The following is a 287,265-nucleotide window of genomic DNA, read 5'->3' on the forward strand; positions in this document are numbered from 1 at the left end:
AGAAGACTGAGATTCCACTCCTTGATTTATTAATCAGGAAACGGAGGTCCAGAGAGGAGCAAAGACTTATCCAAAGTCTCAACTAGATCATGATGGTGCCAGGCCCTCCTCAAAGGTCCACTGTAACTCCCTCCCAGCCATTGTCTTTCTACAGAGACAAACATACCAATCCCGGGCCTGACCAGAGTCAGAATAAAGTCGGTCAGCAGGGTCTTGGAAGGTGTTCAGTGGAAGAAATACATGGTCCTCTGAGCACCGCAGCCACCAAGCAACAAAAGTGGAAAGAACAGACAACTGAGTTTGGGTGTCTCTAGTCTTAAATCCAAGAGGGCTTTCATTTTTCACATTAAATTTCTTCTGCTGCCTCCAGTCCCTCTAGCAAAGTTTGACTCAGGTTTCCTCAGACATCAGTTAATTTATTCTGAAAGGAAATAATGCATCACTGGGGTCTCTTAGTCATTTGGCTCCCCCCACTGGTCCCATCTGCTTCCCCCAGGCCTGGAAATAAGGAGACAGAGGGGGATAAAAAGAAGCGGCAGATAGGCTGCTGATGACCTCAACACTGTTTATTGAATCTCCCCTTTAACGTGGCTTTGGGAGCTGGGGAGAAAGGTTGCAAAGGCTCTGATGAAATCCAAACAGCTGTGGGAAGTGGCTTTAGTCACACATGCTGAGTGGGAGTCAATAATCCAGCATTTCATCAGGCTGAGCCAGATGTTAGGCAGGGGGTGGAGGGCATGCTAGGGGAGCACGAATGATAGGAGATTAGAAACCTCTCTTCCAGGAGTGGGGAGCATAAGTGTCCGGGAACCATGAGAAGAGCCCAGGACAGGGTCAGGTGTGTGACCATGGGTGTCCCCTGGTCAAAGAGCTGCAGCTCTTCATTAGTGGTCTGCTCATCATTCATTCATCCACTGGCTGAACATTTGCTAAGCCCCTAACACCACTCGGTGTGAGAAAACAAGGTTAATGAGATACAGTGTTTGAAATTCGGGACTTTTAGAGTAGGAGGCAACAGACAGGTTGACTAACAAGTGAATGGATGTGTCATGCACAGTGGAACATGCAGAGGCAAAGCCTAATTGTACCATGGACTCTCTGAAAAGATTTGATGTAAGAGCGTGAGTCTAGAACCATGACCAGGGTTTGCTAGGAGAAGAGAGAGGAAAGGCAGTCCAAGCTCAAGAGTAGTAACGCTACAACAATGATTGGGTGCGTGAACATGACAGATGTGTGTTAGCTACTTTTCTCGTTGCTGAGACCAAATATCTGACATAACTTAAGGAGAGGAATTGTTTAGTTTTCAGAGGGTTCAGTTCATCATGGCTGGGAAGATGTGATGGGGTAGAGCAGTTTACATCATGGTGGCCAGGAAGCAGAGAAAAGGAATACAGGAAGGAGCTAGGGCAAGATACAGCCCCAAGGACAGCCTCCAGTGATGTACTTCCTCCAGCGAGGCCCCACCTCCTGCTTCTCCCCACCTCCCAATAACGTCATCATATTATGAATCCATCAAGGGATTGATCCATTGATTAGTCAGAGCCCTCAAGATTTCATGTCTCTGAAAATGCCATCACAGACATGCCCAGAGGTGTGCTTTACTACTCTCTTACATGTTTCTTAATCCAATCAAGTTTACAATCAAAATTAACCATCACAGATGTGGTTCTAATAGCTTTACACATGTATTCTTTCATTTCCTGCTCACAATGGCCTTATGTGGTAGGTTTTATTTATTTATTTAGTACTGGGGCTTGAACTCAGGGACTTGCACTTGCTAGGCAGGTGCTTGACCACTTGTGTCACATCCCCAGCACTAGTTTTGTTTTATAAATGAGGATCCGGGGCCTAGAGTTATTATTAAATGTGTCCAAGGTCAGTTGGGGGAACTGAAGTGATGTGGCAGGACCAGAATTCAGAGATGCGGAGGTGCCTAAATGGTGAGGTCAGAAAGCTAGGCATTACAGGCCTCAACAGCACTGCTGAGCAGCATGACGTTTATCTTGCGTGGCATGACCTGACTCCTTCCCAAGATCACTTTGACTGTAACACAGAAGTAGAATTGGAAGCAAGGAGGCAAGAAGGCCATTGGGAGAAAAGTTAATGGTCCAGAAGAGGGATAATGAACTTATGACTAAGTTTGGTGACATTAGCAATGGAGAAGACATCAACACCAGAAGAGAAAATGTGTGGGAATTTCTGGCCACCAAAAGAAAAAAAATATACTTTGGAGAGTCATGCAGATCTGCATTTGAGTCCTGATCGTGTCATTTGCCTAGCTTAGATGATGGGTTATCTATAAAATGAGAAACTAGTATGAGGAAATCCACTGAACTGTGTATGCTGGACTCCTTCATAACTCTCCCTCCTTGAGGGCAGGCACTGGGTTGAAACATGCCTTGTATTACAAGTACCCACAGTGTACTGGAACACGTAAGTGCTCCCTGCTGCTTCTTTGAACGAATGTGACATGCTTAAGGTTGAGGAAGGGGAAGAATCAGGGGTGACCTCAGGTTTCTGCCTTGGCTGGTTGATGAATTCTGGTGCCATTCACCAAGACTGAATGTATGGAAAGAGTTGGGTGCATATGCATGGACAAGATCAGCAGTTGTGTTTTAAGCAGAAATGTGAAGCTGTACTTAGTGGTTCATGCCTGTCATCCCAACACTTGGGAAAGTGGGGTAGAAGGATATTGAGCTCGTGGCCAGCTTGAGGTACATAGAGAGACTTGCCTAAAAAACAAAAACCAACTAACAAAATAAACAGGAAAAAATTACAGAGATAAGGAATAGTGTTCACTATGACATAGGGGTTCAGTGAGCAGTTAGGAAACCTAATGGCTAAGAACACTGGTTTGGATGCTGATATAAAAAAAAAAAAAGCCAAATGCATCCTAACCCATTGACTTTAACAGAACAATTCACAACAGAACAACTCCTAACATGCTGGTGGGGCTTGTTGACCCCAAAGCCCTGGAAAATGGAAAAGACCTGGTCTGACAATCTAAGGCTAAAGACTCCCTAGTCCAACATGTAGGAGAGGTTAATGACACATAGCCCAGTTTCCACAAAAATCCTTCCTTTTTCCCAGGAATGACCATCCCATGTCCTCAACCCCAATAAAACTAAGAACCTTTAAGATGCTTGGGGAAACTGCTCATTCCCTAGCCTGCCTCTCTCCCATCTCAAGAGTATATTTTCACTTTGCTTTGCATTAAACCTTCTTCCTCTAAGTCTCCTCTGTGTCAGTTTTTGAATTTTTTCTCTGATGAGATCAAGAACCTTCTGTCCCTGATGCAGTAACCCAGTCTGGTGACAACTGGATGAAAGAGTCCAGGGAATGGCAGTGAGTTACTGGGTGATGGAGGAGAAGGGGAAGTGCTGGGGAAGTTGACTACATGGATGTTGAACTTTCTTAAGCCAGACACTCACTATCTCTAACCTGGGCCTATGAAAGTTCTCCTTGACTTACTGCCTCCAACTCAGCCTCTATACTGCTGCTGGATACATCTTGGGAAGCAGAAACCAGGTCATGCCAGATCCTCAAAGTTTCTTTATGACAACAAAGAGCATAAGCAATATGCTCCTATGGTGTGTCAAAAAGGAAGGGGGTATTGTAGACTGACTGTGTTCTGCAAAAAAAAGATATGTTCAAGTCTTAACCCCCAACACCTATGAATATGGCCTACTTGGAAAAAGGGTCTTTATAGTTATGACTAATAAAGATGAGGTTATACTGGATCAGAAAAAGGGTCTTTGGAGTTATAATTAAATAAAGATGAGGTTATATTGAGCCCTAAATCCAATGACTCCTATCATCCCAGAAATTTAGACACAGAGACAGTAAAGAAAGCCATGTGATGACAGAGGCATAAATAGGAGAGATACAGCTACTGACCAAGAAACATTAAGGGTTGCAGCAACCACCAAAAGCTAGGAAGAGATGAGGGAGAAGGTTTCCCCACAGCCTTCAGAGAGAACATGGCCTTGTCGACACCTACAACTTGATTTTCCAGACTCCAGAACTGTGAAAGAATAAATTTCTGTTGTTTTAAGCCACCTGGTTTGTAATACATCATTATGGCAAACCTAGGGAAATAGTAGACAAGGAAATATGAATTTATACATATAATTGCCTATGATTTAAGTACCAAATATTGGAAAGACTAACTAGATGTGGGGTGGTCTAGGTTAGATATGCCAGAAATAACTAAGGGTGTCAGAGGAAGACTCAGATCTGCTCCACATGAACCTGTTCACTCAGGTGTGCTCTCCAGGACTTGACAGAGGTACTAGTGAATAAGTAGACCTAGCCACGGAACTCTCTGCCTGGGTGTGGCCCTGGCACATCATCACTTCTGCTTCATCCAATTTGCACAAGACCAGCCCAGATTCAAGAGGTCATAAAACAGAATCAACTTCTTCAAAGAGAGACTGGAAAAGACACATGGCAAAGGTGATAGATGCAGAAAGAAGTGAAGAATTAGAGCCGTGAATGCAGTCTACTACACTAATACACAGATTAGTGTAGATGTACATGAGTCATTATATTCATGTTTTAAAGATCTAAAATTTTCAGAATAAGAAACAAGAGATCCAAATCAAATAAAATGCAAATACTAAAACAAAAAAAATTAAGCATAAATTCGTTTCTTCTTTTTTTTGCAATGCTGGGGATTGAACCAGGATCTTGTGCACACTAGGCAAATGCCCTACCAGTGAGCTAAGAGCCAGTAGGCTCTGTCCCAGACCCTAAGCACAAATTCTGCCATACATATTTTCGAGTTGGAAATAATGATATGAACTCAGAATGTGCATTTTTCTAAGAAATATTTATTTCTAAGCTCTATTCATCAAAAAGATCTAGAACTAATGACAAGCTGGTAGCAAGGAACACTGCTACTATTTACATTGTATTCTCTGGGGGTGGTAAGTGGCTCAAGTGGCAGAGTGCCCGCCTAACAAGTATGAACCCTGAGTTCAAACCCCAGTACCACCACCACCAAAAAAACCAAAACAAATGCCCACATTGTGTTCTGAAACACTGTGTGTTTGGAGAAACAATTATTCCAACTGGAGCTGGAAATACGCAAGATAAGCTTGGGTCTTCTGTTGCCTGAAATCAAGGTATCTCTTTTTTGTTTTTTTCAGGGCATCTCTTGAAGACTTTTGGAGTAATGTGAAAAAGACACAGCAGTGAACTTGAATGGACTCCCACTAACCAAAGCTGGAAAAATCGGAGGATTAGAAACAATCGTGGAGTCAGTCATGGTGGCCCTTGGGAGGCAGAGGCAGGAGGATCTTGAGTTCAAGCCAGCCTGGACTACATAGTAAGAATCTGTATCAAAAATAAGTATTATAAAATGAAAATCGCTTTCCTGAAAAGATTTTTAAATCCAGTATTGACAGCAATGGACTGCAACATGTCAAACATATAAACTCTAAGAATTCCTAACGATTTCACTTTTGGAGGTTGCTGGGCTACCAAGTCACTTTTTCTAAAATTTGATAAATAAAAAGAAAAACAGCCAGGTGCCAGAGGCTCATATCTGTAATCCTAGCTACTCAGGAGGCAGAGATCAGGAGGATTGCGATTTGCAGTCAGGTTGGGCAGATAGTTGTGGAGACCCTAGCTTGAAAAAAAACCATCACAAAGAAACAAGGCTGGTGGAGTGGCTCAAGTGGTAGAGAACTTGCCTAGAATCATGAGGCTCTGAGTTCAAACCCCAGTACTGCCAAAAAAAGAAGAAAAGTTAATTTAGCATTTATCCTATTGTTTTGATGATATTCATTTCCTTGCCCTCCTGATTTACCCAGAGTAAATCACAACGAAAACAAAAGGAAGATGGCATCTTTTGGGAAAGGAACTTTTGTGGAAAGGAACACAAGAGGAGTATAAAAGCACACAATGTGTGCTACACAAATCTGTCCTCTAGACCTGACTAGCAGCAGTTGTGCAGAGCACATAGTAAGCAAACATGAGAAAACTATCAGGCAAATTCAGAATTTGAGACAAATAACCAAGTTTCTTTCACAGATTAATTGCTTTAGGAAAAAAGCAGGAAATGTTACAGATGAAAAGAGACTAAAAGGGCATATCAACCAAAGGCAATGTGTAAACTTTTTTTTTTTTTTGGTGGACTGGCATTTTAAACTTCGAATTTTGATTTAAATATAAGAGCCGTATTATTTTATATAATCAGAAAAAACTGAACATGGATTCATTAGTCAGATGAAGAAATTAATTTAGTTGATATTATGGCAATGATATTATGACAATTAAAAAAATCCTTACCCATTAGGGATTTAAAAAATAGGTGAAGAAAATAAGGCAAAATATTAACAGCAGTTAAATCAAAGTAAGGGGTGGTTGGGAATTCATTACACCACTCTGCCTATCTTTCTGTCTGTTTAAAACTTTATAGAAATGAGCCAGCGTGGTGATACCCACCTGTAATCCAATCAGTGGGGATACTGAGGCAGAAGAATATCAAGTTCCTGGCTAGCCTGGGTTACATAGTGAGAACCTGTCTCAAGCAAAACAAAACAAACTTCATGAAAGCAGAGAAGGGAAAAGAAAAGGAGGGGGCACACCAGATCACCTGGTTCGAATCCCGGCTCTATCCCTTTCTAGCTAAGTGAATTTAGCAGGGTAAGCGCTCTGTGCCTCCGTTTTCACCCGCAAATTAGACAAGCAGCAGGGTCTAATTCTTAAGATTGGGATAAAGCTTGAGTCAATGTCAGGAAAGTCTTAGGACAGTGCTCAGTAAATACCAGCTCTGATTATTCCATCCAGCGGGAATTCCGATTGACACCTCGCAGGGCGACCTCTGGACCAATCAGATTGGCTGGGGGCGTGGCTAGGTGAGGCTGCTTCTGCTGGGAGCCTAGGGTCAGCAAGCGTCAGCTTGGGAGATCAGCGTGCGGAGGATGGGGTCCGCTCGTTACTCCCTCTGCTCTCCTGCTACGGGGTACAGAAAGCACCAGAGACAATGCGTACCCATTAATTAGTTCCCATAAACGGGGCCCACACAGTGACTGGACGCAGCAAATGTGCATAAGTGCGGCTGGTCACGTACGTAATGGCTCTCCTTCTAGAAGATGAGTGGTGTGCAAATTTCAAAGTTAGGGCTTCCTGTCTAACGCAAACCTCCAAAACCAAAGGAAGCATTAACGCCCCACTCTGGAAAAGAGGTTTCTGCTCAGCCAAAGCCAGGATGAAGAATTCCTGTAGCGAGCACTCAGACTCTTCTCCCTCCCCCAGGCTCCTGGCGGGGTTCATCCTTCTGAGTCCTGGATGGGGTGTTAGGTTTGCTGGTTTGGGAGAGAGAACTTGGTTACACTCCCCAAACAGTCTGCTGGGCCCTTGAAGGGGAGAATCCTCGGGCCCAGGAAACCCCTGCTGCCCTCTTTTTTTTTTTTTTTTTTTTTTTTTGTCTTTCACCCCACACCCAAAGGGACTGTTTTTTGTTCTGGACTTGAGAGCTCTTAGGTTGAAGACCAGCGGCTGGTACGCATGCTCCCAGGGAATGAGGAGGGAGAGGGAGAGCAGCCATGTGCAAAAGAAAGAAGATTGAATTTCAAGTCCTAGCTCTGCTTTCTATTTGTTTGCTTGCTTTGTTTTTTGGTGGTATTGGGGTTTGAACTCAGGGCACTAGACTTTGAATTTCCAAAACAGTGAGCTAAAGAAAACTTTTCTCTTTATAAGTTAATTGCTTTGGGATTTCGTTAGTAACACCAAAGCTGACTAATACACCAGTCAACAGTAGCTATTATTATTTTGCTGTCAATAGTTACCTTGCAGAACAACTGACCCATAGAAGTGTACAAAATCATAAATGTTTCTTTTAAGCCACTAAGTTTGGGAGAAATTTGCTACACAGTAAAATGTAATACCAAATGTAATGTACATCTTCCATTCTTGCCTCCTTACTGTTACCAGATGGGTAGTGCCTGGATAACTCCATCAGAAGACTCCTGAGTACTTAGGTCCTGTGTGAAAAGAATCCAGGCAAGATGAGGAAATGTGAAGTCTTTTAAAAGTGAGAGGAAGCATTCGTAAAGAAAGCAGTGATAAGAGCTGGAAGAAAGGAAAGAAGGAAGGAAGAAGCAGTGATTGTCCCCTGCCACGTGGGACAGAAGCGTCTGCTGCTTCCCTCCAAGACTTCCACCCCTGCTTGTCTGGAGTCTCTGCAGAGAACCGAAGAATGTAGACTTGTTTTTTGTTGTTGTTGTTGTTGATGTTATTGTCTGTTTTTGTTTTTGGTGATACTGGGGTTTGAACTCAGAGCCTCACACTTGCTAGGCAGATGCTCTACCACTTGAGCCACTCCTCCAACCCTAGACTTGTTTCTTTGAGACAGAATCTCAGTGTGTTGCCCAGGCTGGTCTTGAACTCTTGGGCTAAATCGATCCTCCAGTCTCAGCCTCACCAGTAGCTGGGACTACAGGCTTGTACCAAGACACCCGGTTTGAGAATGTAAACTTCCTAACCCACAGACAGACCACAGCCCCACAGATCCTCAGAGCTCCATTTATACCCAGCCACATCCACACACGCACCCTCCCACACCAAGAATCTATCCTGCCCTCACACAGGTATATTCTGCTCCACACACTCATATATGGGTCTGTGCTCAGTCCACAAAGCAGAGAAACATGGCAACAACAGCTCTCTCTGTGTGCCTATAATAGAGGAACAAAATATGACTCCCGGCATCACGCTGTCAAGAAGGCAGCAAGGGTCCTCTCTTGCCCTTGGTCTCTTTTTCACCACTCTCTGTTCCCTGCACAGTACTTCCTCTGCCAGGGGAGTGGATCAGCCAAATAAGACAGCTGTCCTTTCCACCCTTAGTCTCCTCCCTGGCCACATTGACTGCTCAGGGGGAGGAGGCAGCTGGGATGTGAGACAGAGGCAGGCAAGGGTGTTGAGGGACACAGGCTATGGCTCAGACTGACCTGCTGGAGACTTGCAAGGAAGGACTTCAGCCGAGAAGGCCCTGGAGACACAGTCACATGTAAGTGGGACGCCTTGCCCTCCTTAGTCTGTGGAGGGGCCAAGTTCAAATCTGGCTCTCACAGGGCTCAGGTCTGCAGCTCTTCCCAAGGCCTTGCTGGCTGAGCACCAGACACTAAAAGCTCTGTAGTGGTGTGCAAGTTCTGCATCTGTGTCTGAAGAACAGAGTTATAATAACCTCAAGGAAAATTGCACACAGACACACATTCTGGCAAATCACTGCTTTCACCACTCTCTCCATCCTTTCTCCCAGGTCCGGCCCCTCTCCTCCCTGTTTCTAGTAGTCTGTCAGCTAAGTCTCAGTCAGAAGCTGTCCTTAACTTACCCAAGTACAAACGGCTTTGTCCACCTCCTCTAGTCCTCCCTCCCATTGTCTGTAGAGACTGCAGGACACAAAGTACATGCTTTGACGACGGCCAGGTGTTTTGTAAACGTTGAACACATACCCAGACCTGTGCAAAGCCTTTTCTACAAGGATTGTCAGGAGATTGTCAGGAGTCTGCTGGAGGCAGACTGGAGACCTCTCCAGAGAGGGCCCACCTGACCTGGGCTGCCCATGCACCAGCACTGACTCCAGGTTCTACCTGTCAACTGTTCAAAATGAAGTACTCCCCAGTCCACTTGGCCTGGGTGAGTGCATCACCTAAACCTCAGACCCAGTGTGGAATGGAGCACACAGACTTCTGCTTCTTCCACAAAGGATTAACTGCTGTGCAATTATAGTAATTCTAAAAATACCTAGAAAAACAGACAAAATAAATAAAAATAACTATTTTCAGACTCTTGGTAACAGTGCAGGACAGTTGCAAAAAGTTTGACTTCATTTTTTTCTTTGGCAGTACTGGGGTTTGAGTTGAGGGCTTTGCACTTGCTAGAAAGGTGCTCTACTGCTTGAGCCACGCCCCCCTCCTTTTGCTCTGGTTATTTTGGTGATAGGGACTTGCTTTTTCCCCAGGCCCACTAGACTGTAATCATACTATTTTTGGCTTCCCACTGGTGTGACAGGTGTGCACCACCACACCCATCTTTTTTTCCACTGAGGTGAAATCTCAGCCAACTTCTTTGCCAGGTTTTGGCTGCAACCCTGATCCTCCTGATCTCAGCCTCCCATGTAGCTTGCAATGATGGGTACATGCCACAACTCCCAGCTATTGGTTGAGATGGGGTCTCATGAACTATTTGCCCAGGGTTGGGCTTTAACTGCAATCCTCCCTATCTCAGTATCCCAAGTAGGATTATAGGTGTGAGCCACCAGCATCCAACTAGACTTCATTTTTTTTTTTGATATTTGACTGGTGGCAACCTTCAAACTTCATCCCTTCCTGTCTCCTTTTCTTTCTTTTTTTGGTAGGACTGGGGTTTGAACTCAGGGCTTCACATTTGCAAAATACTGGTCTACCACTTTGCTCTGGTTATTAAGAAGATAGGGTGTTGCAAACTATTTTCTCAGGCTGGCCTCAAACCTTGATCCTCCCAATCTCAGCCTCCTAAGTCGCTAAGATACAAGTGTGAGTCACCAGCACCTGGCCTGTCTCCTTTTCTGACTCATCTAAGGAAGCCCATAAGAAGGCCACATGCCTCCTCCCTTGGTAGCAGCAGGAAAAGTTAGAAACATGGCTTAGGCTAGGATATAGCAGAATGATAGGGCACTGTCTAGCATGTGTGAGGTCCTGGGTTCAATCCCCAGCACTTAATAATAATAATAATAATAGTAATAATATTTTATGTACAGAAACAACCACTCTGACTCCAACCACATTAAAGGCCAAAGCCACTTACTCATCCTTTTGCTCAAGTCGTTCCATATGACTGGCACCTTCTCTGCCCTCCCAGAGTGTCCAACTGTATGAGTGATAAATGTTTTGTACCCTCTTGGCATCATTAGTTTTAACAGCAAAACCAATTTTGGATGGGGACTGGATCTGCCCCACGAGGCAATTGCCAAATGACAGTGATCCCTGACAAATGGGTAAAAAATGAGGTGAGACCTCTGATCACACCAACTGACAGCATGAAGAGAGCTTCCAGGCACAACGCAGAAGGAGAAACCCAGAGAGATCTCAGCAATCTCATAAATTTAGGGCTCACAGATCAGAATGTGTGGATGCTGAGGCAGCTAGCAATTGCTGGGAAAACACCAGAGGAAAGGAGAGTGCACAGAGACTGAGTTCAGGTACAATCCCTTTACATTCTTGGCTAAACACCAGTCTGCATGTGTGTAGGATAAAATCCCAAGAGGCTGAGTCTGGGTGTGAACAGCTCCCCAGGAAGAACAAGTACCTACCCAGGAGTGGAACACTGACCTCATTTAACTTCTTTCCAGACAGACTGGAAAGACCACAGAAAGACCACATTTTTTTAAATGAAACTAAATAAGCTCTGAAATAAAGCTCTTCTAGAACCACAATAATAATCGCTTCCTGGCCTTTCTAAGATCAAGTGTTAAACCACAGTCAAACAAGCCTTCAATGGATGAAGCTAAAGAGCAAGTAACTTAACTACTTGCTAGTAAAAGGTTGCCAATATTCAAAGGCATACCACCAAATGTAGCAAGCCAGAAAAGTCCAATCATTTTAGAGCTTCAAAATATAGGAAATAAGCCAAGTGTGGTGGTGCACACCTGTAATCCCAGCACTCAGGAGACTTAAGAGTTGGAGACCTATCCTGGGCTACCTAACAAGTTCTAAGGCCAGTCAAGACTACATAGTGAGTTTGAGGTGAGCCTGGGAAGTGAGACACTGACAAAAAAAATGTGTGTGTCTGAAATATAACTTTATAGAGTGAAAATGAGAAATAGACAAACCTACAAGTATAGTTTAGAGATATCAACACCCCTTTCTTAGTAATAGATAAAATAAACAAACAAAAAAGTCAAGACATAAAAGACTTGAACAATCCTACAAACCAACTTGGTTTAATTGAATTTAGAATACTTTACACAACAGCAATAGAAAACATATGTTTTTTTTTTTCAAGCGAATACTAAATATTTACCCAGACAGATAGTATCCTGGGCCAAATAAATCACAATGTGAATAAGTATGAGAATCACAATGTGATTCTCAATGTGAATCACAATGAGAATAAGTATATTCTCTGACCACAATGTAATTAAACTCAATAACAGAAAGATATGTGGAAAATCTCTGAGTATTGCAAATTAAGCAACACACTTTTGAATGACCTATGGGTCAAAAAAGAAATCACAGAGGAAATTAGAAAATATTTTAATTGTCTAACAACAACAACAACAACAACTACAAAAGAAAAACCCCGCCATATACCAAAATCTGTGGAAAGCATTTAATCTTTGAAGGAAAATAAGAGCATTTAGTGTTTATAGTAGAAAAGAAGAAAAATCTCAAATCAGTAATCTAAGCTTCCACCTTAAGAAACAAGGAAAACAACAGCAAAATAAACCCAAAGGAGGAAAAGAAAAACAAAAACAAAGATAAACAAAATATGTTCATTAGAAAGGACAGACAATAGAGAAATAAATTACTCAGAAGCTGAATTTTTGAGAAGCTAGTATTGAAAAATGTCTAGCCAAACTGAATAAGAGAGAAAGAGAAAGAGAGAGATAGAAAGAGAAGATACACTCATGAACAAAAGGAATGGGAAAAAAGACATCACTACAGATCATACAGATACTAGGGAAATATTAAGGGTATATTCTGTATAAGTTTATGCCAATAAATTAAATTACTTGTATGAAATGGAAAACTTATTTTGAAATACTGATGCTTACTCAAGAAGAAATAACCTGAATATTCATTATAATTATTAAAGAATTTTAATTTGTGATTATGAATCTACTCCACACCGGATGGCTTCACTAGTGAATTCTACCAATAATTGAAGAAAGAAATAATACAAACTCTCCATAACTCTTCCACAATACAGCAAAGGCCACTTTATAGTCAATTCTGTTATTATTATTATTATTATTATGGTGGTTCTGGGGTTTGGGCTCAGGCCTGAGGCTTGCTAGGCAGGTTTTCTACCACTTAGGCCACTCCGCCAGTGGCTCAAGTTCTAACTAGTTCTATGAAGATAGCATTACCTTAGCTCCAAACCAAAGATGATATTATAAGGAAAGAAAACTTCAGAACAGTATCACTCATGAACATAAATTTTAAAAAATCTTCACAAAGTATTAGCAAATCAAATTCAGGAATATAACAAGGAAATAATAAGAGAAATATATCATGCCCAAGTGGGATCTAATGATAGAAGACTGGTTTCACATTCAAGATTCAAGAATGTTAATTTACCATATTTTTAACTGAAAAAAAGAAAACCATACAGTCACCTCAATAGATATAGAAAATCATTTGATAAGATCCGACATTCATTCATAATAAAATTTCTCATCAAACTATGATTTTGAAGGAATTTCATCAATATGATAAAGTATATATCTGAGAAAGCTATAATTAATATCATATATAATGATAAAGACTGAATGTTTCCCCTTAAGATCAGGAATAAGATATCAACTCTTGAAATATGGCAAGAAAAACAAATGCAAGACTTTCAAAAAGAAGTGAAATTATCTATACTCATAGACAGCATGATCATCTAATGTAGAAATTCAAAGGAATCTTTTTTCTTGTGGTACTGGAATTTCAGGGCCTCATGCTTGCTAGGCAGGTATTCTACCACTTGAGCCATTCCACCAGCCCTTTTTTGTGTTGAGTATTTTTGAGATAGGGTCTCTCAAACTATTTCCCTGGGCTAAATTTGAATTAGGAGCCTCGTGATCTCTCCTCTTGATTAGTTAGGATTAGAAGTGTGAGCCATCAGCACCTAGTTCAAAGAAATCTTTTTAAAAGTTACTAGAAATAAGAAAAGTGTTTACAAAGGTCACAGGATAAAAGGCCAATCTACAAATATCCATTTTATGTCTAGAAATAGAAATTAAAAGCACAGTGCCATGTATTGTGTCATCAAAAACAAGAAGTACTTAGGAATAAATTTCCCCCAAAACCTGAATACTCAAAACTACAAAATATTGCATAGAAATTTTAAAGAAAACTCACATCAATGCACAGGTATCCCATGATATATCAGAAGACTCAACGTTGTTAATGTATCATTTGCCCCAAACTAAAGCTGTGGGTTTAATGCAAACCCAATCAAAATCTGAATAAAAATTTTGTAGAAATTGAGCCAATTCTAAAACTAATATAGCAAGACAAATTACCTAGACTAGTCAAAACAATTTTTAAAGAAAACAAGCTTAGAAGTCTTACTATATTAGAAGATTTACTATAAAATATTATAAACAAGACAGTGTGGAATTGGTGTGAGAATAGACATAAATTCATACAACAGAATTAAGAGTCCAGAAATAAATAGTTTCTGTAGATTAGGAAATCAGATGCTGTTGAAATGTGTGGTTCTAGTTCAGGCTCTTGTAAAGTCACAGTCAAGATGTTTGTTGGAACACACACACACAGGAAATTAATGTGAGTCAACTTCCTGTATAGCTATCCTTATCTCAACCAGCAAAAACACTTTTCCTTCCTATTATTGCTTATACTCTCTCTTCAACAAAATTAGAAATAAGGGCAAAATAGTTTCTGCCGGATATGGAGGGGGTCGGGGGGAGAGGGAGGGGGCGGAATGGGTGGTAAGGGAGGGGGTGGGGGCAGGGGAGAGAAATGACCCAAACATTGTATGCACATATGAATAATAAATAAATAAATAAATAAATAAAAGATGTTTGTTGGACCAAAAAAAAAAAATTGGATTAAAAGGGCTGGAGGAGTGGCTCAAGTGGTAGAGTGCCTGCCTACCAAGTCTGAGGCCCTGAGTTCAAACCCCAGTTCCACCAAAAAAAAAAAAAGTTGAATTAAGATGTTTGTTGGTGGTACTCACATGAATGCTAGAGGATCTACCCCAGAATGGCTCATTTACCTGTCTGATAGGTAGATGCTGGCTCTTGATAGAAAGAAGGCTTTACTTCCCCATCACAAAAAATCTACAGTGTGGTTTGGGTACGCAAACCATCCCCCTGAGTGAATGAAGAAGAGAACAAGATGAAAGCCGATGTTTCTATGACTGGGCATTTCAGTTACACGCCTCATTTCTTTAAAAGTGTATAGCACTGGTTGTAAAGTAACCAATGCAGTGGAAGGAGACTACACAGGGGCCTGAATCAGCGGGTCTTCATTAGATGATTTTTAAAAGTCCAGCTAAGGATATTCAACAAATGGTCCTGGAACAATGGAACACCCATTCAGAAAAAATGGGCCTTAACCCTTACCTGACACCATCTATTAAATTTAGCTTAAAGTAGATCACAGACCTAAAACACACTCTATCTATCTATCTATCTATCTATCTACCTATCATCTACCTATCTACCAATCTAAATCTTGTAAGAAGAAAACAAAGGAGAAAATCTGTGCAACTTTGTGCAAAGCAAAGGATTTTTTAGCTACAACCTAAATATCACAAACTATGAGAGTAATAATGATCACTGGGCTTCATCAAAACTAAAACTTTAGGACCAGGCTCCGGTGGCTCATTCTTGTAATCCTAGCTACTTGGAAGGCTGAGATCAGGAGGATTGAAGTTCAAAGCCAGCTCAGGTAAAAAGTTAGTGAGACCCTATCTCAACCAACATGCCAGTGCATTGTTATGCTCTTGTGATCTCAGCTATAGGAGACATAGGTCCAAGACTGGCCCCAGAAAAACTGAGACCTTATTTGAAAAATAAAGTAAAAACTGGGCTGTGGGGCTGGCTCAAGTGGCAGGTGTGGTAGAGCATGTGCCTAGCAAGTGAGAGGCTCTGAGTTCAAATCCTAGTACCACCCCAAAATAATAATAAAACTTTACTCTTTAAAACACAGACTTATGAAAATGAAAAGGCAAACGATAGCCTGTAAGAAAGTGCATGAATAGAATGGGCTTGGTTGTTCACATCTATAATCCCAGTACTCAGAAGGCTGTAGAAGAAGGATCATGAGTTTGAGGCCAGCCTGGAGTACATAGTGAGTACCAAGCCAGTCTGTGCTACATAGCAAGACTTTGTCTCAAAAAACTCCAAACAAACAAGCAATAAGAAAATGCATAAAAAACATGTATCAGATAAAGGACTTATAATCTAAACATATAAAGAACTTTCGCCACTCAATAACACAAAGCAAGTAACCTGATTAAAAGCAAATGAATACTTGAACACACATTGCATGTAAAAGTACATGAATTGTAAAAATAAGAACATAAAAAGATGTTCAGCATAATTAGTTATTACAGAAATGAAAAATGTAAAGATAACAAGATGACTTGGAACATTCACTATAACTAAAATTCAAAAAGACTGATAATAACAAATGGTGAATATGGAGATGATTAGAGCTTTCAGATGCTACTGGTAAGTGTCTAAAATACTCCAAACACTTTCCAAAAACAGCCTAGTATTTACTTATAAAATTGAAAATGTATTTTCTGATATGATCCAGCAATTACATTTCTAGATATGTATCCAAGAAAGATGAAATTATATGTCCACACAGATGAATTCAAATATTCATAACAGCTTAATTTAAATAGGCAAAACCAAGAAGGGAGAAGTCCAATTGTCTGACAACAGGAAGCATAAACAAATTACTGTGCAACCAACACTTAGCACTCAGTTATGAAAAGGAGAAAACGAATGATCTTTGCAAGGACAGGTGTTATTCTCAACGACGGTATGTTAAGTGAAAGGAGTCAGGCACAGAATACAAATAGTTGATCTACAGTAGCAGAAAGCTGTCCCGTGGCTGCCTGGGACCGGTGTGGGGGCTGTGAGGGGACCGAGGGCATTCTAGGACAGGGCACAGTTAAATTTTTGAGGAAGTGTGATCTCAATTCTGCTAGTCGTATACAAATGTGCCAAAACTCACCTAAATATCCACTCCAAGTGGGTGCGTTTTATTGTATGCAAACTGTACGTCAATAAAGTTGATTTTTAAAATACAAGGAGGCTCAACTTTCCACTGAACTTCAACTTGGACAGACAACACCTGCACCTTTGTCCCTCTCCCTCTTTACACACAGGGCCCTGGGCTTCGTACCTGAAGCCTTTCCCCGGTGTCCCAGAGTCAGGCACTGGGAGGAGTCCAGCGCCAAAATCTTCGGCTGGCGGAGGTGGCGCGAGGCGGGTGGCACAGCAGGCAGGAGCCGGGATGGGATGCGCGGACCCCCGCCTGGTCCCCTCGCGGGTTCGGGCTGCGGGCGCGAGGCGCGTGCCGCCGCTAGGGGGCGCTGCGGTCCAGTGGCCAAGGCCCGGGCCACCAACAGGGACGCGTGCCTGTCACCTGCTCCCGCGACCATACGCAGGCAGTCGAGGAGCACCGCGCCAGCTCGGCTAGGATCCGCTCTTGGGTCCCCAGGCTTCGGCCTGGCACCCGCGCCTAGCACTCCACGCCTCGCTGCAGGGTCCCCCCAGGGCCGGGCGGGAGGACGCGGTCCCCTGTGGGCCATCGGGAGCAGGCGGCAGTCCAGGCCCGAACAGCCTAAGGGGCGGGGGAGTTGGGGAAGGAGGAGCCCCCAGGAGCCGGTGGCCCTCGGGGACCCATCGAGTCCCACGGTCGCCGCTGGAGCTCAGCAGTGCACCTGCCGCCCGCAGGAGGCGCGTCCACCCCGCGATCCCCACGCGGGACCCGACCCGCTGCTCCGCATCGCCACGAGCCTCCCGGGCCCGCCGCGCACTGCCGCCCACTGGGGCGCCTCCTGGGCACCGCCGCGACAGGGAGCGCGGCCTCTTGGTGACACAGCCGCCCCAGATTCCTGCGGGGCCCCCCAACCCATCCGACCCGACCCGGCCCGAGGGACCTGGGTAAGTGCCATGCCACTGATCGGCCAGAAGAGGGGACGGTGGCACCGCCCACATCTGAGTAAAGCAGAAGGAGAGGGAGACAATCCCGGGGAGTGAAGATCCAGCCTGGGCAGTCTCAGGCAGAACCTGTCGCCTGTTCCGCTTAGCCCAAGAGACAAATCTCCCTCCCCTAATCTTGCACATATCCCTCAACCTCCCCTGCCCCCAACACTGCATCCCTCCCAGGCCCCACTTCACCTCCCTCTCAGACATCTACTAATTGACGGATGTCTACCAATTGTTTCTATGTAAACTTAATTAAAAGATTTTTTTTTTCTGGAAAGATTACTGATGTGCAATCAGCTTACCTACCAGCAGTTTAATCTTTAACAATCACCAACTAAAAGCAGACAGCATTTGCAGTTCCCTCTGACTGATCCAAGGCCACCCAGCCAGCAGGAATGAGTGACAGAGGAGGGCAAGGAGACACCTCCCAGGAGAGAGCAGCCAGCAACAGCCTTCATCCTTCTCAGGGAGGAAAATTCAACTTTGCCATCCCTTGGCGATTGCTGTCTTTTGGCCCTGTCCTTGGTGGGTGCTTGGGAACTATGTAGGGTGGGAGTTGGAGATGCAGGAGGTACTCCTGTGTCTCACCTGTCAGCTCTAAGAGCTCTGAGGGTCTGAGAGAGGCTCTGAAAGTCTTAGTGGGCCACCTTTCCAACATCTGGCTCTGGACCCTGGAGGAAAACACCACAGAAGAGATTGCTCTACCCTATACCCTCTTCAGCTGTACCCAGATGTTTGAAGCACACCAAGCTTGCATTGGGAACCCATGTGCATGCAGAAAGAGAATTAAAAGAGAAAGCTAAGAGGTGGCTAGGTTGATACTATGTCACAGTGAAAGGGAAGATAAGGCTCCCCAGATTCCTGGAAGCCAAAGGGCAGACATGATTTTTGTTTAGGTGTAACAAGGGCTGAAAACCTGCTTTTGCTGAGAAGCATTGACTCCTTACTTGGGCCCACAAATTAACTCAAGGTTGGAAACAAGACTGTGACACCTCTTTTCCATAGAAATTAGCAGTGGGAAAAATATAACAGGAATTACCAAAGGGAAAAACTTTTGGTTGTAGCCAGCTTGAGTGCTGGCCAGTTTGTTCTGCTTGTTAAACTGACATCTTTTTCCTCTTTGTCTACATGCTGGAGAGTTCAAGGTTAACTCCTTTCACTCTTCAATTAAACCTTATCTCTCTCTGACCATCAGTGCAGTAAACCTGTCAGTCAAGACATACAGCTTCAGCTGGGTGCCAATGGCTCATGCCTGTAATTCTCGTTCACCTCAGGAGGCAGAGATGAAGAGGATCGTGGTTCAAAGCCAACATGGGCAAATAGTTTTGCACACCCTATCTCGAAAAAACCCATCACAAAAAAATGACTGGTGAAGTGGCTCAAGGTGTAGGCCCTGAGTTCAAGCCCCAGTACTGCAAAAATATAAAAAAAGAGAGAGAGAGACATACAGCTTCAGAGTTGTGGCATTGGACACCTGCAGAACCAAGGCCAGCAGCCATTGGGGCCATGCATTTTGTGATGTAGTCAAGCTGAGCCCTTGACTCCCCTTTAAAAGGCAGACATTTTCTCTCAGAAGGGGGACAACAGTGTTTTAAGAGGTTAACTCTTCCTGTCCTCCTTGTCATCTGATGAATAGTAAACATCCTTTTCTGAAAACCCTGCTCTCATTATTTGCAATTTGTGAATTGGCATTGAGGCTAGGGGGCCAGCTTTCTGGTAACACAGGGACCACCCTGCCCACCCCATCAGTCCATCCCTCCCTTAGCAGTATGCCCTCTGGAGTTGCCAGTCCATCAGCAAACTTATCTTCCAGTCTTTTCTCTCAGTGGGCTAAGATTTGAATGGTGGCCCCTAAAAATGTCATTAACCAAAGCACCTTTAACTACTCAGTGTTTGCTTCTGTATGAATACAGCTTTAAAATGGAAGGGTTACAGGCCCTGGAGAAAGCAGCAAGGTGGAATCCGAAGCCTTCAGTGACCTTTAACAGTGCATAGGTAGCCATTTGCCTACTTCATGTGTCAGCACTGCCTCTTAGACTTCTGTGACTGGGGAAGAGAACGAGTTGGGCACTAACTAGGAAACAGAAAGAGCCCTCCTCCTCCTCCCTACCCTCTCTGCACCCCGGCAACCACTCCTTTTGGTTCAAGGGCTCCTTCTTTTGTACCCAGATTGTGGTCACAACTTCTGATTTCCCACTCTGCTCACCCCTCCTCTGGCTTTACAGCCCTGTCACTGATGTGGCTGTTTGCCTTGTTTCTGTGTCCTTGTGAGGGTTTCCATTGTCTTCAGAATAAAACTCAAACTATTCAGCATCCAGCTTCTTCTCAGCTAATCCTTGGGCATCTTCCAACCTCATCCCTCCTTACCTTTGAATACTACTCACAGCTAACTACTTACATGAACTTGCCTCAAACTCTCTCTGCATATTCTTCTTCCCTCAGCCTTTGCTCCTTCCCTCTAACACACACACACACACACACACACACACACGCATACACATACACAAACACACACACACACACACACATGTCTACCCTACAATGCTCATGTTCCATTGTTCCATACGCCTTTTTCTGGGTCTGGACTCCAAGCCAGTGTGACATTGATCAAAGCCTATGGGCTCTTTTCCCCTGTGAGTGTCTGCATCTGTAAACTGGTGCAAATAACACTTACATCATAGGTTCTTGTGGGGATTAAATGACCCCAGATATGTGTAAGTTGCTCACCAAATTGCAATGACTTGCTAAGGCTCAAACAGGAAGCACTTCGACTCTTTATCACACTTTCGCCTTTAACCCCAACGAGTGCACTCATTTTTGTGGTTCTAGATGAAAATCTCAATACCTATATGAAACAGAACTAAAAAACCTCTTACAATTGCTTTAAGTGGGGTGGGGAGGGGGCTGAAGCTGAAAGACGATGAAGGCAATGTAAATAATGTACAATATAAGTCTAATTGGAATTGTCACTATGAATCATCCCCATATAATAAATATGTACTAATAAAAAATTATAATAAAAAAAGAAAATTTCAGACAGTTTCTGTATATTTTTTCAGGTTGCTTTCAGGTAATAAATGTCCTTAATCACTTTTAAGAATGGGAAAAGGGAAGAAAATACTTTTAAATATTTACATTAATATTTTCATGTTAATATAATGAAGTCTAACTACAAAGTTATAATCATGTATTATAACATAAAGTATTCATATTAATGTAAGGAAAGTATTTTAACTATTTCAGTCCTTATTTCTGTAACTGGACATGAGGTCATAACTGGTATTTTTAACTTCATTCTTTACTTTCATTCTTTCCATATTCCCTTTGCTTTCAGCAAACAAAATCCTAAAGTTTTGCTCTGTGATTCATTTTTAGAGGATGACACACTTGAAGCGCCACTGGATCTTGCACTTTATATGGCCTAAAGGGTGGATAAGTTTGCACAACTTCCTACAGCTATTCCGGAGAGTTCTTCTATTCTGGGTCCCACTCAGAACTGGAAGACATTTAAGTTTCCTGATAATGGCATAGCATGCCCAAACAAAGGAGGTGTTACTCTCAAAGTCCAAAGAGGCTCCCTAGGCATTACACTCTTCTCTCATTTGTAGGAGAAACCAGAGGTAGCAACTTGTCTTTCATCTGACAAGTGATATTTCAATGAGCCTCAGACCACAGACCCCAAGAAAAAATTTCAGGATGGCAAGTTTCTAAATGTGGGATTTATTTCTCACCATCTAGATGCATGTGTCTTACCAAATGATCTAGCGTAGTTGCTACTTCTTGTAGCATTCTACTGATTTCATCCCTGAGTAGACAAGGTCCTGAGGAAGGAGAATGAAGGTGTGTTCCTGGCCCAGCCAGTTGAAAGCCAGCTGGCTGATCTTTTCTGGTGATCTTTTTTAACAGGCACCAAGAATAAATGCCTGTGGGGACAGCAGTTGCATGTAAGATGCCACAAGACATCTTTCTCTGGAAGCTTGGAAGCACAAGAGTACAGTGCCAGCATCTTCTCAGCTTGCAGTGAGGGCCTCACACAGGGGCAGGTCAGCATGAACAGAAGAAGCAGCCTCAAGCCCACTCCGGTGAGAAAGGCACTAATTCCTCATGGTCACCTAGTCATCTCTTAAAAGTCCCACCTCCCAACACTGCCACGAATGACAAACTTCAACTTCAACCTGAGTTTTGAAGGAGACAAGCCATGCTACAATTTTTGGTAAAATAAGGGTCTTAGTAGAGAAGACAGAGGATCAGAAAACTTCTGCTAATCAAACATCTTGAACTCAGGCATGAGTTCAGAGCAGACTCCTAGAGGGAAGGAGCTGATGGAAGTCTGTTGCCTCTGCACCTGGAGGTTGGCATGGGTTTCAGAAGTAAAACTGGATGTGGAGTGACAGAGAATTACTACAGTCTGGGATCTGCTGACACTTCAAAGACAAACTTCTGGAAGGAATTACTGCTATAGCTGTACTTATCTGCCTTCCAGATCATTTACAAATCAATCTTTTGGCCAACTCTAGTCCAGAACTATGCCAGGAAGAGGATTCTGGGAAATGTAGTTCCAGTTTGCCCAAAACCAACACATGGCACTTCTTCACTACTTGATTTTGAGCAAATTATTTGGCATCTATACGTCTCTCTCTTTCCATCTCAGAGCTTGGGCTTCATCTCCTGGCACATTTTCCCAGGTTTCTAGAAGATGCTTTGTTGCTGGAGCTCTCCTACTTACACCTCTGATGTGGGCAATGCCTCCTGCTGCTGACCACTTATGACTCATAGTTTCTCCCTAGATGGGGTCACCACTAGGGAAAGGGGACAGCCCTCTACAGCAGTCCAAAGCTCACCCATGGAAAACATGCCAACATCTAAGTTTTGCTAAGCTTTGGGGGTACAGCACACTTTCAAGCAGTCTCCTGGACTTTGTGTGACTTTCTTCTACAGTCACTCACCTTCAGATGGCTTTTAAGGCCAAGTTTCCCGAACTCCAATGGATTCAAGTCAGGCTATTGCAGTTCTTCTCTGGAATCCCTCTCTTATGTGGGACAGGGGAGAAAGAAAGCTTCAACTCTCTCCAGATAGATCTTCATTACCACAGGCCCTTCAACCTCCACCCTTAGTCCTCTCTCACACTGTGCACAGGTGGCTAGCAAGCTAGTGGCCACCCTTTTTACAAGTTTGGAGAAGTAGTCTGGCATCCTGACTTAACACGTGGGGGCAGTTGAGAATGGTTAATACCTATCTTTCTTTACCTGACCTTTTAAGGCCTCTGTCCAAATTTTGAGATGGCAAGAGTTCCCTTTAACATACTGTCACCTACAAAAGGACACTGACATGGTGCTTGACATCTGGTGGACGTTCACCAAGAAGCATGTTGGTGTAGTGCCAATCACCCAGGATGAGTCAATCCAATTTCTGAAAATGAATGTTTTAACCCTCTTCCTCTAAGTCAGAGTGAAGGAGAGTTTGTACCCTTGGGGATGCTTTGAAAGGCAGTTAACAAGTCTTCTGTCTGCCAAATCTATATGTCAGTTCCCAAAACAACACTGAGGCCAGTAGCTGCTGTGTCCATGCCCATCCCAGATCCACACGCAGTGACAAATCACAAGGCCAAGAACATGGGAAGGGGGGAGAAATGACCCAAACATTGTATGCACATATGAACAAAAGAAATTAAAAAAAAAAGGCCAAGAACATCGACTTAGCTGATCATTCAGTGGGGCAAAGGAGGGAATTGAGCCCTTCCCTGTTCTGGGTGTACCCGTGGTGTACACGAATGCAACCATTATATCTTTACACAGGGTACACATGCAGTTATCTTCCTTAAGTTCAAAGTTAGAAGTTAGATGAACTTGGAAAATATGATTGGCCCAGTGTGGGTAACAACATAGTAGGGAAGCAAATTTTTTTCTTGGCCTCTGTTTTAGTCTTTGTGTCTTCTTTTCTTTGGGTGTTAGCTATCACAAGTGGCACTGGAAGGGATTAAAGGGGACACAGGCACAGGCTCAGAGCAAAAAAGTTCCCAGATGCAGGACTATATTGCAGTCATCATTTTCCAGGTTGAGAGAGTTCCAATAAAAAACACTATGGTAGGGACTGGCAAATTGTTTCCATATGGGATCATATAATTATTTAGGCTTTGTAGGCAATATGGTTTCTTCACAGTGACTTGACTCTGCTCTTATAGCACTATAGTAGCCATAGGCAAGTTGAGTGTGTAGCTCAAGAGGTAGAACACTTGCCTAGCAAGTTAGAGGCCCCGGGTTCAATCCCCAGTACCACCACTACCACCACCAAAAAAAAAAAAAAGAAAAAAAAAAGAATGATAGGCAATAATAAGCAAATAAGTATGGTTATGTTTCAATAAAATTTTATTTACAAAGAAAGGTGGTTCATCACTGGGCACCAGTGGCTCATGTCTGTAATCCTAGCTACTCAGGAGGCAGAGATCAGGAAGATCAAGGTTTGAAGCCAGCCTGGACAGATCGTGAGAGCTTATCTTGAAAAAACTCAACACAAAAAAGGGCTGGCAGAGTGGCTTAAAGTGTAGGCCCTGAGTTCAAGCCCCAGTACCGAAAAAAAAAAAGTTTCATGCACTTTACTTTACAGGCCCTTATATAGAGTATTAAAAAAAAACCAAAAACCAAAAAACCCTGGTAGCCAGCCAGGTTGGTGGCTCACACTTACAATCCTAGCTACTTGGGAAACTGAGATTGGGAGGATCGTGGTTCCGGCCAGCGTGGGTCATGAGACCCCATCTCAATGGAAAAAAGCTGGTTGAGGTATGGTGTGCCTGTCACCCTGGCTAGGACAGGAAGCAAGGTTGGACTGGTAAAAAAAACAAAACCCTATTTCCAAAATAACCAGGGCAAAAAGGGATGGAGGTGTTCCTCAAGTGGTAGAGTCAACTGCCTAGCACAAAGGCCTGAGGTCAAACCCCACATACAGCCAAAAGCAAAACAAAACGAACATCACCAGCAGCCATCAAGGTTGGCTTTGCAGATTGTCCAGGGTTTGGTTTTGGTTTGTTCATTTGTTTTTTTGGTGGTTCTGGAAGTTGAATTCAGTACATTGCTAGGCAGGTGCTCTACCACTTAGCCATGCTTTGCTTTGATTTTTTGAGACAGGGTCTTGCTATATAACCCAGAATGGTCTGAAACTCATAGTTCTCCTGCCTTAGCCTCCTAAGTGCTGGGATTACAGGCGTGTGTCACATGCCAGTTCTGTCAAGGGTTGATAGGGCTCCATTCTGCTTCTTCCAGAAAGGTTGAGAATCAATTATTTTTTATATGTGGCATCAGCTTTCCTCTATTTTGTTCTGTGCTTTGGTGTTTTGGTGTTCTGAATGAGTGATGTCAAACCTTCCTTTTTGTCCCCCTTTTCTCTCTCTCACTCTTTCTATATCTATATGTATCTATCTATCTATCTATCTATCTATACCCCATTCTACCTTCTGCTCCCTTGATCTTATGGTGATTCTAGAATGAAGTTTTTTTCTCATTCATCCTTGCTATAATTCTTCATCTACTAGGCACTTCATCTACTCTTCCTCTACTCTGGGGTAAGATGTGATCTCAGTAGTAGAACACTTGTCTGTGTTTCTGGGCTGCTGTGTGACTTCGGGCAAATTACCTAGCCTTTCTGAGCCACACTCCCCTCATCTGTCAAATGGAGCAGTTGACTAACTGGCCTCTAAAATCCCTTCTAGCTGTAAGTCTGTGGTTTTAAGAAGCTGCAGCCTTAACTCTATATAGCTATCCGGGGGCCATTAATCCAGACATCACTCACAGACTTTAATGAAACTTCCAGAAGACCATTAGGAATTGATACATATGATCTTGTAGCAGGCAGCTTCCCTAAGACCAGCAAACTTCAGAGAATCTGAGATCCCATTGCCAAGGGGAGAAGACAAGAAGTGACTCTTGGAACCCTGTGCTCCTGGGAAATTAGTTTTCTAGACTGCCATTGTGATAGCTAAAAAATGCACATGTACTTGACTCAGAATCAAAGCTCAAGGAGAAACTGTTGGGAGGTGAGACTCTTTCCCTTCTCCACCAGACCCTCTATGTGGGGGCTCTTCTGGCCGTAGGAAAGATAATCCTCCAAGGCCACCAAAGAAATATATGACCTGGTCAGGAGGAAATGGGGCTTTGAGGAGTTAAAGCAATGAGTGAGCATTGTGTCAGGCAAAGGCGTCTTCTGCAAGAGTTCAGGGAACGGGGGACCCAGAACGTTGGCTGAGGCAGGGCTGGCAGAGGCTGGCAGCTCAGGAGAGTTTTGTGACATTGTTCCCATGCTCTCAGGCTCATGTCATGATGCAGACCAAGTGAGCAGAAGGCTGGAGCCCTCTTCCTCTCTCCTGGACACGAGGGGTGGGGAGGGAAGGAAGAAGTCCATGTTCTAGCCTCTAGGAAAGCAGGCTTTTATTATCTAACTGCTAAAGCTGTCTCATTTGTAGCCTAAATAATTCACTCACCCATCTCTCAAGAAGCATTAGGAGAAAAACAAAACCAGCCCCAACCCTGGGCTCAGGTTTCTACAGCTTGGAGAGCAGGAGGCTGGCAGGCCATCCCAGGCCACCAAAAGTTCCCTGAAGTTGACCAGGGTCTGATTTTTTTTACAGGCCTGGGGCTAAGAATGGACTTTGCATTGCATTTCTGAAAGGTTTTGTTTTGTTTTAAGAAAACAAGTAACGAACAAGGAAAAATATGCAACATAGTCTGTAAAAAACATATTGACCAACTGGTTCGTTCCAGAAAAAAGTTGCCAACCCTTTAGTCTGTCCTCCAGCCTCCATTCTCCAGCAATGAAGGCGGCAATGACAGCCTTGGAGCCTTGACTTGGCCACCCGATCCCATGACCCCAACTATGTGCAGAGATTTTAGTAGTTAGAGGTCTGATATTTACAGTCCAGTGAACTGCTATCATTGTTCACTCCATTAACCTAAAATAAAAACAAAAAAGTACAGTAAGGTGGGGTGGGAGAGAGGGGAACATGTTTTCCTTCTACCCTGTGAGAAAGTACACAGAGCAGGAGGGACTGAGAGGCCCCAAACATTCCTTGATTTGCCTTCTCTGAACGTCAGAATTTGGCATCATCCGAGTTGCTCTCTAATGACTCCCAACTCCCTAAGGCCTTTGTAAATCACCATGGCATCCCTGAGTCATCTAGGGTACCAACCTGACTGTGTTGACCCACAGGGGGCTTTGAAGGGAGAGGACCCTGACCAGTCCTAACCACCCCAGTCTCTCTCCTGGAGCCAGAGAGTTACAGTCTAAAGACCCAGAAGAGAGAGGCCAGAATGGGGAGTGTAATGCCAGCTCAGTGCAGAGAGCCCCAGCTGCAACAAGGCTGAGCAACCTTCTGGCTTGTCATGGAGCCTGTGGGTGCTGAGGGCAGCTGGAGACAAAGTGTCCCCAGATCTGGTGTGTGGAGATTCTGGATTATTTCTAATAAAACAGTGACCTTGGTCAAAGTTCCAGTGCTAGCATCTTCTAAGAAGGTGCTCTCCAGCCAATATTTTGTAGGGTCCTGGATGTGAGACAATTAACACCAAAGGTTGGAATCCCAACATCCACACTAGTGAGAGGCAGCAGTCTTAAAGATTTGGGAGCCTAGGCTGTGAGAGCTTGGGAAATCACTTCATCATTCTGGGACTCAGTTTCCTCATCCGTTCAAACAAACAAAGAAACAAAAATCTGAGGAGCTGGGTAGGTGTGATTCTATATGGTGTCCATCCTACACCATGTAGCAGGTGATTCAAAAGTCATGGTACCACAGGCTTAAAGGTAAGTCACCTAAACTGTCTGTTGTCAACTTCCCAACTTGACTGGATATTCTCACAGGCAGGAATTGTGTCTCCAGGAGAGCACAGCTCCTTAAGGAGGTTGTACATCTGTCCATATTTGAGCAGCTTAACTGATATGGCCCTGGAAAGATGGGTGCTGCATTTGGCACAGGACACATGTCCAGGTAAGGGACTCCCCATATTACTGGTTGATGACTGGTTGCCACTCTTCAGTCCAGGGCTCCAGAAAGCCTGTCCTGTCCAAGTCATGACCCACGGTGCTATCGTGTGACCTAGAGAGCAAACAATAGCATAGCTGAAGTTCAAAGAAGGCCATGGGGAGCCATTCCAGCACGCAGAGTTTCCCCCAGGAGATACAGATCACTTCAAGGTCAGGTCATTGCTGCCCCATTCCCTTCTCCAAGCTGGAAAAGTGTGGTCTGGTGGCCTGTGCAAACAAAAATCATCAAGTCTCATCACTGATTGCTTCCAAGCATAGTGATCAGTCTTTCAGGCTGCTAACCTAAATCTGTAAGAGAGTGACAAATGTCCCAAGCTCTGTGTTGGGTCTCACGCTCTTCTAGCATGAATGGCTGTCTCCCTTCCCTGCTTATAATGGGATGCTCTACTTTACATCCAACCAAAATTCTTGCTGTAGCTTCTTTTGCTCTGAGCTCTAGGAAAATCATCACCCTTTTCACAATTCTGGGGCTTCCCTTCCTTTTTTTTTTTTTTTTTTTTTTTGCTTGTTTGCTGTGTGTGGTAGGGGGAGGGAAAGCAGAGGCCCTGTGTTGTCACTCATCTGTACTCATGGTGATTACAAAGCAATGCACCTAATTAACTGTGACACACATGGACTTGTTAAAGAGTTTGATAAAATTTTAATTACCCCTTGTTTTGTTGGGCAGGCAGCAAACCATGAAAATAATAATCATCTTGAGTGTTGTCACAGCAGAGAGAGCGAATGACTACATGAAGGTAGGTATGAACTGTAGGGAGTTAATAGTCCTGGGAGTAGGGTGGGTGTGGGGGAACAGTCCATGGCAGGGGTGGCTGACAGAGTGGCTATCGTACCTGGAATTCAGGAAAAAGATTCTTCCCTGAACTATCTAGATAATTTCCCCAATTCTCCATATTTTGTTGCTGTTGTTTGTTTTGTTTTTTGAGATAGGGTCTCACTATGTAGCCCAGGATGGCTTCACACTCACAGTCCTTCTGCTTCAGCTTCTCAATTGCTGGGATTATAGGCATGAATCACAATGCCCAGCTCCATTTTGTTTTTCTAGGCCTAACATTTTCTGGAGGCAAACTCACTGTATGCAAAGGGGGTGTTGGAGTGGCTTGAGTGGCAGAGCACCTGCCTAGCAAGCACAAGGCCCTGAGTTCAAACCCCAGTGAAGCCAAAAAAAAAGAAAAAAAGTTCTTCCAGAAGGACACCACAGTGGATTTCAGAGACTAAGCCCTCACTCCAGTCCCCAGTCAAGACAGACCCAGGAGAACTGTCAGGGGATGCATTCTCATGGCTCACAGATCCCAACTTGAGACACTTGCTGTCCCCCCACCACCTCCACCAGGCTCCTATGCCTCCTTTGCTGTACCCAGGCGAAGGGGAAAGGACAAAGTATCCACCTGATACCTTGGTGGTTTTGACTTTGTGTCCACTGCTGCAGCTCCATCCTGACAGGTCCGGGAGCACCTTACACTCCTCCCCTGGGAGACAGGGCTCCATCTGACACCACCATCTCTGCAGGACGATGGAGGCTGTGGGGCAGGAGGCAGGGTGCAGCGATAAGCTCTTTGCACAGCTGCTGTCACCAGGGTTATGCTTCTCACACCTCTAGCTTTGAACCCTGCATGTCCCTTCTATTCCCCCTACCCTGGACTGTATAGAGTGACAGCACCGTACTGGGGTGGAGGCTTGGGGACATACGGCTCTCCACATTAATCCCAGGAATCTCTGCATCTCCCACACAGTGTGTGAGCAAGTGCGAGCCATACCCAGGAGTGTGCAAGCTGACCTGCGTGTGGGTGCTGTGAGCATGGTTACACCGATGCCACGTGAGGAAGAGGACAGGTGTGGGCAGAGAGGTGGGTGAGGGGTGCGCGTGTCCAGAGAAAAAAGAGAATGAGCAGTGGAAGAGGCCCCCCCTCTGGAGGAGAGAGTGTGAGGCAGTGGGAGCAGGTGTGTTTTGGAATGTGTCTCTGTGTGCCAGACGGTGGGCACTATGAGAGGGCAGGTGTAACAAGAGCCTTCCTCCTCTGTGACTCAGGGATGTCCCATCTGCCCTCTTCTTTCCCACAGGGTGCCCCATCATTTGAGACTCTGATCATGAAAACCCTGAGATGGGTATGAAATTGGATCCCCAGCAGATGATGAAGCCTGAATAAACCTCCTTATCTCTGCTCAGGGCCTCTCTACCCACCCGCCCCAGGCCTGGCCTCTCACTCACCGTCCACACAGGAGGGTTTTGCCCGCGTGGTACCAGCCACCTGGCCAGAAAGACAGGAGCATTTGACAGTCTGGGAGCGCTCCTCAATTCGGTTCCGGTTGCAACAGCGGTGAGCAGCAATCACCTCGCACGTGCCCTGCTTTATGAGGACTGATGGGACCAGTCCCACAAAATCAGGTCTTCAGCCCAGGTCCCCAGCCCTGCCCCTCTCCCACCATCCCAGTGGTCCTCAAGCCCTTCCTCCCTGCTTAAGAGATTGTCAGGGCTGGTGCTACAGTGGTAAAGCGAGAGGCCCTGGGTTCCATCCCTAGAAGGTGGTGGGTAAGAAGGTATCTAATGGCAAGGAGGAAAGATGCAGACGGAAGGTTCCTGCTCTTCCCCAGCAAGAGGTGCTCATCACCAGGCTCTGACCTGGTCCATGGAAGAAAGCTGGAATCACACACCAGCCGCCACCTGCCAACTGTCTCAGGGTGAGGGCAAGGGCCCTGGGGCTTACAATACATGGAAAGGATCATCCGCTTACACAGGCTTTAGCCATCCCAGAAGGAAAACCTCTGAATTAGGCCAGGAGGCTAGACTTAAGCTCCCACCCAGGGCCTCTCTGGCTGCAAAATACCTTCCAGCCTGGAAGGGGCAATGAGCAAAGGGTCTGCCCAGACCTTCCCTGGTCTAGGACAGCAGAAGAGGGCAGAGTGTCCAGGGTGATGAACAGAGGGAAAGTCAGACTCTGAAATCTGTGGCTTTTACTCTGCCTTAGAGCCTGTTCTACAGAGTTGGGTGGGGTGCTGTCCAGCTCAGCAGCTGGAAAACCGAGTCCCATCACATCCCCCAAACCTGTGGCAGTAGAAGGCTGCAAGGAAGCCAAGGTCAGGCAGGTCCACACCCAGGCCAGAGACAGTGCCAGCAGCCAGCTGCTTGGGCTCCAGTTGCAAGCGACTCTCTCCCTCATCCTGTAGAGAAAAATGCACACCCTGCTTAGCTCCAGGCCAGAACCGGCCTGAACCCCTTCTCTGTGCCATACCTTCCAGGAGCCATAAGGGTGCCAGGATACATACTTTGTCCCCAGGCAGCTGGAAACCTGGCACCAAGTCACCGTAGGATGTGATGAGTGCTACTGGAGGACTGGAGAACAGGCAGGGAGAGCCTGTGGAGGGGACATTTAAGAAAGGCTTTGCAAAAGCAACTAGAAGATTGTAACACATGAGGAAAAATAATGCTGACTCTACTCTTTGAGCCCTTAACCCAGGCACTTCACACATGCACTTCAACCCTTTCCAAATAGTTGTTATTGTTTGTTTGATAGATGAGCAAACCAAAGCTCAAAAACCTGGGCACAACCCAAACAACCATCAGTAATGGACTGACTGAATACAGTGTAGAGACTGTACAAATGTGGTCCCTTCCTGACAGTTAAAAAAACTAATTGAGGAAATCGTTTATGTAGCGATGTGTGCAATGACCTTCCATGACAAACCACCATTAAGGGGAAAAAAGCAACAAGCAGGATGGTGTGTATAAAATGTGTAAAAGGGAGGGGTTAGTTATGTTGCTTGAGATGCATAAACTAGGTGTGGAACATGTATACAAAAACTAACAATATTGGTTGGCTGGGAGTTGGAGGTAGGAGGGAGACTTACTTTTCTTCCAATTTCTTTTCTTACTTTCTGAGTCTCAAACCTTGGTACTGTAGTAGCCATGCAATTCAATTTAAATTTAAAAAGGAAGAAATGGAACTAAGACTAACAGAAGTTAAAGGATTTGTCCAAGGATAGGTAGCATGCAGGTAGCAGAGATCAGAGCCCAAAGCCTCCCCTAATGCCACTGTGCCACCTTGCCTCTGCTCTTTTCCCCTCTTCTTCTCCTCCTCCATCTTGCATTGAACCAAATTGGGGGCAGGAACAACCAAAGGAGGTCTCTTGACTTTGAGCTCAGGGATTGGCCTGAGTCACTACTTTTGTTGCTCTGCTAGCCCCTTGGGGGACATTGCTGACTGCCCCCCTCCCAAATGAAGCACAGTTCTGGGAAGACCAGGAACCAAACCAAATATCAGGAGCCAGCTGCTCCCTTGGATGGAACCCTTGATCTCTCTCTTCACCCTTCCCTTCCCATCTTCTCTCCACTTACCTTTCTTGAGATCTTTCACCTTCTGTTCATCTACTGACCTCAGACTCACTCCACCTTGACAAGTAGGAAAGAGTTTTGAGGAGGTGGAGGTACAGAAGGAGCCTAAGCCCCTGCAGGGGCTGAAGGAAAACTCTACACTGAATGCACTGGAAAGATTCTGTATAATTGCAATCCCAGACAGCTGTAAAACAGCAACAACATACAGGGAAATGCTTTATGTAGCGATGTGTGCAAGAAGACAGGGGGTTACACTTGGCACTGAAGTAGCATCCAGTTCCGCAGCTGTTCCCAAGCCAATGGCAGAGTCTCTCCTTCAGCCCTGGAGATGTGCAGGCCCCTACAGACTCTGGGACCATGTAGGGCTGTGAGCCTGAGTCAAGCAGCCAGGACTTTCTGTCCCAGGAATGAAGCAGAGGTGAGAGGAGCCTAAGAATCACTGCTGTCATCTCTCTGGTCTCAGAACAAAGCTGAGGGTCAGAATCTGCTGGGGATTCCCAAGGCCCTGAATCCTCTTTGTCTCCATCCTCCCACCCCCACCCCTGCCCCATGCACTTGCTTCCTTGATCCCCACGGAGTTGGCTTAATTCTGCCACTGTCACTCCCATTCCCACTCCAGAGGGCTAGAATGGGGGTGCAACAGGTCTCTGAGCCTCAAAGACCGCTGTGCCCAACAGCCTCTCCATTCTCCCTAAGAGCCTCTTCCCTTTTAGCCTCTAAAGGAAGGCAGAAATGAAACACAGGATGTGAGGCCAAGGAAAAGACAGAGAACCCTGTGTCCTAGTTCTCAGGAGTGAGAGGGCCTCCAGAGGCAAGGATAGAAAAAGTGGTGCCAGTATCCTGGGGGAGATGTGCTCCATGGGCAGACACTCCCACCCTTCTAAAGGTGCCCCTTTTCTGAGTGGCTTTCTCTTCTCCCTGCCGGTCAGGAACATTCATTTTGACGGTTAGAAAAGTCTTCTCTCAGGTGATCCTTTTCTTTCTGAGGCATCACGCTCCAATCCATCTCACCCATCTCTCCTGTGTACCCCAAACCCCAAAGGACCTGGTGTGTGTTTGTGTGGGAGAGGGGGGATTGGAGCCCAGAAACTCTGACATTCTATTTTCTCCCTCAGAGGGAGCTCAGAAAGAAGCTTCTGGGATTTGTTCTTTAGCTTTCATGCTCTGCCTCAATTTCCAGCTGGTTTTCCCCAAGTCCCAATACTTGAGTGAGCAACCTGCATCCCACAAAGGAGTTGAGAATAGGAACCACAGAACCTTCGACCTTGCCCCATCTGCTCCCGCCCCCCTCCAGCCAGCGCCCACTCAGTCCACCAAATTCTGAGTCCCCATTCTTGGGACCTACCTGCCCCACAGCGGTGGCCACTGGTCCAACCTGCTCACCGGAGGTCCTTCCTCCCTGCCTTTCAGCATAGGACCAAGACTCCGACAGGCGGGCTCCAGACGCGAGCGGTCAGCGTGGGTGCTGTCTAATCCGGAGCTCTGTCCCCGTCCGTCACCAAGTTGCTGCACCCCGGGGACAACGGGGGCTCTGCCTAAGCTGGCATCACCGGGCCGGCTGGCCCAGCTCTGTGCATCTGGGACCTCTGGATGGGGCTCCACCAGCCAGGGACTGTAGGGCTCGGTCGGGTCCTCTCCGAACCTTCAGCGGGCAGGCCGGGGAGCGCGCAGCCGTCACCGCCACCGCGCTCGGTGTCGCCTGGCTCCTCCAGTCCCGCGCGGGCGCCGCCGCTTCCTTCGCGACAGCTCGGGGCGCTCGGCGGGACCGGCGGGCACAGCCAGCACGCAGCGGCCCCTGGCGGCGCAGGGCAAGAAGAGCAAGAGTGGCCCTCGGGTCCCCGCAGGTTCTGTAGGATTGGACAGCTCCCTGGTGCGGGCCAGGGCAATTCCGAGGGGGTCCCTTTATGCACCTGCCCCCCGATCTCGTGGTCCCTAGTCCTGTGGCTCGGGGGATGTATATAGGTGAGGGGGTGAGGAAAGCTGGAGTACCAAGTCTTTGCCCAGACCACTGGGGTTTTTGAGCTTTGAAAATATTGCCCAATTCGGTGGTCACTAGATACATGTTATTTAAATCTAAACTCATCATTAGATCAAGGGCAAACACAACAAGGGGATTGGACTATGAGCACATGATAAAAGCGAGAGCACACAAGGGAGGGGTGAGGATAGGTAAGACACCTAAAAAACTAGCTAGCATTTGTTGCCCTTAACCCAGAGAAACTAAAGCAGATACCTTAAAGCAACTGAGGCCAATAGCAAAAGGGGAACAGGTACTAGAGAAAAGGTTAGATCAAAAAGAATTAACCTAGAAGGTAACACCCACGCACAGGAAATCAATGTGAGTCAATGCCCTGTATAGCTATCCTTATCTCAACCAGCAAAAACCCTTGTTCCTTCCTATTATTGCTTATACTCTCTCTACAACAAAATTAGAAATAAGGGCAAAATAGTTTCTGCTGGGTATTGAGGGGGGGAGAGGGAGGGGGCGGAGTGGGTGGTAAGGGAGGGGGTGGGGGCAGGGGGGAGAAATGAACCAAGCCTTGTATGCACATATGAATAATAAAAGAAAAATGAAAAAAAAATCTAAACTCATTAAATAAACTTAAGATTCAGGTCTTCTTTAGCACTCAAGTGCTATTTTAAAATGCTCAGTAGCCAGAGGAAGCTAGGGATGACTGGACTGGCCAGAACAGATAGAGAACAAACCCCCGGGGTTGCACAAAATTCTTGTCAACAGTGCTCTCCTCTATTGACATTCAGGAAGGAATAGTAACTATTTCTACCCAGCAGTGCTGCCCTCAGGGTGGACAGGACCAGGCGAGGTAGAAAGGCTGGGTGCCGGGCAGGGATGTAGTAGGCTGGTGAATGTCCCTCTGGATGATGGCTGTGAATCTTAACATGAGAACCACACTGAGACCTTAGTTTCTTCATTAGAAAAAAAAACCTGTCATTTAAAAACTGCAATTATATAATCCTTTACAGGGTTGTATTTTGGATATGGAAGTATCAGACAAATGAGTACCGAGGGGCTCTGTAAATTTGTCTCTTCACAGCAGGGACATGTCTCTTCGTACTACTGGGCTTTGGGGTCGGGATAATGTAGGGGGACAAGGGTGGGAGAAGCCCAGCTCTGGGACCTGAGACACTACAGATGGTCTGGGAAAAAGGGGTCAGTTTTAAAGCGGTCCTGACCCACTCCTTGTGCCCCTGTGTCTGGGCCACTCAGCAGAGTCTCAGCTCTCAGTCAAGAGAAATACCCCACAAGTCTGCTTATAGTCACCCTGTCCCCTTTTCCCTCTCACCCTTTACTGTCTCAGGATAAACAGAGGTGATGACCTCTCTCCAGAAGTGGGACAGTCTGAGGATGGAGGAGGTGTGAAGGTGTAAGGAATAGGTGAGAGGCTCAAAGAGATGAGAGCCCTAGGGTTTGGGTACTGCTGATGGTGGTGGTGGTGAGGGGGAGGCAGGGAGGCTGGAGCCCAAGGTAACTGCCTACTTCCCTGCAAACCGACTGGTGCTGGAGCCAGCGGTCCCCAGGCTCTAGATGTGTGGCCCATTTTTATAGCCACACCATGGGTGTTGGAAAGAGCAGGGAATAGGAAGCTGGGTGACACAGAAGTGGTAACTAAATTGTCCCAGAAACACTGAATAATAAAAACAGCCAGCGGTTATATTTTTTCTTCGGTCTTTGACTTCCCACTGATGTGATGCCATTTATCAGAGAGCTGGCTTGTTTTTCTCAAACAAGAGGGAAACACCCAGAACAGCAGTGTGTTCTTTGTCCCCAACTGCCTTTGCTGCTCTGTGTCTTTGGGTCTGAATTTTTTTTTCCTCTGTGACTTCATTTTCTCTGCCTCTTTCTGCCCAAAATTCAGGTATAATTACAGCAAGTCTACAAATCTGAATGGCCACTGTGGGATTTTTATTTAGAAGCTGCCAAGAAAGTCATCTTTCTGAGGGAGTGGGTGCTTAGCTTGGGGAAGAAAGTAGAGTATGGTCAGGAAGCACGCTGTGGACAGAACCCAGAGGTGGAGTCCCAACCATAAACAGGGTCCCAGTGGTGCCTGATTGCCTCCCCAACTTGTATTAGGATCACAGGGGCCTTGACCTCCTTTAAACTGCGTTGGAGGGCAGGTCTCTCTGGGGTTCTAGTGATAAACTGCCTGATACCAGGTTTAGGGACAGGGCTCTTCCAGCGTCAGGTCAGTACCACCCTCCCCCAGAAGGAAGAAGGCAAAACAGATAGCCCACTGGGCTGTCCCACTGGACTGTCCCAGTGTTGAGCGAGTGAGCTTTTTCATCTTTTAGGCAAGCGCTGAGCCTGACCTCTGTCGCCCCCTGGCGGCAACCTAAGAACTTGCTCAGCATCCTGAGACCGCTCTTTGCCTCGACCCCCGGAGGGTGGGAGCCAGGAAACCCTACTCCTCATCTCTTTCCTATCACTTCCTCCCCGATGCAGAGACATCACTTGGTCCCTAAGTCAGAACTGGGTTTGGGTCCCATGCGGTTGATACAGGCATGAATCTCTAAGTGGCTGTATGACTTCTTGGGACAACTCCCGTAAAATGATAGAAAGTGTCATCCTGCCTTATCCGTAAAATGGATATAATAAAACCCACCTTGAAGAGTGAGTTAAGCGGTATAAATGGCCTAATGTATGGAGCGTGCTTTGTAGAGGGCATAGTCCTCAATGAATCGTCGTTATGTTGTTATCCTTACTCACTGGCCTGGGAGGTCTAAATGTGGGGAAAACGGTTCCGAGAAAATGGGGTGGAAGTGGCAACCCTTCTGACGGATGTGAGGGAGGTCTTCTGAAGGAACGGTGCTGTCAGGAGTCCAGGAATTTATCACAGCTCCTCGATCCAGGGTGGTGGGCTGCGCCTGGAGGGATTAGCATCACTCCAGCCGGCACCATCCTGCTTCTCTCGTCGCTGTAACTCCAGCAGCCTCAGCCGGAGGTGCTGTCACACCAGGTGCTTCACACCCAGTGGCCCTGAAGCAGCTGTTTTGCTATGAGGTCATCAGCTCCAAGGCCCTCCAAGCAGGCTGGCCACCCCGAATCCAGAGCAAGGAGCCTGCCTCCCTGACCCCCCGTCACAATGGGGACGTTCTAGCTGATGTCTAACCCACAGCACGACTGAAACAATGTTTCCTTCTCTCCGCTCCCTTCCCCCAACAGACCCTCGAGACAGTGGGGCGAGACAAAGACGGGATGGGGCGGGGCAGAGGCTGGGAGCTGGTGGGGCGGTTCCCGGGGTGGCCCAGAGCCAGGGGAAGTTTTGCGCCGATCGGGAGCGAGCACCGCCCACCCCGAGCCCTAGGGGCGGGGCCGGGCCGGGGGCGGGGCCACGCCGAGGGCGGGGCAGGGAGGCAGCATGCTAAACCGGGTGCGCTCGGCAGTGGCGCACCTGGTGAGCTCGGGAGGCGCTTCGTCTCCGCGCCCCAAATCCCCGGACCTGCCCAACGCCACCTCGGTGCCGCCCGCCACTCCAGAAGAGCCCAAAAGCCCTTCGGCCAGGCGTGGGATCGGGAGCGGGGCGCCTGCGAAGACCGTAGAGGCGCGAGCGAGCTTCTCCAGACCGACCTTTCTGCAGCTGAGCCCCGGGGGGCTGCGACGCGCGGACGACCACGCGGGCCGGCTTGTGCAAAGCCCCCCGGACACCGGCCGCCGCCTGCCCTGGAGCACCGGCTACGCCGAGTAAGCGCCCCCCCGGGGCTCCCAAACCAGGATGGGACTCCCACCTCTCCCTAGCTTGCATCCCCGGCGCTAGGATGCGTCCTCGGAGCGGCGCTCTGGGCCAAGGACCCCCTTTCCCCAAGATCTTCCCAGGGGTCCGTACCCGAGCCCAGCCCACTCTCCAGTCCAGGCAGCCTGAATCACCTTCTTCAGGACTTGCAGATCGTTGACCACCTTCGCTGCCTCTGGACCCCGTTTCCCTCCCAAAGTCCGGAGGACTGAGGGCCCCCCCCCCAGGGATGAGTTAGCCGGTTCTCAGTCGCAGCCCGCAGTTTCAAGGCTAAGAGGGGGGAAGGTTCAAGGAGGAACCGGGTTCTTTCTGATAGGGAGATCGTGGCTAGAAAGACTCGTTCACCGACTTCCCAGCGCCCCAGTTCCCTGTCCCTCTTACGGTTCCCCTCCCCCTCCACACCCAGAAATAGCCCGCGACACCAGAAGGCCGCCGGCTCCCTGGGGCGGGGGAGGGGGCCGCCACCGTGAGGGAGGTCGCCCCTGTGCGAACGACTCACGCCGGTGGGGCAAGGAACTAGACCCCTGGCCCGAGTTCTCCTAGGCTGCGTGTATTTTTAATTACATATGCCGGGAAAGCCGAGCCCTGAGCGAGATCCGGGCACTGAGGTCGCTGAGAGAGGCGACTGGTGAGCCCGTGCCCCTCTCCCCTTTACCTTCCCACGTGGGAGGAGTTTGTAATTACGCATCTCTGACCCAGACCAGGTGGGCCTACACCTCTATTTCAATTCCTCTTTTCCCATCTGGGCTGGAGCGCTTCCTCACTGCTGATGGGGCAGAAATTTTGTCTGGGTGGTTTTAGGGTGAGGGTGGGTGTGCCCATGAGTGTGGCATGCTGGGGACAAAGTACTGAAAGAAGTGATTGAGACTGGGGATGGGATATAGGGTCTTGGCTAGCAGGGAAGTAAGATGTCCTGCCTTTATCTGGTTCCCCTCTCTGTCCCTCCTCCCTGCCCTGCAGCACCAATCAGGAAGCCTCCTTTGCTAAGGATGGGGGAACTGAGGCAGGTGCAGGTGCCGGCCTTTCTATGAGGTGGTAGGGCCTGCCACCCAGACAATACTCCTTGCTGGCCCTCCCTTCTTCCCATCTGGCCTGGATCCCGGACAGCTGTGACCTTTCTCAGCTTGGCCACTAGGCAGAAGAGGATGTGTGTGTCTTAGGTGGGGGTTATTCCAGGACCTGTTGTGGTGTCCAACCTGATGTGTTCACTTCTGGCCCTGCAGGGTCATAAATGCTGGTAAGAGCCGGCACAATGAGGACCAGGCTTGCTGTGAAGTGGTGTATGTGGAAGGCCGGAGGAGTATCGCTGGGGCTCCTAAGGAGCCTAGCCGAGGCCAGGTAAGCCCTCACCCTCTTTCCTAGCCTCCAGAGACATGGTGACACCTCTCCCTAGGGATTCCAGGCATCTGGTTTTAAATCTGAGACACGTGGAAAGCTGCCTCCGATAATTCACTCGCTTTCTGCCTCTGCCACAGAACCCTTATGTGGCTTTGATTCGTGAGATTCTACCCTGTCAGTATGAGTGTTTACTTTCCACTTAAAAATGTAGATCCTCGTGTATTTATGGATGATTTCACAAATGCTGATTTTTTTTCGCACCCCTTTGCATCTCTGAATTTGGCCTTTTGTTTGCTTTGGTCTTTGAATTTGGCTTTTTCGAGGTTCTCCTTTCTCTTGACACATAATAGGCCATACACAAATAAGTGAATAAATGTAATTTACCTTAGCTCCACTCTTCTCTCTGATGTTTATATGGATGGATGCCTACAGCCTTGTTCTTCTTCCTGTATCTCTCTCTCTCTCTCTCTCTCTCTCTCTCTCACACACACACACACACACACACACACACACACACACACTAGCTGACTCACCTCCAACTTTTCCTCCATCAGGGACTGTGCTTCTACTACTGGGGCCTATTTGATGGGCATGCTGGGGGTGGAGCTGCTGAAATGGCCTCCCGGCTTCTGCATCGCCATATCCGAGAGCAGCTAAGGGACCTAGTAGAAATACTTCAGGATCCCTCGCCACCTCCCCTGTGCCTCCCATCCACCCCAGGGACCCCAGGTTCCTGTGACCCCTCTCTCCTGGTTGGCCCTCAGTCCTGCTGGTCTTCGCAGAAGGATGTGACCCATGAGAGCCTGATAATAGGGGCCATTGAGAATGCCTTCCAGCTCATGGTGAGTGGATGGCCTGCTAGGCAATCTGGTCAATTCTGGGGTGGGCGGGGTGCGGGGGGAGCTTGAGAACCTGGAACACCTTTGAGAGTCTGAGCAGAAGCTTGATTTTTTGAGTGGAAGAAGGGAAGTAACCCCCATTTGTTCCTCCTCTCCTCCAGTGTGGTCTGGCTGGGCCAGGTGATTTCTGCAGATGGAGGTGGGGAGGGTGACTATGTGCTTGGAAGCTCTTCTTCCACCCCCACCTTTGACCTTTCCTCATTTGACAGGATGAACAGATGGCTCGGGAGCGTCGTGGCCACCAAGTGGAGGGAGGCTGCTGTGCCCTGGTTGTGGTGTACCTGCTAGGCAAGGTGTACGTGGCCAATGCAGGTGACAGCAGGTATGGGGGAGAAGGGCTTTGAAAGTGACCCTGAGGGGCCATAGTCTATAGGATGGGGGGAGTAAAAGATAGTGAGGCAGTGGGGGTTAAAAATAAATGGTTGGAAGGGGTCAGTGAGATGATAGTTGTAAGAAAAGCCCTGAAATATCCATGAGGGGAGGAGAGATGGGGCCTGGGTGGAGAATTCTAAAGTCATTATGGGAACAGCCTGGTCTTTCTGGAACTTTCCATGAAGGGGGCTGAGGAGAGCCAGGCCCAGAGCCTTTTCTTTGTCTGGGCAGGGCCATCATTGTCCGGAATGGTGAAATCATTCCAATGTCACGGGAGTTCACCCCCGAGACTGAGCGCCAGCGTCTTCAGCTGCTTGTAAGTAGGAAGGGAACTCCTCACCTCCATTCTTTATTGAGGCTTGTGCCTATCTGCACCCTGTCCCTCAGGACCCTCACACTTCCACCGTGCACACAGAAAGTTCCTTGCTGGAGGCTGTGTGGACTGTGGAGAGCAGGGCCGAGCTGGATGATGCAGCAGGAAGGAGCCAGGGCTGGCCTGGTGGCTCCCACTGTGGCCTCAGCTGAGGAAGGAAGTAGAGTCAGAGATGGGGGAAGAAACAACAAAGGCCCCTGAAAGGCAGTCTGGCTTAAACACATGGGCTCTGGAACTGGACTGCCTGGGATTGAAGCCTGGTTTGTGTACTTTGCTAGTCGTGTGAGGACTGACATCTTAACCTCTGTGTATCCATAGTTCCTGCCTCACAGTTGGCGTGAGGAGTGAATAAGTTAACTTATGTTAATATTAGAATACCATGTGGCAGGTGATAAGCTTTATTTAAGGGTCTGCTAACCCCTAACATATAGAATAACATCATCTAAGTGTTGTGTCGAGGTGCGCTGTGGGGTAATGCTCAGGTTCCTCTGCTCTATCTGGCCCTTCCCAGGGCTTCCTGAAACCAGAGCTGCTGGGTGGTGAATTCACCCACCTCGAATTCCCCCGCAGAGTTCAGCCCAAGGAGTTGGGGCAGAGGATACTGTACCGGGACCAGAACATGACTGGCTGGTAATACTTCCCTTAGAGCTGGGGCTGTTCCCATGGCAACACAACCAGTCCCCCACCAGCAGCAAGGTGGAATCTGGAGGCTGGGTCAGGCTGGAGTTGGGTTTGTGATCCTTTTCAGGTGGGGTTTGTGTGAGGGGTGTGGCTCCAAGGGGAGAGGGACTTTGCTACACCGTGATGCCTCCTCTACTTCCCCCTCCCCAGGGCCTACAAAAAGATCGAGCTGGAGGATCTCAGGTTTCCTCTGGTCTGTGGGGAGGGAAAAAAGGTAAACTCCATGCAGGGGTGGGAGAGGGCAGGAGGACCCAGAGCTTGCCTAGGGAGGTGAAGGTTCTACCGGAGGGCAGGGGTGGAGGGCTCTATGGTTTTAGAGCATCTAGGATAGGACTAAACAGCAGTACACCCTACCCTCATTTCCCTCAGGCCCGGGTGATGGCCACCATCGGGGTGACCCGGGGTTTGGGAGACCACAACCTTAAGGTCTGTAGTTCTACTCTACCCATCAAGCCCTTTCTCTCCTGCTTCCCTGAGGTGAGCACACTTTCCCTCTTCTGGGGATCTCAGGCTGGCTTTCATCCAGGGTCCCTTTCTCCCCAAGTCTCCTACCAAGCCAACCCCGCAACTCAGTTCTCACTACCCTCTTTCCCTACCAGGTACGAGTGTACGATCTAACACAGTACGAGCACTGCCCTGATGATGTGCTAGTCCTGGGAACAGATGGCCTCTGGGATGTCACCAATGACTATGAGGTAGCTGCCACTGTGGACAGGGTGCTGTCAACCTATGAGCCCAATGACTCCAGCAGGTAGGGGCTGCATGGCATGGTGATGACATGGCACATGGGATGGTACTAGCGAAGGGACAGTGGGAAGCAATGCTTGGAGACCCATATATGGGTCTATGTATTTGTTTTCCCATATACATGTTGGTACATGAATGTACACATGTGCTCCTGGCAGGTATACAGCTCTGGCCCAAGCTCTGGTCCTGGGGTCCCGGGGCATCCCCCGGGACCGTGGTTGGCGTCTCCCAAACAACAAGCTGGGTTCCGGGGATGACATCTCAGTCTTCGTCATCCCCCTGGGAGGGCCAGGCAGTTACTCCTGAGGGACTTGGCCCCATCCCTTTGCCTACCACCATCCCAGCCTCTCCATACTTACCCCTCCTCCCAGCCCAAAATCTGACGTTGTTTCCCTGACCCTTTTTTCGTGGCAATTTAACTAACAAAGGATGCTTGCTAGATCCAGAGTTACAGCTACTGGCAAATAAACCATGCGGATAAAGTGTGTGTCTTTGTTTTGCTTTGACTAGAAACTGAAAAGTACATAAAAGCTCTTTGGGGTGGTAGAGAAAACCTCAGAACAGTCCTAAAAATGTAGTTTCCCTAGGGTCTTTCTTCTGTCGTCCCCTCTTCCCACCTCATCCACTTGCCAGGAGCGTTCTCAGCCACCTCTCGATGTCTTCACCCATCTGCTGATTTCTATGTACCCAGCCAAACCTGTCCTAAGCTTTAGACTTTTACATCCCAGTTATCTCCCAAACGTGTGTTAGACAGCCCACTGGCACCCCAACTCAACCCGCCTCAAACTGAGCTCACCATTTCCCCAATAAACATGATCCTTCTGCCTCATCCTCTCACGGGACACCAGCTTGGTTGCTCAAATTAAAAGTTTTGGAGTACTGCCAGGCACCTGTGACTCATGCCTGTAATCTTAGCTACTCAGGAGGCAGAGATCAGGAGGATCGCTGTTCGAAGCCAGCCCAGGCAAATAGTTCACTAGACCCTATCTTGAAAAAAACCCTTCACATAAAAGGGCTGGTGGAGTGGCTCAAGGTGTAGGTCCTGAGGTCAAACCCCAGTACCACACACACAAAAAAATCTCAGAGTGAGTCACCCTTAGTTTTTGTTTCTTGCTCATCACGTTAATTAGTCGCTAAGTCAGTCATGTGCCCCGTAATGTTTCGGTAAACTAGCTGCATGTACCATACAGCCTAAGTGTGTAGCAGGCTGCATATCAGCTTGTATAAGTATGTCTTATGATCACAGAACAATGAAATCACCTAACAATACCTTTCTCATACCATCCCTATCATTAAGGGATGCATGACTACATTGTTCATTATATAGTTTTTAAAATATTTCATATTTTTCCACCTATCTTGACATTCTTTATCACCACTCTTTTTGCTTGCAAGGCAGGCGCTCTACCACTCAAGCCATGACTCTAGCTCTTTTTGCTCTTGTTAGTTTGGAGACAGGGTCTTGCTTTTTGCCCAGGCTGGCTTGGATCACAATCCTCCTATTTATGCTTCTTGCTGTTACTGAGATGGCAGGTGCAACCATCATGCCCAGCTGTTGGTTGAGATGGGGTCTCTAGAACTTTTTGTCTGGGCTGGCCTTGAACCACAATCCTCCCCATTTTAGCCTCCCAAGTAGCTAGGATTACAGTGTGAGCCACAGGCACCTGGTTTGCTTTAGATCTTTATCAAATCAGCTTCCTAACTTCAATGACTCTTTATTATTGCACCTAGAACATATAAGGCATATAAGGACCTTCATGATCTGGCTACTGTTTTCTTCTCCAGCTTCTTCCATCACCACTACCATCAGTACCCTCCTGGAGTTCCCATAACTCTGTGGACCTGTAGTAGCTCCAACTTACTATTTTAAATTTAAAAGCCAAGTGTGGTGGTTCACATCTGTAATCCCAGACACTGGGAGGCATAGGTAGGAGGATCTCAGTCTGAGGCTGGTCCCAGGCAAAAAATGCAAGTGCAAGACCTTATCCTAAAAGTAAACCAAAAAATGGCTGGGGGTGTGGATCAAGTGGTAGAGCACCTGCCTAGTAAACCTGAGACCTTCAGGTCATACCCCAGTACTGCAAAACAAACAAAAAAATCAAACATGGCAAAACCTCATACATCACCTTTTCTTGAACACTTTACCTGTCCGGGGCTGGGCACATGCATGCCCCTACAGCAATGACCCCTGGATTATACCTGTCTATCAAGGAGTCCAGAGGGAGTTGTAAAGAACAGGGCTCTAGACTCCAGCTGTTTGGATTTGAGACCCAGCACTGCTCTGTAACTTCTCTGAGCCTCCATTTCTCAGCAAAATGGAGTTAACAGTACTACCTCATAAGGTCGCTTGTAAGGACTAAAGTAGTTGGTGTATGTAGACCAAGTCCATGTAATAAAGTTCAGTAAATGCTAACTATCTTGGAATTTTGTCCATATTCCTTATTCAGGTAGTTATTTGACATCTTTGACACATTGTTCTCAGTTCACAGTAAGTGCTTACTGAGTAAAGTGAGGCCAGGCGCCGTTGGCTCACACCTGTAATCCTAGCTTATGAGAAGGCAGAGATCAGGAGACTTGAGGTTCAAGGCCATACCAGGCAAATAGTTCAGGAGACCCTATCTTGAAAAAAACCCAACACAAAACAGGGGTGGTGGAATGACTCAAGTGGTAGCATGCCTAGCAAGGGTGAGGCCCTGAGTTCAACCCCAGTCAGTGCTGCCAAAAAAAAAAAAAAGCCTGGGGACCAAACTGGTCTGGGCATCAGTTTCTCAAATGTATGAGTTGTACTTCAGATCTTTAAGGTCTGTGTATTTCTAGCATGCATTCATTAAATATTTGTTGAAAACCTGTAAAGTGCCACACACACTGGCTAGACTCTAGTGGAGAGGGGCAGGTTGGAGGAGCTTGGGAGGCAGCAGTGAGACAGCACCCACCTTGGAGCCACACAGGCTTGACTGTACAAATTCTTGCTGTCACAGATTGCAAACATTTGCTAAACAAATCTGAACCCCAGTTCTAACCATCTTCTTTTTTGAGGCAGGGTTTTTTTTTTGTGGCAGTACTGGGGTTTGAACTCAGGTCCTCATGCTTGCTAGGCAGGAACTCTACCACTTGAGCCTCTCCACCAACTCTATTTTTGTGATGGGTTTTTTCCAGCTAGGGTCTGGCAGAACTATTTCTCCTGGCTAGCTAGATCCTTCTGATCTCTGCCTCCCTGAGTAGTAGGATTATAGGTGTGAGCCACGGGTGCCTGGCTTGAGGCAGGGTCTTGCTGTATATAGGCCAAGCTGTTCTCAAATTTGCTCTGCAGCCCAGACTGGCCTTAAACTCAGGATGCTCCTACTTCAGCCTCTCCACTGCTGAGATTTTAGGTGAGCACCACCACCCTGGTCTCCCCACTGCCCGGTTCTGGGCATGTGTGCTTGCCAGGAAACACTCCATCCTGAGCTACATCCCCTGCCCCAGTTTCTTTACAAGCGATGAGTATACTTACCTGAAAGATCTAGAATGAGTATTTAAAGGGTCAAGCTTTTTCAACACAAAGCTAATAAAATGTTGGCAGACTTCCTCCTCCTACATCCACCTCCTCAGCGCTCTACAGGAAAGAAGGTACACGTGTAAGTAAATACACTATGCGACACATCAGTCAGTGTCCCTAACGGTACAATAACACAATAGGAGTGGGAGCTGAGTTCCCAGCTGGGAATCCGGAAGTATATCCAGGAGTGCGCTTTAAGGAGTAAGTAGGAATTGGACTCAGAAATTCCAGGCAAGGAAAGGGATTTGTGAGTCGGGTGGTGGCCTGGGTCTGCAGGTCCTGCAAGGCCTTCGAGGTTAAGGATGGGGTCAGCCTGTCCTTGCTCTGCAGTGATTCCAGGAGCAGAGGGTGAACGTCTCCTGCACCCTCGCCCCCTCGGGCGCCCAGGTTTTCCGTCTCTTGCGAGGGCCCAGGTGGGGCAGGCGCGGACGGCTGCACGGCCACCGGAGGGCAGCAGCGGCCCTTCTTGACCCCACCCCAAAGGCCTCTCAACTTTCCCGACATGGGTCCGCCCCTAGGGGCTGGAAGGCGGGGCAGAGGCTGAGTCCTGGCGGGGTTCCGCCCGCGCCCACTCCTTCGCAGTCGGGCATCGCCCTGCCACCCTCCTCCCCTCCAGCCTGGACACCCAAGTCCCCGATCCCCTGCCCACAGCGGGGCGATCTGAGGGAGCCTGGAGCTGGGGCTGGTGCTGAGGCCGAGGCCGGGGGCGGACGGAGCCAAGGGCCGCCCCCTGGCCGCCCCTCCCCCTGCCGGGCCGCCCCTCCCACCGAGCCACCGAAGGAGGGCGGGGCGGGGTCCCTCCGGTCAGTCTCAGCCTCCGGCGCCGGCCGCGCAGCTGGAGGCGGCGAAGCACCAGGTACCCGGGGCCTGGCTAGGGGTGGTGGGGTGTCCTGGGGACTCGTCCGGGGAGAGCACTTTCCTCCTCCTCCGCTTGCCCACAGATCAGGCCGCGGCCTGGGAAGGGGGCTTTGGTCCAAGCATGGGCGCGTCTCCCCTCCTCCCCCAACAGCAGCTAGAGGCCCCCAGAACTTCCAGGCGGAGGGGAGGTGGGGAAGTCTCCTGCTGAGCTGGGGTCCTGACCCGATCCTCTTCCCTTCCCCTCCCGGCTTCCCGGATCTCCTCGAGGGGAGAGGGACGGACTTGGATCTTCGCGAGGGAGCTCAGCATAGGCGCTCGAGAGCCCTGGCGGGCGGCCCGACGTGGACCTGGAGGGGTACAAGTTGGGCCCAAGTCTGGCTGGGATGGTGGAATGGCAGGAATAGGAGCGGGGTGTGACTATTGGGGGCTGCCACTGCTCGGTGGAGTCTGGGCTCCGCCTTCTACGGTTTTTGGAGCAGCCTGGGGTTGGGGATAGGGGTGCGGTGAAGGATCCAGATCCTGTCTCTGTGTTGTGTGTGTGTGTGTGTGTGTGTGAGAGAGTGTGAAAAAAAATCTCGCCCCTCCTTCACACTTCCAAACCAAGCTAAAGATTATCCTGGGCGATTCTGGGCTGGGGAAACTGAGGCTGAGGTCTTCCCTCACTTGTGGCTTTAAAGGTGAGGAAGAGAGACGTCTACAAGGCTGATTCCTTCCCTAAACTTTAAGAATAGTGAGTAGGGTCCCGGGTCCCACTGGATCATGTGGAAAATCTAGAGAATGACTGAGAATAGGACTTGTCTCAGGGAGGCCCCAGAAGTTCCAGCTGTGTTCTAGGCTCCACTCCAGGCCCTGTGTGGGGTTTGGTGGCCCCTCTTAAGGTCAGTGGGACAGTTCCTCTGGGGCTGCAGCTCACAGGGAGTTGTCCATGCCATCTTGGCTTTGGGCCTACTGGCCTGGCCTGGCCTGAGCACCAGCTCTTCTGACCTAACCAGAGCCAAAAGGGAAAGTCTTCTAATTGAGCTAGAGGCTCAAAACCACTTAATGCAAGTACCTATCCTGAAGTTCTGGCCTCTTCCTCTCCCCACGTGGTGCTGGGGCCATCAGTAACATAACTCACGCCTAAGTGACTCCTAGTCAGTGTATTCAGCACAGTAGTGATTGTCCCCCAACACTGCCCACTCCAGGTTGTGGCTACCCCAGCCCATCTGTACACAGCTGGACCAGTTGAACTCATGGAGTGGGTGGAGGAATTGGAAGAAATCCTGTCAGTTACCTGGGTAGACTTCCCAAGGAACCTCCCTTGTTGGAGGGGCTGCGCTGGCAGCGTGGATGCCTTTTTGCCTGTCCTTTGGGGTTTCAGAGAGAGCCTCTTTGGGGCGAGTGTGGCTGTGTACTCTCAACTCCTATAAATTCTCCGTGACTCATGTCCTTCTCCCCATGATGACACAGTTTTGTGAATGTGCATGTGGAGTGGAGGGAGGGGGGGCACCCAAAATTCCCTAGTTGAAGAGAACCAGCATGGGACCCCAGTGTTCCAGTCAGCCAAGGCCTGGGTGTGAGGTGGTTGATGGTATGCGGGAGTGCATGAGTTCATTCTGGCCTGACAGGATATGGGACTAAGAGAAAAAGCCAGGTTTGGGGCTGAGATCAGGTTACTCTTCCCTGCTTAACCGCTCCCTGCCTGGTTTGTGCTCATTTGTCTCTTCTTTTGGGGCTCCTCCCAGCCCAGACTCCAGCCCCCTGCCCTTCTCAACTGCTTTGACTGCATCTCTGCTCCAGAGCCCGCCCTCTTCCTCCCAGGCTATAGGCCTGGGAACCTCAGCCGGCTAGAGATCAGCTCCCCTCCCCAGGGAAGAAGGAAGTGAGGGAAGCTAGAGGTATGATGACCTGTTAGTTCATGTGTGTTAGGGACAAGGACACATGCAAATCCTGGGAAGCTGACTTCCTACCCTGAGTCACAAGGAGGGATGGGTGAGAGCTAAGAGTGAGCTGGACAGAGGAAGGGACTGTTCCAGAGTGGGTGGAGGTGATTCCCTAGTGGATTGTTCTGTCACTGCTGTGGTCGATGTGTGTCTCCCTACAGTGTGGTCATTGTCCCCTGCTGCGACTGAGTGACCCAGTGTTGCTGCCAGGCCCAGGAGGAAGGGGGGAAGAGGGCAAGCTGCCCGAATGCGAGCTGTGGGCATCGCAGGGACTGAGCCTCCTTTGTGTGTCTTTGTGTGGGCTTTGGGGAGTGGGTGGGGTGGGCCAAGGAAGCTGGCTGGCTGCTGCCACTATCTTCTGTCTGGGTTTCACTGCTGCTGCTGTCCTTCCCCCTCTGGGGGTGACATGTAGGAAAGGCACAGGCTGGAGTCACACAGCCCTGCTTTGAGTGCTGCTTATGTGTCAGACTCTGAACACGTCCTAACCATGAGCTTCAGTTTCCTAGTGTGTCAAAGTAGGACGTGCAGCTGGGGACTGAGGGAGATCATTTTTGTGCAAATGCCCAATGTAGCTTGGAGCACCTAGGGGCTCTACAAATATTCTTTGCCTTACCCACCCATCACCTGTAGGTGCTTCTTGTAGTCTTTGAAGAGGAACTCCGCTGTGACTAAGCAGGCATGACTACCGAGGGACAATCTGTTCTAGATTGTACCTTAGCTATTATTAACCTTTAGTCAAAATTCTAGTAACAGTTGAAGTCTGACTTTAAACTCCCATATACAAAGCAGAGAAAATCTGGCTCTTTTGGAGCTACGCAGGAGCACCTCTCTAGGTATCCAAGGTCCCCCAGTTGAATGAATGGTTTAAACATGTTTTCTGGCTCTCAGGTGATGACTTCCTCTACCTCCCTTCTATTCTAACTCATGGGGAGTTAGAATCTCTACTCAGTTCTGTCCCTGAGCAGAGATCAGAAATTTCAAGGTCTGCTGCCTGCAGGATTGTTCTGGGAAAGAACACACCAGGAGCAAGCCCCCTTTCCTTCCTTCCCTTCCTTTGCTGGATACCTGAGTTTCCAGGGACATTTGGGGGGCCCTAGAGAAGTGGTTTTGGACTTACTAGATTTTCCCTAAATCCCCTGTGCCTCCTGACCACCAACTCCAGCCATGGCTGCAATCCGGAAGAAGCTGGTAATTGTGGGGGATGGTGCATGTGGGAAGACTTGTCTGCTCATCGTCTTCAGCAAGGACCAGTTTCCAGAGGTCTACGTCCCTACTGTCTTTGAGAACTATATTGCAGACATTGAGGTGGATGGCAAGCAGGTGAGGGCCCAGAACCTCTTCCTATCCTGGAAACCTGCCCTGGATCACACAGGGACCTACAATGTCCTTCCTTTCCACTCACACATACCCTTGCTTCATTGTCCCTACTGGAATCAATAACAGTTGGGAAGTGAAACTGTGGCCTTCGAAAACCTGGATGTACTGTCTGGTTCTACCACATACTGACGTTGTAATCTGGGCCACATCTCTTTGCCGCTGGGTATAAACTCTCTCCACCCCACTGCTAAATGGGCATAATGGCAAGACCTCCCCCCGAAGGTTGAGAATTAAACAAAATGGTGCTCACAGTGGCAACTCATACTACACTGTGAGTAAACATGTCTTAGATTTAAAAAAACTCACCTAGTGTATTATGTGACAGTGCTCAGATGTTCAACAAGCTTTAAAGATCAGTGGTTTCAAGAGAGGTCCTCTGGGTGGCAGGGTTGGGGCCCTGGGGCCAGTTACTCACTGGCCCTGTGTGTCAGGTGGAGCTGGCTCTGTGGGACACAGCAGGGCAAGAAGACTATGATCGCTTGAGGCCTCTCTCCTACCCAGACACTGACGTCATCCTCATGTGCTTCTCCATTGACAGTCCCGACAGCCTGGGTGAGGCTTTGGTGGGGAAGTGGGGATTGAGACCCCCTGGAATGAGCCATTTTTGGAGGCTGAGGCTGTGGGGTGAGAGTTCCTGGGGGCATTCTAGCCTGGTCGCTGTCCTTTGCAGTGGCAGCTATGGTCTTTGGGGAGGGCTGGGGAGGATGAGCTGTGGAAGAGGTTTCTGAGATTGCTGTGGGAAGACAAGGCCCCTCTTGCTAAACGGAAACACTGATACTTCTTGGGACATGTCTGTGCAGAAAACATTCCTGAGAAGTGGACCCCGGAGGTGAAACACTTCTGCCCGAACGTGCCTATCATCCTGGTGGGGAATAAGAAGGACCTGAGGCAGGATGAGCATACCAGAAGAGAACTGGCCAAGATGAAGCAGGTGGGTGGGGTTGCCCACTAGGAGCCCTTAGGGCAGGAAGGACCCTTTGGAGGGGTGGCAGACCAGGACAGAATCCCTAGTTGATTGTCCCATGTTAAAGGTGACTGCAATGTTTACCATCCCCTCCTGCGACCCTGGTAAGAACCAAAAGGACCCTTGGTAGCTGATGAAATGTCAGGGAAGTGACTTGTTCAAGGCCACTTGGTTTTTTCCACTTACTCTAGTTTACTGTTTTTGGAGTTGGGTGCTGGTGGCTCATGTCTGTAATCCTTGCTACTCAGGAGGCAGGGATCAGGAGGATTGTAGTTTGAAGCCAGCCGGGGCAAAACAGTTCACAAGACCCTATCTCAAAAATCCCATTACAAAAAAGGGCTGGTGGAGTGGCTCAAGGTGTAGGTCCTGAGTTCAAACCTCAGTACCACAAAAGAAAAAAAAAAATCCTGTCCTCAGGGGACAGCTTGTTTCAATTAGGGTATGTAGGCTGTGCTATTAGCGCACACCTGGAGAGAGAAGGCCCAGAGGGCAAGGGCTAAATGGCTCTGTAGCCAGAGGACTACTTTATCTGTCGTTGGAAGATGCCAAGATAAGGGAGGTGAACTGTCTTGGGAGGATAATTATGGTAAGATTTTAAACTAGGGACAGATGTCGAATATGCAAGCTAGAAAAAAATATGGTAGCTACAGAGGATGGACAGGAGGAAAGAGAGAATGGAGGCCAGTTCAAGATAGTGAGCACCCTAGGGTGTAGGGCTCAGTGGGGGACAGGGAACAGACTGGAGAGGACTTTCAACGTGACTCTTAGATCCTTTGCTTAGAAGCTATGCAGGGTAGCTGGGGCCTGAGTGCTTTGGGGGTTAGGCTGCAAAAACTACTCTAGTTTTCTACTTATTTATGGGTGATATGGCAAGAGGTACACTTAGTACCAGCTTCCTTCCCCTTATCTTCTGTCTTTTTAGGAGCCTGTTCGATCTGAGGAAGGCCGGGACATGGCCAACAGGATCAGTGCCTTTGGCTACCTGGAGTGTTCAGCCAAGACCAAGGAAGGGGTGCGGGAGGTCTTTGAGATGGCCACTCGGGCTGGCCTCCAGGTCCGCAAAAATAAGCGTCGGAGGGGCTGTCCCATTCTCTGAAATCCCCAAGGCCTTCCTTCCCTTCACACAGGTACAAAATACCTGTCCACTCCCAAATTCTACCCTCATAGGACTCCATGCTGAAGGCTCCCATTTTCAGTTCCCACCTGCCCAGGACTGCACCGGTTTCCCCAGCCCCAAGTGGTGGTCAGTCCTCCCTTCTTCTCTCCAGTCCTCTGCGAAGCAGGCCTGTGCAGGGTCCCTCCTTTGCCTTGGTCCAGGGGTGGGGCTCTTGCTCCCTGTGGCCTTCCCCAGAGGACAGTCACACACCAGCACTTTATATACTTCTGGCTCACAGGAGCTTGCTAGGGTGGGGATTTGGGGTTTCTGCTTTGGGCAGTGGCCTTGTCCCAGACTATACTTGGTTGGGGGGGGGCATGAATAAAGGCCACCGGTTCTAGCATGTGTTGTGACAGCATCCTGTCTTTCTTGGTCTCTAGCCTGGCTTTCAGCTTCAGTCCCATCTCTTCAGTTCCAAGTTGCTGGCCAGGCAGGACTTGGGGGCAGGGTGGAATCTAGAATGAAGAATGAGGTCATGCCTGGCTGTGGGCCTAGGAGGTGGGTGAGGGGAGTGGTCTGTAACAGGCTAAACTTAGAAGCCCATGGGTGGCTTCCCTGCCCAGTGTTTCCTCCCCTGCACATGGGAGCTGCTGGGGGTGTGGCCCCGGGCAGGGTTTGACAGTCTTACCCTCATTCAGGGTCAGCTTGGGGGCGCAGGAAACGGGCCAGGCTGAGGAGACAAGCAAGAGGCTTTTGCATAGAACAAGATTTTGTTTTCAGAATTTTTCTTCCTTCTCCATCCCCCCAATTGTTAGCAGCTCAGTGTGTTATTCTCCCCAGCAGGGATAGGGGAGAAATGGCTTGGGTTGTAAACTCCCTTCCCGGCTGGCCTTCCTGTCCCTCACAGGGGCAGCTGGGCTGGGTTCTGGCACAGGGATGAGCAGCGGTTAAGGCTTGGCTGGCTTGAGGATGCAGGCAGCTGTGTCTTCACAACTCATTCCTCCACTCTGGTTCCACTTGCAGGCACACGTTCCCTTCACCCTCTCTCTCCTGGGGGAGGTAGTCACGACCCTGGGGTCCTAGGAAGAATGGAGGTGTGCTTTCTCTTCTTTATCTCCCCCTCCTCACCTGCCCCAACTCTGCCATGGTTCCACCATACCTGAGGTAGAGGGGCTGAGCTTGCTCAGACCTAGGAGGGAGTTCTGTTCCTGCTGGAGGTCCAGTTTGGCAGGAAAGGGGCACCCGGTGTACCCCCCGTTTTCTTTACAGAACTCCAGGAATCTGTGGGCACAGAATGTTGGCACATGGAGCTGTGCGGGCCTGGCTGCAGAGGCTAGAGCCAAGCCTAGGTCAGCACGGAAGAGTTGCTCAGCCTCTGAAGGTAAGCTCTCTTACAGTGACAACGACAGTGGAATATCCATTATGAAGACGAATAGATCTGAGGCCTAGTGGAGCCACAAGCAGTTGCTTAATAGAGACACACCTGCCCTAGGCTGGGCTTGAGGCCACCAAGAGGGATTACAGGGTGGGAATGCTCACGTTTTCCAGTCAGGGTCCTGGCCCAGGAGAAGGGGGTTGCCCACTACGATGAGCAGAGCCTTGGCCCGGGTCACTGCTACGTTGAACCTCTGAAAGAACAGGTGCTGGGTCATAGGAGAGAAGGGCTCTGAAGAAGGAAGAATTCCTGCCACCCACCAACCAGCCCTCAAACCTTGGGGTTCTTAAGAAAACCCAGGTTAAAGTCCAGATCCAGCTGTACAAAGCCCTGGCTGCTTCTCACGGTGGAGATGAGGACGACGCTTCGTTCTTGCCCTTGGAATTCTTCCACGGAGCCCACCTAGATCAGAGAGAGGCAGGGCCTAAGACCAGGTGGAGCCAAGGGGAAGCATAGGAGCCATAAGGAGGGTAGAGAGTAGTCACTAGGCAACTGTAGATAGTGTGGGGACCAGGGGACCAGGAAAAGAGGACAAGATTGTGCTGTGGAATTGTGCTGACCTAGGAAGGATGAAGCCAGTTCTGGGGTGAGGTCTGGAAGAGGTATGAAGCAGTGTTTCTGGAATTCTCCTGAAAATAATCACCCGGTACTTGCCCGGGTCCTAACCCAGACCACCTGAGCAGAATTTCCAAGGGGAGCCCTCAAAATTGTAAAGCAGAGGCTTTCAACCCTGGCTGCACCCCAGATCACCTGAGGCGCTGTAAAAAACACCGGTGCCCTGGCTCTGCCCTGGGAGAGCTGTGTTAATTGCCCGGGTGGGGCGCTGGCAGATTGAAAGCTCTCCAGGTGATTTTTATCCACAGCTAGTGTTACGAACCACAAAGCTACTGAGGGTGGGGGGGTGGGGTGGCAGTGTCACATGACAGGCCAGGGTCAGCTGTGGAGTTTGGACTTCATCCTTAGGGCACGGGCCTCCAACCTGCCTTATGGTAAGAATGACGTGAGCGTTTGTTAAACACAGGCTCCCTGACCCCATCCCTCCCCTCCCTGCTTGGGGATAGTCCCAGTTTCATCTCAAACCAGTGGGGTGGGGCAGGGAGGGACACAGATCTGTGGAAGGAAGGAGAACACAGAAGGCAGGGGGTGAATGTGGACCGGAGTGTCACCTTCAAGTCTTTGATATCATCCAGTCCTCGCAGCTCCCTGTCAAGTTTGGTAATACAGTGGCGGATTTTTTCCACCTGGAGGGAGAGGAAAGGTGCCTTTCTGTCTCCTGCCCTCACCCCAAATGAGGAGGCCCAGGAGGTTGGCCAGCTGACCTCTGTGGGGAGGCCCCCCCAAGGCTGGGAACGGAGGGCCTGACCTGCTTCCGGTATGGGGAGATGACACCCACACTTCGAGGGCTCAGGCGGGCTTTGCCCTTCTTGGAGGAAGGGGCCAGGAGCAGTTTCAGGTAGGAAGTCACCGTGGCAGCCTCTTCGGGGTTGAAGAAAGATGGGCTGTTGCCCTCACGTTCATCTTTGCCCATTACGCCATGAAAGATGATGGGAAAGCCCTGGATGTGGGTCAGGGGAAGCCCTCAGGCAGACTGGACCTCCCTGCCTCCCCTCCTGCACCCCCAAACCCCTCCAGGGAAGAAGGTGATAAAGGAAGGGCCCATGGTGTCCACTCCGAGCCTCCTCCTGCCTTGTGCCTTCAGGAGGCAAGTCACGACCAGGGCTGGGAAACTGAGCCTGCCCTGCTCAGCCTCACCTGGCAAGGCAGACCCTCCCAGCGGCAGAAGCGCTCTCGATCCACCACGTCTGCACAGGCCTGCAGCTCCCTGTCGTAGTACAGCTTGTTAGGAATGTCCAGGATGGTGGGATGAGACCTAGGAGGCAGGAGGAGGAAGGAGGAGCAAGATCAAGGGCTGGGTCACTTTTGTCCCACTGGAGGATCCCTGCTCCACCAGCCCTGGGTCTCTCCACATACATCCTGCCTCCCTCCCGCTCCTGGCACACGATACTTTCATTCCCAGTGTCTACTGCCAGGCACTGCAAACCAGAGAGCAGACCCCAAGCTGGTTCCACCTGGCATCTAGTCTGGGAATTTTGCTGAGCAAATTACTTTCAAAATCCAAGAAATTAGGACCCATTTTTAGGTTTCTATTTGCCAAGCAAAGACAGTACAAACATGATTATCTTTTTATCTTTCATCACCATTGGATGAGATGTGTTAGAAACTCCCAAGTAGGAGTAATGGCAGAATAACATTTATTGAACTCAGCGACAGTCTAAGCACTTTATTTATTTTTTTGGGTAGTGCTGGGGTTTTAACTTGGGACCCCAAGCTTGCTAGACAGGCCACTCTCCCACTTAATTCATGACCCCAGCCCTTTTTTGCTTTTTAGGTATTCTTCAGGTAGAGTCTTGGGTTTTTGCCCAGGGCTGGCCTCTGACCTCCTACCACACCACAGGTGTGCACCACTGTGTTATTAAGATGGGGCCTCCCTAACTTTTTGTCTGGGCTGGCCTTGAATTACAATCCTCCCCATTTCTGCCTCCTGAGTAGTGGGGATTATAGGTGTGAGCCATCTCTCTGGGTTCATCTAAGCAGTTCTTTTTTGCGGGGGGTGGATACTGGGATTTGAACTCAGGGCCTCATTATTGCTAAGGCAGATGCTCTACCACTTGAGCCATTCTGCCAGCCCTTACTTGTGTTCAGTATTTTTGAGATAGGATCTTTTGAACTATTTGCCCGGGCTTGGCTTTGAATTGTGATCCTCCTAATCTCTGCCTCCTGAGTAGCTAGGATTACAGGTGTGAGCCACCCATGCCCAGCTTCATCTAATTTTTTTGATGTCTGAACTCCTTTGTTAAGAAGTATACAAAAAATAAAAAAGAATACAAAAAAAGAAAAAAGTATACAAGATGGGTGTAGTGGCATACACCCATATTTCCAGCTACTTAGGAGGCTGAGGAAGGAGGATTTCTTGAGCCCAGCCTGCTATTTAAAAGAGACCCTGTCTCAAAAAAAAAAAGAAAGGGGGAGGGGATACTTAGGGATACAGCTCAATGGAAGAGCTTGCTTAGCATGAGCAAGGCTCTAAGCTTGATCCCCAGCACGGCAAAAAAAAGAAGTATATTGTTCACAGTTGGATACTTGATTTATGAATTTATGAAAAACTGTATGGCCCAGGATGAAACCTTGCTGGGTCGCATTGATGACAGGTAGCTATCTATGATTGGACCAGAAAGGAGGCCTCTTACCTTCCAGTACACAGTCTTTGTGAACCACACAGCCTGAGCCCCCAACTGGGCTGCTGGGAGGGTGTGAGGGCACGGGACAGTGGCAGGGGAGGGGCAGGCATACCTGTAGTTGCGTAGCAGTTTGGTAATGAACTGGGGGTCATAGCCGTTGGGGCCCTTCTTGTACAGGGTGTTATAGGTAAGCAGTCGCTCCAGCAGTGAGTACCCCAAGCCATGCTTCTGTGCCAATGGGGACCGCAGCACAGGCCCCAGCTGCCGAGGGTCTCCTGCCAGCACCAGCTGCCCTCCTGGGTTGCCTGTTTCCTTGACTTCCATCAATCCTGGGGGGCAGAGGTGACGTGGGGAGAGAGGTTAAGTGGTAAGATGGAATCTCCCTGACCCCACACAGGGTGGCACACTTGCAACCCATCCTGAGCCCTTACCTGCTATGGCCACCAAACTCTCAGGCTCCATGCAGTGGCCAGCTTCATCGATGAAGATGTGTGTGAAGTGATCGATAGGAAACTGGGCAGACACCAGCCTGGGAGGTGTCAGACCAGGCAGAGGTTGTTCCCAGGCTGAATGCTCACCCACGCTGGCTCTTCCCTTCAGCCCCCAACAACCTTTCTCCATCTCCCTAGCCCCGCACCCCTTTACTTATACACAGACACACACACTCTCCCCACCTGCTGGCAGTGATGAGGGTGGTAATTAAGACCCGATATCCCTGCAGCTGCTTCTTGGCGGGAAACACATATTCTCCCTTCTTAGCATCCCAGTTACAGCAGGGCTGTGGATGATGGAGGTTCACAGGAATCAGCTTGGCTCTACCCAGTCTCACCCCCACAATTGATTTACTCACTTTACACACAAAGAAACTAAGGCCCAGAGTAGGGTCCTGACCCACCAACATAACACGGCAAGTGTCCAGGTCTCTTGAGTTTCCCAGCCCCAGTGTCTGTCCTGAGCTGCCTCCCAGGCATCTGTCAATCCTTGGCCCAATGCCCTTCCCTAAGTACCTTAATGTCCTCGGGCACCATGCGGATATCCCTGCTGGGGGCCAGGAGGCGGTAGATGGAGCTGGGCAGGTGGACACGGAGTCGCTGGCAGAGGAGGTCAGCCCCAGAGTTGGATGGAGCGCAGGCCAGGATGTGCGCTTTAGGCAAGTGCTTCACCACCTGAAGTGCAGATAAGCACATATGGGAAGCAGTTTCTTGAGACTCTGTGGGGGACTTAGGCTGGGGAGTGCAGCACTTGTCTCCCATAGCTGAGGGAGGCACTGACATAAAAGGCAAGTTGTCATTCCTAGGCCCCTGCTAGTCCAAATAGCATTGAATGCTGGATGACTGTTGCAGGAAATATACAGGTCTGTGATGACTGATTTGTGAATGGTGACTCCATGAGTGACGCAGTGCACAGCCTGCACAACGGAACTCAGTGGCGACGGAGGGTGAGGCAGGAACATTCAGGGAGCTGGAGGGAATCAAAACCTGGGAACAAGTGCTTGAGGCCTGGAAAGCAGGCCCTAGGTTTGTGTTCAAGCCTCACCTGCTTAATGGCCTCCACTAATGTGACAGTCTTGCCGGTACCTGGAGGCCCAAAGATAATGTAGGGGGCTGGCCGGGTGGTGCCCAAAACAATGTGCTTCATGGCCTGTAGCTGCTCTGGGTTCGATTCCAGACTCCGATCGTACAGCCTGGCAGAGGGGCCATTAACTTCAAGTCATCCAGCATCACAGGCCTCTGTGACTCCATTCCCTTCACCCACACTCCAAGGAGCCCTGGAGCCCCTGCCCCATCTCACTTGAGCTTCACATCAGGGGGCAGCAGCGGGACCCCACGGGAGGCCACAGGAAAAAGCATGGGCCACAGTGGCCAACGCCCTGTCAGCTCCAGGGCCCGGTGCTGGACCCGCAGAGGCTGGCGGTTGAATGTGAAGTTCACTTTGAAGGTCAGCCCATCCACAAAGCGGCTCAGGAGGCTTTGGGCGGGAAGAAAGGCAAAGAATTCCAATTAGATGGGATGCGCAGTAAAAACCAGAACGCTCTCCACCTCCCACTCCTCCACCCCTCTTCTCAAGACCACCATGCAAAGCTTTCTAGGAGAGACAGCTGCCAGGCAGCTCAGGTGCCCTGAAGAAAAGACTCCTGTCCTGTGCCCAGGTCCCCCATCTAGAGAAGGAACACCAATCCCCTAGCTTTTGAGAGAAGCTGGAAGACTTCCCAGAACCCACCTATTAGAAAAACTCAGCTTGACACGGTCCAGTTCCACCTTGTGCACAAAGCCCTTGTAGGTGACAGAGTCTTCCTGGTGTGTCTCAGAGGACAAAAGGGCAAACAGGTGGTCACCCCGCAGTACTGAGGGGCGGCTCTCAGTCACCCCAGGAACCTGCAGGTGTGAAAAGAAGGAAGCTTCTATACCAGGGATGGCCACAGGTTCTCCAGACCTGAGGGATGAGGACGAGGCTCTGGGCCAAGATTCGCAGAACTATACTGTTTCCGGACTCCTTCCTCTTCTACTGAACAGGGCAAGAGTTGGGGAAGAGGAAGTTGGCCAATCTTTCCGGGCTGCTCACAGGTGCCCAGCCCAGGAACCCAGACCCTCTAGGGAGGCCTCCAGGGCCTGGCAGCCAGCTTCTCAGTCCATCCAGCTGTCGCCCTCCTGGCCAGCTCAGTTCTCACTCTGCCTTTGCAATTTCACTAAAAACTCACTTCCTGCAGTAACCTTTCCTTGATCAGCCTTGCTCTCTCCCTTCCTACCTACACTCGTGTGCAGAAATCCACTCCTATGATTTCCACTCTTATGAGTAATTCTGTGTGTATACTCCAAATGTGCGCATCAGAAAGGGCTCTAGGAATTCTCCACTCCAGCTCTGTGCTTCTCACGTAAAGGATGGAAGGCTCAGAGAAAGCAAGGTCTCACCCGAGGTCTCACAGCTGGAGATAGCGATGTTTGCCTAAAATACCATTGCCCTCCCCTTCGGCCTCTTAGGCACAGAAACCACTCATCCTTGTTTTAGGTTCACCCTGCTGTCAGGAATCACATCCTGCTGCAGCCTAACGTTGGCTGACTTGGGCCCACCCTTGCCACACCAGATCCCACCCCTGACCTCCAGTGTGAGCAGCCTAGGGTTCTGGTCCACGGGATCCCAAGTCATGGGCACCGACTCCAGGTCATAGTGCCTGATGTCACGCTCCATCTGCAGCTCCTCCAGGTGCAGCAGCAGCTGGAGCTTCACTTCATAGTTCTTCCACTTCAGGGCTGTCTCCAGCTGGGCCCTGGCAGTGATGGTTGGGGAGTGGGGTGGGGGCAGGAACAGGGCGGGTCAGGCAACCCCCATGCCCAGAGCTCCACCCTCTCCCATCTGAGGCTCTGGAAGCCTCAGGGAGCAGGGAAGACTAGATGGGCAGAGAAGCAGATAGGAGCCAGAAGCTTCTGTCTCACTTCCCAAGCTGCCCCCGCCCCCACCTCAGACCCAACTAGACATGTGCACTGTGGTTCTTCCCCAGATCCTCCTATGACGCACACCCTTACCTCATTTGAATGTCATTTCCTCCTCAAAGAGGCCAGGACTAATTGCCTGCTGTAAAACATGCCCTTATCCTGCTTTGATTTTAGTTTCATGTTAGTTTAGCTCTTCATAGCACTCATCGCTCAGTGAAATTACAAGATAAAAATGTTTCTAGGAAATTATAAGTGCTCACTGTTCTCCACTAGAATGGGTAAGGCCCTGTGGATTGGCTCACCTTGAACAGGGCTCACACACAGAGCATGCTCAGTGAGGGATGAAGGATCAGAGCCTGGGAGGCTGAGGAGCTAAGGGGCAGTAAGGAGGAGAGAGAGGGGAGGGGGGACTGTGGGTGTCAAGGGGTGGCACTTACTTGATCTCAGCAACCTCCTTAGGTGCAGTGAAGACATTTGCTCCCTGAAGGATGGAGAGCAGTTGCCTGAGGCGGGGTGATGGATAGTAGGCTCCTAGTGCCAAACTTAGCTCCAGGTCATAGCCCTTAGCACTGTGGGCGAGGGGGAGGAAAGCTGTCACAAACATGGAAATCCCTCATCTTCAGAGACTCTGAGAATGCCCTCCATGAGCGTGCACAAGGCCCTTCTATGATGTGATCACTGAAGGGCAGGCAGTCAGCTGTCTCTACCCAAGGATGCAGAGCTCTCTAGCTCATGGGGCTGCTAAATACCAGTTTGGTCCATTTTCATTTTTGCAAAGACCGATACTTGGAACATTATAAAAAAAAAAAATCTGAGCTTGGCATCAGTGGCTCACGCCTATCTTTCTAGGTACTTGGGAGGCTGAGGTGGGAGGATCAAGGTTAAAGGCCAACCAGGACGATAGTTCAAGAGATCCAGTCTCCAAAACAACCAGAGCAAAGTGGACTGGAGATGTGGCTCAAGTGATAGAGTGCCTGGTTTGCAAGTGCAAAGCCCTGAGTTCAAGCCCCAGTCCCACCAATATACATTTACATAGATAGATATATTCAGGAACCATCCAAGGACAACCAACACTAACTTTTTGGTATATACACTTTCTTCTTTGTAATTTTGGCTTTGTTTTTGGTTGTTGTTGTTGATGCTGATGATCGAACCCAGGACCTCATGCATGCTGTAAATATATATTGTTATATATGTATATATAAATATAATATATATTGTTAACAAAAGGAGCAGGATGCTCTAACTGTGAAAGTCTTATTTACACAGTTTCAATTTATAACTAAGTATTTTTGCAAACATCTAGCTATATTGAAAAGATGTCTACATGAAGCCAGGTTCTGGTGTTTCACACCTGTAATCCTAGTTACTTGGGAGGCTGAGGTGGGAGGATCGTGGTTTGGTTTGAGGCCTGCCGGGGAAACAAAGCTGGAGAATCCCCCATCTCCAAAACTAATCAAAGCAAAATGGACTGGAGGTGTGGTTCAAGTGGTAGCCTGAGTTCAAACCCCAATCCTCCCACCAATGTCTACATATATTATGAGAAGGTAGGGTGATAAAAGGGTGTTAGCTAAGATGTTTAAGGTAATGAAATGTTCTAAAATTGACAGTAATGATGGTTGCACATGTCTGTGAATATTCAAAAAAAAAATCTATGAATAATCTAAATAAAGCTGTTTTTCAAAAGGGCTGGGGGTCACGGTTCGAGTGGTATGGCACCTGCCTAGCATGTATCAAACGCTGGCTTCAATTCTCAGCACCTGTTGAGCATGTATAAGACCCTGGGTTCAATTACCAGTACTGCAAACAAACAAACAAAAAAATTAAAAATAAAATCAACCATAATTCTTACAAAGCATGGCATGGTGCATGCCTGTAATCCCAGCTACTTGGAAGGCTGAGACAGGAAGATCTCAAGTTCGATGCTCGCCTGGGCAAAGTTAGTGAAACCTTGTTCCAAAAAAGAAATAAAACCAAAAAGGCTGGGTGGCATGTCTCAAGTGTTAGAAGTGCTTGCTTAACAGGAGAGAGAGAGAGAGAGAGAGAGAGAGAGAGAGAGAGAAAGGAAGGAAGGCGATGGGGGAAAGGAAGGAAGGAAGAAACAGCAGGCTGAAGAGTGTGAGGGCCCACCCTTGTGGTCAGGATGTGCCCAGCCCAGACAGTGTTGGGGGGAGTAATACCGGTCGGGTCTCTCTCCTTCCTCTATGCGGTTGGACATTACAGGGTTTCTAGTGATCCGGACACGCTTGTAGGGAGTTGTGGGCTTCAGCTGTGCAGCCAGGGGGCTGTGGGCAACGGCAGCCAAGAAGCGGGCAATGTAGAAAGTTCCAGCTTCTTCTGGTCCCGACTCCCCAGGTCCCAGCAGCTCCCAGAGCACAGTGGCTGGGAAGTAGCCCACAAAGCTGGTCTTACAGTGGACATGGAGCTCATAGCATTCACCTGGCAGAGGATGGCTGAGTGAACGGCGTGAGGTAGGGATCTGCTTCAGGATCCCTCCCATCCCAAGGCCCACTGAACAGTGACAACATGCTTTCCAAGGCCCCAGCCTGCCCGGTGCAAGCCCTTGTCCTCAGAGGCTCTTCACTAACCTGGACCCAGTGGACAGGGCAGCTCCTGGTCACCATTGTAGAAGGCAAACTGGGGTGTCCAGCAGAGTGGGAAGAGGTGAGTGAGAGTAACAGGCTTGGTCCCTCCATTCCGGAGCTTCAGGGTCAGCACCTCCTTTCGGTTCAAATCCAGGCGGATAAGGAGCTGCCCATCTCGGGCTTCATGGGGCCCCTGGACTTCCACGTCCACCCCATGCTTCCCATGAAGATACTCAGCCCTGGGGAGAGTGGGAATCAAGCGGGGGATGGGGCTGGAGGGGCCTGGACTGGGGGTTGCCCCGGGGAAAGTTTTAGCATTAGGAGACTGACAAGGTGCCAGAGCTGTGCTCAAGTGACCTTCCCCCACCCCACCAATTTCCTGCCACTCCCTGAGGGAGCAGGGTTTACCACAACCTGAGGCAGCCCACTGTTTCCTCTGCCACCAGCCCCCCCCATGCTATCCCACCTACACACACACACACACACACACACACATACACACACACCCGTGCGTGCACACACCTGTCATAAAAGATCTTGGCTAGCAGTGACTTGTGCTGTTTGCTGATATCTGATCCCAGTTTCATTGGTCTCTTCTTTTCTGGGAGCTGCACACTGACCCAGGGGTCCAGACTGAAGAACCTGACCCGAGTCTTGGTGACGTAAGCCAGATTTGCAATCTTCATTCCATACAGCATGGAGGAGAAGCCAGGGGCAGGAGTTCCAAAGCTGCCAGAAGCAGAGGAGACTGGGAAGTGAGGGAGGCAGGGTAGCGTAGGGGGAGTGTGTAGGGTAGGGATAGGGCGGGGAGAGCCTCTGAGAGTCACTCTGTGCTGGACACATCACAGCCCTGGGCTCAGAGACAGAGACTCAGGGTGGGGATGGCCGGAATTTCTTCTGTCTTAAGGCAAGGCAGTGGGACCTTCCAGGGCAAAATGTCAGTGGCTTAATCACCAGGTTGTGGATTGCATACTTCTGGGCTGTTGGTTGGGAAGAATAAGGGAAGAGACAGAAAGAAACAAGTATTTTTAAGGGGGGGGAGGAGCTATTGGGGATACAAAAAAGACAACAACAACAAAAAAAAACCCAATCCACTCAATGGAAAGAGCTGAGGCCAAGGGGAAGCTGAATGAGTTGACTTAGCAACGGACAGGGGCCAGTCTGAGCGGTGGAGTGGGAAGGGGTCAGAGACAGTAGAGATGTCCAGAGTGTGGGCTAGGTGGCTGATCAGACAGCAGTTTCCACTGGAAGTCAAAGGGTGCAGGTGGAACCCAAGCAGGAAGGGAAAGGATCCTTCTCCAGAGATCAAATAGCCTGGCTTTGTCCCTAGAGAGGTGAAGACAGGGAAAACTGGTCAGCAGGACAATAACCTCAAGGTCCAGTGCCTGGAATTTGGTTTAGTCAACTCAACAAACACTTACAGAGGCCTGTTAGGTGCCAGACAGTGCACTAGAGTCTTGGGGGTGGGGGTGGGGGAAGGGGTCCAAGAAGCGAGACCCAGACCCTGCTTGAGGAGGACTTGCATTGAACACATAAATTCCAGTGTGGGGACTGCAGTGCAGCCATTGAAGCTCTTCTGGGCAGCTCTTTAGGCCAGGCTGGATCACTGAGTCCAGCAGAGCAGGACTGGCCTTCAGAGGATCAAGGACACTACCATGCCAGAGAGAATACAGGGTGAACAAAGGTGAGATGTACACACCAAATGGGCTCCACCACTTCAGCTTCGGGTCACTGGTCACTATGCCCCTCTGAGGGTTACTTTCCTCCTCTACAGGAAGGGACAGGCTGGACCTGGGGAAGGATGGCGCTCAGTGGTAGAGCACTTACTTAGCATTTTTGAGGTCCAGGATTGAACTGAAGCCTCAGCACCACAAAAATAAACAAATAAATAAGTAAAATGGTGACAAGGAGACTTGCCTTAAAGGGTTCCTGTGAAGCTTACATGAGACACTGGGATTGTAACCCACTAAGCCCAGGCCTGACACATAGGAGACCTCGGTAAGGGTGAGCGATGATTAGTGTATCACGTACAGTTTGGCTGGATTAGAGTGAAAGGTACAAAGAAAGGAGTGGCAGGAGGTGGCAGAGGTGGGCAGGGACCAAATTCGACATGGTTTTGTATGCCTTGAACTCACCCTTGGCCACTGGCACCAAGTTCTTCACTTCCCTTTCCTGGTACCCAGGAGCCTAAGGACACACCCACATGACATACATGATGGGCATGTTCAGGACCTTGGAGAAGTGACATCTTACCCTGATGTTTTGTAGGGAGTTACAGCAAATCTGTGTTCCTAAGAACTATAGCAATCCCTGTTAATTCTTAGGATTAAATCCTCATGGTCACTCACTAGGGACCATGATGAGGTCACTTCCCTGGTGTCCCACCTGAACTCTGCCCCTCTCTTTCACCCCAAGCAAAGGAAAGCAGCACCATTCAGAAAACTTTGAATGGCTATGATTTGTTAAAAAAAAAAATCATAAATCATTTGAAAGCCTAATAGAAAATGTTCAATCAATGTTAGCTCGTATTATTAGTTACTGGTGTTAGTAACAGTGGTACTAATCGTGACGGTAGAAGGAGTAGTATCAACTTACTTTCAGCCCCCGCCAGAGGATACCCTGTGGTTACAGTACCACTGTAGTTGGTGGGTTTTAAGCAGGGGAGTGCCAAGATCATATGTGCATGTCAGATCACTCTGGCATCAGGATTGGAGGATGGATTTGCTGGAGGCAGGACTGTAGGCAGGGAGACCAGTTAGAAGAAGGCCATTGCAACTGTCTGGTTAAAAGATACCAAAGGCCTGGATAAGACAGTGATAGAAAAAGAAGTACCAGATCTGAACACACTCAGAACATAAACAGCAGAACTTGGTGACTGACAGGAAGGAGAACGGAGGATGGGAAGAGGGAGGACTCTAGGATACCCTAGAAATCAATGGCTTGACTTCTGGGAGTATCCCTGAGATAAGAGGTAAAGACAGGAGGTGGGGAAGGTGGATGGAAGGACTGGGACAGGTGGATTTGTGTATGCTGGGTTTGAGATTCCTGTGGTCCAAAGGCAGCTCTGGCTCTTTGAGTCACAAGCTGAGAACTCAGGCCAAAGTTGAGGTGCAAGTCTAATGTTAGGGAGTCCTTAGGCGGGAGTTATAACCCAGGGAGTGTTTGAGATCTCACCAATAGTCTGAGAACAGTTGAGGCCAGGACAACCCAGGAAGGAAGGGAAAATAGAGAACCCCTCAAGAGAGGGAGCAGAATCAGGATCAAATGCTGCCAAGGGCTCTAGGACAAAGGGACTGACATCCAGAAGTTGGCACTGACTTTCACCAGGACTCCGTCAGTCTTTCGGGCACGGAGTCCCATGGCCTGAAGCACAGGCTCATATGCCTACAAAGCCAGGTTGCCCAGCTATCTTTATATGCCTCTCTCTCAGACAGCTGTTCAGTCCCCTTGTGGAGTTGTTGGTATAAGAATGACGGGTTCCGTTCCTCATAATTAGGCCCTAACAAAAGAAAAGTGCAGGAACCTTAAAAAGTTGTTATAGCAAGGTGCTGGTGGCTCATGTCTATAATCCTAGCTACTTAGGAGGCTGAGATAGAGAGGATCAATGTTTGAGGCCAGCCGGGGCAGTAAGTTCATGAGATGACATCTCCAAATAACCAAGGCAAAATGGACTAGAGGCGTGGCTCAAGCAGTATAGTGCCAGCTTTGCAAGTGTTCAAATCCCACTCCCCCTACCCACCCACCTGAAAAAAAAGTGACTGTAGGCACAATTCTTCATCCCCAGTCAGATGAGAACCCAGGCCCAAGACCACCAGAGCTTCTGGTTTTTAAGAAAAGCCAAAAATCAATTTTTTTTTATTTTTGGAAAATTTCTATTGTTTGGAAACTCCTGCACATCACATGGGTGGACAAAACTCATCTCTGCAAATATTGAAACTTCTGTGGATGCTACCCCCCCTAAATATTTCTCAAATGCTTGTCTTTCATTGCTACCCAGACTCATCTACCTCTAGTCTAAGGTGACAGTCATAAAAAATTTTTTAAATCTCAAACTTAATACATTATCTTTAAGAAAAAAAAAAGCTCCAATAGTTGTGTTATATACATCTAGTCACCTAGATTTCTAGGGAAAATTTCTATCAATGTCTGAAAATTTGGAGTTACAAAAGGCAAAAACAAACTAAAATGGTTTTCTGTTGTCAATGTTTTGTTTTATGGGTTTTTTGGTGGTACTGAGGTTTGAACTCAACCCAGTGCTTGCTAGGCAGGTGCTCTACCACTTGAGTCACACCCCTACCCTAAAAAAAATGTTGACATTTTTATTATTAAAAAAAAATTTGTATGGAAAAAGCTAATATAAACAAATTCAACAGATAAACACCAAAAAAATACTTAAAATGCAGGTGACAGATAAGGATTAATTTTTAATATACAAATGTTCTCATAATTTGTAAAGATGTGCTGGGTGAGGTGGCTCATGCCTGCAAACTTAGCTATTCAGGAGGCAGAGATCTGGAGGATAGAGATGTAAGCATTAACAGGGGAACAGAGGACAGGGCAGGCCTGGGCATAAGTGGGAGATCATACTTGAATAAAAACTAAAGTAAAAACTGTTGAGGAGGGGCTGTGTGTAAGGGCTGACAGAGTGGCTCAAGTGGTTAAAGGGCCTACCTAGCAAGCAGGAGGAGTTCAAACCCGTCTGCAAAAAAAAAAAAAAAAAAAAAAAAGAATTTGAGGAAAAAAATCCAAATGACCAAACGAGAATGAAAAACTGTCCCAAGCTGGGCGTGGTGGTGCAGGCCTCTAATCCCATCACATGGGAGGCTGAGGCAGGGAGATTGTGAATTCCAAGCTAGCCTGGGTTCTAACAGTGAGACCCTGTCTCAAAAAAGCAAGAACGGGTAGTATAGCTCAGCAGTAGAGTGCTTTCTTTGCCTAGCATGCACAAGGCCTTGTGTTCAGTCCCCAGCACTGAAAAAAAAACCAAACCAACCAACCAAACAAACAAAAAACTATCCCAATGTAGAGAAATGCAAATTTAAAAAGTGAGATATCATTTTATTCCTGTGAGACTGCCAAAAATGAAAACTAGTTCTACCGTGTATTGCTATTATGAATATTTGGAAAAATGAACTCTCATAAATTGCTGTCAGAAAGGTGAACTATTACAACTTTTGTGGAAGACAATTTGGCAACATCTGCAGACCCTGAAAATACAGGTATCCTCAAGTGTGTGTCTACACTCCCAGCTTCTCCACAGGCTAAGGCTGGAAGATTGCTTGAGTGGAGTTTGAGTTCAGCTTTGGCTACACAACGAGACCCTATAAATAAAATAAAATATAGGTATCCTAATATAAAACTAAATGAAAGACAGGAAAAAAAAATCAAAATAGAGGCATTCTTTAAAAACTAGGACTCCCATTCTGGACATGAAGTCTATGGAAAGAAAAGTGTAATGTGTAAGGACCAAGTGCAAGGAGGCTTACTGCAGCATTTACAATTATTTTTAAAACGGGAAGTAAAACGGATCAGCTGGGTGCCCGTGGCCCATGCCTGTAATTGTAGCTACTTAGGAGGCTGAGATCTGGAGGATTGCAGTTTGAGGTCAACCTGAGCAAATAGTTCTTGAGATTCCATCTCTAAAGTAACCAAAGCAAAATGGACTGGAGGTGAGACTCAAGCAATAAAGCTCCTGCTTTGCAAGCAGAAAGTCCTGAGTTCAAAACCCAGTTCCACCAAAACAAAAAAACAAAACAAATGCCTATCGATGCAGTGCTGGCACACTTAATTTTAAATGTTCATTTCAGGTTATGTATGAATGTATGTCTATATATAAAAAAAAAAAAAATATATATATATATATATATATATATATATGGTCATTAAAAGAATGTACCACACCTACTCGAATGGCTAACACTTAAAAGCTGACAGAGCAATCAGAACTCTCATACATTGTTGGCTGGTATGTCACCTAACTGATGTTTTACTTCTTGGTCTATCTCCAAAAGAAATGAAAATGAAAACGTATGTTTGCAAAATAATTTACCTGTACACGATGTCCTTAGCAGCTTTATTTAAAATAGTCTCAACCTGAAAACAATGTTTAGAAACAAAGGATACTCAAATTGTGTTGTTCGTGTAACAAAATACTACTGAGTGATGAAAAGGAACTATTGATACACACAAGGGATGAATCTCAAAAACATTACACTGAGCGAAAGATGCCTTACACCTGAGAGCATACTATGGGATTGCCTTAAGTGAAATTCAGGCACTAATGAAAAAATCAGAGCAGGGACTGCCTGTGGGTGGGGAGGGGTGAGGACTTACTAGGAGGGAGATGAGGGGGCTTTCTGGGGTGAAATGATACTCTGTGTCTTCATAAGGTGTCACTGTAGATGCATTTGTTAAGACTCATGGGATAAGGCAACACACCCGTAATTCTAGGGGAGCCAGAGATCAGAAGGATCAAGGTTCAATGTCAGCCCCAGCCAGCCCTGAGCAAATAGTTCAACAGACCCTGTCTAGAAAATACCCAACACAAAACAGGGCTGGTGAAGTGGCTCAAGTGGTAGAGCACTTGCCTAGCACGCATGAGACCGAGTTCTAAACCTCAGTGCCACCAAAAAAAAAAAAAAAAAAAAAAAAAGACTCATAGAATAGTAGACTTAAGCCCTATTTTTCACTATATATATAGTTTTTAAAAATTAATTATAATAAAAACTAAACTAAAAATTGACTAAGATATGTTGTACACTTTTTTAAATGTCATAATGTACCCCCAGTACAATAAAGATAATAAAAATAGTAAGTAAAATTAAAATTGTCATGCTGTAAGGAATGTTTGTTGCTTTGTCTGTACTCCATGTCTTTTTTTCATTATTATTAGCACATATTCACTGTACAGGGGGGTTCATTTTGCCAATTCTGAATAGCCTTACATTGTACATTGGTCAGATTGCCCCACCATCTCCCCTCCCTACCTGACTTAAAGCCATTGCAAGAGATTTCATCGTTCTATTTTGTGTGTGTATATGAAGTCCATCAACCATAGTCCTCACCTTCATCTCCTCCATTCATCCTCCCACTCTACATAGATTTTACTTAATAGAGGGGTTTCTTCAGGCTCTGGGTTTGATACTCTGGCATGGCAAAAGATAATTTTGTTACAATTTTAGTTAATGATAATCATGTTGGAGTGTTAAGAGGTAAAGTGTAGTGACTTGCTAGGACTGGGCACTGGTGGCTCACTCCTGTAATCCTAGCTACTCAGGAGGCAGAGATCAGGAGAACTGTGGTTCAAAGCCAGCCCAGGCAAGTAGTTCCCAAGACCCTATCTTGAAAACAACCCATCACAAAAAAGGTTTGGTGGAGTAGCTCAAGGTGTAGGCCCTGAATTCAAGCCCTAGTACCACACACACACATACACACACACACACAAAGATGACTTGTTAGATAGCCTGTTGGATTGCAGGGCATATGTGTAAAAAGCTAATTACGAAAAGTGGGCTGGCAGAATGGCTCAAGTAGTAGAGTGCCTGCCTAGCAAGTGTGAGGCCCTGAGTTCAAACCCAAGTACTGCCAAAGGAAAAAACAAAGTTATAAGGAAAGTGATGATGGGTATTATGGGTCATGTCTGTAATTCAAGCTATCTGGGACTGATCTGGAGGATCCCAGTTCAAAGCCAGCCCAGGCAAAAAGTTAATGAAACCTCTTTCAACCAATAAAGGTGGGTGTGGTGGCACACAAGTGTCACCCCAGCCATATGGGAGGAATAAATAGGAGGATCCCAGTCCTATAACTAAATCAAAAGAACTGAAGGCACTATATCAAGTAGATATAGTGCTTGCTTAGCATGGTGCGAGGCCCTGACTTCAATATTCAGAACTTTGAAAAAAAAAAAAAAAAGTGAGCTGGAAGTAATGGTACATGCCTATAATATCAGCACTTGAGGGCTAAGGCAGTCAGCTTGGGCTACAGAGACTCTGACTCAAAAAAAAAAAAAAAAACAAAAACAAAAGTGGGGATGGAGGCATGGCTCAAGCAGTAGTGTCTGCCTAGCAAGCAGGAATCCCTGAGTTCAAACCCCAGTACTGCAAAAAAAAAAAAAGGTTGTATGTGGAAAATGTGTATACAAAAACAAACAATAATGACCAAAAATACGATGGTTGCTATCACGAGTTACCTGAGCATAGGTGGAATGTGGAGAAGGAAGAGAGATGCTGATACAGGGAGGGGCCCACACGTATGCAAACTTACACAGGTGCAAGGTAAGTAGGCCTGCATAAGGAGGAAAACAAAAGGGAGACAAGACAGTTACGAAAGACAAGTATTTAGCTGGGGGCGCCAGTGGCTCACGCCTATAATCCTAGCTACTCAGGAGGCAGAGATCAGGAGGGTTGCAGTTCAAAGCCAGCCCAGGCAAATAGTTAGTGAGATCCTATCTTGAAAAAACTGATCACAAAAAAGAGCTGATGGAGTGGCTGGGGGTGTAGGCCCTGAGTTCAAACTTCAGTACCAAAAAACCATAAAAAAACAAAACTCCACTTGCTAAATGAATAAGTGGGAGAGGCAAGAGTTGAGCACAGAGTATTTCATAACGACATAACATCAGCTAGTTGGAAGGGACCTGTCCCTCCCAGTGTAGAAATGTCACTAGAATTCCTGACAAGGGTGACCCAATACAGTCCATTCTTGCTACAACCCATTTTCTTGTTTGACAACCCTAATTCAGTTGGATTCTGCAAGCATTCCCTGGCTATCTACTTCATGCACATTCCATTTGAGGATGTGACAGTCTGGCAGGGAAGACAGCTTGGTAGCAGCTGTAGTGAGAAGCAGCGTGTACCCCAGTGATATCTAGACTTGACCCAATGTATGAAGAACTAGGTATGCGAGCTCAGAGGAAGCCATGAATTCCCACTGAGAGGCTGAGGGTTGCCTTCATAGCACTCCAGCTTGCCTTTAAAGCACAGGAAACTTCTCTCTAATCCAAACAGAACTCTCCCCCACCAGCTGGGGAGGAGAGGCCATGTTGACAAAATCTACTTCTGCCCTTTGGAGTGTCTCGGGAGTATAACACTGTCCACTTAAGACAGTTGCTAAAATCTTCAAAGATAACTATCTTGTTCTCTCTGATTTTTCTTTTTAAGGAAAATACTTCTGTTTCTTTGACTAGGCTGCATGATAGAATATGAGACCACAAAGAGGCCTTTTCTCCTGTGTACTAAAATTGTATCCGTCCTTCAAGGCCAAGGTCAACTTCTTGTCTTATTTGCATAAAAAACAAGTACATACAATACAAATTACTTTGGGCTAGGTGCTTATTTGCATAGCATGCACAGGCCCTGGGTTAGATCTCCAGCACTACTAAATAAATAAATATAAATAAATAGTAGCCAGGCATGGTGTTTGAAGCTGAGACAGGAGAACTGCTTGAACACAGAGAGCCTGAGTGGAGAGAGATCTATCTTAATAAATAAATAATTAAATAATAAATAAAAGCCCAAAAACCAAAGAAAAAAAAATTATGTTGAAAATCCCTATATTTGGACTGCAGGTGTGGCTCAAGTGGTAGAGTATCTGCCTTGCAAGCATGCATAAGGTCTTGAGTTCAAACCCCAGTACTGCCAAAAAAAAAAGCCCTAAATTTACTCAGAATGTAGACATATATGGTTTTTTGTATGCAATCCAACAAAGCTGGTCCCTCCCCCCATACTGAAACACAGTATTTATCTTTGGCTTAGAGCTGACAGACTCTACTCCATCAAACTATAGTCAGGCTCCTCTGAGCCCTCTCCCAGGTAGGAGGCATTGACTTTGGCTCCCTAGGCCTTTCGTCCTAGGCCTGCCTAGCTCTGTTTTAGAAAGAAGGCTGCTAAGTCATTTGTTACCAGAATATAAGATCTGTCAACATCTGATCAAGTTCCTTCCTCCGCCACACTTTGATGTGTCTTTGGTCTGTCTTTAACAAGAATCCTTCTTTGGGTCAGTTTAGCAAGAGTCCCCTCAGTCTTCCTGTTTCCTTTTAGCAAATTCTTCACCCTGACCCCCTCCCCAGCTATTTTTTCTGTATTGGGATTGCCCTTCAGCCCCTCCTCCCCTACAGGCAAGGTGAATTCATGTACATGGCAAGTGTTGATAGGATGTGTTCCAAGGGTAACTGCTTTTTACTGTCCTCCTTATTATCTATATTATCATCCTCTTTTAATTTTATCCTGTTGCACAGTATATTGTATACATGTATATTGTATGTATTTAGTAGCATTTATCGTTCCCCGGGGACTGGACATTTTTCATCCTTGTGTTCCCACAGTGCCTAGCTCCGTGTGGGACTCAAAGCAAATGTTCATCATTACCTCTTCTGCAGATGCTGCTCAAGCCTATTACTGTTCCATTAAAAATGTGATACCCATTAGTGAAAAGAATATTCCAGAAACAATATTCTGGTCACTATGGAGAATCCTTATCTCCTCCAACCCCAAGCCACACAGTTAATTCAATCTAAGATTCCCACAAAACTAGCAGCCATGTCACTCCTGGACTTTCGGTTCGCTACAACCCAAAGTCTTTTACATGCGATCTGTTACTATTATTAAGCCCCAGTCCCCAAATTTACTTGCACAATTCTTCATATTGCTCCCTGTTACTGTTTTTTGTTTTCTTTCTTTCTTTCTTTTTTTGGTTTTCTGCCCAAGGCAGCAGCCTGTTGATAGAGGCGTTTCTGAAGCACACGTCTACGGTTTGACAGAAGTCTCTTTGATTTTCACTTGGTTGGCAACAGGAAAAGGAGACCAAACATCTTCAGCCACAGGGTGAGAGGGGCCTCCCGGAGGCCGTCCTGGGCCCCGGGTCTCCATGGAGAAGCCACAGGTGTTAATGGAGGTTTGGTGCGTAGGTAGTTTATGCCTTTTCCCCCAACCCTGACTGATCTCCCCGAGATTTCTCCCTCCTGCACTGGGCCTCTGCAGCTTTCACAGATAGGGGATCCCCGAGGCTGCAGCCCCTCAACCAGGGGGGGGAGATCCCCGTGAAGCCCGCGCCAGCAGGCAGCGCCCGCAAAGCCTGTCCCCCCCGCCCCGCGACTCCCCTCCCCCACGCGCGCGAGCGCTGTCCCCAGCCCCGCGGACCCCGCGCGCGCGCGCGCGCGCAGCCCGGACCCTGGGCGGCTGTCCCCGGGCACCGGGCCGTGCAGCACCGGCGGGCGGGGCGTGGGCTGGCGCGGGAGCCAGTGGACCCGCCAGATCCTCTAGGGACTAGGGATTGGGGAGTGGGAGTGACCACGTCCCTCCCTCCCGCGCCCCGGGGCCCCCGCGCGCTTCGGGGCCGGGGGTGGGCCGGCCCGTACCTGGTCTTGAAGTCGCGGTTATAAATGGTCCGCAGCCGCTCGCGATCCGTCTCCTTCTCCAGTCCCCGGTCGGCCAGGAAACTCTCGAAGCCCTGGCCCGTCTCCCGGAGCTGCCGGTAGCTGAACTTGCTGGGCATCGCGGCGGCGGCTGCGGCCCAGGCAGGAGGGTCGGTGGAAATGAAACTGAAAGTCGCCGCCGCGGCTGTTAAGTTTGCGGCCCAGGGATGAGGGTGCACAAGGGGAAAAGCTCCCGCCTCCACCCCCTGATCCTGCAGGCCCCTTCTTCCCCGCAAACCTCCGGTCCTCCGTCCTTCTCCTACCTGAGCCTTCCCTCCGGACTCCCGGTCCTATCCCCTCCCCCTCTTCGCATTAACTCTTTGCTAAGGAGTCTGACCCCTCCCTCAGGGCCCTCCCCTTACCCCAAGCTTCCTCCCCTGGCTTACAGCCAGTAGCCGAGCCTGGCGATTGCCTGGGGCCCCCTAAACTGTAGGGCGGATCTCTAAGTCTCAGTAGGGCTGCTCCCACGCCCACCCTCCTGAGCCTTATTGAAAAGCCCGAGAGCAAAGGGCAGGGACCTGGACATGGGTCGGCTGCAGCTGGACTGGGGCTGCTCATCCAGCACCTCCCCCCCCAGCCTGCCAGGGACAAAAACCAGTACGGAAGCAGGCGGCACGCCCCCTCCCCCAAGTTGACCTTTTTCAGGCTTTCGGACGTGGGGAGGAGGGCTAGAGTCAAAGCTGCGGCGTTGGGGGGGTCGCAAGGCTGGGGGGGCGGGGGGGAACCAAGCGTCTCTGAGATAAAGGTGTGTACGTGTGGGAGATAGGGACAAGAGGTTCTGCCAAGAAGAGGTTCTCCCGTACACAGGCTTCATTATGTTGATAGGCTGGTGATTCTTAGCCTTGAACCATATAGTTGGACACTCTTTAATTGCATTAAGTCAGAGCTGCCCCAGTCACCAATATATAATTAGTTCCGTGGGAGCAAGGTACTGTTGTGTTAAGGCAATAAATAGTTAACACAGCATCAGTACCAGGAAAAGAAGTAAGACCAATGAGTTGAAGAGACTGTCAGACAAACTAAAGGGGGTGGGGCAACCACGGGGAAACAAATAGAACAAGTCTTGTCTATTTATCTTCCAGAACAAAATAACAAAAACACCCACTAGGATGGGATAAAGACAAGTTACATATAAAAGAAATATATCAAAGCTAGTGTTGTTCTACAACTTAAGTCCCCACCGCAGGCCGCACACTACTTTAACCTAGTGTGAGGAACCTCCAGACCCCAAGGTCATGCTCCAGCTGGGCTAACCTTGTAACTTCTCCCAGGCCAACAACCAAAGAAAGCCAGGAACAAGCTTTAAGAACAGGAAATGCAATGTTAGCATCAAAGCTACAGGGATGGAAAAATAAGAGCAGGGGAAATTTTTATGTCCTAGGAATTGATTATGCAAAGTACAGGAAAAAACTAGGAAGGTAGCCAAAGGTTTTACCTTCCCCCCTCAATTATTTGGTGAGGCCCCAGAGGAGTAAAGAGGGTATCCTCAAAATTGCTGCCACTCAAAATCTGGGTATGGTTGTCCCACCTGTAATCCAAGCACTCAGGATGCTGGGGCTGGGCTACATAGTAAGACCTCTCCAAAACAAATTGCTGTTGCTTACCATCTCAAAAGCCTACCATCCACCACACCCAAACCAAATGCTTGGCTTATTTCTCATCAAGCAAATCTAAGTTCTCATTTATTCCTGGACACATAACCTTACCACTCTTTGGTCAAACCTGTCTCCTGGATATTCTCAAAACACACAAACAGCTTTATTATGTAAAAACATGATGCTTTATGGCTATGGTTACAGTGAACATCTCTAAGTCAGTTTTGTCTGGGAAAGTCCTCTTTACATGTGTTGTGGGCCCGTGTGGAGAGTTCTTGCCTTCACCAGCCAATTTGGGCCAAAGAACTGGCTCGTGAGGCAGTGGACTGACTTGTTAGCACACAAAGTAGGATTTATTAGAGAGGAAGAGCTGCTTGTAGAGACAGACAGGGAGCCCTGAAAATCGGTATCTCCCTGTTGTTTACATTGGTGGTGATGGGGGGGCAGTTATTTGGTCCTTTTTTGTTGGAGAGGGGAGGTGCAGGAGTCAGGGATGGAGTGGTCTTTTAACGTATATCTGCAGGAACACGTGCACAGTCCTGTGAAAGCCTCCTCGTTATCTACCTTGTGGCTTTTTGAGGCATCCCCATGGGCCCCTTTACAGGACATAGGGCTCGCAGTGCTCTCATGGGGGTTGGGGGCACTGGCTCATTTTGTCTTCTGATCCCCAGACCCAACACATGGAATTGTTATTTTCACAGTGCAGTTCAAGATGTGTACAATGAATGGTCTTCCTCCCTTTCACATCCAGCTCAGTCTGTTTCTTTGAAGCCTTCCTTAAATCTATCTGCACTTACAAGAATCCAGCTTCACAGTAAGGTTGATTTTAGCATGAGTCCAAACAACCCTAGAGATAGTCTGAAAGTGAACAAAAGCATCACTGGAATAAACCTGTAGCCTTCCAAGATGGAAGCTTATTCTCTACTTACAGGGGTTCTGTAAGTCATCATTTGAATGCTCTCAGACCTTATGTATTCAAACTAGGCTATGTCGCTTAAGGCAACTAGAAACAGCTCTTAAACTGAAATACTGAAATTGGTTAGCCTACCACAGAACAAACAAAAGATTTGGCAGACACAGTTGATCCTCCTTGTTTGAAGATCCTGTATTTGCAAATTCACATGCTAATATTTATTAGTAACTTGTAGTGCTTTTACGGTTGTTCAAGGAAAATGCAGAGCAATGGAAGATAGATGTTTTCCAGCTGAGGCAGAACACTGATGCTTTGCCTTCTTTGGGGCATGCCTATTGAACTATTGAAGTGTATGTCCTCAGTAGGTTTTTGTTTGTTTTTTTTAAGTTTCCAGTGCTGGGAATGGAACCCACGGCCTTGTACATGCTAGGCATGCACTCTATCACCAAGCTACATCCCCAGATCTCTGCTTTCTTGTCCTTTTCCTAATTGATTTAATGCCATTCCCCCCACCCCTTACGCATCTGAGTCATTTTGCTGCTTAAAGTGGCGCCCAAGGATAGTGCTGAAGTGTTGTCTAGTATTCCTAAGCACAAGAAGGCTTTACTGAGAAAATTCCTGTTAAAAAAAGCTTCATTCAAAAGTTAACAGTACTCATTAGTTCAGTGTTAGGCAGGAAAGGTAGAGAAAGTAGGTTGCTGTCACCCTTTCAAGTCATCCTACTGAGACCAGGTGGTCTAGGTCCACCCAGAACCACGCCCCCCACAGAGTCCCTTTTGCTGCTAAAAGCTATGGCAACAACTAATCACAGGATCTTAAGTGAGATGACTGACACAAGGAACTTACCCTAACCTGAGCATGTGCACAAGGGAAAAATCATGCTTCAAAGTAACATTTTTTACCCAGCTAGTCCCTAACTATAGTCTTATGAATATGGATTGCATCTGATGCATATACTTGTAAGTGCTGAGTAGCCATGCACTTTTCATAGCTACGCAACTAGTTGTCAGTCAAATCTGTCAATCAGATCGCCCATTTTATTTTTTTTGGCATACTAAGGTTTGAACTCAGGGCCTCAGGCTTGCTAGGCAGGCACTCTACCACTTGAGCTACTCTGCCAGTCCATGCTTAGCTCTTATAGTATATAAATTCTCTTCTGCAGCAAGGCATTGGGGCTCTTGAGCATTGGTGCTGCTCTTTGAGCTACCTCACTGGAGCCCGTGCTCACCTCTTGTGTACTTTCTCCTTTCACTAAAACATTGTTGCTTCTCTACAATCCCTGTGTTTCAGTCCAATTCTTTCTTCAGGATGCTAAGGACTTGAGATCTTCAGGATCAGGGTCTTCTCAGACCACCCACCAGTATCATTAGCAGTGACTTTACAAAATCTAACTATGCCTGAACAATGAGAATTGTGTCTGCACATAACAGAATGCTTTTAGAGAACTTGGATTTGAAGAAGTGTTATATTGGGTTCTACCCTCAGAGGGTATGTATCTTTATTCCATGTTTATAAATCCTGTCTGTTCGAAGGAGAACACATGCTATATGACCATCCAGTTTTGTTCTAAATTTACCATCCTTCTTTAATTTTTCACAGACGGCATCTAGAAGGTGGTCATTAGTATCTGGTTCACCTGGTAGTCTATGTAGAACTGTAAAACAGGGTTGGGCATAGCAAAGCACACACTCAGGAGACTGAGACAGCAGGATCTTGAGTTTGAGGCCAGCCTAGGCCACATAACAAGATCCAGTCTCAAACAAATAGACCAAACAAACCCAAAACCACACAAAAGACTGAAAAACAAAATCTTAAATAACCTGTAAATGAGCTGGCACTTAGATATATAGTCATATTTGATTATGGAGAGAATGTGCCAATGTCTGCCAAGTAGCTCATGCACCTAGATTAGTCCAGCATCAAAGTTCTCTATGAAACAGAGAACAGGTACTGGAACTAGGCAACCAATAGCAAGAAAATTGCTGAAGTAAGATGAAACACAACTTTCAGCAGTGTCATTTCAAACCTAAATATAAGAGTGAGGTCTCACCAAAACCCCTTTCCCATCTGGCTGAGAAACCTATGTCCTAGGATATTGATTTCAGCAGTTGTGTGATGAAATAATACAACTCAAGCAAAAATCTGCTAAGGAAGAAGTCAGGAGGTTTCTGTAGTAGCTAAGGACTTAGCCCTGAGTTTAAGAGGTTTATTTTAATTTTTTAAGTCTTTCTGGGGCTGGAGGTGTGGCTCAAGTGGTGGAGTGCCTGCCTAGCAAGCATGAAGCCATGAGTTCAAACCCCAAAACCACGACAAAAAAAAAAAAAAGCAGGTATTAAGTTTTTCTGGAAGAAATTAATGAGACAGCGTGGAGGCAGGCTGATGGAGTTAACAAGTTAAAGGCAAGAACATTTGAATCTGGTGACATTACCAGAATGGAGTATAGTTAAATGTCCTCAAAAAGGAGGGAATTTAGCTGGGATTGGTGGCCCACCCTGTAATCCCAGTACTGGGAGAGTAAGGGAGGAAAGTTCAAGGCCAGCCTGAACTACATGGCAAGACCCTGTGTCAAAAACAAAAAAGCAAAACAAAACAAAAAAAGGAATCTGAACTGACCTTGGATGGTGGGTGAAACATAAACTCCCTCTGGTTCTCTCCTGGGAACCAGGATAAAAGTCTTTCCCACAGGTCATCAGTAGCTAACCCAGAGGTGGAAGAGAGGAGAGCAGCATTTAGAGTTAAGTCAATGTGAAATATTACCCAAGTTCAAGCTGCAGGGATTTTCTTTTCTTTTTTACTTCTTGCTAGCAACCACAATCATACTTAGTCCTTACTTTCTAAAAATGGGTAAAGAAGATAACTAGACTTTTTCTTTTGACATTAATGAACATCTCAAAACAAAACCTATGAATCACTAATAGCTTCTGGGTGGAGAGTGGTTATGATCCACAGACTTTGCTCACACTGGAAAAAAAAAAGTCGCTGCTCATCACCTGTACTTGGATATTTTAGTAGTTCAAAGTTGGAACCTATTTCAGAAATCCTACACATTCTCAACAAGTAAGACCAATTATAGTTGAATTATCTTTCCTTGAGAACAAAGTCTGAAGAGATGGGTCAGAAAGGAAACACACAGACAATTTTAGAACAAAACAGGTATATTTCTATTAGACTACCTGATACAGAAGGTATGTGGTATGGATGGATAGTATGAATGACAAATAATACAAATATATTTTATTTGAAATAAAAATGCTTACACAGCTTTTACTTGGAAACAAACTTTGCTTGACTGTATTACTGAGCAAAAACAGCTGAAGCATAAACACCCTTCTTTTTTGACATGTATTTGGAAACAGGAAGGAAGACACTACTTGTTTTTTTTTTTTTTTTTTTAAAAACTGACCTTCCCTTAAGGCCTGGTCATAGAAGTGTAAACAATGTAAATGAATCCACCATTACCATATCATATCTATGTTCCCTGCATATTCTGAGATCACACGTACCTGCCAATATACCTGGGAAGGGTTGCTATATCACAGTTACATGAGTTCTTGGCAGGCTGGACTGAGGAAGAATAATTTGGAACAAGTTTTACATCTATTTAGAAGAAAGCACTAAGTATTCCCTTAAATAACAGGTTACAATACAAAGATACTGCCTGGAAGTTATCCTTTTCACTTTGGTTCATTTTTAGTTTTTGTGATTTACATAGTTGTTTGATTCATTTGCTTATAGTACAATCTGCCACAAAGTATTAAAGCACAAGATACCTATTATTCCTTCAACGTCTGCATTTTTCAAGTTTTATACTCCACCAGATCTACAGTAAGTCAGCAGTTCTTGGATATTAGAACAAAAACATAAATAGGCAGAACTCCCCTAAAAATGCAGATGCTTATAATTACTTAAGAAGGAGACAATGAGGAGATGAAAAAAAGCAAGCATATTCATGTGCAGGGAATGTGGTTCAAGTCTTTGGATTTAAAAACAAGGTCCTCAGAAAAGCTGGCTATCATGGAACTTTCAGAAAACTTCCTTTGCCCCCAAAATGGACCCGAAAAGCCCCAATCCAACTTTTGCAAACTACAGTTATGAGATGCTGCTGTAAGTGATGATCAAAGCAGTCAGAGGGAGCAGGATGAATGTGTCTTCCACTTAGCTACAGTTCGTAGAGTCTCTTTAGCTGTTGGTGGATCAGTAAAAACCACTGAAGTACCAGAAGTGCTTAGAAGCAGGGGGTGAAAAAAAGGTACTGAACATATTATCTGCTTAAATCAGTAACAGGACATCATGGCTAGGAAAATTTTCTAAGCAGTAAAATAACTCCAGGATAGATCTCTCCAACATTAAATGTAGCAGAATTAACAAACAAAAAATTTACAAGTAGATATAGTGATAACAGAAAATTACAAGTCAGAGAACACACACACACACACACACACACACACACACACACACACACACACACACAAACCAAGACAATGCTATAGGTTCAACAGTATTTCATGAGGCTAGAAAATCTGTTAACTTTGAAAGCCCTAGCAAAATATCACTCTTGTTTATAAATCACTTATTTATCATATGACCATGTGTTGAATCCTTTTCTTTCCACATACTGAAGAATCCTACAGTCAGCCTTTAAGCATTCTGCATTTCTTTGCCAATCTTGTAGCTGAGTATCTTGTTCCAGTCGATTTTGGTGCGGGTAACTGGAAGTTGCCGGCGCAAGGCCTTGAAAGTGGTGTCTGACATTGTTTGATAGTTTTCACTAATTGCTGTCTGCAACAGATAATTGAAGATGAGTTGCTTCAACAGAAATGGGGTAACCCTACAGTCAAAGGACATGCTACAAAGGACAGAGGACATACCATTTTTACTTCTCTGAAGCAAACCAAGAGGCTCACCTATATGTTACTAAAACTCAAGCTACAATCTCAAAACCTTAATTATAAACACAATGCCAAATTGTAAGGTCTATAAAGTGCTGGGAAGTCTTTAGCACTGAACAAACAGCTTATGCATTTTATGTTAAAGGACACAGATCTAACAATATATGTTAACAGTGAGATAATAAGGGTCTGGATATAGAAAAATTAAGAGCCTAATCTTCTTACCTGATACTCATTTTCTGCACCCTCTATGATTTTAATGAACTCCTTGGCAGTTTGGACTTCATTCTAATGGAGGAAGAGCAGAAAGAAATAATTTTTAAAAATGTATAAGCAGTGAATAAAAAGATACTGAAAGTCAATCCATACTGACACGGTACGAATGTATGAAGCACATATGAGAATCTAGCTAAGAATTTACACATTGACAACTTGTGAGGTATAAATGTTATTCTTCTATTTTCTTTGTTTTGGATTTCTTTTTCCCTCATGAAAATGTTTCTTACGTTGGGTTGATCAAGTTTTTGGGTTTTTTTTCCCCCTCTTTTTGGAGGAGGTTATGTTGCCCAGGCTGGTCTCAAACTCCTGGGCTCAAGCAATCCTTTAGCCCAGCTTGGGGACCTCATGGTGCACAGCTATGTAGTCCATGTTGGCCTCAAATGTTTTTTAATTAAAAAAAATTATTAAGTGTTAATTAATTGCACAATTTGTGTGGTTCATTATTGGCTTCAAACTCCTGATCCTCCTGCCTCAGCTTCTTGAGTGCTGGGATTACAGGCATGCATGTATATGTGGTTGGCAGTTTTAATTTTTAATAATGGAAATATCAATAAATACAACACACATAAGCAAATGCTCTCTGGGAGTACTCAATTACTTCTACGAATATGACAAAGTAATAGCACTATGAAAGAAAAAATTCAAGAACGAAATTCTTCTTCTTTCAATCCTTCAGATTGAACACTCCTAAAAATGTTCCTCTGATAGGATTGCAACTTTATGAGATTTAGTTTGGCAAACTTTCCATGTCCCTGGTATTTATTGACCTTGCAAACCTTACAATTCAGAAAGAGCGAGAGAGAGAGCAAGACAACGATCAGGGGGATCATAGAAGAAAGGGAGGAAATAAAAAACTTCCTGGAAGTTAATGAAAATGAAAACACAACCTATCAGAACCTATGGGACACAGCAAAGGCAATCCTAAGAGGAAAGTTTATAGCCATGAATGCATATGTTAAAAACATGGAAAGACCTCAAATAAATGACCTACTGCTACATCTAAAACTCCTAGAAAAAAAAGAACAAGCTAAATCCAAAAGAAGCAGAAGGAGAAATAATAAAAATAAGGGCTGAAATCAATGAAAGGCAGACAAAAAAAAAAAAATACAAAGAATCAATGAAACGAAAAGCAGGTTCTTTGAAAAAATACACAAGATTGACAAACCCTGGCAAATCTGACTAAAATGAGGAGGGAAAAGACCCAAACTAGTAAAATCAGAAATGAAAAAGGGGCGATAACACCACCAAGGAAATCCAGGGAATCATCAGGGACTACTTTGAGAACCTATATTCAAATAAACTGGAAAATCTAGATAAACAAATTTCTAGACACGTATGGTCATCCAAAACTAAACCAAGAGGATATTAATCACCTAAACAGATCTGCGATATGCAATGAAACTGAAACAGCAATAAAGAGTCTCCCAAAAAAGAAAAGTCCAGGAACTGACAGATTCTCTGCTGAATTTGACTAGACCTTTAAGAACTAATACCCACACTCCTTAAACTCTTCCACAAAATAGAAAGGGAAGAAACACTGCCTAACTCTTTTATGGAGCCAGTATTACATTCATCCCAAAACTGGACAAGGACACATCCAAAAAGGAGAACTACAGGCCAATCTTCTCAATGAACATTGATGCAAAAATCCTCAATAAAACAATGGCAAACCAAATCCAACAACATATAGGAAAGATCACACACCATGACCAAGTCAGCTTCATCCCAGGAATGCAGGGATGGTTCAACATATGCAAATCATTAAATGTAATACAGCACATTAACAGAAACAAAGACAAAAACCACTTCATCATCTCAATAGATGCAGAAAAAGCCTTCGATAAGATTCAACACCATTTCATGATGAAGGCTCTGATGAAACTAGGAATAGAAGTAATGTACCTCAACATAATAAAGGCTATGGATGACAAACCTATAATCACCATCATATTTAATGGGAAAAAACTGAAACTATTTCCCCTAAAGTCAGGAACAAGACAAGGGTGCCCACTCTCCCCACTTCTATTCAATATAGTCTTAGAATTCCTAACCAGAGCAATAAGACAGGAAGAAGAAATAAAAGGAATACAAATAGGTAAAGAGGTAGTCAAACTATCTCTACTCGCAGATGATGTGATCTTATACCCAAAAGACCTGAAAAACTCCACCCCAAAACTCCTAGATACCATAAACAGCTTCAGCAACGTAGCAGTATACAAAATCAATTTACAAAAATCAGTAGTCTTTCTATATACTAACAATGAGCAGATTGAGAAAGAATATAGGAAAACAATTCCATTTACAATAGTCTCAAAAAAAAAAATCAAATACCTAGGAATAAACTTAACAAAGGATGTAAATGACCTCTATAAGAAGAACTATAAACCACTGAAGAAAGTAATCGAAGAACACTACAGAAGGTGGAAAGATCTCCCGTGCTCAAGGATTGGCAGAATCAGAGTAGTAAAAATGGCTATTCTACCAAAAGCAATCTATATGTTCAATGCAATTGCCATCAAAATCCCAATGACATTCATCACAGAGAGTGAACAATATCCCAAAGTTCCTTTGGAGACACAAAAGACCACAAATAGCTAAGCAAAAAGAGCTTAGCTCTTTAGGTTTCACAATATGCAACTTCAAACTATACTACAGAGCCATAGCAATAAAAACAGCAAGGTACAGGAACAAAAACAGATATGAAGACTAGTGGAACAGAACAGAGGACCCAGATATGAATCCATACAGCTACACCCACCTAATTTTTGACAAAGGTGCCAAAAACATACGATGGAAAAAAAAGACAGCTTCTTCAACAAATGTTTCTGGGAAAACTGTATATCTGCCTGCAGAAAACTGAAACTAGATCCATGCCTGTCACCCTGTACAAGTATCAACTCAAAGTGGATTAAGGACCTTAATATCAGATCTGAAACCTTGAAGTTAGTGCAGGAAAAGAGCAGGGAATACACTGGAAGCCAACAGGCTTAGGCAAGGACTTCCTCAGTAGAACTCAAGCAGCTCAGCAACTAAGAGGAAGGATTGATAAATGGGACTACATGAAATTAAAAAGCTTCTGCACAACAAAAGAAATGGTTTCTAATTTGAAGAGGCAACCCACAGAATGGGAGAAAATCTTTGATAGCTATACATCAGATAAAGGACAGATAACCAGAATACACATGGAACTCAAACAACTAAAGTTCCAAAAAATCAATGACCCAATAAAGAAACAGGCAAAGAATTGAACAGAACTTTTTTAAAGAAAGAAATCCAAATAGCTAAAAAAACACATGAAAAAATGTTCCCCATCCCTGGCCCTAAAGGAAATGCAAATCAAAACCACTTAAGATTCCATTTTACTCCTGTCAGAATAGCTATTACCATCAAGAACACCTCCAATAACAAATGTTGGCGAGGATATGGGAAAAAGGAATCCTCATACACTGCTGGTGGGAATCTAAGCTAGTACAACCACTATGAGAAAGAGTATGAAGCAATACCACTCCTAGGGATATACCCAAAGGAAATGTGACTCAGGTTACTACAAATGTACCTGCACACCCATGTTTATTGCAGCACTATTCACAATAGCTAAGCTTTGGAAACAGCCAAGATGCCCTACTGCTGATGAATGGATTAAGAAAATGTGGTATTTATATACAATGGAATTTTACTCAGCCACAAAGAAGAATGACATTTTGTCATTCGGAGGTAAATGGACGGAATTGGAGAACATCATCTTAAGTGAAGTTAGTCAGGCTCAGAAGGCCAAAAGTCTACTTTGACAGGGGTCACACATACTAAGGAGAGGCCAAGCGCACAGGTGGAATAGGGCAAGGGAAGGAAACCAAAAATTTGAATGTGGCTAATGTGCTCACGTATAGGAATGAATACAGTAATCTTAAACTGGCCTAGGTCACTATGGGAAGGAGACTACGGAGTAGTGAAGAAGATTGGTAGAAATGAACCAATTGGGGTTGAAATACATGTATGCATGGAAACAACACAAGAAATCTCCCTATATAGCTATCTTTATCTCAAACTAGCAAAAATGCCACATTTCTCTTTTATGTTTCTTCTTCTACAAAATCAGAGAACAGGAGGAGAGAGAGAGAGAGAGAGAGAGAGAGAGAGAGAGAGAGAGAGAGAGAGAGAGAGAGAGTACTGGTGGGAGGCGGGAGGTGGTGGGGAAAGGGGTAGGAGGATGAATATGGCACAAATAATGTAAACAGATGTATGTAAATGCAAAAATAATACCTGTTGAAACTGTTTCAGGAATTGGGAGAAGGAGATGAAAGAGCAGTGGAGGGGGTGAATTCAAGTATAATATATCTGATACACTGTAAGAACCTTTATAAATGCTACAATGTACCCCCACCCAGCACAACAGAAAAAAAAAAAAAAAACAACAAAAAAGAGAGAGCAAGAAAGATAAAGAAGTTTCTCTTAAGCCCTTAAAATCAGAGTATCAGCACTGAGGTGTAAAACTCATTTTTTTAAAAGAAAAATAATACACAAGTGAAACAGACATTAAATATCGCATACTCACAGAAACAGGTATTAAATCTTGCACATCTTTATGACTAACCAACTGGACATTGCCATCTTCATAATAGTGAACCTGTATGAGACAGTAATTGAGCAAATTTATGTATTGTTCATATAGAAACCTATTGCTGAGGGTGCAAAATCCACGCTTTAAGCTATTCTTAAATTGATAAGCCATCTTTTTTCTTTTTAGACAGGCTCTCATTATATAGCCCAGGTTAACTTTGAGCTCTTGGATCTTCTGCTTTAGCCTCCCAAGGGCTGGGATTACAAGTGTGCACCAACATAACTGGCAAAAGTGTATATATAATATGTATATATATATACTTTTTTTCTCAATGCTGGGGATTCAATGCAGGGTTTGACGGAGCCAGGTAAAGTACTCTATTACTGAAGCTATATCCCCAGCGCTGGTAAGCCATTTTCAATAAATAATTAATATAACCAATGGCAATTTGCAGTGGTATTAAAATTTACAGATTAAGAATTCTCTTACCAAAAAACCAACAAAACAAAACAAAACAAAACAAAACCAGAAAGAGAATTCTCTTTCAGGGTTGGAGGTGCGACTGAAGCTGTAGAGCACCTGCCTAGCAAGCATGAAGTTCTGAGTTCAATTCCTAGTACCACCTCCGCCACCACCAAAATATAAAAGGTAAAGAATTCTCTTTCAGGATGGGGACATGACTCAAGTGGTAGAGCACCTGTCTGGCAAGTGTGAGACCTTGTGTTCAAACTCCAGTACTGTGAAAACAATTTAAATAAATAAGTAATTGGTTCAAGAGGTACAGTACATGCCTAGCATGTATAAGGTCTTGGGTTCAATCCCTAGCAACGCAGAAACAAAACAGACAAAACAAAACAAAAAACAGAACAAAATTCCTTAGCAGGGAATACTGAGTATTAAGTTCAACAAACACTTATCATACCCTTACTACACTTCAGGCACTGTGCTAGACATTGTGAATACAAAGATAAATAAAATTCCACTCTTAACAGTATTAAAATAATTAACTCAAGGCCTTGTATTTGCTAGGCAAGCACTCTACCACTTAAGCCATGCCTCCAAAGGTCTTTTGGCTTTACTTTTTCAGCTAAGAGCCTGGTGTTTTGCTGTGGCCAAGATCCTTGAACCTGTATCTCCCTCATAGTTGGGATTACAGGTATGAGCCACTGTGCCTGGGCCCTGAACTTAAGTTTTTCTTTGTGAAAACCAAGAACTTTCATTGGATCCTAATATGCATTACTATTACTGGTAAGTGAATCTAACTAGGTGCAGGAGGAAGAACTTAAGTGAGGGTTAGATAGGACTGAAAACTAAACATTGATAAAGTAGACTATAAAAGTAAGTGTGATAAAAGCAGTTTTGAGGGTTGGGGATGTAGCTCAGTGGTAGAGCATCTGTCTAGCATGCATGAGACCCTGGGTTCAATCCCCAAGATGTAAGGTAAAATAAGATAGTACAACTATGAAAGCATTTATCAAGGAGCACAATGTAAGACACAAACTAGCAAGCTAATGCCATGTGAAGTTCAGAAATTTTGGTGGAGTGGGGGAAGTGGCCCAAACAATGTATATACATGTGAGTAAATGTAAAAACGATAAAATAAAATAATAATAATAAAAAAAAGTTTTGACAGCTTATAAGATAGGTTTAGCCATCTTAATATGACTACAAGCTGGCCATACAGAATCGGATGATGGTATTTTTTTCTTAAGTGCATTTGAACAAGATCTTGAACATAAGAGCTGTCACCTAAGTGCAAGGTAGAGAAGGGTGTCCACCAATGGAATAAGAGTATGAGAATGGAGTGCAACTGGCTTAGCTGAGGGAAGAACAAAGACCTCACTGCAACGAATATATGTAACAAGGAATGTGTGGACACTGCTATGAAGCTGAAGAGAGACTGTGAAGAACAAAGCACCTTATAAATTCAATTCAGAATTCAAACTTTACCCTATCATGGAGGATGACAGTAGCAATCCAGGTAATGACATTTCCTTCATACACTGTGATGGTCTGAATGTCGGTGTCCTCTCAAAATTCTTATGTTGGAACCTAATCACCCACAGTGGACCTCTGGGAAGTGATTAAGTCAGGAAGGCTCCACCCTCATAGAAGAGGCTTTATTGAGCACCCTTGCTCTGCTTCTGCCTTCTGAGGACACTGTGCTCACCCCTCACACTGAGTGAGGATGCAGCAAGGAGGCATCATCTATGAAGATCAGGGCCTCACCAGTTACTAAATTTGCAATCAGTAAATCCTGGACTTCTCAGTCTCCAGAAGTGGGAGCAATAAATTTCTGTTTATAAATTACATAGCCTAAGGTATTTTATTATAGCAGCCTGAGCAGACTCAAGAAATCTAGTCTATACTACCAGGAGGTATTTGAACAAAAGAATTCTCTTTTTCAGGCACATTACGGCTGCCTCCACTTCAGTCTGCCTGTCAGCTGAAGGCTGCCCATATATTTACATATATATATATATATTTTTTTGTTTTGTGTTTCTGTTTTTTGGTTCAGAACTGGGGATGTAACCCGGGGCTTCATGCATGTCAGCCAAGTATTCTACCACTGAGCTATCTCACCAGCTCAAGATGTGTTTTTAGAGCTAAGGCAGAAAAGTTGAGGAGAGGAGCAGTACCCCTATTATGTGTTAGGAACAATGCAAAGTATTTTACTTATTACTTATATTAGCTCACTGAATCTTTATAAAACACGCTATGAGATAGGGACTGCTATCAATTTATGTTGCAGCTGAGACTTGAGGTAGTTTAATAACTTTCCCATGTTCACATACTAGCAAGCAGAGGAGCTAGAATTTGAAATAGGTCAAATTCCAGGGGTAAAACTTTATCCGTGGACTACTTCCCAATGCTATCCTCTGTCAAAAAGTTACAAATCCCTGATCCAGAAAAGCCAAAATATCTTATCAGAAGTTGCTCTTCTTGGGATATTTCAACAGGGATAACTAAGCAGCCAAGATTTAGGTAGAAACCACGATCTTATTTAAAATAAACGGATTTCCCTGGGCAATAAGAACCCAATACATATCCCTGTTTAAGGGATAAAAATAAATAAATAAACAACAGATGTCTTCTTTAATGGGAACAAATAAGCTCTGCCCAGGTGGACAAGAGAAGCTAGACATTCTTTTTGTGTGTGTTTTTTTTTCTCTTGCAGTACTTAGAATTGAATTCAGGGTGGTTGTGCATGCTAGGCAAGTGCTGTACCACTGAGCTACATCTCCAGCCCCTCTTTTTCTCTGGCAGCACTAGGGTTTGAACTCAGGGCCTTTAATCTGCTAGGCAGGCCCTCTTACTGTCTGAGCCATTCCACCAGCCATTTTTTTTTGTGATGGGTTTTTCAAGATAGGTCTCACAAACTATTTGACTGGGCTGGCTCTGAACTGAGATCTTCCTGATCTCTGCCTTCTGTGTAGCTAGGATTAAAGGTATGAGCCACTGGTGCCTGGCTTCAAATTGAGAGAGGGTCTTGCTTGCGAGGTAGCCCAGGATGGTTTCAAACTTGCAAGACTCCTGCCTCAGACACCTGAGTATTTGGGATTAAAGTATGTACCACTACACCTGCCTAGATTTTCTATATCTTCCCCCAAACTCTGAAATTTTACTTCTTGGCTTTCTAAAAGAGGCTAAAGAGGAAAAGCCAATTAAAAAATTTACTGGAAAAGTTGGGAAATGAAAGTCCTGTAATACTTGAGAAATTATGATAGCAAAGATATGGGGGAAAAAAAAAGACTAGATTAAATAAAAACATGTAACAGCTAAAATCCCAACAGATGAGGTTAAGGATATTTAAAATACAGGTGGGCCATACCCTTTTTTTAAAAAAAGACAGCATTTTACTATGTAGCCCAGGCTGGCCCTGACCTTGTGAATCTGCCTGCTTCAACTTCCAAGTACTGAGATTATATGCATGTGTCTCCACACCTGGCCATTTGATTATTTTTCAACTAAGATATCAGAAGGTGCAGGTTTAACTAACACTGGTAAGAGGAGTGATGAGCACAGACCTGACGGGGTATACTAAAGAAATAGAGATTAGGTGTGGCAATGTCTAAAAAAGAAAAACTTTTTTGTATGGCAGTACTGGAGTTTGAACTCAGGATCTCTTACTTGCTAGGCAAATGCTCTACCACTTGAGCCATTCTCTGAATCTTTTTTCTCTTCCTTTTCACTTCTTTTTCTTTTTCTTTCTTGCTTTTGTAGTGCTGGAGATTGAACCCAGGGACTTGTGCATGTTAAGCAAGTGCTCTACTTGTCCTTATTTCTAATACCAGAACATACTTATTAATTTATTCACTCATTTATTGGTACTGGAGTTTGAATTCAGGGCCTCACATTTGCAAGACAGGTGCTCTACTCCTTGAGCCATTCTGCCACCCTATTCATCTTTATTTTTTAAAATGTGAAGTTTTAACCATGATCTGTAAGTACATTGGAATCTCACCTGAATCTTGAGCACTCCAACTACCTGGGCTGTAGGTGGAGAGATCGTGAATTTCCACTCTGATCTCCAACGGCCATTCCTATTAAAATATACACATGAAATGTGGCAGAATTAGTAACAGGCATAGAAAGAAGTGATCTGCTATTGAGGCAGAGATGTTCCAACTTTTCATTTGACAAACCTAAGGCTATGTCTATTCAAATAAGTTTGGATTCAAGTGGCCTAACCTAAGTCTTTTCTAAGTTATTTGAACTTCCACCTTTCATTCATTCCTCCTTGAAATAGATGCATGCCCACTCTTCTAAAAGCAGACGGACAGGTTGCTTAGGTTGCTGAGTTATGTAATTAGCTCCAAATAACATTAACCCTAACACAAGCAGAACTCAGACTTTCAACTGGGCACATTATTCATCAGCTGTCACTCATTATAGAAGTCTTTTTTTCTTGGGTGGTAGTGGGGTTTGGATTCAGGGCTTTGCACTTGCTAGGCAGTCACTCTACCACAGAGTCACACCTCTAGCCTTGGTTAGATAGGGCTAGAGAGAGATAGGGTCTTACTTTTGGCTTAGGCCAGCCTGGACCACCATCCTCCTATATTATGTTCCCACCATCACTGGGATGACAGTTGTGTGCCACCAAACCAAGCTGGGATCTTGCAAACTTTTTTTGTTCTGGACTGGCCTGGAACTGCGCAATCTTTCCTATCCTGGCTTCTCAAGTAGCTAGAATTACAGGTGTAAGCCATCAGCACCCGGCTATAGCAATAAACTAATCTAAACAATGTCTAAATCCCTCATTTTATAGATGGAGAACTGAAGTGTCTACATCAAATACTCTATCCCAACATAGATTAAAGACCAAACCTTGACTGCTGGTTTCTTTCCAATATAAATTAGGTTAGATACAAATAGAAGAGAACATTTGTTTCTTACCAGAAGTTTTTAGGCTGAAACTGGTGGCTTTCAATACAGGCAATTATAGTCTGTTGCCCATCTATAGTTTTAGCATAAACCTAGTGTTGGGGAAAAAAAGTTAGACTTGAAACATATTTAATCTAAACAACAAACTACAAAAGCAGTGTGCTAAATCACTGAGGGAGACAAAGAATGATTCAACTGCATTCTTGGAATATGAACACAAAGTAGAATATGTTCTGTATTAGCAGAGACAGTAGTACAGTGAACAGAGAGAGAAATGCAGTTTCTGGCATAGACTATAAGGCAGATGCCATTTAGGTGAGGGGATCACAAGTTGAGCAATATGTTGCACCTGAAGGGCAAAGGAAAGGAGAAATCAAAGTATTTGCTTACTCAGATGTCTTGGAAAGATGGTGGTATCATTAACAAATTGGGAAATCCAGATGGAAATGTCTGGCTAGTATTCAGAAGCACCAATTCACAGAGTGGGAGAAGTGAATGGAAATTATATCAGCAAGGGAAATCAAAGAAAACAAATAGCACATTATAGCCCATAAAATGTCCTTTTGCTCTTATAAATCTGGTTTTACAAAAAAGTTATTAAGCTGAGCGATAATGGCTCACATCTGTAATCCTAGCTACTTAGGAGGCAAATAGTTCAGGAGACCCTATATCCAAAATACCCAACACAAAAAAGGGCCGGCAGAGTGGCTCAAGTGGTAGAGTGCCTGATTAGCAAGTGTGAGGCCCTGAGTTCAATCCCCAGTACCGCCAGAATTAAAAAAAAAAGTTACCAGATGATAGAGTTGAAGTTTACAGAGCCTCTTGCCCAAGGTTGCTCAGAATAAACAGTAAAATAAAACACAAGCCCACTGTTAGGCATAGATACTTTCCGTTTATTAAATGGACTGGAGCTTTCAAGAGAGAAATACAGCTTTGGGGAATGCCTAAATTCACAAAGGTACAGGAGAAGAAAAGAAATAGAATTAAGAACTGGTGGGTGTTGATATAGCAGTCTAAGGAAAAGATCATTTCTAGAAGCAGGTGGTTGGGCTCAGTGTAAAATGCCATACAGAAGTAAAGGACTAAGAAAGGGGTTGGGGGCATTGCTCAAGTGGTAGAATGCTTGCCTACCACACATGAGGTGGGAAGTTCAAACTCCAGTACCACCAAGAGAAAACAAACCAAACGAAGTAAACAGACAGAAAAAGACACCAGATCAAGTGATTCAGGAACCATTAGTAACCCCAAAGAGTATTTTCTTTACAATGGGGAAGAAAGTGAAAAGTCAAAGGTTCAGAAATGGATGGAAAAATAATGAAGAAATGTCACTAGTGGGGGAAGAAGGCTCCCTGGTTTCATGGTGGAGCAGTGAGAGTGGGGACAGGATAGAAGAGACAGAAAGATATGAGGGTAGGGAGAAGCAGCAGGTGGAAAAAGGAGAGGAAAAAAAGAAGTAACTTACAGGAATTACTACGTTTTGTTTTTTTGTGGCGCTGGCAAGAACTCTACCACTAAGCTACATCCCAGCCCAAGGAATTACTATGCTTGAGGAAGTTTTACACCTCCCTTAAGGAGAGGTGAATTAAAACTATTTCTAGGCAATGGGAAACACATTAGAAAACGAAGACACAAGAAGCCACCCTGAAGTACATACGACCATATGAAATCAGGAATAAGGACCCTTCCTCTTCAGATTTAAGTACAATCTAAGAAAGTGAAGATTTCTGAGTGTGGAAAGATGAAAAATAAAAAGAATTCATGTCAGTCTCAACCCTAATGTGGGGGATTAAAATGCCCATCTGACAACAGAAAATGTCTGGAACACACTATATAGAAAATGTGATAGGGAATGAAAAGAAAATGGGGATAAGACATTAGTGTACAGTAGACAAGATTAGACAATTCTATCATTTTCTGTTGTTCATTTGATAGCTAAGAGAAGTAAAAAAAAGGATCCAGTAGGGTTATTTGGTAGTAAGAACTCTCCAAATTAAGAATGAGTAGTGACAAGCTTTGACAGGATAACGAAGTATATGTACGACTGAATACTCTTTTTTTTTTTTTGTAGTATGGGGGCTTGAACACAGGGCCTACACCTTTATACTGTGAACCACTCCACCAGCCCTTTGTTGTGATTTTTTTTTTTTTTGAGCTAGCGAACTGTTTCCTCAGGGCTGGCTTCGAATCGAGATCCTCCTGATCTCTGCTTCCTGAGTAGCTAGTATTACAGGCATGAGCCACAGGTGCCTGGTTGAATACTCCATTTTTAAAAGAGGCTTATCCTATCTCCCTCTGCAATATTGGTTTCCAAAAAGGAATTCTGTACTTAGCCACTGTGATATGTTTTCTTAATGACACCTACTGTTTATGCAGAGCTTCCTTTGCGCTAGACACTGTTCTGAGAACCTTATATTAATTCATTTAACCCTTACAACAACATTATGTGGTAAGACCTATAATTTTCATTTTACAAATGAGGACATTGAGGCAGAGATGTTAAGTCATTTACCTAAGGTCACACAACTAGTTAAATGGGAGGGCCAGAATTCACACCAGTTAGTAAGGTTCCATCCTTTTTTCCTTTTTTTGGTGGGACTGAGGTTTGAAATCTGGGCATTGTGTTTGCAAAGCAGGTATTCTGTTTGAGCCATCCCTGCAGTACATTCAGCCTATTTTGCTCGCTATTTTGGAGATAGTGTCTCTTGAATTATTTGTCCAGGTTGGCCTCAAACTGTGATCCGCTGGACCTCAGCCTCTTCAGTAGCTAGGATTATAGGCCCGAGCCACTAGTGCCTGGCTGGTTCCAAAGTACTCTTAAGTAACATTCTATATTGCCTTTTTTTGCCCTTGTATTTTGGTAATTTTCTGAATAGGGTCATGTGTTTTTGTTTGGGGCTGGCCTTGGACTGCAATTCTCCCCATGCCTCCCCTGCAGTTGGGACAAGTAGGTACTATCACACCTGGCTTGTTTGTTGAGGTGGGGTCTTCCTAACTTTTTGTCTAGGTTGGCCTCAAACCACCATCCTTTAGATATCCACCTTTTGTATAGCTAGGATTGCAGACATGAAGCACTGAGACCAGCTATATTGCCACTTAACTCATCCTCACTACACATTTAAAACAGTCTAGTTAATAATAGTGCACTGTACATTTGAGAGATGCTAGCTGGGTATGGTGGCTAATGCCCTATAATTCCAGCACTCCAAAGGTTAATATCAAAAGAAAACTGCTGAGATTCTCAGAGTTATCACTCAAAAAATTTAGAAGTATGAGAAGTCATACATATTAATTAGATCAATTTAGCCATTCTACCATGTATATGTATTTCAGAACATCAAGCTGTACACAAAATACGTGTGTCTATGTATACATATACATAACTTTACTTATCAGCTAAAAAAATAATTAAAAATGTATTAACAAAGCTGGGTATGATGGTGCATGCCTACAATGCCAACACTCTGGCAAGCTGAAGTAGGAAGATAGAGAATTTGAAGCTGCCTTGGGTTTAAATAGCAGACCCTGTCTCAAAACAAAGCCATAAACACTGGCAATAGCTCTCCCAACATTTTTCATTTATCACCATCTTCCCCAACTCTAAGCTAAAGACCTTCTTTCCTTTTTTTGAGGCAGTTTTGCTGTTGTCCGGGCTGGTCTCAAACTCCTGAGCTCAAGTTATCCTCTCACCTCAGCCTCCTTCAGTAGCTTCAACGATAGGCAGGTGCCACATGCACAGCTCATAAGCTAAACACCTTTAAAAACTTTTTTGAATGGGAATAAGGCAATTTCTCAGGATTAAATAAGCAAAATGTAAATAGAATATACTGAGATTTAAAATTATCATGTACTGGGATTATAAAAGGGAATTTTCCGTATAGGTATACTCCTCTTAAAAATGATTTGGGGAATAAAACACAGAGAAGAGTATAAATAAGAAGGAAGAATTGATACCTGGAGGGCTAAAGGCTTAAAGGAATAAGGTAAGCATAAGACAAAACACTGTCTGATAAGGCAGATACTTACAGTGCAGAAGCCATTGGAATAATGTTCTTTCACATAGGTTCTTAAAGCAGTGTCACAGGATTCTCGCCAAGATTTCAAACCACCATCTATGTCCTCTGGCTGGGCATCGCTTGCTTCTTTTCGTAAGTGATCAAACTTAAAGGAAATTTTGTTTCTTGGATCTAAAAATCTGCTATTACCCAGGTCACCGTGCTCTGTAATTAAGACCTTCCAAAGAAGAATCACAAATATGAATAAAAGACAGTTATCACATTTTGCAAAACAAGTAAATCCATGGGAAAACAGTTAACTTTTCATTTAGTCAGATTTCTCTTGCGTATTACTTTTTAACCAAGTTTCATTTCTATTAATATAAAAATATTACATTTATGAGTAAGTCAACTTTATACGGTGAATTTTCTCCTCTCTTAACAGTATCATTGGTTTCTTGGCTTCTGTCTAATGTATTATCTGTGATATATTTACATATATATATATATATATATATATATATATATATATATATATATATATATACACGTTTTTTGGTAATACTGGGGATTGAACTCACAGCCTCCCACTTGCTAGGCAGGCATTTACCACTTGACCCATGTCCCCAGACCTTCTTTTGCTTTAGTTATTTTTCAGGTAGGGTGTCGCATTGTTGTCTGGGGTCCAGTCTCAGACAGCAATCCTCCTACCCATGAACCTGGGACCACAAGCATGCACCACCACTCCCACTTATTGGCTGAGATGAGATTCTCGAACTTCTTTCCCATGCTGGCCTTGAACTGTGATCTTCCCAATCTTCATGCATGGGATTACATGCATGAGCTACCATGCTCAGCTGTGTACATACTTTATTGCTAACTATGATAACATTGATGTATGCTTTTATGTATTCTTTTTTTCACATATTTTTATGAAACATTTCCAGAGTCAGAGTCACTATACTCAGCATGTAAGATAGTTAATACATACACATGGTTAAAAAATAAAAATGTATATATTAGGGTAAGTCTTTTTCTTACCTCTATTTCCCAACTAGCAAATTTCTTTTTTTTTTTTTTCATTGTTTTATTATTTATATGTGCATACAAGGCTTGGGTCATCTCTCCCCCCTGCCCCTACCCCCTCCCTTACCACCCACTCTGCCCCCTCCCTCTCCCCTCCACCCCCTCAATACCCAGCAGAAACTATTTTGCCCTTATCTCTAATTTTGTTGTAGAGAGAGTATAAGCAATAACAGAAAGGGACAAGGGTTTTTGCTGGTTGAGATAAGGATAGCTATACAGGGAGTTGACTCAAATTAATTTCCTGTGCGTGGGTGTTACCTTCTAGGTTAATTCTTTTTGATCTAACCTTTTCTCTAGTTCCTGGTCGCCTTTTCCTATTGGCCTCAGTTGCTTTAAGGTATCTGCTTTAGTTTCTCTGTGTTAAGGGCAACAAATGCTAGCTAGTTTTTTAGGTGTCTTACCTATCCTCACCCCTCCCTTGTGTGCTCTCGCTTTTATCATGTGCTCAAAGTCCAATCCCCTTGTTGTGTTTGCCCTTGATCTAATGTCTGCATATGAGGGAGAACATACGATTTTTGGTCTTTTGGGCCAGGCTAACCTCACTCAGAATGATGTTCTCCAATTCCATCCATTTACCAGCGAATGATAATATTTTGTTCTTCTTCATGGCTGCATAAAATTCCATTGTGTATAGATACCACATTTTCTTAATCCATTCGTTAGTGGTGGGGCATCTTGGCTGTTTCCATAACTTGGCTATTGTGAATAGTGCCTCAATAAACATGGGTGTGCAGGTGCCTCTGGAGTAACCTGTGTCACAGTCTTTTGGGTATATCCCCAAGAGTGGTATTGCTGGATCAAATGGTAGATCGATGTCTAGCTTTTTAAGTAGCCTCCAAATTTTTTTCCAGAGTGGTTGTACTAGTTTACATTCCCACCAACAGTGTAAGAGGGTTCCTTTTTCCCCGCATCCTCACCAACACCTGTTGTTGCTGGTGTTGCTAATGATGGCTATTCTAACAGGGGTGAGGTGGAATCTTAGTGTGGTTTTAATTTGCATTTCCTTTATTGCTAGAGATGGTGAGCATTTTTTCATGTGTTTTTTGGCCATTTGAATTTCTTCTTTTGAGAAAGTTCTGTTTAGTTCACTTGCCCATTTCTTTATTGGTTCATTAGTTTTGGGAGAATTTAGTTTTTTAAGTTCCCTATATATTCTGGTTATCAGTCCTTTGTCTGACGTGTAGCTGGCAAATATTTTCTCCCACTCTGTGGGTCTTCTCTTCAGTTTAGAGACCATTTCTTTTGATGAACAGAAGCTTTTCAGTTTTATGAGGTCCCATTTATCTATGCTATCTCTTAGTTGCTGTGCTGCTAGGGTTTCCCAACTAGCAAATTTCTAAAGTAACTTAAAGTAGCTTAAATTTCAGCAGGAATGCCTTTGTTTTCCCATTAAATGTAATGTCTTCTATTATTCTTACCAAGCAAAATTAAGAGATAGTAGGAAAACCTATAAAACTCAACTTCTTTTATTTTCGCTCTTCTTGTTTTCTCTTTCTCTCTCTACAAAGAAAAACTACTACCACCATTGGAAAGAGGAAGAATTTCCTAATATACAAAATATTGACATAAACTATGAAAACTAAGACTGGATTCACACATCTGCTTTGTTTCTACATGTGTACTACTTTGCAGAAACGGACCATCTTACAGGCAGTTATTACCTGATCTTCATATCCTTCTATCTTCACAGGTGTGAACTGATCCATGTTATACTGGGCAAATGCGCTGTTTTAAAAAAATTTAAAAAATGAATAGTTATCTCCATTTTACCAGCTGCTCAAGCCAAATACGTAAAGTCATCCTTGACTTTTCTCTTTCTTTCACATTTTACATTCAATCCACCAGTAAATTTTGTAGGTTCTAAAATTTGACTTGGAATTAGATTCTGCAAACTTAGGATTTCTAAACCAACACATGTAGTTATCATCATGAATGATACTCTAGTAAATTATTCAGGAAAGTAAACTCTGACTCTTTCCCCTACTCCCACTGTATCCACTCTAGTCCAAACCGCTACCATCTATCCCTGAAGTACTCAACAGTCTTGCAGGTATCCATCTCACTTCAGTCTCTGTCCCCTACATAATGATTAGAATAGTGATTATTCTAAAATTTAAATCTCATCATGTCATTCTCTTCTTAACACTCTTTGATTGCTTTTGTTTTTTCTTTTTTTGATGGTACAGGGTTTTGAATTCAGAGCTCTGCACTTGACTTGAGCCACACTCCCAGCCCTATTTAACACTCTTAATGTCTCATCTCACTCAGAATAAAATTCATTCAATATGACCAACACCACCTACTGCTATTAGAATTGCTGGGAATTATCACAGAATAGTTTTGGTGGTTAGAAGCATAGATGAACATACATGACAGAGGGTAAATCAGGTCTTATCAGGCCTCCTTCAATTTATACAGAAGGCAAAATGATGGCAGAATTATGAAACATTTACTGAGCACTAACTATGAACACCATGACCAAGAGATTGAAGCATTTTATTATAGAAATAAAACTGTTCCATCCCTATGGAGAAATCAAATATTTGAACTCAGGAAAATTCTCCTTTAATAAGAATGTTCTCCAGAAACCCAGAGTCTGTAAGAACCAAAAATATTTAAACATATGAAGCTTTTAGTGTTAGTGCAATGAAACATCTGAGCTATAATACCAGCTTCTAGTCAGTCCTAATTGGAAATGGGACAATACATTTGAATTGCAATCAGTCTTGAGTGGCATTCCACCCTCAAGGTACTTCAACAGTAGCGTGTCAAATGAAATACAGAGTAGATTTATTTTGGGTAGCTCTCAAGGATAAAGCTATGGCCAACATGCCAGAAAAGTGAAGAACTTGTTTTATTTTTTGGTGGTACTGGGGATTGAATTCAGGGTGTCTCACTTGGTAGGCAGGCACTCTACCATACCACTTGAGCAACTCTGCCAGCCCTTTTCTGTGTTGGGTATTTTCAAGAAAGAATCTCACAAACTATTCTCCCAGGTTGGCTTTGAACTACAATTCCAATGATCTCTGCCTCCTTAGTAGTGAGGATTACTCTGGCACCTAGTAAGAACTTGCCTTTTGAGGTTGGAAATTCTTTATTAGTAGAAGCATTCGGATTGCATAACCATCTGTTGTCAGATATAGATGAGGTTCAGTAAAAACAGGAGAGGGTTGAACTAGCATATCATGAATATCCTTTTTTATGGCAGATTTTATGCATCTAAGAGAAAATAGCAATCGAGTATATCTTTACTGTGTGGCTAATTTCTTAAATAAATTATAACTAGGGCATCATTCATGATAACTATTACAGTGATGGTTGGTACATCCTAGGTTTGCAGAATCTAGTCCTGAAATGAACTTCAGGGTAGTGCAGTGGTAGAGAACTTGGCTAGCATAAGAAGAACTTAGCTAGTATGTTCAACTCCCAGCACCACAAAAAAAAAAAACCAAAAACCAAAAACCAAACAACAAGAGTAACAACAGCAACAATAAAAGAAAAATAAAACAGAAAAAAATTTCTTGTCCAACATGAGCTCCAAAAAAGCATCTGGACAGAGCAGGAGATTATTGTTTCCTAGGCTCTTAAATTAGTTTTCTTTAGTCAAAATCTAAACCACATACGTATCATACCAAAATGCCTTTATAATTATTTGCTGCTTTGCATCAAAATGTCCTTGTCCTCTCCCCAGCCATTTTCCAATGAGCTGATTTCCTTATTACAAAGAAAGTTCGGGCCAGATGGGTAGACAGTAACTGAAATGGGACTTTCAGTTGAAGAGTAGAGCAGAGTAATAATAAAGCCAGATAAGGGGACTTTGAATGCTAAATTGCTGTTAGATTTGACTATAGAAGACAAACAAACAATCAAAAAAACCACCACTACAATATTTTCCAGGACAAAGACAAGGAATATACTGTTATTTGGCAGTTTGAGAAACTATCAATTATCATTAGCAGACTAATTATTTATAACTAATAGCTAAAAGAAATTCAATATGAACTAGAAAGACCATGAAAAATACTGGGGACATGGCTCAAGTGTTAGAGTACCTGCCTAGCAAGTATGTGGCACTGAGTTCAAACCCTAGTACCATCAAAAAACAACAAAGAGAAAACAAAAACCCAACAACCGCCCCCCCCGCCCAGAAAACCTAACAGTTAATATTCTGCTTTAATGGGGAAAATGTGGACAAAACCAAAACTAAGCAAGTTCACATAATAAGCTTTGAAGAAGTAAACACTGGGTGGGGGGAGGGTGGAACGACGACATATTTTCTCTAAGAAAAAAAAATTCAAAAATGAAACTGTTATGGCTTGCACATGAAGTCCCCCTACCCCATAGGCTGATACATTAAAAGAAGCCTTAGTCCTGAGCTGTTGGTGCTATTTTGGGAGATTCTGGAAACTTCAGGAGGTGGGGCCTTGAGGGGGGGCAGTCATGTCTTTGGGGACTGTCTCTGGCCCTTCTCAGGCTCTCTTCTTCTGTTTACCATGAGGACAGTGGCCTCTGGAACACGGTCCCACTGTCATGATGTTCACGCATCATCATGGGCCAGAATTACTGGAGCCAAGCAGTATGAACTGAAGCCTCTGAAATGGTTAGCCAAATTAATTCCTTCCTTTAAGTTGTTTTCTCAGATATTTTGATCACAGCTACAGAAAACTAATACAAAGACCAACTTTAGCTTAAACTTAAATTTTCAGGGTGACATTTTACTGTTACCATAGTTCATCCAATGTTAGAATAACACTGTAAGTGAATTTATTAAAGATACTTACTGTGCTGCCCCTTCCCTGAGGAGATTGTCGTTATTGAGTAGTAGCCGGACATCTGAGGAAAATATATTGAAATGTTGAGTTCAGAATAAATTTGAAAAATTATAGCAGACTACTAGAATAGATTTTAAAAACGGATCTCCAAAAAAATCTTATTTCAAGATTAGTCTTCATGGGCTGGGGGTGTGGCTCAAGTGGTAGACTGCCTACTTGGCTAGCACAAGGCCCTAGTTCAAACTCCAGTACCACCCAAAAAAAAAAAAAAGAAAAATAAAGATTACTTTTCACATATAGTGTTTGTGTGGAAATTCTAAGGATGCCAAAGAATAACAGATGCTAATGTTCATAGATTTGCATAATTACTTACGCTCTAATGATTCAACAATAAATTCTCAAGGAATTTCACAGCAAAAGAGAAACTTTGCAGAATGCTGCAGAGTGATGCGCATCTGTAATTCTAGCACTTGGGAAGCTGAGTTAGGAGGATCTCAAATTCAAGGCCAGCATGGACTATGTATTAAGACACTGTTCTTCACCCACAGAGTGGGAGAAAATATTTGCCAACTATACATCAGACAAAGGACTGATAACCAGAATATATAGGGAACTTAAAAAACTAAATTCTCCCAAAACTAATGAACCAATAAAGAAATGGGCATGTGAACTAAACAGAACTTTCTCAAAAGAAGAAATTCAAATGGCCAGAAAACACATGAAAAAATGCTCACCATCTCTAGCAATAAAGGAAATGCAAATTAAAACCATGCTAAGATTCCACCTCACCCCTGTTAGAATAGCCATCATCAACACCACCACCAACAACAGGTGTTGGTGAGGATGCGGGGAAAAAGGAACCCTCTTACACTGTTGGTGGGAATGTAGACTAGTACAACCACTCTGGAAAAAAATTTGGAGGCTACTTAAAAAGCTGGACATCGATCTACCATTTGATCCAGCAATACCACTCTTGGGGATATACCCAAAAGACTGTTACTCCAGAGGCACCTGCACATCCATGTTTATTGCGGCACTATTCACAATAGCCAAGTTATGGAAACAGCCAAGATGCCCCACCACTGACGAATGGATTAAGAAAATGTGGTATCTATACACAATGGAATTTTATGCAGCCATGAAGAAGAACAAAATGTTATCATTCGCTGGTAAATGGATGGAATTGGAGAACATCATTCTGAGTGAGGTTAGCCTGGCCCAAAAGACCAAAAATCGTATGTTCTCCCTCATATGCGGACATTAGATCAAGGGCAAACACAACAAGGGGATTGGACTTTGAGCACATGATAAAAGCGAGAGCACACAAGGGAGGGGTGAGGATAGGTAAGACACCTAAAAAACTAGCTAGCATTTGTTGCCCTTAATGCAGAGAAACTAAAGCAGATACCTTAAAGCAACTGAGGCCAATAGGAAAAGGGGAACAGGTACTAGAGAAAAGGTTAGATCAAAAAGAATTAACCTAGAAGGTAACACCCACGCACAGGAAATCAATGTGAGTCAATGCCCTGTATAGCTATCCTTATCTCAACCAGCAAAAACCCTTGTCCCTTTCTGTTATTGCTTATACTCTCTCTACAACAAAATTAGAAATAAGGGCAAAATAGTTTCTGCTGGGTATTGGGGGGGGGGGAGGGAGGGGGCGGAGTGGGTGGTAAGGGAGGGGGTGGGGGCAGGGGGGAGAAATGAACCAAGCCTTGTATGCACATATGAATAATAAAAGAAAAATGACAAAAAAAAAAAAAAAGACCCTGTTCTTCTAGCTTTTCAAAAACAAGAACAGCAAATAGCATGGAAGGTAATAAATGTGCTGGAATTGTGGTTTCCAAATTGGCTGTGATTTGGAATTACCCAGAAAAGAACTAAATAAATAAACATAGGTTACCAAATTCTACCATAGATATAATAAATGAGAATTGTGAGGGGATGATAAAGCTGAATTTGTAAATTTAGTAAGTTTCGCAGCTGCAGTCAGTTCAGCCACACTGGTCCTAGAAAGCGTTCCATAGTATGGGACTTCTCTGGTGAAAGCACCAAGGAAATGAAGTTGCTATTTATAAAATTAAAATTGTAAAAAGCAATTTAATAATAATAATTATATGTATATATAATTTTTTTTTCAGCACTGGAGTTTGAACACAGGGCCTCACGTTGGCTAGGCAGGTGCTCTACCACTTGAGTCACTCTACCAGCCTTGTTTTGTGTTGGGTATTTCCAAGATAGGAGAACTATTTGTTGGGACTGGTTTCGAACTTTCTCCTAATCTCTGACTCCTGAGTAGCTAGGATTACAGGCATGAGCCATAGGCACCTGGCAATAGTTTCTAAAATTTTTGATATTAAACTATCTGAAATCTTTTCTTAGCTAAGATAGGTTTTCTGATTTAGGGGTAGAGAACTTGCTTTTGACTCAGACCTCAAATTGAATCTTTTGAGGATTAGGTGGGTGACCTTGGACAAGTTATTTCGGTCTCTTTGAATGTTGATTTCTTTAGTTATAGCTGTAACACATCATATGGCTTAAGAGACAGCAAGTACTCAGAGCCAGGTTTGGTGATGCATGCTTGTAATCCCAGCACTTGGGAGGCTGAGGCAAGAGGGCCTCAAGTTTGAGGCTAGCCTGGGCTATACAGTTAGACCCTGTCTCAAAACAAGCCAAATCAAAGAGAGGAAGAAAGATGAAGAGGGAGAGGGAACGCAAGTACTCAATAATGACAGTAAGCAGGACTTAAAATGAGTCAGTATTAATCTTTACTCACCATTGAATACTTCATTAAACTCCCCTGGGGGTGCATGGGTGATGAATTTAGCAGCTATGCGTACCTAAAAAAAAAAAAAATTTACAGTAAGTGCAATGTGAAAAGGAAAAACTGAACCAAAGAGAAAAATATAAAACAAGGAATTAACAGATAACAAAAATTATATATCTTGAAACAAAGTTTCCTGCTTAAACCTTTACTACTTCAAAGCCTTCAGATTTTCTTTCCACAAACATTCCAAAGCTGTTCCTATCAATATAGGTGTATTCTGATTTTAGAAAATATGTGCTATTCTAATCATTTTGACAATCAGCTTTTGGTCAGAATGTAATATATTAAAAAGGAGAGAAAGCTATAATCTTATTCCATTTATGAATATTTAAGCAAAGCTAAATAAAATACTAGCAAATTAAGTAAATACCAATACCAAAATTGTTTATCCTAATGAAAGGATGATTCAATATTAATAAATTAATGTGATTTACAAGTCAAAGGAGCAAAACCATGTGATCATTCCAACTCTTCCTGGAAAAAAATGACAACATTCGACACTTATCTCAGTATCATAAAAACAACAAAACTACTAGTTTTTGGTAGTAACAGAATAAACTTCCTTGACTTGGTAAGGGGTCCGAATTCTATAGCAACCTTCACAATGAGAAAATATAAAACAATGTCACTCATTTTAAAAAGCTGACTCCTCTCACTTCTACTATTCAACATTGTATCTGGAGATCCCAAAAAATGCTGTGGAAAATACTGTTATTCATCTGGACCTCCTTCTGCCCCTTATAGCTATTCTCCCTCCCTGAATCAACTATTACAACCTGCCTATCTAATTTTTTTTCTCCTACATTTTATCTTTTTTGTCATTTTATGCTTTGGGGAGAATTCTTTGGCTCCATTTTTCAGTTTAGTAATATGCTCTTCAGCTGTGTCCATTTTGCTGTTCAGATACTTATTTTGGCTGTTCTATACTTAATTTCCAAGATTTTTGATAATTTCCTTTGGGATATACAATAATTTCTATGAGGATATTAACTATACTTGTTTAGTGCTTTTCTTAGCTTTCCTGTTCAGTTAACCTGTAGTTTGACTCTAGTCATTGTAGGGAGGGGAGCAGTAGATTTGCTGCTGATTAAGGTGTGTGAACAGTTTGTCTTCTGAGCGATCCCTAGAGGCATGCTACCTGGAACACGGCATGGCCTCTTGGTCCCAGGGCTCATTCTCAGTGGTATACTGAGAACAAATGCTGCTTATTCTGCAGTTTAGTCCAACTGGGAGACAGGGTCTCTAATAAAGTGGTCCAGCAGGTAGACAAAAATTTCCCAATTAATTTACTCTAAGATTGTTCTGGGTCTTGTCCTCCCTGCTCTTTTAAATTGATGTGAGGGCTGAGGTTGTGGCTCAAGTGGTAGAGTGGTTGTGTGATATTCTCAAGGCCCTGGATTCAATCCCCAGTACCACCAATAAAAAATACAAAAACAAAAACAACAAAACAAACAAAAAAACAACTTGATGTGAGTTCCTCCAGAAGGGCTTATATGTATTTGGCATTTGGCAATATCTACATATAGGTACTTGACATCTATATATAATAATGATGTTAGTAGTAATTTTTCTTTTCTTTTTTTTCTTTTTTGGTGGGACTGGGATTTGAACTCTGGGTTTCACACTTGCAAAGAAGGTACTTTACCACTTGAGCTAATTCTCCCAGTCTATTTTGCTCTGGTAATTTTAGCGATTGGGGGTCTCAAGAACTATTTGTTCAGGCTGGCCTCAAACCGTGATCCTCCCTATCTCAGCCTCCCAAGTAGCTAGGATTATAGCATGAGCCACCAGTGTCTGGATGATGCTAGTTTGGTTTTTTTTTGGTGGTACTGAAGTTTGAACTCAGGGCCTCATGCAGGTGCTCCACTACTTGAGCCACTCCACCCGCATGACATTAGTACTTATAATTGGTCTCTCAGGACAGTTCTAAGAGAAAAAGAATAATAATAAAAAACAGACATTGAAAACTCCCTAATATTTGATGTGATAGCAAGTATGAAGATGTTAAACTCACTAATGTAGAGGAAAGAAGTATACCTAACAGATAAGGTAAGCCCCACTTGCACATAGGCATCCTCTGCTTACTTCTTTATTTCCTCCATTCAATTTTAGGGGAGAGGTTTTTTTTTTTTTGTCTTTTCTTTTTTGGTGCTGGGATCGAGCCTAGGGCCTCACACATGCTAGGCAAGCGCTGTACCACTGAGCTACATCCCAGCCCTCAATTTTAAATTCTTGACAACGACCACATCAAATTCAAACCATTCTTAAACAGGGGAAAAAAATTTAAAAAGAAAGAAAAAAAAATTTCAAGAGTCTTGAAAATAAAGTCGGAAGCTGGTCACAGTGGAAACATGCCTATAAACTCAACACTCAGGAGGCCCAGGCAAGAGTTCAAAGCCAGTCTAGGTTATTTCTATAGTGAATTTGAGGCCAGCCAAGGTTACATACAATACACTGCCTCAGAAATAAATAAATAAAAATAAAAATAAAGATAAAGCTGGACAGAGAAGAGAATTAGAAAAGGTAGCTGTGTTTTACAACTTTAATAACCCTAGGTTTATACAACTGATCTGTGACATCATTCTTACTCTAAAAAGAATAAGCGATACAGAGAGTACTTGCCTGGCACATGCAAGTCTTATGCTCAATCCCCTAACAGCATTAAAACAAAACAAAATAAGTTGCCCCATAGCAATCAAGAAAGGTCTATGACTGATAGGGCAAAGTAGAATGATTCTTACAGGTTCTAAGAGTCTCTGTAGGTCTATTAGCTAACTAATTTGTGATTCTGGAAACATAACTTTTTGGCTTTAAGTTTCCACACTGTAACCCAGTTCCTGAAAGCATTTGAATAGAAGATGTGCAAAATTTCTTTTAGCTTTAAAATCCTACAGAATTTTTTAAGAGTTGGAAGACAAGGCTAGGGATATAGCTCAGTGGTAGAGTGCTTGCCTAGCATGCAAGAGGCCCTAGGTTCAATCTCAGCACTGCAAAAAACCACACCAAAACAAAACAAAAATAAAAATCTTGGAAGACAAATTTTGTTATGTGACAGGTGCCAGGCATCCGCATCACAAACATACACCTTAAAAATTCTCATGTAGCCAGGGGCCCGATGGCTCACACTTGGGAGGCAGAGATGAGGAGGACCACGGTTTGAAGCCAGCTGGAGCAAGTAGTTCTTGAAACCTTATCTCAAAAATACCCAACTCAAAAAAGGACTGGCAGAGTGGCTCAAGTGGTACAGCGCCTGGCTAGCAAGCACGAGGCCCTGAATTCAGGCCCCAGTAATATCAAAAAAAAAGAGAGAGAAAATCTCACGTACATAAAGTTTGAAAATTTTGTCATGGCAGGGTAATTACAGATAGTTCCTTATTTTTCTGGGATGAAAACTGGCAGAGATTAAGAGGGGAAAATTGTGCTAGGCACTGGATGTTTATACCTGTAATCTTAGCTACTTGGGAGGCTGAGACCGGAAGGATCACAGTTCCAGACCAGCCAGGGCAAATAGTTCTCATGACCTCCATATCCAAAATATGGAGAAAAATGGACAGGGAAGTGTGGCTCAAGGGGAAGAAGGTTCTTGCCTTCTTTGCAAATGTGAAGTTGAGTTCAACTTCAACTCTCTGTCTGTCTCTCTCTCCCTGTCTCTCTCACACACACACACACAGGGAATATTCTATAAGGCTATTATATTTGCTCAACAAAATCAATAAAAACAGGGGTTTAATCAGGAAGGAATACTCAACTCATGATTAACTTAAGACTAACTACTGCAATATGGCTTTCCAACTGTGTTTATTCTCCTTGGCATACAACCTTAACCTGCTGATGTCAATCACTTATTTAAGAAATTAGTAAACAATTTTGAGTAACAATCCTATTTTTTTAGTTTATTTCTGGCAAATTTGTTGAGTGGGTTAGTTTAATCCACTGTCAAGCTGCATTTCCCATAATCCTTACATAATTGCAAAACTTCCCTCAAACAGTCCAAAAATAAGTATATGAATATGTATGTTCAAACAAAAAAGCATCTTCCATAAAAGGGATAAAGCTACAGCCACAGATGGATGTGGTGGCACACACACCCGCAATCTAAAAAAAAAAGTAGTAATAAAATAAAATTTAAGATACTAATATTTCTGAAGTCCCCTCCAAATTTCTGAAAGTTATGAAATATTTGATGGAATTGGGACAATATAAAGAACAGCAATTTGGAGAATGGATGAACTGATACTAAATGTAAAAATATAATAGTTGACCCATTCAGCACACCAGGAAGAGAAAGTTACCAGTAAGTAAATATTTCAGACTGAGTAAGACATAGTCGCTAATTCCATGGAGCCGACACACAGACAGTAACATAACAAAAGGTATTAAAGGTAAAGCTGGACACAGTGGAAGGCGCAATAAGCTCTACCTATGTGCACAAGAAGGTGGTGGTCTTCCAAGGCAATGATGTTTAAGCTGGATTGGAAACCCAGTAGTAGACCAGGGAGGACATTCCAGACCTCTGTCTGGAAACAACATGTGTAAAACAACCGTCATATGAGGCAGAAAAATCTTATCTTAAAACCAAAAACAAGGGCTGGGGGCATGGCTCAAGTGGCAGAGTGCTTGTTTAGCAGTTTGAGGCCCTGAGTACTGCCAAAAAAGCAAACAAAAAAATTCAATGAAGATAATAGAAAGACTCAACAAAATGTAAAATGCAATGGTACTATTAATAGTAATTTTTTCTCTAAAGTAAGGTTTAAAGAAAATATTGGGCTGGGGGGTGGATCAAGTGTTAAACACATGCCTAGCAAATGCAAGGCCCTGAGTTTAAATCCTAGTATTGCCCCCCAAAACAAACAAAAGAATCATTTATACTAATATGTAATAAATTTATTATTTAAAAACAAGTCAATGTTTTAAAAGTCTCCTGGTTTTAATAACACAATAGATTTAAGTTACATAACTAAAAATTCAGTTTTTGAGTGTGTAAGGAAGTCCTTATAGCAAAAAACTCTGAGAAGTTCTCTATTTCCTGATATGGACAGATGTTAAAGATATGCTGTTGAATGAAAAGGATTTATAAAATGACATGTTGCTGATCTTATTAAAATCATATATATTCGCTGGTCATGGTGGTATATGCCTGTAATCCTAGTATTAAGGAAGAGCCGACAAGAAGACTGCTAGTTCAAGGCCAGTCTGGGCAAAAAGGTAGCAAGACTCCAAAAAGTTAATCAAAGATACATTAACAACAACAAAAAAAAAAAATCAGAGAAGAGTCAAACTCTTGGGCAAATGCTTTTTCATGAGAGAAGAACTATAAATTAGTGCTGAAAAATTAAGGTTAAAAAAATTACAATATGTAAGTGAGATGGCACCACAATGATTATATTAAAAGACTGGCAATGGCTACAGTATGAATACACCAAAATGTTATCTGTCTAAATGTTTGTGTCCACGCATGGTCAAAAGAACTAGAAAATAAAAATAAGTCTTCAGTAAACTGACATTTAATTGCATCAACATTTTAATGACAGCTTGGTTGTTTGAATGCTGTTTAAGCAGCTGGCATTTGTGAAGTGAGAGTGCATTAAATTCCGTAGCATTGGATTTAACTTTCAGAATTCACTTATATTTAGTTATTGATGGCAAGAAATAGTTCAAAATACATGATTTTCACTGCACATAGGTGATAGTTTTTATGTCATATGCAATGGGAGATTAATTGCATAAATTTTATATACAAATATTCCAACAAATATGTTATCTTTCAGGAAAAAGGGTTGGCAGAATGGCTCAAGTGGTAGAGCACCTTTCTAGCAAGTGGGAGGCCCTGAATCCAATTCCCAGTGCCACAAAAAAAACCAAAAAACCAAAAAACCCAAAAAACAAACCAAAAAAAACAACCAACCAACTAAAACCAGGTGAAGGAAGCTAAAGGACTGAATGAGGTAAGGTTGTCAAAATGCTAAAGGCAGCAAGGAAGGCTTTTTAAAGTTACTCCTTAATCAAGAGATCAAGAGTTTGCCTTATTTAGTTCATGTCTGCACAGTTCCTTATACCTGATTATAGTCAAAGAAAAAAGTAAACTAAAAGGTCAGTTCTACTTTGCAAAGAAAAAACCCTTAAATTATATAAAATCAGTGAAAGAGGAAGAGGAACATCAGGTAGTAGTATTTTAATTCAGATTCAAGTGCTGAAAAAAGGTAATTCCAGTGCATGTGAGAATATCAAGAACATGAGAGCCAGACGCCTGTGGCTCATGCCCATAATCCTAGCTACTTGGGAGGCTGAGACTGGGAAGATTAAGGTTTGAGGTCAGCCCGGGCAAATAGGTCAAGGAACCCCATCTCCAAAATAACCACAGCAAAATGGACTGGAGGTGTGGCTCAAGTGGTAGATTGCCTACTTTGTAAGCATGAAACCCTGAGTTCAAACACCAGTCCCACCAAAAACATAAAAAAGAAAAATGTACAATTCTATGAAAACAAAGTATCTCCTAACTTTTAAATGAAAGTGGGGCAATCCGAAGATACATGTAATAACCAGATAAGTGGTTAAAAAGAATGTAGTCAAATTCTAAAACATACTATCATAGTAAGGAATCCCATGTTACTTCCTGAGAGAGCTACTAAAATGGTGAATTATTTGGTAAACATTTGACAATCTTTCAAGTGTTAAGGTGATATACCAATGTTTGAACACAACACCATAAAAACTGCTTTTAGAAGTAACAGACATGATGATGATACGTTTATATACTCACTATAAAATCTACAGTTGGTTCCATGGCTTGCAAGGTCCTTTACAATTTGGCACCTCCTTCTTATTCTACTTTGCTACTACTTCGCTCCTTCAACTCTACAGTTCTAGTTCTACCCCAGGGCTATTACATTTTTTGACCCTTCTTGTCAGAAATGCTCTTGCATTATCTGATTTGCCGCATACTCACTAACTTTTCTGCTTTAAGGTCGCCCACAGAACAAAGCATCCTTCCCTGACTTTCACGCAGCAGTTACATGCTGTGTCCTCCCCACCAGTACAATGTTCACCCATACCGCCTTTCTATTTTAGTGGGACTGGGGTTTCAACTCAGGGCTTCACACTTGCGAAGCAGGCACGCTACCACTTGAGCTACACCTCCAGTCCATTTTGCTCGGGTCATTTTGGAGATGGGGTCTCAAACCTCAATCCTCCTGATCTCAGTCTTCCAAGTAGCCAGGATTACAGGCTGACCACTAACGCTCAGCTTACTAGCCCCTTTATCAGCTTTATTTTTCTTCAAGGAACTTGCTACCTCTAAACATGTAATTATATGTTTACTGTCCAGTACCTCCACAAGAATTCCAAGAGCACAGAGCAGGACTCAGCAAACTATGCCCTAATGTAAAGGGCAGCAGTAAATATTTTAGGGCATTGTGGGTCACATGTTTTCTGTCCCAAATATAAATAAATGAACATGATTGTGTTGCAGTAACACTTTATTATGGATACTAAAATTTCTATTTCATGTACTTTTCACATCATCAAAATTCTTGATATTACTTCTAACCATTCAAAAACCATTAGCTCACAGGCTCTATAAAAGTAGGTTTGGACTAGGTTTGGCCCCTTAGGTCATAGTTTGCCAAATGCTGGCGGAGAACATAAGAACTCGTTATGTTTGTTTAATGCCATATGCCCAAGACTAAGACCTGGTACATGCCCTATAGGAATGTAAGTGAATGAGTAGTATTTTATTGTTTATAGATCTCTTTTATAACCCAGTTGTCTTTTGAGTCTTAAGATAACTTGTTAATATAAGCAGGAAACTTATCCCTATTTATAAATGAAGGAGAATAGGTTCAGAGATTGAAGGGGTGGAGCTAGAACAAGAACTTACATTCAACTATACCATGCATTATTAACAGGAAGTAAAATTTCAGAGAATTATCTGGATTGTGTCACATGAATTTGGCTTTGTCCTTTTATAATTTTTTTAAACCAGGAATTGAGTTAAAGTTGTGCTTTTGAAAGCTGCAGTAGGCGGAATAGGTAAAACAATGAGTAAACTTAAGCCAAAACATTTTATCACCCAGCTTCAGAAGTGGGTCAAAACTAAGATGAAATTTAATAAGGCAAGAGAGGAAAGAAAAATGGCTAAGGAGTTAGTGATTGCAAAAATATTTTTGTTGCAATACAAATGAAGGATGATACTTTCAGCAAAAATGACTTCCTCGATCATTCTCAAGGTTGAGATGAGGCAAAAAAAGGAGAAAGCATGTATCTCCTACACAGGGGAGGTATGCCAGTGCTACTTCTTGAGAATCACTGATATGGAGGTTTTAGTAAAACGAAAACCAAACTGCTGATTACAAAAAAAAAAAAAAAAGCTTTAAAAAACTGTCCCCATCTAGGTCTCACTAATTTTTTGCCCAGGCTGGCCACAAATCAAGATCCTCCAGATCTCAGCCTCCTGAGTACCTGATATTCCAGATGTGAACCACTGTACTCAGCCTCTATTAGAAATTTCTAATTTATTTATTTATGCTTTCATCTTTATTCATTTATTTCTTTTGCTTTATTTGGACATATTTTTCAATATCTTGTAGAGAATTATTTTTATTCTCTTTTCCCAAGGTTTTTATATGTAGTTCTTAATGCTACTTTCAAAATATTTTATAATTTTAGCTTTTACTTTCCGTTTGGCCCAAGAGTTGGGTAAAGTTACCAGTTTATTTGGTTTTTCTTTTGCTAGACATACCTAGTTTTACTAAATTATATTATGAGATTATTTTCTACGCATAATTTATTGAGACTTTCTTTGGGGATACACAGGGACTTGAAAAAGATGGAATCATTATGGTCTTTAAATTTTTATAGCAATTCTACTAATTTTATATTTATATATGTACACACACACACATACACACATTAAAGACTTTACATCTTTATTGAATTTGGGGTTTCTCTATCTGTCAAGGATGAAAGAAGTATTAAAAATCATGATATATGATTTTTCTTTTGGTTTCTTATTTTCCAGAGATTTATACAGTTAGATACTATGCTGTTCACTGTTATCAATAATGAAAATGAGGACCCTAGGTTCTGAAGTAACTGCCTGCATTATATTCCCCCCCACTAATTACTAGCTCTGGACATTTGGTCCTAATTTTTTTTAGCCTCTAATATGCCTCAGTTAATTCAACTTTAAAATGAGAACAATATAAGTATTAATCTTTTGGGGGAGGGGCAGTACTGAGGTTTGGAATTAGGGCCTCGTGCTTGCTATGCAGGTGCTCTATACTTCAGCCATGACCCCAGCCCTTTTTTGTTATAGTATTTTTCAGGTAGGGTCTCATATTTTTTTTTATCTGGAACAGCAATACTCATACATATGGCCTACCACATGACTGGGATGACAGGCACAAGTGTCCCAACTTGTTGGTTGAAATGGGCTAACTTTTTAGCCAGGCTGACCTTGATCCTCTCAATCTCAACCTCACAAGTAGCTGTGATTACAATGAGCCACAGTGCCGGGTTCATAAGTAATTCATAGCATGGGGATTTTTTGGTTTTTTTGATAGGGTCTCACTATGTAGCCAGGCTAGCCTAGAACTCATGATCTTCCTCTCTCAGTCTTTCAAGTGCTGGGGCTACAGGCATGTACCACTGGGCCAGGCAAAAAATGTATGTCTTGAGATTATTGCATGTTAATATATAAAATGCCTAAAACATAACAGGCACTTAAAATGTTTCCTGGATGCAAGCCAAGATTCACAAGGTAAAGTTCTCTCATGTTTAAAAAACCTACCACCTTTCTCTGGTGAAGTCTGGTATTATGGTGTCTTCTTGCTTATGTGCTATACTATGACTGACACTGCATCACACGATCCACTGAACATTCCATCTCACAGATACTGCCTTAAAGCATGTGTACCTGTATTAAAGATAAACTTTACATACTAATCAAAATTTAGTAATATAGCTGTGAAGAATTTATAGTGAATCAGTTAGAACAAGGAAAGGAAGGAGAGGCTGAAGGCAGAGAGAATTAAGAATATTGTTAAAAAATAATTCATGCATATGAAAAGGTCCTAGATGAAGACAATGGTAAAGGAATGTAGACTGGTTAGAGAACTGGTTAGAGATATTGTTAAATGAAAAGGGTGTCTTTCTGTTTATACATATATATGCATGTATGTATGTAGAGTTTTCAGGACATACAAGATTGAAAAGGAACTGGTAACACTGGCTGAATTTCAGGATAACCAGGTGGCTATAGAAAAAGGGTAGGAAAGGAGTTTTTACTAATGCTCTTTTCTATGATTTTAATTTTAAGCACGTGATTATATATAATGATAGAAGAATTTACAGGACTTAAATACTGAATGGACATGAGAGGAGATGCTAAAAGTGAAAAAGGTAACATGAATGTTCTGCATCTTTCTCCAAGGAGAGAATGCTGGGATGAATAGAAATGCAGAGGTCTGCAGGAGGTTCTGAGGAGGAAAAAAATAATAGTAAATGAATATGGAAAATATCATGTAGTTCAAAAATACCAAGTAGTCATTTGTCTTCAGTATCACGACTAATTTTTCCCTATACAGTGTTTTTAATTTCATGGTCCACATAAGGACTTTATTTCTAGCAAGGAGATGGGAGAAATTTGTACAATGGATAAACACAAAAGCAAAAAAAGGCTGGAGCTATAGTGTATGTTTTTCTGAACACTAAAGGAGAGGACTTACAGCAGACAAATAAAATACTTTCATTAGGAGTTTTATAACACTCGTAAGTCCATATATATATAGGCACTTTGGTATCTGAAAGTTTCTACAGCTTTATAAGATCTGTTAGGACAATGCCCACGAGGGGAGCACTGAGTGTTTGCAAAAGTGGCATGGAAGAATACAGTGATAGCAGCAGGTGCTCAGAAAAAGCACCCAAAGAATAGAACCACTCCTAAATACAATACTTACAAACTATTGAAATACTAGGGAAAGGGCGTTTCGTACAGGAGGGAGTATGAACTAGAGAAATATGGGACTTAAGCTGTGATCTCTTTCATGTCCATAAATCTTTGCCTACATTTTGTACTCCGTGCTGTGCTGAACACTAGATCGTTCCAATTACCAAGGAACTCAGTCTTGTTACCAGGGCAAATATAGGAAAGCAGACAATGTAAGAACCCCCCGGACTATTTTAATGTTTCAATTTTTCTTTTTAATGTTTCAATTTTTAAAACAGAGATTTCCTTATTAGACTTTGAAAAAGTTCATTAGACGTTGTTGGGGCAGTTTGAACCAATTCCCCCTATTTTAGAAGGAAACTATGGCCCGATTATAATTAAGTGATTTTTCCCAAAAATCACACAGATGGCTAGACATACAACAGGGAAAACTCAACCTTCTAATATTCAGAATCATTCTTTTCTACTAAATTACGGTACCTCATTTATACTTCCTTAAATGGATGCCTCTATTTTGGAATCGTAGTACATGCTCAACACAGTATAATAAAAAAAAAATGGTTTCGAATCAGATAAATATAGGTCCCGGATTTTGTGACTCATTATACTACTCTGTTTAGCATTAAGACTTTTTGTTTTTGGTGGTACTGGGGTTTGAACTCAGGGCCTCACGCTTGCTAGGCAAATGCTCTACCACTTGAGCCACTCGCCAGCCAAGACTGGTTTTAATAAATTTAATGTACTCTTTTTTTTTTGATGGGACTGGGGTTTGAACTCAGGGCTTCAAAAATGAGTCACAACTCTAGTAAATTTTGCTCTAGTTATTTTGGAGATGGGGTTTCGCAAACTATTTGCCTAGGCTGGCCTCGAACCACCAAGTCTCTTAATCTCAGCCTCCCAAGTAGCTAGGATTACAGGCACAAACCAAAGGTGCCCAAACAAACCTGTACTCTTAATAAAAGACCGGACAGCTGGCCCCAGAAAGGAGTTATTGCCACTGCAAATGAACAAACTGGCCATCTCATTTAAGACTAAACCCATTTTGATTTAATAAGTGTTCCTTAAAAAATAAATAAATAAATAAATAAATAAAAGACCGGACAGCTGAGTCTGTACCTGTTTCGGCATTGTGCTTCCATCCAGGATTTTGTAACAGATTATTTGAATACTACTCAGAAAAGTAAACTAAAAAGAAGTATAGATAAAGAATGAAGGTATTAGTGCTGACACTTGTTAGCAAATTAAGTAGTTATATACATAACCAAAGAAATCCAGTCTACAAGTATAAGTATTTTCATAAGCTCTAACACAGCCCTCAAATTACAACAGCTTTTTATACTTTCTACATCTCTAACTAGATAATTTTGATAAACCTGTTTCTCAAAAAAAAAAAAAAAAAGCCTTACAAATGATACCACTGTCTAAACTAAAAGCATATAGATCTACTTCTCGGTTATGGTGTTTTCTGAAGTTGTATACATATATTCTGTCACTTAGGTTGAAGGGAAAAAACATACAAACCACATCTTTTTCCCCCAGCCCCAGAACTCTCTGTACATTTGTTCAAAAACTGCTGAATCATGAAATAAAGGAAACAGATAATGTGAAGAATCTAAACAACTAGCTCACCTTACTTTTCAAACTTCCTAATTAGGATATTTTGGTCTTGCTAGCATTTAGAACCAAGTTAAACTGAAGAGTGTAAGCACCTAGAAGAACAGAGGTCATTCTCAGATACTCAAGGATATAAGAAAAAGCTCTTAGTTCTTCATGTTATCACACTTTTTACTTCCTGTTTTATTTAGACAGTTCATTATGACCATTTCAGGTAATAATGCAGAAGTGAAAAACCCACTTCCTCTTTATAAAGTGATTAAAAAAAAAAAAACTTTAGCAGTTATGAGAATGGATGTTTTTACTTGCTTTTATAGAAATGCCTGAAAGGAAATCAGAGACAGTAACCATCAAATTTATCTCAGGGTTTATTGCTTTCAGAAGATGTAACAAAGATAAAAAGCAATGCTGAAATATATTGGTATCATGACATACATGTCTTTAAAGAAATACCCAATACAGTTGAAGCCAGGTACCAGTAGCTCATGTCTATAATTCTAACTACTTGGAAAACTGAGATTGGGAGAATCAAGGTTGGAGACCATCGTCTCTAAAATAACCTTGGCAAAATGGACTGGAGGTATGGCTCAAGAGGTATAGTGTGCCTGCTTTGCAAGTACAAAGCCCTGAGTTCAAACCTGTCTAGGCTAGAACTGGTAAGATTTTTTTTTGGCAGTACTAGGGTTTAAACTCAGAGCCTCAAGCTTGCTACACAGGCACTCTACTACTTTAAGTTATGGCCCCAATTTGCAAATCTTGAAAAAATACTTTCTCAATTTTTGGTTGAGTTAAAAGGAATTCAAAGGCCAGAGAAAAAGGGGGCACGATAGGTATGAAGCTAAAGAACTCAAATCTTACAAATCAAAGCCTTTCTTTTTACTAACAGTTCCAGAGAGAAATATGAATAGGTTTCATCTCCAGGAATGGAATGGAACAAAATTTCAGTAATCTCAAATCATACAGATTGTTATGGTATCACCTATACCACTAATACAAGAAATAAAGACAATATGGTTATTCTAAAACCTCCTTACTAAATATGAATGAAATTCATCACTGCTTTTTGGCAGATTCTCTTGTTATATCATTATTAAAATGGAGCAACAAAGTCAGATGTGGTGGAAAACATCTATAATCTCAGCACCAAAGAGGCTGGGGCAGGAGGGTCACAAGTCTGAGGCCAGCCTGGGCTGTACAACCAGTTCCAGACTGGCCAGGGATACATGTCCACCCTGCCTCAAAAATAAATAATTAAATAATGAAATTAAGCAACAAAAGTATGCTAGAAGCTAAGAGGAAAGTGATCACAGATGTGTTACAAAATCAAGGCTATTAAGGTTAATTAAAATAACTTCAATATTAAAAAAAAACTTAATTTGCACTTTTTTTAGTTAAAAAAGGCACTATAACCCAGTGTCAAAAGACAAAAATGCAACTCAGGTAAATGTCTATCACTTGGCCACAAAAAATTTCTAAGTTTATTTTCTCCTAAACTGTAAAATTTTATTGTTACATTAATTTTGCTTAAAATAAGTGGACCTCATGTATGCAACCCCAGCACTTGAGAAGGCTGAGGCAGGAGGATTAAGACACTGTCGCAAAAAAAAAAAAAGAAAAATGGAACAGTTGAGCTAACAAATGTTTTATTGCAGTAATTTTGTTATAATTTAATATGGATCAAAATTATTTGTCTTAAAATAAACATTATAGTTTTGTTTCCAGCATAAATAAATATACATCCCTTAGTTTTTCCTTTAAATCTTTAGTATTCATGAAAATTTTCAAATAAGAGAAAACTTCATGCTGGAGGTTTTTGTGTGTGTGTGTGGTGCTGAGGTTTGAACACAGGACTTTGCACATATTAGGCAAGCCCTGCCACTGAGCTACAGCCCCAGCCCTGTTCAGTGGCTTTTAAGTGTGGAGCATCACCTTCAGTATTTCAAAATGGCATGTCATTTGTAGGTATATGTTGAATTATTCTGTACAGAGGACGCCTAGATCACAAATGGTCCTCTTTCCCATCCTAATCTCTTTCTAGACAGACAGACAGAGAGAGAGAGAGAGAGAGAGAGAGAGAGAGAGAGAGAGAGAGAGAAAGGAAGGACGGAAGGAAGGAAGGAAGAGAAAGAACTGGGTGCCAGTGACTCAAAAGAAAAAAAGAAACAAAGAAACAAAGAGAAAGAACTGGGTGCCACTGACTCACTCCTGTAATTCTAGTTACTTGGGAGGCTGAGATCAGGGGGATCTCAGTTGGAGGCCAGCCTGGACAAATAGTTCAGGAGAACCTATCTCCAAAAAACCACAGAGCCTGCCGGGCACCAGTGACTGAAGGCCTCTAATCCTAGCTATGCAGGAGGCAGACATCACAAGGATCTGGGTTTCAAGCCTGGGCAAACAGTTCCAGAGACCCTATCTCAAAAATACTCAACACAAAACAGGGCTGGTGGAGTAGCTCAAGTGTGAGGCCCTGAGTTCAAACTCCAGTACTGTCTAAACGGAAAAAAAAAAAAAAAAAAAAAACCTTTACACAATACTCAAGAGTGCAGTTAGGAACCCTGGGAAACAAGACATTTTTTTTTTGAGCGAAAGCAGAGGTTTATTAAGCAGAAAGGAGGAAAAGAGAAGAAAAACCCCCACACAAGAGGATCTCAGGCTGAGCCCCAAAACATAAGGAGTTTGGAATATTTAATTCTTACAGGCCCTAAAAAGTTATATTTATTGAAAAGCCCAATGAACTGTTTTAAAAAGGTATGCAGTTGTTCAGAAAAGTTACTCCGCCTAATTTAGCATATGCTATTCTATTTAGGACACTTTTTTTTTCCCCCGGTACTGGGGCTTGAACTCAGGGCCCACAGCTTGAGCCACTCCACCAGCCCTTTTTTTGTGATGGGTTTTTCCGAGACAGGGTCTCACGTAACTATTTGCTAGGGCTGGCTCCGAACCGCGATCCTCATGATCCTGCGTAGCTAGGATTACAGGTGTGAGCCCACGGCGCCGGGCTATTTAGGACACGTTTAAGGAAATTAGTCTACAAATGCCATGCTGACAAACCCAACTATAACCAGACACAGCGGCGGGGCATCCTATGGAGGGCAGGATGCTTTGTCCAGACTTGAATGGGTTAACGTGAGGCTTACACACTCTACAAAACCTTTCTAGGGTTTAAAAACAAACAAACAAACAAAAAAATCCAGTGGCGATTTTCTTGATTTGTTAACAGGAAGCCAAAAAATTATTTTCAAAAAAAAAATTACCGTTAAGCCGATCAAGAAGCAAAGACAGAGTCACCTACAATCAAGGGAGCATCTGCAGAGGAAAGAGTGGTGGTCCGATTCTGATGCTTACACATTTTATTACTAGGAATTCGTTCAATTACAAAAGCGAGGTGACCACACTTGGGGACCTCTCCCTGCGGAGGAGTCATGACAGCGAAATCACTTCCTGAGGAAGGAGGAGCAAAAGGGAAGTTAAGAGGCCACCCTGACCAGGAAGTGACTCGCACTAAACTAGCCCCAATCACATCTAAAAATGGGGGTGGGGTGAGCCCCAACAGCCTAAGGCGGTAAAATAACTATTGCATGATACGTCGCGACCTCCCCACTGCTCCCTCTTATAATTCAGTCACGATTCAATCAGGGGAAAGTCTCTCTTCTCTTGCAGGAAGGCCCCTGAGCTGTGCTTCAGGTCCGGGAGGGGAAAAAAAAAAAAGTACTGAGGAATGGGGAACTGGGGCCACCGTGAGGCAGAGAAAAGCCCCGTAAGAGGCAAGCGTCCCGACTTCAGGCAGCGTATGGAAGCACGGGCAAACAGCCTTCTCTTTTTTTCCTGGGGACACGGCCAGGGTTCCCTATTGCAGGGTCGGACCCCAGTTCCCTGTGGGGGGAGGAGGTAAGAAAGAGAGGCGGACCCCTTACCTTCTCCTCATCCGACACCCGATCCTCGAAGTCGGCCATCTTGGGCTGCTCTGGCCGAGCCCGGCCGCCGGCGCAAGGCATGCCGGGAAGGGAGCTGAGTGTTGGAATCACCGCGGGGGCCGTCGGAAGGACCCGGCCGGAAACGCCGACCGCGCGGGCGCCATGGCAGTTACGTGCTGGACTGACGGCCAGGCGCGCCCGCGCCCTCCCGGAAGTCGGCTTTGTCTGGAGAGGCTTGAAAGCGCGGTTATCTCTCTCACTGAGTTAGTCATTTCCGCATTGGTCAATGGGACGTTAGCAGCGTGTTTGGACTGTCGTTGGCATCTGGGTTCCATCTGAGCAAATAGCAGTTGCTACTCTTATAAGTGGCAGCAGTGACCAGTGCGCTAAGAGCTGCTTGGTCCCTGGGACGACCGGTGTAGCTCTTCCAACCTGGAGAAGAGAGTGAAAGGCGTCGCTCATCTAGTATGGCAGCAAAGCCACTTCACTCCAGAGTCACATCTTAGTCCGTTTCCTCCAGAACAGGTGCCGCCATCGGCCCTTTCTCCGCCCTCCAGCCCCTGAAGGACTAAGTACCCGTTGTCTTGTGACGCGCTCCGCCACCTTCCAGATCTTCTCGGTCTGGTTCCCTAGGACTCAACTTTTACAGAGTCCAACCTCAGGTCCGCCACTATCCCAGGATTCCCGACTCCCTGTTTCCTGCCCTTCTCCCCTCCCAGCTCCCGACGCCCGCGGGAACGGCAAGATGGCGGACGGTGACGGCTTGGGCGAAGCCGCGAGTGCCGCGACGTCTCCTCCGGCACCGGCTACGGGCTTGAGCCCGCCGCTGGGCTGGAGAGAGCGGCTGCGGGCCGGGCTGGCGGGGTCTGGGGCCTCGTTGTGGTTCGTGGCGGGGCTGGGGCTGCTTTACGCCCTGAGGGTCCCGCTGAGGCTGTGTGAGAACTTGGCAGCGGGTGAGAGGCGAGGCCCAGACCTCCCGGGGCCGGGCGAGGTGTTGGGGCGAGCGCTTTGCAAAGGGCCGGGAGTCGCCGAGGCCGGGGGTGGGTGGGGGCGCCAACCACAGCAACCCCGCAGCTGATTGTCAAAGGCGAGCTGCAGTTCTCCAGCCCTGCCCTGGGAGGGCCGCCCTCTCCTGTCCTCTCCACCCGCCCTCAGCTGCAAGCTGCACTCTCAGGCTTGCACCCCTGGGCGTATATAAATGGCGAACCTCACCATTTGTAGGGTCCTTTGGAAGTCATGTCTCGGAGTCTCCTGCCTTCCCAGCTTGGAGAACCCACACCCGCCCAGACAACAAAGATAAGCACTGCTAAGATCCCGAAAGAAAAGAGAGTGCTATTGTGATCTTGAGTCGACCATCCTCTTGTTTTAAATTAGTCCTCCTAAGAAATCGTTTTCGCGATATTTTTGTCTGTCCTTTTAGGTTTTTACCTTGAGTAGTAAAATAGATCAGAGGGAAGAAGGGAGCGAGAACACAGAACAGCAGTGGGTTTTTTAATTTCAGCATCTGTAGAGCACTTGTTAAAGGGTCTGGGCTAAAGCCTTCCGTAAGAAGTATTGATCCCAGTGGATTCTGCAGAGTGTTGTTCGGCTGTAGATAGGATGAAGTAGATGGGGCCCCTGGCCGTGTGATGACAGTATTTTCACGCATGCTCTGAGCAGAAACCACGGAGCAAAACTGAGGTACTTCTGTTAAGTGGTGACTATTAGTACAGTGGTTAATAATGCTTTGTAGCAAGAGAAGGCAATCGTGCCTTGTCTATTCCATGAGATAATGTGAAAGACTGTGAGATAATGTCTGAGATATCTTGGATTTTTTTTTTTTTGAAGATAGGTATAATGTAAATTCAGGTATAAATACACTAAAAGTCTAAAACGCTAGTTTAGTGTCTAACAGGTGAATGAGGTGCTTAATGGTATAATCACTTAAATATCATTCATTGAGTTCATTTATTTTTCTTTTTGCTTATGTGTTCAAGTTATTTTGAGAAAGAGTCTTCCTTATGTAGCTATGTAGACCTGGAACTTTGAGATCTTCCTTCTTCATCGTCCCAAGTGCTGGGATTAAGAGACATGTACCACCAGATCTGACTACTTTATTATTTATTTTCCTGTACGTTTACTAGATACACCATTTAGATGAGAATGTTGACTAAGTCAACTATATTGTCAATTTTGGCAGTACTGAGATTTGAACTCAGGGCCTCGCTCTTTCTAGACAGACATTCTACCACGTGAGCCACACCCCAACCCTTTTTTGCTTTAGTTATTTTTCAGATAGGGTCTACCTTTTTTTTTTTTTTGCTCAGGGTAGGCCTGGGACAAAGATCCTTCTACCTAGCCTCCCTGTAACTCGGATTAAAAATGCACTACCACACCTGGCTTGTTTGTTAAGATGGGGTCTAACCAACTTTTTGCACAGGCTGAATACAATCCTGATCTTCAACTCCTAAGTAGCTTGGATTATAGATGTGAACCACCATGCTGGACCTGATTTTTTCTTTTTTTTTTGGTGAACATTAGGGGCCTGGCACTTATTTTTACTTGTATTATCTCATTATTCCTTACTATTACTCTGAGAAATGTCCTGCTCTTGCTCTCCTCTTATACATCAGGAAATTGTGAGGTTATTTATGAGACAATTATTTGAAGTGAAGAATTTGATCCAAATTTCAGTAACTTCAGGAACAAGAACTCTGTTCCTTTTCTTTTTGAGCTATTTTGCTTCTTTAGCTGATTTGTCTAATGCTTGTTTCCTTCCCTCTAATTTGAAACACTGGTTTATATCTCATCAAAGTAATTAAGGGGCAGTTTTAGACTGCCTCTGTAAAAGTATGTTTGTTTAGCTTCTTATCTTTTGATTCACAGTGCTTTAGTTTTATGCTCAGAGCAAGCTAAATTATTTCATTTCGTATTGCTTTTGCTTTTCTTGATTTTGGAGGCTGGAGATCAAACCTTGGTCCTTGCACATGCTAAGCCTCATTTTGATTTGCTTATTTACCTAATCAGCAGTATAAAATCCTACTTTTACATATATGAATGCAGGTTTAAGATATGATCAGTGGAAATTTAAAGTAACCTTTAGCCAGGAGCTGGTGGAGCCACCACCAGCTGTAATCCTAGCTTCTCAGAGGCAGAGATCAGGAAGATCTTAGTTGGAAGCCAGCCTAGGCAAATAGTTGGAGAGACTCTTGAAAAAACTCAACACAAAAGAAGGGCTGGCAGAGTATCTCAAGTGGTAGAGCACCTGCCTAGCAAGCATGAAGCCCTGACTTCAAACCCCAGTCCCACCCCCAAAAAAAGTATCCTTTAAAAAAAATTACAGCTTTTTTGCCAGGTGTTTGTGGCTCACTCCTGTAATCCTAGCTATTTGGGAGGCTGAGGTTTGGAGGATCATAGTTCAAGGCCAGCCTGGGCAAATAACTTGAGAGACCCCATCTCTAAAATAACCAGAGCAAAAAAAATGGACTGGCACTGTGGCTCAGCAGTGGAGTGCCTGCTTTGCAAGTACATGTACAAATCCCTGTCCCACAAAAAATAAATAAGTAAAAATTACAACTTCAAATGAATGTCATGCTAGAAATTGATACTAGATATTAATATAGATCATTTCTGACTTAGGAAAGTCAACTTATGATTTTAGAACTTTAAAATGATGTGAAAGCCATATACATTCAGGACAGATTTTGAATTTTGATGTTTTTCTGTGCTAGCACGTGATCTCTCCCATGCTGGGCAGCAATGTAAGCTGTTCTCTCCCATACACTTACACAATCTGCAGGGCAAACACCCAGTACTCTACAGGGTGCTATGTTGCTAAGCTATGATGTTTGCAAGACTAGAGTTATCACAAATATATATTTATTTGGTGGCACTGGGGTTTGAACTTGGTGCCTTGCACTTGCTAAGCAGATGTTCTACCACTTGAGCCCTCTGCCAGCCCTCACATGCATTTTTGACTTACAGTATTTTCAGGTAATGATGGGTTTATCTGGGCATAACCTCATCATATGGTTGAGTAGCTGTACTGCTTATGTCCTTCTACTCAAAGACACCTCATAAGTGTAACTTAAGTACTTTAAGTTTGTGGGTTTTTTTTTTTAACTTTGCTGTTTTCTCTTTTAACAGTAACAGGATTTTTTAACTCATTGACACCAAAATTCTATGTGGCACTTACAGGAACATCTTCTTTGATATCAGGACTGATATTTGTAAGTAGTTTTCCATTTTCTTTTTTTTTTTTTTTTTCCTTTTTTTTCCGGTGCTGGGGACCGAACTCAGGGCCTTACACTTGCCAGGCAAGCGCTCTTCCACTGAGCTAAATCTCCAACCCCTCCATTTTCTTCATTCATGTTTTGATACGGATCTAAAGATCCTTTATAGATTTGCAATAATTATAAATACTGATGTATCAGCATTTCAGACACGTATTTTACATTTTAAAAAGTTACTTAGTCAAACAATCTTGGGGAACACTGCATCTTCCTCTCTACTTTTAGAGATTTGCAGTATCAGTTTTATATACATGTGTGTGTGTATATGTATATATATATATGTATAATATACGTGATATATAATACATATATAGTATGTGAATGATACTTAATAGTTTATAATGTATAACATTATATATAAGTAATAAAGGCTTGTTACTGTAGTCATAGAGCATCAGAATGGGTTAGAAATTTAATGTCCGAAGAACCCATGTTAATAACAAAAAGTGAATGAAATAGGCAGAGTGTAAAAGTTAGAAGTCCTTGTTCACTTTGAGGACTGTCATCTGGAAAGATCAGGTTCCTTCTGAAAGTGACTAAAGTTAATTGCTGCCCTGCATACCTGTAACTAGAATTACTAGCTCTTCCAATTTTGCAGATAGTTTCAAGGGAACCTAGATATGTAGATTTTATATAAAATCTACAGATATTGTAATGTTGGAAACATTGGACAGACTCAAAATTTGTGTGTGTGGAATCCAGCCTGTAGTTTTTCCAGGTCTCAGTTTCTCATTTGTAAATGGGGAAATAATAACATCCATGTCACAGGATTGTGAGAACCAAATGAGGTGTGAAAATCTTACGACATGATAGCTGGCTTGGAGAACACTTAGTGAATTTCAGCAGTTATTCTCAGAAGTCCCACAATAAGGAGACTTGTTTAACTTTGCTTCAACTTTTCCTTCAGCAAGATATTATTTTTAACTTTAAAATATTAAAAATTTTAAATAATCCTATTAGCATCCTTAGGATCTCTTGTTTCCTAGTGTGCACTTTGGAAAAGTACTGCTAACAGGTAAAAATCTTAAGATGTATTATGCCATGTGTGGTCAGTGGATTTTTCGATTTTTCTGTTCTTTTTTCTCATCTGTAGGTGGTGCTCTGCAGCTTTAGTAGAAATAATATTTGTGTTGGACTTTTTTTTTTTTTTTTCTCTTGTCTCTGCCCGGAGTACTGTGATTTACAGGCGTGAGCCTCCATGCCAGGCCCTGACATTTTTTAAAAAATAGAGACTGATTCTGACCATTTGGTTAACGTGAAGTATTAGAGGAAAAAAAGAGATTTTTCTCTTGACTTCAAAACTATTTAAAAAATATCAAGAAATTCAGGATAAATGTGTGAATATAAGCCTTACAATTTATTAATTTATAATACTTAAGCTTTAATATAAGCTTTAAATAAGCATACTTAGCATATTTAGTCAATAGTATATATATAAAGCTAAATACAGGAAATAAAATATCTTTAACAGTTGATAGAGGGGAAAAGCATTGGTTTTGGAAACAAATGATATGATTTTGAGTCTTTGCTACTTACTAGTTGATAGCTTCAGGCAAGTCACATAAACTGTTGAAATCCTAATTTCTTCATTTATGAGGGGAGATAACAATCTTTGTATATATCCATAGATAAGATATCTAAAACCATTTAAAATTTTTGTTATTCTTATTACAACAGGATTTACATATACAAAAATTAGGAAATGAAAATAAGGTTAAACTATGTCATTACCCTTGCAGTGTTGATGGGTTTTAATTAGCAAAAGTTGTGCTCATAATTTCTTTTCTACCTATACTTATTGATCATGTACTTATGTATAGATATAGAGTGTACATAGATATACACTGATGTATATTCAGTAAGCAACCTAATATAAAGGTTAGAAGTTCTGAAGTCAGACAAAAATGTATAAGAAACCCAACTTTATCAGCCCTTGAGGGATGGAGATAAGAGAATCATGAGCTGAAGTCCATATAAGCAGACTCTGTCCTAAAAGAGAAAAAGAAAAGGAGCCCAACTCTGCAACTGAACGTAATTTGAACCAGAGCTAGTCATTTAAACTTGGAATATGTGTCTGTAAAATTAGGTGTAAGGATTAAATGCATGTAAAGGCCTTGGCATAATGTTTGGCTCCTAGAAGGCATTTGGTAAATATTAGCAATTTGTTGTTATCATTTGTGTTAGAAAGTTGACTTCAAAGTCCAAAAAGCAGCCAACTCATGCTCAGTCACAGACACACCTGTACTTCATATAGTGAAGAGCAGTTTTTTGTTGCCCTTGTGATTATAAGCCTTGACAGTATTTGTCCAATTTTTTTATCCAGGATTTACACATTTTAAATCTTGTCTTTCTGTCACATGAACAATTTGTATTTGTGTATTTTCTTCTGGTTGTTTTTAAAAAAGCTTCATCACTCTTAGTAAGACATATGGCAGAAGCCAAACCATGACCATGTTTTGGGGGATTAACAGCTTGTTAACTCAGCAAGACTGAGCATAAAGGGAAGGCAATTTAGATTGACATCAATGGCAAAATAGAAAGAAAGCAGCACCTGATTTTCTGTTGCTTTCCTCTAAGGATTGTATCGTTTACTCAGTGAGGCCCAATGTCATACAAAACTATGGTTTTGACACCTAAGTAGTAGTTTTGTTCGATTATTTAAACTGAAGCAAAAATAACATTCCTAAAGATTTGAAAACTGATTTGTGTGTGTGTGATAGTCTCTGCAGTCACAGCAAAATAATTTTTTAAAATATTAGAATCTCTTAGGTGTTTATTGATGTGTTTATGTAACACATCTGTGTACTATATTTAGTAGAATAGTCCGTCATTTGGAATATTGGGAAATAATGGGGCTCAAAAGGGAGGCAGATGAGTCCTCATTGGCAGCTCATTGACTCACTGTTTCTTACACTTCTTGTTAGGCATATTACTAAATGAGAGCATTGAGGTGCTGAGAGGTTAAAGATTAAGTGACTTGCCCGGAGCACACCGCTAATAAATGGTTGATTTTGGAGTCAAATCTGGGGATTCATTATAACTTTTTTTTTTTTTTTTTTGTGGAGGCATGGGATTTGAACTCAGGGCTTCGTACTTTCTAAGCAGGTTCTCTACCACTTGAGCCACACCTCAGGTCCCCTAGTACTTAATTCATTATGCTAATTGCTTTAAAATGGTTTTAAAATTAGGCTGTAGATAGAATAAAATAGCAGTAAAACATAGTTTATATTTGAACTATATATATTTTATATTTGAACTCATTGTGTTTGAATGTTTTATTACAAATGTAAAATTTGTCTAATCTTGTCTAAATTTCATGACAAAACTATAAGAAAGGTATTTAACTTTTACATGGCATATATTATTGGAGGATCTTGGCTTTCATTTGTTTATTTTTTTTGGTGGGAGGAAAGAGACTACATTTAAAGTGCCGAGTTGAACAGGAACATCTTGAGAGAATGTTTTAATTGAGATCTGTAATGTATCTGCTGATCAGTTCTGTTTTCAGTGGCAGATGTTTTGTCTTTATCATAGATATTTGAATGGTGGTACTTCCATAAGCATGGCACATCTTTTATTGAGCAAGTGTCCATAAGCCATTTGCGAACACTGATGGGAGGAACAGAAAACAGCATTTCAGAGCCAGGTTCTCCTTCCAGCAACAGAGAGAATGAAACCAGCAGACATAATTTATCAGGTAACTGCTTTTTCAGAACTGTGTAGTTAAGATTGAGCTTGGTTATCAAAGATAGAAAACTCAAAACAACAGAGTGCTGTGGTGTGTGTGTGTGTGTGTGTGTGTGTGTGTGCATCAATCTGATGCTGTCAGGAGGTGGGGCCTTGGGAGGTGATCAGATTATGAGGCTGGAACCATCGTGAATGGGATAAAAGAGACCCAAGGAGGACATAGCAAGAAGGTGCCATCTACAATGAGAAAGTGAGTCCTCACCAGACATTCAATCTGCCAGCACCTTGATCATGGATTTCCCAGCCTCCACTGCAAGAGATAAATTTCTATTGTTTATAAGTCACCCAATTTATGGTATTTTGGTACAGCAGTTCAAGTAGACTAAAAACAGAACAACATAATTGTATTCTTCATGGCTGAATAAAACTTCATTGTGTAGATATACCACATTTTCTTAACATATTCATCAGTTGTAGGTCAACTGGGCTGTTTCCAAAGCTTTGCTATTGTGAATAATGCTGTAATAAATATGAGTGTGCAAGTATCATTATTGTATCCTGGCTTAGATTTCCTTGGGTATATGCCCAGGAGTGGTCTGGATCGTATGGAAGGTCTATTTTAGTTTATTGAGGAATCTCCATACTATATCCACAGTGGGTTGCACTGATTTGCATCCCACCAGCCGTGGATAAGATTCCTTCTGTTTCTCCCCCATCCTCACCAGCATTTGTTGTTGTTTGTGTTACTGATAATACAGCCATTCTAATTGGGGCGAGGTGAAATCTCAGTGTGGTTTTGATTTGCATTTTCTGTGTGGCCAAGGATGTTACACATGTAACATCCTTCATGTATTTATTGGCCCTTTGTACTTCTTTTGGGAACTGTGTGTTCAGTTCATTTGCCGTTTATTCAGTGTGTTGTTGATTCTTCGAGAGGTTAGTTTTTTGAGCTTCCTATATATTCTAGTTATTAATCCCTTGTTTTATATACAGTTGGCAATGATTTTCTCCCATTCTGTAGGCTGCCTCTTCAGTCTGGTGACTGTTTCCTTTGCTGTAAAGAAGCTTTTTAGTTTGACACAGTCCCATTTATCAATTTAATGCTGAGCTATTAAAGTTCTATTTAGGAAGTTACTGCTTATGTCTATGTGTTCCAGTGTTTTCCCAGTCCAGTCTTTCTTTTGAGTCCCAGACTAATCTATAATTCTCTTTGCTAAAACTCTCTACCTTGCATGGCCCCTAAGTACCCTGAATTCATTCTGTCAAAAGTGAAGCTAATTTTTTTTCCAATAGTCCTCTTTCTATAATCACACATACAATCTGTTAAGAGTACACACTTACCTTATTAGAAACCTTTATGTTGTTTCAGTTCATAGCTCTTTTAAAATTTCATTCCCTTCTCCAAACAATTGGCCCCAAATTATGTTGATTTACCCTCAAAAATTATCTTGGTAATTATCATCTTACCTTCTTTTATTTCAATACTCACTATATCCCTTTACCAGACTATTGCTATAGTATCATAACTGGTTTCCTTTCCTCTAATACTACTACTTTTTCTAGAATTTCCCTTTCTAGGTGAATAACTGATTCTCAAACATTTTGGATTCAGAATTCTTTACACAAATTATTGAAGATTTAACTAGCTTTTGTTTTTATATGAACTATATCTTTTATCATACTGGAAATTGAACAGAAAATTTTTAAATAATTTATTAATTTTTAAAAAATAATAGTGCAAGGTCTGGTGGTACACATTTGTAGTCTCAAGTACTCAGGAGGTAGAGATAGGAGGATAGTGGTTTGAGGCCAGCTTGCGCAAAAGTTAGTGAGATCCTATCTCAAAAACAAGCCCAGTATGGGGGCACATTTAATTCTAGCTACTTGGGAGGTGGAGGTAGAAGGATTGCAGACTGAGGCTGGCCCAGGAAAAAGCAGGAGACCCTATTTGAAAAACAAATTAATAGATAAAAGAACTGGGGGCATGACTCAAATGGTAGAGCACCTGCCTAGCAAGTGTGTGGCCCTGATTTCAAACCCCAGTACCACCACCATCACCATAAAAAAAAAAAAAAATAGCCCTGAGGAGGTCACTCTCTCCACCATGCAAGGACACAGGAAAAAGCTGTGTCTGCAAAGCTGTCTGGAGGTTACAAGGGTTTTTGAGGTACATGCTAGAAGTGTGGACACTCAGGATGATTCTAGTGAAGCCTCAGATGGAAATGAACATGTTACTGGAAACTGAAAGGAAGATGATCCTTGTTATAGAATGAAAAAGAACTTGGCTGAACTGTGTTCTAGCATTTGGTGGGATGTAGAAGGTGGCACAATAAAATTATTTAGCTGAGGATATTTCTTTTCTATCTCCCTTTTCCTTTTTGGATTGTTTTGAGATAGGGTCTCTCTATGGAGCTAAGGCTGACTTCAAACTCATGATCCTCCTACCTCAGCTTTTTAGTGCTGGGACTACAGGAGTGTACCACCATGCCCAGCTTAGCAGAGGGTATTTCTAAACAAAGTGTTGAAGGAGCAGCTTGTTTCCTTCTGACTATTTATAGTGAGAAGTAGAAGAGGAGAGATGAATTAAAGAAATAATTGTTAAGCAAAAAGGAACCAGAACCAGAACTTGAAGATTTTGGAGAATTCTGAGCCTATCCATATTGTAAAAAATGAGAAAACTTGTTCTGAATGGAGCACTAAGGGTGTAACTGAACAGCAACTCATGGACTTAATCAGCTATCTCAGCAGAAGTCAGGAGCAAAGATACCAACAAAGACATTGCCAGATTGAACTAAAAGGGACAGAGAAAGTGAGACAAAAAGTAAGGCAGTTGGGCTGCTTGGATTCTATAGGACTGCACTGCAGAGCTATTTAGCTGCAAATGCGTACTGCCTTCAAAAGCCGTATGTCTATGGTATTGTGTTATGGCACTCCAAACTAATACACATGTTATGAAAAATGATATTTCCCCAAACAAGATAAAAGTTTGGTCAAGAGACTGGCACTGTTGTACATTCTTTTAAATCCTTTAATATCTAGCTTAATAAAAAACAGCTTATTTTCATATGCACTTCTGCACTGTCTCTAGTGCTGTTTTGTTTTAGTTGACGTATATGAAGAAAATCTGGTCTCACACAGATATGTAGTTGGAAATGGAAGGAGTATTTTAATTGCCTCTTCTTTAGAAGATTGTGGATATTCTTTTTTGGTTCTATATTAAACTTGCTCTGAGGGGTATTTTCTGAAAGCTTACTTTCAGTGTGGAATCTGAACTTTACATTCTCTATTAAAATATATTGATGTATGTTCACTTTTTTTTGCTTTTGGCGGTGCTGGGGTTTGAACTCAGGGCCTTGTACTTGCTAGGCAGATGCTCTACACTTGAATACCAGCCCCCCGTGTTACCTTTTAATTTTTTTTTTTTGCAAAATTTTATTACATCACACACTGGTTATTTGGAAAATACTTGTTCACTGAGTCTTAAACGTTAATACAAGAACATTAAATGTTAATATAAGAAAAATCACATTTGTGAAAATCATCACCAAATTTCCCTGAGAAGTCTTTAACCATTGTGAAATTGCCAACCTCACAGTAGCAAATGCAGAATTTTCAAATTTTTAATATTTGCTTAGAAATTCAAATGTTATCACTGACAAAAAACACTATTAGTTTTCTTCCTTATGGTGGACAGGCTCACTTTGTTCATTCAAATGAAGTTGTTTTCTAGGTACTCATCTGAATAATCATAAATTTGTCTCTTTTTCAAGTAGAAGTGGTGTTTCTTAACAAAAGTTCGGTTCGGTTCAGCTCACAAAGCAATTGCTCTTACCAGAGATGAATATCATACCTGGTATAATGTTTAAAAATTTGCTTCAGATCACCAGCACCGAAAAAAAAAAAAAGATTTAAAATTTGCCTTTGGACTGGGGATATAGCTCAGATGTAGAGTGCTTGCCTAGTATGCATGAGTGCATGAGACTCTGCGTCTGGTCCCTAGCACAAGAAACATTTTCGTTTATTTTTTGTGAAACAGGGCTGATTATATAGTCTGGCTGGCCTTGAACTCACAATGTGCCCCAGTTTGGCCTCAAATTCTCAATCCTTCTATCTCAGCCTTCTGAGTGCTGGAGTTAAATACATGTGCTATTAGGTCTGACTTCTTTTTGTTGTTTTTTGTTTGTTTTTTGACTTGTTTTTACTGAAAGCATGTGGGGAGTGACAAATCTAACGACTAGTAGTATAATTTGGTGTCACTGCCTTGATTTATGCTAAATAGTAGTGAATTAACCTACTGTTGATTTTACAACCATTAGTTCAACTTTGCGGGAATAGGATAAGACAAGTGAGGTGCCTGGGGTACAAAAATTAAGGAAGCCCTCACTCTCGGGTCAACACAATTAAAAAGGCAAATCATGTCTTAGAATTTACTGTAAGAAAAGTTTTTACTTTGCAGTTCCATCAATCATACTTTGAACATTGCTGACCTAAAAAGATCTGATATTTAGCATATAGGTATCAATTTTTGTATTGATTTTATCATGCTTATAGACCCTTGGATGGATTTGCTTTCCCTCCTACACTGTACCCTAGCCTAAACATGCTATGCAGTTTTGTGATATTTCCTGCTTCTTAGGGCTACTCATCTTTTACAGTAATTCAGTGTCAGTTCAGATCTTCTCTAAAGCCTTCCCTGATTTCCTGAGAAAAAAATTGATCACTTCCTTTTTTTTTGTCTCAGAATAAAGCATTTCTCTACTATAGGACTTGTCACACAATTTAGGTTGTTACTTATATGACTGACTCTCGTATATTTAATTCAACTGAACAAGTCAGCTCCAGATGACATGGTAGGCTCCAGGAATAGAAGAATGAATGAAGCTTTAGGAGATCATATTTTAGAGGAGCAACTGAAAACCAAATAGACAATCACATTGTAATGTAGTAAGTTCTGTAGCTGAATTATGAACAAAATGCTATAGAGACAAAAATAAAGGAATGACTAGATTTTACTGCATGCATCTGGAGAGCAAGGATGATTTATGCTTTATTCATCTTTGTACAATTTGTGGCTAGCACTGTGCTTAGTATACAGCAGGTTGACAATAAATGTTGGTTAAATGGAGATTACCTGCATTTGATTAAACTCTCATTTCCATTCCCCTTCCCCCTTATTTTTCAGAATGCAAGGTATGGAGAAACCCTCTCAACCTTTTCAGAGGAGCAGAATATAGGAGGTACAACATTTTGCTTTCAGTGTAAATAAGGCATTGGTCTTAGAGTCAAAGTACTGTGGAACGTTTGTTTTCTTTTGTGGTTTTATTGTTTTTTGAGATAGGGTCTTCTCTGAAGCCCAGACTGGCCTCAAACTTTTGACTCTACTTCCTCAGCCTCCTGAGTGCTGGGATGACAGGCATAAGCCACCACACTTGTCAATTTTTAAAAATAAATATATAACAGTCTCTGCTTTGTTATCATACTCTAGGTAATTTATGTAGCTTATTTCTTTTAATTTATTGGGTATAATAAACTTTAAGAACATTTTGAAATACAAGTTGTGGTCATATATGTTTGGAATTTAAATAGTGTCTGTTGTAACAGATTCTCTCTCATGTCCAATTATTTTTTTGTGTGTTTTGGTAAAGATACACTTGGGTGACTGGTAAAGAGCCACTTACTTACTATGACATGAACTTGTCAGCACAGGACCATCAGACGTTTTTCACTTGTGACACTGACTTTTTACGTCCTTCAGACACAGGTGTGTATTATATTTGTTCATGGTATACACAGTGACTGTTGAAATGGTTTTTAAAGTTCTTTAGAGTTATTATAATATACAACTATGTAGCTTGGATTTATTTACATTGTTGTCATTATTATTTACAGTACTGGTGTTTGAACTCAGGACCTTGTACTTGCTATGCAGGAATTCTACCACTTGAGCCACACTCTCAGCTCTTTTTGCTTTAGGTGTTTTTCAGATGCGGTCATGTGTTTTTTCCCCAGCTGACCTCAGACCATGATCCTCCTACCTATGCCTCCTGAGTTGCTGGAATTGCAGAATGTACCACCAGGCCCAGCTTATTAGTTGAGATAGCACATTGCTTGGCAAACTATAAATATTATCATTTATTCTTGGTTGAAAGTATGTATGAACTAATAGCCTAGGTGTTACAGATGTCCTAAGCAATTTCACTGTTGATAGCTAACACTTGGATAGCACTGTGTACCAGGCACTGCTCTAAGAACTTTGTAGGAATGTATTAATTTGATCTTCCCAATCACTTTATGAAGTAGATTCTATTGTCACCCCCATTTAAAAAATAAAGAAACCAAGGCAAAGGAACTTGAAGTAACATGCCCTAAGTCCCATAGCTAATAAATGGTGGGGCTGGGCTTCAAACTGGAGTATATCTCTTAACCACTATACTACTACTGTTTCTACCAACCACATTGATAAGTGGAAGAAAATTACCAATAAGGATTAAAAAGCCCATTTCTTAACATTGAAATAAGTTAAGTATGATACATCTTTGTTGGATTAAAAATATTAAGGTTGAATGGTAGCAGGAAACCCAGGGATCTTTGATATGGTTACATAAAGTGGCATAATTGCAAATAGAGGAGAAAAAAGAATTGTTGTATGTTTTTATGCTTAACGTTTGTGTTGATAGCAAAAGTGTATATGGAGCTGGGGATGTGGCTCAGATGGTAGAGCTCCTGCTTAGTAAACACAAGGCCCCAAGTTGAAATCCCAGTGTCACACACACACACACACACACACACACACACACACACACACAGCATACGGAAATTGTAGTGTAGTGGAGTATCAGTAGTATCAGAGTCACTGAGGTGACTCTGGAAATAACTCCTCATCTCCTTCTCATAAGCAGAAGTGCAAATAGCAGCATCCTTTTCCTTTCTCCTAAAAGAGTTTTGAAAATCTATACGTCTTTTCACACATTTTAAGTTGATATCATAAGGTTAAATGATTGCAAAGATTGTAATTTGACATATTGCAAAATATAGACATTTAAAATACAAAACTAGCATACCTTGTGGAATCAAATGATTTTGTATGAGTGTGAGAGTGTGAGTGTGAAGGTGTGTGTGTGTATGAGTATCGTGGGATTGAAATCAGGGTCTCTGCATGCTAAGCACACACTCCACCACTGAGCCACGCCCTAGTCACTTATCTATTGAAAACTACACAAACAAATACTCTCTAACAGTAGTAAACTTTATACAAGTCCTTTTTTGTTTGTTTCGAGATAAGGTATTGCTGTGTAGTCCAGACTAGCCTCAAATTTAAGAACTTCCTGCCTTACTTCTCTCACTTCTCTAGTGCCTCTAGTGCCTCATTTCTCTCACTTCTCACTTCTCTAGTGCTGGGATTATAGAGCTGTACCACCATGATTGACCTATAGCTGCTTTTTCTTCTTGAATGTGTATCTGTTCTACACCCCTATATAATTTTTTAATAATGTAATAATTTTTACATGAGAATCTTTTATCACACTTGGAAACTTTTCCACAGTAACCATTTTTATGTAAAATTTTTAAATTTAAGCTTCATTTGATCATAAGGTTCTAAATGTTATCATGTATTTATTTTGTCAAGTCCTTATAGCCATATACTTAACTTTTTGAACTTTGGAATATGTCCTTCATATAACCTAATCAGGTAATTGTCTTGATTGTCAATCCTATCACCGAATAATACTGTTCTCTGACAGAGAAATCTGATTTTGTTTTTCAATTCAAGTATACATATTAACATGCATAACAACCATCTCTCTTCCTCCTCTTTTTTTTTTTTTTTTTTTTGTAGTGTGGGGGTGTGAACTCAGGCCCCTTGCTTGCTAGGCAGGCACTCCAACACTTGAGAATCACCCTCAACCCAGTCATCTCTCTTCTAAATTCACATTCTAAAATCGAGAGGTAAATCTTGGAGCTTTGCCTAGAGCTTATCACTTGACCAAAGTAAGGCCCCACTGGTTTTCTTATTCCTTACTAACACACCCTTGCCTTGCTATAAGGGTACTTTCCCTTAGGAGTAACTATTTTTCGATGGTAATTGGGGCGGGATGCTAATGGAACTAATAAAACTTGTTATCACTCCCTAATTCAAAGTATCCAGGGGCCAGAATATTCTCTTTTTTAATGGCAAGGTCCACTGTTCAAAGAAATAAATAAAAGGCAGAAATCCCTATTATAGAGAGCCTTGATTTAAAATGGCTACCCCCCAGCTGGGCTTGGTGGCCTGTCATCCCATCCCTTGGGAGGCTGATACAGGAAGACCTGCAAATCCAGGCCCGTTGGGGCTGCACTGTGAGACCCTATCTCAAGGAATAAAGACTACCCCTAAACCCAAACTGCATTTTTTGTTTGGCAGCTGGAGATTTTTATACTCTAGGGCAATGGAACATTCAAAATGAGTAGGAAGCCAGTCTTTCTTTTGTAAAATAGAAGGGAACATATCTCTAAGGGGAAGAGTGTAGGGATTATAGTTAGGTAGGAAAGGAAAACAACTTGATGATAGATTAATCAGAGGAAGATTCTTCAGGTAAATCACTTGTAGGAAATAATCATATGAAGTTGAGACTTTAGAAATTGATTTTCTTAAATCCAAGTATATAATTTTGCTCCTTAAAAAGTTTCATGTACTTCTAGAGGTATGCATAACCCAATGACAGACTGAACTTAAGGACAGAATTTATCTCGATTGATAATTCAGAAAGGGACTTTTTTTCCATCTGATTCTTTCAAATACTCACCTAAAGGCAGTGATTTATATCAGCAGTTTTCTACTAAAAAAGACAGATGTGTATATATGTGTGATGTGACTTACTGTCATCAGTGAGCATTAAATTAGAAGATTTTGTTCTCATCTTTTGACTTCTTCATCTAAGTCAGAGAATAAACGTATCCTCAAAGTCCAGTCAGCATTATTGTTTGGATTATTTGCTTTCATATTTAACATTTAAAAATCAAGATGCTGGCAGAAATGGTGCACACCTGTGGTCCCAGTTACTAGGAAGGCTGAGGTGGGAGATTCACTTGAGTCTAGGAGTTTGGGAACAGCCCAGGCAACATATAGTGAGATGACCTCATTTCAAAAACAACCAAAAAAAAAAAAATACCTAAGAGATTTCACTTTAAAATCCAGCTTTACACTTTTTTGAAAATATAGGACAACTGGACCTGCATTTCTTTTTTGGAGGTGGGGTAATACTGGGATTTAAACTCATGGCCTTGTGCTTGCTGGGCAGGCACTCTACCACATGAGCCACTCCACTTGCCCTGGACCTGCTTTTCTAGTTGGCAGTCATCAGCTAGAGCTGAGTTGTAGCTCTCCTTGGGCATGTGTGTTTTGTACTTATGTTTCCTACCTAGATTTTACAGGTATTTACATTTGTGATCCCTGACCTGAGGATAATTACTGCTCATGTTTATGCTTGTTAGAATATTAGAATATTATTTAACTTGAAAAACAAATTTAAGCAAATTGCTAATTTCTTGTGTGAATTGTTTTTTAAACTATTAAATGCTAAATCAGCATTTTGCTTTAAATTACTCTTAGGCCTTATTTTAGAAAAAATATGTGCATTTTTTTCTTCCCTTATTTTATTCCTTCTTTTTCCTTTAGGCTTAGAGCTGCCTTGGTTGTGAAGAATAATCTTGGAAGGCTAGGTAGAGCATTTGAAAATGTAAGAATAAGAAAAAGTTCCTAAAAGTAGGTTAGATAACCTCACTAGAAATTTTTTTAAAAATACAAATGAAAATGAAATTGTTTTCATGTATTGAATTAGTGCAGATTGATAATACAGATTTGAGTATCCCTTGTCTGATGTGCTTGGGGCCAGAAGTTTTTGGATTTCAGATTTTTTTTTACTTTTAGATATTTAGATATGCATAATGAGATGTCTTGGGGATGGGACTCAAGTCTAAACACAAAATTCATGTTTGTTTCACAAATACCTTATACAAATAGCTGAAAGTGATTTCATATAATATTTTTGGTGTGCCTGTATTTTCACTGCAACTCATCACATGAAGTCAGGTGAGGAATTTTCTACTTGTGGTTTCATGTTCTAGATTTTGGAGCATTTCAGATTTTGGATTTTTGAATAAGGGATGTTCAACCTGTAATATGTTGGTTAGAAAGTAGGGACACAGTCACTGTCCTAAACCTCCTGAGAGTATAAATTAACACAATCATATTGAGAAGTGTTTGGGGGTATATATCCAAAATCTTTTAAAAAGATGCATATATTTTAGCCAGCTTTTCTTCTAAACCTCTTTAGAAGAAATAGCTGACTATTTGGTCAGCTATACTAAGACACTGAAAGATTGTTATCACAATGCTTTTATAGTAGGAAAGCATTGTGTATAACTTAATTTTCCATCAAAAGGGAATTGGTGAAATAAATATATACTAAATATACTAAATATCCAATAACCATTTAAAATCTTGTTAAGGATCAGCATTAAAATTTCACTTGTAAATACCGTATCTCTTATACAAGAGAGCCCCATTCATCAAAAATTGCAAGTCTAATATAATCATACTCTTCCTTTATGTAATACTTTAGTGTTTTAGCAGAATGATGTTCTCTACCTGGTCATTATCAGATGGGTGCTGACTTGTATCAATTTATCAGGTTCAGGAAGCATTTGCTGTCAGCCAACTGGTGACGTTTGATATGAGAAATGCATTTTTGTTATACAAGTAGAATATATTGTCTCCCTTTCTAATCCAACTCATATTTTGCTTCTAAAGGAAAACGCAAACATTTTCCACATTATTCTTTCTGGACAGTTGTAGGTTTTGTTCCAAAATCAACAGTCATAGGTTCTCAGTTTTTCTTACCAAATTTAAAATAAGCCAGCTATTTCATGAGTCTACTTTATTTGTTTGTTTAATTTTTTTTTTTTTTTGGTGCCAGGGACCGAACTCAGGGCCTTGCACTTGCCAGGCAAGCGTTCTTCCACTGAGCTAAATCCCCAACCCCTATTGTTTGTTTAATTTTTAAGAAACATTCCTTAATGCAGTATCTTCATTTTGGTACAGCAAATGGTAGCAACACTAATACTATTATTCCAGAGAAATTGTAACTCAGGCTTTTGTTGATTCCTGATGAAATTGATATTTTCCAGAGATGTACATATCCTAAATTAATTTATTCTCCCTTTCTACTTTTCATACAAAATGCAAATCCACAGTTGTTCATAGAGTGAATCATTGAGTAGATAAAGATGTTAAGTTTTTATATGTTTTTAGTGGTTCCATAAAATCTTTTCAGAATGATAGAATGTAGGAGAATATTTCATATTGATTTTAAAATGCATTTAGATATATAAATGTTAATGTATAATAATGATATAATTAACTTATTTTGTATAGTTATTCAAATAATATTTTAAGTATATATAAAGTTTCTGAAGAATTGGATGTAAATTTCTCGTAAGGGTAATGTGAGCTGGTAACCAGTTTCTTGTTTCATATGTTTAAGATCATATTATTTAAAACTTTATTTACTCCTGTAGCTCATTCTTCATACATTTTGCCTAAGACTATTTATGTTTACCATCTCATCCACTTTTGAAATATCTTTTCTACAGTTATGCAGAAGGCATGGAGGGAAAGAAATCCTCCAGCTCGAATCAAAGCAGCCTATCAAGCTTTAGAATTAAACAATGAGTAAGTTTGAAATACATGGAAAATAAGTTTGTTTTAAAGAAAACCCAGGGAAGTGATAATTTCTTTTGTCTTTCCTAAAACACTTGGAATCATCATCATCTCTTTTCCTTTTCTCATACTGGAGAGAAAATTTGCTTCTGAAATTATAAACTTTTATATGCTTTTGAATGGAATTATGTAGTAATTCTTTCTTCTTTTTTCTTTTTTTGTTTTGATGGGACTGGGGTTTGTACTCAGGGCTTTGTGCTTACAAAGCAGGTGCTCTAAAGCTTAAGCCATACCTGCAGTCCTAGAAATTCTTTTTAAAATGGAGAATACTAATGGAGAATGGTGATAATACTTAATAGTTAAAAGTGTACTAAAATACTTGTGCCATTGTTTTAGTTTGTTTTTCATTAAAGTCATTCATTTAAAGCATTCATTCAGTCCTGGGAACTTTAATTGCTAATGGGCTTGAAGGCATAGGAAGAGGATTCAAAATAAGTAAAATAATACTCTGTCAGCTTAATTTTTTCATGCTAGCAGCATTTATTTTTATAGCTCTTTGTATCATCTTCATATTTTGAGAAAACAAAATGTACAGTCTTGAGTCATTATTTAAATCGGACAGATCAATAAATGTTAATCTGTTACATACTAAATGCCAAGGGTAAAGATGTAGACCCATTTGGGATCACTTAAGAAATGTGAATTTAGTTTCCCCTGGAAGTCCCCTTGTCCTTATTTAGAAGACTGTACCAAGGTAGAACAAAAATGATAAAGTAGTAAACCTCAAAACCAGTGGTTAAACTGACAAGAACTATCATAATCAACTTCATTAAACTCTAAAAGAAAAGTTTACAGTAATCTTCTGACTGCTTAATCAAGGGAGAAAGAACACCTACATTTCTGTAAGAGAGCTTTGTGTTACCCTGGCCCAGTTCCCCACTCTCTACTTAGCAGTAGCCTTGAATACAATAGTCCACATTCCAAGTATAGCTTCCTAGTGCCAGAGGAAGCAGAATAGCTGCTTATTTTTGCTTGGATGGTGGCTTCCTGAAGAACAAGCTCAAAAGGCTTGCCTTTATTTTAGCTAACTGGAAGTTGTCTCAGGACTGAATCAACATTTGGTGAAAAGGAAATGTATTATTAGCCAGTGCTGTCTAAGGCAAGGGGATAATGGTTGGGGCAAAAAGTAGACAAACCAGAAAGTTTACAAGGAAGGCTAGGGAATGAGACATTTTGGGGAATAAGAGTTTTGAAAAGCTCCCACATATTCCTGGGACTCTCAAAGGCCCCACACTTGGCCAGAATTGGGCACATGCTCAGAAAAAGATTTGAAAATGCCTTAAACTTTCATGTCTGGCGAATCTTCATATTGTGTACAAGCCTTCATTTCCTAATGAAGGCTAAGGCAGAGCAAATGGGCTAAATGTTGAAGGTGTGCTCCAGCACGCGCGCGCGCGCGCGCACACACACACACACACCCATTTGGAAAGATTTATTCAGATTTATAAAGTTGGTTGAGGAAAGTCACAAAATAAAAAACTACAACAAGCAGAAACCACAAAGGGAATAGAAAAAAAATCCTATTATTAAAGTTGCCAGAATATAGTATTCAAATTTTCTAGTTTTCAAAAAAATTTAAAAATCATGCAAAGAATCAAAAAAAAAATTCATACAGAGGAAAGAAAAGAAATTAGTCATAACTTCCCCTGAGGAATTGTAGATTATTTTTGTCAGTGCCAGAGTTTGAAGTCAGGGCCTCTTACTTGCTCAGCAGGCACTCTTCCACTTGAGCATGCCTCCAACCCCTTAGAGTTTGAACTTTATAGACTTTTTTTTTTTTTTTTTGGTGGTATTAGGGATTGACCTCTGGGCCTCGTGAAAATGCTCTACCACTTGAGCCATGTCTTTAGTCCTTTTGTATTTAGTTTGTTTTTTAAGATTAGAGTCTCATACTTTTACCCAGGCTGACCTTGAATCATAATCTTCCTATTTTCACCTCCCAAGTAGCTGGGATTATAGGTGTGCTCCACCACATCTAGCCTTAATAGACTTTAAATCAGCTATTTTAAATATGTTCAAAAAGGTCAGAAAACCTTAGAAAAAGAACCATGGTGATGTCTCATCATTAAAGAATGCCAATAAAGAGAAAGAAATAATTTTTAAAAAGAAACTAAGTAGAAATTCTAGAATTGAAAAGTGTAATTCTAGGAGTTCAGTAACAGATTTGAGCAGGTAGAAGAATCAGCAAACATGATTGGTCAACTGAGATTACCTAGTCTAAGGAGCAAGAAAAAATAAAGGAATAAAGAGATAGAAATGACTAAGAGACCTGTGGGACACCATCAAAACCTGTACATAATGGGAGTCCCAGAAGAGAGAGAGAGAGAGAGAGGTGCAGGAATAATATTTAATGAAATAATGGCCCAAACCGAAATTCTAGCACACCAAATCTGGCAGCATTTGAAAGTAGTATATATATATATATATATATATATATATATATGTATACATGTATACATATGGTTCAACATACAAAAGTTGATCAGTGTAATATACCACATTGACAGAAGGAAGGACAGAAACCGCATGATTATCTTAACTTGATGTAGAAACAGAATCTGACAAAATTCAATACCCTTTCATGATAAAAATATTTGAAAATCAGTTAATGTAAAATATCACTTTAATAGAACAAAGGAAAAACCCCACAGGATTATCTCAACTAGTTCAGAAAAGGTACTAGACAAAATCTAACATCATTTTATGATAAAAAAACTAAAAAAATCAAGATTGTAAGAAACCTTTCTCAACCTGATAGAGAGCATCTAATTACGTGCATAATGATGAAAGACTGAAAGCTTTCCATCTAAAATCAAGAATAAGGGAAGGATGTCTGCTTGTACCATTTCTACCGGACATTGTACTAGAGGTGTTCTAGCCAGGAAAGTTGGTCAGGAAAAAGAAAAAAAAATGGCATCCAAATTGGAAAGGAAGAAGTAAAGCTATCTCTATACACAGATAGCATGATTTTGTGTGTGTGTGTGTGACAGTACTAGAATTTGAATTCAGGGTCTTGTGCTTGCCAGGTAGGTGTTCTACCACTAAAGCTACATCCCAGCCCAAGATGACATGATCTTATATGTAGAAAACCTCAAAGAAGATACGCATGCAAAGCCTATTAGAGCTAAAGACTTAGTTCAATAATGTTGCAAGAGACAAGCTGAGCACATAAACACTAGCTGTATGTCTGTGTACTTGGAATAAGCAAGTTGAAAAGGAGATTAAGAAAACAATTCCATTTATAATAGCATCACAAGTATTAAAATACTTTGGGATACATTTAACCAAAGGGTTGCAAGACTTGTATACTATAAAACGTTGTTCAGATAAAGCCCTAAATAAGTGGAACAATAACCTCTGTTTCTGGATCAGACAACATAGATTTCATTAAGATGTCAGTGCTGTCCTATGTTGATCATGATTGCTATCAAAACTGTAATTTGCTATTTTTGCAGAAATGGACAAACAGATCCTAAAATTCATGTGAATTTGCAAGAGACTCTAATAGCCAAAAACAATCCTGAAAAAAAAAGACAAAGTTGTAGGACTCACACTTCCCAATTTTAAAACTTATAAGAAAGCTACTAGTAATTAAATCAAACATAGACATCCAGATCCATGGATTCCAGTTGAGAATTAGTAAATAAGCCCCTACATCTATGGTCAGTTTTCTTTTGAGACAGGATCTCTTTATGTAACTAAGACTGGCCTTGAATACTTGAGCCTTCTGCCTTAACCTCCCAAGTGCTGGAATTACAGATGTGCACCACCATGCCTGGCTGGTCAGTTGATTTTTGGCAAAGGTGCCAAGACCATTCAATGGAAGAATGAAAGGAATATATATATATAAATGTTTCAGGAAAATCTTATATAATGTATTGGAGAAATCTTTGTTAAGTAGTAAATAATTATATACTTTTATTTACAGTATTATTGGAAGGATGTCTAAATGGTGTGATTTACACTTCTGTATCTGAAAAAAAACCTTCTTGATTGTAATTGATGGTAGCTATTTTTTTCTTTTTTTCTTTTTTTTTTTTGAGGCAGATTCTTGCCATATATCCCAGCTCAGGCTGGCCTTGATCCTCCTACCTCAGCCTCCAGAGTGCTGGGATTGCAGGTGAGAAGGATAGCCATTTTACTATCACTTTTGTTTCATACCTGCCCTTATACTTTTATCAATAATTTCTTCCTTCTTGATTAGAGAAATAAGCACTATTTAATTGAATTATATGTGAACCATATATGTAATTTAAATTTTCTAGTAGCCACATTTAAAAAGTATAAAAAAATTTGAATGTTTTATTGTATTAAAAGTGTTAAGATTATATTTTAACATACAATCAGTATTTTTAAAGAAAAACTATTAATGGAGTATCTTACGTTTTCCTAGTCTTCAAAATTTGATGTGCATTTGCATCACATCTCAATTCATCCTACCCACAGTTCAAATGCTCAGTAACTTCATGTGGCTACTCGTTAGAACGCTGGAAAATGCAGGCTAGATAAACAGAGCTAAGACACTGACTCAGAACAAATGCACTTGTTTTTTCTGGAAATGGAAGGAAAACTTTTGTTTCTCTTTTCCCCCCAAACCAAGAATTAGTTTATTAGCCAACTGTTTGTCTTAAAATATACAAAGAAAAATCTCTGTATTTTAGTAGGGAAAAGAAAAGAAAATTTGAAGTAAACATGGCTGCAAGGTGTGAATATAGGCATATGAGAGGAAGGACTGGAATTCAGACTAAGGAAAGTCACACTTCACACTACTATGGATAAGCCCAAGGGTCATATTGAGAGGCAATACTCAGGTCTAGGGAAGAGATCTAGTGCTGGAATGTTTCTGATTTCTGATCAGGTGTGAAAGATGTCTAGTTTTCCTAGTCTTCACTCTCATAGCTGCCTACATGCCATACAGTTACAAAACATTAGTAACAAAGAGCAGGAATGACCACGGGAGTGCATGGTCCCTGGAACTACTTTCAGACAATTTTTTACATGTCTTTTTTTTCTCTCCTCTTCTACAAAAAGAAAACACAGACAGAAAGTGGAGATAGAAATTTAAAAGACAGAAAATAAAGATTGGAAGAGAAAGATGAGAGGGGGGAAACTTGTAGGATTAGACCTAATGAACGTAAGTTAAAATATTAATTGAAGTAATTTTTTACTTGTAAGATAGAAAGTGTAGGTGAGGTTGAGGGAAACATGGTGTGAGCAGAGGGACACCCAAAAGAAACTCTTGCTTTATTTACCATTGTACTTGAAATTGCCTTCCTTCCTTTCTTTGTAGCTGTGCCACTGCATATGTTCTACTGGCAGAGGAGGAAGCAACAACTATTGTAGATGCTGAAAGGTTATTTAAACAGGCGCTCAGAGCAGGAGAAGCCATTTATAGACGGTCACAGCAATGCCAGCACCAAAGTCCTCAGCATGAAGCTCAACTGAGTAAGCAGATTTGAACTGGTTTTTACTGTCTTTTAGCTTCTGTAATTGGCTGTTTTATTTTTAAACAACAAAATAGTAGTTAAAATACTAGATTAGCTAACTTAATACTTAGAGGTTAGCTAATTTTTATAAGAGATGATTGATTGATTAGTTATCTTTTGTCTATTACTACCTACAAGCCAGCAAGGCAGAAATATGTACTAGCCAGAAGGCTTGTGGCAGGGAATAGATCTGCTCTGATTATTGAGAAGAAATTATGCTCTTCTAATACTGAGCAGTTTATTTCATGCAAGAATTGGACTGGTAGCCAGGTACCAGTGGCTCACACCTGTAATCTTAGCTACTTGGGAGGCTGAGATTGGGAGGATGGAGGTTCAAGGCCAGGGCAATAGTTCATGAGACCCCATCCCAAAATAACCAGAGCAAACTGGACTGAAGATGTGGCTCAAGCAGTAGAGTAGCTGCTTTGCAAGCTTAATACAAGTGTGAAGCCCTGAGTTCAAGCCCCAGTTGCATAAAAAAAAAGAATTGGGCTGGTCCTTAGAGAAACAATTAAAAAATGTTTAGGATTCCCAGGTGCCCTCTAATGATGATAATTAGTACTGAGAAGCTCCTTCCATTTGTAGTAAGTACTACCTTTACTGTTGTCCTCATCCTACTCAAAAGAATAGTAGAGGCACTTTTTTTTTTCACTGCTGAGGATTGAACCCAGGGCCTCTCACATACTAGGCAAGCATTCTACTCCTGAGCTACTGCCCCAGCTCAGGCACATCACTTTTTTTTTTTTTTTTTGCTGTCCAGACTGTGATATAGTATCTGTATCTGTATATAGTGCCAACAGGTGGTTCTTTCCTCCACCCGCCCTCCTCTCTTCCTTTCTTTTTTTTTTTTCTTGGAGACAGGGTCTTGCTATGTACCCCAGGATGGCCTCATGATCCTCTTGGGAGTGTTTTCTTTTACACCATCTGATTCTTAGCACAAAATCCAAGCTCATATGTGGCCCTGGTTCTTTCTTTGGTTGATTTTTGTCCTATGTGTTTGGAATCAGATGAGTCATAGCGACTGACACTTCCCCCATTTCTAGAGATGCTCTTGTGGTTATGATTGAGACACTTTTACCAGAGATGTTAGAATCCGCAATGCTGGTGTTTCTTGGTATTTTTTATGACCAGATAGTAGGGAATAAATTGAAATATGTTAACATAATGCATTATCTGTTGGGGTTAAACTCTTAGTCTTGTTTCTAGAAACTAAAATTTGATAATATTGTCTCTCTGAGTTAAGTACTATGCAGTATACTTTATTAATGCATGCTGCAAACTACTGTGGGAATGGTTAATTTTGCAGCCTGGAACTAATGAAATTATACCTGTAAAAAGTCATGCTGTTTGTCCTTATATAATATCAAATATGGTTATGTTGCAGAATTTTATTAGAAGCAATTTTGTAGTTTGTTAGTTACTAGCTGTTAAGAAAAGTTCATACTAGTCATGGAAATTTTGTTTTGGAAATTTAAAGTCTTTCAATTAAAATAATAGAGAAAAATAGAGATTATTAAAATTTTAGATTATTTATGCAGAAAATTAAAATAATAGACTAATGTTATATCTTCCTATTAACATAAGCATTTATATTCTGTTAATATTAAAATGAACTAATCATTTACACACAAATTGCTTATGTATAATATATTCAGATTACTATTAGAGGCAAAAATAAATTCAACATATATTTTAAGATTTTTTTGGTAGTACTGGGGTTTGAACTCAGGGCTTTGTGCTTGAACTCAGGGTAGGTACTCTACCATTTGAGCCATGCCTCCAGTCCTCTATTTTAAGCTTTTCATATAGAAAGCATACATAAAATTGAGGGCACTCCCATTCAATATTCATCAACTAACTTTAGCAGTCATTAATATTCTTCCATTCTGACACAATTTAACTTTAATTCAATCTTCCAGGGTAAGCAAATTAAATAAATAAATAACATATTAATGAAAGAGCAGGCCATAATATAAAATTGATAATTGAGTCTTTTTTTGTTTTTCTAAATAGGGAGAGATACCAATGTACTGGTATATATTAAAAGAAGATTGGCAATGTGTGCAAGAAAATTAGGAAGAATAAGAGAAGCAGTGAAAATAATGAGAGAGGTAAGTACATTTGATAACTGAACTATTATAGTTATTATTCCCCAAACTAAAAATGTGGTTTAGGTTGCCAGTTATTTTAATGCAGAATAATTATTTTTAATCATTTAAAATTTTTTAGTTTAATTTTTATAATAGGATATATGTATATGTATGTAAAGATTTGGGAGGGTCTCTACAGTTTTGTAAAGAAGAAAAAGAATTTATTCTTTGGTCAATCTTGTTCAGCTCTGTTGAGTTCCTGTTATGATTTCAGTTATTTTTTCCTTTTAATATACAGTTGATGAAAGAATTTCCTCCTCTTACCATGTTGAACATCCATGAAAATCTCTTAGAATCACTTTTAGAATTACAGGCCTATGCTGATGTTCAAGCAGTCCTAGCAAAATATGATGGTGAGTTGTATTCATCTTAGTTGATAGCATGGTTTTTCTCTTTTCAATTATGTATTCATAAATATGATCCTGTTCTAATGTTTCTCTAATTTTCTTTCTATTCTTACCAGTCAGTATTTAATATATGCAGCTACAAGTTGCTATTAAATGTCTTCTTTATCTGGACTTTTGGTAGCAAAGGCTGCAAGGAGGAGCTTTTCTTCTATAAAGATTTATTTCTTAGGCTGGAGGGATTGCTCAACTAGTAGAGCGCCTGCCTTGAAAGCACAAAGCCCTGAGTTCAAACCCCAGTAACACAAAAAAAAAAAAAAAAAAAAATCTTGCCGGTCATGGTGGCAACTACTGGAGAACCCAGGAAGATTATGGTTCAAGGCCAGCCCCAGGCAAAAATACAAGACACCCATCTGAAAAACAACTAAAACAAAAGGGCTGGAGGCATGTCTCAAATGTAGAGCACCTGCCTAGCAAACTTAAGGACCTGATTTAAGCAGTACTGCCAATTTTTTTTATTTCTTTGTTAATTGAATATCTAATATGAATGAGGCACTTGGAATACAATGGTGAATTAGAAGATGTGGATTTAGACCTACAGGAGTTCCAATTTAGTGGAATGTATAGAGAATTGAACAGTAGATACATTGAAGATAGCTTTTTAGGTGAGATAACTGGAAAAGTGTACGTGCTGTACATTTATTTATTTATCACTTATTATTTTATTTATAATTTAGGCACCTCATTTATTCTGAAGTGTCAATGAAGGGTAACAGAAGTTGCTTAACAGTAATTATTCAAAATAACATTTTCACATTGGCTTTTAGTTACAGAGTTACTTATAATCTTATCTGATCCTTATAATGAACATGCAAGGTCGTAGAACAAGTATTTTCACTCTTTTCAGTTACTAAATTATGAAAGGGGTTTAAGAAGGTTAAATATTGGATAACATTTTCCAGCCAGTAAGTGGCAAGTCTGAACTTAAACCCAGGTATCCCATTTTCTTTGTTCACTGGTCCTTCCATGACGATAATTCAATATATTTTAGCTACATTATAACAATGCAGCTTACTGTAAATGGAGTTGGGAAAAATTTAAAGACACATAGACTTTCTCCTCATTCAGAGTAAGACATCAGCTTTTAACCCTAAGCTGAAAACTTCCTAACAACGTAATGTTTCCGATGCTATCTTTCACCAACAATGGAAGAAATCACTTACTCACAGTTGTCCTGCTCTGGGTTCCAACCTATTAGCTGAGAATCCTCATGACTTGGAAAGTTTGAAATGTGTTATACTTGGAAAGAGAAGTTTGTTTCTTTTAAACATCTGGATCTCTTAGGTAGTCCTTCAGAATTATGTATGCTCATGGAGAAGTTTGTAAGAAATTCTTTCCATATGTGACTTACTGGGTGCATGGTCTGCTTATGATATTTGTGCCAAATAAGTTTAGGGAATGAATATAAAAAAATCAGAATAGGATCTGATTCACTAAAAATAAAACTAGCTAAAACTAATAAAGCCTATCTAACTTGATATACTTCTGTGTTTTCAGTTTTCACGAGTCTCAGTTTTTATCTCCTAGAGTCCCGAAGTCATCAAAAGCAAATTTAATTTCTTAGTTCTCCATTGACTGCAGAATTGAAAACATTAGTTCTTTGGGTTTACTCTCTTGATAGCACTATTTTAGCCATTCTTTTAAAATAATTATTTTGTTTATAGTCCCAGATTAATTTTTTTAATAAAAAGTAATCTTTTAAGAAAATGTAGAAAATGTAAAAATTTATAGAAAAAAAATCATCCTTGTTTGGATCATCTGTATTTAACAGTAGTTAAATATTATAATTTTTTTCTAATCTTAGTGTTTCTTTATGAATAGTTAGAGTTTTTACATGGTTCTAGCTGTACTGTGGCCTTTCCCCTGAGTAGTCTTACTGTAAGCAGATTATTATAAACATTTGTGGAGCACTTGTCACCATTGTGCAGAGGGCTTTCACAGACATAATTTAATCTCTGCCAGAAAATACCATTCTCTATTTTGAGAAGAGGAAACTGAGATCAAAGAAGTTGTTACTAGCTCAAGGATGCATAACCAGCAAACAGAGGAATCAAGATTCAAACTCAGGTCTTCCAGTTATGTGTCCAGGAGTGTCTATTTACTGTATTGCATCTGTTGAATTTGTACTATGAATTATTCTTATGAAAAATTATCTTAAGACATTTTTTATAATTCTTACCTGAATTGAAAATTATTATTACAGATATAAGCCTTCCAAAGTCAGCAGCAATCTGTTATACAGCAGCACTGTTGAAAACAAGGACTGTTTCAGATAAGTAAGTAGTTATGAAACCACAAATAATTTGGAAAGACTGGTAAATTCAATACTGTGTTTTTCCTTCATCATTTATTTATTTATTTATTTGGAGACAGATCTCGCTGTGTAGCCCAGGCTGGCCTCAAACTTGTGATCCTTTTGCCTCAGCTTCCCAAATTCTGGGATTACAGGTCTGCACCATCATGCCTGGCTCCTCCACTGACTTTAAACAATGTTCTTTCCTCTTTCTTCCTTATGAGTGACCCTTGAACTTTTGTGGCTTTGAGGCTTCTCACTGTGTGAAGTGGAAAGAGAAGAGGTTTGTAGAGATAAGTAAGCTGGGATTTAATTTCACACTCTTACTATGTACTAGCCATAGGACTGTAGACTTTGGAGTCCCTCATCTATGAAATGAGAATACTACTGTAGGGTGGTTGTGTGAGGATTATATATGTTAAGTATCTAAAGCAATGTATAGAAAGAAAATATACGCAATAAATAGTAACTAGTATGATAATGATAAAGTATGTGGTAGGGAAGTAGGTGTCATTGTTGTCTATTCTTAGATTATAATTGAGTATTCTGCTTTGCTTATGCTTTTGACTGTCCCTCATGAATTTTTTTTATTCAGCAGAAGATACTCAGAAACTGTCTAGGTGCAATGGTGAGATCCGTCTCAAAAAAAAAAAAATCAGAAACCAACCCAATGGTGCCCATTTAACCTTAGAATAGTGTGCCTTAATATAAGTTAGAGTGAATATTCATAGTATGTTTCCTCTTGGCTAAAAACTCAATAACAATAGGCTTCTGCTTCATGAAATTCTCTGGTTGTTCCTGTGTAGCATTTCTTGCTCTGTCACTTTCCCAAGGTGTGCCTTCAATGGACTCTTTCCAAAGGCTTTCTTTACCTTGTTGAAAATTCCCATTCCTTTTGCTTCCTTATTTTATTTGTTGAATAGAGGCTTTACTTTTATTTTTAGTAGTTAGTAATTAGTAGAAACCTCTTTGATTCAGGGAACTCTACTGTATCATTTTTTTCTTTTTTTTTTTTTTTTTTTTTTGGTATGTTCATTTCTTCATTTTGTGATTTTTCTTACAGATTCTCTCCAGAAACAGCCTCCAGAAGAGGATTAAGCACAGCAGAAATTAATGCTGTGGAAGCAATCCATAGAGCTGTGGAATTTAATCCTCATGTTCCAAAAGTGAGAAATTTTATGATGAAAATACTATTTTATAAAAGTTTATCAAATTGATGACAGAGTGTAGACAAAAGTTCTAGCTGCCATAATTTGGGTCAGAATGGAATTGGTTTGCTACATTCTAACACTCACTGTTCACCTGAAAGGGGATATTAAAAGGTATTTAGAAAGGTGAGTTGGAGCAGTAGTTCACTAAGACTTGTAACTGCTGACAAAAGAAAATTTGAACTGTGTTCACTTAGTGATTTTTGTTTTTAAACAATGATATGGGGATTAAACCCAGTATCATATATATGCTGGGCAATCACTCTACCACTGAAAGACATCACAGTCCAATTTACCTGTTTTTTATTATAGTTTTAGAGAACAGTCAATCAAAAGACTTGATCTCAATAGAAGGTAATTTATGTTTCAGATCACTAAGTCAAATATCTTGTTACTGTAAAAGCTTTATCTAGAGAGATGCCTGCATCTTGAACTAGGGCAAGTTCACCGAAGACAAATAGATTAAAATAATCAATGATAGAAAAACTGCTGATCTGATGCTTATTTAGTCCCAGATGAAATTATCTGTTTTGTTTGTCTTTATATTGCTAATCTTTGTGTTTATCACCCAAATATCTAAACAACCAAACCCAATTTTAAAATTTGGGTTCTGTAAACGATGTTCCATGTTAAGAAATATAGAGTAGTCAAGAACAGATACCCTTACTACAAAATATAATTATAGCAATTGATACTACTATGTATGTTAATGGAACTTGGAAGCTAGTAGACAGTAAGGAGATTTATCTATAAGAGAAAAATCTTCAAGAAGGGGAAGTTGTAAGCTGTTCAAGTCAGTGAAGATATGACTTAGTAAGTTACTGAAACTGGGCATGAGAGTCCATGCTTGTAATCCCAGCACTGGGGAGACTGAGGGAGGAGGATCACAAGTTTGAGGCCAGCCTGGGCTGCATAGCGAGACCCCATCTCAAGAAAAAGAAAATTACTGAACTCTAGGGCTGAGTAGCAGTAGAGTGCTTGCTAGTGTATGTAAGTCCCTGGGTTTGATCCCCAGCACTGCAAAAATAAAAAAAAAAAAATTACTGAAATCCTAGAATGAGAGTCAACAAATATTTATGGCATTCTCTTACTGAATGATACTGCTTCTACAAATTTAAATTCTTAAATTAGATTATAATACACATGCAGCAAAGTGTACAAAAGAGAAATGTGCATTTTAATGATTTAATATAAAGCATATGTTGGGGAACTACCTCTGAGGTAGAAAACAGAATATTGCCAACCTCAGAAGCCCAGCTGCCTACCCTTTCCCAGTTACATCCTCTTCTCTCCTACCTAGAAGTAACCACTATTTGAGCATTAATTATGTTCATTTTTTTTCTTTATATTTTTGTTCTATACTTGCTGGTTTTATAAATGAGTTAAAAAGAGTGGTCTCTCTCTTTTTATTCACTGGAATAATTTATATAAAATTAGATTTATTTCTACCTCATGATTATTAGAGTTTGCTGGTTGGTAAAGCCATCTGATTCTGGAGTTTTCTTCTTGAGAAGCTGTGACCTACGAATTTCTTTCCTTTAATAATTTCATTACAATACAATTTTTAAAAAATCATTTCATAACTCAAAATTTTTTGTTCTTGTTTTGGTTTTTCATAATTTATATATTTCTAATAATTAGTTTGTAGGACATTTCAAATTTATTGCCATAATGACATAAAATCTTTTTATTTTTGGCAGTACTTGGGTTTGAACTCAGGGTCTTGTGCTTGCTAGGCAAGTGCTCTTATCACTTGAGCCACACCTCCAGCACCTTTTTTTTTTTTTTTTTTTTCAGGTTTCAAAGGTGTTTTTTTTATTCACTATTTTGATAACTATAAATAAGTGTTTCCACTATGGAAAAGAAAGTTATCACAGTACATTTTCATGACTGGAGAATGGATTTTCCGAAGTTATCTTCAGTGTAGTAAAAACATAGAAAACAAACCCCTCAATTTTAAAATTTGTAACATTGGCTACATTTTTTTCCTTGATTAGATTCCCCAGGGATATTGCTATCTTACTAATCTTTGCAAAGACCAAGCTCTGACTTTGTGAGTCCTTTTATTATTTGTTCTCTCGTTCATTCATTTCTGTTTTTTATTGCCTTCCTTTAACCTGGTTTGGGTTTATTTCATTATTTTTTATTTCCTGTGTCTTTTCACATAGGTACTTAAGTCCTTAATTTTCAGACTGCTTCCTTTCTACTATATTGAGTTAAGTCTAGAAATCTCTGAAAGCATGATTTTAACAACAGCAATATTTTTATATAATTTAGCTCAAAATATTTTCTAATTTCCATTATGACTTCTTTGATTGAGAGTTATATTTATTCCATCTAGAGATTTCTTTGGGGTGTGTGTGTGTGTGTGTGTGTGTGTGCTGGTTCTTGAACCAGGGTGTCTCTCATGCTAAGCATGTGTCCTGCCATTGAGCTACATCCCAAGCTCACAGCTTCTTAATTTCCAAATATACAAAGATAATATGTTTTGGGTTTTTTTTTTTTTTTTTTGATTGTGTGACTTTAGGCAAGTTCTACCACTTGACCTTTCACTCAAGCCCAAAGATGATGTTTTTATTAATAATTTTAGCATACTTATACTGTGGTAAGAGCATACATTCTCTATGATTTTACCCCTTTCAGACATTTTTAGTCTTGAAATTTTTGCTTATTTTTCATATCTCTGTGTCATTTGTAATTTCTAGTTCTCTGCCAAAATTTTAAATATGCTCTTTTATCTCTGAAAATAGTTTAAGATAGTTATCTTATAAGTATTTTCTCTGACAATTCCAATACCTGGCAGTTCTGTGTATCTGTTTCTATTACGTGGTTTTTCTTTTGCATCATGTTTGTCTTGCTTTCTTTTGTGCCTAGTTTTGACTGTATGCCAAATATTTGTTTAAAAAATTGTAATTATTATCTTCCTCCAGATAGGTTTTTCTTTGCTCTTAGATGCCTGGGAGAAGTACAGGACCCTTTAATCACTTTAAGCTCAAGAGATTAATGTTTTCTGGACCAACCAGAAGTCTTGAAACTGAGTTCCAGTCAGTGAAGTTATAGTTTATCTCTGACTCATGCTTTTCACTAGGGTGGAACCTTTCATGGTCTCAGTTCCATCTTTGGAGTGTTGCTAGAGTTGTCACTAATGACAAGCCTTGTCACCCTTCCCCAGTTTTATGAAACTTCCAAAAAGTCTCAACAGCCTCTTAACTTACCTTATGAAGGGTTGACAGATCCTACAGTAAAATAAACCCCAGCTGTGGCTTACTTCTCTGGGTTTCTGTCTTTGAACTATGGCCTTTATGATAATTCTTTATGCTTTCTTAATTCTTATGTATTCAATTAGATTTAAAAAATAACTGTTCAGCTTTTCTGTTTGTCTGGGATGGTTGATCTGAATTACCCAGTCTTTCATTAGTGGAAGCAGAAGTCTGTAAATACTTTTAAATGAAGTCTTCTGCTCTCTTATGCTGCAGAGTAGTTAAGAGAATGGATTCTGCAACCAAACTACTGGCGCTCCACTAGCTCCTAGCTGATGGACTTTGGCCAAATCATTTAACTTCTCTGGACCTATGTTTCCTCTTGTGTAAAATGAAGATGATATTCTCTACTTCATAGAATTATGATGAAGTTAAAGGAATCCCTGTCTTCAAAGTGCTGTAACAGAAAATGTTATAGAAGTATTTGTTGTTACTGTAATTATCCATGGTATGTTGAGAAGATCACCAGCAGTCATTAATTGCAACTATTTAAACACACCACTAAGATGTCCACATTTTTTTGTTTAATTTCCACTCAAAATAAGAAATATAGTTTATCTGCTCCCTGTAGTTGTGGACTTGTTTTCTGCTTCTAAACCCATCTCATGCAAAGTGTTTTCTCAGTAGAAACAATGATAATGATATGTATTTATTTATTTTATTTTTAATCATACTATTATTGTACTGAGGGTACATTTTATAAAAGTTCTTACGATATAGCCTAGTTAAATTCACCCCTCCATCATAAAACTGTTGGGGGCTTATGTGTAGAGGCAGTGCCAAGCATTTCCCTAATTATAAAGTTAAATTGCTTGATAGGAGCAATCTGGGTATAGTAATACCCAGATTGAATCTGCTGTAGAAAATCTGTAATACTGGATACCTTTTTTTAGCTTATACACACACACACACACACACACACACACACACACACACGAGAGAGAAAGAGAGAGGCAGGGAGGCTGCAAAAACAATTCTGAGCGAAAACTACAGAAGACCCAAATAAATAGAGATATACATGGTATTTATGGATTGGAAGACTCAATATTATTAAGATACAGTTCTTATCAAAATCCACTCAAGTTTGTTTATAAAATTGACAAGATTATCCTAAAATTTGTGTGGAAATGCAAAGAACCTAGAATTCATAAAACAATTTTGAGAAAGAAAAAGAAGACTGGAGAACTTACCCTACTGGAGTTCAGTACATTTTAAAGCTATAGTAATTAAGATAGTATAATATTAACATAAAGATAGAAATATAGGTCAGTGGAAGAAAATATAGAGTCCTAAAATGAACTCCCATATTTAAAATCGATCAGCAAGGTTTCTAAGGCAATTCAATGGAAAAAGGATAGTCTTTCTAACAAATAGTGTTGGAACAATTGAGAATCTATATGCCAAAACAAACAAATAAAACATCTAGATCCTTCCCTCATACCATATCTAAAAATGAACTCAAAGCAGGTTATATAAGATATGAAATTATAAAATTTTTGAAGTAAACAGAAGAAAATCTTTGTGACCTTGGGTTAGGCAAAGATTTTTTCAAAAGCATGATCCATAGAAGAAAAATTGATAAGTCAGACTTCTTCAAAATTAAAAACTTTTTGCTCCTGAAAAGGCATCATAGGAAAATGAAAAGACAGAGAAAATACTTGTGAGTCACGTGGTTGTTAAAGGACTTGTATCCAGAATGTATAAAAGATCTTTTGTTTTTCGCTATGTAGCCTAAGCTACATAGTCTTCTGCCTCATCTTCCAAGTGCTAGCATTACAGGTGTGCACCACCATGCCTGGCAAAGAATATATAAAGAACTCTTGCAGTAAGAGGGTAAACAACTCTGTTAATACATGAACAAGATATTTGAATAGTAATTTTACCAAAGACATATGAGTGGTAACAAGCACTTGACAAGATACTCAGCAACATTAGTCACTAGATAAATACAAATTTAAACCATAATATGATACTATTTCATATCTGCTAGACTGGCTATACTCACTAATTCTGACAATATCAAGTATTAGCTTGAGGAAACTACATGTAAAATAGAATTGCTACTTTGGGAAACAGTTTTGCAGTTAAATATATACTTACATGTGACCCATCAATTCCATTCCTAGTTATTTACCTAAGAACAATGAAAATATATTTCACTTGATCTCAACCAACAATTTTGTATGCAAATGATCATAGCAGTATCATTCACAATAGCCAAAAACAACTGAGATAATTGAATGAATAAGTAAACTATGGTGTACCTTTATAACAGAACACTACTCAGCACCAAAAAAGCACAAGCTATTAGTGCATGCAACAGCATGATGATACTTCAAAAGTTTTATGTCCAGTGAAAAAAACTAGTGACCACAGACTATATGTTGTAGATTCTATGTGAAATTCCTTTAAAAAAATTAAAAGCTAAAACTGTAGATACAAAAAGCAGGTCAGTGGTTCCTCAAGCTGGAGGAGAGTGGGAGTTGACTGTCAAAAGGCATGAGAGAACTTTTTTTATGGTGATGGTGATGGTTGCACAACTGTGTAAGTTTACTAAAAAACCATCAATCTGGGCAGGGTGTGGTGGCACACACCTGTTATCCCAGCATTTGGGAGGTGAAGGCAGGAGGACTGAGAGTTCAAGACCAGCCTAAGCTACAGAGTGAGACCCTGTCTCAAAAGGCCAAAACCAAACCAAACCAAACCCAAACAAGCCATCAACTTACATACTTACAATAGTGAATTTTGTCATATGTAAAATTCACCTTTAATAAAATTGTTCACATACCTTAACATTTTAATATCATTTTTACTTACAGGTAGAAATTATTTCCTTTCAACTAAATATCAAAGATAATTCAACTCTCAGAATATTCAGCTAAGTAAAGTGGTGCTATAAGCTTCAATTCTTGTTTGTGGATAGACACTGTAAGCTGAGTACTACCAAACAAGATAATTATTGAGGCTTTTTGGAGAAATTTTCAGTTCCAACAACTTGAATGATATCCCACTTAATTATTTAAGAGGGCTTAAATAATAATAATGCTCTGAGAGAGCTCTGGAATGTGTGGCTGTTTTTGCTAATGCTTTACAAGTGGTAATGTATGTACAGTTCTCTCTGTCTGTCTCTTTTACACTCTCTCTCTCTCTCTCTCTCTCTCTCTCTCTCTCTCTCACTTTGTTGTTATGAGCTCTATTCCTGACTCTCACCTGGAGGCAAGCAAACATAAAGGCTTTAGGGATTTCTTCCTTAAATTTCAACTGTGTGTTGTGATAAACATATATTTTAGTATTTTGTACTGACTTACTATGCAAATTTGTGAAGTGGTCATGTGAATCTTGGCAGTAAAATGACAAAGGATAAAGTTGTTTTTGCATGGATTTTCTTGGCACCTTTCCACATACCTACAGAAGGAATGGCTGTCGTCAGTCTTGTGCTGTGCAATTTATTAAAGCTGGAAACTATTAGAAGTGCAATAGAGAAAGGTCACATAAATCTCTTTAGGCTCTGAATTTGCTTTTAGGTATTTCATTTATATTGTCTGTTTTTGTTCTACTGAATGAATTTCAGTGAAACCAGGATAGCACTACAGTAAAAAAAGAATTAGAACATCATGTTTTTGTGAGTTTTAACTTGTTCTTCATTACCTACCTACGGTTTTACTTCAACAGACTTTTTGCAAGTCACTAAGCAAGAAAAAGATCTTCATTTAGCTACTTCAGGAATAGTCAGATGTTTGATTTTTAGTAAAAAAACATTTTGTGTATTCAAAATATTTTAACTATCATGTTTAATTCATTTTAGTGTCATACTCTTTATTTTCCATCTACCATCAAGTAGTTTATTTTTTAAGAGAATTCATGGACTATAAAACTCACTCTTCTGAAGTATACAATTCAGTGGACTTAAAAAAATTTTATTAGCATACGTTAATTGTACACAGGGGTTTCATTGTGATAATTCCATACATACACATATTGTACTTTGATCAGAATCACTGCCTCTATTACTGTTTGTAATATATTCATAAGGTTGTAAAATCATTACCACCATCTAATTCCATAATGAATTGGTTATCCCAGAAAGAAACCCTGTGCTGTTAGTAGCCACTTCCCATTTTTCCTGTGTCTGGTCCTGACAACCATTCATTTACTGTCTGTCTTCATGAACTTATTTCGGATCGTTCATGTTAAGGAGCTCATATAGTTGTGGCCTTTTGTATCTGACTTCTTTAACTTAGCATAATAGCATAATGTATTCACACTTCATTTCTTTTTATGGCTGAATACTATTCCATTGTATGGGAGTGTCACAGTTTGTTTATTCATCAGTTGAGTTGATGAGCATTTGGGTTGGTTCCATTTTTTGACTGTTATTTATAATGCTGCTATGGATCTTCATATGTATGAGCATACATTTTCACTTTTCTTGCATATACCCAGGGGTGGAATTGACAGATTATGTAGTAATTCCATGTTTAATTTTGTTTAGAGGTTGAAAAACTGCTTTTTGATATTCCCATCAGCAGTGTTTGAGGGTTTCGAGTTCTCTATGTGTTTCCCAGCACTTGTCACTGTCTTTTTGCTTATAGTTATCCTAGTGGGCGTGAAGTGGTATCTCATGGTTTTGTTTTGTTCTTCCCTAGTGACCAGTTATATTTGACGTTATGTGAAGTTTACATTAAGTGTGTTACTGGCCAATTGCGTATCTTCTTTAGGAAAATATCCTTTGTACATTTTTAGGTTTTTTTTGGCGGGGGGCAGTTCTGACAAAGTGTTGTACTATTGAACTGTATCTCCAGCCCCATATTTTTTTTGTTATAGAAGTTAATTCCATCTGTCTTTTTGTTATATCATATTCTTTTTTCTTTTTGAGATGCTGGGGTTTGAACTCAGGGCCTTGCACTTGCTAGGCAGGCATTCTGCCACTTGAGCCACACCTCCAGCATATTCTTTAAGATTATAGTCAAAGGTGGCAGTGCGTGTTTATGATCCCAGGACTTGGGGAGCTAAAGCAGGAGAATCTCTAGCTCAGGGCCAGCCTGAGCTACAAAGCAAGACCTTGTCTCAAAAACAGACAGACAAGTAAATTATTGTTAAAGTAAGCCATTGATAGTTTTTTTTCTTCCCCTTTAATGGTACTAGGGTTTGAACTCAGGGCTTTATGCTTGCTAGGTTTGAGCCATGCCTCCAGTCCTTTTTGCTCTGGTTATTTTTGGAGATGGGGGGGGGTGTCTCACTTTTTTTTGTTTGTTTTTGTGGCACTGAGATTTGAACTCAGGGCCTACCCCTTGAACCACTCCACCAGCTCTTTTTTGTGATAGGTTTTTTCAAGATAGGGGCTCTTGAACTATATGTCTGGGCTGGCTTCGAACCATGATCCTCCTGGTCTCTGCCTCCTGAGTAGCTAGGATTATAGGCATGAGCGACCAGAGCCCATCTAGGGTCTTTTTTTTTTTGCCCAGGCTGGTCTGGACTGCAATCCTCCTATTTATGCTTCCTGCCATTGCTGGGATGACAGGCGCAGACCATCCCACCCAGCTTTTTCCTGTTGATATGGGGGTCTCACAAACTTTCTTTTTCACCTTGGGCTGGCCTAGAACTGCCACCTTCCCCACCTCCGCCTTCCAAATAGGTAGGATTGCAGTCATGAGCAATTGGCGCCCTGTTTGCCATGATGTTCTTGATTAGCATGCCCAGCATGGTTGTGAACCTCCACATTTTTTAAAAATTATTCATTTATTCACATGTGCGTACACTGTTTGGGTCATTTCTCCACACACACCCCCCACCCCCGCCCCAAACCACCACATTTTAAACTACCATTGTCACATGTAATTTCACCGAGGAAATCTAAACCTGAAAATGAGCCATAAGCCTTGCTGACACATAGCATTGAAGAGTCTGCCAGGCTTATTCACTAGGTAAGTTACATGTGTGTATAAGCCTCAGAGTATTTCAGAACCCCAGAAAGTTCTCCTTTCCTGTCTATACCCACCCCAATCACATGAGGCAAACACTGTGTGAATTTCTACCACCATAGATCACTTTTCGCCTTTTCTGGAACTTCATATTGCTGGAATTATTCAGTTTGTACTGTTTCTGCATTTTAATTTTGAGTTTCGTTAGGTAAATTACTCACATGTATGCACAAGCCACAGAACACTGTCCTAATTTGTGCCTTGGCAAAATGATGTCTGTTATAAGTCATGAATGTTTAGCACTCCCATAGATAACTGCAATTGTAAATGTTAAATCCATGAATGTCAGTGATTATAGATGCCATTGTTCTTACTATGACAATTTACACATCATTCGCAACAGTAAAGTCCAACTTTAATGTAGATTTTTAGCCCCCTCTTAAATTTTGACCTTGAACCTATTTCTCTCTCCCTTTCTTCCTCTCCCCCCTGTCCCTTTTCCTCTCTCTCCCCCTCTCTCTCCCTTCCCCCTCTCCCTCTCTCCCTCTTTAGCTCTCTCCTCCCTCCCTCTCCCTCTCTCCCTCTCACCCTTCCTCTCTCCTCCTCTCTCTCTCCCCCTCTCCCTCTCTTCCCCCTTCCCATCTCTTCCCCCCTCTCTGCCTCCCTCTCTCTCTCTCCCCCTCTCCCCCCCACCCCCCCATCTCCCTCTCTCTCTCCCCCTCTCCCCCGACTCCCCCTCTCTTCCTCTCTCTCTCTCTCTCTCTCTCTTTTAGAAAGGATCTTGCCCAAGATTTTCCTGCCTTCCAAGTGCTGGGATCAGGCATGCACCATTGTGCTCATGTCCACAAAAAGACCTGGCCTTGATGTTCATAGAGGCTTTATCCATATGGCCCCAAGTGGAAACAACCCAAATGCCCATCTATTGACTGGATAAGCAAATTATAATAGAGTGGGGTGTGTTCAGAAATTGAAAAGAGGACTGGTGATACAAGCAAAACATGGATGAAACTCAGAAATACAATGCAGAAACTAGTGCACACTGAATGTGATTCCATTGATGAGAGGTTCAAGGAAAGGAGACAGTGAACTGTGGTGATAGAAATTAGAGCAGCACTTGCCTCAGTGGGTAATTAGCAGGAAGGGGAACTTTGTGGTGATGGAGATGCTCTGAGGTTTGCTTTATCCATTACTGGTCTACCTTTCTTAAAACTCATTGAACTGCATAAGGTCTGTGCATTTTAAATTACACAGAATTTAATAAAGAAGAATCTGACTTGTCATGGAAAGCACTGTAAAAGTATTGTGCCTTCTGATTACCATGTTGGTCATCTCTTTATTTTTGTAACTGTTGTCTTATTCTAAATGAGCTGTTTCAGTGTGTACTCTTTTTCTTTTGACTATTAGTTTAGTACTTACAGCCTTAGAATGTGTAAGGTTTGGGAATTCTTTTGTTCAGATGGTGTGAAGATGAACATATTGAGATAGTTAGCAATTAACTAACTAACACTCCAAGGACAATTTATTTGTGCCTTATAGAAGAAAGCCTTGGGGCAAGAGAAAAATAGAACATAGCCTGGGTATGGGTGGCTCACACCTGTAATCCTAGTTACTTGAGAAGCGGAGATCAGGAGGACTGCAGTTCAAGGCCAGCCTGGGCAAATAATTTGTGAGCCCCATCTCCAGAATAACCAGAGCAAAATTGGACTGGAGGTGTGCTCAATTGGTAGAGTTTCTGCTTGGCAAGTGGGAAGCCCTAAGTTCAAACCCCAGCCCTACGAAAATATATAAATAAATAAGCAAAAAGAGCACAAAAAACAAAATAATAACAAAAGTTAAATCTCTGTATGTTGAGTACATATTTCAGAATGTGACACCTGTAGCCTTTTAAAGTTGTTATTTCTTATTTTAGAGTAAAAATGTTTTTAGTGTTGTGTTGCCAAGAAAGCAGACCACACCTGGAAACTTTTATAAGTGCAAGGGAAGTTTTAAAAACAAACTCATACATAGAAGATATTTCTGATTGATCAGAAATTGAACCTATAGGATATTGTGAGTTTTATCTGCTATAGGAGATAGTACCTCTTTAGCTGCAAGCTTACATTTCATTAGCTAAACTTCCTATATTGGTGGCATATATTAAAACATAAGAGGGAAACAGGCACTGAATTGAGATTCTCAGTGGCTTCACAGAAGTAAAGGAGAAACAGGAAATGGTGTTGAATCTATGATCCAAACTTACAACACAATGAGACCTTTGCCTTTCCATTATGTTGTAGTGTGCCCTAGGAAGATAGTTGAAATATAAAGTGCTTATCTCTTGAGGTGTGGCTCTGTCCATGATGTGGAAAGGAGTTTTCTAATGGCAAATACATTTCTAGCCTCCCTTCCTTTCCTCTTTTGTATAAGGTCTCTTTTCCCTTACTCTGGAGCCTGTTAGATAGTGTTTCCTTGCTTTATTCACATAGCAATTCTGTTTGCTTTCTGTCTGGGAATCATCGTTAGTCTTCCCCCAATACAAATCCACACAGACTCTTTGCTTTCAGCCTGCCTGTCCAATCTCATAGAATGTGCACTGAGAACACTAATTGCAGAGATAAATTGGTTCTTTGTGTGCATGACTGATCAAGAGCAAAGTACCTTAATTTCAGATGTCTTCAGAGAGGTTTTTCTTTTAACTTCTGCTTTTAAGAGGAAGATTATAAGGCATTATCATTACTTCAGGTCAGAATTATATTGCTTTTGGTCAAAAGCTGTCATAAGATTTACAAAGTAATAGAAAAAAGTAATCTAAAGATAAATTATAAAGATCAAAGCAGTTCAAAATTAAAGTGATTTTGAGTGAGCATAGGTATGATTTTAGATTCATAAAAGAAACCATCCATGCATGAGACCCCAGGTTTGATACCAAGCACCAAAAAAAAAAAGAAACCATCTGACCATACATAATTATGTATTTTTAATAAAAACTTCCAGAGTAGCTTTAATTTTTGTTAGTAAGGGACTAAAGTAGCTATTAGTCCTTTGCTTATTAGTTGAAAACTAATTTTGTCCTAAGCAACTTCTCATTTATTATAGATATAACAGTAGGGTTATTCAGAGGTAATATGCAGGGTCCTGCAGCACATACTAGATAAACCAACTTTGGTTTATGTCTTCAACTGTATTTTATTTGCTGATAACTTCCAAATCTCTGGCTTCACTACCTGTATTTCCAAAAATATATTATTGTTGTAAAAGTAATGGGTACTTTTTAAAAAATTCAGGTACTTCCAAAGTTTATAAAGTAAACCATACCCCCTTTTCTTCCTTCCCAACTCTAGTTCTCTGAAACAACCACAATTTCTGTTTAGTGTATGTATTGCCAGACATTTCTTTTCTTTTCTTCTTTTTTTTTTTTTTGTTAGACAAGGTTACTGTGTAGTTCAGCTTGGCCATGAACTCCAGATTCTCCTGCCTCGGCCTCCCAGAGTGCTGAAATTACAGGTATGCATTATAAATGCCAGACATTTTCTATGCATTTCTAAACATATAGATAACAGAAATCATCTCATATTCCACACATTTCTTGTATGGACTACTAAAACAGATTCCTCACTGGTGTCCCTGCCATCAGCCACCTCCACTCTGGTTGTTGCCAGAGTTCCTTACCTAACTAGTTAATCTTAACTTGCTTAAAGACCTCGACTTACTCTGTTGCCCATAGGGTAAGGACCAACTCCTTAGTTATACATATAGGAGCTCTTCACAGTCTGGGCCCAGTATCTACTTCCAGCCTTACTCCTTGCCACTTCTGCTCTGCTTTTCATCTCCAGTGTCACTGTTCTCTGGATTGGTCATATCTCATCACCATTGTACATATGCTCAGTCTCTTCTCCACCTGACAAGAGCCTAGTCATTTTCCAATCCCTGATCTCTCCCTCTCCCTCTCCTTTTCCCTGCTGTCTGTCTCTCTGTCTGCTCTCTTTGTCTTGCTACTGTACCCAGGCTCACCCTTCAGTTTTTAACCTTTCATATTCTTCTTAGAAAGTAAAATCTGGGTAGCAGGGTTTTTTGTTTGTTTGTTTGTTATTGTTGTTGCTTGTTTTTGTTTAGTTTTAGTTTGCCCAGAGAGCTAGAAAATATCTTTTAAGTAGCCAGCTTGGTGACTCATAGCTATAATCCTAGCTACTCAGAAGGCAGAGATCTGGAGGATCTCAGTTCAAGGCCAGCCCTGGCAAAAAGTTAGCAAGACCCTATCTGAAAAAAATAACCAAAGCAAAAAAGGGTTAAGGGTGTGACTCAAGTGGTAGAGTGTTTGCCTAGCAAACATGAGGCCCTGAGTTCAAACCCTAGTACAGCCAAAAAGATATATATATTTGTAAGTACTAAAAAATAAGTTTGAAGACATTTTAGCTGTGTTTATCAGATTAACTCAGTGAATAACTATTTTAGTGCCTGTTTTGGGTAGTGTAATTTTTTTTAGCTTCTGCCGTAGAATATGAAAAATAGGGTTTCTGTTGTACAGTAACTTACTACCTATGCTGGATAGCAGAAATTCCTACACAGCAGTTTCTGAAGGAGATAAAATAAATAATAAACCTATAACTTATTTTAAATACTTTTGCTTTGTTCTGGGATTGGAGCCAGGGCTTTGTGTATGTGGAATACACACTCTACCACTGAGCTACACCTTGAGCTCATTAAATGCATTTTTCTTAAGCTGAAATTCTTATATTTTAGGGGCCAAGTTTTATTTCAGTGTCAAAGTAGAAACTGAAAACTCACTTTGCTTAAAATCCAACTTGAAAAGGACATTTTCTGGTAAGTAGGACATGATAATAAAAGATAAAGTAATATAAGGAACATTTTTAAAAATAATGAAATAGAGACAGGCATGGTGGCACACACCTGTAATCTCATCATTCAGGAGGCTGAGGCAGGAGAATTGTGAGTTCAAGGCCAGTCTGGGCTACATAGCAAGACCTTGTCTCAAAAAACAAAAGATAAAAATTTTTAAAAAGCAAACATTTTTAGGATATAAAATCCTGAATTAAAATTTCTTAATAAGCATGCCATATGTGTTTACCACCTGCATTGACACTTAGATTATTAAATAGTGAAAATGTTGGTATATTGTTGCTGTTCAAAAAAATATTTTCTTGCCATACCAAATTGATATTTTCTTTTAGTTTACTGAGTAGTGGTAAACGGAATATCATTGTTTACATTTGCTATAGAGTTACCAAAATACTAAATACCATGTTGTGGTTTCATTTAAAACTCTGCATTCTAACACTCATTGAAAATGATATTTGATATATCTTTTCTGTCTGTAAAATAAAGCAGAGTTCTAATAGAAAAGAGCTGGTTTAAGAATTAAACAGTTTTCTTCAGGAAACAAGATACTCTTTATGATGGTGGTTCCACTGCGATTGCCCCATTTTCTTTGCTTCCTACTGAAGAAGCTCTTCGTACACTTTCAAGGAGCATAAGGAGTCATGTCAGAGGTCAGCTATTTGAGTTCATTTTCCCACAGATGCCTGGTGCGAGTGATCTTTTACTGTGTTTCAAAAAAAAAAAATGGGCAAGGATTAGAGAGGATTAGAAAGAATATTACCCTCCTGAATATAGGCCTAAGATACTAAGGGGAGAGAACCCAACCAGGCAGCAAATGGGCTTTGCTTGGCCAGGACACAACCTCTGCTGCATTCCTTTAAGAAACTGAATGGGAAATGTTAAGTCCCCAACTGGATTAGTAAATAATCTCATGGTTTGTGACATCTGCTAAAATAAATCGATGACCAGACTGCATTCTTATACTTTGAGGACAGAGGCAGAAACACCAAGAGTAAGAACAATTAAAGATGGGCATTAAAGATGGTTGGAGAGAAAAATTTCATAAACAAAAAAATTATTTTAGATGTATTAACATAATGACTACCTAGAGCTTAAAATTGAAACCACTACAGCTTTTTTTTTTTTTAATGATTCTCGCTGGAATCATATTGTTTGTAGCAAGCAGTTTTACAAAGTATTTCACAAATTCGAGTCTTCAATTTATGTTATTTCAGTTTGTATAACAATGTGAGGTACCAGAAGTTGAAATGTGAGAATATATCTCTTGAGGCACTTCTGGTACGTTTCTCTTTTCATAATTTATAATAGAGGTAGGGTTTGGGCCTTATGACACATAATTTAATAGCAAATTGCTTCAACCCAAAGAGGTTATTTCAAACCTATTCTAGAAGTGAAGTATTTTTTTGGCCTTAGTCTTTGGAGGAAGAATTTAGCTAATTAAATTTTTAGGCAACGTTTTATTTTAAGTTGATCACCTAATATAAAGATGATGTGATGGACAAATGGCTGATTTTGTGTCTTTCTTAATGTAATTAGTAAACTTGATTAGAGTGATAACTGTGATTATACTGCTTTTGTTATGGTTTAGAATATTAAGACCAATATTTTCTTTAAAAGTTTTAGATAAGGCAGACATACTTGTCTGGTACGTACTTGTAATCCCAGCACTCTGGAGGCTGAAGCAGGAAGATCATGAATTCTAGGCCAGCCTGGACTATATAGAAAGGGTTAGGGCTTAGCTCATGTGGTAGAGTGCTTGCCTAGCAAGCATGAGGCCCCGAGTTCAAACCCCAGTACCACCAAAAAAAGAAATAAAAAAATTTTGTGACAGAATTTAATTTCACATGTAAGGAAGATTTTCTAGACTATAACAAGCACATTTGCTCATCCCTTAAATGCAGTTTGCCCTGTGCTGTCCTGGTTCCATGTCTGTTCAAGATGGGCCTGGTGCTTTGAATATGCTGTTCTTGCCACTCACACCCCTAGCCTGCTCATCCACATTCTACCTATCTTTAAATATCAGCTCAGATCTATCAATTGGTGTATTTCTAGCCTCTAAATCATAATACCTTTTAAATATAGTTATCATATGATTCACCAATCCTAACTTAAGGTATTTACTCAAGAGAAATGAAAATATATATTCACATGAAAACTGGTACACAATTGTTTATAACAGTATTATTCATAACAACCAAATTCTGTCAACTGATGAATGGATAAACAAAATATGGTATTTGACCACAAAAAGGAGTCTGTACTATGACCTGGGTAAACCTTGGAAACATTATGCTGAGTAGGGGGAAAGAAGTCACCAAAGACTATATAATATTTCATTTGTGTGAAATGTCCAGAATAGGCAAATTTATAGAGACAGAAAATAGGTTATTGCTTGCTTAGGGGCATTGGGGAAATGAGTCGAGACGATACTGAGATGATGAAAATGCTCTAAACTTGACTGTGGGTACTGTGAATATAATAAAATCATTGAATTGTATACCATACGTGGGCAAATTCTAAAGGTATGTGAATTGTATATATCAATAAAGCTGTTTAAAAACAAAAAAAAAAGTTAACCTGTTTTCCAGGTACATTGGTTATTCTTCTAACCAATTGATGTCTGGTTATAATTATTTACTTAAGAAATCTGTTGTTCCTGTTGCATTATGGATCTTCAGAGAGCAGAGAGTTTTTTGGTATCTCTAACACCAAATGTTTGAGAGATATGTTTTTCATCCATAAAATGGGAATAAAAGAAAAATGAATGTTGCCACAAAAGTGTTCCAAATTGTATTTTACAATTTTACATTTAATTATTTTTGGAAAATAAATATTTGTTCTTATATGATTTCCTCAGCTTCAGTTTCCATTTTATATTTAGCAAGGTCACACAAGGTATTTATCACCTTATTTTTACCTATAGGGATATCTAATTTGGGGGATTTGCATATGTAAGCATTTTATATACAAGTTTTCAGTAGAATCTTCATGTCATTTCAATTTTTTTTTTTTTTTTTTTAGGTGGGACTGGGGTTTGAACTCAGGGCTTCGTGATTGCAAATCAGGCACTTTATCTCTTGAGGCACATCTCTAGTCCATTCTGTTCTGTTTATTATTCCTGGACTGGCCTTGAACCAAGATCCTCTGGATCCCAACCTCCCAAGTAGCTAGTGTTTATACGTGTGAGCTAATGCCAGGCACCAGGGGCTTTAAAAATCAATTTGACTTTATAGCATTTAAATATGTTTTTGTGAATGCTTGAATTTAACACAATTTAATCTTTTTCTGTTGTGTATGTGTTATTTCTGCAGTATTTACTAGAGATGAAAAGTTTAATTTTACCTCCAGAACACATTCTGAAGCGAGGTGATAGTGAGGCAATTGCCTACGCTTTCTTTCATCTTCAGCACTGGAAGCGAATAGAAGGTGCTCTTAATCTGTTGCAGTGCACGTGGGAAGGCAGTAAGTATTCTTTCCCAAGAGTAACACTAAGCTGTCTGACTAGTCATTGCATTCACAGAATCAGCCTTTTAAAAAGAAACTGAGTATCTATAAGAGCTTGTTTAGATTGGTTTCAAAGTGGACTCAGTGGCATCATATTGGCTTATTAGTAGAAGAGATGGCTGATGTATTTGTATTAATGCCTCATTTAGGAAAAGCAGAATGAGACACTGGTATGATGTGCTCGTGTAAGTTAAATATTTGTAATGAAAATTTGTGTCCTTTGGCTTATTAGTTTACAGACGTGGTTGAGCTATTGTTCTCATTTGTGTATGTGTGATGCTGGGGGCTGAATGCAAGACCTTGTATAGGCTAAGCACATGCTGTACCATTGAGCCACACCCCGTTATAACATTTTAGAAACTTGTCTGGTTTTGTTTGAGATGTCCATAATGTGAAACTAGTTTTTTCATGACTGATAACAATTATCTCATTTTTAAGTTGTGGTAAATATGCATGACATAAAATTTACCATTTTATCCATTTTTGTGGTCAGTTCCACCAAATTTACATATGTTCACATTATTGTGCAATTATCATCACCATCCATCTGCAGAAGTTTTTCATCTTCCCAATCTGAAATTCTGTACATATTGAATAATAACTCCCTATTCTCACCTCCTGCAGCTCCTGACAACCACCCTTCTACTTCCTGTCTCTATGAGTTTGATTACCCTAGGTGCTTCATATAGTGGAATCATAAAACATTGGCCCTTTTGTATCTGGCTTATTTCACTTAGCATAATATTGTCAGGGTTCATCCATGTTGTGGTATGTGTTAGAATTTCATTCCTTTTTAAGGTTGCAAAATATTCCATTGTATGTATGTATATAACATTTGTTGTGTATCAGTTCATCTGTCAATATACATTTGGGTTGTTTGTACTTTTTGACTATTGGGAATAATGTTGGTGTACAAATATCTGTTTGAATTCCTATTTTCCAATTCTTTTGGGTATATAAGTAGAATTACTGGGCCATAGAATTCTGTTTAATTTTTCAAAGACTCATCATACTGTCTTCTATAGTAGCTACAACATTTGACATCCTCACCGGCAATGGACTAGAGTTCCAGTTTCTTTGCATACTTGTCAACATTTGTTGTTTTCTGTTTTTCACACCCATCTGAATGAGTGTGAAATGGAATCTCATTGTCATTTTGATTCACATTTTCTTAATGACTAGTGATTTGGAACATCGTTTCAAGTGTTTATTGGTCATCTGTATATCTTCTTTAGAGAATAAATTGGACTGTTTTAAAATTATTGAGTCTTTGTAGCTTTTTAACCATCAAGAAAATGAAGAAACTTAATCAAAATATTTTATTAATTGGACTCATTGTAAAGTATACCTCAACTGTCAATAAAAGTCTGAAACTAAATTCAGTGTTCATTCACTAAAGTTGGTTAACCTCCTTAGTTCCCAAACTTTGCACTAAGATACCCTAGAACATTGCAGCAATTCCTACAAGTGCCATAGAGTATTTCAAAATTTTAATGGAAACACATAGTTCTCAACATCTGTCAGACTGCTCAAACTGTTAGCTCCATATAGTACACAGTTTCAACATTGTGTCATTCCACTTCTTTCAGTGTCTTCATAAGTTTGCTAGTTGTTACGATTAAAAGAAGTAGCTTACAACCATGAGGTACTTTCCATAGGAAATGAGGGTGGTTCCGAGGTTTGAGAAGTGTTCAACAGACTCATAAATACAGCCTAGTGATCCTTTCAACACAGGCTGAGTAGTTGCGACTACAGGTGCCCAACACCGTGCCCTGTTGAAACAGTGATTATTTAAAAACGAAATAAAAATTTTTCAGTTTATGTGTATTTTTTCAAATTGTTAAGTTGTTGGAACAACTTTTAAAGTTGTTTGAACCTACTAATTAATAAGTGGGCTTGTTAGGTGTTTCTTTTAGCCTATGGTAGCATAAAAGGCTAGAGGTATAGCTCAGTGATAGAGGGAGAATTTAGCAAGCTTGAGGTCCTGGCTCAATCCCCATACCAAAATATAATAATAATAATTAGTAGTAGTAGTAGTGGTAGTGGTATTATTGAGACATGAAGGCCAACTAGGTGTCTTTGAATCACAAAAATTTGAGAACTTCTGCATTAACAGAATTTACTAACAGTTATACACTGTGGTTGACACTGATAATAAAAAGATTAATACAACTGAGATTATGTATTTAATAGCTGACTGTCTTCAGGTAGGTAAGGCTCTCTCTAGTAGTCTATAAGCCCCTCAAAACCAGGTACTCTATCATTCATCTTGTATATCTCTTCAGTGCTTGGCACATAGGGGGTTTTCAACATGTACATTATTTATACTGTATTTCATGCATCCTAAAAAACCACGTTATCACTGATTTGGTGAATGACTTTTGGCAGGTAACTACATTTTGTGGTAGAACAAAGTCTATACTTTGACAAAAGTTTATACAACTAACCATTAAAAGAAAAACCTTGTCACAGTTTTGATGAGTGCTTAGGTAGTGGTATAGATCTGTAAGGATTTCTTTTTTTGATAAGTGCAAGAGCTGGTGGTGATCTGGATCAGGGATAGGAAACTTTTTCTGTAAAGGACCAAGTAGTAAATATTTCAGGCTTTTCATACAGTCTTTGTGACAGCTGCTTAATTCTTACACCATGAAAGCAAACTTAGACAAAATGTAAGTGAAAGCATGAATGGGTTCCAATAAAATTTTATACAAAAACAGGGCCAGATGTGGCTAAAGCTCTGGCCATACTTTGGTGGTCCCTAAGCTAGATTAAGCTCTCTGCTTATAGAAAACTTGGGTAAACCTCACATATGAAGTTTGTAGCCATCTAGAACTCTTTCATGTAGGTTGAGTTGGTAGAGTGGCTCAAGTGGTAGAGCCACTCTACCACTAGGTAGGTGCTAGAGCACCTGCCTAGGTACTGAGTTCAAACCCCAGTACCACCATAAATAAATAAATACAATAGAACTCTTTTAGGTTACCAACTTCATAGAGCTGCAACAATTTTACACATTTCAGTTTTATGAAAGTTCCTGTAAGAAGCAAAATCTATACTTGTGGAGTTAAGTTCATGATTGTAATGAGACTGAGATAAAGAAAGACCTGGCCAATCTTATCATCCGCTGCTTCTTTTAGTTTTTCTCTAGTCAGACTAGATCATTCACTGGTCTCTAAGTAAAACTTATTCTTTCCTCTGTTCATTCTTTTGCTTACTTTGTTTCTTTCCTCTAAAATGTTTCTCCAGAGAAGAAAATAAGAAACTGTATGTGAAAATTATAAAAGTGTCTCCAAAATGGTTTTGATTTATGGGTTGGGTAGTAAATAAGACAGAATTGAATGTTAACATGTGTATTTTTTTTCTCAGCCTTTAGAATGATTCCATACCCATTAGAGAAAGGACATCTATTTTACCCTTATCCCAGCTGTACAGAGACTGCCGATAGAGAGCTATTACCTGGTAAGTAAATATTTCAGTTTTCTTAAACTTACAAGTAATTGTTTAGATTAGTTATACATCGCTTTCTGTATTCATCACCTTTTTTGTCATTTTAATGAAATACCTGACAGAGGCTACTATGAAGAAGAGATTTATTTTAACTTTGGAGGTTCAAAGTCCAAACGGCATAGCACAGACTCTGTGGTTAGGCATGCATGACCTCATGAAGCAGAGAGCAATGGCAGGAGCGAGCAAGTGACTTATATTTTGAACAGAAGCAGAGAGAAACTGGCATCCCCAACTCCCTTCCAAAGGTGCAGCTCCCAGTGACCCAACGCCCTCCCATTATGCCCCAGCTCTTAAAGGTCCAGTTCCCGGTACTGCTATCCAGAGGACCAAGTTCCTAACACATAAACCTTTGAGGGGACACATACCATATGCAAACCACAGCATTTTCCATACTGTTTTCCCTTTCCCTATACTGGGGCTTGAATTCAGAGCCTTCAACTTGAGCCATCTGTCAGCCCTGTTTTTTCCGTGTTAGGTAATTTTGAGATAGGGTTTCACGAATTACTTCCCCCGGATGGCTTCAAACCATGATCCTCCTGATCTCTGCCTCTACCATTATGATTACAGGCATGAGCCACCAGCACCTGGCAGTATTCTCTATTTTAAAAGTCCTTTCATTTAATATTTGAGATGGTTTAAATACTTTTAGCCATTTCTAGGATATAGTTGCATAATTCAATTCATTTCCAAATATTTAGTGAGTAAAAACCCAGTGCTAGATGCAATGAAGAATACCACAGACTAATAAGAGTAGTCGTCTTACAAATCTTTTTTTTTTTTGGCAGTGCTGGAGATTGAACCAGAGCCTCACACATGCTAGTGCTCAACCACCGAGCCACATCCGTAATCTCCCTGCATCTCCTTACACTTTTTCTTGAAACAGGGTCTCATTATGTTGCCTAGGCTGAGCTCGAATTCACAGTCCTCTTGCCTCAGCCTCCTGAGTAGTGGAGATGACCAGTGTGTGTCACCATAGCCCACGTCGCAAACATTTAAAAAAAAAAAATGTGGTATGCCACAAGGAAACTCCTTTGTACCATTAACTTATGCTAATGAAAAAGGGAGAAAAAATTAAAAAGAAAAATAGCAATACTTCACAAACTCAGAAAATACAGTACTGCCAAAAAAAAAAAAATCAATATTCAGAAATCAGGGTTGTCACTATAGCTCAGGTAGATTGCTTATCTGGCATATACAAAGCCTTGGGTTTGATCTCCACTACAAAAAAGAAAATCAATTGCATATCTATATACTAACAATGAACAATACAAAGGTGAAACTTAGAAACAAACAAACATAGATGAAACAACTCCAGTCACTACAGCATCAAAGAGAATAAACTACTTAAATTTAACAAAGAAAGTGCAAGTACTAAAAATTAGAAAATTTTGCTGAGAGAAATTAAAGAAAGTCCATATAAATGGAAAGACATTTCATGTTAATTGGTTGGAAGACCCAACATTATTCAAATGGTAATTCTCCAAATTGACCCATAGATTCAATATAATCCCTATTAAAATCCCAGAAGGGATATTGCAAAAAATAACAAGCTGATCCTAAAATTTATATGGAAAGGTAAAGAATCCAAAATAGCCAAAACAATCTTTATTTTATTTATTTATTTATTTTTTACTTTTATTATTCATATGTGCATACAAGGCTTGGTTCATTTCTCCCCCCCTGCCCCCACCCCCTCCCTTACTACCCACTCCACCCCCCCCCACCCCCTCAATACCCAGCAGAAACTATTTTGGCCTTATTTCTAATTTTGTTGTAGAGAGAGTATAAGCAATAACAGAAAGGGACAAGGGGTTTTGCTGGTTGAGGTAAGGATAGCTATACAGGGTATTGACTCACATTGATTTCCTGTGCGTGGGTGTTACCTTCTAGGTTAATTCTTTTTGATCTAACCTTTTCTCTAGTACCTGTTCCCCTTTTCCTGTTGGCCTCAGTTGCATTTAAGGTATCTGCTTTAGTTTCTCTGCGTTAAGGGCAACAAATGCTAGCTAATTTTTTAGGTGTCTTACCTATCCTCACCCCTCCCTTGTGTGCTCTCGCTTTTATCATGTGCTCATAGTCTAATCCCATTGTTGTGTTTGCCCTTGATCTAATGTCCACATATGAGGGAGAACATACAATTTTTGGTCTTTTGGGCCAGGCTAACCTCACTCAGAATGATGTTCTCCAATTCCATCCATTTACCAGCAAATGATAACATTTCGTTCTTAATCCATTCGTCAGTGGTGGGGCATCTTGGCTGTTTCCATAACTTGGCTATTGTGAATAGTGCCGCAATAAACATGGGTGTGCAGGTGCCTCTGGAGTAACCTGTGTCACAATCTTTTGGGTGTATCCCCAAGAGTGGTATTGCTGGATCAAATGGTAGATCAATGTCTAGCTTTTTAAGTAGCTTCCAAATTTTTTTCGAGAGTGGTTGTACTAGTTTACTTTCCCACCAGCAGTGTAAGAGGGTTCCTTTTTCCCCTCATCCTCGCCAACACCTGTTGTTGGTGGTGTTGCTGATGATGGCTATTCTAACAGGGGTGAGGTGGAATCTTAGTGTGGTTTTAATTTGCATTTCCTTTATTGCTAGAGATGGTGAGCATTTTTTCATGTGTTTTTTGGCCATTTGAATTTCTTCTTTTGAGAAAGTTCTGTTTAGTTCACTTGCCCATTTCTTTATTGGTTCATTTGTTTTGGGAGAATTTAGTTTTTTAAGTTCCCTATATATTCTGGTTATCAGTCCTTTGTCTGATGTATAGTTGGCAAATATTTTCTCCCACTCTGTGGGTGTTCTCTTCAGTTTAGAGACCATTTCTTTTGATGAACAGAAGCTTTTTAGCTTTATGAGGTCCCATTTATCTATGCTATCTCTTAGTTGCTGTGCTGCTGGGGTTTCATTGAGAAAGTTCTTACCTATACCCACTAACTCCAGAGTATTTCCTACTCTTTCCTGTATCAACTTTAGAGTTTGTGGTCTGATATTAAGATCCTTGATCCATTTTGAGTTAATCTTGGTATAGGGTGATATACACGGATCTAGTTTCAGTTTTTTGCAGACTGCTAACCAGCAAAACAATCTTTATAATGTAAAAAGTTAGAGGGACTGTCCTTCTCAACTTGAAGAAGGACAGCCAGAGTTACGAGAAGAACCAGAAACATGGAGAGTTATGATTGCTGAGAGTGTTTCAGACTAGTCCCTACTTTCAGGAAGCCAAAATTGAAAATAATCATCTAAATTTTGTCTCAGCTGATTTATCATCTACTTGTTTCTTTTCTCTAGGAAGTGGTAAATCTCTGTTCAGTTTCTTTTTATGATTTAATTGATAAGCAAGCATGTTGTAGGTTATAAACACTAGCATCATGTTTCCTTATATTATGTAAATCTGTGCCACAGTTTTTATAAGAACCGAAGTCTAGGAATTAAAGTTGCAGTTATACAATCATCAAACTTAATGAGTTGAAAAATTCAGGTAGATGAAAATTTAGTAGGAGAGGTTATGGCAAATTAAGTATGCTGCTGTTTTTCTCCTGAGGTTGTTTATTTTCTGTCATCTGTCTAGATAAGTGATCTCTTCTTTTACAGAAGTCTCAGTTCTGATATACTTCTTCTCAAAGCTTGGTATACTTCTTTATCTCCCCTTCTATATTGTGAACTTTTGAAGGTCAGGATTCTCTTTATTGTCCCTGTATCTCCATAATGCTTTCCATAAAAATTGATATTCTATAAATGTTATTTGAATTAGTCAAATTCACTAATTTATTCTTATAAAGATGTCTAGCATATTATAAGTGCCCTACAAAAATGTTAAATATTGATACGTTTTCCTCCTTGTCCTATTCTGAACTCCTAAGCTGCTCCTGGTTAGTAGAAAGACTGATAGACAGCCAGGCGTGGTGGTGCATGCTTGTAATTCCAGCATTTGGGAGGCTGAGGCAGCTTGAGCTACATAATGAGACCTTGTCTCAAGGAAAAAAAAAAAAGAAAAAGAAGACTGTAAGACAATGTCTTAAGTATTGTGTGTATGGAATAGATTGTATATCTCTCTAGGAAATCAAGGATTAGTCTTAATTTTCTAACTTGGGTGATTTGGGAAGTGGTAAATCTTTTGCACAGCAGGAGCAGCAGGTTTGGGAGTAGAAGTGGGGACATCTCAGAGTTATCCATGTGTTCATTCCTGGTCCAGTTAGCTGTGGCCTAGAGACAGGATCAGGTTGTGTAAATACAATTGCCAGGGGTCCTGATATCTCTTTTTCTCTACATCTCACAAAAGGGATTAAGGAGTCATCATTTTCCAGGTGGCAAAAGAAGTCCTAGGCAAGAATGAGATCACTAAAGGAGACTGTATACTGTGTGAAACAGCTAAGGGTGGAAAGACATGAGGGCACAAACATTTCTGAAGAAGTAATGGCAGTAAAACAGTTAAAGATTTCATGAAGGAGTAGTCAGAGGGACAAAACAAGAACCAGAACTAGATATCCTAAAAACTAAAAGGAGGAAAAAATTTCCAAGTGAGGGAGTATCTGAGATACTAGATCAGGTAATTACTGAGAAGAATCTATTGACTTTGGCAATTAGGAAGTCATCAGTGAGAGAAATTTCATTTTCCTTCATAGGCCAGATGTACTAGTATTTATTCTTGTTATTATTTTTCCATTTAAAAAGTAGCAAAGATTTTAAGGCAAAGAAATGGATCTTTAATTATGGAACATCATATGCAAGAATGTGTTACAGCTGGGTGTGGTAGCATTGTACCTAACATTTGGAAGCTGAAGCTGGAGGATTGTGTCAAGGCCACTCTGGGCTACATCACAAAATCCTGTCTCAATAAAACAAACACAAAAATGTGTGTTATTAGACTAAAATAATGCCCTCTTAAGTTACTACTAATCTAAGGCCAAGTTTATATATTAATATGAATAAGTTACTTTCATATGCCAGAATAATAAGCTATAAGACCAGTCTTGGTTTTTTTTTTTGCAAGTTTATTAATTCTAACTCCATATAGGGTGTGAGCTCTAGGAGGCAGGAGTAAAGTAACACACTGGAAGATTTTGTTTGATTATAGTATATGTTCTTACAGTATTTTTTTTCTGTTTCTAACTGTGGTAGAATGAGTAAATTTTTAATAATGTAGAGTTCTAATACCCAGGAGTACTTAATGTTTTTTGTTTTTAATTCTCCTTCAACCTTGATATGACTTATAGCATTCTGGAATTTGCTTATGGACCTCCTAAGTTCAGACTTGAACTATTCCCCTAGTTCACATAGCTATTTTGTCGTCTGTTATGCCTCTGGATAATTTTTTCTCTACAATCCAGTGATGAAATTTGAACTTTTGTCCCAAGGGAGTGTTTCTGTACTGGTCAGTCATCTGTTATACTGATGCAGTAGCCAAACATTGACTGACAAATGAATCTACAGGAAGCAATCCAAAAAGAAATGATTAGATTTCTCCTTCAGTATGAAAATCTCATACTTTAGAAGATTTTCTAAGTTTTCTTACTATGCAGTTTTTTACCTTATAAAATGAAAATGATACTACTATCTCTTAGGTTTATGAAAATCAAATGAGCACTTTATAAACCATAAAATGCTATAGGATTTAGCTAATATTATTAATTTTGCTGTGTTATTCTCAGCCTTCTGAAATACCAGGGTTTGTTTCTCTTGGTTTGTTGCAAGAAGTCAGCCTGTCATAGCTGAGGGATAGGGCAAAAGGGATTACTGGTTTTTTGGGTGCTGAAAGCACAATGTTGTCTATAGTTTCTAACATTTCTAGCTTGTTTTTTTAAAAAAAAGTCTGTTCCATTGTGCTTGTTCTTTAAACATGGCTCACGGCTCTGGAAATTTTCTGTATTTAAAAAGTGCATTTGGTTTTTGGCATGAACTTTCTGAATGTAGTATAAGACATATAAAAATGTAGCTATCAAAGAAAACTTAGGTGTAACCTTCTCTGTTAATCATTACGTTTAAAAAAGTGAAATTTATAGCTGACCTTGGTTCCGCACTGGATTAGTCATCTCTCACTAATGCAGAATATTACATCAGGAATTCCTGGGTTAGTGTCCAGCCCATAGCAGTCAACTTCCTGGGCTAACGGAGTCTCAGAATAGCTCTCAGTGTAACAGAAATTTATTGATCACCTACTGTATGTCAGGCACTGTGACAGGCTCACCTATGTATTATCATTCAAGTGTTTTCAAATTTTAAATAAATATAAAGACTTTAATAAAATTGTAATGAAATATGTAATCACTAGGAAAATAACACTCGAGTATGTAAATGTGGTAAAATAAGACGAGGGACTTCATTAATGGTATGACTTCAGTTTTCTTTTTTCATGTAAAAAAAATTTTATTGAGATATAATTTACATACCACAAATTCTCTTATTAAAAGTATATAATTTTAAAAAAGAATATAATTCTGGGCTGGGGATGTAGTTCAGTAGTAGAGTACTTGCCTAGCATGTGCAAGGACCTGGGTTCATCCTTAGGACTATAAAAATATATTTTAAAAATAAGATGTACAATTTAATGGTTTTTAGTATCTTTACAGAGTTATAGATATCACTATAATAGAGTTTTTAAATATTTTCAATGCCCTGAAAAGAAACCTCATACCCATTAACAGTCACTTCTTCCTTCCCTACAGCCATTGGCAACCACTAATCTGGTTTCAGTCTGTATAGAATTGACAACTTAAGAAATTTCGTATCAATGGAATCATATAATAGTGGTCTTTTGTGGCTGACTTCTTTGGCATAGCATAATGTTTTCAAGGTTCATTCATGTGACATGTTAACAGTATTTCATTCCTTTTAATGGCTGGATAATATTCTGTTGTATGGATAGACCACATTTGTTTGTCTTTCATCAGTTGATGGTTATTTGAATTGTTTCCACCTTTTGATTCTTATGAGTTAGAGCTGCTATGAAGAATCATGTACAAGTTTCTGTATAGACACATTTTTAATTGTCTTGGGTATATGTAGGAATGGAATTGTTGGTTCATGTGGCACCTATTATGGCTTTGGTTTTCTAGCTCAATTTTTATAGTGTTCAATGAAATGTCACATATAGAACATATTAATAACTGGTTAACATTATTAACTGATGGTTCTGGGAAATCACCCATGACACGTCTGTCTCTTTATATTAGTCTCTGAGCTTCCAAAGAATGAAAATTAATAACTTACATTTATTAAGTTCTAACAGTGTTCATCATAACAACTCCATAGCAACTCCTACAGGATTTAGAAACTTACTAACACAGGTCTTCTCCAAAGACAAAGCTCTTTTTCAAAACCACTTTAGCATGACTTAATAATCAGTGTTCCTTCCCACAATGCCATCCTGTGCCCAGACCCCGACACAGTCATCTGGCTATGTAGATACGCTGTTGAATAAATAACAGATAACTTTCTTCTACCTTGCTTGGCTAAAGACTTCTTGTTCTTGTCTTTAAAATTCTTTCTTTTTAAGTTTTTAACAATAGATTTAATTTGAAAATATTAAGACTGGGTTATGCTGTATTCTGAAATAAAATTCATCCCTACTTTTTCTCCTTTGCAGCCTTTCATCATGTTTCTGTTTATCCAAAGAAGGAGCTTCCTTTTTTCATCCATTTTACTGCAGGACTGTGTTCTTCTACAGCAATGATAGCCTTTCTCACACACCAGTTTCCTGAAATCATGGGTGTTTTTGCTAAAGCTGTAAGTATGATCTCAAGGACTTGTGTAGAGTATTGGTAACACACAAGAAAGAAACCATATCTGACATTTGTGCTAACCCAGATGAGCAGTGAAAGATATTTGTCATAGTAAATAACAGGAATTCATTTGTAAAGTTAACACCATAAATATGTCAAACATAAGTTTTTGATGATTTGAGCTATACTTCTGTTGCTTAAAAGTTTAAAAAATACAATGCTATAACATTATAAAGTTGGTCTTTGTAGATCACTTTTGGTGACTAACATTATTGGCTAAAGAACAATGAAACTCCTTTTTAAAAAAAAAACTTTAATGCATTTTCTTTAACACTTACAAATTTCCCTCTTGTAAACAAGCATTTTGATTTTTATTTAAATGAAATTGTTAGTTCTAAGGATTTGCTGAACATTACATTCAAGAGTGCAACTAGGATGGAGAATAAGTAGGTAAGATGAGCCTTACCTGGGTTCAGAATATGCTTCTATACCCAAAGGGTTACCCTGTTGTTGTGTCTGTACTCTCTTATTGACCTCTAGTCTTGGGTACAGAATTAAGTATAGGCCTTTATTTTCATTTTTACCCTTTAATTTTGAACTACTTTCCCATTTCCTAACTCTGGAAATACTTGAGGGCTGATATCAAAGAGGGTTTACTATAAAGTTATTAATTAACATCACAGGGTCAAAGTAAAATTACCAAAGATAATTTCCTTTAAGGCACTAAGTCTTCTTAAAAATGCATCTCTCTTGTACATCTTTGCATTTTTCACCAGGTAACGAGTTAAAACCCAAAAGAAAATGCTACTTCATTATATTCCCAAATATAAAATTACACACTGAGAACCATAGATTAAGTAGTCCTTCCTTGGTAATGTATTTTTATAGTTTTCTCTGTATGCCTCCATTCTAATTCCTTGTTTTCCTCATAATTTCTTTTCTTGCCTTAAGAACAGTTTATTTTGTGCCTTACAGGTTAGTTGGTTTTCATCTGGCACCAGTGGTAAGAGCACTGGTTTCCCTTTTTTTCCTGAAGGTCAACTATATAATGTATTAGGTTGCTACTGGCTCTAGGCTTGGGAGTCTGAATATGAATTTGATTCTGGGTCAAGCTTCAAGAAGAATGACTTTCCACTGTTGCTCAAGGAGTATAGATATTTGGGTTAGAAAGTGACTATTCTATTTCCTTTTTAGTGTGAAGAGGAAGCTTAGTGATTGATTATACCACAACTGTTGTTTACAGTGGTGCTGACAGGGGAGTGAGTGTGTCTCAAACTGAAGTGATTTCACTGTGTAATCCAGCACAGGAAAAGATGGACTAGAAAGGCAATCCCGTTCATTCAACAGCTGGAAAAAAGATGTGCAACCTTGTATTTAAAAGATAAAGGCAAGGAATGGGAGAGAGGGTTCTTGGGTTTTTCTCAGGGCAATGGTGTGGGAACAAGGAGAAATAGAGGATGGAAGGCAATCTAGAATGTGGAATAAATATGTAGCAACTGTTAGTCATATATTTCTTTAAAGAACTGGCTAAAATTGATTTGGAGTGTACTCATTGTATGCTCTATCCACCAATGTGTTAGTAGGTAGTGACTGCTTTTACCAGAGAAATCACTATTGGTACCAGAACAGCCTTTAAGATTACATAGCATAAGTTCCTTTGCACTCCTATCGCAGAATCTTGAGAATGATGAATTACATATTCTAAAGTAAAAGCTTCTTTTTAAAATCAAAAGTTACTGATATACTGTGATTCTAGCTGATAAACAATAAACAAGTATTTATTGACTCACTACCTTTTATTTGTATAAGTGATGATTCATAGTGTTAAAAAAGTTCAGCCGTATTTTTATCCCTATAGCTTTTACATGTATATCTTACATCCCTAAAAGGTAAGTATTCACTGATAGTACCTGCAAATCAGTATTTAGCACATATCAGTTCCAAAGGTAAATCCCATGTAAGAGTGAATGGAAATGATTATGGTATGGACAATCTCCAGCTTATAAGCACAACACATCAGTGCCTTAACAGATGAACAGCAAGGGAATTAGAGGCTCGTATTCTACTTCTTCATCATTTCATAAAGGGTGATCTGTGCACTAGGAGTACTACCCTCACCCAGGAGCTTGTTAAAAATGGTGCCTCATGCACCATTGCAGGCCTCCTGAATGAGAATCTGCATTTTAACAAGATCCCCAGGTTATCCTGAATGCACATTTAGAGCTTGAGAAGCCTCGCTGTACTCTCCCACACCAGTATGGATCATGCCTCCTTATCAAGGTGGAGAAGGGGCAGCATTGCAGACTCTTTTGCTTTGACTCCCAGCCCTCACACTTACTGTCTATGCGGCTTCAGGTAAGCTTCTTAACCTTTTCTATCCTTAACTGTAAAATGAGAAATAATCCTTCTGTATATGTTTTGGTGAGAGTTAAATGAATTTAAAATACATCAAATGATGAACTGGCAGAACCAGTGCTAGAATGCCTGCCCAGCAAGCACGGGGCCCTGAGATCAAACCCCAGTACCAGTCACACACACACACACACACACACACACACACACACACAGTCACACACACACACACACACACACCCCTCTCAAGTGTTGTAGAACCTTGTTTGCCCATAGTAAAAATGAGTGAGTGTTAGCTGTTGTTTGCTTCATCATTATCATTACCATCACTAAAGAGAGACTAGAGTGGGAAACCCTCCCCCTTCACATTTGGAGGAGACATGTCCTAACAATAAGCTCAAAACACATTTTCCCATAGCAACTGAAGTATAATGGTAGTCAAGTGTCATTTAAACGTACTATTAGTACTGTACGTCTGGTACATTATGTGTACAGAGCCACAAAAAAGTGAAGAAATGTGTTAAGTTCCTGGCACTGGCAAGCTGCTTATAAAACAGAGTCCATTGGTGAGGTGTAAGCTGCCAATGTTAGGATTTTCAATTAAGTTCAGAAATATCTGGTGATCAAATAAAGTAGAAACTGGTGAACTATATTTCAAACGTACTTGCTCTTCTATTTAGTAAAGCAAAGAAATTTAAGACAGTCTCCTAAAGTTGTTCTTCTTTCGTTTGTTTTTTTGAGATGGGAGTCTCACTGTGTTGCCCCATCTAGTCTCAAACTCATGGCAGTGCTGGGGATTGAACTCAGGGCCTTGCACATGCTCTGGCAAGTGATCCTGGATCATATGATCCTCACACCTCAGCCTCCAGAGTAGCTGGGACTATACTATCACACTGGGCTAAATTTCTTCATTGTGGCCACTGTCTCTTCCTCTTCTAATACCTTTCTCTATTAGCTTACATGGTAGAGCAAATTAAAATTGAATTTCTTAAGTATGTTTGTTATAAAAAAAATTGCTCTTTTTTCTGATACCAGGTGATGGAGGTTAATGATTTTTAATCTTAACTGCAAATTTAGGTAAGTGGAAGGGAATGAAGTAGAATGGTTATTGGTTTTATTTAGTTAGTTATTAGTTTTAGTGCCTCTTTTTTGCATGGTATAAGGGTACGTGGAAGAAGACTTCATTTTCAGCAAGTTAAGATTTTTTTTCTCCTGATTTTTCTCCTGGCTGAGATGAAAACCTAGTCTGACATTAGACATAGAGCAATGGAAAAGTTGCATAAATCCCTAGAGATGTGGAATGTGCTGATATCAGAGCTGATACTCTCCAAGGCCAGAATTTCTGAAAAAGGAAAAATTGCTTTTAAGTAGTAGGTCATTTTCTCACCTGCTTTGAAGCCTGCTGGGTTAAATATGAGAGTTCAAAATAAGGGTAGCCAGCAAACCAACTGAAGTGGAATCTGATTCTGCTTATCAGGAAAGAGTGTCTTTATTAAAGAGCAGCACTGCCCTCTCAGAGAACCAGTCTTATCTACTTTAGCCCCTTTCAGTTCTCTTTTGCAGAGAAAGCTAAGTTAGGCTTGGGAGGGTGTCATCACAAAAGTGAAAAGTCTTAAGGATATTCTCTAGGGATTTCACTAACTTACTGATGAATTCAGATTTTGGCTCTAGTGCTTTGAATTGTATGTAAAAATCTCTAGTTGGGTTTTAACTAAGTGGGACAGTCTTTGCAATATTGGCAATAAAGGTATTAGGGTAAAGTCAGAAGTCAAAAAGATTCCCAAATAAATTATTTTACAAAGGTAAAACTGTTGAGTTTCACTGAACACATTTTGTAGCTGTGCTGGGGTGGGAATGGGCCTTGTTTCCACATGTTTCTTACTAATCTTTATGTGGGAAAATGTGGTTGGACATGCCAATGATGAATTTCTGAGCAACTCATAATTGGCTGGCTCCACTGTAACTAGGGCCTTACAATCTGCTTGATTAATTCTTTACGGACTACATTAGCCAAATTGCATGATTTCCAAAGATATAGAAGGTCAGATGTTACACTAACAAAGGACCTCTCCACAGAATGTCTCACTGGGGTTTCTTCAGGCCCTTCCTAAAAATAATTAAAATTTTTCTCTGCAAATTACATTTCAAAAAATAATAAGCAGATATAAATGCCAAATGTCTTTTACTGAATAGTAAGCAAAACTTTCTGGAAGATTTTTCCATTATTCTCATTATTTTTTTCCCAGGGACAAAGATTATCTTAGGAACACTAAGGGAATTGAAGGACAGTTATAGCTATGCATTGATATATATTTTTTTAAGGTTCCTAGTTTTTCATTTTCGTAACCACTAATGTGAAATCTGTTCATAGGTGAAAGATCTTTTTCATATCCTCCATTTGACTTTATTATTGCTAAAAACTTGTGATAGTTGTTTATCTCTTTATTTAATACATAGGACCACATTTAGAAATTAAACCGACAAAGTAAGTTCCTTCACTTTGCTTAGAAATGGGTTCTTTTTCAAATCTGTGAGACTTCTGTAGTTTGTTCATAAAGATGGATACAGTTTTATGAACATTTTGAACTGTTACTAAGCTTATACTCCTGTAAAATACTGTTCTGAAACCATGCTATTTCCACAGCAATGTATTTGAGGTATTTCCCAGAAACTGTACAGGTAATAAAATGAGCCTATGATCAAAGTCTTAAATGCTTATGTTTTTGTCCCATTGTTCATGCCTCTAAAGTCTTCATTTGGGCAGTTTGGCATGTACATTTCTTCTTTTTCGCAGTGCTCAGGCTCAAACCCAGAGCCTTGTGCAAGAGGTAGTCTCCACTTCCTGTAATGATACTTCTCATGCTTCATCCTTATAGTTCTCCCTCAAAAACAAAATCCAGACTGAGAAATTAATGAAATTGCATAGATTCTTTATTCAGATGTTCTAAGTACTAAACTTTTCAAAGGAGGAGAGAAAAGAATAAAGATTACCAATGTACTTTTGTTTTTCTTTCTTTTTTTTTTTGCTGTACTGGGGATTGAACCATGTGCTTACTAGACAAGTGCTCTAACACTCCTGCAGTGCCCTCAGTCCACAGTGTATTTTTAATGTATGTCTATATCCTTTCCTCAAAGTTTAACTTGAAGTTTATGGAAAGCACCCTCTTTTTTCCTTTTAACATATGCAAGTCAAGTGTAAGTTCACAAAAGCTCTGCCTAAATTTGTTCAGCAGTATATTTAATCATTTCCCCTTCCAGATCAAAGTTTCAGTACCAGAATTTAGAGTTTAGGACATCCTGTCACTAACTGCTACTAATATATTTTTTTCTTAATCAATAGCACTAAGGGCACATGGACTGCTGAGCAGTTTTTAGAAGAGCTGTGCTTAGATATTGATGTAAACAACTCATTCAAACCCTTATTAACCCTTCTGTTATTGACTTATCTTGTCGATAATAGAATTCACTTTTTTGGTGGTATTGGGGTTTGAATTAAGGTCTTCACCCTTGCTAGGCAAGTACCATACTGCCTTGAGCCTTGCCTCCAGACTGATAGTAGAATTCATTTTAGGAAACCTACTGATCTTTGTTTTAAAAAACATCTTGTCTTGTGCAAACCCAGCATAGTTATCTAAATGAAGAGAAGAGTGGGATACAAAAGAAAATTACAATCTTAAGGAATAGTTTTTAGCTTTATTTTTATGGTACTGGGGCTTGAACTCAGGGCCTTTACCTTGAGCCACTCTGCCAGCCCTTTTGTGATGGGTATTTCCAAGATAGGGTCTCACAAATTATTTGCCTGGGCTGGCTTCGAACCGAGATCCTCCTGATCTCTGCTTCATGAGTAGCTAGGATTACAGGCATGGGCCACCAGCACCTGGCTTTAGCTTTTTTTTTTTGAATGGTGTTTTGCATGCTTCCCCAACCAGTCAAATTTCTAATGCTCAAGGAGAGCTAAATTACTAAGACTACTTAATATATTAAAATCTAAACCAAGAATAATCTGGACTTCAGATAGTTCTTTCTTTTATGGAGAGAATATCAGTACTTCCTTTTTTCCTTCCAAGTTCATATATTTTCCAACATTTCTATAATTAGTGCAATTCTTTTTTTCTTTTCTCTGTCTTTTTGAGATAGGTTCTCACAAGGTAGCACAATCTGGCCTTGAATTTCTGATCCTCCTCTGCCTTCCAAGTGCTAGAATTATAGATGTGTGCTGCAACGCTTGGCAATGTTTTTAGGTTTTTTTTTTTTTTTTTTTTTGGCAATATTGGTGGTTGAACTCAGGGCATTCTACCATTTGAATCATACTCGAAGCCCATCTTATCTCTTGGTACTTATGTTACCATTTATTCTTAGTTGAGGACAGATTTTAATTTCCAGTATTATAGGTGGGAAGTTAAGTGATGTACCTAAAATTGTACAATAGACAACATAGCCTATTACTTTTAGTATGACAAATAGTTTGGTTTTAATAATATATCACAGGCTGGGCGTGGTGATACACATCTATAATCCTGACACTCAGGAGACTGAGGGAGGAGGATTGTTGAATTCAAGGCCAGCCTGAGCTGCATAGTGAGATCTGTCTCAAAATAACAACAACAGCAAAAACACTTCACAACTTACACCAAAACAAATGTAAAAAATAAATCTCAAACCACATATAGTAATGCTGAGGGGATGTGGAATGACTGTTTCTCCCCACTTGGTGATAGCCAAGTGATTTTGTTAGAGAGATCTTCCTGTGAGAGTTGGATTTGAAGAAGAGTTTTAAATGAAAAATCTGTATGAATTGCCAGAAAAATTAAAAGGGTATTTAGCTTGGAGAAATTCATACTATAAAGGGCAAAGACCCCAATCGATAAATTAGCTGCCTAGGGGAACTCTTCGTAGTGTATAGTCTGTTTGATGAACTTGGATGCTTTAAAATAAAGACTTCACATTTGCTTTTTTGTCTTTCAAACTGGTTTACTCTTGTTTTACTCCTCCTCTTACTAGTTAGCCACTCTTTAAGAAGAAAAATTCCCGTTTGGTGATTTATATCATATAATTAAAGTATACAGAAATACTGAAGAAATAGTGGGCCTGGTTTATAATGATTCAGTAGAAATTTGACTCTCTGAAATAGTAAAAAAAGAAAATCTAAACTTTTTGGGCTGGAGGTGAAGCTCAGTGGTAGAATGCTTGCCTAGCATGCATGAAGCCATGGGGTCAATGACCCCACATCATCAAAAAAAAAAGTTTCAGTGTAAAGTATAAATGTGTATCTTATGTTACAATGTTAGTCTTATTTCAAAATCAGACAGTGTGCTTGTGAAGAATTATGGGGGAAGCTAAACAGAATAGAATGATCTAAATATGATACCTAAAGTATTGTAACTTGTGGGGTGTGTGTTTTCTTCCTTTCTTTTTTTTCTTTCTTTCTTTTCTCCTGTACTTTTTTTTTTATGGTAAAATAGGAATTTTAGGTAGCAGTTATATTTCTAGTAGTTATAGGAAACGTAAATGTGTTCCTTAATGCTGATAAGGACTCAGTAAAATATTGGGTTTTAGTGGTATTCTGATTTTGAGGGGGGGAAATTGCCTCTTTTTGTCTGTAATAACATTAAAATTGCTGTAGGTCCATCTTGACAATAGCCAGCTTCAAGAGAAGAAATTATTTGGGCTTCATGTGATGCTCAACAAAATTAAGAGGATTGATATTCAGAGAATTCAGACCATATAATCACCTTCTGATTTCATCCTGTAATTTCAAGCATTCAGGAAATAAAATGTGTATGTACTGTTCAAAGAATATAAAAGGCTATATTCCCTTGTATTTGAAAACCTTGCCTATGACCAATATGACATACAGAGAGAAGCAGTTTGGTTGGCAGAACTTAAGAAGGGAGCATATTCTCACACTTTCTGTTAGGAACACACCAGCTCTTCTTATCTATTCAATGTACTGGAGTCCCAATTTCTTTGTGAAGCCAAAGTTTAAGCTTTTACTCCCAGGTAGCAGCAGCTTTACAATTAAATTTTAATCCCTCAGTGTTGTTAGACTCCTATCTAAAGTACAGCCACAGCTGTTCTTGGCAGGCAAATACATTGCTGTTTTTCCTAGTCACAGTAAGATAGAAAAATGTTCTCTGGCTAGGGTGTGGATGAAGGCACTTTACTAATCTTATACATAATTCATCCTCAGTTGCTGGGGTACTCAAAGTTGAAACTCTGCCCTCTGATAAAATTCAGCTGGATTTTTTATTTACTTGACTCTGATCCCTTTGGGGGTTTAGTCCTTACTGGAAGCCCAGGGATTCTAATTCAGCTAATCCCTGGCTGTGAAGACTTTTCTCTTAATTTGCTCTTGGTCCATTTTAGTTATTGTAATAACACCTTTAAAAAACAAAACAAAACAAAAACTGCAGTTGAACATTGCAGTTCAGAGAGTTCTGGATATCCTGAAAAGAACTTTCAGTATCAGCTTACTGAATGGAAGGACTCCCAATAGTTTTATCTTAATTTGTTTTGAAAGTTTAGGTTTTTAAAAAGTCTCAGTATGAAAAAAATATGATAACTATTACTTTATAACATGGTATAATTAGTAATAGTTCTGTTGAGTTTCAAATTCATTTCACTAAGGTATTGTAATTAATGGATTTGTTTACTCATTCTTTCATTCCATGAACAAATATTTATTGGTTATCTTTATGGAGTGAAAATACAATTCTTGTTTACAAGTTACTCATAGTCTAGTGTTAAGGGTGTTGGGAAGGGAATGAAAGGTGTTATAAAGTAGAGGTTACTCCACAGTAGATTAGTTCATCCTTTCATAATCATGAAAGGATGAGTTATCATGACTGATGAGTTATTTCAAGTGCCTCCCATAAAGTGACCCAAAAATCAATTAAGACTCATAGAGGGCCCTTTTTTTTCAGAAGAATTTACTTTCTTAGTGTCCCTTTAAGTCAAACAAGAAGATACAGAAAGAAGTGTTTTACTCTTTTTCAGATATACTACATGGAATATTTTCACCTTTATACCTAGCTGTCAAAGTTCATTCTGTTTTTTGTTTTGTTTTGTTTTGGTGGTACTGGAGTTTGAACTCAGAACTTGCTAGGTAGCCACTCTACCATTTGAGCCAAACTTCATGTTTTGTAACAGTAATGGTCTGTATACTGTTTATATGAATAGTTTAGAAGTTATCACAAAATGATTTTCTCAACTAAAATTTAAGAAATGTCTCACCTCAGATTCACAGAATAACTGCCTTAAGACTAAAGCCCCTACACACATGCATTTTGTTCTCTTAGATCCTCTCAGCCTTAATAATAACAGATTAATAAGGACTGAGGGCCATCCTGGATTTTTGTTGTTGTTTGTCTCTCAGGCCTTATGCCTGCTAGGTAGGTGATCTACCACTTGAGCCACACCCCCAGCCCCCACCCTGGTTTTGAAAATGAGAGTGTAATGTCATTGTGAAGCAGAATGGAATAGTAAGTGTTACAACAATTGCTTGACTGTGTACATGTTTGAAGGACAATCCAGAGCCGCCCTGAGCCACCCAGCACTTACTTGTTCATGTCAAAGCAGCATCTTGCAGTCATTCATTCTGAAAGTAGGAATGTAGTATATTAATTTTAAAACTAAGTAAAAGGATATTGCAGTAAGGCCCTATATAATGTTCCTTTCTTACTCTTCCAAACTGAATGTTGCTGATCAATTTTGCATTCTTGACAATTCTATCTCTTTATAAGGGGGGCCACCAAGACTGTTTTCTCCCCTTATAAATGAAAAATAGGAACCATCTTTATTGGGCTGTCTCTGTCAAGTAATGTACTAACTAAATCTATGACCTTCAAATACTTTTTTTTTTTTTTTTTTTTTTTGAGACAGAGCCTTACTATTTAGGCCAGGCTGGCCTGGAACTCTAGTCTTTTCTGCGTCATCCTCTCAAGTGCTGAGATTACAGACCTGCACTGCCATGCCTAGCGTACATATTTTAAAATAGACACAGGACTTGTCCTAAGGAGTTTATTCAAATTAGATATGTAATCGATAAATACGAAAAATGATGAAAAAAAAAGAGTAGGCCCAAAGCTGTAATAGAGGGACTGATACAACTCAGTGCTGTAGCAGAAAAAAAATGAAATGAGATGATTTGAACAATGACTTGGAGGCAGAAGACTAAGGATCAGGCTTTGGAATTTGATGACCATTACTTCTCTGGCAATCTATTTGAGCTTGCCAAACTGACTGGAATATACAGAAATTATTATTAGTTGAGAATATACATCTCCAGATAGTGAGTTAGATTCATGATGGCATCTTCCAATCAGAAGTCTAACTTGCAGCATGTTGGTAAGGAGGCATACCATGTTTCCAAGTGGTAAGGAACACATTCTCATCCATTCACCTGCATTCTGGTTATATTAGTAACAGTGTCTGCTAACATTATGTCTCCAGAAAGACTTAAGCAAACTCCAGCCTTAAATCCTGTGAAGTACTACCAACTCCCATAGGAACTGGACAAAGATAAAGAACACAGTTACTTATTTTTCTATACTTTCATTTTTTGGATGGTATTGAGAGAAACCATATCTCTGGTTCAGCCTCAAATTCCATATTGGATTTTTAAAAATTGCTTTTTGAGCAGTAATTTTTCCCTGGTTGCTTAACAGTCATACAGGTTGTGGCTTCTGTCTTTAGGCCTATTTTATCATAGCTGCTCTGGGAGGACAGATGAAAAATAATAAGTCAGTTAGATATTTTATGAGTATTGGAATCCCTTCCATTCAGAAATGTAAATAAAATAACCAGCATGAGCAATCAGCTTATGTCAGATTCCATGGGTTTACATTACATAGGGAAATTATAGTGCAACCTGAAACATGCTTCTTAATGAATTCATAGTGGTGTCACAGTTGAATATAAACCCTTGAGCTTTTCTGTTGTAAAGGGTTTCAGAAATCACCTTTTATAAACTGCCTAAGAGTGGAGGAGAAAACTAAGATGATACTAACATGCTATCACTGTTAAGTGGCTGCCTCCCTTCAACACCAAATCATGCCAGTTAAGTAAAGCAGAAACCTAAGATACTGCTCAGCTTTTGGCTTATTCAGGGTGCATAAGAGCATGTATACTCACTGCCACTCTGGGTCAGACCTACAATATGTATTCTGTTTCTGAACGTGGCATCAGAAGACTGCTATAGAACTGTGTTCTTTTCATGCTTTTTGTCTTTATAAGTTAGGGAAATTCAATTAAGAAGTATGACAGAAGTCTGGTAAATAGCAAATTCAAGAAACCAGAATCTAACTGGAAATGATGAAATCAGCATTTGCCCCCATCTTTGGCTGCTGGTCCAGTGCTCTATAATATGTTAGAACTACCTCCTTGGTTATCAGTGAACCGCTTTTGCAGTTACTAAAGCTCTTTTGCAGCACTGCTCCTTTCACCATGGCCTCAGACATGATAAATCTGTCAGCCACAAAAATCCAATATACCAAATGGAATATAAGAATCAGCCAAGTTTTAAGGTTTTGGAGAGAAAGGAATGTATTTTCTAATCAAAATTATTTCTTTTTCACATTCTAATTTCTTAAGAATTTGATTTGACTGATGCTAGGTTCTGAACATAAATGCATCACAATTCTGGACAGGATATTTAATATCTCCTACTTAGTCCAGAATCCCAAATGATAAGGATCTCCAGTTAATAATACATAGAATTTTGTTGGGTTTTATAGTGCAGATCTTTTTTAGTCCCTATATCTATATCTGATAAACTCATTCCTGTGCTTTCCCATAGGTGCCCTGGTGTTTACTGACAGATTAAGATGTTGTGTGGCCCAATAAGAGACTCAACCATTTGACAGTCTAGGTACATGGTCACCTCACATTACTTAAGCCCTCATCTCAGCATTGTAATTTCTCTATATTCCCTAATGTATATAATATATACTCACTTGAAATTCCTTATATATTACTTGCAAGCAAGAATGTTCTTGGTTGTAAGTTTCAGCATATACCAGATCCTTCTATTTAGAGTGCTTTCCCCTGACTGCTCTCAACCAGTTCATGCCTTATCTTATAAAATTCCAACTCTAAAGTTAACCTCTTGAAGAAAACTATCTCTGATTAATCTCATTCACAAGTTTCCTTTCTTCTAAAACTTCTGTTTTCTGGTCTGTTAAACTGTTTTGTTTCTTTGTAATTGTTGTTTCTGCACATTGTCACCCAGCAAGCATGATTCTAGGAATGATGATCTTCCTCCATCCCTTTGTCTTTATCGTACACAAACATTTTGAAGGCCTACTGATAGTCTTTTCAATTTCCTCAGAGTCCTTATCCACCTTCTATGCCCTTTCCTTTTACTTTATAGTTACATTCCTTGAGAAACAAGCAATGTGTTCAGGGCTTGGCCTCCACCTCAGCATGTGTGTGGCAGCCTGCTGAATAGGTCCCTACAGTTGAGAAGGATTTAACCCTTTAGTTTGCCAATCTGTACATTCTACTCAGATGCTTTCAAGCTGTAGACATGAGACCAGGAGTAGACTAGGAGATGGGAGTGGGGAAATTTCCACTGAAAGCCGTTAGCATTTTTCTTCCTTTTTACATAAGACCTATGAAGCTGCTGTCGTCAGCAACTTACCCGACATTCTCCTGCCCTGCCTCTTTTCCAGGAGTCAGGGTTAGTTTAAGAAAAAGCCTCTTGCTAGAAGCCATGACCTCGTACTTTTATCCCCTCCATCTGGTGTGCGGCCTCATGGGGCTGTGCTGCTATGCAGGAGGTGAGCAATGGAATTCTTTAGATGATGACTTCTGAGCCCACATGCGGAGGCAGTGGGGGTGGGAAGCAGGGAGAACAGTGAGAGTCAAGATCGATGGACCAAAAAGTAAGGCTTGCTGGGGGAGAAATCCTGACTATAGGTAGACTGTTTTCTTGAGGTGTTCTTTCTCTAGCTCAAGCAGGGGCCCAGGTCAGGAAGCTGTAGCTTCCCAGGTCTGTGATTGATGAATATCGCGTTCCTACAGCTTTCCCTTCTGTCTTCACAGTTGGGGTGCACTAGTGGGATAGGTAGGGTCTTTGAGGGCTTAGTCTGTCTCTGACAGAATGCATTCCAAGGTGGAACAGGGAAGGGTTTCCCTTGCATACTTCCTTTCTTGGAGCTGCTATTTCTCCCTTTCTTGCACCTAAAGAGAGGTCCAGATTTTGAATGAGAATGGGAGGAGGGATTGAGAGCTGCAAAAGCTTTTGATCAAGTGAAAATCTGTTGTCTGCCTCATTGCACAGGGGTTTCTCTGCAAGGTAGATGCCCTTGCCTTGGTATAGATGAATTGCTTGTCTCTAGAGGTCCCAGAATCTTTATAAGGCCGTAAGTAGGCATGACTTTCCTAACCCAGGGGCTGATAGTTTTTTTGGGTTTGGTTTTGTTTTTGTTTTTTGTGGTGTGGGATTTGAACTCAGGGCCTCATGCTTGCTAAACTGGCCCTCCTGCTGCTTGAAAACAGCCACTCTGCCAGCCCTGTTTTGTCTTGGATATTTTCAAGATAGGGTCTTGTGAACTATTTGCTGGGGCTGGTGTGGAACTGCAGTCCTCCTGATCTCTGCCTCCTGAGTAGCTAGGATTATAGGCATGAGCCACCTACAACCAGCAATTGATAGCATTTTAAAAAAGAATGAAGTCTGGGGCTAGCAGAGTGGCTCAAGTGGTAAAGCACCTGCCTAGCAAGTGCAAAACCCTGAGTTTAAACCCCAATACTACAGGAAAAAAAAAAACCCTCAAATTTTAATATGAACTTAAAAGCCCAAAGACTTAATAATTTCCTCTTCTGACTTCTACTATCTGTGCATTTAGCATCACTTTAAAAGAACTAGATAAAATTAAAACAAAAAACTTTAATGTTAATCTGAAGAGGGAAACTACAAAGAACTAGGAACCAGAATTGTTTAAACATGAAATACTTTGTAGAGTGATCACTAGATATAATGGTGATAATAGTGGCAAAAAAGAATTTATTGACAAGGTTTAGAAGGTGTAGGTGTGCCTCTGTAAACTCTGCTCAGGTATACTTTGCTGGCAGCATAGCCCCCAGGAGGGCTTGAACATACAGCATTTCTGAAGGTAATGGTACTCTGGCACCCTCAAACCCAAGGCATCCTCTGACTTTGTGGAGAGTACACAGGATTTGAAGTTAGTAGACCTAGGTTTGAGTTCTGTCTGGGTCACTCAGTGTCCATATGATCTTGGACAAATCACTGAAACTTTCTGACTGGTATTCATAAAATGTGAGTAAAAAAAAAATGAGAGTAACTCCTATCTCACAGGGTTGCTGTAAGAATCACATATATGTTTAAGTATTTTGTGAACAAAAAAAGCTTTCTATGACCATTGTCATTATTTTGGGGGGAAGCCCCACCTTGGAATATGATAAAGGATGAAACTATGGGTGAAACTGTCTTCCTTTCTTTCTTCACTCAGAATAGCCTTTCTGTTTGGTCACAGTGCTTGTAGTTGCTGGTGGTGTTGACAAAAAATAACCAGATTTTGGTTCCTTTGGAACCAGATTCATGGGCGGAATGGAAGTGAGCAAAGGACAATTTTAAGCCAGTATAGTTCAGTTAGACAGCAAAGGAGAGAATGCTTATCTTACGTTCTCAAATCTTGTATAACTAAAACATCTTATATAAACAAGAAACAGTCACAAAAAAGCTTAGAAATAATTTAGAACATGAATGGGTAGTGGGGAAATTAGCTTATAAACTCTTCTTCTATCCCTTTCACTTTGGGGGTTAGAGTCAGATGTGTTACTGACACACTTACTAGCTATTGTCTACAACCTATCAGGCATCCAAAGGGAAAATCAGCTTCTGGGAAAGCTTAGTTCAATGCAGCAATCATGACACATTTAACCTACTAAAGCCACTGTTTGTTCTCTTCCAGTGCCTCACCCTTATGAAGATCATTCCTGGTATCCAAAACTAGCCTATTTCTTAACCCAGTGAGAGTTAGAAACAACAGGTCATAACCAGGAGGCTCAACAATTAAATATACCTCATGCAGTCATAGGAACCTGCCCAATCATTCGAGCACATAGGACATGCATCTCACTGTCTCCCGTGTGAACTGACTTTGAGAAGTTGTATTGTCTCAGCTACTCTGCTTAGGTAGAAATTCTGTACTCTGATCTCTTTTCTTGATTCCCTTTCTTCATTCTTCCCCTACTACCTTCCAGGAGAGTACCAGTTCCCAAACCAAACGGTTGCCTTGCATGTTGATAATGTAACTTTTTTCTTAGTTATAGCCAGACTCTGTTGTTGGTAGGCTTTTTGAAGATTCTATTGGAAATCTAGCTTCTTTTTTATTGTTGGGTAGGGGGATGACTACCACTCCTAAGTAACCTGTGAGAAGCTATTTGTGTGTCCATGTATGTGCACTTCACTCACACACGTGTGTGTGTCCCCTCATGGTTGTGCTCAGGGTGGCGGGGAGGGCAAAGAATAAAAAGGAAGCATCTTTCTCATTTTCCAACATTGCTTCAAAGATTCCCAACCCCCATAGTAGCAGGCAGTTCCCAAGTGGAGGGTGGGGGCAGAGGCCTCCACCAAGGCCATCAATAACCAGGTGTGAGCTACAGGTCTCTGTGTAATGTGAAGCTCTCCCGTATTTCATTTCTGCACCCAGGGGGCGGCTCTGCAGGATTGCTTACGGAGAGCTCTGTGTCTGGCACCTCTCTCCACAAGGCCCAGGCGCCCAGGGTCCCACCGACCTGCCCAGGAATGCATCGCATTGTTCTCTGGTGCTGTAATTTGGCTGCAGAAGCTAGGCTGAATGCCTCCCAGGGATGAGAAACATGCTTTCCCTGGCGTCCTCCCTTCTTCCCAGCTAGCTTGGGCTTCTGCCCTATGACCACTGAAAGCATTTAAATAAAACTTTAGAAAGGCTGAGGGAAAAATCCTGATTATCTGTCTTCTATTGAGTCATGTAGAAACTCATGTCCTAAGTGGGTCTGAGAATTTGGCAGAGGTTTTGATGGTTGGTGCTCTTGATAAGGAACCTGAGAGAAAGGAGAATACGCGGGGGGAGGGGGGGGGAATGAGGCAGTGAGTATTCATAAGTTAGATCTGTGAAACCTTTTGCAAACAGACCCTTAGGGTAGTGTTTGCTTCTTTTAATTAATCTCAAGACTCTGATTTCATCTTTCAGCATAACTCAAGCAGAGTGCCATTATTCAGGACCAATAATAATAAAAATTGGCTGTTTTCTGTAAGGTTAGGTTAAAATTGGCATTCTTACTTTTGCTTAAACTGACTGCAGGCTGTGCAACTGAGGTACTTCAGTCATACACGTTCACTAAAAAGACTCTAAGACCCCTAAAGGATAGAGATAGTATCTTTTAAGTTAACTTTGTGTCCAAGTAGCACTTACTGAAATGCAGTATGCCTAAATATTTATCAAAAGTTAAAAGAAAGGAGGATCAACAAGGAATGGAAGACAGGAGAGATGCTAAGACATTGCTGATGGGAAGGACAGACTACTATCATATAGAGGAAGGATGGAAGAGGGTGTCTAGAGGCAGAGTGAGGGAGTAGCAGCAAAACTAAATAGAGCCCTCAACTGCACCAAATAAAGCTCTTGTTTTGCTCCAAATAAATTAGTTTCTGTTTGTATAGTGCAGCATGAACGCCAGTTGTCTAAAGCCATTTGGAATGCAGAGGAAAGCTAAGGACTAAGGAAAAATTAATTGCTTGGCCATCATTCCTCCTTGGGGCCACACAGCTTCTGTAGTGGGGCTCAAATGGACATCCTTTCTCTCACTTAAATACCTCACTTTTCAAACTTCTCACTCTCTGAACAGCTTGTTCTCTTAACCATTTATAAGAAATTGCAAAACTTGCATCTTTGTGAGATAGAATTTGAAGCCCAGGGAAAAACAAAGAATAGCATGCGATACCAGAAGAGGTCCACCCACTTCTTTCAAATATAAAAATTTGATCTACTATCAAATAGTAGATAATTGGGCACAGGATTTAACACAAGTTGACTTCCCTTGGAAGGTCTATGCCATTACTGATAAGGTAACTTGGATGTTCTTACAAGGTCAGGGGCTGGCTGAGACCAGGGCTCTTCCCAGCAGCAGCCTGGTAAACATGGCAGTATTTGTAAATTCGTTCAACACTGTTCTTGACTTTGGACTGACCGTAGTCATGACCCCATACTTCCACACTACCACAAAACTTTCTTCCTCCTAATCCAGGCCCAAAATGTCAGAAGCTCCTCTCTTCCCCTTCTATTCCCCCTCCCTAATCCCACCACTGGCTCATCAGTTATCCAGTTGACTCCACTCTGCAAGGAAGACATTCCCTTGGCCTGACTCACTCAGTCCCATTTCTCCACAGGCATCCCCTCACCGCAGACCACAAGGGCCCTGACTAGCTCATGTTTTGTGTTAATGGATGTGAAACCGGAGCAAATCCCCTCACCAAAAGAAAAACCACCCTAAACTCTCCCACACAGGTCTCAGCAGGTTACACAAATATTAGTCCTATCATCCAAATAAATCTGCCTCTATGGCCAGAGCAATGGCTCCCACAACCTCCTGCTGCCTGTGCAGAGTGAGGTTGCTCCACAAACATTCAAGGACCATTAAGGGATGTTGTAGAGGAACTTGAGAAATGCAAGAGGGCCTGTACCAGAATTCCCTGTGTAGACCCCCTAATCTACAGCCTGCTGTCAAGACTAGACAGTCTTAAACTTCCTAGAGAAGTTATGATGGGTTTGACCAGTCAGGGCTTTGGTGAAGAGTGTTGTGGCTGCATTTTGGGGCACAATTAAATCTCAATATCTGAGATAGGTTCATACTCTTATCTTACAGATGAGAAATAGAGGCTGGGAGAATCTAAGTATCTTCCTGAAAATATCAAAAACTGTAAGTGACACAGCTATGATTTTTAACTCAGATCTGTCTTAACTGCTTATTTCTACACCACTCTGCTGTTTTCTCAACTGTCAAGAGATAACCACCAAGTTACATAAAACTAGGACATCAGAGTTTCAGACTCCATGTCCTACCCTCCAGCTTACTAAGCCTGCTAACTCTAGAGACTCCACTAATGTGAACCTAGTTAGGCAGTGGGTAGTAGCCAGAAGGAACCCTTCCTGACTTAAACCAAATGTGAAATGAATAGATTACTATTAAATCACCAGGACAAATTAAGATTTGGTGTGTAAATGGGGACATGGACATGCTACTGCCTTCTAGGCTGTTCACCACACTGGCCTCAAGCCCCAGCTCTTTTTATAGGTAGCCACAGGCTTCTCCTAGCTTCAAAAGTTAGGATCCTCTCCTAAAGAATTACTGAAGTTAGAGATCTCTATCTTCCTAATATACACTGATCCCCTTGTGGCGTTTGAGATCAGGTCAGCTCACCTCCATGAAACGACCTGTCTTTTACTCAGTGTTTTCCAAACCTAGTTAACCTCCAGAATAACACATGGGGGAACAGAATCCCAAGGCCTAGAAAGACTTACTGTATTATTCTCTCCCTGTACTGTCACAGAATATTCTAATGATCTGTTAGCCTTGAGAACCACTACATGCCACCTCAGACTGAACAGGCAACAAGTAAGCAGACCACTGTCAGATAAAGGTGGAAACAGACAGAGAATGCATGTTTATGTAGTTACATGATTTTCCCCTATAAAACACAGCAGTTTATAAACTATATATAAGCATGTGAATGCAGCCTCATCCAAGATGGCTGACTTTGTCTAGCATTCTCAAGCTCTCAATAGTAGAATGTCGTACCCTAAGATTGTTCTTTTAGGGTACCAGGCAGTCTGCTCAAACTGTCTCTAGGGAAGGAACATGTAGTCTCATCTCTGTCTGATGCTATCCTCAATCAGGATAGAATTAAAAAAGGAAGCTATCTCCATGTCCCCTTCCTCTTGCATGCCCAAGAAGTATCAGGAAGTCAGTGCAAGGGAAAGGAAAAATGAGCCTTGACCAGGTTCTTTAGTGCAACTCAAATCACTCTGAAGACCCTCTACCTCTTCTACTCTTTCTTCAAACCTCCAGAGTGGAAATCAGGGATCCACTCAGCTTCTTATATCCCCTATCAACTCCTTCCCAGGGCTAAGGAACAAGCCAGGACACCATGGTCCCTCTGGATTATTCTCAAGTCCTTAAATAGAAGCTGTAGCAGCCCAGGGTTGAGGGTGGAGGAAGGTGTGCATGCAAGGATCTTGTGCTTTTGAGTTGGGAGGCTTGAAGCGGAGGGATGAGTGAGGTATCTTAAGTGTTCAGGTCTGGTCCAGCCACTCTGCCTTCTTGGGGGCCTTGCAAGTATGGACGTCCACAGTATTTCTGCACTCCTTGCACCGCACAGCACAACACCAGTGGAATTTGCACTCACACTGGGTGACACGGGTTACTCGAGTTGTGTCGTACCCTCGGCCACAGCACATGATTTCACAACCATCTGTTCCTTTAGAAGTCTTGTTGCAGACGCGGCCTGCGGTGCCTAGGGAACCTGGGTTGGGGAAGACGGAATCAGAACAAAGTTACCTCTTACTTCAGCTACTCTGGGCACTTTACTCACATCCTCAGGAGGAAGCCATAAAGTATCTTTTTTTTTTTTTTTTTTTGCTGAAAACACACCCACTAGCCAAAATGATCATATCCTCATCGCCTTTTAGTCCAGGCTCATTTCTTCCCACCATCAAAGCTCCCCAGAAGCCACTGGCTTCACCTGCACCCTCCCTGCCAATATACATCTCTATACCCTCTTTAGAATCAAACCTTAGAAGTTCCTAACTATGTTTGAAATTTTCCATAACAAAAAGTGAAACAACAGTTTAGCATGGAATTTACCTCTTCAAATAAGTCTTACTACAACTCTGATCATGCTACCATTTGTTAGTATTTTTGGTCCTTTATACTTTTTTAAGTCGTACTCTACAGAGAAGTATAGCATGGCCATTAAAAGCATGGGTGACTGAAGTGGTAGAGTGCTTGCCTACCGAGAGTGAGAGCCTGAGTTCAATCCCCAGTACTGAAAAAGTAAATAAAAATAAAGAATGGGTTCTGATCCCTGTTCTGCCTCTTAGGTATCTAGTGATTTAGCAAGTTAATTAATGTCTCTGGGCCTTAGTGTTCTCATATGAAAATTGATATAATAGCAGCATCTTAGTGGAGTGCTATGCTATAATCCTGGTCTAGCTGAGGAGGTGAGCTGATTAACATGACAGGCTGCAGGCATGGTGCCCTTACAGCAAGAATTCTTGAAGGGCAGGGATGATGTTTTGCCCCTGCACAGGGATAGCTAAACCAAAGAGATCCTGTCAACAGATAATAAAGTCAGGGAATTTTGTATGTGTTGGATCCCAGAGAGTATTTATCCAAACTCTTTCCCTTATTAAGAACCCAGGGTGGGAAGGGACTGACCTGGGAGTTCAAGAAAGACAATGAGTTAGCTAATTTCAACAGCAGTGTTCTCCACATTCCAGTGGGATTGGGAAAAAATGCAGCACCTCCATATTTGTTTTTTTTATTTTATCAGTTTAAAGTATCTATTTTAGGGCTGGGGGTGTAGCTCAGTGGAAGAGCACTTGCCTCACATGCTCAAAGCCCTGGATTAGAGCCCCAACACCATAACAATAATGACAACAACAATAAAATAACATATATATATGGCATGAATGTTTTATAATATACAGGTATGGTGGAATATATATTTTTTTTTCAGAGGTATATGCTCCTTTTTTAACTATAGCAATATATAGGCCAAAATTAGGAGACCAGTGCTGTATAGTGTGGGCTGTTTAGGTCTACTACATATACATTATTCCCCTAACTCCAAGTATTGGGCTTTAGGGCACCAAAAACCTCTTCTACACCCTGGAGCTGTGTGCTGTCTAGTCTAGCAACCACTAGCTACATCTTTTAAATTTCAGTTAATCAAAATTAACTAAACAATTTAGTTTCTCCGCTGCACTAGCTATACAGTAATCCCACTTATCTGTTTTACTTTCTGTGATTTCAGTTTCCTGTGGTCAAAAAATATTAAATGAAAAAATACAGGAATAAAAAAATTCATAAGTTTGAAATGTTTTATCACATAATATCATTCAAATTGTTCTATTTTAGGCTGGGAATGTAGCTCAGTGGTAGAGCATTTGCCTAGTATGTTCAAACCCTGGGTTCCATTCCTACCATTGCAAAAAATATTGTTCTATTTTATTGTTAACTATTGTTGTTAATCTCTTATAGTGCCTAATTTATAAATTAAGCTTCCCCATAGGCATGTATGTATAAGAAAAAGCATAGTATACATAGGGTTTGGTATTGACTGTAGTTTCAGGCATCCATTACAGATCCATGTATAAGGGGGGACACTGTATTTCAAGTTCTCAATAATCACATGCGGCAAGTTGCTACTGTGCTGAAGAACACAGCTGTCATCACAGAACGTTCAGTTGGACAGTACTACTTTGTGTGAATGTCTGGCCCCATACTCCTGGGACAACTTATACCCTTTGAATTCTTAACTCCCACTTTTAGTTTTATGAGAACTAATTTTACACGTCTGACAAAAACTAACATGCATATGCTTATCCTCCCTCCTGACTCCAAAGATCCTTTCCCAAAGGTACATTTTAAATATGGTAAAATAGACTTATACTTTAGATATTATGGAATTATTCAGAGACTAACCCTCTGAATTAGACCATGTGAAAAACAAACCTAGTGGCCAGAGGGTTCAAAAGGGCTCCCCCGACCTTTTTTCTTCTCACCCTGTACAAAGTACACCAACTTTCTCTGTTACTGGGCTAGAACTCCATCCCCTTTCTGTGCAGTTTTGCTCTGAGCCACTTGACTCTACAAGAATGACAGTTATGAGTAAAAACAAACAGCACGGAAGACAGCTGAGATTTTTGGCTCCACTTTACCGAAGTGCTGACTGTTGAGTCTGCAGAAAAGAGCCTGGGAGCCCCATGACAGTAACCAGAAAAGAAGCAGTTCTGTTGTACTGCACGTTGTTACTAGTTTAACCTATCTAAACCAGAAATTATGAGCCAGGTTGGTAACTTCCACTCTCTTGGGGAAATACCCTACTACTTTCCAGCATTCCCAAGAATTCCACCACAGATATCTAGAACAGATTGAAAAACAACCATTTTCTGCTTACTACCAGCCATTTGCTGCTTTACTTGCCTTTGTAGGGATCTCTTCTTTCCTTGCTCCCCTAACCGCATTTCACAATCTTCAGTGGCAGCACACTGGATAAAGCCTTTCAAGATCATTTGTGGCCTAGCTTTAATCTCCCAGACACCTTTACTCAGTCAGATTGATCTTCTCTGTCCCCAGAACAGGTCATGGGTTTTGCTACCTACCCTTTTCAGCAGAGTATCTGCCTATCCAGATAATCTCCACACTTCAAAGAGCAGGTTAAATTCCACATTTTCACTTTTCTTGATTTCTCCATTCGTTTCTCTTTATAATTGCATTTGCTTACTCATTACACATCTCCCCACCCCTCTATTTCTTTTGTGGTGCTGGGGAGCAAACCCAGGGTCTTGCACTTGCTAGGCAAGTGCTGTATCAACTGAGCTATATCCCCAGCTTTAATCTCGTTTCTTCAACTAGATTATAAAGAGCCAAAGGCTTAATGTTGCATTTATGTTTCTGTGTAGGCCACACATTGCTCAGAACTGAAAACAGGTGGCTCATTTAAATATCCTCTGAGAAGTATCCCAGATAATGGGAATACACAACCTCAGGTCTCAAGGAGCTGAGTAACCTCCTCTCTATTTGTGCAGCCTTGAACCTGGTAGACTGACACATAAGTCACCAATCTCAGGATGAGGTTTTCACATGGGGAGCTGACTGACTCCTTCCATAGCACCCCCTTCCCTAAATCCTGCAGCTGGACAGACAATGATTAACCAGCAATGCCTGTACTAAGAACTGGGCTCCATGTCTCTCTGCCTGCTTTGTTTTCTTACCTGCAGCCTTGTCTAAGACACAGTAGTCTGGGGAGTTGTCAAAGTAGACAAGATCAGTCCGAGTGGCACGGCGATAGCCTTGGCGGGCTGCTGTGAAGTTGGCACCATCCTGGGTGGCTGTCACCTGAACAGCCCCATCGTAGCGCCGCCGCAGGTAATCACCTGTGCGGCGGAAGTCTGAGAGTGCACGCCAGCAGGTGCGTAGAGTACATGAACCACTCACACCATGGCACTTACACTCTAGCTTCAGAAATCGTCGCACAGCCTGGAGGAGGGAGGAGGCAGGTCAGGGAGAGATTTTTGTCATCCCTAGGGGCAAAAGCAGGAGTGCTCTGAGGTCTGCTGGGCCAGGCTTGGTGGTTCTCTCCCACATCAGATCCCACCCATTCTTCCTGACCAAATTAAAGAATCTCCTCCTCTAGAAAATCTTCTGGGACCAAGTGATTTGCTTGTTATGTCTGCCTGTTGGAATGTCAAGCCATAGTATTCTGTTCATGACAACAGTGTGCTTACACATCCTTTAGTTCTCATGTATTGGAGTGCCACGCACTACACCTTCTCCTTTTGTAGTGTACCATTTTTCAGCATGTGCACAGGAGGTGTTCAAACACCAGCAGGCAGTCTAGAACAAACTCTTATTATTCGCCCAGCTTTCATTAAGGCCGTTCTTTTTTTTTTTTTAACCTGTTGAAAAGTTACTTCTCTAACCTTTTCCTACTTTCTATTTATGTGGAAACCTGGTTGAACCTAGGCATTCCCAAGCTCCCTTACATTTAGTGCTCCTGTCAGGGATGCTAAGGCTTTTGGAAGTGAAGATGCCTTCAGTTTTCCCACCTTCACGTTTAGGTTTGGTCATTCCCAAAAAATGTACATACCCAAATGTGACTACTGACCGTACGACCACAGCGATTGTTATGTAAGTTCATGAGGGCCCGGGCGTCCTTAAGCCTCTTCTCCTTGGCATCCACAAAGGCCTTGGCGAAACGGACACCATAGTGGATGTTGTCACTGCAGCCACCCCAGTCAAAGTCCCCACGTTGGTCATGGTGTCGACCACGAGTATATGGGTCACAGCTGCACACACTCAGTTCACCCTGGCTACAGGCACGAGTGATAGCATGTACCACGCCTGCTGATGAGATGGCATAGACAAATGCTGCCTCCCGGCTACCTGGAGTAAGAAAGGTAGAAGGGCATTTCAGGAAAGAGACACATGTCTGTCCCCCACCTTTTTTTTTTTTTCTCTCAGCACTGGGGTTTGAACTCAGGGTCTTGAGCCTGATAGGTAGGTGCTCTACCACTTGAGCCATATCCCCAGCCCTTTTTGCTTTGGTTATTTTTGAGATAAGCTCCTTGTTTTCCTGGGTGGCCTGGATTGTAATCCTCCTGCTCATGCTTCCCACATAGCTGGGATGACAGATGACACCATGCCTAGCTTTTTTCTTTTTTTGGTTGAGATGGGGTCTCACTAACTTTTTGCTTAGGCTTGCCTCAAACTACAAAATCCTCCTGATCTCCACCTCCTGAGTTGGGATGACTGATGTGAACCTCCAGCAGTTCTGCTACTCCTCCCTCCTCCCCTACCTCCTCATCCCCCTTCCCATTTTTGGACAGTCTCACTATATAACCTAGCTGGCCTGGAATTCAAAATCTTCTTGCCTCATCCTCCCAAGTTCTGGAATTACAAGTGTGTGCCACGTCCAGCAGTCTCCTTCTTTATCCCACATAATCTCTAAAACCTACTCTCCTCTTCTTTCCCAGAGCCACCTCTACACTCTCTTTTTCCAAGGTGCCCTTCCCTTCCAAGAGCATTCCCCAGAGTATCTGACTGCTTCCTCTTAGCCCTCACTATTCTCTATCCGTTTCTTTGCGCATCTGACCTCTCGGGCTGACCTGTACTCTTAGTTCTAATTTCCCTGGGTCCTTCCACTGAAAAGTCCCATGGTGAATCTTCCCCTCCCACTGAGTGCTAGCACTGGTGTAGCTAAGCCTGCCTTAGTGCACATTCCAGACGTTTCAGGCCCACTCTGCTGGACAGTTCCTCCACAATACAGACCCCAGCCCAGGCGGTCAGCCTGTCTGGGGAGGCAACTTTCTGTGCCTGTTCTGCTCCCTACCTGCTCCTGGGGACTGATGAACGTCACCCCCAACACCTCCAGATTCCCATCTCATTCCTTTTCTCCTAGTTTACTGCTGACCTCTGCTTAGCACTTTTGCTGAGCTGGGGCCAAGCCACTGACTCTCCAAATATTTACATATCACCTTTCTGTTTATCTCTTGTTCCCATTACTGTAGTGTAGAGATTGTTAGGGTGACAGTACTGATGGTGGTGCTAAGAACCAAAGGAGCTATTCCTGGTTCTCAGCCTTACAGGGCTAGGGAATGGTGAGGGCAGAGAAAATGAGGGAGAAAGATGGAGGTGCTAGGGAACGCTTACCTTTGTGTCATCATCTCAGAGCACTGGGATTGACAGGGCCTCTGCCTGGGAGTCTCAGGTTGTAAGGGGCTCTGCCCACACTTGATTCTCTGATTATGAAGTGTGTGGGAGAGGAGAGAGGGGATCTGCCTACCCTTCCCACTCACCACCCCAAGCATAGGAAAGGAAGGAGCTGCAGCAGGAAGGAGGAGGCCCCTACTTCTGAGCATGACACGACCAAAGACAGTGTGGTCGCGGTCCAGTGTAGTGCAGTTCCAGCGATGATGTCGGAACTGGTGCTGACACTCTCGGATCCATTCTCGGGCACCTTCACCCACTGAGCGCATGATGTCTGGATAACGCTGACAGAGCTGTCGCTGCCGGCTCACCAGACCAGGGATGTTGTCACAGATCACCCGGGCTCCCAGGGCCCCAATGTACCTGTAAAATGGACGTGGCCCTGTCAGAGCAGCCAATCTTTTTCCTGTGAAGGGGTGGAAGATGTTTGGTATCTAGACCTTCCTTTCCCTGCCCCCAGCCCACATTCCCTGACACTGGTGGGCAGAACCATTCCCCACAAGCTCTGGAGAAATACGCAGTTGCAAAAAGAGTAATTGAGTGGTCTCCCACCATTACCAGTTCCTCAGCCAAAGGCCAAAGTGACACACACTCCCAGAACACAGGCCAGGCATGTGTCATATACACAGAAGCTGTGGGTATGTCACACAAACCCATCGCCTGTTTATTTAATAAACATTAAGGTCCTCACAGAAAAATAAACTAACAAAATGAGGGTCTGAGACGACACTACTACACCCACATGTAAGAGAGACGTCCTGAGTGGCTGGTCCATGAAGACGTGGTTTGGGGGCAGGGAGATGGAGACAGGGAGGGGCCAGCAGGAAGAGACATAGTGGGCAATTCTGAGTAATGTTTATAGTTCTAGTTGGACTGAACTGGCTAAAAAATCCTCATTCCCGATCTTGAGATCGAGGAAGACGACCCCATCCCCGACTTTCCTCCCCATTCCCCTTATTTCTAGGCTTCAGGGTTTTTTAATTAGGGAAGTTTTGCTTTTTAAAATCACTTTCTCCAACGTATAAGACACAATGTCCTGGGTGGGCCTGCATACAACGGGCTATTTGCAGTGGGAAGCCAAAGGCCAAGATAAAGTAGTCCAGTTCCCAGTGTTCAATGCAGACAATTACAAGAAGATAACTGAGATGAGCTTCTAGCAGGTGAGATGGGTCGCTGGAAGTATTTTCTCTTCTTTCAAACACTCTTAGCCCTAGACTCCACCTCAGCCTTAGAAAGAACATTTTGGAGATCAAATTGGACTGCACCACCCTTTCTGCCCAAGAGGCCACCAAACAGATCAGAACCATTTGCAAACTTCTGATAGCTCAACTACCTGGCTCTGTTTCTTTCTCCCTTTCGGTCTCATCAATCCCATAGCACCTTCTTAATTTGCTGGGCACCCTCGATTCTCCTAAGACTCCTGTCCCCTTTTCTGAACAGGTGAGGGTGGTGGAAAGCAGTTGCTACTGCAGACAGAAAAACTTTGGTCTTGTCTATGAATGAGCTGATGGTTTAGGAATGGCCCTAAAATGTGCCTAGAAGTTGGTGAGGATAAGGGAGGGCAGCTGGTGGGGGAGGGAAAAACTGAACAGCCCTGGGCCCTGTGTCCCCTCCCCCCCATGCATTCCCACAGCCAGCCCTCACCCACAGACTGGATCACCACTGGTGACACCAACTCAAACAAACACAAGGAGGGCTGATGCTTGCCTCTTCGGGAACTCAGCAGAGCTGATGGGCCCCATCTGTCCTGAGGGAGGGGTGAGAGGGCTGGCCCTCTGCTTAACAAATCCCATGGAATCAGCGTCCCCAGCACTGTCCATGAGGGCAGCAGCTTCCAGGAACAAACAAAATAAACACCCCAGGCTGGGCCAGGCCGGAAAGGGCTGCCTGACGCAAAGCCTGGAGTTACACCCACTGCCGTGGAGATTTGTTTGGAGAATCAAGACCGTTGGAGTTCATCCCTGTCTCACCACTGTTCTGCTTCCCCAGTTCAGCCCAGAGTACTGATCTAGGAAATGGGTGTTTGGTTCCCCACCTCCTAGGGCTTGGGAGGAGGGGAGTTGGATGGGAATAGGAGACCAATAATCCAGCCCTCATGAGACAGACTGGAGTGGGGCAGGCCAAACTCTGGCAAAAAGGCTTTCCTGTGGTCTGACTTAAATCCATTCTGCTGCAGCCCACATTGGTCCTCCTTATTACATCCTCAGTGAGCATGGGAACATCTGTTCAGTATCTAAGATGGGAGATAATTAGATTTTTTTTACTACCATACTTACCCAACTAACTGCTTCAAGACCTGCAAAGCATGGCGCTGGCCTACTTTCCAGTAGTTTGCACCTTTAGACAGTGTGAGGGCCTCCAACAATGCTGAGCCCATTCCTTCTAAGTTCAGCTCCTGCTTGCAAAATGCCTGCCCCATGCCAAGCACTGAGCTCAACCATTGGGGCACAGAATGTTTAAGGGGTCCCCTGGCTCATGGGTGCCAGAGGCCCCCTGACTCCCCAGCTTTTTCCTTCTAGAACCTTCCTAGCTTCCTGCACCAGAATGCTCTCTTTACCTGTTTTTGACCAATTCACATTCCTTCCTTTGATAAAGTGACACATACTCTAGCCCCTTTCGTCTCAAAGTGTGGTTCCCAAAACAGCAGTATCTGTGTCACCTAGGGATTTGTTAGAAATGCAGAACATCAAGCCTCACTCCTAGGCCTATTGAATCAGAATCTGAATTTCGTCAGGACTCCAGCCTGATTTGGATGTACTACTACATTGAAGGCAGGAATTTTTGTGTCTTTTGTTCACTTTGGTATCCCCAGTACTTAGAACAGTATCTGGTACATAGGAGGTACTCAATAACTATTTATTGAATAAATACCTAACTGTTTCCATCTCTCCCTAGCCAGCCATAAACTTCATTTCAGTTACAGCTTTACTCCTTGTCAACACTGCCAGTTTATTTGCAGATGTTCTATGTTTGTGTCATTTTAATGAAGCCTCTTTTTTCTTCCCTTGTTTTGTGTACATATCCTAGTATATAGGGTTCAGTCCAGCACATATACAACTTTGAACATAAAGATAAAATTGTTAGCCTTTCCGAATCTTCTCTGAAACCACGGCATTTGGATAGTACTTTACAGTTCACAAAAAAGTTTTCTGCACAAAAATTCCAAGACCACACATACAGAGACAGCAATAAGAGAGAAAGAAAGTGATCTTCATTTTATAGGTGGAGAAACTGTGAGGTTCGAGGATGTTAAATGAGAGTACCACTCTGTCCATCAAGGCTACTCAGGTTGAAGGAAGGCCACTTGACTCCAAAGTTCAACTTCTTTCTGTTGGAGATGGGCGGGCTTGAGATAGGGTCCTGCTATATAGCCTGGGCTGGCCTTGAACTCATGAGCCTCTTGCCCTAGGTTTCTGAGTGCTGCAATTATAGGTGTGTACCCCTATGTTTGGCCCCAGTTCATTTTTATACCAGGGGCAAGAGAGGCACACAGTTTTCCTAGGAGTAAATCCATCTTGTTCCAAAACTGGTATCAACTTGAGCAAGTTTCTTACCATTTCTCCTCTATCCCTCACTTTCTTCATTTGTGTGAAAGAGATCATAATAGAACCCTCTCTGGATTCTTCTGGGGGTTAAAGAAAATGATGCTCTTAAGGTAGCTTGGCCATAGTGCCTTGAGCTCAGTAGGGGCTCATTAAATGACAACTGGTGTTGGTAACAGTAGAGCTAATATTCCACTCTGTTTCTTGCTCTCTATAAGCCCATAAACACAGTCCTGCTCTTCTGATCCCTACCTGCTCCCCCTTGCAAAATGAAACAGGCAAGTGCGTGACAGGAGCCCCCTAGACTAAGAAGAAGCCATTGTTTCCTCTAGTTAAGGATGGAGGGAGGAAGTGGGTGGAGAGGAAGAGGAAGAATCTTGAGCTGTGAGGAAGAGCATGTGGAACATGGACACACTGAGTAAACAGGCATCTGTCTCTTCCAGGGTTTGCACAAAATACCAGTCTTGCTGGGGCTTCTGTAAGGGAAAGAGAGAGAAACACCTTGGGGGAGTCACCTGCCTTCAGAATTTGGCTTTCCACCTCATCCTAAAGTGGTGACCACTGAGGCTGGCATCTGGGGCTGCAGTAATGACAGGTGAAGGGCAAGGAGACAAACAACATCTATACCCAATCTCCATCCTGGCCCCGTTACTGCCTTCCTCCATTTCACAGGGACTGCTAAACTACTCTGTCACCGGCTTCCCTTCCTAGCTCTTCCATCTAGGAGTTTTTCCAGAATCTTTAATATGAACCATGTGGGGGGAGGGTAAGAGAGGGAGAAAGGAAAAGCAGGATGGAGTAGACAAGGGTAAAAAATGGGGACTAAAGAACCCCACTTGAGTCTATAGGAACCACTAGCTGGATGCTGAAATGACCAGAGTGACACTTCTCATGTAAACACCAGGTGATCCCCAAGACTGTCTTCCAAAAGGGTAAGAAGCAATCAATAGTTCCTAAAAGAAAACTGCCATCTGGGCAGGATAAAGATGGGCAGCACTCACTTCAAACTCTCATGCTTTCCCAACAGGGACCCTGAAGATGTAAGTCCCCAGGCTAGACTGTGCCAAGGTGTAAGGGGTGGTTTTGATCTCTGAACGTTCAAAGGCCCTTTTCCAGTCTTGCTTCTTTTCTTTCCTTTCTCTTTCCAAAAGAATGTTTCAAGCCAGATGTAAGATATAGGCCTCTCTGCTCCCCCATCCAGAACCCCCCTCCTTGCCTTCCCCAACACTGCAGAGATAAAAAGATCCAAAAGAGAGATTTTTCTTCAACAGGAAAACAGGGATGGGGGTGGGGATGGAAAGATGCATCTTGAAATGATAGGAATCTGCAGTCCAAGCTGGCTGGCCCCTCAGCCAGCTACCCCTCACCCTTCCAGCCAAGATTCCAAGTCAAGAGAGAAAAGCCACAGGGTGCAAGAGAAGAAGAGACCATACTTTGCAGGGGTGGGGGGTGGGGGTTGCAAGCAGGAGGTGCAGAGTGAGGAATGGAAGGGGGCACTGTATGGTGGAGAGGGGCACTAGCCCAGTCCAAGAGGTTAGTTTGATTGGAAGGGTGAAAAGGAAAGATGACAGGACTGAATCTTGTCTCAGTCCAAACCCTCCTCCCCTTGTTTCGCCACCCCCTGTGAAGGGGGAGAAGGAGAACAGCTTTCCTAGGAAGAGAAGATGAGTACCATCCTGGGCTGGGGGAGCTGCTGGGAATGGGGATGGGGATGGAATCCGAAAAGGACAGACAGCAGACATCCCAAGGATAATGCCTTTTGCCTGTCTGCCCTCTTGCTAAGTGTCTGTAGCCTAAGGCCCTTGAGAGACGTGAGGAGAGGGTTTCTCGGTACTTTTGTATTCCAGAAGCCTCTGGCTCTTGGAGGAGAAAGATGGAGGTGATATCATCTGGGAAAGAAAAGCACGAAGGGAGGGGATTACCAGTGTTCCAAGTGACATCCTTGAGACAGAAGACAATGCCCAGATTAGGCAAACCCTCGCTGAAATTATCTTAATTGTGGGAATCAGTGGGGTACCTTTTGACTGGATTTTACTTCTACAGAATCTCGCGCTGCTGCTGCTGCTCACCAAAGCCTTCCAGCGCTAGCTACCCTGTGGGCTAGACTAGCAGAGGCCAATCGGCCCTTGCCAGCAGCACCTCTTTCTGCCTCCCAAGGGGGCCCTCAGGCGGGTGGGGCCCAGCCGAACAGCCACTGCAGGGGTCAGAGGGACGACTGGTTTCTTGAGCCCATTCTGAGAATCGGAAGGTAGCCTCTGCCTGGGGCTTAAACGCGAGTCGGGGGCGATGTGGGGTGGGGGCAGCATATGGGGCCTGCGGAGCCTCGACCACGAGGCGTCCTTGCACCAGATGCTCCATACTCTCCTCACCAGGCCGGTAAGATGCGGCGCCTCATCCCCTCAGCCCCTCCGGGACTCCAGTGACTGTCCTGCCCAGATCATTTCCAATTTCGTCCAAACAACAACCTAGTCCCCTGAACAGCCCGTGCCAGGAGCTGTATAATCCCCGCGGGCGCCTCACTCGCCCAACCCTGAGATCCACACTCACCACCAGGATGTGTCTACGCGGGCCGGCAGAGTCAGCAGCAGCAGAAGGCAGGCAAGACCTAGGCGGGCCGAAGCTGGGGAGACGTCGGGGGCCGCGGGTCTGGGCGCGGACGCGGGGACAGGGGCGCGGGCGCGCCGAGGGGCGAGCTGCGCGGCTTCCTCCGCACCACCCGGCCTTAGCATAGCTCCCCGAAGACTCCAGCCGTGCAGCCCGGAGGGGCGTGGACGGGGCTCGGTCTGGGCTTACTCAGGCTGCCCCTACCTCACCCCTCTGGGTGGCCATGGGGTTTGCAGGCGGCTGGGGATAGGGTCACGTGGAATCCAGGAGCCGGGCGCAGGGTCCCGGGGAAGGCGTAAGTTGCGGTGTCCGGAAACCGACGACGCGCGCTAGCTGGGGTCTAGGACGCGCTGCCCGAGCACCGGGCGCGGTGTCAGGGGTTCTGAAGCGCGGAGTGGAGCTGCGGGCCCGAGCACGCGGACAGCCCCTCCAGCCGCAGGCTCTCATTGGACGGCGCGGGGCGGGGCCGCGACCGGGGACACGCGGGGCCGTCAGGGCGGCTCCGCCCGCGCCTGCCCTGGGTGCTCCGCGGCGCCCTAGGTGTGGTGGGCGCCTCCGGCCCCCGCACCCCCGCGCGCCGCCGCGCCCCCACCTGCTCCGGCGCGGTGCGACGGGCGCCGCAGCCTTTCAGCGCCCGTAGCGCCCGGTCCCTACCGACGCCGCGCCACCGGGTCCTAGCGCCCTTCATTCGGCGACTCCGACTGCTGTTGGATGGCCAGGCGCACTGAACGGGAGGGGGCTGCACACATTTCCCCCATCCCCTAACCGATAGTGATACTGGCGCTGAGTACAGAAGACGCGCTCATTTCCTCGGGTCCTCCATTCTTGTGCTTCTGTGAAATGGGCAGAAACCCTGTCATCGGGAATTGCGGGAGTCTTAAGCCCCCTTTCCACACTGCTTATGGGGGCGACGTGAGCAGTCGGCCTCAGATAGGGGAATCTCCTCTAGGACTCATCGCCCCTGCTTATTCCGACACACTAAACCGACACCCTCCTGCCCCCACAACGTTTAGACAAGGCTGCCCCGCCCGGTGCTTCCCCCAGCCTACGGACCGGGAGTCGACGGCCGAGCGGAGGAGGCACACCTGTAGCCCGGGCGCGGATGCCGGGTCCCTTACCGCCGGGACTCGGCAGAGCTCCGTCTCTCCCTGCTCCCCCAAATATCTCGGTTTCCTCCCTCCACACCCCCCCCCCCGCTTCAAGCCGAGCCGAGAGTGGGAAAGAATCAGAAACAGCTGGCGGGTTTTCCCGCACCAGAGGCCAGGCAGGGTGGGGGTCCTGCTGAGAGCCTGGAAGCCGGGAGCCTTTTCTCCCCGCTTTTCCACCTTCCTCCTCTCATCCTTCCTCAGCTCCGCATACTGCCTGGGGGCGAGGCAAATCGGGAAAAGGTGGGGAGGTGCCTCCCCACTTCTCCTGCCTCTTCCCAGGCTGGCAGGTAGGCTAGCAGGTAGAGTCCCTGGAGGGCGGGATGGCTCTCACTTGAGGCATAAAAATTCCCTTTTAAAGCCCTGAGCCTTGCAATTTGATGCACTCCTGGGGTCTGGCCCTAACCATTTCTTCAGCCTCAGTTTCTCCTTCCTGACCTCTCATTCCCTCTTCCTGTCTAAACTCTTAAAGTTCTGGTGTAAACAACGCGGTCACTGCCCACCTCCCTTTTAACCCCAAACTCACTGCCATTTGTTGTTTGGGTAGTTGGGGGTGTTAGAGACCTCTGAGTGTGAAGGACGGGGCACAGCTGGCTGGAGACATCTCAGAAGCAGAGGCAGGAAAGAAGAGTTCAGAGGGGCCTTTATCCTCCCTCTCTCCCCACTTCTGTCTTTTACCTCAACTTTCTGTGGTAAGGGGGTTGAGTATACTCATCAATCAAACAAGTATTTATTCCCTACCAGGTGCCCGGACTGTGCTAGACACCGAGGACTCATCAGTGAGCAAAACCAAACAAAATTTCTGCCCTCATGGAGTTTACGTTCTGTTGGGGGAAGACAGACAACAAACATCGGAAGTAAAGCATATAGGATGTTAGAAAGTGCTAAGTGCACTGGGAGGGAGAGGGTTATAACCAGGATGATCAGGGCAGATCTCATTACAGTGACATGCAAGCATATTCTGGCAAAGAGCATCCCAAGCAAACCAGGGGAGAACCAGTAGCCACCCTCAGGCAGGAGTGGGCTGGTGTGTAGGGGATAGTGAGGGGCCAGCCAGCCGGAGCAGAGTGAGCTGGGAAGGAGAGGAGTTCAGACAAGCAGCAGAGAGTGGTCTTAGGTTGGGGAGGGGAGAAGGTGCCCACCACCATTGGTGTGGTGCAGGGCGGAGGGCTGAATGCTAAGACCATGCAGGGCCCGCAGCTGGCCAAAGGAACTTGGACCAGATCCCTTCATTCCCTTCTTTCTGTCCTTCAATCTGGTAAGCTCTGGTTGGCTTACTTTGTCCTTAGAAAGACATAGACTCTAGGACCAGTTTCCCTGAGAGGGGCAGGTGGGAGTGCAGGGAACCCAGGCTCTTTCCTGGCTGGGTCCCCTTCCTTGGACCATTCTCCCACCTCCTCCCAGCCCAGCCCCACCCGTTTGGAACCTCTCCCAGACTCCCCTGTGTGTTTAGATCTGGGTGTGACTCTGGCCCCATACAAATGGGCCTGGGGTTGTGGGATGGGAGCTGGAGATGATCACATCTAACTTTGGGTGGACTCACCCACATGGGCCCCAGACTCACTTCTAAGGCCCCTTCTTTGGCTTCCGCTGTCTTCATAGTTGAGTGGGACCGTGTCTTGGCACAACACAGATGCTCAGCTATTAAAGTACTTTTCTGAGTGAGTTGAGGAAGCTGCAGAAACAGCAGCAGCTCCAAGAGGGAGGGAAGGGACACAGGGGACAAGACTTCTTCTCCCCAAGGCTTATAGGTCACCTCCACCCTAGAGTGGGCAACCCAGGATGGGCCTTTGCTCCTTCTACCCCTCTCCCTCCCCCTGATCCCAGCTCCCCATGAGGAGTCCAAGGCTGCAGGAGTCAGCTGACTACAAGAGCTGCACTCAACCACTTAACTAGAGAACAAATACGGAGCCAGAGAAGAGGTTTTCTGGGATCTGCCACTTTGGAGCTTCAAATCTCAAAATAAACTTCCAGTCTCAAGGTCCTAGATACTATTGGAGAGAGCTCAGTTCCTCACGCAAGGTTCTCTGGCCTCTGCCTGGAGCTTCCAGGCAGAGGGTCAAGGCTGGAGGCTAAGGCTGGCTTCTGACTTGCTACTCTGGGCTTATCTCCCACCTCCACTCCAATTTGTGTCACCCAGGGGAAGGAGTCTCTGATTTGAAAGTCAAATCAGAGGTCCCTGCATGGAGTCAAGTCAGCAATTATTAAGCACCTGTCATTAAGCATCCTAAATGACACAGAAAGAAAGGGCCTTAGTCCATTTTCTTGCAAATACAATAAAGCTGTCTCGGGGTAGCTCTAGACTCTGCTGGGGTTTGAGGTTGCTGAAGCATTAGCAGAGAACTGAGGAACCCCAGACTTTGCCTCCCCCTCAAGGTTGCCAGATTCCCTGGAGCCTCCAGCAGAGCTAGGTCGTCCCTCTTCCCCATGGTGGCACCACAACCTCCTGCCCTTTCAAAAGTGGGTGCCCAAAGGGGAAGGGTCCACTCTCACCCTTGATAACTCACCAGTGAGGCCACTTAGAGTTAAGTTTCATCTTTCACTCTATTCTCAGCTATGTGTGGCTGAATGACTGAATTTTTACTGGCCCTTGGATGGAAGTGGAGATGAGCTAAAGGGAGCTGGGTGTGGGTAAACAGCTCTTACTCCACCCTGGTTTATTCTCCAGAAGGCCCCCTTCCTGGGGCCCCTTTGGCGATGACCTTCTCTTTCCCGGTGGGTGGGTGGTGGTGTGGATGGTAATGAGCAGAGAGAAAGGCCAAGAAGGGGCTAGGGGGAGGTTTGGATTGGAGTCAAGGAATTCCTGAGCCTGCTACTTGCACAAGGGCCCCTGAGACGTCTTTCCTGAGATTTCTTTGCAAACCTAAGCAGGTCTCCTTTGAATTGGAGCCATGTTCACACAGGCCCCTAGAGCCCCACCTCCTGCCCTGCTGTACCATGCAGGTGTCTGGAGGAAAGAAGGGAGCTTGGGAAGAACCTAGGGCTCTTAGGGGGGTGGCGTAGGGACCACGCTCTGTATGCAGTCTGGCCGGCCTCTCCTTGGTATTTATGAGCTCCCAGGCGAGCAATGGAACATGTCTCAAGGAGGCCAGGCCAAACAGGCTGGGGGGGGGGGGGACATCCAGCCCCAAATCAGGGAAGGGGCTTGGTGGTTCAGCACCCCTTTCCTCCCAGCTAGTGGCTAAACAGAGGGCAAACCGTTCTCCAGGGACCAGGAAGAGACTGATTTAAGGGAGAAGAAAAAGAAGAGGAGGCGGGACCATGGGGGCAGGGGAAGGGGGGTTCTGGAGCCTTTTAGCACTTTGGCTGTACTCAGACTGGAGCCAGGCGGTAGGCGGGCTGAGGGCCATCCTGGGTGGGTGGCCTGGGTTTTGTGTGAGGCCAGTGAGTGTGCTGCTGGGATCCTGGGTGGTCACTGACCAGTCTCTCCCCAAGGGAGGGTTCCCATTTTGTCCCCAGGCCCACTTTTCCCAATCTGACTGTATCAAATAGGCTGAACACTGAGCTCTCTTTCTCTCCCCACCACCTGTTCTGGGCCCCAGAATGATGTGGAAGTGTGATTTGCTTCCACTGGACAAAAATTGCAGATATTCAGTATCTATCTGCCTCCCTCCTGTTCTGCCTTCCTGAGCTCACTCTACCTCTTGTCTTCATGCTGTGCACATCTCACCTCCGGGTGCTCTGTCAGGCTTGCGTTTCTGTCTATTCCTCTCTATCCTCGGGCTTCTCTTCCTGTCTTCGTTTGTCTCTCTGTGTGTATCTACCTGCCTTTTCTCCCTGTCTGAATGTCTGCTGCCGCTCTCCTGAACCCTGTCTCTCGTTGATCTGCTGTCACTCCCTGTCTCTCAGCATGCATCTCTCTCTGTCTGTCCATCATTCCCTCTGTGAATCTGTACCACTTTTGGTCTTGCTCTTCATTCACTCTTCTCTCTCTCTCCCCGCACCCCCCATCTTACAGCTCCCCCTTGCAGCTCCTGCAACACAGAAAAAAAAAAATCAAAAAACCTTTTCACCTCAACACAGCCATGCACTATTTGTGTCACTTTCCCACTTCAGGCCTCAGTTTCTCCACTGGTAGAATAAGTAAGGTGGAGATCTAGTTCCCTCTGTGGGAGCATCTTTATCATCTTTATCTCTCTTTTTGCACAACCCACCACATTCCTCAAAGCATTTGTTTCTTTTCTTCCTAAATTTGACCCTAAAATTAGGACTCTTGCATCCTAGGGACTTCAGTGAGGAGGGGGTCTCTGATAACGTCAGCCGGTGAACCTGCAAAGGAGAAGTCCTCACTCCTTCAGTCCGTTAACCAGGGTAGACAAGGTCCCTTTCTGGGGCCATGTCTGGGATACAAACCAGATTAGCTCATCTCTCTAATCCTCTTTGTGCTGGGGCCTCTGCCAGGCAGGGACACCCACAGTGCAGAGGGTGTGTGTGTGTGTGTGTGTGTGTGTGTGCGCGTGTGTGCGCAAATTCTTGGAGAAGGCAGGACACTCAAGGTTCTCCTCCCTCTGTTATCCACCTCACTGCCCCCCCCCGCACTGAAAACCCAAATCATCGGCCCTCACAGTGTGAGGCACATCCTCAGAGTTGAGCCAAACCAGGTTTTCAATAATCCATCAGTCCCCTACCCCCACTTGCCCACCTCCTCCACAACCTCTGGCCTGGACTAGTCATTCCAGCCATCCCCTGTTCTGGAACAGCCCAGAACCCACCCCTCCTCCACCCTATCCCCAAGGCCTGTGTGTGTCATGGTAGAAGGGGCCTGTCCATCCCTTCTTGATAAGCCCAGAGGGTCAGGCAGGACAAGGGGGCGGCTTGCTGGGAGAGCAGACTGTCTCTGGGCTTCACACTCCAAATTGGAGGCCTCCAGCCCTTCTCTGAAGTTTCCTCTGTAGAGATCTCGCTTGGCTGATAAGATCAAAGCATTCTCTCTACCAAATCATTACCTTATTTTGAGGCAATTACAGAACTTATTGTATCAATTAGGCCAGGTCTCCAGCTGTAGCCGTTTATCGCTGGGTGCCGTGCAGCCTGCAGAAGAAAGGGTCTGCGCCCCGCCTCCCCGCCCCGGAGAACCAGGACAGAGAAGGGTAGGGTGCAGGGATGGGCGCCTGGCAGCCCCCCGCAAGGCCAAGGGAGCTGTCCCTCCTGCGCCCCTGGATGGCAGCCGCGGCGCATCGGAGGGGAAGAGAACCCGCCCGCTTCTCTTGCGCGCCCCGCCGCCTCGCCAGGATCGCTCACTTCCCGGAGCGCCACACCTGCGCGCCAGACGTAGCCCAGGAGCGCGAGCCAGCAGATCCGAACCTGCAGTGACGACCGCTCAGGCCCGGCCGGGGCCGGGGCTCCTGGAGAAAGTGCGGAGCCAGCCAAGACGCCGGCCCCTTAGCGACTGCGGCGGGTGACTTCACGCTGTGGGCCGCGCGCCCCGCCGCGGCGTTTGCGGGAAAGACAAGGCAGAGCGAGCTTTAGTCGTCTTGGGGACCGGACCCCCTGCGTTTCAGGCAAGAGTGAAGGTGTCCCCAAGAGTGCAGGAGTGTGGCTTCGCACTATTCTGCGCAGACCACAAAAGAGCCTCAGACACACCTAGAATCGGGGTTGAGGTCAGGTAAGGGGTCACCTGGAGCAGCTGTTCTCAAATCTTTTTGGTCTCAGAAACGAGTTACACTCGGACTCCCAAAGAGCTTCGCTTCATGTGGGTTGTATCTATCCACAGGAAAAATTAACACGAACACAGAAAACAACTAAAAAACTTCCCAATAGTCAAAGCTAGACTATCTGAACAACAAAATAGTTTTGGATTGTAATCAGAAGTATAAGATAAATATCCATACTAATGTAAACAAATGACTGAATAAATAAATGAGTGGGGGAAGACACAGAGCTCCCATGTAGAATACTTCCAGATAATTTATGAAGATACCGTGCCCTCAAAAGAGCTGGAAGGGCTGGGTGCCTGTGGCTCGTGCCTGTAATCCCAGCTACTCAAGAGGCAGAGATCTGCAGGATCCGTTCAAAGCCAGCAAATAGTTCCGAGAGACCCTATCTCAAAAAAACCCATCTCAAAACAGGGCTGGCAGGAGTGGCTCAAGTGGTCCAGCACCTGCCTAGCAAGTTGTGAGGCCCTGCGTTTAAACCCCAGCATTGACAAAAAAAAAAAAAGGTGGAATATAACTCTTCGAGTGTGGGCCATCCGTTAGATTTCCTTCGGAAGAGTACTACAGTACACAATCTTACAGTGGGGGAATCTGAAAAATACCTCATCCAGATGACCAGGATCAACACCAGCCTCGCGGGGTGATCACTACATATCCTGGATGTGATGTGTGCAGCAGGAGGAACTCCTTTTCATTGTAGGTGGAAATGCAAAATGGTACATTCTCCCATTGCTCTGGCTGGGAATTTGAGCACTTTTAGGATAGCTTCCAGACTTCAAAGTGAGGTGTGGGGGCACTTAGTTTCAGTTGAAATGTCTCCATCCACAGAATGCTATTCACGAACCACAGGGGCTGCTGTCCTATCAACAAAATAACCAGTGTTGCTGGCCAACCTTGGGCAAGAAGCTCTTAGATAAGCTTCAGTCTCTCAAAGGATGCAGGTGACACTGTCATTTTCTGCAACCACTTAGATGCCTCTGTGCCTCATCTTTTAATATGGTCACACCCTGCACACTCCTTCCCAATGAACCTCCCATCTGCTTTTGTATTTCCAAGCCCCCTACCCTCATCTGGTCCTGAGAACCTTGGGCCTGAGCTGTCACAGGTATTCACCACTGAACCTGGCCAGCCTGAATCTATTGATGAGATCATATGATTTTCTTCTTTAGTCTGTGTCTGTGTTAAATTGAGTTTTGAATGTTAATCCCAACCTTGTATAACTGGGATAAATCCCACTTGGGTGTGGTGTGTAATTCTTTTTATACACTGGTGGATTTAATGTACGAATATCTTGTGGGTGATTACTAATATCTGTGCTCATGAGAGAGATACTATTCTGTAATTGTCTTTTCTTGTAACGTCTTTGTCCAGTTTGGGTCTTAGAGTAATTGCTGCCCTCAGAGCATAAGTCAGGAAGTATTTCTTTTTCTTCTATCTTCTAGAAGAGACTGTAGAGGTTTGGAATAATTTCTTTCTTAAATAAGTAAAATTTGTTAGAGTTCACCAGTGACCCATCTAGGCCCAGTTTGCTCCATTTTGAAAGGTATAAATTGTTGAGTTAATTTCACTTACGTATTTGTGTGTGTGAATCTATTCAGATTGCCCATTTCTTCTGTGTGATTATGGGACTGGGGTTTGAACTCATGCCTTCGCACTTACAAAGCAGGCACTCTACCACTTGAGCCACATCTCCAGACCATTTTGTTATGGTTATTTTGGCAATAGGGCGGGCGGGGTGGGGGGTTGGGGGGGAGTCTCAAGAACTATTTGCCTAATGTGGTCTCGAACCATGATTCTCCCAACTCAGCCTCCCAAGTAGCTAGGATTACAGGCATGGAACACCAATGCCCAGCTTTGTGTGAGTTTTGGCAGGTTAATTTTGTCAAGGAACCAGTCCATTTTATCAGTGGTCAAATTTGTGGGCATAATGTACTTTTATTAGTGTTTTAATGTCCATATGATCTGCAATGATGTCCCTGATCCCATTTCTGATATTAGTAATTTATGCTTTTTTTCTTAGCCTGATTTATTAATTTCATTGATTTTAAAGAACCAGTTTTTTTTTTTTGGTTTGTTAATTTCACATTTTTAATTTTGTTGATTTCTGCTCTAATTTTTATTATTTATTCTGCTTACTTTGGAGTGAATTTGCCTTCTTTTCTTTTTCTGAGATGAGGGGGTCTCACTATGTAGCCCAAGGTGGCCTCAAATGGACTTTGGTCCTTCTGCCTCAGCCTCCTTAGTACAGTTTGTCCAGCTCTTTTTCTACTTTCCTAGGGTAGAAGCTTAGATTATTTATTTTAGATTCCTCTCCTTTTCTAACATATACAGCCAATGCTAAACATTTTCCTCTAAGCACTGTTTCCACCATCCCACAAATCTTGATAAGTTGTTTTGTTTTTGAGACAGGGACTCACTATGTAGGCCAGGCTGGCTTTGAACTCCTATACTCTAATAAGCCTCCTGTCTCAGCCTCCCACACAGGTGTGTGTACCACTGTGCCCGGTGACAAAATGTGTTTAATCTCCAAGCACCTTTGGAATTTTCCAGCTATCTTCATTTTATGGATATCTAGTTTAATTTCAGTGTGGTTCACAAGTAGACACTGTATAGGAACTATTCGCTTACATTCGTTAAGGTGCATTTTGTGACCAGAATGTGTTCTATCTTGATGAATGTTCCATATGAGCAGGAGAAGAATTTGTATTTTGCTTTTGTAAGTTAAAGTAGTCTGCAGCTGCTCGTCATTTACGGTTGACTGGTGTGTTGTTGAGTTGACCTGTGTCCTTCCTGATTTTCTGCCTGCTGGATCTGTCCATTTCCAACAGAAGGCTGTTGAAATCTTAAGCTTTAGTGGAGTCAACTCTATGCACTTCTACCAATTTTTGCCCCATGTATTCTGATGCTTTGTTGTTGGGCACACACACATTAAGGATTATTATGTTTGCGGGAAGAAGCTGACCCCTTTTTCATTATTTAATGCCCCCGCTTTATCTTTTATAACTTTCATTGATCTGCTCTTCTCTGTCTGAACTTAATCTAGCTGCTCTCATGTTCTTTTGATCAGTGGTAGCATGCTATATCTTTCTCCAACCGTTTACTTCTAATCTCTCGGTGTCTTTGGAGTGGGTTGAGTGTGTCCTGTCCAAAGTTCATGTTGAGGTTTAGTGGGCAGTGTGACAATATTGAGAGATGGGGCTTTCAGGAGGTGAGTAAGTCATGAAGGGGGAGCCTCCTTTTGCCTTTTTGACTTCTGCCCTGTCCTCTTGTGACGTGAGGTCACAGTATTCCTCCCCTCCAGAGGATGCAGCTTTCAAGACATCATCTTGGAGGAGGGACTGGACCTTCAAAGACAATAAGACAGCCAGTGCCTTGATCGTGGACTTCCCAGCTGGCAAAATTGTGAGACTGTTTCTGTTTCTCATGAATTACCCAGCTGTGGCATCTTATTAGAGCAACACAGACTAAGATACTCTTTATGTTTAAATCTGGTTTTCTTACTAAGTTTTGGGGTTTTTTAATCCATTCTGAAAAATCTTTGTCTTTAATTGCTGTAATTACACCACTGATGTGTAACACAATTATTGACATGGTTAGATTAATATTAACCATGTTTATTACTGTTTTCTATCATCACTCTTGTTCTTTATTTTTAAAATTTTTTTTGTTTTTTTATTTTATCTTTTTTTTCTTATATTACTGCTGTACTGGGGGTACATTATAACATTTACAAAAGTTCTTACAATATATCTAGTTGAATTTTTCCCCTCCATCATTCTCCTTTATCCCCCTGCCCTGCTGTTCCTGGAACAGTTTCAACAGGTCTCATTGTTCCATTTTCACATGAGTACATAACATTTTCACCATATTCACTCCTACATTCTTTCCTTATATCCTCCCCTCCCACTGTTACCAACCCCCATACAGGACCTGTTTTACCTTCCTGTTCTCCGTTTTTTTTTTTTAAAGGTATTTTGTTTAAGATAGATCTTGTTCTTTGTTTCTGTTTTCCACTCTTTTTATACCTTTTGTGGTTTTAATTGAACATTTTATATAATTCTGTTTTTGCTCCTTTCTTGTATGTCATTCATAATTTTTTTTTTTTTACTTTTCTCATTGGTCACAATAGACATTTATAACTAACTCAAGCCCATTTTCAAATAACACTATACTGCTTCATTGGTAGTAAAAGTACTTTAAAATAATAAAATAATTTTAATTCCTCCCTCTGATTCCCTATATCATTGCCACCATCCATTTTACTTCTACATAATCATATGAATGTATATAAACATACATAATCAAATACATTGTTGCTGTCATAATTTGGAATGAACTTATCTGTTGAGCCAATCAACAGGTGAAGTTGTTCAAATGCTAGAGCCTTTGCCTAGCAAGTGTGAACCCCTGAGTTCAAACCCCAGCACCACCTCCCCCAAAAAAGAATAAGAGTCAAATCCCATTAGTGCTAAAAACAAAAGAATAAGAAAAAGAAAACAGTTATTTTATCTTCACTCATTCCTTCTCTTATCTTCCTCCTTCATCTATATAGATCTGAGTTTCTGAGCTAGATAATTTTGCTTCTCTCTACAGACTTTCTTTTGTTCTTGCTAGTAAGGCAAGTTTAATGGCAGCAGATATTCTTAACTTTTGTTTGTCTGAGACAGTCTTTATTTTCCTATATTCTTAAAGGATAATTTTACAGAGTGTAGTATTTTAGAAAGATAGTTTTGTTTTGTTTGTTTTGTTTTTTAGGCAGGATCTCACCATGCAGCCAGACTGGCCTGGAACTTGCTATGTGGCCCAGTCTGGCCTTCAACTTGAGATCCTCCTGCCTCAGCCTCCCAAGTGCTGGGATAACAGAAATGTGCCACATGCCAGATTAAAATAGTAGTATTTTTATCTCTCAACACTTTAAATATCTTACTCCACTCTTGTTTGCATGATTTCTGGGAAGTCAGATGTAATTCTTAACTTTGCTCCTCCTATAAGGGTTTTTTTAATTTTCCTCCTCTGACTTCTTTCAGTATTTTAAAATTTACATTAGATTTTCCCTTTAGTTTGAATATAATATGCCTAGGTGTAGAGGTTTAATTTGTTTGTTCTGTGTTATTTGGGTTTTGGCATTTATTCTGCTTGGTGTTCCTGGACCTATGGTTTGGTGTGTGACATTAATTTAGAATATCCTAACATTATTGCTTCAAATATTTCTTCTGTTCCTTTTTCTTATTTCTTCTCCCTCTAGTATTCATTAGATGTATTTACACATCTGAGTTGTCCTATCACTATTGGATATTGTTTTCTTTTTTCCTCTTTGCTTTTCAGTTTTGGAAGTTTCTATTGAGCTGACTGTGAGTTCTGAGCTCCCTTCCTCACTGGTGTCCAGTCTATTAATGAAAAAAGCATCATTCACATCCGTTACAGTGCCTTTCATCGCTAGCATTTCTTTTGGATTCTGTCTTAGAATTTCCATCTCTCTGCTTATATTACCCATCTGTTTTTCTACCTACTTTTTCTGTTAGAGCCCTTAACATATTAACCATACTTACTTAAAATTTCTGATCTGACAATTCCAGTATCTCTATTCTGATGCTTGCTTTGGCACTCCGGATTGTGTTCTTTGTCTTTTCGTATGCCTTATAATTTTTCTTGATAGCCTGGCATGATGTACTGAGTAAAAAGAAACACTATAAATTAGTGATGGTGGTGGGAGAGGAAGCATTTGAGAGTCCTATGATTACATTGTAATGTTTTGGTGAGCCTGGGCCTGTGACTGTAAACTTCACAAGTGTTTCTCAATCCTTCAACCCCTTAGGTGGGATGGAATGTTTAGAGTGAGCTGGAGTTGACTATTCCCTTCCCCAGTGTGGCCTCCAGCTGGAGAGGGCTGGAGTTGGGTATTTTCCTTCCCCAGTTTGGTTGGGCCCTGAAGCCTCCCTCCACCCCAATAGTTTATATTCTGGTAAAAACTTCTTTTGAAGGCAAGCTTGCTAAGAAGAACAGAATGTTCTAGTACATCTAAAACTGGTTACTTTCCTCCTCCACCTGCCAGAAGCATGAGGGGATTTTCTGGGTTCACTGTAATAATCTGGTTGAGTTCTTGGAGATAAAACTCACAAAATGTGGGGCTCTCCATGACTGGATCCTGTAGAGTTTTGAATTTTTAGAGTGGTCTATACTACAGAAATTCATCAATTACAGTTCAAGTTTCCTTACCTGGCACTTTGGGGTTTTTATTCTAGAAGCTGTGGTGCTCTGTGTTTACCTGTGTATGGCTCCAATTTTGGAGCTAGACGTTTGCCCTGGAATCTCACTTCTCTGATGGATCTAAGGAGAGTTGCTGATGTCTGTTTGTTCAGCCTTTTGCTTGTTGTTAGGATGGAGGGACAACTTCCAAGCTTCTTACATGCTGGAATAGGAAGTTGGAATTCTCGAGTGTCATTTTTATATTGACATATATTCAATATTTCATACTGATATATGTATATGTTATATATCAGTTTCTTTATATATCATGGAAAATAAGTCCTTGTGATATGTGTTGCCAATATTTTTTCCCTTTTGTTTTATTTTTCTCTTACTTTGGTTATTGGTGATTTGTCATATTTAATGTCATATATAAATGCTACTGTCTTAATTAGGAAATTGTTCCCTATCTCCACAATTATGAAACTCAACGTGTAAATTTTTAAAAACTTGTAAATTTCCCTAATACTTTTATGTTTTTGTACTTAAATCTATGAATAATATGGAATTTATGTATTTATTTAGTGGTACTAGAGTTTGAACTCAGGGCCTACACCTTGAGCCACTCCACCAGGCCTATTTTTGTGATGGGTTTTTCAAGACAGGGTCTCTTGAATTATTTGCCCAGGCTGTCTTCAAACTGCGATCCTCCTGATCTCTGCCTCCTGAATAGCTAGGATTACAGACATGAATTTATTTTTGAGATGTGGTGTGAGGTAGGGATCTAATTTAATTCCTTTCCCCATCTTTCCAGTTCTTCACTTTGCTCATACTTTCCCATTATCCTGAAATGCTTTTCCTGTGAATATTTTTTGTTATGGTGGTGGTTGTGGTGCTGGGGATCAAACCCAGGGCTTACACATGCTAGGCACTCTACACAGCCATAAACCCAGCCCTATCTTCCTGTGTTTAGCTAATGGGCTGAATCCTGCTCTCTTTCAAAGACCTGCGTGTTGTTGCCTTTCCTGACCAGCTCAAAATGTTGTGGCCTCCTTCTCAGAAGCCCTTCCCTCAACTTCTCTTTCAGAATAAGGAGGTGATCCCAAGCCTGGTCATCTCTACCTGGATTGTGGATTTCTCTCTCTCCCTCCCTCTCGCCCCAGGACCTCCCTCTCACAGTTACTCCTCACATCAGAGATTTTCACTGTTAGGGCTGGCAGAGTAGCTCAAGTGGTAGAGCACCTGCATAGCAAGCGTGAGGCCCTGAGTTCAAACCCTAAAGTCATAAGAGGAAATTTTCATTGTTTTCTAGGTCTCATTTGTAGAGAGTTGAATTAATGACACTCCTCAGCTCTGTTTATTTATTTATTTGTTTGTTTACTTTTTGGACATGGTCTCACCATGCAGCCCAGGCTGGCTTGAATTCATGGGCCCCAGTGATCCCCTGTGTCAGCCTCCTGTGGCTGGGACAAGAAACTTTTACCACCACGCTGGTCTGCTCCTCAGTTCTTAGCACTTGATCATCACTGACCTGTGCAAAGTGCCTCTCTTGTTTCTTTCTTTATTTCCTTTTATCCTGTTCCACAGTCCTATTCCTTCACCTGTGCAATAGGCATCCACTCTAATGTAATGGAAATGTGTCCTTAGATACATATGATTCCCTATGTGTTGTCTACATGTGTGTTTCTTGTTTTTAATACTTTTCTTTTGCAGTACTGGGGATTAAACTCGGCCTTGTGCTAGGCAAGTGCTCTACCACTTGAACTAGCACCCCTTGTCCTTTGGTTTTAGTTTGATCTCCAGAACAGTCTTGTACTAACTTTGCCCAGCTGATCTTGAGCCATGATCCTCCTGTCTCCGCCTCCCAAGTAACTGGAATTACAGGCATATGCTACCTTGCCTGATCCTTGTTTTTCATTTTTAAATGGTATTCTGATATAGACCTTGTAGATGGGTTTGCGGCCATAACAAACAATCCTAAAATCTTTGGGTTTATGACATTTATTTCTTGCTCAAATTACTTGTTAGTGATTGTGAGGCTCTTTCTCCATACGCTCCCTGTAGGATCAGAGTGAAAGGTGCAGGCTCTTTGACTAAAGGAGCAGACTCTCCCTGCAAAAGGAAATGGCAAAGAGTTGGTAGAATCTGTGGTGCTTAGCTCAGTGGGGTGGTACATGCCTGTAATCCCAGCCCCAAGAGGCAGAGGCAGGAGGACTCTGAGTTCAAGGCCAGCTTGGGCTACATATTAAGACCTGTTGCAAAAAAAAAAAAAAAAAGCCCATAATTCATGATGCTTAAAACTTCAGCATGGCTGGGTGCTGGTGGCTCATGTCTGTAATCCTAGCTACTCAAGAGGCAGAGATGAGGAGGATTGTGGTTCAAAGCCAGCCTGGGCAAATAGTTCACGAGACCCTATCTCAAAAAAACCCATCACCAAAAAAAAGGCTGGTGGAGTCGCTCAAGGTGTCAGCCCTGAGTTCAAATCTCAGTACTACACACACACACACACACACACACACACACACACACACACAAACCCTTCAGCCTGACTTGACATTTGTCATTTGTCCCCAGAAATAAGGAACTATACCTATTGGAGTTCTGTCTCTGCAAGTTTCATGGTAAGAGATGGAAATGTGTAATCCTTTTGCAAGGAGGAGAGTGAGTAGACCTCTTTGAGCTTTTTTTCTTTTTCTTTTTTTCTTTTTGGCAGTACTGGGGCTTGAACTCCGGCCTTCATGCTGGCTAGGCAGGTGCTCAAGTACTTGAACCACTCCTCCAGCCCTTTTTTGCTCTGGTTATTTTATTTTGGAGATAGAGTCTCATTTTCTGCCCAGGGCATCCTGGACAGCAGTCCTCCTATTTAAGGCTCCCTGAAGGTGCTGGCATGGTAGTCACACACCAGTATGCCCAGCTTTTTTCCACTGAGATGGGGTTTGGCAAACTTTTTCACCTGCGTTAGCCTTGAGCCAATCCTTCCAATCTCAGCCTCCCAAGAAGCTAGGATCACAGGTGTGAAACACCATCTCTAGTTTGTTGGTTTTGCTTTTTGAGACAAAGTCTCACTTTGTAGGTCAGGTTTGCCTTGAATTCCCAGTGTAAAAGCTCAATCTGACCTTGAAGTCATGATCTAGCCTCAACTTTTGGAGGCCCCAGCCTCCAAAGTGATGACATTACAGCTGTGTACTACTGCACTCGCCTTCCTTCTTAAAGAGTAATTTTCCTGAGCCGGGCACCAGTGGCTCACACTGTAATCCTAGCTACTCAGGAGGCAGAGATCAAGAGGATCATGGTTCAAAGTCAGCCTAGGCAAATAGTTCCCAAGACCCTATCTGGAAAAAATTCATCACAAAAACAGACTGATGGAGTGACTCAAGGTGTAGGCCTTGGGTTCAAACCCCAGTACTGCAATAATAATAATAATAATAATTGTTCTGGGTGTAGTATTTGTGGATGGCATTTGGATGGAAAATATCCTTGTTTTTTTTTTTATACTTTGAATATATCATTCCATTCTGTCATGTCCTGTGAGGTTTATTCTGAGAAATATGCTCATAGATGTTCCCTGGTACGTGATGAGTTACTTTTCATTGCTACTTTCAAAATTCCCTGTTTGCCCTTAACTTTTGACAATTTCATTATAATTTGTCTTGGTGTCATCTTCTCTGGGTTGAGTATATTAGAGAAATTGAAACTTCATGATTCTGGATGTCCATTGCTCTCTCAAGAGTTAGGATATTTTTAGGAACTATTTCTTTAAATAAGCTTTCTATCCCTTTTCTCTCTTTTCTACTTCTGAATCCTTCCAGTGCACATATTGTTTCCCTTGATGATGTCCTATACGTCCTGTTTGCTCTTTTCACTCTTTCATTCTTTTTCCCCCTCTGGCTGGATAATTTCAACTGACTTGCCTTTATTTATTTATTTATTTTGGTGGTACTGGGGTTTGAACTTAGAGCTTCACGCTTACTAGGCAGGTGCTCCACCACTTGAGCCATTCTGCCAGCACAAAATTATTTTTTTTTGGTGGTACTGGGAGTTGAATTCAGGGTCTTGCACTTGCTATGCAGGCACTCTCCCACTTGAGCCATTCTGCCAGCCCCTGACTTGTCTTTAAGTTTGCAGATTCTTTCTTTTACTTGTTTGTCTGCTGTTGAAGCTCTTTATTGCATTTTTCATTTGATTCATGGTATGCTTCAGCTCCAGAATTTTTGTTTGTTTCTCCCTTTCTTTTTGGGACAAGGTCTCTCTGTGTAGCCCAGGATGGGTAGAACTTGCTCTGTGGCCCAGGCCGGCCTGGAACTCTTGAGTCTTCTGCCTCAGCCTCTTGAGTGCTGAGAGTATAGGTGTGTACCAACATGCTGGGCTCAGATCCAGAATTTTGTTTAGATCTTTTTATAATTTCTCTTTGTTGAACTTCTAATTTTGCTTGGGTATTCATTTTTCAATTTCATTGAATTGCCTATGTTTTCTTATAGCTCAATGAGTTTCCTTAAACCATGTATTGTGATTTCTTTGTCAAGAAATTTAGATGTCCATTTCTTTGACGTTGGTTACTGGAAAATTATTGTATTCCTTTAGTGGCGTCATGTTTCCTCAATTTTTTTTTTTCCATTTCTTAAAGTCCTGTGTTGATGTCTGCTCTGCACTTTTGAAGGGACAGTGGTGTCTTCCAGACTTACGGGCTGGCTTCAGTGGAGAAAGACTATCACACAAATGGGCACGAGGATGCCATCTGGGCAAGGTGGAGTGTCTCCAGCTCTCGGAGGCCACAGCACTGGTTTCGGCTCCGTGGAGAGTGCAGTGACAAAGTCAACTGAGGTTGGCAGAGGCAGTGACTGTGGCAGTCCTTAGTGGTCAGGCCTGTGGGTGTCCATGACAGTTGTGGGCCCTGTTGAGGTCATCAGTGGCAAAAGCTGCTGGGTCCCCTGTTCTCTTTTTCTCTTGAGGACCTCCCTTGTGCCCAAACCAGGGTGTGGGTGTGTTTCCATTGGCAGTGGTGCTGAGTGCTCACAGGACAGACACGCTCTGGAATATGGGGTCTCAGAGTGCGTGGTCCTGCATGAGTGGGCGCAGGCCATGGGCACAGTTGTGGGTTGGCAGATCTAGCCATTGTGGGGCACAGCAGCATGGACTTTGGACATCTTTGTTGTTTGGGGGTCTGCACTGGCAGAGATTGCAAGGTCTCTGATTGTGAAAGCTGTGGGATTTGGGGGGGACTAGGATCACCCTGCTCCTCTTTACTCCCACACAGGAGGTCACAATGCCAGGCTTTGCTAGGACGGGGGCTAGACTGATGCAGGGAAGATGTTTCTGGTACTTTTTTGTGTGACCGTTTGTGGTTTGTGTGCTCCTCTGGGTTGGTGTAGGTTCTTCATTGAGCTCTGGCGCTCTGTTTGTTCTTTGCTTTTTGTCAGAGGGATGAACATTGGGATCCTGGTGATGTCACTCTGACTTCTATTTTCATAATTGATTTGAAACCTTTCATTTCCCTCCCTTCCTCCCTCCCTTCCTTCCTTCTTTCCACACTGGGGTTTGAACTCAGGGCTTTGCACTTGCTAGGCAGGCACTCTACCACTTGAGCCACACCTCCAGTCTACCTTTCTTCGTTTTTAAATCTAGGTGTTTAGTGTTATAAACGTCCCTGTAACTTCAGCTTTATCTGTGTGATGGATAAAGTTGTCAACTTGACTGGGTTGACAGTGCCTAGAAAACTGATAAAGCATACATCTGAGTGTGACTGTGAGGTGTTCTGGGACATGATTGGTTTGTGGGTCAGCGAACTGAGTGGGGATCTTCCCTGTACGTGGATGGCACCATCCAATAGGCTGGGAGCCCACGTGGAATAAAAAGCAGAAGGTGAAGCTTGTGCTTGCACACGCTCAATTTTTTTTTTTTTTCTTGAGACAGGGTCTTGCTGCTGGCCTGGAAGTTGCTATATAGTGCAGGCTGAACTCAAATTCACAATCCTGCTGCCTCAGCCTTTTGAGTACTGGGATTACAGGTGTATCCCACCATACCCTACCCTTGGTTCTTCTTGATTGGGAGTGTTCTTTGCTGAGGTCATCACCTGTGGACATCAGCCTCCAGGTTCTTCAGCCTTTGAACACAGACTCACACCAGTGACTCTTCAGGGATCTCTAGGTCTTCAGCCTCAGACTGACACATCACTGGCTCCTCTTGCTCTGAGGCTTCCAGCTTCTTGGACTGAGCAGCTACTGGTTTTCCTGGCTCTGTGGCCCGAAGATGGCCATTGTGTGACTTTTCAGCCTTTGATTATGTAAGCCAATCTAGTAAATCCCCTCTTATAACTATGAATTCTATTCTATTGCTTCTGTTTGTCTAAAGAACGTTGTCTGATACGTGTCTCACAAATATTGATATGTCATGTTTTCCTTTTCATTCAGTTCAAATTATTTTCTAATTTCCCTTTTGATATCTTCTTGGACCCTTGGGCTATTTGGAAGCATGCTGTTTTTCAAGGATTTGGAAGAATTTTTGGAAACCTTTCTGTTATGCATTTCTAATTTAATTCCTTTGTGGTCAGGAAATACATTTCGTATGGATTAAACCTTTTTTAATTTGTTGAAACACTTTATTAATGGCTTACAATATTTCCTGTCATGGTGAAAGTTCTGTATATACTTAAAAATAATACATTTCTGTGTATACTTAAAGTGGATTTCTTGTAAGTAGCACATATTTGAGTGTTGCTTTTTTATGCAATTTAACAATTTCTGTTTTTAATTTGTATTGTTTAGGCCACTGACATTTTTATTTTACTTATTCTTTTGGTGGGATGGGATTTGAACTCAGAGCTCTGTGCTTGCAAAGCAGGGTCTTGACCACTTGAGCCACATGTCCAGTCCATTTTTGCTCTGGTTATTTTGGAGATAGAGTCTTACAAACTCCCAGGCCAGTCTGGCCTCAAACATCTGTCCTCCCTTAGTCTCCCAAGTAGCTAGGATTATAGGCATGTGCCCTGCTAGGCCATTTCCATTTTAAATGATTGTTAATATGTCTGACTTTAAATCAACAATCTTGCCATTTTTCTATCATCTGCTTTTATTCTCCTTGCCCTCTTTTTGTTTTGGGTTAAGTATTTTTATTATTGTATTTTTTTGTTGGCTTATTTGTTTTGCTTCTTAAACATTTTTTGGTGGTTTGCTTTAAAAAAAAATTTTTTTTTTGGCATTATTGGGGTTTGAACTCAGGGCCTTGAGCTTGCTAGGCAGGCACTCTACCACTTGAATCATCCTCCCAGCCTTTTTTTTTGAGATAGGGTCTTGAGTTTACGCCTGGACTGCAGTCCTGTTGACACTTCCTGAGTGGCTGAGTAGCTGGGGTTTTTTGTTGTTGTTGAAACAGGTTCTAACTACGTAGCCATGGCTGGGCTTGAATTTAACCTCCTTCCTGAGTCTCCTGAGTCTGGGATTACCACTACACCTGGCTTCATTTTCTTTTCTTTTTTTTCTTTTTTGGTAGTTCTAGGGATCAAACCCAGGACTTCTCACATGCTAGGCCAGTGGCATGCCACTGAGCTACATCCTCCAGCTCCCTCATTTTCCTTTGCCTGAACTATTCCCTCTGACGTTTCTTATGCTGTGGGTCCACTGCTGATGAATTCTTAGACTGTGCATGTTTGAAGTAAGTCTTTATTTTTCCTTTTTTTGGTGGGACTAGAGTTTGAACTCAGGGCTTCACACTTGCAAACCAGATGCTTTACTGCATGAGTCACAACTCCAACCCTGTTTTTTTTTTTTTCCCCCCTTTTAGGGAACTCAGGGCCTCATGCTTTGCTAGGCAAGCACTCTCCCACTTAAGACACTCTGCCAGCCCTTTTTTGTGTTGGGTATTTTGGAGATAGGGCTTTGGGAACTATTTGCTTGAGCTGGCCTCAAACCTAGATGCTCCTGATCGCTGCCTCTCAAGTAGTTAGGATTACAGGTATAGCCCCTGGTGCCTGACCCTGTTTTTTTTTTCTTTCTTTTTTTTAAGATAGGGTCTTGCTGTGCAGCCAAGGATGGCCTCAAATTTGTGATATTTGTGATCCTCCTACCTCAGGTTCCTGAGTGCTGGGATTATAGACATGCACCACCTTGTGTGGCTTCCTTTGGGAATTTCACTATAGAATTCTAGTATAACAGAATTCAGTACTGAGTTTCCTCAGCACTTACAGCTGTCACACAACTATCTTAAGGACTGAATTGTCACTAATACAAACACTAATCAAATACTAATTGTCATTGTATCCTTTCTAATCTGTGTATCTAACTTCCTCCCTCTCTTTATTATTGGCTTTAAGCAATGATGACATTTCTTGTAGTTTCCCTCATGTTTCTTTTGCTAGGTTCATTAACATCTTTTTCTACCTGTGGACTTACCATTTTCATCAAATTTGAAACATATTAGCCATTATTTGTTTAAATCATTTCTTTTAGGGATGCCAATAAAACTTGTATTAGGTCACTTGAACTTATTCCAAAATTCACTGATTTGGGGGCTCTTTTTTATGTGTGTGTGGGACTGAGGTTTGAACTCAGAGCATTGCTCTTGCAGAGCAGGCTCTCTGTTATTTGGGAGATGGGGCTTGTGAACTATCTGCCTCCCAATCTCAGCCTCCCAAGTAGCTAGGATTACAGGTGTGAGTCACTAGCACCCAGCCTCAATGATGTTTTTTTGAAAAAGTATCTTTTTTTTCTAATGTTCTGTGTTTCATTTTGGGTAGTTTTAACTGCTATTTCTTCAATTTTAATGATCATTTTTCTAGATCATTAAAAACACCAGTATTTGTGTCATCTCAAGTACTCTGATTTTTTGTGTGTAACAGTTTGATTTGGGTCTGTTCTTCATCTCTCAGGTCTAATTAATAAGCTCAATCTTCTCTCACCTTGAACATCTGGAATATACTATAGTAGCTGTTTTGGTGTACTTGCTGCTTCTGTCACTGTGTCATTGGGGATAATTTTTGACTGGTTGATTTTTCTTTTAATCATTTGCCATGTTTTTCAGCTTCTTTTTGCATGCCTTATAATTTTTTACTGGATGCTGGTTAGTTTTGTTCTCCTATACTACTTCTTTCTCTTCCTCCTCCTCCTCCCCCTCCCCCTCCCCTGCCTCCTCCTCTTCTTTTTGGTAATAATGGGGGTTGAACTCAGGGTCAAGAGTCCCTCTTGAGCCACTCTGCCAGCTCTAATGGCAGTGTTCTTGTTTCTGTTTTCTTGACAATATGGGGTTTGAATTATTGAGCCCCTCCCATCCCCCCTCTACATATTCCTGAATTGTGTTCTGGGAGACAGTTATTTAGAAATACTTTGAGGCAGTTATTTAGAAATACTTTGATCCTTTTGAGTCTTGCTTTCATTTTAAAATTTTTCATTAATTTTTCCATTTTAAAATTTAATGTTTTTAAATTAAATTCATTTTTCACATGTATCCTCTTAACATCCCTCCTCTCCTCAGATCACGAGTAGACAGCAATTCTTACCTGAAAAGAAAAGCAGAGGCAGCCCCAGGAGGTCAAGATCCTAAGGCCTTGACATTAGAGGGAGATGGTATTTGAAGGCCCAGTGAAAGGGGTTACTACCCGTTTCTCACTGTGACCCCTCTGTGTCCCCTAAAACCCTTCCCACTCTGAGATGGAGAACTTTTGTCTCCTTCAGGGTGGGCCTTGAATAAACCTGTTTCCTGTTTTATTCTATCAAAAAATTGTTTTGACTGATACATAAAAACAAAAACTATACATATTAGTGAGGTGCAAAGTGATTTTATATATATGTGTATGTTACATAATGCTTAACGCTTAAATCAAGCTAAACATATTTATCTCCTCAAACATTTATTATTTCTTTGTCTTTTATTGTTGCTATTTTATTTTGTTTATATTTTTGAGATAGGGTCTTGCTATATTGTCCAGGCCGGCCTCAAACTCTATCCTCCTATCTTAGTAGCTGGGATTATAGACATACACCCCCACACCTGGCACAAACAAATATATATTCTTTGATTGTATCTTTCTATGCAGGGTGCATTTACTATTTACTGCATGACTGAGTATTTTCTTTTTTTTTCATTTTTCTTTTATTATTCATATGTGCATACAAGGCTTGGTTCATTTCTCCCCCCTGCCCCCACCCCCTCCCTTACCACACACTCCACCCCCTCCCGCTCCCCCCCCTCAATACCCAGCAGAAACTATTTTGCCCTTATCTCTAATTTTGTTGTAGAGAGAGTATAAGCAATAATAGGAAGGAACAAGGGGTTTTGCTGATTGAGATAAGGATAGCTATACAGGGCATTGACTCACATTGATTTCCTGTGCGTGGGTGTTACCTTCTAGGTTAATTCTTTTTGATCTAACCTTTTCTCTAGTTCCTGGTCCCCTTTTCCTATTGGCCTCAGTTGCTTTAAGGTATCTGCTTTAGTTTCTCTGCATTAAGGGCAACAAATGCTAGCTAGTTTTTTAGGTGTCTTACCTATCCTCACCCCTCCCTTGTGTGCACTCGCTTTTATCATGTGATCAAAGTCCAATCCCCTTGTTGTGTTTGCCCTTGATCTAATGTCCACATATGAGGGAGAACATACGATTTTTGGTCTTTTGGGCCAGGCTAACCTCACTCAGAATGATGTTCTCCAATTCCATCCATTTACCAGCAAATGATAACATTTTGTTCTTCTTCATGGCTGCATAAAATTCCATTGTGTATAGATACCACATTTTCTTAATCCATTCGTCAGTGCTGGGGCATCTTGGCTGTTTCCATAACTTGGCTATTGTGAATTGACTGAGTATTTTCTTGACAAGAGAGATTTGTTTTGGTTAGGCATTGATGAGGAATAAATTGCCTACTTATAATTTTATACATCAGATAATAGGAAGAATTTTCTACAGGTCATTTCTGGCTCCACACATTTAAAGCCTGGTTTCTCCTTCACTTTCCTCTTTACTTTTAGTGCCGGGCACTAAGGATGTGTTCAGAGAACACCGTTTTTGACACTGCTTCTTCATGTCTTTCAGTCAGGCAAGACAGCAAAGTGACTGTTCCTAGAAGCCATTCCTGTATGGCATGGGCAACAAAAACTCAAGTATAAACAGAACTGTCTGCAGATCACAGAAATATATTTAACTCAAAAACTAGAGCCCCTTGGCTGGAGGAGCAGCTCACTGGAAGGGTGTGTGCTCAGCCCACACAAAGCCCTGAGGCCAATCCCCAGCCCCCAAAGAGAAACAAAACAAAACAAGAATAAACCCCAAATACCCCTAAAAGAGTCCCCTGTCGATTTACCTTAAGCTGAGTTCCCAAAATGCTTGTAGCCACCATTTCAAGGCTATCCAACGTGAGGGATATGGGGTATAGAAAAGGAGTGAAAAGAGAGCAGTGAAGATATGTTTAGGGCTGGCGGGGTGGCTCAAGTGGTAGAGGGCCTGCCTAGCAAGTGCGAGAGGCTCTGAGTTCAAACCCCAGGACCGCTCAAAAGAAAAGAAAAGATACTTAGGCTTGTGAGTTCTGTAAGGATATACAGCCAATTGCTTGGGCTTTTTGGGGGTTGGGAGGGGTGCTGCCAGTGATGGGCCTTGAACCTGAAGCTTCCTTAGCTTGGTAGGGAGCCTGAGCTCAGGACCCCCTCACTTCCAGCTCCCAGACCCCTGCAGAGCTGCCTTTCCCCATTCCCACTCACTTCTCCAGATCCACAGCCCACCTCAGACTTCCCACCACAAACACCATGCCTGTTGGCAACTTGGTGCAGTACATATACTAAAAATTCTTCTCCACCAGGGAACATTTACCTCTCCTTCAAGACCAGTACAAAGCTAGGTGTTGGTGGCTCACACCTGTAATCCTAGCTACTCAGGAGGCAGAGATCAGGAGGATCACAGTTCAAAGCCAGCCTGGCAAACAGTTCGAGAGACTGACCCTATCTCAAAAGTACCCAACACAAAACAGGGTTGGTGGAGTGGCTCAGGGTGTAGGCCTTGAGTTCAAGACCCAGTACCACCAAAAAAACAGGACAAGTGTCACTTCCTCCGTGACCTTTATTGACTCCACTGGGGGGGGGTGGTCCATTTCTTGTTTCTATTCTTATTAGTCCGCATAACACCACATTTCCTGCTTGTTTCTCCCACCAATATCTAAAGCCCCTCAGCGACTGCAACTAACTCATTTCTCCATCCTAAATGCCCGGCACCTAGCCGCAGCGGTGGCATGGATGTTTGGATGGATAAAGTGTCTTTGTTAACCTCCCAGAGTTTCTGGCTCGCTCCTATTTACTTGGCTTGTTAGAGCCAGGTGTGGTAGGGTAAGCCTGTAATCCCAGCATTCAGGAGGCTGAGGCAGGAGGATGGAGAGTTCAAGGCCAGTCCGGGCTACATAGGAAGTTTGGGGCTAGCCTAGAGTACTTAGTGAGATAAATTAAAAAACAAAACAATGAAAATCAACGAAACAAAACAGAACCCAAAACCAACTTGGCTCGTTAAAGGTTTTGCGTTTCACAGCATCGACAGTGCGGACCGAGCCAGTGGGCGGCTGAATAAAGAAATGCATGCTCAGAAGCCGCTCCGCCCCTCTTCACAGTGACTGAGTGGGCTCAGTGTGGCGGTCACGGTTCTGGAGCCACGTGATTCTAAGAGCTGCCCCTTGAGTGCTTGCTTAAGCCAGGGACCAGTTTTACGGCCCGTGACACTCCCGTGAGGTGGCTGGAGTGATTCTCTCCCTTTTTATTTTATTAGTTGGGCCTCTTTCCGTGGCTTAGGGAACACCGCACACGAGGGCACGAGGCCACTGGGGAGGCGGCGGGGCTGGGCGCGGGGACCCGGGGCGCGGCTCTGCCTGCGCCGGCGGCTCTCACGAGCGCCCCCCACGAGCGCCCCCTCCTGGCCGCAGCGCCGCCCGGGTCAGGACAGGGTCAAGGGCGTCTCTACCAGCGGGGGGCGCGCGCAGCTCGGCTTTCAGAAGGGGGCGGGGCTGCCGGGCCGGAGGAGCCCGCTTGACACTTTGCACCCGCCCTGCCCACGGCGGCGCCCACCGGCACAGGGACAGATAAGCCCGGGACAGCAGAAATCCCCGAGGGGGCGGTGCGCACACCGTGTTTATTTTTACTGATGCCGGGAGAGTCAACTCCCTTGCCCAGAGCCACACAGAGAACGACTAAGCTCTTGCACAGCCTTGCTGTATACAGTGTACACCCCCAGTGAGGCAAAGCAAGAGCCTTCTGTTTAAATCAAGTGCTTCCTAAGCCTCTAGACCCACGGGTCGTCCTGCACTCCTAGGCACTCGGAGCCCCACAGCTCATTTGAGTCACCTGCTGTGTCCTGCCCAGAGGCCACCCTGAGTTGTCACCTCTGTGGGATTTGTTCTATCACCAGAGAGTAAATTACAGGCCTTGTGTGCTGACAGAAGAGTCTGCACTTAATAACCATTTGCTGAATAAACGAGGGGCAGGCACAGTGTGTGTGTGTGTGTGTCGGTCCTTCTCAGCCTAGCTCAGGGCTGGCGAAGAACCAGCAGCAACAGATACCTGTTGCAAACGTGAGGAGGATGTAGTGATGCAATATGTGTGTTTTGTTCTATGTCCTGCACGGCTGTGGCCAGCTGCCACCTCCCAGCAAGCAGTGATGAGGAATGTGGGTGTGGGGGTGCTGGGGCAGAGTGAGGAGGCGTAGGGCAGGGAGCAGAGCTTTCCCATGGCGAGAATAAGGCCCACATAGAGAACGAGGGAGTGAGAGATGCCAAGTTCTGAGTTACAGCAAAAGGAAAACGAGCCCTGAATGGGAGCCTTGTGTGTGGCCCCGTGGCGCTGACTCACCAAGACTCAGGAGAGAGAAAACATGCTGGGGATACAGAATGGGCCTGTGTATGCCCTGTCACCACCCCCAAACCGCCCCACCACCCTTAATCCCTTTGGGTCTGGGGCTTCCTGAGGACACCATCTGTTTTCAGGCACAAACAGCCTGTGAAGGCTTTGATTTGGGTTGGGGGAAGAGGGTGTGGGACGGTGTGCACTACAGGGAAGGGACATGGGCTGTTCCTGGGGGAGCTGTGGGTTTGAGCTCAGGTGGAGAAAGAGGACCAGGAGTCGTCTCTCCTCACACACTCAACGCTCCACGTCCACAGACAGGTGTGGCAAGTCAGCCTCCCGAGATGTTCCCAGCCTTGGTGGCTTCTTGGCCACACCTGAGGAGCAAGGCTGCCTTCATGAGTAAGTGCTGCCTAGAGCTAGCACCAGACAGACGAGCACAGGCTGAGAGCAGCAGCTCCATCAGCTCTCGCTCCATCAGCTCCTGCTCCACCCTCACCCCAGCTGTCAAACCTGTTCAGTGATGAGGGCAGGATTTTTGTGGCAACAATGTGGCTGGCAGCTTGAGGCCTAGACAGAGGGCAAGGCCTGAAATATGGGGCAAGCCAGGTAACAGGATCAAAGGCAGGCACTGTGGAGAAGATGAGAGGAGGGAGGGCCTCAAGGAGCAGCCAGCGCCCATGTCAGCTCAGGGAAGCGAGACTGCTAAGGCCACACTTTGAAACTCCCCAAGTGTACTACTGGTTTTGTTTTTGGTGCTAGGGATTGAAACCAGGACATCTCATGAGCCCTGGCACTGGGCTACACTCCCTGCCCTTTTAACTGCTTTGAAACGATTGTGTGACTAGTGGTAGGAGTGTAGCTTTGAAAGTCAAATGGGTAAGGATCTGAATCCCAGTTGTGACTCCAAATCTCAGCCCCGCTCTGCTGTAGGACCTTGAACAATTAATTGTTTCAGCAGCCTTGTGACCTTACCCTGTCTAGTAGGGATGTCTACTTCCTTTAGTAGTTGTGTGGATAAAAATGAAGTAACACATGTAAAATACTTCATCAAGACCTTGGCGCCATATATTCAGGAAATGTGTCTCTCCTTTAGAGGACTTAATTGTGACCTAAAGGAACAGAGTAGACTTGGACAGACAGAAGCAGGCTGACAGTTGGGATCTACACGGAGGGAGAAGGGGGAAGGGAGCAGGATGGGCAGAGGGAGAAATGGATCAATAAAGATCTCAGCCAGCTCTCTGGTGGTTTTGAGGTAGGATGACCTCCAGAGTTCTCTCTATTCAGGACAAGGAGACAAATATAAACTTCAGCCAGGTGTGGTTGTGGTTCTTCACAGCTGTAATCCCAGCACTTGGCACCAATCCATCCTTGGATATCCTCATATGGAAGGGGATGTGACCTTGGTCAAGTTTTCTTTTTTTTTCCCAGTCAAGGTTTCTGTCAGTATTCCCTGCACATAGAGAAAGATATCCTTCATTCCTTAAGGGGCACCTAGGTGTCACTGCCTAGTGTCACATTGAATTAGTAGGATTCTTTTTATTTATTCAGCAGTGCTGGGGATGGGACCCAGGGCAAGTCAAGCACAAGCCACACCCCATCTTGTGAGTAGGATTGTTATTCCATTAGATAGGTGACTCCCAGTGATTTCTCAGTGCCAAGCATTTCACAAAGGTGTGGTAACAGACAGGAGGCTTTGGGGACAAGTTGCTTTTCACGTCCCTCCAAGGAAATGTCACCTGCAAGGGTCCCAAACCATTTGATTCCTTTCAAAGCCCAATTTTCATTTCTCTCATTTGCTGATAGAGATTTGGAGGGTAGAAGGGCAATGGGGAGGAGTGGACATTTACAGGAAATGTGTTTTGGCAACAAGGTCTTCTCACCTTGTCTTTTTGCATGTTCCTGGTGTGCTGTGGCCTGGAGTTTCTTCTTACACTGCCCCACCTTGCAGAAGTCACACATTGGTGTCTGTCAGCCTCCCTCATTCAGGCTTCAGCTCTGGGAACTACTGTTCCTCGTCTCTGACCTTATCCGTGAATCCCATGAGCTAACAGAAGCCTAAAGCAAACAGGGAGATGGCTGCAGAGGCCCAGACAAATCAAAATTAAATCAAAACAAAACAAAAAAACTCAACACTGTTCCTTTCCTGCCCCCAAAGAGCTCCGCCACCTCTGGGCACCAGTGCTTTTGCCAGAACCACCACCTTCAACAACTATATGGCTACATGGCTTTTCCTTCCCCTCCCTCCCTTTTTTAGAGGCAGGGAGGGTTTCACCATGTAGCCCAGGCTGGCCTCAAACCCCTCTTGCCTTAGCTTCCTGAATGCTGTCTCTGGAATCATGTAACTTTTTGGGTCCTTGTTTTATCAGCTAAATTGACTGTACCCTGAGGGCAGGGAACAGGTTTAAACTTGTTACATTCTTTAATAGCTACGTTGGTTTCTGCCTCTTCTTAGATCATTTAGATCTTTGTTTGAGGAATAATTAAGAAAGACCTTGGTTTGGATTTCACTTATCTGATGGACCAAGGTCTCCAGGCGTAGGTAAATTTGACGATTCACTCCTGGGGACAGGGTGGAGCAGTGTGGAGCCCAGCAGGGTTTTCTGACCTTGCTCAATCTTAAAACTCATCCCAGGTACTTATTTAGAGTCCCATCTTGGCCTACTCAACCATATTCACTTGGACCCCCAGATTTGGGAAACACAGGTAGTGAAAAGGCAAAGCACTTTGTTAAATAAAAATTACAAGAGGATATTTTTGGACAAGGTTCCTGCACCAGACTCTGAAAAACCAAGACTAAAAAATCAAAACAGTCACTCATGCAGAGCTTCCACATCATCTAACTTTATCCGACCTGAAAAATCCAGAAAGAGCACCAAATTTCCCAGTCAGGCCATTTTCAATGGCACAACAACTTTAATCCTTCCAAAAAAGTAACCCAAGTTAACCCATCAGTTGTTTTTCTATCGTCTCTGTCTCTACCTCACAAGGACAGTAACTTTCAAATGACCAAACCTCTTTTCTGCCTATAAATCCAACCTCCTCTGCTCAGCCCATTGAAACTACTTATTTTATGGAAGGACATGTTGTTCAACCTCTGCCTTTTAACAAGAGTGTTTGGGTATGTTGGGGACTGAACCCAGGACCTGGTGCATACTAAGCACCACGAAGCTACATCCCCAAGCCTTTTCTAAAATTTATTTTTATTTATTTTTGGCAATACTGGGGTTTGAACTCAGGGCTTCGTGCTTGCTATGCAGGGATTTACCTGCTTGAGCCATACCTCTAGCCCTTTACCCCCCAGCCTTTTGGCAGTGTTTAATTCAAACTCCTGAGACAGAAAGATCTCTAAAATTAAACAGGTTTTCTTTTTGGCAGTACTGGGGTTTGAACTCAGGGCCTCATGCTTGCTAGGCAGGTGTTCTACCACTTGAGCCACTCCACCAGCCCATAACCAGGTTTATTGAGCTACTATAAATACCAGGCAGAAAAAGGACCAGGTCTTGGGACAAGTTCCTGCAACTACCAGCAGCAGGGCTGGGGAGCAATTAGAAAACGTCCACTGGACCTACAGCTAGCAGGTTTTTAAATGAACTTTGGGGAAGGAGAGTACTGTTAACACTGAACCTGTGTTGGCAAAAGGTAAGAGGGACAGGATTATGTAAGGCTGCTCTGGGATAGGAAGGCAATCCATAAAAAGTAACTGTAGTTTCTGGACTGGCTGGGGTTAACAGTTCGAAACGTTTGTATGTAAATAGGATGTGGAGACCTTGGTGACCAGTCATGAGGTTTTCAGCCTGTAGTTTTTTCCCATCTCTCCTCCTGCCCTCTATGATTAAATTTAGGACCTCTCAGGGTTTTTCTTTCAGCAACAGGTTTGAAATCCTGGCTGTCACTAAAGGCCCTTGTATAAATTCTTTCCTCAACTACCTCATTAGTACACTAGAGATAATGTACCTCGAAACCCTTGCGAGGATTACTAGTGATGTGTTGAGAAGTCACTAGCATAGTGCTCTTTTGGTACCCATGTAGGTGTTCTTGACTGTGAATGTCACTGACACTAGCAAAAACAGTTTCAGAAGCTTAAGGTACCTCCTCAAGTCACAGATAAATTGTGGGAGGGCAGAGGAGGGCTATGAAGCACTATTTATCAAAATGTGACCCTCAGGCCACCTTCATCATCAGTGCCATAGACCCCATCCCAGAGTCTTTACTTTTAAGTAGGCTTCCTAGGTTATCCTTAAGGACAATAAAGTTTGAAAAGCACTATCCCAGTCTCCCTCATTCTTATACTAGTGATTTGTCCACAGATAGATGAATAGAAGGATGAACACAATTTTAAATTTTCTCAACTGGTTTAAATAGCAGCTAAAAATAACTCTTGTGAAAAAATGCTCATTGCCTACCTCTGACTCATCATTATGAAAACAACTCCACACCCCCACCCACACCTTCAGTGCTGGGGATGGAACCCACCACCTTGTGTGTGCTAAGCAAGTGCTGTATGATTGAGCCACACCCTCGCCCCACATATCCTATTTTGAAGACAGCATTTCAAGACATTTGGAAGTTCTGTTTCAAGGACTACACATCAGAAGCACTCTTAATAAATCCTTCCCCACTCACACGCAAATTGACAAGGCAGCATTGAGGCTATCATGGGAAACCGGATACAGCTAGTGTTTGTTGAAATCATCATCAATGGGCTTACATGCTGAAAACTCAAGATACGTAAACATCCACGCTGTTGGAACATCTTTTGTACATCACAGGATTTTCAAGTGCTTTTGTGTGGCTACAAATGACATTGCAGCCAGAGCAGCAGCAATGGCACTGGAAAAGCAATGGAGGCATGAGTCACTTGTGCAGTTAGAGGGCAGGACAGGACCAGGTACTCTTAAGCTGGAGTGTATAGTCACCTGTAGCGCTTCAGGTCTTTGTTCCTGTGAAGCAATATCTATTTGGCATATAGGCATAACTACTTTTCTGGGAATATATTCTATAACTTTTCTAATATTTTAAAAAGGTCTAAAGCCCCCAGATGTTTTTCGTTGCTGTTTGTTTTTAATTTCAGATTGGATTATGGCAAAGGCTTTTTGCCAGTTCTGTGGTTCTAAAGAAAACCAATGTCCCAATTCTTCACTGGGTCTAACCTGGATGGGTCTGTTGACTCATTTCGTTTTTCAAAGACATTATCAAGTGCTCCCTCTAGGCCACCAAAACCCCTTCTCCAACAAAATATGCTCAATTGTGCAACAAAATTCACTTTGTACAAACAAGACTATTTTCCCCAAATGGTATGATTTAGCTTGTTTTAATGTTGACTGGTATAAAAATGAAGACTTCTGCCTGGTACATTTGGCTTTACAACCATTAATGACTCGCCAATGCTTGTCTTGTATGTTACGTGTCATTATAATCTGCTGACCAGTAACAGCTCTTTCAACGTGGGTTAATACCAAAACATGAATCATGAAACTTGTACTAAGCACACACACGATCTACAGAAAACTTAAATACTAATCTATAATATCTAACTGAATTATTGGATCCATTGCAGGATTGTGCTTATTTATCTCAGAAGATAGGCAACTAGCAAAAATACACATTTCTTTTGCATATTCCCACCCACCCATGTTACACTGTAAAAGAAATACATTATTCAGTGCACTTCCTAAGAAATAAACTCCCTTATAGTATCTCTCTCTATATATCTATCCCCAAACAAAGGAAGAGCATAATGCAACCTTTAAGATTACCAGTTAAAGCAAGAGAGGTAATAATACTCTGGCCTGGAGCCTCCCCTCCTGATTAGAAGGTTTGGCTATTTTATCAACACTGTTCCATTTTGGCTATGCAATGGGAATAAAATTCAAAGCATAACTACTTTGCACAGTTTAAGATACTCCCTACATCATTTTGGTAGACACCCTGGGGCATTAGTAGCATTTTTATATCTAAAATATTTACCTTAATCAAACTATAAGCTGTGGAGTCATTAGTATTTTCTGTTATGATTTAGTTTCCATCACCTGACTTTCCTCAGTCAACTCCTATTGGATTAAAAGGAAACAATTTACAGCAGGTTAGGGGCTGCTGGCTAAATGCTGGCTAGGATGTTTGTGAAGACACCACACCTCTTTCCCTCCATGTACACAAAAATCACATAATCACCACGTCTCAGCCGAGTTGTGGAGAGTCCTGTTTGGAACAGGTGGATAGTCGTATTTTTTGCAGTACTGGGGTCTGAACTCAGGGCCTCACACTTGTTAGGCAAGGACTCTACACTTGAGCCACTCCATCAGCCCTGGAGAGTCATATTTTATGGACTACCCAGTGAAAAATTTGGAGGCTTCTGTCTGTACAAATTTACTATGATACAAATGGCAGAAGTTTCTAGAATGAAAGCAGTTGATACTTGGCAGCTTGCAAGCTAAATCCAGCTACAGACATGTTTGTTTAACCAGCAGCACTTAAGAAAATTTTTAATCAGTTCTTGATATTTAAAAAATGAGTCTTTCTTACTTTTTCTTTTTGTGGCACTGGGGTTTGAACTCAGGGCCTCAAGCTTGCTAGGCAGGCGCTCTAGCACTTGAGTCACTCCGCCAGCCCCGAAACAAGAATGTTTCTAATGGAAATGTTTTCATGAAAATTTGGATTTCACAAACATTTGAAGAGGTGGTAGCCTTGGTACAGCATTCTTGCATGGCAGCAACTGGAGCTGACAGGGATGACCCAGGGATGCATGAGGCTGGGGCACTTCAGTTTGCTACAGCTCCCAGTATTCCAACCTGTTTGGCAGCACTCAGGGGAGTGGTCTGTCCACTCATTTACACGGGCCTTGGGTGTACTTAGCTGTGCATTTTTGTGGTGCTGAAGACCTGGGCTTCATTTGGAATTTCCCTACTTCCTATGGAAGGGATTCTGCCCTTGACTGGGTCCCAGCCACATCTAGTTGCTTTGGTAGGTAATCTTAACATGCAATTCTACTTGTCCTTTGTGCTATATTGCAAACTCCAAAGACATAATCACACTAATATTTATGTCTAAGTGTGTGTATGCTGAACATGTAAAGGGGTGTGTATCTATACAAACACATGTATACTTCCACTTGGGCAAAAGTTAATTTGGTTGCACAGATACAGACAAGTGCTGGCAGCTTGGAGAATAAACGTAACAATTTGGTAAAACCTGTATAATTCTGACTTATAAGATTACAAAGAGTGAATTTAAAGTTATTGCTCTTTGATTATAAAGATTTCATTCTGTTACAAAATACTTTTATACAGAATGCATAACCATTTCCTATTCAAGTAAAAGCAAACAGAATCAGAAGTTCCTTACACAACAGTAGATGCTTGCAGACATTTTGAATGGAGATGTGATTTCATTCTGCTCAAGATTTATAGAGGAAAATTGGGAGTGACTTAATTTTTCAAAAGTACAAGAAATCAGCACCCCAACTGCTTAGTGCTCAGGAGTGTTCCTCGAGAGCTCCACAAAGCTCAGCTACATGGAGAGTTCACACCCACCTTGAAGGATTCCCATTCTACTCATGCAGCCTTGTTCCAGAATACAAAGCTGTATTAAAAACATTAAAAGAGGACTAAAAGCAGTGTAGGTTTTTAACATTCAGAATTCACAGAGGATCTCATTTTCTGCAATTATATGATCCAGTTTTTGTTTTTGCTGCAGAAACACATTCACATGGCAGTCTTATTTCAGGCACTTTTAAAACATGTTCATCTGGAATAAAAATCTGCACGAAACACTTCTGCGTAATTCAAAATGAGTGTTGAGTAATTCTAGTTTCAAAATAGACAGCAGATCACCACCTGGTACTTAATTAGCTTCCTCCATCACAGCATGACGGTGACTGCTGAGCCAGAGCTGTCTCTGAGGTGCCCTTCTAGCTCAGTACAGAGATAAGAGCCACAAAAATCCAAACTACTCAGTTTCTACTTAAAAAAATACAAAAAAGTAAAATACACTAAGTGTATTATACAGATGGTTTTAGCTACTATCAAAATAAATAACATAATCTGACTCAATGATCTAACTGCGTTCTTGGACGAAATCTGATGGAATGTCAAATGTGGGGACTCATTCCTAGGAACTAGCTGCTGGTAGGCAGAAGTATCTCAACGTCCTTGCCATTGGCCACCACAGTGTTAGAACAGCTGCTGGCAAGGTCTTCTGTGGTGGTCACAGAGGACGCCTGGGAATGAGTTTTGGTCAGTGGAGTGGCAGTAGATGGAGAAGGAGTGAGGCCAGGTTTTTTGGGTGGGATAGGTGGAGGGTTTCCTCTCTCAGCTCTGGGGATGGTTGGGGACTTGATTCCTGGAGACAGAGGGCTCAGAGGGCTGGACACTTTTCCTGGAGCAGGTGAATGGCTGGTGTCACCTCTTGGGCTGGCAGTACCGGCCAAATTTCGATAGTCTGTACCAAATGGAGAACTATTGGGAGAAACAGGCTTGATTGGCCCTTGTTGGCTAGTGAATCTGGAGAGCACCTGAGTGACTGTGTTTCGGGCCAGCTGCTTGGCGGCGGAGTTGTCTAAAAGGGTGGGGGACAGATCTCTGGATGGAGGGCTCTGTAGACCACTGGCTTGTTGGTCCTGATCTGCTTGGGACTGAAATTTGTGCCGAGCTGCATGGAACCGTTGGTTGATCCCTACCTGGTAGGATGACTGGTAGCCAGGGCTGCTAGCTGATGAGCCCAATAAGCGTTTCGTTAGTACTGGTGAAGAGCAAGGAGAGGATGTGAGAGAGGAGGAGGCAGTGCTGCTGGGAGACAGTGAGCTGCCACTAGAGGGAAGGTGACTGGGCATTGGGACTGGAGTCTCAGTTCCCACAGAACACCCACCATTCTCCACTGGTTTCTCTTGGGGCAATGCCACAGACTTCTCTCGTGGAGGCACTTGATTTTCTACACTGTTGCCTGCAATCAACTCCCTGTTAGTTTGAATTTCTGGATCACAATGGCCATTGGTTTTTGCATACGAGTAAGTAGGCGTGTTGGGACCAGGAAGACCAGTGTTTGCCACCTTGGCTATGACATTCCCATGGGTTCTTTCTGCCTGAATATTCTCTGTTTGGCAAAATACAGACACCAGCATGGGAGGCTCAGTTGCTGTGCCTTTGGACATGGTGACGCGTTTCTTCAAATGCTCATCAGTGCTACTGTGCTGCTGGGAAGCCTCTAGGTCCTTCACTATCTTCTTCAAACTTTCCATCTCTTCTTTCAGAGTTTTGGTCCGGTTCTCTTCTCGGTTCAGTTTTGCTCTCAGCTGCTCCCTTTCAATGTCAAACTCAGACAACTGCTTCTCCACCTGGGCCTCAGTCTGCAAGCCTCGTTTTCTCTCAGCTGCCAACTCCTCCTCCAGTTTACTCACCCGGCTCTTCTCTCTCTCCAGTTTCAGGCTCAGCTCTCCCGCCTTCTGCCCTTCCTCGGCTGCCTTGCTGGTGGCTTTCTTGCACTCAAGCACCAGCATGGATGACAGCTGCTTGTGGCGGGAGCGCTCCTCTTCCAGCTGACTAGAGAGCTTCTTTTGCTCTTTTTCAAACTTTTTCACTTGGGACTTTTCAAATTCCAACTAGAAAAAAAATACCACCACACATCTTGATTAGAGTAAGAAAACAGATATACTGAAAAATTAGGATCAAGTAGTGTCCTGGCTAGCTGCCCTTCAGTATATGGGATTACTACGTATGCTATGGTACTTAAAAGTAGTTATTTCTAAAGAATTAGAAATAGTTTAGAATAGCATTTGCATGAGATAACACAAAAACTGCACATACTATGATTTACTCTTTCTTTGATGATTTAAGAAGCATTTGTAGTTCTTAACTGTCTTAGGGTTATTAGTGGGAATATGATACATCACTGTGTTTGAGGTATGTGGAGAGTACACAGAACCAACCAAAACAATAACAGAAAATGATATAAACCAGATATTGTGGGGGAGGTCAACACTGATGAAAACAAAATTTTCTCTGGTTTTAAAGATGAACAAACATAAATAGCTGCATTTGAATCACACTATTTTAAAATTTTATCTTTCTCTCTCTCTCTTGCAGTTCTGGCTCTCATGCTTGTGAGGCAGGCACTCTACCATTTGAGCCAAATCCCCATCCCTTTTTTAGCTTTAGCTATTTTTCTGGTAGGGTCTCCTGTTTTTGCCCAGATCCAACTTCAAATCGCAACCCTCCTGATCTCTGCCTTCTGAGTAGCTGGGATTACAGGCATCAGTCACTGCCCTTGGTGTAAACTGAAATCATGCTCTTTTTGTTGTTATTCTTGGTTTTTTGACACAGGGTGTTACTGTATAACCCAGGCTGGCCTCCAACTCTTGTCTCAACCTCCTGAGCACTGGTAGTAGAGGCGTGCACCATCACGCCTAACTCTGAATCATACTCTTTAGAAAAATGTAGTCTGTTTTGTTTTCCAGCATTATTTATTGCACAGAGACTCTGAATGAGGGGGAAAGGAGAAATCAGTTTAGTGATCCATGATCAGAATTTTTAAAAAAATGAAATAGAATGGGCTGAGGGCATGTCTGTCTAGCAAGCACAAGGCCCTGCATTCAAACCCCAGTACTGCCAAAACAAACAAACAAACAAACAAAAGAATTCTAAAAAAATGAGAATACATCAATGTACACTGCAGGCAGCCCAGGGTCTGTGTCGTCTCCTGAGATGCAAAGCATTTCTCGCTGGAGCTCTTACTCCAAAAGTCTGAAAGCTACAGCTCTAAGTTATGGTTCCCCAAAGTGTGTTGTACAGAATGAGAGTTCCGCAGTGAGAGATCTATGTATAAAAAAATCCCCCAAACAAAAAAAAACCCACATGATTTTATGAAACACAAGATGTGCTAAACATGGACTATATTCAAATCTTGTTCTTGAAGACTCACAATGTAATTTTGCATACTTAGAAACCTGTTTAATTTTGTTTAATCCAGTAGTTCCCAGACTCTTTGACCACAGAGCCTTTTTTTAATCCCTTGCATCCTGAGGGATAAGCCCTGAGAAATGCTATTCCAGACAATGCTGCTGTGATCCCTTCACCATAGTTACCTGTTGAGTCAGCCTCTCTCTCTCCTTCTCCAGCATGTAGGTGACATCATCTCCTTCAGCTGTGTCCTGTGCATGCCTTTGCCTTTCTTCTTCAAGGTCTAAGATCACCTTTAAAAATTTTTTAAAATTCATTTCAAAATATCAAGTAATCACACTTATAACACAAGTGCCTAACTAAACACTTAAGATAGTTCCAGACTGAGAAAACAAATGAAATCCAGCCAGGGCCATCAAGGAACACACCGTCTAACAGGATGGAAGACATGTAAGCTACGTACTAGCAAACAGATATTTACTTGAAGTATGGGCAGAATGGAATGTAAGCAGAGAGAAGCAGCAACTAATTAGCTGTGAGGCTGAGAAGGTTTTCAAGATTAATAGAAAGTCTTAGAAGCTGCAGGCAATTTGGTGTGACTTGGACCCAGGTGTAGGTGATGGAGAAAGATGGGGCCACAGAAAAGCTGAGGCGTTCCTCTTAATGCTCAAATCACTATAGGCATCAAAAAGGGAGCTGGAGGAAATCCCAGCACTGGGTAAGCAGAGCCAGAAGGATCATGAGTTTGAGGCCAGCATGGGCTACACACAAGACCCTGTCTCAAAAAACTAAGGAAAAAAGACAGGAGTGGGTTAGGGTAGAGGGAGAGCCTGTGACTAAACATTTCAAATAGTCAACAGTCGATGCCTTGCTTAATTAATAAGATATGTTTTTTACATAGTTAGACAAGAAGTGAAAAGATTCTCTTCATCCTGCAGGCAAGAAGGCTCAATTATTGGGATCCTAAGTGGAGAGTTTTCATAAGGCCTTTTAATTATCTTGCTTACCCCTATTCCACTTACCTTGATGCCAAAGGATTAAGCTCAATTTTAAGAATATAGATTTAAAGGGACATTTTCAACAAAATCCTGCCTATAACCACACACTGTTCTGAATGGCAATGGATTACTCAGTAGCTTCTGCTGGTGCTTGGGAAGTGCCTTGGCCCAGACCTCCAGGGCACAGCCAATGGCCATTTCTCATAATTTTGACACATAAAAATTTTTATGAATGGAAAGAAAATTTTCTGCAACACAAATCCCCCCTTTAAAATTGACAGGCTTTTGGCTAAATATGCTAGGTTCTCTCTCTCTTGAGAGCCCTCTGAAATTACAGAAATGGAATGAAAAGACTAAAATCCCACAAAGACAAAGACAGACTTTAGTAGACAAGGCTTTTAATAACATTTCAAGTAAAAGGCTGGAGGAGTGGTAACAACTTCAGTAAAGGGAGGGAGCCACTGTGCCCCAAAGAGAGAGAAACTGGATGGACGTGGTAGGCGCTTTAGTGGGAGAAGTGAGACAAGGCACAGAACACAGGCAGGCTGATAAGGGAAATGCAAATCAAAACCATGCTGAGGTTGCCATCTTACCTCAGTTAGAATGGTAATCAAGAAAACAAACAACAAATGTTAGTGAAGATGAGGGACAGAAGGAACCCTTATACACTGGTTATTAGAAATGTAAATTAGTGCAGCCACTATGAAAATCAGTGTGAAGGCTCCTCAAAAAACTACAAATAGAACTACCATAGGACCCTGTTCTACACTCCTGGGTATATATCTGAAGGAATGAAAGTCATCATACAATACAGACACCTGTACCCCATGTTTACAGCAGCACTATTCACAACTGCCAAGCTATGGCAATCAGTCTAGGTTTCTGCCGACCAGTGAACGGATAAAGAAAATGTGGTATATATACACAATGGAGTATTATTCAGCCATAAAGAAGAATGAAATTATGTTGTTTGCAGGAAAACGGATGGAACTGGAGATCATGTTAAGTAAGATAAGCCAGACTGAGAACGATAAATATCTTATGTTCTCTCTCATATATGGAATCTAGACCTAAAAAAATAAAATTAATGACCTGAATCTAAAATAGAGAAACTGGTTTGGGGTGGGAGAGGGAGGATGAAAGGAGAGGGTAAAGAGGGGGTGAATATGATCTAAGTATTTCATCTAAATATATAAAAACAGAATGAAAGCTTTACAATAATTTAAAAGGGGGATGGTAAGAAAGAGTACAGAGGGGGTTATTTGATCAAAGTACATTACATGTATGTGTGGAAATGTCACAATTTGTACAATTAATATGTGCTAATAAAAAAATGAAAACCAGGAGATTCAAAGTCTGTATTTTCAGAAGAGTTATTTGTCCCCTCATCCAGATTATTGCACATAGAATGATAGTACTGGTTCCTACTACTGCCCAAGCATAAGCCAGATGCTCATCCTCTGAAGAGTCAGAACTTGACAGGCTTAGGATTTGGGATACCAGATAGGACAGAGAAGGGGGTTAAATCTGTCTGGGAAAAATGTGAAGAGGTGAAGGGGAGAGGAAGGTGCAGTGTAAGATAACTAAATCTGCATTGATCATAAAAAGAAGTAACGTAATTCTCTAAGACAAGAGAGAGCAGTACATTATTTGGATATATAGAGGTTAGTGACCAAAATAAATGGCTAAAAGATAAAAGTTGCTGCCTCTGAGTACTAGAGAGGATGAAGAATGGGAAGAAGTGGGTTAGAAAACTCCATTTGTCATTATAAGTAACCATGTTGTTTACTATTCAAATGTTTCTGAGAGCTGAAGTGACAGGTATAAACTGGGACTATGAGCACCCTAATTATAAGCCTGTAGATCCCATTTGATTTCTAACAAAGTCAGAGTTCAACTTTGAAAAACACTTACGGATAAATAGGCACTTGGTTTCAAAAATTTAGTACTCACTTAAACATTTTACATTAAATACAGTATTAATGAACTTTGAATTATATTTAACTTCTTCCTCTTCCTCAGTCACCTAGACCTGCAAATTATCACAACACTGCATCTTCCATGGGCATGACACCTAGCCAAGCCCTTCAGCACAACTCAGTGACCCCTGGATAAAGTGGAAATAAGGCCTGCCAATCAATCAAGGATGTGGTGAAGATTTTCTTACAGAATGATGTAAAAGCCCTCCAAACTTAGGCAATTTACTCCAACCCACTGACACTAAATGTTTCCAGAATACCTCATTCTAGACTGAAGTTTAAACTTTTTTGGGTCTTGGGCAACTTAGAGAATTTGATTAAAGCTATGAAAAAAAATACAATTCCCACAAAAATGCATAAACTTTTGACGTTCTGTTTATTTTTTGGGGCACTGTGGAACATCTGAGGCCCATCCACAGTTAAGGAAGTGCCTTTCATTTGGACTCTGTGAAGGGAAAGAAAAGATCACAGGCAAGACCTTGAACGTGGGCAATTTATCAAGATGTAATTTAAGCAGCTGGCTCTAATATAGATAACCATAAAAGTAAACTGAAGTCCACCAAATTGTTAAATTAATTTTTCTGATTAAAATGTTTCCTGCAACATGCAGTGATGCCCCCTTATTGGTATAAATCTAAACTGATAGTTTTAAAACTGAAAATTCTAGCCAAATATCTTCTGCGCACTTGTCAGTCAGAACCAATCTCTTCCCTCCCTCCCTCCTTCTCCCACTCTCATTCTACCTTCTCCCCTAACAGGGTATAAGAACTTTAAGGTAAACAACCCCAGGAACTGTTTATGGTTCATGAGCAATAAAACCTGATGAAACTCAAAAGTAGGAATAACTGAAAATAATCTCCTGGCTTGTGTTTGTAGTCAGGTAAATTCTCTCTTCTGCCCTCCTGCTCTCTGGGATGCAGCATTCTCCAAATACCTGTTAATCTTTCTATTTATCACTTAAGTAAGCAAATAGAGAACACTCTGTTCAGCTACAAGCTTGATTAAACCCCAGTTTGTTGCCAAAGTTTAGATGATCAAGATCTGAAAAAAACATACCAAGTGTTCTGGAGTGACACATCGAGAAGGAATGCCATCTGAAATAATGGATCTGGCACATTCACTAAACTAGCATCTGGAATAACCTGTGCTCTCTTTTGTACCTTCTGACTCCTTTGTGAGCTGAAGACCTTTTTGGTCCCCATGAGACCCGCCTAATTGAATTACTGTGAAAACTGGCAGCTGACAAGAAGGAATCAGACATCATTCACAGAGTTGCCACAAGGGTTTATGCAGCACACATCTACAAGGCTGAACCTACCTTTCGGTGCCTGCTCTCAGCAGCTGCCAGCTGGGACAGCATGCGTTCCTGCATGTTCTTGCACTGCTTCATCACCACCTTGAGAATAGAGAGCGGGTTTGTGCAGACTGGCTGCTTTTCGCCATCATTTTTCTCCTTTAGTGTTTCAAAATCTCTCTGTAGAGCCATTAAAGGATCACTGATGTTATATTTCCCATAGCGTTCTTCAATGAAAGTATCTCTGTGTTGAGCCTGGGAAAGAGAAAAATAACTAAGTGTTTTGCTTTTTACAACCATTGAGAAGATGAATAAAATATCTAGTAGTTATACATGAAAGGTATAACCTGCTGAATAAAAATTAGATTGAGCCATTCAACTATAGAAACAACATCAGAAAGGTGGCATGGTATATTATTATTACAGAGAGCTCACTATGTATTAAACATTGTTCTAAGCATTTATGGTCATATTAACTTATTTAATTTTTACAACTCTACAAAGTAGTGCCAATCATCTTCATTTTACAGATGAGAAACTATTACAGAAAGGTTAAATAACATATCTAGCAAGCTATCAGAACTGGGACTTAAACTCAGCCAGCCTGGCTACAATGTCTGTATCCTAACCACCATGCTCGCTGCCTCTGCTTACATCTGATTATGCTACCAGCAAGTATATCTGACCTTTCTTTGTGTTATGGCATTCGTATTTCTAAAATGTTAAGCATGATGATTTTGTGAGCTTATATACTTAGGAGGCCTAGAAAGGTGCCAGCAGATATATAAAGGATGCAAAAATAAATATGATCGCATTAAAACCTAGGAGTACTTGTGATTTGTACACATGAAGCTTGACTTCGCATTAAAACCTAGGAGTACTTGTGATTTGTACACATGAAGCTTGACTTTGCTGTCGATGGGCCAATAGTGGGGTAGAGCCACTCACAACCAAAGGTACAGACAAATCCCTTCTACCTGCTGCCAAATTCTACCCTGTCTTAGTTTCTGTTCAGCTGCTATCTTCCATAGTGCTTTCTCCTTCAGGGCTTGGTGAGTTTTGGATGAGTCAGAACATGAGAAGGGGATGCAGGCTTGTGCTTAGCACACAGTTCAGGGTTTTGGGCCTGGGTGCTAAGTCAGGGTTCTAAGGCTCAGGAGATGGCTTAAAAGATATAGTTAGGCTCCCCTCTTTGTCAGGTCTCTGCTAGGAAGAGCTTTAAATGCTACTTCATGTGAGTATCGCATTTACATGCAGGTGGACAGAGTGCCACTCATTACTACAGATAGTAGAATGTTCCTGGAGATGCTTTACAACAACCACAGCAAAATAAAGTGTTTACACAGGACTGAGAAAACTTTCTAAAAAATGCACTGCAAAGGTATGGTGGTACACACCTGTAATCCTAGCACTTGGGAGGCTGAAGCAGGAGGATTGTGAGTTTGAGGCCAGCCTGGGCTATGATAGTGAATCCCTGTCTCAAAAAGCAAAACAAACGACAACAAAATCACAGTGAAGTAATATGTAATTTAAGTTAAACCTATTTATTTATTTATTTATTTACTTATTTTTTCTTTCTTTTTTTTTATTGTTTTATTATTCATATGTGCATACAAGGCTTGGGTCATTTCTTCCCCCTGCCCCCACCCCCTCCCTTACCACCCACTCCGCCCCCTCCCTCTCAGTGCCATTTCAGGGCACTCACGGTAGACCATGTAAAAGTGGGATCATGAGCACAGAAACTGGTTTGGGGAGAGAGAAATATGATGCAGATAACATAGAAATGTGAAAGACAATGAAGTTTGAGGTGAGAAGATGGAGGAAGTGAGAGAAAGGGCATGTATTAACCCCCCTTTTCCTATAAGGCTTATTGTAACTTTTTAAAAATTTTTTATTTTATTCATATGTACATACAGTGTTTGGGTCATTTCTTCCCCTTCCCCCCACCCCCTCCGTTACTCCCCCGCCCTCTTCCTCTCTCTCCCTACCCCCTCGCTACCAAGCAGAAACTGTTTTGCCCTTACTTCTAATTTTGTTGAAGAGAGAGTATAAGCAATAATAGGAAGGAACAAGGGTTTTTGCTGGTTGAGATAAGGATAGCTATACAGGGAGTTGACTTGCATTGATTTCCTGTGCATGTGTGTTACCGTCTAAGTTAATTCTTCTTGATCTCACCTTTTCTCTACTTCCTGGTCCCCTTCTCCTATTGGCCTCAGTTGCTTTAATGTATCTGCTTTAATTTCTCTGCGTTGAGGGCAACAAATGCTATCTAGTTTTTTAGATGTCTTACCTATCCTCATACCTCCCAAGTGTGCTTTCCCTTTATCATGCGATCAAAGTCCAATCCTTGTCGTGTTTGTCCTTAATCTAATGTCTGCATATGAGACAGAACACAGATTTTTGGTCTTTTGGGCCAGGCTAACCTCACTCAGAATTATGTTCTCCAGTTCCATACATTTACTTGTGAATGATAAGATTTCATTCTTCTTCATGGCTCCATAAAATTCCATTATGTATAAATTCCACATTTTCTTAATCCATTCGTCAGTGGTGGGGCATCTTGGCTGTTTCCATAACTTGGCTATTGTGAAAAGTGCCGCAATAAACATGGGTGTACAGGTGCCTCTGGAGTAATCTGTGTCACAGTCTTTTAGGTATAGCCCCAAGAGTGGGATTGCTGGATCAAATGGTAGATCAATGTTTAGGTAGCCTCCAAATTTTTTTCCAGAGTGGTTGTACTAGTTTACATTCCCACCAGCAGTGTAAGAGGGTTCCTTTTTCCCCGCATCCTCGCCAACACCTGTTGTTCGTGGTGTTGCTAATAATGGCTATTCTAACAGGGGTGAGGTGGAATCTTAGTGTGGAAATTAAACCTATTTATGAAAACTGTCCTTTACCCATTTAAAAACACTATTAGCAATATTTTCTTAGTACTGCCATTCATAAATAGGAGCTCATTAAAAAGTGGGAATTCAAAATTTAATAGCTATGCTTTAATTTAAAAGAACCTTAAAAAAATAATGCAAACACAGGGTTTCTATAATGCAGAAGTACATTTCAATACTGAAAATTGGATGCCTTCTTTGTTGACTGTGAAAGTTTATATCCCAGGAGTCACTTAGCCTTCTGTACGGATTTGTGTTGGTATCAGTTGGAAAGTGTTCAAAGCCCAGTTAGAAGCCGTGGGTCTTACGCCAGGCCTGGTGGCGCACACCAGTAATCCCAACACTCAGGAGGCTGACACAGGAAGCCCTGGAGTTCAATGTCAGCCTGGGATACATACAGAGTCTGTCTCAACAAACCAAATAGCTTCAAAAAAGAAGCCTCTGGGTTTAACTTTTGGTTTGATTACAACTATCTTGTTATAACATTATTGGAGTATTTTGGTGATACTTATATGCAAGAAATATATATGGATAGAGGAGAATTAAAGTGTGGAGAGGTTTGAAAGAGTCCAAAACAATTCAATTTTTTAGGTCCAAATTAAAAGGGAAATTCTCAGTAGTATTTCAGAATAATCTGCCATTTAGGATGAGAAAGAAAAGATCAACTCTTGAGCCAGCCATTTCTATTCTTAGTTTATATCACAGTGAAAGTAAAACTGAAAAGCTGGTTACATTTTTATAAGCAACGGGGTCAAACAACACGGGATCCATCAATGTTTTCCTTTCACCAAGAATATGCTTCATTAAATTTTGTATAAAAACATGACATTGACAATCTAGGATTCAACAAAAGTATCTATTTGTAACTACCCATATCCGAAGACAAATCCATATTTAGAAAAATGTTTGCCAAAAGAGGCAAGAGAAAGGCTCTTCAAGCAGTTGAAATACCATTTTCAGTCACATTTTTTATTTATAACCATATCTGTATGGTTAGTATTGGTGAAGGAATGGTTACTGGTACTAAAATTGCTTAGGGCAAAAGGAAATAGAAAAAATAAGCACAAATTTTTAATGGCCTTTATCTTTTCAGAACATCATGGAGAAGGTAGGGTGGAAAAGTAGAAGCCAAGACTACAATTCATGACCTTGACATCAGATCTGCTGAGAAGCTGTCTCTCAGGTTTGAGTACACAGTTAACTAATCCTAAAAATATGACTTTTTAAAACCCACACTGTGATTATTCTATATAATTAATAAGCACCAGAGTCACAAGTAATAGACAAGGAGCTTCTTTGGTGAGGTTTCAGCCTGAGAACAGTTGTTAGGCTGTCTGTTTTCTCTTGAAGTACTTCACAGTAATTCTGTAGTCACTTACACAGTAATTACAAGTTACATAAAATAGATGACTTCACCTATAAATGAAAAAGATCTCTGGAATAACTTTTAAAAGGCTCCTTGTCATATAGCAATTCTTTTGACTATATCCTAATATGGGCCCAACTATAGAAAAGGTGAATTCAATGTCTGTATTTATTACATCAAACACTTGGAAAAGGAGAGATGCAATATGGTATTTTCAACCAATGTAAAGACTCAATCAGGTGAACTGTATCAGGTTTAACAGTGCAAATATAACAACAATTAAAAACAAATGTTAAAATTTGAAGTGTGAAAGGGCTTTAATAGAAGTGTGTACTGCATAACCAAACACCCCAGAACCTAGCAGATTGAATAATAAATATTTTTATCTCATATGGTCTTTGAGGGTCAGGAATCTGGGAGGGCTTCGCTGGGTAGTTCTGAATGAGGGTCTTTTGAAGCCATGATGGGGGCTGGTGAATGCATGTCCAAGCTTACCCACATGGCTGTTAGCACAGGCCTTGCCACAGAGCAAGGGAAGAAAAAGACAGAGAGAAGAGAGAGGAGGGAAAGGGAGCAGAACAAACACATGCAAGCAACTAAGACGAGTATCTAAGTGACTTTTATAACCTAATCTTGGGAGTAATGTATCATTACTTTTGATGTATTCTATTGGTGATATAGACCAACCCTGGTAAATTTAGGAGGGGACTACACAGGGTATGAATATCAAGAGGCAGGGAGCACTAGAGGCTATCCTGGAGACTGGCCACCACAAGGCAAATGATGAGATATGCTGCCAATATCATTTACTTATCAGGTTAAAATTTGAAGACCCATGGGCTGGTGGAGTGGCTCAAGTGATTAGTAAGCATGGGGCCCTGAGTTCAAACCCCAGTGCTGGAAAAAAAAAAAAACAAACTTAAAAAAAAATTGAAGACCCATACTCAAAAGTGTCAAGGCTGAGTTCTAAATAATGATATTCCAGCTATTTTACGAGGAATTTTACATGACCTTGGGTTTGAGTTTTTGGAGAACTTAAGTAATAAAGCTAAAGTAGACCAATTTCTTGCAGTTTCAATATTTTTATGTCCATAACAATGTACACTTTACCCAAAAGAAATTCCTACACTGTCATGAACATGATGGTCTTTAATTTTATAGAAAGGAAAATAACTGGCTTGTTAGACGGATTCCATGACTGAGGGTATTATCATAGAAGACAGAACACACTAAGTCATCTATTACTCACTTATTTTTACTGTCACAGGCTGAATGAAATGCACCACTACTGAAAGCTTAAAATACAATCACATAACATCCTTGGAATCTGCCATACTTGCTTTCCAAAAGTTTCAGCTGCGCTATTATTAACTTCAAAAAGAAATACAGCCAGGCATTCAGGAAGTTGAGGCAGGATAATCATGAAATCAAGATCAGTACAGGCCACACAGGGAGACCTGGTCTCAACCTCCCCCCACCTCTACCAATAAAAAAATATATATATAAAGTAGTTACCTCCTCCCCGCTTCTCAGTAAGATGTGTGCATAACACATGCATTTATTTATTCCAATCTTAGGGCAGAAAATCTGTCTCTACTCTTTGGATGATTATCAATCACCTATATGAAAAGTGATACTGAATCTAAACATAAAGAATTAAGACACACTTTTTCAGGGTTTTATATTCAACTATGAGGTTTTAATTAAGACTTAGGCTAGTATTGGGCTGGTACTATAATTGGATTAGGATGCATCTTTGACATTTGAGGCAATTCTGAAGTGATACTTTTGAAAGTAATCAGCAATATTAACACTGTAGTTCTTAAAAAACACTCTGAATTCTTCTATGTCAAGAACCAGAAAAAGAAAAGAACATGAATCAAAACTGATTTTTATTAATACTACCAAAAACATGTTAAAAGGAATCATTCTCATATACAAGTTGAACTGGTTAATTGCTGAGTTGGTCACTCTGGAGTTTCTGATGAAACTTTAAAAAGCTTCATGAGCCAGATGTGGTGGTGCACCCTATAGTCCCGGCACTCTAGAGGCTGAGGCAGGACTTGAGTTTGAGGCCAGCCTGGGCTACATGGAGACCTGATTTCAAAAACAAAAACAAAGATAAAACAAAACAAAAAGGTGCCCAAGCAAATAGAAATAAAGCAATTATTCTGGATAAAGATAATATTACATGAATAGTCTTGTTCTGAAGTTTCCTCTCCTCCCTCTCCTCTCCTTTCCTTTTCCTTCCCCCCTGCCCCCCACCCCGGCACTATTTTGAACTCAGGGCCTCACCCTTGCTAGAAAGGCCCTCTACCACTTGAGCCCTCCCCCAGCCCTTTTTTTGTTTTTAGTTATTTTTCAGGTAGGGACTCAAGCTTTTTGCACAGGGCAGACCTCAGGGGACTGTGACCCGAGAAGCTAGGATTACGGGTGTGATGTGAGCCACCACATCCAGCTGTTCTAAAGTTTTTACAACTTGTTGAAAGAGAAATAGATTTTAATGTATGATAATACTGAGAATAAGAGGATTTAGTCTTAGCCTCATTTGAATTAAACTTCAATTTTTGGAAAATGGTACGATTTATTTGGGGGTAGGGTGGGGTGTTATACTAGTATGGAACCCAGAGCCTCATGCATGCTAGGCAAGTACTTTACCAGTGAGCTTCACCCCCTCAACCTTAGAAAACTGTAAAAGTTAACATGAGAGTGAAGAGAGAAAATTTTTATGTAAAAACAGAGAAAGAGCTTCAGAGATTCCCTCGGGGCAATCTGAAAGCATAAACATGCATAAAACCAATTACTGGCATAAGGGCAGGTGAGCATTTACTATTATTTGATTCCAGTGTTTCAAATTCCATTCAAGACTAATCCAAATGTGGCAATTTTAGCTAGTCCTAAGCATATGGGTAAATAGCATAAAGAAGCTGCCTTGACATTCACATCTCAGAGTCCTCTGTAAAGCTCTAATGAGATTGACATAAAATGTGTTGAGTGTTTTTATCTTTTTGTTGTTTTATTTTTCCAGTCCAGGAATGTGGCTGAAATGAGTATACATTCTGAACTGGGTCCACCTGAATACCTTTCTTGAGGTGGGGAAGAATATGTGAATAGCGACTGAACATGACTGCAAAAGCAAGTGAATTGATGGAGAATGCTCTGGACATAAATTAAGGATTTTAAAGTATTTAATTAGTTTATTTTTTAGAGCAGTTTTAGGTTCACAACAGAACTGGGCTAAAGGTACATAGATTTCCCTCCCACCTGCATAACCCACCCCCACCCTGTTAACATTTCTCTGGAATGGCACATTTATTCTAACTGAAAAAAATAGAAAGTTCTAGTCCCAATCTCTCTCTCCTTCCTTCCCTCCCTCCCCCCTTCACTCTATTCTCCTCCCCTCTCTTCTCTCTCTTTAGTGCTGGCAATTGAAGCCAGGGCTTCACACATGTTAGGCAATTAGTTGCCCTAATCGTTTCTCCAAGTGAGTATACATCTCTTAAAATACAATGAAAGTCAACAGCTACCTCATACCGCACACAAAAGAAATAAGACCACAGACCCAAAAATCCAAATGGCCAAAAAGCACATGAAAAAGTGCTCAACTCATTAGTGACCATGGAGGCATAGGTCAAAACAGGATACCACTGTGCAGCATGAGAACTGCTGAAATTACACACCACCAACACTGAATGCTGGAAGCAATGAAGAAAAATTAGAACAGCCACACAGTGCTGCTGAGAGTAACAAAGCCATATAACTACCCTGAAAACTGAGCTGGAAACTTTTCATAAAGGTTGAAAAATAACTCTCTATAGTTCCATTTGTAAGAATTAATCCAAAAGAAATGAGACCACATTATCTACAAAGACTTTACACAACTGTCTGTAGCAGCCTTATAGCCCCAAACTAGAAACAGTCAGATATCAATCAAGAAAAGAATATAGGATGTGACACATTCATACAGTGGAGTACCACACAGCAACAAAAAGGAACACATTACTGTACATACAGTGACAATGATGAACACAAACATCACGATACTGACATTAAAAAAAGGCAAGTATAAAAGGATTCATTCTGTGTGGCTGTTTAGATGAGTTGTAGAACAGACAAAACTAAACTAATGGTACTGGTATTGGGGCCCATCGCCTGGAAAGGGCACATGATAACTTTCAGTTGACAGGAATGTCTGTGTCTTGACTGGAGTGTGGGTTATATGGACGTGTGCATTTGTCAAACTGAACTGAATACTAAGAATCTATGCATTTCATGACATCTAAATTATATCCAGTGGAAAAATGTAATATACAATGAAAACTAAGCAATATTGTAGTACATACTTTATGCAGTGTTTCTGAAAGAGAAAGGGAAGTTTAAGTTGAAGTAATTTTGATAATGACAGCAGAAACAATAGGATGCTAACACACAAGTGCTGATTATATACAAGCACTGTGCGGTTTCTACTAACAACAGTCCCCTTGAAGCAGACACCACTATTGTCTCCATTTTACAGAAGAAACCAAACACAACATGCAACTTGCCACAGATATGAAGTAATGGTAAAGTACTGACCATGTTAGCAGAATAAGTGATGCACAGTGAACATTCCCTAGAACTTGTAGTAATGAATTTTGGTTTCTTAAGTCTTATCACTGGCTCAAAAATGAAACAGAAGCCAAGCACACCTGTAATTCTAACACTCTGGAGGCTTAGACAGGACTGCAATTCCAGGCCAGTCTGAGCTACATAGCAAGACCCTGTCTCAAAAAAAAAAGATAGGAGCTGGGGTTGTAGCTCAGTGGTACCTATCAAGTACTAATGCCTGCCTAGAATGTACAAAGCCACAGAACCCCCACTGCAAAAACAGAAATAGAACAGAAAACACTGTAGAACACTGACCATTTTAAGGTGAACACTATTTTGATGAATTTTCTTCTGGCATAAGACTATATAAGAGAGTGAGTGAGTGAGTGAGTGAGTGAGTGTGTGTGTGTGTGTGTGTGTGTGTGTGTGTGTGTGTGTGTGTATTAGTGTGCCTGCCAGGTCACAATCCAAAGTCTACTTTTTACTATGTGTTAAGTGTCAAGAAAGTTTGAAAACACCAGAATAAAATGAAGAGTCCAAGAAGTCTGACTGCTGAAATCTATGGTCTTAAACAATTTAAAATAAATATGTAAATTCTAATGGAAATGTAAGCAATCAGTATTATTGTTTTAAACTAATAAATGTTATAAAAGTCTGCAAACCAGAAGCTTAGTGTAACATCAAACATACAAAATGTAAAAGAAACAAACTAACAAAAAAACTCCAACAAAACCTTCTGTTATCAAGGTAGACAACCAAAATATCACTGGAGACATTTGGGAAAATGTTCTAGACATAAGGATGATTCACTGGAGAAATTTGGGAGAATGTTCTAGACATAAGGATGGTTCAGGGGTAGATGTGTGTTAAATGCTTTTACTGAGCAGTATTATGTATTGCTAAGTGACAGAGGTGATGATGTGGGAATACAGATTTGACTCTATAGTAAGATGCAGTCCCCTGTCCTCAAGGAGTTTCAAACTGCCAGATTTTAAGTACATAGGCTTAAAGTACCAATAAACATGCAACCCCTACTTGTTTAAATGTTTTCTTTTTTTGGCAGTACTGAGGTTTGAACTCAGGGCCTCGTGCTTGCTAGGCACTCTACCACTTAAGCCATGCCGCCCGACCCTTTTTCGCTTTTCAGTTTTCACATAGGGTCTCTTGTTTTTGCCCAGGGCTGACTTCAGACCACAGTCCTCGTAGCTGGGATCACAGGTACATGCTACCATGCCTGGCCTATTGATTGAGATGGGGTCCTGCTAACTCTTCCCCAGGATAGCCTTGAACAGCAATTCTTCCTCTGCCTCTTGAGTAGCTGGGATTACAGAAGTGAGCTACCATACCTGGCCTAAACAATGTTTTTTTTTTTTTTCTTGGTGGTACTAGGGGTTGAACTCAGGGCCTAGTACTTGCTAGGCAGGTGTTATATCACTTGGGTCATGTCCTCAGCCCTAATGTTTTCTAAACAATATCATGAATGTTTAAATAAATACCAAGAACAATTTATTTGATCAGAACTTTCTAAGACTCAGACTTTATGGAATGGGAAGGAAATAGGTCAACCCTGGAAGTGGGTGGGTTCTGGCAGATAAATAGGACTATCAGCGATTTAATGAATCACAGGAAACACCATGAGGTGGGGGAGGGGGAGGAAAGGACATCACCCAAACTGTCTCTGAAGTATTACACAGTGAGACCCAGCCTATAGACTATTAACTGTGTGTACATTTTGTTAACCCTATGAACTTGAAACACTTCTTTATTACAGATGTGCTTAGGCTCTTTCACTCACTATATAATACCACATAGTGTAGAAACTAACTTCAGGGTTAAAACATTTAAAAAGAGCTCACTGGCTGGGAGTACATCTCAGGGGGAGGCTCTGGGTTCAGTCACTAGCACTAAAAACAGAGCTCCCTCTTCTCACTACCTAAGACATGAAAGGATACTTTCTTTTTGTAGCTAGGAGATTCTGCGGAGGGAGGATTGAAGCTGTATAATTGTGAGATGTGTATGATTTGTTTGAAGTAAGTTCTTAAATTGCAGACTGATATTTCAAGTAAGTATGGCAAAAAAAAAAAAAGCTCAAATGTAAGGTCTTACAAAGGGGTCTTTAGCTTAACTGAGAAGTAGAAAGTATTCACATTTAGGAGTTTGTCAAAGTTATTTTGGAAAAAGGGGGAAGCAGGAAGAGTGTAGAGACAGGGTAAAATGAAAAAGGGGCCCAGTAATAGTTTGGGAGCCACACCCAGGTGAAAGCTGATTATCAGATGAACAGAACCAAGGACGGTGTAATTATACATTTTAATGACAGAAAGTAGAACAGAGCAGCTACAATGACATATTAATTGAAAAAAACAGGCCCATATCACAAATTAGAGAATAGAGGGTGGAAACTTCTATTGTCTCTGCAGCCTTATATAAGGGAAGGTAACTAGTTACCCAATTTCAGCCTGCAGTCCTTCAGACGGATTGGGAAAGGTCAAAATGGGGAGAGTCAGAAGCTGAGACTGAAAATTACAAGGGGGCTGTAAATATACTGTGGAGTGTTTAATTATATTTTTAAATGTGAACTGTAATGGTCACCACATGTAGCAAGGCACGAAGTATATGGTAAATCAAGCAAGCTAAAGTTGATCACTGCTACCATTTTTCTTTTTTAAAAATGATCTTAATGTGTTTTTTTTAGGATTCTAGAATTGGGTAACACATCACTCCAAAAACATAGAGTAAGTGTTCCTGACCACTGCTACTATTAATTCCAAGTAATCTGCACCAAGACTGCCCTTATCTTCATAATTCAAATGTACTAAAGGGGACTGATATAAACACGACTGGAGAAACAGGAGTAATCTTTAATGACATAAGCTATTCTTTTTTATTATGATGGGTGGTGACACCATTAAGAAAATAAATGAGAAAACAAGACTCCTTTCCCATTTTAATCCCATAAGGAACAGGAAAATTGGCTCTGCTGTAAGCCTGTAATACTTTGTTTCAGCACTCTCTTCATTTAATGATTTCTAGGTCTGGTATGGAGAAAGCAGTCAATGGTCCTATGGAAGGAAGATACTATCAGAAAAGGAAGAATGGAAAAGAGACTGAAACAGATATTTCAAAGAGAAAAGAACTCAGAGTATTAATTCAGAAAGCAAACAGAGAAAAAAAGAAATGACAAACATTTTGTAAAAGCCAGAAAAATGGAGAAAAACAAAAACAAAAACAAACTAATCCAAAGCCAGCAACCCTGAAAATCAAATCCCCGATAAAAACAAAACATATGGGAGAACCAGAAGATAATACATCCTAAAAGAGATATTGTGTAGCTCAGTCATGCAAATCCTTCGTTTAAAGAGTCTAGAAAAAATATTTTTAAATATATCCAGATAGATGAAGAAAGATAAACAACATGGCACTACTTAAAAAAAATACAGTAAGGCTGGGAGTATATAGCTCAGTGGTAGAGTGCTTGTCTACCATGTGTGAAGCCCTGAATTCAATCTCTAGCACTGGGGGGAGGGAGACAGAGCAGGAAAGGGGGGAACATGTAAAATTTTTTCTGATCCTCACAAAGTTCTCATTACTAATCAATCAGAGACTGCAAATGATTACACCCCAATCTGGCAAGAAAGGATTATCAAGATAAAAGATGTCAATTAAAAATTAAAATAGGAAAGAATTAAAATTTTTCCTATATGAATATGTCACAGTGGACAAAGATACACATCCCAGTTATTTGTATCCTTCACTACAAATACGGAAGCAAACACAAAACAATGATTTCCTGTCTGAAGAACAAACTGTTCCTTAGTATGTGAGGTGTAAATAGCATAACCAAATGGGAATACAAATAAGAATAAGCTATGAGCTGGGCACTGGTGGCTCATGTCTGTAATCCTAGCTACTCAGGAGGCAGTGATCAGGAGGATCAAGGTTCAAAGCCAGGCGAGCAAATAGTTCAAGAGATCCTATCTTGAAAGACCCTTCACAAAAAAAAAAAATAGGGCTGGTGGAGTGGTTCAAGGTGAAAGCCCCGAGTTCAAGCCCAAGTACTGCAGAAAAAAAGAGTAAGTTATGAAACTATCTTACTACAGGTTAGGCCTCTCCTAAAAACACACGATTAATAAATGACAGTCTATTTTGAGACTTGAAAACATTCATGGCAGACTTAGAGACCGAACTCATTCTCTCATACAAATGCCTTTGAAGTATTTATGAGGTTCTAGACACCTGGGGTACAAACTGGAGCCCCTTGTGGAGCTTACATTTAGTGGGAGGTGACCTAGACATAAAATAGAAAAATCCCTATAGTTTGTGATCCTTCTCAGAATGAATAAATTCTCATATTCTCACTAATCTAGTACAGATAGCCAAAAAGGAGAAATCACATTAAGTATGATTCAATTCTACAAAAATTTATTGGGTATACTTATGTGAGCAGTTCTAGTGCAAAGAAGAAAAGGAAAATGGTACTCAAACAAAGTGAGCAGTTCAAGCAAGGCTATGAAAGAATGAAAGTACATAATTGGGCCTAGAGGTTAGACTACAGCTGGGAGACTGGCAGGAAACGAGACTAGGTTCAGGCCAGTCTGTAAATGCTTGATTGTAATGCATTTAAATTTAATTTTGCAGGCAGCAAGGAGCCACAAGAAGATTGTAGAGAGAAAACTGACAAGATCAAATTGACACTAGTAATAGGCTACAAATGTAGTGGGTAAGATCAGAAAGATCTTAAATTAGGAGGCTAGATTCACTGACCAAAGGAAGAACAATTAGCATCTAAAGTCAAAATATACAGAAAGAGAAGAAGAGAATTTTGGAATCTGATCAGATATGGGGAGTAAAGAAGAGATAAGACACAAAGACACTTTGAAGTATTTAGCATGGGTGAGTAAATAGTTTGTGATGCCAGTAACTAATACAGAACACAGACAGCAAACAGGCTTTCAGGGAAAAATGCTGAGACTGTGATATATTTAGTACATATATCATATGTACCATTCATTCAGCTAACATATTCAGTACATCAGTATCTTCTTATAAAGATGTTAACTATACAGATAAAGCTGAAATTCTTCCTGACCATTACCCAATCTATCTTTCCTCTCTAAAAGTTTTAAGTATGATACAAAGCATGTGTGTGTGTATAAAACCTAATTACATAGATATTGTTTTGCAGAAGAGTTCTGCAGATTTTTCTCTCTTAGAGATCTAATTTAGTACGTAATTTTTTTTTTCATCTTTAAGACAATTACAAGACTAGAGGTGTAGCTCAACTGGTAGCAAGTGTGAGGCCTGAAGTTTGATCACTAGCATTGAAAAAACAAAACAAAACCCAAAACCATCCAAACAAAACAATTTCCACCACCACCACCAAGATGACACAATATTTCATAGTAAGGATGCATCAGTTTATGCAGCTATAACTACTACTGATGTACATTTAGGTTGTTCAGTTTCTAATACTACCCCAAACAATGGTGCAATGAACATCCTTATACGAGATAATAGTTTTGTAGAAGAGACCTATCTCTATACTTTTCTAAGGAAATAATTTTCCAAATAATAAAATTCCCAATTCAGTCTATAAATGCCTTCTTTCCATAAAGACTTTTAGCAAGCCTGTGGATGGTTTCCTCTTATTTCCCATATCATTCCTAAAAGTGGCTGAACTGACATACTAAATAAGAGATCATGGGTTTTAGTTAAAACCAAAATGTTTATGTCTTCCTTTGCTTCTCTTCTCTTTATAGGAGCAACTAGAAATAACCTCTGATTAATCCCAAATCACAAGGCCAACACATGCAAGGAAGACAGAATTAGAGGAAGTCAAAATAACAGGAATAAGCTATTTCCCTTTTTTATTTGCTTTAGTTTCAGGCTAACTAAATGTCATCAGAGTCTTCAGTGGTGTAATCGTTTCTGAAGCTCTTCCCCAACTTCCAGAGAACTGTGTTTTCTAAGTAAGTACCAATTTACAAGCTAAATTCCCCTTTTCAGGAACAAATCCACCTACATACACAAAAATCGGCCTATAGGAAGATGTCAGCTAAATGAGAAATTTGCTTATTCTTCAGGCACCTTTACACCCAAACCCCTAAATGCCACAATTTATAACATGAATGACATAGGCTAAAAAGTTTTATAGCAAACAGCTGATACCAAACATTTTTTGGCAGTATTGGTGTTTGAACTCAGGGACTCTCGTTTGCAAGGCAAGTGCTCTACCTGTGAGCCATTCCCCCAAACAATTATTTTTAAGAGCTAGGTATTACAGATGAGGTTCAGTGTTTTTATGAATGAAACAGACACTTAATCTCTTAAGAATGCAATCTTCTTTTTATAAATTCCCAATTTATGAATGACCCATATGTATGAACAACTTTTCCTGCTTCTGTTGGCTCTTTTCTGCTAGAGTAGCCACCACTGACCTGGCACTTCCCCTTCACTACCTTCATGCCCTTCTCAGGGCAGACTATTTTAGGAGCTCCCACCATCCTCAGAGAACCAAGCCAAGGGGAAAGAAGGGGAGGTTTTGTGAGATGTAGTTCTGGCTTCACTAGCTACAACTTAATATTTTTTTTCTATATCTGCTCTTTCATAAATTATCTTTTTCACATGCTGTATCTTGGAGAATGTTCCATATTATACATAAAGATCTATCTCTTATTTTCTTTAATAGCTCCATGGTATTCCATTATATATCATACTATAATTTATTTGACCACGACCCTAAGATTGTTTCTAGCATTTTGTTTCTGTGAGTGATGCTGAAACAAACAGCTTTATTTACATACATTATTGTATAAGCTTAAGAACATCAGAAGCATAAATATCTAGAGGTGGAGTGACTTCTAGCTATATTCATTATAAAGTTGAGTGGGGGGCTGGGGGCCTGGCTCAAGTGGTAAAGTGCCTAACAAGCGTGAGGCCCTGAGTTCAAACCCCAGCACCACAAAAAAAAAAAAAAGAAAGAAAAGTTGAATGGGTACTGCCAAATTCTCCTAAATGAGTTGAATAGTCAATGTGTGAGAGTGCCAGTTTCTATTCACTTTTACCAGTAAGTTTGTAAAGATACATTTTCTCTGTTCTTATAGTTGATTTGGTGAGCACAGTTTACCTAAAAACCAGTATCAGGAATTTAAGAATGTGAGCGTCCCATGTACTTTCATGTAAAATAGGTGCCATGGCATCTACTTCTTAAGAGTTTGCAGAGAATTTAACAAGAAGATGGGATATCTTAATTTGCAGGTAAACGGAAATTACAAACAATGAAATAACTTTCAAACCCCTCTTTCTTTATCCTTATTTTGTTCTTTTCCTTTTAACATACCTTTAAAGCCTCTATAACTAGGTCTCTTGCTTCAAGCTCTCCTTCAAGAATACTGAAAAGTGTCAAGAGTTCAGGCTTGCTGAGTTTTTCCAGATTCATCCTGAAAGCCTAAAACAAAGACAATAATCAAATAATCTCCAGAAGACAGAGTAAATCTGATACAATTAAGGAAAAAAAAAAGTGAGACAGAGAAGATCAACAATTACAATATTAAACACTTAAAGAAAGGAAATGGTCATAAGTAGAAGCATAAGAGCTTTGTGATGGTCACAAACTAAATGGTAAGAGAAAATAAAATTCATTGTAAATTACTGATTTTATCACAAAGATCAATTTTTAAAAATCATTTTTTTTCTAGGCATACTTACAAACACCTAGGTCTCAGAAAGAATTAGTAACTAATCTGTTCACTAGAAGTTCAAAGACCTCCCAGTTTTAGACAAACAAATTCTAAAACTGTATATAAAACATTCTGGCATCCCTCTTCAATTGTTTGAAATGAAATTTGAGAAAGATAATACTGGATCACGCCTGTAATCCTAGCTACTCAGGAGGCAGAGATCAAGAGGATGGAGGTTTGAAGCCAGCACCAGGCAAATAGTTTGGATACCCCATCTTGAAAAAACCCACTATAAAGAAGGGCTGGTAGAGTGGCTCAAGCAGTAAAAGCACCTGCCTAGCAAGCGTGAGGCCCTCAGTTTAAACCCCAGCGCAGGGCTGGCAGAGTGGCTCAAGTGGTAGAGTGTCTGCCTAACAAGTGTGAGGCCCTGAGTTCAAACCCCAGTACTGCTAAAAGGAAAATTAAAAAAAAGCTAACTAAAACATACCTCAGAAGAGCACAAGAATGCCAATTAAACCCCAGTGCAGCCCCCCAAAAAAAAAGACACGATTTTCTTTAAAATTGTCTTCCACAGAGAATAATTATAACAATGTTTATATTTCTTATTGTAAAACAGACTTAAATGTAACCATATGCAAATATGCTCTTAAATGACTTCTTAAAATATATAATTTAAAGATTTAAACAAACTGAATTTATTTGACTTAACAAGTTCCCATTTCTATAAGAATTTGCATCTTTTAAAATATGTTGAAACAGCAAATTGCATAGTACAAAACATAGTCCTTTCTACAATATTAATTTCTTTTTTTTTTTTTTTTTTGGTGGCAATGGAGTTTGAACTCAGGGCTTCATGCTTGTTAAGTAGGAGCTATACTACTTGAGCAACTCCATCAGCCCTACAAGATTAATTTCTCACAAAACACTCAGACAGAAGCTAGTCTGCTATATACTTGGAAGGTCTTCTGACCAGTGTGTATATAAGATACATTTATGTAACTTCCAAGGAAAAGCAAATACTATTTTCCCTCTCCCAGTTTTTATTTCCAAATTGTCACTCTCATACAATTTTCTTTAAAGTGACTCACAGCATGAATAGTTCAAAACTGTACAGTAATCCTTGAGGATTACTATATGCCCTTGAGGGGGCACACAAAAGTCACTGACTTCAGGGCTACTGCCTTTAAGTGAAGGAGAACATGTACAAAATGTGTGTTTCAATGTGTTACTAGATGTGTTCCAGACATGCTTTACAAATCTTTTACACACAGTAAAATACTGTAAATGTAACCTCAGCTATTACTGTTAACTTTTAAGCTAGTGAATTTTAGCAACTAGTGAGTCTAACTTCAGTATTAGAGATATGTCTCATAAATCAGGCCCAGTGACACATGCCTTGCAATCCCAGGTTCTTGGGAAGCAAAGATCAGGAGGATCATGGTTTGAGATATGTCTCAACAGTTAATGTGAAAATAAAAACTAAAAAAAAAAAAAAAAAAAAAAAAACCCAAAAAACCCAAACAACCCTCCCTCCCCCGCCACAAGCCTACTAAAGCTATATTTAATATAAGATGGTATGTTGGAAAGAACACGAGGTTCTGCAATTGACACCAATTCTTCATCTTTCGAATTGTAGGACTGGGCAACTTCCCTTTTCCAGTTATAATTAGGGAAGATGGGGGAATTGGCATTTTTTTTTTTTACATGAAGATACCCAGTATCATTTTAAGAACTAACTTCTGATTCTCAATTTTCTTATCAGTTAAGGGAAGGGATGTGTGTGTGATGATATCCAACAATCCAACCCATAAGGTTGCTGAAGACCATTAATAAATGTAAAATTTTATCAAATTCCTTATAACACCTAAATAATGATTTAATTATTAATAACTACTGTCTTCTCATTTTCCAAGAGAATTCTAAGAAACTAATTAACAAAGTTGGGGGCAGCCAAATCAATGACCTCAGAAATAACTTCGGTTATTGTTTTGTAGTTAAGAATCATAAGTAAAGAACAATGACAGCATTCTGGAAGGAAGAATGGTGAGGAATTTAAAAGTCACACTGGTTTTTTAAAGAGCGCCTCCCCACTATGGTTCATTTTTGCCTCCCTCCAAGGGAGATCACAAAGCTCAGGAAATATTCTATTTAATGTTCATCCTCTCCCCTCCCTTGATGTAAAACAAAAATAACAGGTACAGGGGAAAGGTATCCATAAATACCAATGCACAGAGTAAACCAACTGGCCTTATTAGCACCAAGATAGGAAGGTAGAAATAGAGCTAAAAATGACAATGTTCATATATATTATTCTCTTCTCTTCAAATATCTTTAGTCATTAAACATTCTCATTGAGAGATCCAAAATTGTAGCTTAAAGAAGCAATATAATACAAGTAAAACATAATGGACTAATGAGAAGTGTACAATTTTGGACTCAGCTTTGTTTGACACAGAACGGCTATATGGCATTGAAGAAGAAAATTACCTAGCTGTTCTGGCCCTGAATTTCCTAAGTAGAAGAAAACAAAGTAGATAATCTCTAGAGTCCTTCTTGGTTCCATTCTAAGTTTCTGGTAAAAATCAAGTATCTGTTAAAGTACAATTAAATAAAAATAAGGGTTGGGGGTATAGCTCAGTGGTAAAGCACTTGCCTAGAATGAGAAAGGCCTTGGGTATGACAGCCAGCATCACTCCCCCCATATACACAAAGAATAAGAGGTAAATATATAAAGAACAAAATCAGATTGGACCTAAATCAAAGCCTTTGATCTGCTATGATAAATATACATCCTCATAAAAGAATAAAGTTTATACCATCTTCAATCATGTCCAGCCTAGACAAGAAAAAATGATACTCTTTGTTAATAACATAAAGACCAATACTCTTACTTCTGCACACAAACTTGAGTATCTAGAATGTTTTATGAACACACACCAATTCATTTAACTTAGTGTTTACATGAAGTGAATGCAATACAAATACCACACAGAAGGAAAAAAGGACCACTGCTGTGTAACTGAAGAACTAAAATATTCTAATAATCTTTCTTTATAAATATTAAAATTTAGAAATTCTTTGCTATTCTATACATTTTAATCTAATTTTAAAATATATGAATTTTTTTTTTTTTTTTTTTTTGGCGGTACTGGGGCTTGAACTCAGGGGCTTCGCTTTGAGCCAATCCACGAGCCCTTTCTGTGATAGATATTTTTGAAATAAGGTCTTGAGAACTATTTGCCCAGGCTGGCTTCAAACCTCGATCCTCCTGATGTCTGCCTCCTGAGTAGCTAGGATTACAGGCAGGAGCCACTGTGCCCAGCTAATCTTAAAATATACATTATAATAAACTTTCATCTAAAATATAAAGAAAGTAAAACTGCATTAAAGTTTGGAATGACAATGATAATCCTTATGGGTGGGAATAGAGGTGATACTGACCTGATAATTGGCAGAGTCACTGGTCCTCAAGTATTAACTCTTAAGGTTTTCTTCAGTTAAAATTGGAAAAATGGACAGATATATTTAAAATGCTGTCATCATGGTGGAAGTGTCCAATGCTGCAAAATAAAAAGAAGTTTATTACCCATGTCAGCGTACTACAAACAATTTGGCAAATCCCATTAATGCTAACTGTCATTATAGTTGATGAAGCCTAACAGCTGGGAGGTTGATACTGACAAGAAAAAAGTCAGTTCTTCAAATTGAAACTGAATTAACATGAAAAGTAACAGGAATTTGACTTTCTTTTTGCAACTATAATTAGGGAAGGTTGGGGATTTTTTAAATCTTTTCTTTGTAGACAGTGTCTGCTATGTAGCCCAGGCTAGCCTTGAACACATGATCCTCCTGCCTCAGCCTATCTACTGCCATTTTAAGTACTAACTTCTGAGTGTCACTAGAGAGGACTGACTTTCTCTCCCTGAACTGGCAAAAGCCTATTTGTTTGAATAGCCATGACTTATGTACAATGCCACAATGTACTCAGAAAAATATAATTACAACTGAACTGTTCAATCTGCCAAATTTGTGTAGGGAAAATTTTCATTTTTCTACTTCCTGATAATCATAAAAAACAAACCTGTGACCTACCCATTTTGTCATATCTCCAAGTTCTATTTTTTCCTGGTTATGTCCAAAAATTAAGTGTTGAATTGTATATAAATCTTTAATGTTTTCCTAATAGTACATTAAACTCAACAAATTAAAAAAAAGAAAAAGAAAAAAGAGGGACTAAGTAATATAGCTCAGTGGTAGTGTGTGTTTAGAACATGCAAAACCCTCAGTTCAATCTCCAGCACTGCAAAAGAATGGGTGTGGTCATGGGCGTTGTGGTACACATAATCCTAGCACTCAGGAGGTGGATCTGGAATTCGAGGTCAACCTGGGCTACATAGTGAGACCCCCACCTCAAAGAGGAAAAGCAAAAAGATAGCATTTTAATTTATTCAACTTATTTATTAATTGTACTTTTTGTCTTGTTGTTTAAGGAACTGAGTCTAAAAGGCTTCTTTGAGTTACTGAAACCTAACAGTAAAATGGGGAGAATGTCAAAGGAATAAAAAATGCAGCAAATTCCTCCTTGTTTCATTCAAACAGGCATCAGTTGTTAAACTAATTATGAGTCTCTCAATTGTCCAGTCAAGAACCAACAACATACAGGCAAACCACTGAATAAGCTAGTCCATCAATTTTTGCCCAATATATAAGCAGAATTATGCATCTCAGGATTTTCAGAAACTGGCTGTTTCTAACCCACACTCATAATCAGAAATATGGCTGTAAGATTTTTGGCATGCCACATGGTGGTCTGCAGACTCACTCCCTACTTATTTTCTAAATGAGCTGTTACTTGTCATTGTCATCATCCATTAAGTGACTTTGAAAGACAAGATCATTTCAACCAGATGTTCAGTTCATTCCTTCCATTAGAATCTCTTTAAGACCCAACTTTCCTTACAGTTTACACACAGATTTTTCTAAGGCTGTCTAATGCTATAGTCTATAAATTCAAAATAAAAACCACTTGTGGACAAGCTGTCTGGATACATTATCATATTCTGTGGTACAGCCAGTTGTAATTATATTAAAAATTTCTTAATAAAAAATACATATAAATACACACAATAAAAAGTTGGACATATTTCAATACCCTAGAAGAACAAGTCCATTTAAAGGCTAAATATGAAACATTTTTATGTTACCAGTACAAGATTTCAAATGAGCTTGCTCAGCACACCATGAGGTCTATCCACAGGATAATTCCCACCAATGCAGGACCAATAACTACTAAGACAGCGTGAGTCTTTTCTTTTCTGGGGGTGGCACTGGGGTTTGAACTCAGGGCTTCATGCTTGCAAAGCAGGCACTCAATTAACTGCTTGAGCCACACTTCCAGTCCATTTTGCTCTTTTTTATTTTTTTTTTCTTGGAAATGGGGGCTCTTGAACTATTTGCTTGGTCTGGCCTTGAACTGCAGTCCTCCCAATCTCAGCCTCCCCAGTAGCTAGGATTACAGGCATGAGCCACTGGTACCCAGCTAGCATGAGTCTTTTCTAAATGAACTTTCATGTGACAAGAGTCAGAAGAGTGACGGGCATCAAAAAGGACACATGCGTACGTGCACATCCACCCTCTTTAACTGCAGTGCTGATTTTCCCTAGGAAATTCTGCTGGGGCTTGGGCTCTGCTCATTTTATTCTGACCTCTTCCCTTCTCTGGAGACTACCCAAGCTCCACTCATTCTGGTTCTAATTGCGCTTCTTTCTGAAGAAGTCCTAGCTTTTGCTCTGGAACACTGAATTAATTCTACAGGGTAACAGGCATTGTTGCCCTTTTTATTATATAGAGACAAGGTGGCAGAAAAAGAAACACCCCAACAGCTTCTAAAGCTATGCAAGCAATAGGGCAGGGCAGGGTGGAGTACAAGTAAAATGTTTGTTTGTCTAGTATCTGGGTGTGAGTATAACTTTATATGGACCTAAAGGAGTTCTTTCTTTCCAAGTGGTAGGTGATATGGAACACGAAAGACAGAAAACATTTTTAAATGATTCTTAGATGTAGTTCCTGACACAGAAACCTCAAAAACAGAACAAAACAGATTAAAACCCAACTTAGATGGGGCTGGGGAGTGGTTAGAGCACCTGCCTAGCAAGCTTGAGGCCCTGAGTTCAAAACCCCAGTGCAAAAAAAAAAAAAAAACACACCCACCCCATAAAATAAAACTCTCTTTAAAAAAAAATCAACTTAGTTAATATTTCAAAAAATCAGTTATTTTACTAGGAGATCACTCTAGTAAAACTGGACAAAAATAACTTCATTTTATACTCAAATATCAAACTTAAGCAATGTATATTTGGGCTACAACTGACTCATATTAAGGCCATTCAGTAAGTTTTTAGTATTAGTAATTAGATACAAGCAAAGATGTAAAGCAAATTTGCTCCAGCTACATAAAGACTTTCACATACACGTAAGTAAAAACAGAATATGTGTCAGTTACTTCTTAAAACTCAAAGGCTAAGACTAACATACAAAATGGGTGTTTCTGACAGCTTTCCATTAAATAACACACTGTCTTAAAAACACAGTACAAATGAAGTAATAATAAAAGAAGATCCCATTTATAAATACTAAATCTAAATATGGACAAAAATGCACTGCTATTTTTAAAAATGCATTTAAAGCAACTACTTATCAGGAGGTACAAGTGTTGATACACTACCTTGCTTCTCAAAAGAGTTAAGACTCCCCATTCTCTGGCAATTCTGGTTTTCAGAAGGGTTATTTACACATTTGGGGTAAAACAGTGCCACCACTCCAAATGATCCCACTCCTCTTTGGGCATTTTAGGGTCAGGCTAGGGAAGAAAGCAATCTTCTGACCAAGAAAGCATATTTTGAAGCAGGGTGTGGAGGCACACATCTAAAATCCCAGAACTTGGGAAGGCTGAGGGAGGAGGATCAAGAGCTTAAGACCAGCCTGGGCTATATAGCAAAACTGTCTCAAAAACAAAAACAAACCCATTTTTGCTATTACTTACAAAAGTTCTAAAATCAAGGTACAAAAACCAATCTTACTTTATAATTGTACAATATTAAGCAATATAAGTTTTATTACCAGTGCCTTAAATAAAGCTTCTCTCAGTTGAAGATAAAATATACTACTATACTATTTGTATCCCTGTTATATGTGTGTTAGTTGGGCTGAGTTGTGTCCTTCATCCCCCAGAATTATGCTGACACTCTGATTCCTAGTATGCAGAATGTGACTGCATTTGGAGACAGTCTTTAAAAAGGTCACTACAGTGGTCCCCAATCCAATAGGCTGGTGTCATTAGAAATTTGGATACAGATAGGTCAGAATATGGAGAAAAGAGCAGAAGAAACCAACAACCCTGCCAACAAACTGGTCTGAGATTTCTAGCTGCCAGAATTGTGAGAAAATAAATTTCTGTTGTTTAAGCCACCCTGTTTCTTTTTTTTTAAACAAAACTAAGCAAAAGAATATAACATTCTGACCACTTTATTACTTTTAAAGACCATAAGAACTAGATCTAAGCCTTTGCCTTAGCATGACAGTAACATAACATTGGCTTTCTCAGAATGCCTGCCTCATCAGTTTGCTTTTTTCTGGCCATACTATACACAGCATTACATAAAACAGAACAGTTTGGGCACATTTTTTAGAGATTATAAATTTAAGGATCCTTTGAGGAAGGACACTTTGCGTTACCCTGAAATATAACATGAGTAGTGCACTTACAAGGAAATCACAATGGTGTTAAGGGATCAAGATGCTTATTTATCCAATACTGTCAAGATAGACTTTGAAGTGGGTCTCAAGAGACCAGCTCTGCAGTTAAGCTAATACTCTTAAGGTCAACGTTTATAATACTGTAGTACTCTTCACAAATGCACAGTATTCTATTCAAAGCAGCTCCTAGGATACCAGACTTTCTGTATTTATGCTTACTACAGAAATGAATAAAAACATTAATCACCACTGCCTCAGAGTTCTATAGCACAATTTTCTAAGAATAATTCAATAACAACAATAAGATAACAAAATAAGATAACAAAAAGATAAGCATTTACTGAGCTGAACATTAATGTGTGCCAGACGATATTCACTCCTCACAACAACTTTAGGTGCTGCCATAACCATCATTAACAAATTCATTTCTACCACCCCCATTTAACAGATGGCAAAGCAGAAGCAGAAGGGCTGAATAACTTGAAGTCTCATAGCTAGTTATGAGGTAGGAATGGGATCTGAACATAGGTAATTTGACTTCAGAAGCTTCCTTGGAAGCCACTGTTCCTATTTTATCAGCTTTAGGAATGGTATGAAGGAACAATATACTGGACACCTGTGGCTCATGCCTGTAATCCTGGCTACTTGGGAGGCTGAGATCAGAAGGATCAAGGCTCGAGGCCAGTCCAGGCCAATAGTTTGTGAGACCCAACCCCCCATCTCCAAAATAACCAGAGCAAAATGGATTGGAGGTGTGGCTCAAGCAGTAAAGCACCTGCTTTGCAAGTGCGAAGACCTGAGTTCAAACACCAGTCCCACCAAAAAAAAAAAAAAAGAAAATGAGATTCACAAAGCTGGAAGGGACCTTAGAAATAATTTAATTCAGCACTCTCATTTTACAGAGTAGTGTTGAGTATATGAATACAATTAAACAGAACTAGGTCTAGCACTCATGTGTTTTTAAGATCCAGTTTCATCCACTTTCTGGGACACTATGACAAGTATCAGGTTTTTGTTTTGTTTAGTTCTGAGATTTATGCATCATCTCTGTGTGCATGTACATCTGTCACTTTCTCATGTTTTTATTGTATGTTGACAGCAAGATTTATATGTATACTGGAGAAAAGGAGGAAGTAGTCTTACGTTTGTAAACATTCAAACATCTTTTGCTTCACAGGAGAACATTACGGCAAAGCTATTAAAAACAGGTCTGCCTACCTGGATATGCTTCCACCCTTTTGTGTATTCTCATTGAGATAAGACCAAACCAGAAGAACTACATTAGTTTAGTTACTGGAATAGATGTTAATGAAAACGAGTAATAGTTTACATTAATAAAATCTTCTCATTGAAAATTTAAGAAAAGGTGTATCTTTTAATATCAGAATGTTAACCAAACAAAGAATGTTACATACACACAGGTAAATCTCACAACGAAACATATTAATTAGCATATACAATTAATATATGCTAATTAAAAAAGAGAAAAATTGGGCTGAGGGCATGGCTCAAGTGGTAGAGTACCTGCCTAGCAAGCATGAGGCCCTGAGTTCAAACCCCATTACTACAACAGAAAGAGAGAGAGAGAGAGAGAGAGAGAGAGAGAAAGAGGGAGGGAGGGAGGAAGGGTGGTGAATATTAACAGAAGTTTGAACTATTTCAGTATTTGTTTAGTTGACTTTATTTAGCTTAAACAAAATTATAACACAATTTCAAATATATCTGACTTTACCTATCAGTCCCTAAATTTTTGCTTTTTAAAAATAAAGCCACAACAACAAAGGCCAATAACATGTAGATTGAGTTTTATCTTCAGCAAGATAATTCCTGGGCCACAATTCTAGAGGCTGCCTGGAATGAAAAAGAACCTTTAAATGAAGTCACTAACTCCTGTGACTCCAAAACAGTAAGAAATTCCACACAAAGTATAGTATGGAGGATTAACCAAAATACAGGTAAGGCATCTGTCAAAAACTTCACGTACACCCCTAACAGAGCTGTATCTGGTGATGTTTTTCAGATCACTGGTTTAAAAAAGTTTAAAAATTTGGTAATAGTTGTTTATGCCCAACAAGAAACAGCAATTATTTTTGCTCCAGTTTTCTCAGGAACAATAAATAATTCTCCTGGGAGATAATGTGTTATGGTGGAAAGTGCATGGAATTTGGAGTATGACAGGGCTGGGTTTACATCCTAGCTCTGCCACTTCATAGTTCCTCGATCCATGGAATTTTCAGCTTCAGTTCTTCATGTATAAACTGGAGATAAGAATACATACTGCGATAGGAGGCTGTGACTGGCCAGCTCTCTCAACTCTCATCCTTGAAAAGCATTTCATGTCATCTGCAAGGATAGTGAAGATTTTCCTTTCTCCAATGGAGCATAATTGTCTATCACTGTGTCTAACCAACAAATCAAACCAAAGTGACTTCTGACTTGGCAGGTTGATCTGCTCCAAGCAAGAGGAGATGGTCGAGCTAGTTCCTGAGTCAGCTTAGGGACAAATTCAACACATATCCAAGTCAATGATATCTGCACACTACTTAGGAAAAGGACATTTTTCTGTATAGATTAGCTTGTGCCTTTAGCAATGTAAATGAAAAGCAGGTCTTTTTTTCCACTTTTTACAACTATTAATCAAGTCACAATTTTAACTTGCAATGACTGAGAAATGGGTTTTCTAAAAATATCAGGTATTGTTTTACATCAAATTAAATGCATAACAGATGTTATTTACATTTGTAACTCAGGAGTAGCTATTACATTCTGTTTTGTCGATTCATCCATTTACATATGTTTACTTTTTCTTTTTTGTGGTGCTAGGAATAGAACCCAGGACCTCACCCATGCTAGGCAAGGACTTTACCACTGAGCAACACCCCCAACTCTCCATGTCCATCTCACAGGACTCTTTGGTCAACTCCTCTATTCAATTTGATGAAATGTAGAACCTAGCAGTCTTTGGTTCAAAAATTGCTGATTGGAAAGTATATTTTACTTTGAATCCCAGTCCACAACTGGACTTCATCTTTCAGGAAATGAGCAGCCACGGAACATTTCTAACCAAGTAACCGTCATAATGAAAGCATGATTTTAGGAAGGCTAAGGCTTAAGTTACAGAACAGACATTACTGAAAAGAAACAAAGCAGAAAGAACAATGGCTAGAAAAATTTAATGGTATATAGGTGTGAGGTGAAACACGTAAACTGAAATGGTGGCAGGAGAATGAAAAAGAATGATAGAAACAAATTATTTACTTACAATAACTTAGTGACTGATTCCATTCAGGGAGGTTAAGAGGGGAAATAATTCAAGATCAGATGAGGTTTTGAGACTAGATTGCTAGAATGATTATATCATCAACAGAAACAGGGATGTTAGGAAAGGAACTGGTTTTAAGGGGGAAATGATGACTGTGATGTGAGACATGCTGAATGAGAAGCAACTGAACCCCAAAGAGGAACATGTTGAGAGTCAGCTAGTATGATAAGGGCCAAGGGCTTAGAAATAAAAAAAAAGAAGCCTTTTGAACTAGAGGTACACCTCAAGCGGTAGAGCACCTGCTTCCCAAGCATGAAGCCCTGAGTTAAAACCCCATTACCACCAACATAAAAAAAAAGAATGAAGCCTTTGGAGATGGAGTCTTTTAAAGAAAATCTCTTCTGTGTCCTTAAGGATAAGAGATAATAGGATGACACATATATAGCACTAGATCAGATCATGTTTATACCATCAGATACTAAGCCAGTTAAGAACTGTTGTTATTCATGTAACACCCATTGTTAAGAGAAAGGACTAGTTAGCAGAAAACCAAGTAATGTGACACAGCCCCCAGATTGCCAAAAAACAAAGTTATAGCTCCTCTCTCTTTTCTACCATCAGTTTTCCTTCATTCTGCTCTCCTTTATGACTTATAATTCTTAACTCTTATTAAAACAATTCATCCTGTTTTCTATTCTCTTCTTTCCTGGCTCTCACCTATGATGGCAGACCCCCACCTCTCCCACAAAGCAAGCTTCAACCTACCCTTTCCCAGCAGCTCTGCATAAAGTATGTAAGCAGATGCTCCCAAGGTTCAGGGTCAGAAATTCTTCCTTATCTGTAAACCCCACCATATTGTCCTCCTTTATTTTACTTTCTAGTTTTTATTAAACTCAATAACAATTACAGGTTATATGTAACCTTTAAACTACTGTGGTTCCAGAAGTCATTAAGGATTCATTCAACAGCAAAAGACACACTGAGATTGGAAGTTTGGTTTTGGACCTGAAATACAGAATTTGGATATACTTGGCAGGGAGGAACCATATTTCTGAATACTTTACTTCAATGCTGTTTGAAGTCCTGATTTCAACCCTCACCAACATCCAACTCCACTTTTAGGTCCCCTATTCGTATTTTCTTATCCCAATGTTGGCTGATCCTATATTTTCTCCTTACTTTTGGGGTAGCAAAGGAGGTAGTAAAAAATAAGACCAAAATAACTTTAAATTTTAAATTTAAATGATAATTTTATCATAGAAAATCCCTTAAATCTCACAGAAGGTTCAACCCTGTACAGTAAGCGTATTATCCACAAAACCATTTATGATATTCAGGATGGCAGCATCTAGGAAAGTAGAGCATGGAGTGGTGCAACTGATAATTCAGAAAGAAAACATCAGTTGGCTCAATCCTTTTTTGCATTTCTTTTCCCTCAGACCAAAAAAAAATTCCAGAAAGATAATTTGCATAGCAAAATTATAAACACATATACTCCAAGACAGACATACTCTGTTCTAACAATCCTTGCTTCAGATGTTTGACATCATGATGAATGAAAGCTTTGTTTCCCTCAATTTAGTAATCTTAACTATATATAGGTAGGTCTAATTATAATCAGAGACATTACTTTGCCTTTGCTAAAATGCTAAAGTAGTAGGATATTTAATTTCTCCCTCCCTTCCTCTCTCTGCCTCCTCAAGTGCTGGGATTACAAGTGTATACCTTCTTTAACTTTCATGCCAAATGCCAATAATAATACCTATTAATTACTGAGTGCCACCTATATTCTGGCACCTTGCTTTGTCATGTGCACACACACAAATAGAGAACTAGTTCATGTAATCCTTAAAAATGAATAGCTGTTACTTCTATCTCACAGCTGAGGAAACTGAGGTATAATGAAGACAGAAAGTTCTGTTCTTCCCCTGGGTTGCAGCCTAAGACAGTAGTAGAGGTGTGGTGTGAATCTAGGTTTGCCTTTAAACTCTGTGCTATAAATAACCTACTCTATAGCCTTGTGCTAAATAAACCATTTTCTCACACTGAAATGCTTTGAACTGAGATTTGGAACTTGATTTTTAGTTATTAGGTGAAAACATTTAGGATTTAATAATGGCCTTCAGAAACAGACTGACAAGCCTCTCCTGGGTCATCTACCACAGAGTGGACAAATTTCCTCTAGAAAGAAAGAACTGCTTCTCATCTCATGACCCTAAACACCAGTTCCATGGCAATCCCAGAGAAACACCATTCTGCTCCAGGCAGAAAAGCCAAGAATTCAAATTCTGTTTAGCACTTTAACTGGTAGCACTGCAAATATGATTCTGACAAGACACAAGTCCAATGTATTAAACCCACCACGATCAGTCAAAATCAGTCTGTATGATTACTATTAGGGACATAATAATGTTTTTTGCCCCTATTAATATATTTAGTGCTAGCTTAAAAGCACTAAATCAGGATTGGGGGTGTAGCTCAGTGGTACCATGGTTGCCTACCTACCAGATATATGGTCCTGGGTTTAATCCCCAGCACAGAAGAAAAAAATAGCAAAGCACAAAATCCATTTGTAATCTATTTAAAAAATTCCAAAGTAGATCAGTAACTTGTCAAAACCAAACACTCAGAAAACTAAAACAAAAATTAACAGTTGCTAGTATGCTCTCCTAAATTTACTTCATTCCCATTAGGTCAAAGTCTTAGAAAAACAAACTCTTAAATAACTACTACTGATTAAGTTTGTAAGTCTGGTTCAAAGATCACAACAACAAAACTGTATTATCCATCCAGCTAATATTTTCTTACAGAATTTTCAATATAGTCACTTAAGATACTGTGGTTTCATATGATACCAGATTTGGAAAATCAAGTTAAAGCAATACAAAAAGAAGCAGACTGTTTATAATTTGATGAGATATATTAAACATATACATAAAAATCTTGTGTATACAGTGTTTTTCTTCACCTAGCATGACCAAAAAGATGTTGAAAAGTTAGAGGAAAGATTTCCAAGACCGAAAAGTGTATAAAACGGGTCTCGCTTATTGTGCCAAATAATCAAATAACATTACTTGCTTTTTCCTTTCTGTTTATAAGGCCCTGGCAATCACCACTACTTTGGTTTCCTTAGTCTCTTACCTTAGTTTATTTTCTGTTCTCTGTTCATGAAATAAGATATATCTTTGGGGGATTTCCTGTTCTGCTTTTAGGTTTTTTTTTTCTCCTCTGCTATTGCTGGGGGCCCATGTCTTACCCTCCTATGGCAATAAACTGTGTTTGCTAGAGAGACCCTCCACAGTTTCTTCTTTGTGCTTCCACACTGGGTATCTGGAAACAATCACTGAGTACCAGAGTGGCTCTGAAACCTTGGACCATAACTATTCAAAAATGGTTACCTTCAGGAAGTCTATCTTCAGGAAGTCTACTCAGGAAGGTAAAAGACAACAGTCACTACAATCACTCTCTGTGACTCCAACTCTTTGCATCTTATTGCTTTCAGCTTTGGCTACAGATAACCAGTGTGAGATGGACTTGAGATTAAAAGCAAACAATGCTAAAAAAAAATGCCAAATATTAATACAAGGAAATGCTAGTTCCTAGATGATTAGTGGGGATTCAAAAGACATTAATATCAGGCCAAAATCATCAATATTTTGCACTTGAAGAAATGAAGGTCAATTTACCAAAACCTTCATGGGCATTACAGAAGAGACACTTTTTGGTAGGTACCCATGATGAATAGCTAGAATTTACCATGCCTTTATTCATCCTTATCTCTGAACTTTAAAACTGGCTCTTATTTTTGTACTCAAATTTTGGTAAATGATACTGGTGTTGTAAAACCAATGCACATCATCATATATACAGGTATTAGTTTCCCCTGTGGTAAAAACCCACTATAAAAGAGGGGCTAGAGAGTAATCAAAGGCCACAGGACCAGATTAATCATAAACCTACCCAACTGAACCTGAATTTTCTTCAAACACTTCCTGCCTTTTGTTTCAATATGCAGTACACCTTCAAGGTTAACTGCAGTCTCCCCCAGCAACAGACCAGCCCACCTCAAACTGGGAGATACTGATTCTTAACGGATTGCTATTTATTCACTTAGCTATTCTGCTTCACTTGAAAACAGGCTGTTATTCATTGACTGTCAAACAATATACACTGCATTCCGACCCACACTGGGCCAACTGCAGCGATCCAACACACCCACCTCACTGGGAAACATGACGACTTTTTCCCCTCAGGTTCTCAGAGAAGAAATAGGGTGAAAAGCCACAATAAAACACAACTCCAGCCTAAAAAGAAAACATCACACACACACACCCCCTTAAAAGCTGGGTTCTCCTGCAAGGAATAGGAAGAAATGAGAAGGGGAGGAGGTAGTTTACCATTTCCCTTTCTTCCAGAGTCTAAAACCGTCCCGAAGCAGGGTAGGTTTCGACTCCCCGCGGGAGAACAGAGGATGGAGGGGCTGCAGAAGCCACGCCGAGCATCAGAGAGTGGGGGATGGGAGGCCTGAAAAGGGGGGAAGGGGCTTCCACTATGGCGTGCCGGTCGAGGTCGGGTCTTTGATTTTTGCTTCCATCTACCCCTGTTTTCTTGGGGGAAAACACTGATTTTATCTTAGGGAGAAAAGAGCTCTAGTCCCACCCCAACGAGCAGGGACAGGTGTAGAGAGGGGCGCCTGGCCTTCCCGGGATACAAAATAAAGGTGGGGGCGGCCGCGCAGAGAATGGGAACCTGAGAATCCTCCATCAAGAAGGAGGCGCTGGGCAG

General features: G+C 41.7%; 8 protein-coding genes and 1 long non-coding RNA gene across 29 annotated transcripts in view; 4 read left to right on the forward strand and 5 right to left on the reverse strand.

Moving 5' to 3' along the window:
• Positions 1–27,821: 27,821 nt before the first annotated feature.
• Positions 27,822–31,272, reverse strand: Tafa3 (TAFA chemokine like family member 3). Its single transcript, XM_074051018.1, has 5 exons — positions 31,181–31,272; positions 30,960–31,075; positions 30,122–30,275; positions 29,312–29,500; positions 27,822–27,968 (listed from the first exon to the last, which is right to left on the reverse strand). The coding sequence occupies exons 2-5, from the start codon at positions 31,072–31,074 to the stop codon at positions 27,878–27,880; spliced, it is 549 nt and encodes a 182-aa protein (XP_073907119.1). The 5' UTR covers position 31,075; positions 31,181–31,272; the 3' UTR covers positions 27,822–27,877.
• Positions 31,273–37,605: 6,333 nt separating this feature from the next.
• Positions 37,606–42,885, forward strand: Ppm1j (protein phosphatase, Mg2+/Mn2+ dependent 1J). Of its 4 annotated transcripts, none has more exons than XM_020156557.2 (10): positions 37,606–37,944; positions 39,217–39,331; positions 39,886–40,173; positions 40,440–40,552; positions 40,834–40,918; positions 41,487–41,605; positions 41,807–41,870; positions 42,026–42,133; positions 42,256–42,407; positions 42,562–42,885. In XM_020156557.2, exons 1-10 carry the CDS (start codon positions 37,622–37,624, stop codon positions 42,707–42,709), a joined length of 1,515 nt encoding a protein of 504 aa, XP_020012146.1. In that variant the 5' UTR covers positions 37,606–37,621; the 3' UTR covers positions 42,710–42,885. The 4 variants fall into 4 exon arrangements, with proteins under 4 accessions (XP_020012146.1, XP_073906846.1, XP_020012147.1 ...); XM_074050745.1 differs by having other exon boundaries at positions 40,096–40,173; XM_020156558.2 differs by lacking the exon at positions 42,026–42,133.
• Positions 42,886–46,509: 3,624 nt separating this feature from the next.
• Positions 46,510–52,561, forward strand: Rhoc (ras homolog family member C). 2 transcript variants are annotated; one of them, XM_020156566.2, is made up of 5 exons: positions 46,510–46,797; positions 49,884–50,041; positions 50,530–50,650; positions 50,899–51,029; positions 51,985–52,561. In XM_020156566.2, the coding sequence occupies exons 2-5, from the start codon at positions 49,886–49,888 to the stop codon at positions 52,156–52,158; spliced, it is 582 nt and encodes a 193-aa protein (XP_020012155.1). In that variant the 5' UTR covers positions 46,510–46,797; positions 49,884–49,885; the 3' UTR covers positions 52,159–52,561. The 2 variants fall into 2 exon arrangements, with proteins under 2 accessions (XP_020012155.1, XP_073906857.1); XM_074050756.1 differs by lacking the exon at positions 46,510–46,797 and adding an exon at positions 46,858–47,154.
• Positions 52,562–52,909: 348 nt separating this feature from the next.
• Mov10 (Mov10 RNA helicase) lies at positions 52,910–74,762 on the reverse strand. Of its 10 annotated transcripts, XM_074050755.1 has the most exons (23): positions 74,519–74,578; positions 74,199–74,381; positions 71,037–71,131; positions 65,444–65,584; positions 63,371–63,577; positions 62,852–63,135; positions 62,444–62,702; positions 60,701–60,832; positions 59,929–60,097; positions 59,053–59,207; positions 58,624–58,800; positions 58,369–58,516; positions 57,840–57,998; positions 57,507–57,610; positions 57,264–57,361; positions 56,945–57,161; positions 55,346–55,463; positions 54,957–55,148; positions 54,760–54,834; positions 53,870–53,995; positions 53,698–53,786; positions 53,318–53,439; positions 52,910–53,237 (listed from the first exon to the last, which is right to left on the reverse strand). In XM_074050755.1, the coding sequence occupies exons 5-23, from the start codon at positions 63,544–63,546 to the stop codon at positions 53,146–53,148; spliced, it is 2,892 nt and encodes a 963-aa protein (XP_073906856.1). In that variant the 5' UTR covers positions 63,547–63,577; positions 65,444–65,584; positions 71,037–71,131; positions 74,199–74,381; positions 74,519–74,578; the 3' UTR covers positions 52,910–53,145. The 10 variants fall into 10 exon arrangements, with proteins under 10 accessions (XP_073906856.1, XP_073906855.1, XP_073906854.1 ...); XM_074050754.1 differs by lacking the exon at positions 71,037–71,131; XM_074050753.1 differs by lacking the exon at positions 65,444–65,584.
• A 5,138-nt stretch (positions 74,763–79,900) lies between these two features.
• Capza1 (capping actin protein of muscle Z-line subunit alpha 1) lies at positions 79,901–121,173 on the reverse strand. The gene is made up of 10 exons (XM_074050764.1): positions 121,025–121,173; positions 104,501–104,564; positions 101,734–101,785; positions 98,614–98,677; positions 95,898–96,104; positions 91,887–91,966; positions 90,955–91,033; positions 86,484–86,555; positions 81,878–81,940; positions 79,901–81,542 (listed from the first exon to the last, which is right to left on the reverse strand). The coding sequence occupies exons 1-10, from the start codon at positions 121,103–121,105 to the stop codon at positions 81,402–81,404; spliced, it is 903 nt and encodes a 300-aa protein (XP_073906865.1). The 5' UTR covers positions 121,106–121,173; the 3' UTR covers positions 79,901–81,401.
• A 564-nt stretch (positions 121,174–121,737) lies between these two features.
• Positions 121,738–199,355, forward strand: St7l (suppression of tumorigenicity 7 like). 7 transcript variants are annotated; one of them, XM_074050757.1, is made up of 15 exons: positions 121,738–121,977; positions 125,150–125,232; positions 128,830–128,992; positions 134,165–134,219; positions 134,628–134,743; positions 140,614–140,692; positions 146,031–146,185; positions 148,240–148,337; positions 148,615–148,729; positions 150,984–151,056; positions 152,137–152,239; positions 169,610–169,760; positions 173,166–173,258; positions 180,884–181,023; positions 199,236–199,355. In XM_074050757.1, the coding sequence occupies exons 1-15, from the start codon at positions 121,770–121,772 to the stop codon at positions 199,329–199,331; spliced, it is 1,728 nt and encodes a 575-aa protein (XP_073906858.1). In that variant the 5' UTR covers positions 121,738–121,769; the 3' UTR covers positions 199,332–199,355. The 7 variants fall into 7 exon arrangements, with proteins under 7 accessions (XP_073906858.1, XP_073906862.1, XP_073906860.1 ...); XM_074050761.1 differs by lacking the exon at positions 199,236–199,355 and adding an exon at positions 183,179–188,747; XM_074050759.1 differs by lacking the exon at positions 199,236–199,355 and adding an exon at positions 183,211–188,747.
• Positions 188,761–213,469, reverse strand: Wnt2b (Wnt family member 2B). Its single transcript, XM_020156572.2, has 5 exons — positions 212,951–213,469; positions 207,004–207,224; positions 205,261–205,538; positions 204,368–204,632; positions 188,761–200,892 (listed from the first exon to the last, which is right to left on the reverse strand). Exons 1-5 carry the CDS (start codon positions 213,130–213,132, stop codon positions 200,663–200,665), a joined length of 1,176 nt encoding a protein of 391 aa, XP_020012161.1. The 5' UTR covers positions 213,133–213,469; the 3' UTR covers positions 188,761–200,662.
• Positions 213,470–245,084: 31,615 nt separating this feature from the next.
• The window catches only part of Cttnbp2nl (CTTNBP2 N-terminal like), a 42,548-nt gene continuing 367 nt past the window's right edge, over positions 245,085–287,265 (reverse strand). The window contains exons 1-6 of one of the 2 annotated variants that reach the window (XM_074050765.1): positions 285,879–286,688; positions 274,905–275,023; positions 271,124–271,231; positions 254,974–255,204; positions 250,864–250,971; positions 245,085–249,381 (exon numbers count right to left, since the gene is read on the reverse strand). In XM_074050765.1, coding sequence (XP_073906866.1) covers positions 247,903–249,381; positions 250,864–250,971; positions 254,974–255,204; positions 271,124–271,222 — 1,917 coding nt within the window. In that variant the 5' untranslated portion in view covers positions 271,223–271,231; positions 274,905–275,023; positions 285,879–286,688 and the 3' untranslated portion in view covers positions 245,085–247,902. Of the gene's footprint in view, positions 249,382–250,863; positions 250,972–254,973; positions 255,205–271,123; positions 271,232–274,904; positions 275,024–285,878; positions 286,689–287,265 lie in introns of those variants that run through there. The other variant, XM_020156571.2, reaches the window with a different exon arrangement.
• LOC141414931 (uncharacterized) lies at positions 258,820–262,485 on the forward strand. The gene is made up of 2 exons (XR_012439939.1): positions 258,820–259,017; positions 262,229–262,485. It is a non-coding gene; the product is annotated as an uncharacterized lncRNA (long non-coding RNA).

Source organism: Castor canadensis, chromosome 12, assembly GCF_047511655.1.
Source record: "Castor canadensis chromosome 12, mCasCan1.hap1v2, whole genome shotgun sequence".
NCBI classification, from domain to species: Eukaryota; Metazoa; Chordata; class Mammalia; order Rodentia; family Castoridae; genus Castor; species Castor canadensis.

What these genes read in the sequence shown, in the direction of transcription:
- Tafa3 (XM_074051018.1), bottom strand. Translation starts at nt 31,074, where the DNA reads ATGAGGGAGAGAGTCGCTTGCAACTGGAGCCCAAGCAGCTGGCTGCTG. An exon ending in GCAGCCTTCTACTGCCACAG is followed by an intron (nt 30,276 to 30,959) that starts GTTTGGGGGATG and finishes TGGTCCCATCAG; the next exon opens with TCCTCATAAAGCAGGGCACG. An exon ending in CCCTCCTGTGTGGACGGTGA is followed by an intron (nt 29,501 to 30,121) that starts GTGAGAGGCCAG and finishes AGGTGTGAGAAG; the next exon opens with CATAACCCTGGTGACAGCAG.
- Ppm1j (XM_020156557.2), top strand. Translation starts at nt 37,622, where the DNA reads ATGCTAAACCGGGTGCGCTCGGCAGTGGCGCACCTGGTGAGCTCGGGA. An exon ending in AGAATGCCTTCCAGCTCATG is followed by an intron (nt 40,174 to 40,439) that starts GTGAGTGGATGG and finishes CTCATTTGACAG; the next exon opens with GATGAACAGATGGCTCGGGA. An exon ending in TCTGTGGGGAGGGAAAAAAG is followed by an intron (nt 41,871 to 42,025) that starts GTAAACTCCATG and finishes CATTTCCCTCAG; the next exon opens with GCCCGGGTGATGGCCACCAT.
- Rhoc (XM_020156566.2), top strand. Translation starts at nt 49,886, where the DNA reads ATGGCTGCAATCCGGAAGAAGCTGGTAATTGTGGGGGATGGTGCATGT. An exon ending in TGACAGTCCCGACAGCCTGG is followed by an intron (nt 50,651 to 50,898) that starts GTGAGGCTTTGG and finishes ATGTCTGTGCAG; the next exon opens with AAAACATTCCTGAGAAGTGG. An exon ending in AACTGGCCAAGATGAAGCAG is followed by an intron (nt 51,030 to 51,984) that starts GTGGGTGGGGTT and finishes CTGTCTTTTTAG; the next exon opens with GAGCCTGTTCGATCTGAGGA.
- Mov10 (XM_020156561.2), bottom strand. Translation starts at nt 74,568, where the DNA reads ATGCGAAGAGGGGGAGGGGATAGGACCGGGAGTCCGGAGGGAAGGCTC. An exon ending in GCCCTGTCCACTGGGTCCAG is followed by an intron (nt 62,703 to 62,851) that starts GTTAGTGAAGAG and finishes ATCCTCTGCCAG; the next exon opens with GTGAATGCTATGAGCTCCAT. An exon ending in AAGCTGAGTTTTTCTAATAG is followed by an intron (nt 58,801 to 59,052) that starts GTGGGTTCTGGG and finishes TCCCGCCCAAAG; the next exon opens with CCTCCTGAGCCGCTTTGTGG.
- Capza1 (XM_074050764.1), bottom strand. Translation starts at nt 121,105, where the DNA reads ATGCCTTGCGCCGGCGGCCGGGCTCGGCCAGAGCAGCCCAAGATGGCC. An exon ending in TAGAAGGATATGAAGATCAG is followed by an intron (nt 96,105 to 98,613) that starts GTAATAACTGCC and finishes CTTCTTTGGAAG; the next exon opens with GTCTTAATTACAGAGCACGG. An exon ending in TTTCAGCCTAAAAACTTCTG is followed by an intron (nt 91,034 to 91,886) that starts GTAAGAAACAAA and finishes ATATTTTAATAG; the next exon opens with GAATGGCCGTTGGAGATCAG.
- St7l (XM_074050757.1), top strand. Translation starts at nt 121,770, where the DNA reads ATGGCGGACGGTGACGGCTTGGGCGAAGCCGCGAGTGCCGCGACGTCT. An exon ending in AGAGGAGCAGAATATAGGAG is followed by an intron (nt 134,220 to 134,627) that starts GTACAACATTTT and finishes GTTTTGGTAAAG; the next exon opens with ATACACTTGGGTGACTGGTA. An exon ending in TTAATCCTCATGTTCCAAAA is followed by an intron (nt 152,240 to 169,609) that starts GTGAGAAATTTT and finishes TTATTTCTGCAG; the next exon opens with TATTTACTAGAGATGAAAAG.
- Wnt2b (XM_020156572.2), bottom strand. Translation starts at nt 213,132, where the DNA reads ATGCTAAGGCCGGGTGGTGCGGAGGAAGCCGCGCAGCTCGCCCCTCGG. An exon ending in TGGTCGTGTCATGCTCAGAA is followed by an intron (nt 205,539 to 207,003) that starts GTAGGGGCCTCC and finishes TTCTTACTCCAG; the next exon opens with GTAGCCGGGAGGCAGCATTT. An exon ending in ACAATCGCTGTGGTCGTACG is followed by an intron (nt 204,633 to 205,260) that starts GTCAGTAGTCAC and finishes TCCCTCCTCCAG; the next exon opens with GCTGTGCGACGATTTCTGAA.